The sequence below is a fragment of the Dromiciops gliroides genome, chromosome 3 (assembly GCF_019393635.1).
Source record: "Dromiciops gliroides isolate mDroGli1 chromosome 3, mDroGli1.pri, whole genome shotgun sequence".
Lineage (NCBI taxonomy): Eukaryota > Metazoa > Chordata > Mammalia > Microbiotheria > Microbiotheriidae > Dromiciops > Dromiciops gliroides.
The window spans coordinates 11,128,486-11,357,100 of NC_057863.1; the positions used below are offsets into that span (position 1 = coordinate 11,128,486).

The following is a 228,615-nucleotide window of genomic DNA, read 5'->3' on the forward strand; positions in this document are numbered from 1 at the left end:
TCCAAGTCATAAAAATAATACCAGTGCCTGGCATTTATACAGTGCTCTGAGGCGTACAAAGGCTCACTTGGTCTTCCCAACCCCCCAGAGAGGTAGGTGCTGTTATGACCCTCATTTTACAGATGAGGACATTGAGGTAGAGAGAGGTTAAGTGACATGCTCAGGGTCACACAGCTTGTAAATGTCTAAAATTACATTTGAATTTGAGAGTTCCTTAATAGTATTCTATCGACAATGCCACCAGCTGCCTCTATATGGTAACCATTTCAGCTGTCAAGGATCTAAATCTTTCCTGTAATAACTCAATGGCCTTTCACAAAAATCATTTTTTACTGCTATGTTCTTATGAAATAGGTATAGGCAAAGCCAAGGATGTACTGGATGGAGCCAGCTCAAACTAGAGCTGATTGTTAAACTTTTGTCATGAGCATTTATACCTCAGAAATCAGCCAATGCTACAATTCAGGCTCGATTTTATTGTCTTGTTGATGTTTAGATTTAAGTGATGGAGAAAATGCAACAATGTAGCTTACAGTTAAAAGTATATGTCACTAGGGGCAGCTAGATGGCGCAGTGGATAGAGCACGGGTCCTGGAGTCAGGAGTACCTGAGTTCAAATCCGGCCTCAGACACTTAGTACTTACTAGCTGTGTGACACTAGGCAAGTCACTTAACCCCAATTGCCTCACTAAAAAAAAAAAAAAGTATATGTCACAACCCTCATTGCCCCCCCCAAAGTATATGTCTTGTATGCTCCCTCTCCCTACTCCCCAAGAACTGATTGTTAAATATTTACTGTCATGTTCCTCTGTTAATCGTAAGATAGGTGGGGTGATCAGGGCATTGACCCAGGGTACTGAAATTTAGAAGGCACTCTCTGTCAGGCACTTTCTCGGGTAGTTGTAACTGAAGTTAGCACCTAATTAGCAAGAAGAATTAAAACCGGAAGCTGCCAGATGCCACTTTCTTCCCTTTAGCCACACCTGTAAGGCCCCACCCCCATCAGTGACCTCACTGTGTCTCAGAGCTTTGTCTCCTAAGGGCGGAATCTCTACCTGCTATCCCACCTCCCCCTGAATTTGTCCTGGAAGTCAGACTTGCTCTTTACAGCTGTGGTTAGCAGTGGGTGGGGGTAGGTTTTGTTATGTTCATTTTTATGAGAAACTGTTAAAACACCAAATGAAGTATTTGCCCCCAAACAGTAGGAACAGAACTGGAGCCAAAGTCCTAGGCCACGGGATATGACTGCTGACTTGAAAACAAAAGAAAAGGGTTCTGCATTTAGAAAAAAAACATTAAGTCTCTTTGTCTTAGATCCGTCTGTAAAGACCATTCCTCCTGCATGACGATTCTGAGCTATCCAGCAGACACAAAGCTGGAGAAGAGAAACATCGCGGAAGGCATCCTATTCCAAAAAGAGGGTTGTGGAGTCTTTTTTATGATAAATAATAAAGTAATGACCTATATCCCTGCTTTCTCATCTTAATAAAACATAAACATGGCCCACACATTCATCAAGGACAGGGTGGTCTTTCAAACAGTTCTTTACAGAGCAGACCACATCTTTAATGTCATGCAATTGACCAAAAGGTGCAGAAACTCGAAGACTTCTGACTGGACCTATCATTGGTTCATCTCTACTTCAAAGAACTATTATGTAACATTTTAATCAAAAGATTAGAAAATAGAGGACAGCTAGGTGGCCCAGTGGATGGAGTCAGGAGGACCTGAGTTCAAATCGGGCCTCAGACACTTGACACTTACTGTGTGACCCTGGGCAAGTCACTTAACCCTCATTGCCCCCTCCCAAAAGATTAGAAAATAGCATTTACATAGTACTTTAAGCACTGCACACACGTTATCACCTTTTGCTCCTCACAACAAACCTATGAAGTAGGTGCTATTTGTGCCCATCATACAGAGAAAGAAACAGGTTAAGTGACTTACCTAAGGTTTGTATCTTCCCAACTCCAAATGCAACACTGTCCCCTACACCACCCAGCTGCCTAACTTTGATATAACTTTGTCCAATGACCCTCTGATTATCATCACCAAACAAGACCCCAAACAGGTTGCTTATGCTCAACAAAAGTGTTCACCTCTCTCACTGATGAGGTCCAAATGGAAAAGATTCCCTACTGTGTCCTCTATTAATGGATGACCTGGTGTGATTAGGGCCAACCCCAAGATATTACAAGACTTCCCCAGTGAGATTACTCAACAGAAACTGACCCAACAATTCATAAAGGAAAAAAACAAATGGATGGAAAATGCCTATTACTCAGATTATGATGCACAGTTAGATGGGCAGTCAATCCACTGAGTTACTGGGTCCATCCTTCTATGTATCACAGCCAGTCAGCCAACAGTGATTTGTGAAGTGCTTCCTATGTGCCAAGCACTGAGGATACAAAGAAAGGCAAAAAATGATGTCTGCTCTTGAGGAGCTCCCATTCTAATGGGAGAGACAACATTTCAATCACTATAGAATACGAAATATACACTGTAAATGGAAGGTCGCCTCAGAGGGAAGGTAGCCGTGGTGGGAGAGATGGAGAGAGAGAGGCCTTGCTTAACCAGTGTCTGAACGTATTTGGTAGTACAGACCAGGAGCTGTCACCAGAATGTTCCTTACCTCCCCCCTCCCCCCACAACCAAAGCACTGAACTCCTCTGAAGAGCCTTCTTTCTCTAAGGGTAACCATCCATCTCTCCGGCTCTCACAAAGCAGGTTGCCTCTCCAGCCCTTAGCACCAACCCTTCGTGGAAGGTATCACTTGTCTTATTAGTCTGGGGTTTTTATGTTCACTTTTTTAAAAAACCAAAATCAATAGTGACTGAATCAATAGTAAGCACAATGAGCATTTGTTTAATGAAAGAGAGCCTTGTGCTTCCTTATCTTGCAGTTTTGATTGCTTTCACTTCCTCATTTACACACAGAAATAACTTAAAAAAAAAAATCAGGCCTGCTTCATTCACAGCATTTCAAAAACACTCACTCAAGTTTTCCTTGTGAATCACTAGAGGTGTATACTACTCCTCTTTCCTCTTTATTTCTCTCCTTCTTCTTTCTCCCGATTTTCTCTAGTCTTCATGCCTGCCCCTTCCCTTAATAATATTTTCCCCAAATACATGTAAAAACAATTTCTAAACATTTTTTAAAAAAGTTTCGAGTTCCAAATTCTATCTCCATCTCCCCCCAAGACAGTGAACAATCTGATATAGTTTGTGCTTGTCCTGCCCCTTCTTTTCCAATACAATGTTAGCTCCTTAGAAGCAGGAACCCTTTCGGTTTTGTCTCTGTATTCCCAGCACGTGGCTTAGTGCCTGGAACATAGGAGTCAGTAAGTGCTGATTGAATTGAATTAAATCGAACTGAGATTGCGTATCAATTTACCAATCAGATCTTTGCCCAACTGTCATCCCACTAAGCTCACTCCTCCCCTTTGTTATGTCACTGGCTGGGTGGTTCACTGATTCATTCGAAACTCATATTATGTAAAATTTTAACCAGATTACAGAAGATAAAATGTACAATTTCGTTGAGATACTATTTAAAAGTTTTTGTGCAAACAAACCCAATGGACTTAAAACTAGAAGGGAAACAGGTAATGAGGAGAAAATTGGAGCAGTGTTTGTCTGATAAAGGTCTCCGATCCAAGACATATGTAAGGAGCTGATTGAAATGTCTAAGAACAAGAGCCATTCCTGAATAGGCAAAGGGTATGAACAGGTAATATAATGAGACCCTCCTGGGGCATATTCATGGGAGGACATGGACAAGAGTCAGGAAGTTATGAACGAATTTGATTGATTGATAATCCTGGCGCTCTCTGTCTCTCTGTCTCTGTCTCTGTCTCTCTCTCTGATCAAAAAGCAGGCATTTGCCCTGAAGACAACATTTTGTTTATTGAAAGGTTCTACCTCATTTTAATCCTTCTCTATTCACACTAAATTGGATGCTTAAACTTTAACAGTAGGAAGGCATGGGGCAGCTAGGTGGTGCAGTGGATAGAGCAATGGCCCTGGAGTCAGGAGGACCTGAGTTCAAATTTAGCCTCAGACACTTGACACTTACTAGCTGTGTGACCCTGGGCAAGTCACTGGGCAAGTAACCCCAATTGCCTCACAAAAAAACAAAACAAATGAACAAAAACAAAACAGTAGGCAGGCAGGCGTCACACAGTGGAGAAACCATGCAACTGGAAGACCTGAGTTCAAATCTTGCTTCAGATACTGACTGGCTGTGTGACTATGGACAAGTCACTTAACCTCTTTGCCTCAGCTTCCACATCTGTCAAATGTAGATAATAACACCTACCTCTCAGGATTGTTATGAGGTTAACATTATATTTATGAAGTATTTTACAACCTTTATGTGCTATATAGATACTAGCTATTTTAAAAAAGTTTCTTTACTAATATTTTAGAAATATAAAGAATTCAAGGTCCAATTAATGAGTGCTTTATGAATACCTTTTAAAAAAACAATAAAGCAATACTTTCAAATAAAGAAGGAAAATGCATCATAGCCCAATGGGAACACTAACCACTGGATCGAAGGATTTAGGTCGGAGTTTTGACTATGACATTGGGACACCTTGGGTCTCAGTTTCACCATCTGAATGAAGGGGTTTGATTGCATTTAACAAAGCTTTATGTGGCAGGCATCATGCTGGATGCCCTCAAGAAACAGATTCCACCAAATGGTGGTGACTTCTTGCTCAGAATCTACAATTCTGTGAGCTCACCCTTTCCTCACTTCCCATCTCATTTTTTTCTTTTTTTTTTCCTTTTTTTTTTTTTCAAAAACATGTCCTGAAATACCATCTTTAGGCGTAAAGAGAAGTTTTGTCTTTGAGTTTATTGGGTAACTTGCTGGATCACTGCACAGTGACTCTGGTAAGCCAAATGCCTACCTCTCCTAGACCTAGTTCTGCTAGGCTAGCATTGTCAGAGGTAGAGAATTAGCTCTAATTAGTACTCCCACATGCTGTTAAATTCTTTCCCTGCAGGTGAGTTTCACTTCAGAGAAAATTGTTTCTCACCATTAAAACATGAAAGAAAATAACATGCCACTTCTCTCACACAAACACACCCCAACAAGAGGCTGTGGAGAGAATCCTGGGCTGACAGGAAGAAGACCTAGCTTCTATTCTTCCCTTTGTTACCAACTGTAAGATCTTGGGGAAGTCACTCACTTTCCATCTCTCTCTGGGCCTTGATTTGCACATCCATAAAATACGGAATTTGGACGGCGTGATTTCAAGGGTCCTTTTAAGACTTGGGAACAGGAAGAAAACTCAGAGGTCATCATGATCAATCCCTTCATCTGAAAGAGAAAAAGAACAAAAGCCTAGAGGTGCTGTGACCTGTCCAAGGTCACCCAGCTAGTAAGCGGCAGAGCCAGTGTTGTAGCCCATCAGTCTACCTCTAAATCCAGTGTCCTTCCCATAACGCATCACCCCGCCTCTTTCTCTAGCTCTGATATCAGTCAGTCGACAAGATTTTATTAAATATCTCCTATGTAGCAAATTCTGTGCTAGGTACTGACTGGCATGCAAAGATAGAAGTGAGACAGTATGTGCCCTCAAGGACCTATTCTATTGGAAGATACAACACATGATATGTATGGGTATACTTATATGCAAATATATAAAGAAATGTGTGTGCGGATACACACACATATATCCATATACAGGTAGATGTATAGAAAAAACATTATGGAATGGGAGCTGAGTCAGAGACAGTAACTACTATATTAACAGGTAAATAATGGCCACTTGAATATAACTTTATTGAATGAATTCATGGATAGCTCAAAACAGTACTAGCTATCTGAAAATTATTCGTCAGCAAACAGTTCCATGGAGCAGCTGAAAAATGATGGACTTCACCTGCTATCCCTGCTTAGAGGTGTCTTCTCCCTACAGATGAGTCAAAATAAGGGGCGGCTAGATGGCACAGTGGTTAAAGTACCGGCCCTAGATTCAGGAGTACCTGAGTTCAAATGCGGCCTCAGGCACTTGACACATACTAGCTGTGTGACCCTGGGCAAGTCACTTAACCCCCTTTGCCTGCAAAACAACAACAACAACAACAAAAACCAGATGAGTCAAAATAGGAAAAAGAAAGCCAGGCAGGCTTAACTTTCACTTTGAAGGTCACAGCTGCCTGTATCCAGAACTAGGTGGGTAAGGATAGAGGAGAGGGTCGTCTTACAGATCATGTCTCACAAGCATAATATGGACAAATTTTTTTGTATTCACTTTGTGCCTATTGTTTCTCTCCAATAGTATATAAGCTCCCTGAAGGAGTACAGAGCAAAGGAATACAGACCCCAAAATACTTTTTCTTTCTCTTTCTCTTTCTCTCTCTCTCTCTTTCTTTTTTTTTCCTTTTTTTTTTTTTTTGGTGCAGGGCAATGAGGGTTAAGTGACTTGCCCAGGGTCACACAGCTAGCAAGTGTCAAGTGTGTGAGGTCGGATTTGAATTCAGAAGGACCAGTGCTTTATCCACTGCACCACCTAGCTGCCCTTTCTTTTCTTCCTTTCTTCCTTCCTTCCTTCCTTCCTTCCTTCCTTCCTTCCTTTCTTTTTTCTTCCTTCCTTCCTTCCTTCTTTCTTTCTTTCTTTCTTTCTTTCTTTCTTTCTTTCTTTCTTTCTTTCTTTCTTTCTTTCTTTCTTTCTTTCTTTCTTTCTTTCTTTCTTTCTTTCCTTCTTTCTTTCTTCCTTCCTTCCTTCCTTCCTTCCTTCCTTCCTTCCTTCCTTCCTTCCTTCCTTCCTTCCTTCCTTCCTTCCTTCCTTCCTTCCTTCCTCCCTTCCTTCCTATATTACCAGCCCCCTACATAGTGTGTGACACACAGCATGAGCAGAGTAAATGCTTGTTAAATTGAACTCAAGTGCTCCAAGATGAATTTTGTCCTCCCAGGGCTCAATCACCCACCCACCTTTAATGGTTTGGTAACCATAATCAGAAAAAAAATGTGGGTGCTCTAAATGAGGTCAGGAGGTACTCCTGATCTCATCCCTGTGCAGAACTCCTAGGGCAGAAACTTCCCTCCCACTACTCTCAAGTGTAGATCCCCGACTAATCTGTAATTTAGAATTACCTGAGGCACCGAGAGGTGGAATTTATTGCACAGGGGATTTCAGCCTCCTCCAGCAGCTCTGCTCATTGCTCTGGATCTGGCAGAGAACTCAGAAGTCACCCCTTCCAACACTCTTTTTCTACAGATGGGGAGCAAGGAATAGTCTACCTGTCAGATCTATGGAAGAGGGAAGAATTTATGACCAAACAATAGATCGAGAGGATCACAGGATGTAAAATATGTACTTTTGATTATATTAAATTTAAAAGGTTTTGCACAAACAAAACTAAATGCAACCAAAATTAGAAGGAAAGCAGAAAACTGCGAGAATTTTTTATAGCAAGTTTTTCTGATAAAGACCTCATTTCTTAAATATATAGAGAACTAAGTCAAATTTATAAGACTAGAACTTATTTCCAAATTGATAAATGATTAAAGGATATGAACAATTTTTAGAAGAAGAAATCAAAGCTATCTGTAGCCATATGAAAAAATACTCTAAATCACTACTAGTTAGAGAAATGCACCTTAAACCAACTATGAGGTACTACCTCACACTTATAAGATTGGCTAATAAGACAGAAAATGAAAATTACAAATATTGGAGAGAACATGGAAAAATTGGTACACTGATACAGTGTTGGTGGATTTGTGAACCGATCCAACTATTCTGGAGAACGATTTGGAACTATGCCCAGTGGGCTATAAAACTGTGCATACTCTTTGACCTAGCAATAGAACTACCACATCTGTATCTCAAAGGTTTTTTTTAAAGTCTTAGTGAATTTAAAAAAAATTTTTGGTGAAGCAATTGGGGTTCAGTGACTTGCCCAGGGTCACACAGCTAGTAAGTGTCAAATGTCTGAAGCTGGATTTGAACTCAGGTACTCCTGACTCCAGAGCCGGTGCTCTATCTACTGCACCACCTAGCTGCCCCTCAAAGATTTTTTTTAAAAAGGAAAAGGAACTGTATGTACAAAAATATTAATAGCAGCTCTTTTTTTTTTTTGGTGGCAAAGAATTGGAAATTGAGGATGTGCCTATTAGTTGAAGGAAGGCTAAACAAGTTGTGGCATATGATTGTCATGGAATACTACTGTGCTATAAGAAATTACAAACAGGATGATTTCAGAAAAACTTGTAAAGACACAAACTGATTTTAAGTGAAATGAGTAAGACCAAGAGATCATTGTACACAGTAACAACCATATTGTATGATGATTAACTGTGAATAACTTTAGTATTAGCAATAAAATTATCCAAGAAATTCCCAAAGGACTCATGATGAAAATTGCTATCTACTTTCAGAGAGAGAACTGACGGTGTCTGAATACAAACCAAAAAATACTTTTTCTTTCTCTTTCTTTCTTTCCTTCTTTCTTTCCTTCCTTCCTTCCTTCTTTCTTTCTTTCTTTCTTTCTTTCTTTCTTTCTTTCTTTCTTTCTTTCTTTCTTTCTTTCTTTCTTTCTTTCTTTCTTTCTTCCTTCCTTCCTTTCTTTTCCTCCCTCCCTCCTTCCTTCCTTCCTTCCTTCTTTCCTTCCTTCTCTCTCTGAGTTTTTTTCCACAAAATGAGTAATATGGAAATGTTTTACATGATTGCACATGTATAACCTATATCAGATTGCTTACTGTCTTAGGGAAGGAAGGATAGAATTTGGAATTCAAAACTTAACCCCCCCCCAATGTTAAAATTTGTTTTACCTGTAATGGGGGGAGGGGATAAAATATTATTTTTTAAAAGACCAGGGTTCAAGTCCCACCTAAGAAATATTAAAAAGAAAAAAAAACCTAGGGAGACTTATATAAACTGATGCTGAGTGAAGTGAGTAGAACCAGGAGAATATTATACACCATAACAGCAATATTGTACAATGCTGAACTGTGAATGACTTGGCTATTCTGATCAATACAATGATCCAAGACTACACAATAATCCAATAAATCTAAAGGATTTATGATGAAAAATGCTATTCATCTCCAGAGAAATAACCAATGGAGTCTGAATGCAGATTGAAGCAATTTTTTTTCACTTTCTTCCTTTCTCTTGGTCTTTTTGGGGTTTTCCTGAAACATGTCTAAACATAAAAATATGTTTTGCACTTTTTCAAATGTATAATCAATATCACATTCCTTGCCTTCACAGTGGGGTGGACAGGTTATGGAAGGAAGGAAGGCAGAGAATTGGAAAGTGAACAATTTTTTAAAATTAATATTATATATATATATATATATATATTAAAGGTACTATCCTACACTAGGAGTTGAAACCATTCCTGCCCTCAAAGAGCTTCAAACATTTGATCTCCTAGCAAAGTGGAGAGCCATGACAGGCAGCTAAAGGCATAACGAACTTACAAGAGAAACTTCCTTGTAAAATCTTATGAAACAGGATGATAGAACACTATGAGTATCATCTCATAATATAGTGAGTTCCCAATTAGTGTGAATAATAGATCCTGTGAAGTGGTCACATTATTTGAATTCTTATTGTATATTTCCATTGGGCTGGAACCAACTGCCGTATTTTACATAATTATAACTTCAAATAGGGAGAATTCAAATACATATAACCACTTCACAGCATTCATTATTCACACTAATCAGGATCTGTATTATCTAATAACGGCTAACATTCATGGAGTATATTAAGGTTTGCAAAGACCCTTACAAACATCTATTATCCTCAAAACCACCCTGGGAGGGAAGTGCTATTATTAATCATCCCCATTTTTACAGATGAAGAAACTGAGGGAGACAGAAATTAAGTGGCTTGTCCAGGGTCATACAGCTAGTAAACGTCTAAGATCAGATTTGAATTCAGGTATTAATACAGTAAGAAGTAACAGAGGGAAAAAGCAAGACTGTTTACAGAAAACTTGGTGAGCGACCCAATCAGGAAGGATCATCCTAAGGATATTTAATATGAAACAAAAAAAGAAGAGAATAAATGGAGAAAAAATTTAATAGATCTGTCAGGATTTTTATCATAGATTATTTTCTTCATCAAAGGGAGGAAAGCCACCACATCTGGACAGTCACATTCCAGTTTTCTGTGTGTTCTGTGAGTAAATAGAAATAGCCCCAAGGAAAACAAAAAGCAGCCAGAGTAGATGAAGACCAGGACAGCTAGGTGGCACAGTGGATAAAAGCATCAGCCCTGGAGGCAGGAGGACCTGAGTTCAAATCTGGTCTCAGACACTTGACACTTACTAGCTGTGTGACCCTGGGCAAGTCACTTAACCCTCATTGCCCCCAAAAGAAAAAAAAAAGCCTTCCTAACTCACATGACCTGGTGTAATCCTAAAACAGGTGATATTAGAAAGGAGTTTTATTCCTTAAATTACACATGATCCATTTTTTTTTCTTTTTCTTTTTTTTTTAGTCAGGCAGTTGGGGTTAAGTGACTTGCTCAGGGTCACACAGCTAGTAAATGTTAAGTGTCTGAAGCTGGATTTGAACTCAGGTACTCCTGACTCCAGGGACTCCAGGCACCATCTAGCTGCCCCCATGATCCAATTTTTTAACTTGAGGCTTTGCTGCCTCTTGTAAACAAGGTTGGGTAGATAGATGGAAGATAATAGATATAGATAGATGATAGAGAGATAGAGACAGAGACAGATAGGAGAGAGAGAGAGAGAGAATTTGTTAAGTGCCTGAGCTAGACAGTGGAAATACAAACACAAACAAAAAAGACAATCTCCCTATTCTCAAGCAGTTTACATTCTAATGGGAGAACCCATTTAAAACGGAAGGGGAGGGGCGGCTAGGTGGCACAGTGGATAAAGCACTGGCCCTGGATTCAGGAGTACCTGAGTTCAAATCTGGCCTCGAATACCTGACACTTACTAGCTGTGTGACCCTGGGCAAGTCACTTAACCCCCATTGCCCCACAAAAAAAACCCAAAATGTAAGGGGAACGAACAGGTTGGAGATGAAACCAGAGGGGTACAAATCCTCCCGTGTCCACTGTGATGTAATTAAAAGAGGACCCTGGTTTGAATCCCGGTTCTGTCATTTTTTCCTCTGTAGCTTTGGGCAAGTCACCACTTCTGTGGGACTCAGTTTCCCTAGCTTGAAAATGGGAGTTGGGCCAAGTTTCCTTCCCGTTCTAGAGCTAGGATCTTGTGGTCTTTCATGGATATTAAGCCAATGCTTTTTCTTCGGCATCCTGTTGCCTCATTGGCATATCTTTTGTGCACATCACATTTAGGTCAGGCCAACTCTAACAAATAGTTTTCATGTAAAAGATGTGATCTGCAAGCACATATGGCTCCACGGACACTTCCAAAGTAAGTGCTTGTCTGTATGGCAAATGTCTTTACTACATAGAACTATTACCTGACATAATTCAAAACAAACCTTTCCTTCCATGAAGTTAGGACAAGACCCACCAGCACCAGCAGCACCTGATTTCCCCCCTCCCTTCCCTCCTCACTACCTCTCCTAACCCAGGCCATCCCAGAACCCATTCTGAAGAGCCAATTAGCAGGAAGTCCCACTAATGGCAGGGGCACCTCTACCCTGGCTGCTTAACTGTTCACTGACCTTGGATGATGGGAGTCAAGAGAACCATTCCTTCCAATGAAATGAAGGACCACCAGGCCTTGCCTGGGCATTGGATCTGGAGTTTGGAAGAACCAACTTCAGACAATTACTAGCTGCATGACTGTGGGCAAGTCACTGAAACGCTCTGAGCCTCAGTTTCCTCATATGTAAAGTGGGAATAATAACACCACCTACCTCCCAGTACTGTTGTGAGGTTCAAATAAGATAATATCCGTAAAGTGCTTCTAGCGCTATTACTATCTTCATTATTATCATCTGGCCTGCTCTTCTGTATTCCCCTGGCACTGCATCTCACCTACTGACACTTCCATGGGACTTCTAGGCCTTGCCATTTGCCCTGTAATCTGCCTTTTGTCTTCCCCTCAATCAGTGTGTAAGGACAGGGATTCTCTTGCTTTTTTCTTCCTATTCCTAGTTATTAGCACAGGGCTTGGCTTGTACTAAGTGTTTAATAAATGCGTCTTCATTCACTCATTCAAAATTATTCTGACAGTGTCCACAAGATGCTTGGCCACTACACCCCTGTAGTAGCTTCCTGATTGGACAGTCGAGTCCTTTGGGGCTTCCATGGCTTCTTGGCCAACACATGGCCAGAAACATGAAGACAGGAGGTCATAGATGTGAAGCTGAAGGGGATTCCAGAGACCCCCGAGGCCAGCTCTTCTATTTTACAGATAAGGAAACTGAGGCCTAGACCTTTCCGAAGTCCCATAGCTAGTGACAGAGCCTGGATTTTAACACAAGCAGTTTGGACAAAAGCCCAAATGTACAAACATCCAGAAACAATTGAGGCATTGTTCTGGAGAGTTTCGTGTTTTTGAAACACGCGTGCTTCCCTCTCTTATCATATATAGATATGTTTATATCTTATGTATAATACAAAGGATATACAATGAGTGTATGTCTTTATCTCTACCTATCTCTCTGTCTATGAAGGATAAGTTCCTTCTGTCTTGATTTGCTCATCTGTCAAATAAAGGATTTGGACCAGAGCAGGGCTAATTAAATTTTTTCCACTCATGATCCCTTTTTGCCTGAGAAACTTTTATGTGACCCCAGGCACATAGGTATATAAAATAGATATACATAACCTTGTACTGTTGCCAGATTTTTTGCGATTCCGACATATGGGGTTGTAACCCACAGTTTAAGAAGCTTTGGCCTCTGAGGTACCTTCCAGATCGAGACCTAGTAGCTTGGGATATACACACACGTGCGCGCACATGTGTGCACATGTATGTATATGCATGATAGACATGTATGCACATATGTGATATACACAATATATAATAATGTAACATATAAAGCTCAGTGCCTGCCGTGTAGTTAACAATAACTTCACTGTCCCTTTGTTTACTAAGGTGCCAAGGGGAGTATCTGTTGACTCAGATTTTTTGAAGGCTAAAAGGATGGGGAATCCTTGGCAATTTAATCTGCTTTCTCTTTTGTTGTAAATGTTTGTCTGTTGTTTGTAAACAGCCCATGGGCAGAAATCCATCTCTCTGGCCTTTCTCAGTGCCTTGCTCCAGAGGCACTCTGGATATCTGCGGAATTGGACGGCAAGAATCAATTGGGTGGGGGTGGGGGAGACACAGTCAGGGTGAGCTGTGGAGGCTCTAGCCCCAGGCCAGAGCATGCCTCCTTGTTCCCACTCACAACAACTTGCTAGGCCTGCTTGCTGGGTTAGCTGGTCCCAGCCTGCCCTTGGGCTCCCATGATTTTGTGATAAGCTTTGTCTCTGACTCTTGTGGAGATGGTGGTGAAGAGGGCAAGATGAGACCACGGGGTACAGCACCAGCGGAGGGTGAGGATGTCCTGGAGGGGCAGGGGACAAAAGAACAAAAGGCTGGCTGCACCTTGGGGGGGGGGCAGGTTGGCTCTCAGGTGCATGGCAAGCCGACCCCCAGGGAGTGATTCGAAATGCGTGTGCACACTGCCCCCTTGTGGTACGAAGCCAAGATTGCAGGAGAATGGCGGAAGGGGGCACCCATTTCCCCTGCTTTTCCAGAAGATCCAGCAATCATAATAACCTGTTACAACTCCTTCGTTTTACAGATTGGGCAACTGAGGCCTAGGCTGCAACATCTGGAGCTGGAAGAGACCTCCGAGGCCATCTGGTCTAACCCCTTCATTTGACAGCTGGATCAGGGGCAGGGCAGATTCCAAACATGGGACCTTAGAAGTCACTGAGAATGATTCTGAGAAGGGGTCCCTGGGTTTCACTAGACGATGCACAAAATGTTGCAAAGCCCTGAGAGGCTCCCTGCCTTGGGATCAATCTTGTAGGATCTGTCATTTTCTTGGTATGTATGTGATGTATTTCTTCTCCTAATGCAGATCTCACCCCCTCTCTTAGTCACTAGTCTTTTGAGAATTGACTGAAAATGTGATCATCATTTGGAAAACCTCCCAACCCAGCTCAACTAGTCCTTAGGTGACACTCAGAGCCCACGACCAAGCCCACTTTTTCCACCTGGGTAAGACCTGCTGCAGCTTGCCCTGGTCTGGTCTAACCTCAGTGAGTCCCAATGAGGCATGAGAGGAAGGCTTCCTGAGCCCTCCTGCAGACCCTCCGGTGATGCCATGATCTTCCCCCATGTGGGTAGGGGAGCTTTCCAGCCTTCTGACACTGAACTCTCCTTCACGACTCTTCAGGCCAGGCATACCAGCTCACTTGCTGCTCCATCCCCTATCCCCACTCCTGGATTCCCCCAGATGCCTTCTCATGGGTCTCCTTTGGAGTCCAGCTTCGCCACTGGAATCTTGGGGCATTCAGTTCTGTTTTTGTTGTTGCTGCTGTTCTCCCATGTACATGACCACCCTTGTTTTGTTTGCTGTTTTCCTGGTTCACCATTGACTCTAATCTCCTAATCTAATAGGCTCATAGATGATAGGATGGCAGAGCTGGGGTTGTAGAACTCAATACATTTAGGGCCTTCATGCTACAGGTGGACTGGATTTGAGGACATTTACTTTGGATTAAATGTGAGAAAAAATCAGAATATGGACACAGTAACAGAGCAGCTGAGCTGAGCTGAGCATGGAACAGCTGAGTCCCAGGTTGGCTGCAGGGTGACCTTTTTTTTTCCTTAATATAAATTTATTTATATAGAATTTTCCCCAAGTTACAGGTAAAAACAAATTTTTCACATTGATTTTTTAAAACTTTGTGTTCCAGATTTTCTTCCTCCCTCCCTCCCCACACCTCCCTAAGAAATCAAGCAATTAAATATAAGTTATACATGTGCAGTCTTGCATAACATCTCCACTTTAGTCAGGTTGTGAAAGAAAACAAAATAACTTTAGAAAGAGGAACTAACAAAAAAATTATACTTCAATCTGTATTCAGATATCAGTTCTTTCTCTCTAGATGGACTGCATTTTTCATAAGACCTGATAGCATCCTGCTCATCATTTCTTTCAGTTACTATTGCTAATTGTATTACCCTCTATCCTATTCCCTCCCCTTGATATTTATTTTATATCTTCTTTCATCTATCCCTCCTCAAAAGTGTTTTTCTTTTTACTGCCTCCTCCCCCAATCTGCCCTCCCTTCCTTCACCTCTCCCCCCTTATCCCCTTCCCCTCCCATTTTCCTGCAGGGCAAGATATATTACTATACCCACTTGAGTGTGTATGTTATTCCCTCTTTGAGCCAATTCTGATGAGAGTAAGGCTCCCCCACTCCTTCCCCATCTTTCCCTCCACTCCATAATCATTTTCTTGTTTCTTTTGTGTGAGCTACTTTAGCCAATTATGCCTCTCCCTTTCCCTTTCTTCCAGTGCATTCCTCTCACCCCTTAATTTTATTTTAAAGATGTCATCATGGGGCAGCTAGGTGATACAGTGGACAAAGCACCAGCCCTGAACCCAGGAGGCTCCAAGCCCAAATCCGGCCCCAGACATAAACCACCCCACCATGCAGGGTGATCTTGAAGGCTATCTAGTGAGAGGATTTATTTTGGAGGGGATTTCATGATCTGTGTTGGTGAAGGGGATGGTCTCCCTTGAAACGTTAAAGGAAGCCCCTCACAGTGTTGGGAGTCTCCAGTTTTTTCCTGCCTCTCAGTGAACTTTATTAACCACTGTGGTATTCTATAGCATCCAGGTAGTAATCTGAGCATGAATGTTTCATTGTAGTTCAAGAATCATGGAATTCCACTTGACAAGGATTTACTGAGCACCTATGGTATACCTAGACAGTTACCTTTGCTAAGAAGTATAGGCCAGAGTTGGACTGATGAGACTGTTTCCAGTTCAACAACCATTTAATGACTATAACTTGGCACAAAAACTATCTTGATCCCTACCAGCTATTCCTGCCTTCCTTCCCAAATTACCTTGTATTGAACTATTTTGTATATATTTCTACTTATTCACTTTACAATTCTACTGTACAGATTTATATGTGTATTTGTTGACTGCCCCATTAAAAGGTAAGGGATAGGGGCAGCTAGGTGGTGCAGTGGATAGTGCACTCTGGAGTCAGGAGTACCTGAATTCAAATCTGGCCTCAGACACTTGACACTTACTAGCTGTGTGACCCTGGGCAAGTCACTTAACCCCAATTGCCTCACTAAAAAAAAAAAGGTAAGGGATAGTTGTGGGTTTTGTGTGGGTTTCCCCAGAGTCTGCTTGATAGTAGATCACACACTTGCTGATTGGTTGATTGATGGGGTAATGGGGTAAAGAGACTAAGAAGGAAAGGTCAGACAAGGGAGAATCTTAAGGAGGCAGCCTGAACACCGGGGCATAGGGCTAGCCAATTTGTCAAAAGCTGCAGAGAGGTCAAGGATGATGATGACCGAGATAAGGGTTTGGCAGCTGAGATCACTGGTGACAGCAGAGAAAGAAGAAAGAGCAGGATGGCCGCAGGCCAGACGGCAAAGGGTCTTTGAGGACATGGGCAAAGCTCCAAGCCTAGAAACATTCTCCGAGTTTGGCTGTGAAAGGGAGGAAGCAATAGCAGGGTCAAGCTCAGGTTGTCAGTTCAAGGTAGAGCTTCTTAATAAACAAGGACAAACGGGAACAGTCTGAAAGGAGGACTATTTCCATTTCTGTAGCTGTAGGAGGAAGGATTGGAGATGTGAAAGAGGCAAGTTCAGGCCAGGATTTTGAAGATTAGGTCAGAAAAGAATGATGTGTAATGTCTAGAAATGCAAATGGGATTTTGGCTTGAATACCAGGGAGAGCTGCTTGCAAACAATTTTGATTTCTGTCTTCAGCTGACACACTGTCATCCATGGTGGATGGTCTCTATAGCAGAATCAGTGTCTGTTTTAATTCCTCTAAAAATAGGACAGGTTTATTGAAAAATACACAGTGATCAGCAAAGAGACTGTCCTGCTTATCAAGGGGTTCCTCTGAGCTCCAAGTACCCACAACTGTGCCTGATGGCTGGGGGTGGGGTTCTAGGGCTGGTCCAGCACCCTCTGCTCTCTGCCTTCTCTCTGCTGTGCACACTGCCTGCCACCATGCTTTTGTCCTGTCTCCTGGCCACCCCTGCTGCCTCTCAGCAGTCCTGGTTATCCCCCGCTCCTGGCTTGAGCCAGTGGCCACTGCTGGCTCTGGGGCCTCATAGTTACCATAACTTAGAAGATGTTTCTCCCTCACCTCCTGCCCTTCTCTACTGAGCAAGCCTCCTATGGTGCCATTGGAAGGAGCTTTTGCCTTGTGCCTTTGGTATTGTCAGAAAGGGTTACTCCCCTTCTTTTGGAGTTGTTGCTGTTTGGCCAGAAAGAGACGTTCATCTTGTTGGCCAATTGGCTTGAAGAATCCATCCTGATTCCTTTTCTGCAAAGGATGACACAGGTCAACTGTGATCTTGATGCATCCTTCTGTTCTCCATATCTTAAAGGCTAAGACACGCTACCTACGAAGATGATAGAGGAGAGGAAGAGTCCACTGTGGAGGAAGTGTGGGAAGATAGGCACACTCCAGGATCGTTGCTTGGACTGCGTGAATTGGTCCAGATTTTCTGGAAAGCCATTGAGCATTCTGAATGAAAAGTTGTCATATCCTTTGATCCAGCGATTCTACTTTGAAAACACTCAAATGACAAGGTCGTCCCTTCTGTTTGGTTGCTCCCTCTGCCTGCTCAGTCTGTGTGCTTCTTGTCCTTGTTCCATAATTTCACCACACTAGAGTCTACTCAATGTTCTGGAGGTCTTCCTTTTTTCCTAATATTTTTCTCCCCCCCCCTTTTTTTTCCTGGGCAGTGAGGGTTAAGTGACTTGCTCAGGGTCAAACAGCTAAGTGTTAAGTGCCTGAGGCCGAATTTGAATTCAGGTCCTCTTGACCTGAGTTGGCACCAGAGTTGGTGCTTTATCAACTGTGCTACCTAGCTGCCCCCCTCTTTCTAATACTTCAAGGGTACCAGTGGAGCATGCTGGCCATTTGCCTCCTTCTTGCCCCAAGACCAGCCTGCCTTCTTTTCTATCATGCAGTTAATTGCTAACATCTTTTACACTTCTTGCTAGCTCTTAATTTGCTCTGTTTCAGGCTGCTCACATTGACCATGGTTTTCTCCATTGCTCTCTGAGAGAGAGTTTTAGTCTTTTGGTGATTGTATTCCATGCGTGCCTTCTTGGCAGCAATGAACAATTTGCCTATATTTGCCCAACCAAATATTTATGGCAGAATTTGGGGGACAGCAAAAAGTTGGGAGGAAATCATGCCCATTGGGAAATGGCTTAACAAATGGGTGCAGTGGAATATTATTGTTAATAAATAATGATGAATATGAGGAATTCAGAGAAACATTGGAAGACTTGTATTAAGTGATACAAAGTAAGCAGAACCAGGAGAACAATATGCACAAGCACAATACCGTCAATGAAAAGGTTTTAAAGTCCCAAACTGAGCTTATTATCTTTCCCCTCGAACTCTCCCCTCTCCTGATCTCCCAGGTCCTCAGGACCATAACCCCAGTGTCACCCTTTTCTCCTCATTTTTGCTCATCCTCCATATCCGATCAGTTGCCAAGGTCTGTTGTTTGGACCATCCTTCCTCCAAGTGCTGGTGCTTAACACCTCATGCCTGCTGGTTGGTCTTTCTGTCTCCAGTTCGTCCTCCACTTAGCCATCACACTGATCTTCTTGAAGCACAGGTCTGAACCATGTCAGCCTTTGTCCAATCCACTACAGTGACTCCTCTGAGATCAAATATAAAACACTCTACTTGGTGTTCAATACCCTTCATAACCTGGCTCCCACCTACCTTTCCAGGCTTCTTATACCTTGCTCCCCTCTACAGATTCTAAGATCCAGTGATGCTGGCTTCCTGGCTGTTGCTCCAACAAAGACCCTCCATCTCCTGACTGGGCATTTTCCCTGGATGTTTTCTACATCCAGAACTCTCCCTCTTCAACCCCTGCCCTCCTGGCTTCATTCAAGCCCCGAGTAAAGTTCTACCTTTTTTTTTTTTTTGACTTGCCCAGGGTCACACAGCTAGTAAGTATTTAGTGCCTGAGACCAGATTTGAACTCAGGTCCTCCTGAATCCAGGATCTAGTGCTCTATTCACTGCGCCACCAAGCTGCCCCAAAGTTCTACCTTTTTAAAATTAATTTATTTATTTTAGTTTTTTAAGTGAGGCATTTGGGGTTAAGTGACTTGCCCAGGGTCACACAGCTAGCAAGTGTTTAGTGTCTGAGGTCAGATTTGAACTCAGGTCCTCCTGAATCCAGGGCCAGTGCTCTATCCACTGCGCCACCGAGCTGCCCCTAGTTCTACCTTTTATAAAAAGCTCTTCTGAGTCCTCCTAGATCTTAGCACCTGCCTTCCCTCTCAGGTGATGCCCAGTCTATTCTGCCCAGACCTTGTTTGGATGTAGCCGCTCGCATGCCGTCTCTCCACTGTTAGAATGGGAGATCTTTGAGAGGAGGGAATATTTCTTGTTTTTTGTACTCCCAGAACTTAGCACAGTGCCTGACACACAGTAGGCACTTAATAAATCTTAGTTGACATGACTTGACAAGCTCAGTCTGGGAACTGATGATGAGAAAACAATTCTTCTTCCTTTGGGTAGAAAGGTGGGGCAGGGAGAATGTAGCAAATGCAATCAGAGTTGGTAACTGTGTGGGCAGGTAAAGCTGAAATGTTTTCCTTTGTTCCCAGGGAGAGTTCAATACCGGGTAGGGAGGGTGGGGAAATGACTTTGCGGTAGAAAGAAGAGGTTACAATATAACTTAAGCTGAAAAAATACAAAATCCCTTCTTATAGTATAGATGTGGCAGTGTTATATAGCAGATACAAAGCAGGCTTCAAATCAGGAGTCCCACATCTGCCCTGGCTGTATGACCCTGAGTAAGTTACTTAAGCTCATAGAAACCCACAAATTAACATTATCTAGGTGGTATTGTATTTTTATTAATTTTGTTAAACACTTCTCTATTACATTTTAATCCTTCTGGGCTCACTCATGAGGGTTTTAGGCTAGCAGTAAGTATGACACCTCTCCAACTCACTAAGGCTATAAGTGGCAGAGTAGGTGCTAACCTTCACTGGTAGAAGGGGTTTCTTCTCCTGGAAGTTCCCTATGCCAATAAAATCAGAGGTTCAGTCCTGATCCCTAACATGAAATTCGCACATAGTAAGGAAAGGTTGGTTACAGCTCCATGGTCACTTAGCAGTAGGTGAAAAATCGAAGCTGGTTTGGCTTGTGGGGCAACCACACCCAGAACATCTTCCCATCTGGTCCAACCACTTGGGAGAGACTGTGATGGATGAGCTCTTCTGGTTCCAAGGGGGTCAAAGTTATCCGTAGGGAAAGGGCGTCAAGTCAGTTAAACCGGACAGCGTCACTCGGTGAGCCACTCCCCTCCCCAAAGGAAGGCCTCCTGAGGGTGCGGGGGGAGGGGGGGCTCCCCCAGCTGCTGAGGTCTGGCAGCAGAGCGTAGGCGGGAGCAAGCCCTGCCAAACTGGAAAGGCTTCAGGTCCAAGCCCAGTGACAAACAGCAATGTCTGCTGGCAGAGGACCAATGCAGCTCAAGAAGAGACTCCTCACCAGGGCACGTGGGAGTCTGGGGCCCACTGTAAGTGGCTTAGATTGGCAGGGAATACTCACACCCCCAAAATGAAAGAAGCTGCCATGGAGAGAGTGCAAGTGGCACCCTATAAATGTGGGCCATGATACCGTCTCTACAGAGTATAAAAACAATGCACACTTAAATGATAAAGCTTGAATTAAAAACATCAGGCTCCAAAGAGAAATACCTGTTACTTCACCTTTGTTGGAGTCAGGAACACTTGAGTTGAACCCCTGCCTCCAACACTTACTAGCTGTGTCATCACCCTGGGCAAGTCAAGTGCTTTAGCACTCTGAAGTCATAAGTTGTTTTACAAATATTATCTCATTTGATTCTTACAAAAATCCCGGGAAGTAGATTCTTCTCATCCCCATTTTAGAGTTGAGTGAATTAATTAGGGAGGAACAAATGGACAGGTACGGGAGGCCCAGTCAGCTCAGAGGGTTGACTTCCTCTTCTTCCATTCAGGAGCAATCGAATATGGATGGAGGTGGGGAGGGAAGTAATCCTGGGCTAAGGTAGGGAAAGGAACGAGGGAACAGGACCAGGGGATAACACTGTGAGGGAAGTACTGCTGGGGGCAACAAGCAATAGCAATCCTAGAATCATAGAGCCCTGATGTAGAGTGCCAAGGAGCCCAACTCTTACAACTCCATCATTTTGCAAATGGGGAAACTGAGGCCCAGAGAGACTAAGGACTTTGTCCAAAGTGACACAAGTGATAAGCATCAATGTGAAGCCTAGTCTTCCTCACTCCGGAGAGGCTCCGCTGAGCCTGCTGTCACCTGCAAGTCTTTCCATTTAAAGCCCAGAATTGTATGGAGGACTGAAAATCAGGTGACAGGAGAGAAGTGACCCACAATATCCACATTTAGCTTCTTCAGGCTGTCTCTTCAGTCACTCAATGCTAATGATGAATTGCAGCTCTGCTTAATGTCAGACGGTATGGTTAATATGTTCTGGGCCACTTGCATTTTCTTGGACAGGTTAAGAACTGATAAAAAAAGTTTACTAGGTAGTGATCAGGCTGTTCAAAACCTGAGATTTTAGTTATGGTGAAGGCAGCTTAGGGATGCAACGGTGCACACCGCGCTGAGACCTGGAGTCAGACCTGAATTCAAATCCTGCCTCAGATACTTGCTAGCTTTTGCCTACCTCAGTTTCTCCATGTTGAATGGTGATAACAGCACCTACTTCCCAGGGTTGTTGTGAGGATAAAATGAGGCAAAATTTATAAAGTGCTTTGCAAACCTTAAAGTGCTTTATAAATGCTAGCTTATTATAGTTACAATTATAATTCTCATCATCCAAGAACCTGTGAATATGAGTGGGTCCTCCACTGGGTGGGCAGGTAGGTGGTACAGTGGATGGAGTAACAGGCTTGAGTTTAAATCTGACTTCAGACACTAGCTGTGTGACCCTGGACAAGTCACTACACCCTGTTTGCCTCAGTTTCCTCATCTGCAAAATGAGCTGGTGAAGGAAATGGCAAATCACCCTAGTATCTCTGCCAAGAAAACCCCAAATGAAGAGTGGGACAAGGCTGAAAAATGACTGAATAACAGCTCCATTCGGCATCTGGGTAGACAGACAGGTGTTGGAAGCTGCTATTGTTAACTTGGCTTTAGCCTAAGGCTGGGTGGTTTTCCTGAGCAACGGGTCTGTTAACCATAGAGCAAGTCACGGGATGTCCAGGGAAACTGCCCCAGGCTTGGGAGGGTTTCACTACCGTTGAGAAATCCATCATCTTGCAGCCCACCCATGACTCTTTAAACAAATAAAGAGGAGCACAGGCATGCCAACAGGAAACCAAAGAAAACATTTCCAAAGGCTTGAGCCTTACAAGTGAGTCAGTAGCAAATCTGTGCCTCGCCCAAAAGGTGGACGGGCACTACAGGCATTTCAAAAGAAAGAACTGTGAGTAGCAGAAGCCAAGTGCTCAACCTTGATCACCCGACAAAACATGGGTAAACCTTTGCCCTGCCCTCCCAATGTTCACTTGACAAAGATGCCAACCTTTCCAAAGATGGTTGTTTGTGAAAAACCATTTTATTGCCTATTGAAAATATTGAATTGAATGTCCCATATAAAGATCCCAAACTCAGAAACTGCCCAAAACAGAACTCATTACCTCTGCCCCACAGCTAACCCCCCACTCAGCCTCTTTTCAACCTCAGCACCTAGACCAAGTGTTGGTAATTTTTTATTTGCATTATGGACCACTTTGGTAGTCTGAGGCCTATGGAACCCTTCTCAGAATAAGGTTCTTAAATAAATGAAGAAAATGCTAAGTTTCTATCTATTGTCATATGAAAAAATGCTCTAAATCACTATTGATTAGAGAAATGCAAAACAACTCTGAGGTACCACCTGACATCTATCAGACTGGTTAATATGACAAAAAAGGAAAATAATAAATGTTGGAGAAGCTGTGGAAAAATTGGAACACTAATGCATTGTTGGTGAAGTTGTGAATTGATCCAACCAGTCTGGAGAGCAATTTAGAACCATGCCCAAAGGGCTTAGGGGACTGTGCATACCCTTTTGACCCAGCAATACCATTGATAGGTGTGTATCCCAAAGAGATAATTAAAAAAAGAAAACAGACCCACATGTACAAAAATATTTATAGCAGCTCTCTTTGTGATGGTAAAGAATTGGAAATTGAAGGAATGCCCAACAAATGGGGAATGGCTGAACAAGTTGTGGTATATGTATGTAATGGAATACTATTGTGCTATAAGAAATGATGAGCAGGCAGATTTCAGAAAAACCTGGAAGGACTGAGTGAGATGAGCAGAAGCAGGAGAACATTGTACACAGTAACAGCAACACTGTGTGATGATCAACTGTGATTGACTTGGCTCTTCTCAGCAGTGCAATGATCCAAAACAATTCCAAAGGACTCATGATGGAAAATGTTCTCCACATCCAGAAAAAAGAACCGTGGATTCTGAATGCAGATTGAACCATACTGTTTTGACTTTTGTTTTCATTTTTTCTTTTTTGAGGTTTTTCCCTTTTGTTCTGATTCTTCTTTCACAACATGACTAATGCAGAAATGTTTGATGTGATTGTACATATATAACCTATATCATATTTTTCTCTGTCTTGAGGAGGGGGGAGGGAAGGGACAGAGGGGGGAAAATTTGGAACTAAAAATCTTATGAAAACAAATGTTGAAAACTATCTTTACATGTAACTGGAATAAAATACTTTTATGATTTAAAAAATAAAATAAAAAACAAAATGCTAAGTTTCAGTTGGAGATTAGTAAAACTACAAACTTCTTTTACTCTCCAAATTTATAGACTCTGAAATCGATGAATGGAAAAGCCCCTGGATCATTCCAATGGCCTCTGGTCTCTTCCCACTCCAATGCAATGTCTACTTGGCCAACACGATATTCTCATAGCCTAGGTCGGACCTCATCATTCTCCTACTTAATGAACTCTAGAGGCTCCCTCGAGCTAGTTGTCCAGCATCAAATATAAACTCCTTCTACATTTAACATCTTCTTTTTTTGGGGGGGGGTGAGGCAATTGGGGTTAAGTGACTTGCCTAGGGTCATACAGCTAGTAAGTGTTAAGTGTCTGAGGTCGGATTTGAACTCAGGTCCTCCTGACTTCAGGGCCAGTGCTCTATCCACTGCGCCACCTAGCTGCCCCCATTTAACATCTTCTACAACCTGGTCCCTACCTCCCTTTCACAAACCCTCAGCTTTCACTTCCTTACTGTTGTGCACAATCCATTATCACCCACCTGTGCCTCTGCAAGCCTGGAGTGGGCTCCCTTCTCAATTCCCCTTCTTAGAATTTCTAGCTTCCTTCAAGTGCCATTTTTTGGAATGAGGCCTGACTTGGCCCACAGAGGTGCTAGTGTGTGTGCTTCCCCACACCTTCCTTGCGATTCTTTTCTAAGCGATTTGTAAATAGACCAATAAAGTTTCAAGGATTTTTGGAAGCTACTGGTACCAAAGGGAGCTGCATTCCCAAATCACTTAGCACAGCAAGCCCTATAATTGCTTCCTCTAAGTGAGATAGTTCTGGTATAGGACTTGAGGACTATGCAGAGGCAGCATGGTGAAGTGGTGAGAGCACTGAATTTGGAGTCAGAGGAGGGATAGCAACTCCTCTAAGTTGGGCCTCAGTTTCCTTATTTTTTTTTCTTTTCCATCTGCTTTCCAGGTCAATTGTTTTTGCTCTAAGGTGGCATTTTCTTCTATTTGGATTTTGCTTTAATATTTCTTTTTGCCTCATAAAGTCATTGGTTTCTATTTGGTTCATTCACATTTTCAGGGAATTCATTGCTTAAGCAAGGTTTTGTCTCGGGTGAGCTGGTTCTTGGATATCCTCAGTTAAAGAATTAAACTCACACATACCAAGATTTTAGATAAAAGTAGGATTCGGTTTATATTATATCATTTATATTATATAGTAACTGACCAGGAGGAGAGCTCCCAAGTCTCAACCTCTCCTAAGAGGAAAAAACTGTTGCCTTTTCATAGGATAGAGTAAACAAAAAGAACCATGGGAAGGGGCTTCCTTACTTCCTGAGGCCCCTCTCTTGAGACACCTCAGTGCAATATGTTGTCACAATGCCCCAGAGGTTCCATCCTTGGGCTGGGCCATATCCTGGAGCAGATATTATGATGCTCCAAGGCTCTAATCACATCCTTATCCCCCCCAGAGGTTTGCATAATTCAGCTCTACCTCCCTAGGGGAAGAGGGTCCCTTCCTGCTAAGGAATTGTGTTAGCAAAACAAACATTCCAGAGCAGCTCTCTTATTATTATTCTGCTATTCACGATCCTCTCTCCCACCTCAGTTTTGTACCTGGTGCCAAGTTGCTAATTTCCCTTTCCAATTCTTTCTTCCATAGCTTTCATTTCTTTTTCCATTTTCCATTAAATTCTCATACCATTTGGAAAAGAAAAAAACAAACTTTTTTTAAGCTTTTAAAAACTCTTTGCTTCTTCTCTTTCAGGAATTTTGGCTGAGTTTATGCCCAAGCATAAATTTTCTGCTGACAGATGGCTCTTCTTCCATGTTTGAGCATCTCTGTCACCATCACAGTTTATTTTACTTTTTTTTTTTTTTTAAGTGAGGCAATTGGGGTTAAGTGACTTGCCCAGGGTCACACAGCTAGTAAGTGTCAACTGTCTGAGGCCAGATTTGAACTCAGGTCCTCTTGAATCCAGGGCCGGTGCTTTATCCACTGTGCCCCCTAGCTGCCCCACCATCACAGTTTATTAAGGTGGGGTTCTTGGGTTTTTCTTTCCATTCTTCCAGCCTACTTCCTGAATTTGAACTGGATGGGCTCTGTGACACTTCTGGAGGGAAGGTCTGGGCTGGTTCTATTGCTTCTTGAGGTACTGAGTGTTGTGCTACTTGAAGGTCTCAGGGACAGCTTGAGGTCCTGCAAAATCTGATTGCTCTTCCTTCTGGTCTGAGCTCTGCAAGTTTCTAACCTGCGTTTGGGTCTGTGTAAGGGCAGAGTGCTACTGGGTTCTAGATCTGTGATCCAGAATTGGGTGGTGGGTGACAAAGCTTCCAGTTTGCACTTGTGCCCACTGCAGTGATTTGCAATGGGTCTTGCTCCTCCTCTTGCTCTGGTGCACAGCCTCTCCCAGGGTGCTAGCATGTTCCCAAGTAAGACCCATTCCCATTGTCCTAAACCTTTCCTGTCTCTTCCTATGCCATGTTGGGCTGGACAAATGACTCACTGTATTTTTTTCTGCATTTCCCCATGAAGATTTTGTCTGGCCCAAGTTTTTAGATCTATCTGGAGTAGTTTATGGGGGTGGTGGTGTGTGTGTGTGTGCATTGTACTACTTTGCCTCCCACCAATATTAAAAATTTAGTTAAATATATTTAAAGTAGAACACACACCTGGATTTTACAGGGACAAAACAAAAATAACTAAATAGAGCAATCCAAAGGTTGGACCAGAGTCTCCAACCGTGAGGCAGAAATAGTAAAATTGACATGTTTTCCAGTATTCATCATGTTAAGCATTACAATCAGGTTTTTCCAACGGATTTGACACAAAATCTGGACTTTGTAAAAACAAACAAACTTCAGGTGTGGAGAAAAGGATTACATCTCACACATTCAAAACAAAGAGAATGGTATTAACTACAGCAACAAGACAGAGAAGTTTCTAATGATCAATTTCTAGACTTAAGCACTTAAGAATTATCAGAGTTTAGGAGTGTAACCTGTGGTCAAACTTCAGCTCTGTTTTCCATCAGCTACAGAACTATCAGTCAATGTTATTAGGAGAGTGCATGAAAAAATATAGACCTCACAACCAAGAGACTATTGGAGTAAAAAGTAGCATCTTTGTACTTACTCATTTCACTGTCAGTGACTCCATTTGGGGTTTTCTTGGCAGATACTAGAGGAGTTTGCCACTTTCTTTTCTAGCTCATTTTATAGACAAGGAAATGGAAGCAAACATGGTTACGTGACTTGCCCAGGGTCACACAGCTAGTGTCTGAAGCTGGATTTAAACTCAGGAAGATGAGTCTTTTGCTGCATCCACTGTGTCACTTAGCTGCCCTTTATTGGATTTGCTCTGACATTGAGAGCAAAAGGAAAGAATTTGAATGATTCATCTATAGAAAGACCTGTTATCACTTTCATACAAAGGAGCTAAAAGCATGAAGAGCTTAATTTTGAGTGAAAACATTGAAAATAATGAAAAATCATACTGCAAGTAGTTACAAAAACCCAACTTCCCTCAACTCTTAAACCTATCTATCTTCCCCTCACTAATACACCTGAAAATGTTGTCTACACCTGTCAGTGTTTGCCACAACCCCTCGAACCCTTCTCCAAACTGACTTCTGTAGCCACACTGAGGTCCTCTGGAAAAATGGCCAGTGAGCTCCTCCTGATGGTCAGCTTCAATGACCTCAGCGCTCATGCTCCTTGACTTCTCTGGACACTGGAGGCTTCCCTTCCCTTCCCTTCCATGACACTGAATTCTTCAGGTTCTTCTCTTTTGGGGGCCCCCTCCCTCCACCTCCTTGCAGCTCAAGGTAGTTGTGAGATATTTGTAAAGTGCTCAGTGTAGTAGACATGGTGGTTGGTCCCGCCTCTTCTCTACTCATTGATGGACTCCTCTGCTATCTCATTGCCTCCCTCCATCTCAAGTCCTGCCTTCAATTCTGAAGCTCCCCCAGAGCTTCAAGTGAACATGTCCAAACCCACTTATTCTCCCCATAATACTTGTCCCTTGGACAAAAAAGGAAGATAATAAATGTTGGAGAAACTGTGTGAAAATTGGAACACTAATGCATTGTTGGTGGAGCTGTGAACTGATCCAACCATTCTGGAGAGCAATTTGGAATTATGCCCAAAGGGCGATAAAGCTGTGCATACCCTTTGACCCAGCAATTCCACTTTTAGGTCTTTTTCACAAAGAAATCATGGAAGGGGGGAAAGGGACCCACATGTACAAAAATATTTATAGCTGCTCTTTACGTGGTAGCAAGGAATTGGAAGTTGAGGGGGTGCCCCATCCATTGGGGAATGGCTGGACAAGTTGTGGTATATGAATACAATGGAATACTATTGTGCTGTAAGAAACGATGAGCAGGAGGAGTTCAGAAAAACCTGGAGGGTCTTACGTGAGCTGATGATGAGTGAGATGAGCAGAACCAGAAGAACATTGTACACAGTATCATCAACATTGAGTGTTGACCTACTGTGATGGACTATATTCTTCTCACCAATGCAATGGTACAGAAGAGTTCCAGGGAACTCATGATAGAAGAAGATCGCCAAATCCAAGAAAATAAAAAAAGAACTCTGGAGTATAGATGCTGATTGAACCATACTATTTCTTTTGTTTTGGGTGCTGTTGTTTTTTTTTCTATTTTGAGGTTTTGCATCACTGCTCTGATTTTTTCTCTTGTAACAGGATTAATGCAGAAATAGGATTAATGTTATTATGTGTATATATATATATGTGTATATCTATATCTATATGTATATAGACATATAGATATAACCTATATCAGATTACCTGCTGTCTAGGGGAGGGGGGAGGGAGGGGAGGGAGGGAGAAAAATCTGAAATTGTAAAGCTTGTATAAACAAAAGTGGAGAACTATCTTTACATGTAACGGAAAAAATAAAATACCTTATATGTAAAAAAAAATAAAAAAATAGAAGAAAAAAAAATACTTGTCCCTTGTTCTGGCTCCACTGGGTCCATGCGACTTGGGGACACACTCTTGGATTCTCTTTATATTCCACAGCCTGAGGGAAGGGAGGCACTTTCTGCCAATGCCCTCTGCGACAAATTCCTGGCATTATTCCCACTGACGTAACCTGGTAAAGCCTCATTATTGTCTGTCCACATCATGCACCTGATAAATTGACTAAAAAGATCCATCTGGATGTATTAGCAAGAAGATGGGGAAAAGCTTACATCATGTGCTCAACAATTGTGGCCTATGGATGTATGAGAATTATGGCATCCCAAGTAATGAATGTGACTATTTCTGTAACACTAGAAATTAAAAGGCTACAGGAAGAACATGTGTGACACCACACACAATGACGACGTGTGAAGGAAGAGAACACCAAAAGGTAGCTCCACACTGGACAAAGTAGGCATGACATCATTCAAGTTCATAAGCACACACCTTTCCTTTCTTTTAACAAGTGGTAAATTACAGGAGTTTCAGGTGGCCCACGAGACCAAATGCAGTTACTCTTTTTTAGTTGACTGTTTTGGAGAAATGAACTGAGTGTATCTGGTTCCTGAAACCAAAATTCATCAACATAAACACACACACACCAGATCTGCAAGAAGGCAGAACCTGGACCTTTAAAAAAATCTATCAGCCATAGCTCTAAATAGGTTGGAAGGCACACTTCTCATTGATGAGTTTAAGGTTGGCAAAGTGTCCTACATATGCATTTCCTCAGGACAACCGGAGCACTGACTTTCTCTCTATAGCCTCTGCGCCCTGCACAGTTCTGACCCTCACAACCACCTTGGGAGAGAGGTATGTAAAGAACTGTGATTTGAGGTTTTTATGACCCCATCTTTTGGCTAAAATGAAAAGCCCTGGCACACACACTGGCCAGGGCTCAGGCGCTTCCGCACCAGCACGGTGCTCCTTCCAGTGGCAGCTCACGTCATTGCACATGCTGACGCCCACATGCGCCTGGCAAAATTATGACTGAAAGACCAGTGAGGGCAGTCATGTGACTGTCAATCAGGGCTGCCAGTCGATTAGCTTGGGGCTGTGTGTGGATGGCCTGGGGTTTGCTGGGAAGGAGATTCGCCGTTCTGGCATGTGAGCTGGAGAGAGAGACCGGACACAGCTCTGTGCTCTGCTGAGCCCCAGGTGGTGGCGTGATTGCAGGTCGTATAATTTTCCTTTCCCCATTCCCTTTTTCCTTTGTCCCTAGTTCTATTAATCTTATATTTGTTTTCCTGTTAATAAATCCTGTTCTGTATTTTTTTTTTAAAGTAAATTTTATTATTTTCCTGTTACATGTAGAGATAGTTTTGTTTGTTTTGCAAGGCAATGGGGGTTAAGTGACTTGCCCAGGGTCACACAGCTAGTGTCAAGTGTCTGAGGTCAGATTTGAACTCAGGTACTCCTGAATCCAGGGCCGGTGCTTTATCCACTGCACCATCTAGCCGCCCCCCTGTTCTGTATTTTGAAAGACTCCCCAATTAAAATTTGGCCCCTACAGGTGCTCTTCTGATCCTTGTTTTATCGATGAGGAAACCGTGGCAGGATCTAAACTCCTGACTCCAAATCTAACCCTATTCACTGTGACACCCAGATGCCTGATTATGCATCAAACCAAAATTAATGCTCCAAAGTTATTGTGCAGGTACATCATAATACAAAGTTTTACCGAAAAGCCTTTATCTTCCTGCTAAGAACCAATAATTACTGTGTGACCCTGGGCAAGTCACTTAACCTTCATTGCCCCTCAAAAAAAACCCCCAAACAACCAATAATTAGAACGACTCATGGAATAACTAAAGCAGAATTATTTATTGATAAAATGCTCATGGGATACAAAACAACCCTGGAAAACAAGGGTTCTCCACCTTTGCCTCCAGAGTAGAGGCACACTGAGATCTCATGGGATCAAACAAATTATAGTTAGGTAAGAGGAATTTATCAATATGTTTTGCAGTTCAGTATTTTAAATGATAGCTCCCCCTGAGAAGTGTTTTTACTTAATATACACAGGGCTTACTTTATGTTTCTCACTTTGCATATATAAATTTTTATTTTGCTCTAATATTGGTTATAAAGACTAGTGTAATTCAAATAACTGACCTTGAATACAAAAGATGTTGAAATGTCATGGAAAAGTTGATAAAAAATGTACATAATATAATTAGTTATACATTAAGTACTAAATAAAATATTTTTCTTAAATCTATTAATACATTGCATGTGACCACTTGAATCTGATCAGCCAACCGTACTAAAGATCAAATAGCTAGAGTGAACACTGGCATGTTTTGAAGGATTATGCCACCAGAAAGCTTGCAATAAATATTTCTTCACCTGTTGAGGCCAGAAAGCAGCCTCTCTCATGGCTCTGTGCTGCTTTCTCTCAGGAAGCAGCCCCCACTGTGGATCCTGGGGGGGTGGGTGGGGGGGCCCTCTCTGGGATCAGCCTTCCCTTTGCAGCACGAGCCTCAGATACTAAGACGGAAGAGAAGGGAGGCCCCCGGCTAGCCCCTATGAGAGCACAGAGTGGGGCTGAGCATGGCCTTCGGGACCTGCCTTTAGGAACTGAAGGGACAATGAAATGACTCGTAGACCAAGCTGTTTGTGAGGGCTTACTAGTCCAAGTGAAACCAATGAAATGAAGGTGAAGAGGAATCAGACAAAACCCACTCCCGCCACCCACATGCTGCCAGAAAACCAACCAGAACAAGGGGGAAAAGGCTGGGGGTTGGGGTGGGGGCGCGCAATGTTCAGAACCCTGAGAACAAGGTGGTGTCACAAGCAATATAAAAGCTGTTCGCATGTGGGCATGTTGGGTGTTAAAATGACACTTTAATAAAACAATGAAAAAATGACCCGAAATAATTGGTGCCAGTATCTACAAGACAGAGGAATGCTTCCTGTCTAAAGAAAAAAGGAGTGTTCTTTCCCTACTAACCTATTTAAGGGAGAGACCTATGGACTTTGTCCTTCTCTGACAATCTTCCCTCATCTGAGACCGCAATGCTGCTTCCGCTTTCTGTGTGACAGTATAAGGAATGCCAGCCTGTTTCAGAGAGTACAAGCTTTCAGGATCTTACCATAAAAAATGGTTTATAAAATGTTTTTTAAATAGCAGGGCATCATTAGACCCTTAGAAATTACGCCTTATAAAAGTTACATTTTAACACGAATTACCTAAAGGTACATATTCTTTGTTCTTCCAAACCAGTGATGAGGGGCAGCAGCAAAACTGGGTTATGGGTGTTATAGCACACAATAGCTTATACCAAAGGAGAACTCTGACCCCCTGGTCTTCCCAGGGACTGTGGTGAGAGGCTCACCCTTAGACTGGGCAGACAGACGAGCTTGCTCTGGTGTGCTAACACCTGGATGAAAAAAGAATTAATTGGCTCCTAGGTGTGACTCCACAGCGCTATTCAATGACAGAGATGCCCAGACTAGCCAGGCCAACAGAAGTCAGGCAAATCCAGAACAAATTCAGGGTATAGTTCTAGAAAACCAATTCTACCTGACAGAAGTTATGTAGGAAGGAAAACAAAAACAGACATGTTATGGAAAAAGTATAAAATATCAGTAAATACATGCTACAAGGTACACATACAAAAGGTACCACAGCTGATCCTTATATAAAAATGGAGAGTTAACGATTCACAGACCACGGGTAAAAATGGTGAATAACAATTTGCAGGCCACAGGGATTGCAGAAGGTGGACTTCCTTTCCATGATTTCATGAAAAAACATACAGGAATGTTCTCTTTTTATTTCTGGAGGTGAAATCTGTTTAAAAAAAAAAAAAGAGTCACCCAAAGTTAATCTTAAAACCCCACCAGTACAACATCCCCTTTTGCATAAAGAATGATGTAAGACATGCTGAGATTTGGTTAACAGTAAGAGACAAGAGAAAAGGCAATAGGTGGAGCTCTCACTCCCCAGCAAAGACCCACCTCACTCTGTTCCCTAACTCCTAATATCCCCCCACCCCCCCATGTCTCGTCTCCAGTCTCTCTGCTGCTTCCACCTTGATGCCGGCCATAAAACCCAAGGGTGACACCCCTGCTCTGACCAACTTTCAGGTACAGAACACTCAATTCTGGCATCTCAACTGAATGCATGTCCATGGGAAGGCTCTTCCACTTGGCTCTCTTCCCTAATTTCTGTCTGGCTGTAATGGGAATCCATGGCCTTTGCTATTTGCAGTGTGTGTGCACTGTGGAGCTGGCACTCAGGGGGGAAAGGGGCCAAGTCTTGGCTAGAGAGCCTGGGGTCCTCCTTCCCCTCAACAGTGGCAACAAAGCGATCAGGAGCTAGATGGAACTCACTCACCACCCTTCGAACACAGAGAGAGGTCTAGTCTGCCCCCCACAATGAGCAGAGCAGCCTCTGCTCCCAACCTCCTATTCTCCTTCTGGCAGGAAGCAAAATCTCCCCTGGAGAAGGGTAAAGGAGCGGAGGCTGGATATCACACAAAGACAGGCCTTGCTGATTATGTGCAGCTTTTCCCATGTGTCACTGAAGAAAAAAGGCCAAATGTCTCAGTGAGAAACTCAAGAAGCCTGTTCTGACATTGGTGGTGACTGACATCACCTCACGCTGAGGCCTTGTGCATGTCTCATGTCTGCCCAGCTTCTGGAGGGCAGCAGACCCGAAGGCTCTCCTGTGCAAACTGTTACCTCATCTGATCCTCCCAAAAACATGGAGAGGAACAAGCAGAGACAGAGAGAAGTGAAGTGATTTGCCCAGGGTCACAGCTATTTAGTGTCTGAGGCTGGATCTGAACTCCGGTCTTCTGGTTCTCTGAGTCCTACGGTGCCCCCTACCTGCACGCCCAGGCAGGCTGGTCCCGCTGCCTTCTACCCAGAAGTCTGAACTTCCCCAACCTCTTCATCTCTGCTTGTGACCCTCTGCCCCTCGGAGCTGATTTTCACTCACAAGGGCCCGAGCCGTCGACAGTCAGCCCGCACAAACCACCCGGTATTTTCTTAGGGCTTGGCCGCTATTTTGGATGCCCCTGTTAATGGAACAAATGAGCTCGATGCACAAGTTTCCCCTCTCCTGGTATTTACAGGGACTATCAAATCTAAGTCAGCACCCAATTTGAGATGTCACACTGTGTATCTGGAGAAGTCATGAAACTCTCCAGCTCTGACCTAACAAGGTCCGTGTTGGGGGTTAGGCAGGGGAGCTTTGTTTCCTCCTTTATTCACCTTACGCACATGACCAAATTAACCAAGTGTTGTGTCACCAAACACAGCGTGAGCAAACAAACTGGAAGGCGCCATCTTGAATAAGGAAAACAACATTCACTTACTCTTAAGCCTGGTGCCCATGCACGACAATATCCCCATCTCCTCCTTGCATCTGCATCTGCATCTGAGCCTGCATCCTTGCAATCATCTCTTGCATACGACGAAGCTGTAAGAAAAGAAGAACTTGGACTTGTTTTCTGAGGCTCTTCCCATCCCACTCCTCTAAGAAGAATTTCTCAGGAAACACTTCTTTTAAAAATCTGTCTTGGGGGCAGCTAGGTGGTACAGTGGATAAAGCACCAGCCCTGGATTCAGGAGAACCTGAGTTCAAATCTGGCCTCAGACACTTGACATTTACTAGCTGTGTGACCCTGGGCAAGTCACTTTGCCCCATGGCCCTGCCCCCACCTAATCTGTCTTGAAATAGGTAATTTATGCCCCTGATTCCAAAGCCAACTTGAAAGGGCTGAATGGGGAACTTTCTGCAGCGATCTCGCTGGTTTCCTCCAAGGGCCAGGATGTTGGGCCCTGGGCTTATCCCCAGGGAAGTTCATCTGCCTGAGAGGGGTGGGCTTCACCAAGGCAGGTGAGAGTGAACAAAGCTGTTCCCTAAGTAAATGTTTTTAGAGCATATCAAACCTGAACAATTCAATAATAATTTGCCAAAGTTAGTTTGTAACCAATGGCTCATAGCTATACAATTCAAAAGGCCTCCTCTGTGCTTTTAGCACCTCCAATTCTGGAGGGCACAAGTCCCACACTGGATGAAGATTCTGGGGAAGAGCACTGGCACCTAAGTAAAACCCCAAGAACCAAATAGCCATGGCTAGACCTCTGGATGGAAGCATGTCCTTGTGTTTGGAATTTTGTTTTGTGTGTTGGTTTTTTTTGGAGTGATGGTGTCAGGAGGTCTGAGTGTTTACTCATAACCATGTCCTCAACCTGAGAAGCAGCACTAAAGGAGGCAGGGAGAACCCCGGGCAAAGGTGGGAAGAGCAGACAGCTCTAAGTTACAAAGTGTAAATGAAATTTCACGTGACGAAGAATGTACTAGCACAGTACCTAGGCCCGTACCGTGTGCTTATGAGGAATGAGAATTCAGACCGAGGAGACTTTGAGGGCTTAAGACCTAGTGAAGATGGGAGGCCTTGCAGGCCAAGTATCATCTCTGACTTTTTTTTTTTTTAAGGGAGGCAATTGGGGTTAAGTGACTTGCCCAGGGTCACACAGCTAGTAACTGTTAAGTGTCTGAGGCCGGATTTGAACTCAGGTACTCCTGACTCCAGGGCCGGTGCTCTATCCACTGCGCCACCTAGCTGCCCCCATCTCTGACTTTTGTAGAATGACTTCAGACACACATTAGGCCTACTGTGAGACATCCTTTAAGGAAATTACAGTTGTGTTGGGTTTTTGTTCTGCTCACTCTTCTGACATGTATGTATGTATGTATGCACACACAGACAGAAACGGTCATAAAACAAGGCTGATTTTTATGCACCAGCAACTTGAATGGAATTTGAACTAGTGACACCATTAGATTTCATTACTAATTCTGGATGTCAACCATTTCTGATATTAAAAATTTTAAAGTCTCAAACAAAAACAGTCCAAATAAAAATTATCCTATCAAATCTTACCCTCTGCAAAAATAAGATAATATAATACATAATTTAGAAATATAATTTCCTCTATGACTATTTCCATTCACTTCACATAAAGCAAGGCCGTGGGTGAGCCCTTGGCATTGCAAATCAATGTTGTTCTTCTCTCAAATATTTTTGTTTGTAATCTTGAAAGCAAAAATTATTTGGGAAATTTTAGTTAGTTCACAATGTGGTAGATTTCATTCTAAGATAAAGTACATTTGATAACAAAAAGCAAGAAAGATTTTGCTATACCCACACACAAAAACAATACAGGGCAGCTAGGTGACACAGTGGATAAAACAATGGCTCTGGATTCAGGAGGACCTGAGTTCAAATCCGACCTCAGGCACTTGACACTTACTAGCTGTGTGACCCTGGGAAAGTCATTTAACCCTCACTGCCCTGAAACCCCCCCCCCCAACAAAAACAATACAGAAGAATGCAAAATCTTATCAAAACCATCACTGGGAGGTGACGAGGACAGCTTAAGACCTAGACAAGGACAGAGACATAAGCACAAGACACACAGACACAAGGCTGTCTTACTTCTGCTTCCTTTTCCAGCAGGATCTGGTCTCTATTCACTTCCTCGTTTTCCACTTTCCTACCAACAGAAAGCAGTCAGTCAATTACTATGTGCTAACACACAGAGGTTCTGATCTGTGCTGCTGACTCATCACCTATCATCTCCCTTGGGACCCGAGTCTATTTTTGAAAAACAGACTGTTTCCCCCAGATTAAGACATGAACAAAAAAGGAAAGTAAATGATGAGGATGGAAAAAGAAAGATAACAACAACAACGAAAGACGACACATAAGAAATGGGAGCCTTTTATGAACTCTAAATCACAAGCCCTACCCTCATTGCCCTGCCCCAGGTACACAAGGGTGGCATTCCATGACCACCTACACTGTACCTGGACTCTGCCCACCACCACCACCCATCACATTTCTAAGAGAGGCCGAGGGCACCCGAGCGCCTTCCTCTTAAACACTCCTGGAATTATTCCAGGAGGAGGTCCCCTTTAAAAAAGGCAAAGGAGGGGGCGGCTAGGTGGCACAGTGGATAGAGCACCAGCCCTGAAATCAGGAGGACCTGAGTTCAAATCCGGCCTCAGACACTTGACACTTACTAGCTGTGTGACCCTGGGCAAGTCACTTAACCCCAATTGCCTCACTAAAAAAAAAAAAGGCAAAGGACCTGAATATCTGAATGAACTGAGACAAGTGAAAAGATAAAGCCTATCTGATCACATCAATGTTAGAACAGGCACGGCTGGGTCTGTCAGAGTGGATGAAGGGTTTGAGAGCTTTTGCAGAACTGGCCCCATCGTGCCAGCCAGGCAGCGGGCGCTCTTTCTCCTAACTTCACCTACATAGTAGGGAGGGAGGGCTTGAAAAAAACAGCTTAACTTACATTGGGGGGGGGGGGCGCCCCCTCGCAGCATTTAAGGCTGGCATTCCAGGGAATTATTGCAGGTTTATTATAAAACTGCTACAGCAAAATTCAACTGCCGTGCCCAGAGATGTATCTGACGTCAAGGAACTTTTACTCTGGAGAATACAAATAAGAGGGTGCCCTCCCTCCCCAAGAGCTAACACTCTCCCTCCTTCTCTACTGGTGCTGGCTTTCCTGTGGGCCGAAAATCGAGGAGCAGCTTAATGGCTTCAAGTCTTAAGGAACAACCATTCTGAGTAGGCTTTGGCCAACTAAGTGATGCTGCAGTGGGGTGAGATGATGAAGAGACAAAAGCATGGAGGGAAAGTACATGCTGTACCAGGGAGAGGGACTAGAGAATGGGAGGGAGAGAGAGAGACAGGGAGGACTAAGGGAACCCCAGGAAGACAACCTGCCGCCTCTCTTCAGTCTTTCAGAGCGGAAGTTCTCATAGTGAAGGTCCTGGGTGACTTCCTGGAGATCCTGCATGTGTGTGCTGGAAAAAAAAGGCGCTTGGGTGAAGCTGGGGAGCAGGCCCATGGAGAGGAGCAGTTTCTTCTAAGCACTGCATGCCATGCTGCTGGCTACTGGGGTAGACAAGGAAAGAGATGCCCGCGCCCCCCCCCTTCCCCCAGACAAGCAGCCCATCTATGGCATCCATGGCTCCTCTCCCTCCTGGGACCCACACCCACTGTGCACTGGCTCCCAAGAGAAGCCCCCTCTCCAACGTGACCATGCTGCACACTCCCCTTCCAAGCTCCCTAACCATGGGAAAGTGGCAGACAACAGAGATGCCCGAGTTCAGTGCGCACATTTTATAGAGGCAGCAACTGAGGCTGAGATAGGTGGTACTGTGTCCCAGCTCACAGTGGGGAAGGCTGCTTCTCTCCCTGTGCAGTGCAGGGCTGGGGACGGGAGAGCATCAGGGGATGACCAGTGGGAATCAAGGCTTGTGTCCCAATCGCCCCATCACAGAATAGCCACGCCCCCAGTGCCCACACATTCCTCCTGGGAAGAAATGGAGTAGGACATTCATGCAGCAATTCACTTACTACGTTTTTATACACTTAAAATCCTTTACTCCCTGACAGCTTTGGGGAGTACCTATCAAAAGAACCACTGGAATGGCTTACATCAGCATCGTTCTCAGTTTGAGAAAGTCATTATGTTCTGGATTCTCCACTTCCACAACTCCCCAAGGGTAGAGACGACCTCTAACCTTTTTGCCTTTGGCTTCAATCAACTGATTGGATCCTACTACTGAAAATGGAATGCTAGCCTGTGAACGAACAAGAAAAATTGCTTTATAAATTACAAGAAAATAAAAAAGTTTTCGCCACAAAAAAAGGTTCACAACTCTGTTTACAAAACCTTTTTATTTCCAAGAGGATTTAGGATTTCTTTGACATTTCCATTTTCAGCATGATTTAATTAGAAAAAAATCTAGGCCCACAAAATACACCGACAAATTTCCCATAGATTAAATCTGTTATACTAAATATCTACAAAACAAATTTAAAGACAAGATCCCTAAGCCATCACTAACAAACTGGACTTATTTCCAGTACAGCTGAAACACAACATAATACACCGTGATAACTTGGGCACTTCCCAGCAGCTCCGTGCCATAAGATTCTTCTCGGTGTGATAAAGACACAGCCCCAGGATCTAGTTCAGCTGGCACTTACCTTCAGGAGTCTAGTTTGTTCTTTAAAATCTTCATCCTCATCCGACTCCGCATCGGGTAAATGATAAATCTTGATGCCGTGCTCCTCGATTTCGTCCAGGACCTGAAGACAGACAGGAGTGCGGGCAATCGGGGGCGGGGGCGTACAGACCTTGGGTCTCTAAGCCTCGGAAATGCTCGGAAATATGCACTGTGCCGAGTGCTAGGAGCCCCATGTACGTGGGCGCAGAGCGCGAGGCCAGAGTGGGACATGGGGCAGGACGGATGTGTAGGACGGACTGGGAAGGCTTTAAAGGCTGGCAGGAGTCTATGTGGTCCGACAGCTAGAAAGTGCGGCCACTGAGGGAGAATGCAGGGCAGATGGCTGACAGTGACGGCCTGGGCAAGTCTCCGGTGGTGGTTCCAAGGGAGCTCCTCACGGGCCAGCGGAACCAGCCCCTCACCCTGCCAACAACAGAGGCTCTATCGGGGTGAGCCTGCTCATCTCTACCAACCACACCTCCACATCTCTAGCTGCCCCATGGCCTTCACTCCAATCCCCAAGCAGGAGGGGAAGGCTTTTCTTCCTAAGGCCAACTGCTCTTGGATCCTTCATCCCATTCCCCTCACGTCTGCTCCAGGATCTCATCACGCCTGTCCTCATGTTCCGTATCTCTTTTCCCACTGAACCGCCCCCCCCCCCCCCCCCCCCCCCCCCGTCCAGTCCTCTCTGTCAAAACCCTTCATCAGCAGGCGCCAGGACCCTGAGTGTCTTCCTAGGAAGAGCTGCTTCTGCTCCATTCACTTAACCCTAAGGACCTGTGTTCCAGTCCCCCCAGGCAGCATGCTAGGCGAGTTTCTAAGCAGCCAAGAAGACTTCAGAGGTCAAAGGAGCAGAATCGACAAGTGACCACAAACCACCTCCCCATGACTTGTGCTGAATGAACCATGGGAGCCAAGGAGGCATTGCCCCTTCTGCTCCTATGATATGTTGCTGACAAGCTCTAGAAGGCCAGATCACCAAATGGTGACCCCTTGGAGACCAGGTGGACACGTCAGCTCTGAAGTTTTCCTGACAACACTGAGGTGGTCTGGATGTCAAGGGCCCAGAGAAGAGTTGGTCTGTCCCCCTTCCCTCTAAACCTGGGACTTCCAACTCCTGCCTCACCCCCCACTCCCTCCCCCTGAGTGCTCCTGGCTCTGAGGCCAGGTGAGGGGTGACTCTGTGCTTCCCCCGCTCCCTGCTCCCTTCTCTGGCCCCATGCTGTTTGCCTCAGCACCCCATCACCGCTTGTCTCTGCACTGTCAGCCATTTGCTCCCATACCTCTTGCACCTAATTAAGTGCGCCTGCAGCCTCACTCCTCGCTGCCATCGGAGTCTTTCACAGAAAGTACCCAAAGAACAGGAATGTCTGCCCCCACTTCCTGATTCATAAATTATCAAGTTATCAATCCATGACCCACAAGATTCTTTGTGTTAAAATAGTTATTCTGAATCTAACAACCAACAAACAAAACGTGCACTTCCACTCACTGTCTTCTCAATCCTCTGTAGTCTGGCTTCTGACCTCACCCCTCTGACCTCTCTGCAGCCTCGGCCCCTGGGCACCCCCGTCCCCCGTCCCCGTCCCCTCTCCTAGGCCTGCCCCTTAGTCTCCTTTGCTGGCTCTTCACTGCCTTTCTCCAGGGGTTCCTGGAAGGCAATCCCTCCTGCACCTGGCAGGAGCCTTGTTTTCCTTGGAGGTTCCGCTCAGGCTCCAACCTCTCCTTAAGGAGCGGTCTCTTCCAATTACATGGAGAACAAGGCCCGTCTCATTTATTCTATTTGTGTTCCTAGCTTAACAGAGTGTTTGGCCTATGTTAAGTGCCTGACTCTATATGTCTCTCCCTCCCGAGAGAAGGGGGACCTTCATTTAAAAAATTTAATTAAAAAAAAAAAAATTTCTGACAACTTATCAGAAGCTTCTTTGCAACAAAGCAAAACCATCTCGGTAACTCTGGCCTGATCATCCTTGCTCTGCCCTTTCTCAACCCTTCCCCGACAAGAGCCCTTCCGTTCTGTTTCCTGGTCTCTCTCCTCCCTAGGGGGGAATTGGCCCAAGTTCCTCCAATGATCCATCCTCGGACATGGCCTGAGCCTCCTCACCAAATATATTCCAAGACGGTGGTTGCCCTTTGAGGAATCTGATATTTTTACTAGTGAAACTTCAGATCAACGCCTCTTGGGCTCCAGCCTCTATGGGGTCTCTGCTAGGCTTGTGACACTGTGTCTAGGTCATTCCCCTCATACCTCAGTCGGTGACACAATCCAAAGAAAGGTCTGTTTCACCAGGTTTAAAAAGGGAAGGGGAGGCAGCAGGATCAACCCCACCCAAGTGATCACAAACCATCTGTTCAAATTACTTTAGAAATGTGCCAAGGCAGAGAGTCAGGGCTCGCTGGCAACCCCTTCCATGTTCTACTTCTCCCCCGTGTTCGAAGATCGAGGCAGTCTCGTCTTCCCTTTTGAGTCATTTTAACAAGCCCATCCTTCCTTAGGAACATGAAGTCCCTCCTTTGAGCCAGAAGGTGACCAACTTGACGACGCCCCACTTTCTCTCTGGTCCTGTGCTTCCCGTCTGTCCTTGGCCCCTGCTTTTCCTCTTTCTGGTCCGCACACTATTTAGCTAAGGGAGGGTATGGCCACTCACTCTCAACTCTGCGTCCACTTGGTTCACCACTGGCCTGAGCACCCGCCTATTTTCCATAGGATTTCATGAGCACACACAACAAAGTCCTTAGCATTCTAACCCCATCTATTCTTTGGTTGTCTCCCCAATATTCTCATGGCCCTTGTCTTTATGGGGGAGCCTGGTAAAAGTATTGAAATGTCAACAGCCAGCCCAAACTCCCCCCAAAGCCTGGCTGCGAAGAAAACACAGCATGGCCCATTTCCCTTTGGGCCCTGATTCACAGTGCAAAGTAAAAAAGCCAAGAAAACGTAGACTCACTCTCTTCTTCAGGCGTTCCCGCTCCTTCAGGGTCAGAGTATCAGCTTTGGCAATCACCGGCACGATGTTCACCTTATTGTGGATAGCTTTCATGAACTCCACATCTAACGGTTTAAGTCTGAAGAAAGCACCAGGGTCACAGGAGTATTTCTCAAAGTTATTGCAATTCCCTGGGAGAAGACACTTAGAGAAATCCTCCAGATCTAAAGGCACTGACCCAAGCACCCCACTCAGCACAGGGAAAAGCGCCTACCCATGTCCAAAGGGTGAGATGAAGTAGAAGCAGCAGTGCACTCGGTTATCTATGATGTGCCGGCGGTTCAGGCCACTCTCATCATGCAGATACCGCTCAAACTGCTCGTCGATGTAGGAGATGATAGTCTTGAAACTGAGAACAACACATGCACATTAAAGATCGTGCTCCCCAGAAAAGAGCCTGCCCCCCCAGGGCACTTCCCCTCCCCAAAGGAGCTCGGCTATAAATGACAGGAAACCTGTGGAGATCTCCCTCATTCGGTGTAGCAGCCACAACTCTGAGCTGACCCCTTCATGCCTTTTTTCCCTTGACCATATTCTGAGCAGGTTGTAGGTGAAAAGAGGCTTTTATTATAAGGCTAGATTGAAAAAGCTGCTCTTGCTGGGAGACTAGAGAATGATGCCTGGCAGGAAGGAAAGGCTTCTGGGAGCACGGATTCTTGGGGAGCCCCGGCACTGCTACAAAGGGAAAGGTGGGCACCCGGACATCAAGAGCCTTTCTATACTGGGAATGCCTCAGCAAAGAAGAAATGTCTTCCAGAGGCTCACATGGGACCACAGATTTAAAGTCACACATTCTTTGGAAACCCAACGTGATTTAGAATCTGCAACAAGAAGAAAGTAAAATGAAGGCAATGAGGAACACATCCCTAGAGGAAAAGAGCTCAAGCCTTAATTCTCCTATTAGTACATGGCCCCTCAAACTGAGCAGAGCACTCTGCACACAGTAGGTGCTCACCTGGAAAAGGGAGTTTTGTTTTCTGAAGCTAAGATAGTCTAGTGATACACACTTCCCACACCTCACTGATATGGGAATTCAGGTTTCCTCAAAAGACTGAAAACACCCCCAAAATCAACACCAACCATAGACACTCCATGACCCATGTTTGTAACTGGCCTGGGTCAAACCTGATACCTCCTCAGCCTCCCTCCCTCTGTAATTAAGCGACTCTAAGCTGACCCAGTGTGCTGGTACCTTCCGCTGCCCCCCCCCCCAATGTGTGAGTTCTTGTTCTGAGACTCAGAGAGAGCCTGAAAGGGTCCCTAGGCAGGCCATGCCAGGGCCTCAAGTTTAGGAGGCGTTCTCTGTGCCATCAGCATGCCCTGGGCTTTTAGCTGCCTTCCTCTATCAGATGCTGTCAGGGGTCAAGATGACACAATGGAGCCATCTTACAGCAGGGGTGTCAAACTCAAATAGGTATGGGGTCATGACTCCATAGAGAAGGTGTACTGGCTGAAATGGGAAGTGTCAAGTGTCCTACTTCTTACTGCTTCTGTAATGACTCTGTTAAAACATTTCTCAGTGACGTTTTAATCTCACTCAGGCCACCTCAGGCCTATAGGCCCTGAGGCTTGTGGACAGTGCCCTAACTCAAAGAGAGGAGGCCCCAGGGGGAGCAGAGCAACAGCCAGGGGGCTGCAGACAACAGTGACCTGAGGGAGAGGACTGAGACTTGCCATGGTCTCGGTAACTAAGGTCTCTAAGACCCAGATCCACAGGACACTCGCTCTGTAAGCTGGAAATCTGATCCCTTGTTGCTCCTGAGCAGCTGTTCTGCACACTTGTGTTCCCAGTGGGCTCCCAGCTTATTACATTCCCAGAAAAAAATGAGCTCTAAGTGCCATAAGACCACTTTGAATAAATGTCCGTGTTTATTATTTAATGCTCCTTAAGCCTCAAAGAGTTAAAATCTCTTAACTTTCTAAATATAGTTACCTAAATACAGCAACTGCATTTTGTGCAGTTACCAAAGTCAACAACCACTCATTAATGATAATGAGTAAAGGTAATTTAGATGTTTATTTTTAGTCAATGAGCATCGGGACGTCCTGTGGATCCTGTGAATGAAGCCCAGGGGGCCATGTCGGGCAGCCACCTACCAGTCACGGCAGTTAATTGCATCCCCGTAGCCTGGTGTGTCAACAACAGTAAGACGGAGCTTGACCCCTCTCTCCTCAATCTCCACTGTGGAGGCCTCAATCTGCACCGTTCTTTCTATTTTCTCTAGAAAAGACCACATACATTTCAGAAGGTGGATGGAATGATGACTGGCATTCCCAGGACGCCTGAGAGCTGGGGGACTAGCACCAGGATGGCTGAAGAAGGGATGATCTGCTGTTTGTAAAGGTAAAAAAACAAGAAACCCAAAGCTCTCCGCAGTGTGAGGGCTTAACTTTAAAGCACTCTCCAGCACAGAGACTGAGGCTGCTCAAAGGCCTGCCTCATTTTAGAAATAACACGAGAAGCCCAGAAGAGAGTGACCCGAGCAGATGGACAAGGGGAACAAACATTTGTTGGGTGCCCACGATGCAGCAGGCACTGTGCCGAGGACTTGGCAGATATTTTCTTGTTTGATTTTCACAAGAATTCTGTGAGACGGAGAGCCTCAAGTCACACAGTCATCCTGACTGCAGCCTCTGGCCCTATGCACTACATGGCAGCTCCAGAGTTTGAATTCAGCCCTGACTACGTATCCCCAAATCCCTTCAGGGTTATGAGGCTGCGGTGCACAGGGTAAGAAAGACTAGGAAATAGTCTGAAAATGTCCACAAGCTCCCTGCTTTTACAAGGCAGGGCGGCACCTTAGCTGTGACTGTGAGGAGGCGACAACGGCACAGTCGCGGGGGATTCCATGTTAGGCTCACACAGACTCACGCCTAAGACACTGTAGGAACCTTTCTTACCTGCTGCCCCAGGAATGACCCTTTCCGGGTACAAGTCAGTCAAGAACAGGCTATTGATGAGCGTCGACTTCCCCAATCCTGATTCCCCTGGAAAACAAGCACAGGACACTCAGGATTTCACACACACGGAATAACAGAACAGACCCTGACTAAACAAATCTTTGGCTGTGATTTTCAGGAAGACTTTCATGACACCCACTATAACGGTGCCGCCAGGATTCAAACAGACAAGCCCGGTTGTGCTGAGCTGCCTAAGGAAAGGAAAGCTTCAATGACTCCCCAAGCAGGCCCTCTATCCACGACCCCAACACCGTTACGGGAGAGAAGCCACGGGAGAAGGAGGTGAGGAAAGAGCTTTGGAACACACAAGGACGAGCAGCCATGTGTGCGCGCATAGTGCAGAGGGACCACGAACGGGGAAGGAGATGGAGAAACAGACATCATCATGGGAGAAGGGGCAGGACAGAATGGCGCCACTGAAGCTTTAGGAGAGCTGAAGAGCCTCTCTCAAGTGTTATATGAAGGCAAAAAGTATGTCTGAAGAAGCCCCTGGAGGTCCTGGAGATAGCAGCGTTAGCAAAGGGGCATCAGGAGAAGTCAAACCACAGGGAGTTAAGGAGTGAATGGACAGCCGAGGGAACAGAGACTGAGGACAAAGCGAAGAGGCAGGGAAGGCAGAGCAAAGAGGGTTGAGCAGTTCTGCAGAGAAGCAGGAAAGGGCTAATGAGGGAGAGACTGGCAATGACTGATCAAGTAAGAGCCTGGAGCTGTGGGGGTGGGTTAAAGGCATCAGTCAATGGGTCTGCACCTACAGGGTTGAGATTGAAGGGAAGGAAGTGAAGTGAGTGAAGGAGGATGGGCCAGGACAACAGGGAGGAAGAGAGGGGTGAGGGAAGATGAAGGGCCAAGAAACGGAATAATCAATTTTGATTTCAGAGCTCATCATCTTGGAAGCAGGAAAGCTTTGAGACACGGTGATGGGTCCGGTTTGATCATCCTCTGGGGGTGGGTGGAAGCACAGTGGAGACAGCAGAGATCAGAAAGAGCCCAAGGCAGGAGAACTTCATAAGGTGAAAAAAACGAAATCACTGGGGATAATGGCAGTTTAGGGACATGGAGATATAAGGTCAGGAATGGTAATCACAGGGCAGAGGTCAGAAAGGAGGCAGCAACAAGAACAGGACAAGAGACAACAAGTGGATGTATCAATTTCAAAGAGTGATGGAGGCCTGTACAAGGAGGAGGTTGTACAAGAAACATGCTCACACCTCCTCCTGGGGTGGGGTGGGGTGGGGTATGGTTTGCACCTGAAGGGTGTAAGGGTGTGGACACGAAGGAAAAAGGCAGGCTACTGTCAAGAGGTAGAGAAGAGAGACACTCTAACAGCTGTGCTGGGCTTCAATGCCAAATCCAGGACTTGGCTCTCTTTGATCCAGGGAACAATGACACCCTGAGTGACAAGACCACCACTGCTGGGTTAGTAGGACCAGAAACATTCCCTGTCTTCATTCTCTTCAAGGGTTGGGGGTTCAAAGGTTTTAGAGGAGGCCCAGAAATGTCAAGCCACTGCCCCCTATCTCACTGTGGTGCACCTGTTCCTTATGCCCACCAACAGACCGCCACCACCAATTCAGTCTGGACTGTCTGGGGCCTTCATGACTCCCTTCTTAGACTCTTAGAATGAGGATAAATGTCAGACATTTAGCCCATCTTGATCTAATCCTGGGGGCAAAGTAAGTTCAAGAAACCTTTTATGAAGAAGCATGGGTGGGGCAGCTATGTGGCGCAGTGGATAGAGCACCGGCCCTGGAGTCAGGAGGACCTGAGTTCAAATCTGGCCTCAGGAGGACCTGAGTTCAAATCTGGCCTCAGACACTTAACACTTACTAGCTGTGTGACCCTGGGCAAGTCACTTAACCCCAATTGCCTCACTAAAAAAAAAAAAAAGAAGCATGGGCAACAGAAGACACCACCACCCTCCTGCCTCAGCTTGTTTTCTTCTTCATGCTATCTCCCCATTCCCCTCCTCAGCCCCTTCTCTCATGGGCACTTCGTCCTTCCCCGAAGCAGGCCAGGAGGGGCTCACACTACTACCCTCCCTCCCAAGGTCAATGCTGAGTGAGCGATCTAACATCAACATCTTTTGTTCCAAAGGATCCCTCTTGGTCACAGGGTTACCCTAGGGACTGCAATCCCCCGTGGTCAGGATAGAGCAGGGGAACCCATCTTATGACCATCACCTCTACAGACAGACAAGGCACACTTCACTAAATACAGATGAACACACCAAGAACAGAAAGCAGTTCTCAGCTATTTCAGGGCTGGAGTTCAAGCTTAATTTTTTTTTGGGGGGGGGGCGGGGGTGGGGTGGCAGAGGCGGCAGGAAGAGGGTTAAGTGACTTGCCCAGGGTCACACAGCTGGTAAGTATCAAGTGTTTTGAGGCTGGATTTGAACTCAAGTCCTCCTGAATCCAGGACTGGTGCTTTATCCACTGTGCCACCTAGCTGCCCCCATCAAACTTAATTCTTTACAGGGTTATATTGGCAACAGGCCAATTTTACCACAGGTGATGACTAATATTATGTATTTTCACAATTTCATCCTTGAATTGACTGAGAGCACATGTAGGTGCCAAGTGATAATCCCATCAAGGATGTTATAGATCATTTAGTCTAGAACCTCATACACACCATTATTTGGCTTATTACCGGAGGCCACTAAATTGCAGTGATAATTTTCCTAATATCCTGTATAGCAAAAGAACAAGGACAAAAACCAATTCATTTATTGCACCTGCTCTTTCCTTGTCATTTCTTTATCTTTTACTCCAGGTTCCTCAGAACTATTCTTCCTAGGCCTCTGGATGGCAATCTGCCCGCCTTAAGGAATCTCTGGGCCATGGCTCAGCATCCTTTGCAAAGGGCACCTCAAGTTTTCTGCACCTAATTTCTGGTTTGGATGTGACCCATCTCCTTATTTTTCCTAAGTGTGAGGTCTCTGCTCTCTTCCCTCTGGGGTGCCCTGCTGGTCAACAGGCCACCTGGCTTTGTCAGTGGGTTGTGACTCTGTATCTATTATCCCAGTGTCATGAACAAGATGTGACATCTGCTTGGTGCTTGAAGGGTCACAAAGTGCTCCGCTTAAGAGTACTGAGCTTGGAACAATCCTGCAAGGGAGGCTCTGCAGGTGTCAGTTACCACCCCAGGGGATTCAAGTGCAACGTCTTCTTCAGGGTCCTAGAGCAAGTCAACACCTGAGGGGCAATAGAGCAGAGCTTGCTGGATTCTAAATCAAATCTCTTCCCAGTTTCCCACAGTCATTATTAATTCGCTCTACTAACAATGAAAAAATTCATGTGGTTTTTGTCTTCTGAACCAGGGGTGCTGAATCTTTAGAGATTTTTATTCAGGGGCAGCTAGGTGGCACAGTGGATAGAGCACCGGCCCTGGAGTCAGGAGGACCTGAGTTCAAATCCAGCCTCAGACACTTGACACTTAATAGCTGTGTGACCCTGGGCAAGTCACTTAACCCTAATCGCCCCCCCCCCCCAGATTATTATTCAAGACAAGTGAAATAAACATTCCTATTTAGGAAGCAATCACTTCATCTTACTATGATCACTCACTATCAACAAGCTCCAAAAAATTCTCCCACCAGTATTTATTAGACCATTACAGAGAAAGAAAATGAGGAGATCCCAGTCTGCTGTAACACCAGGCCAAACTCAATGGGTGAGACAAAAAGTCTGTTATGTTTGATTTTAACACACTCTCGTTTCTTCTTGCTGAAGTCCAATTGACCGCAGCTGCTTCACTTAAAATACAAGGCCCAGATCACTATAATTAGTTTCCTCTGTTTCCAAAAGACAAGCAGCTAAGGTGTTAATAATTTTATCCCTCTCAAGATTTCTGGTTTCCATTTTTGATCCTATAATTCTGGAAAAGAAAAACTTAGGCTGATAGCTCCAAATTCATGTCACTAAATTCCAGGATGCAAGAAGCCATACATTGATTTCTTACCAACCACCATGAGTGTGAATTCAAAACCCTTCTTCACAGACTTTCGGTGGACTTGATTTGGCAGATTTGCAAACCCAACATAGCCCGGAGTTTCTGGATTTGTAAACTGAGCAGGCTGTTGCTGAAACAAAATCCAAAATATTATTTGTAACTTTTAATTTTCAACTAACGAATCAGGACAACAAAACTATAATACATACAAAAGTATCAAACTTTTTTCCTTTCCTTTTTAAATTGTTAACTTAAAAGTCCTGTATGTAAATAAACTACCAAAGTCAGCACAAGGGACAAGCTAGGAAAAACCTTGGGGTGGTGGAGGGTGTACAGATAATGAGGGATACTTTGTAATATTATTTGGTTTATATATACTAGTAAATAGTATACGTAATAGACACATACTATATGATACATTATATAATACAGGATAGTATAATTAATATACTAGTTAAGTGATACAGATATAGATGTACCTGTATCTATTTGGAGGACATAGGTTTTATAGTGATGTCTTAGTGAACAGAAACACAGAGGCAGGACTGGGGCAAAATGTCTTCTGGCTCATCACAAGACCTCCCTTGTTTAGAGCAGAGGGCAAGAGAATACTGGACTGAGGCAGAGAACTGAGCCAGTCACTCAACGGCATCAGGCTTGTTTCCTCAGCTTTAACAAGAGGGGATTGGCCTAGATTAGAGCCCAGGGTCTTTCCAAGTCTTAAATCGAAGATCTTGTCCAATCATTACAATTCTGACCTTTTTTTTTTTTGGGTGGGGCTATGGGGCTTAAGTGACTTGCCCAGGGTCACACAGCTAGTAAGTGTCAAGTGTCTGTGGCCGGATTTGAACTCAGGTACTCCTGACTCCAGGGCCAGTGTTCTATCCACTGCGCCACCTAGCTGCCCCACAATTCTGACTGACTTCTACCAGCATGTTCCTAATTTCATAGCTGAAACCTAAGTTAGGGAGGTTATAGGACAAATTACTTAAGTGACAACTCATTGTGTCCTGGGAAGAAGCCAAACCCAGTTTTTCTCAACTCTAGCTCCACTCTCTATTCATTACAAATAACAAACAACACCCAGGCAAGTGATGGGGAACTCTTATTAGGCAGGTAACCCACTCCACTTGGGGAAAATTCTAGCTGTTCTTATTTTTTCCTTACATTGAATTAAAATCTGCCCCAACAATCTCCACCCTATTTTTGTTTCACTCTTCGACATGTTTGCATCCTTCCCAATGTGTGTCACATGCAAATCTGAAACAAGCCACCTGTGCCTTTATTTAGACAGTTTAGAAGAACCAGCTTTAGAAGGCAATTTGCTGAACTGCTCACTGCTGCTTTGGGTCAAAGTTCTCCCACTCAAACATCCTCCGCTCCCGAGAATAAAGAAGCTCTTCTGAATAAGCCGAGGTTACAATGTCCATAAATCCCGACTATTTCTTTTCCCTAAGAAAGCTAGTGGGGAATCTAAGGGTAACCAATGCTACTTGGCAGCTGGGCATCCAGGAGACCTGAAAGTGTGTGGTGTAGGAATGAGAAGGAGGAAGAGAGACAGGGGTGAGGCTATATTTGGACAGCCAGCTTCCTGAATGAAAGGAACTCTGCTCCTTGCAGATTTTCTTCCCGGTGCTGCCTGGGCCTATGAGTCTGAGGGAGCCCACCTGTGCTATATGACTTTAATCAACAGCTCACTTAAACAGCCAATTAACTAAAAACCTAAATTGAATCCTCCCCATAAAAACAAAAAACAAACACCAAACCCCAATGTTTCCATGTTCAAAGTTTATATGGAGAAGAGGCTTGAAAAGATAAAATTTGGGCAACTTATAATAATTAGATGTATAAAAAAGTATAGCCCCTTGGTGAAATGTTCTGGTCTTTTTAGATGGCTGAAGACCCAGAATGCATTTCTTATGAATTCATATTACACATATATCAGCCCCCTTCAAATTAAATTAAACCATACTGAGGTGGACAAAAAGCCCTCGAATAAATGATTTTTATAGCCTTTTAGTGAATGCTAATTAAAATCATAATCCTTTTTCCATCATCCATCAGCCTCTTGGTCAAAGTTTTGTAAAGCAAGTAATAAAACTGCAACTTAATTAAAAAAATTTCAAATTCAGGGGGCAGCTAGGTGGCACAGTGGATAAAGCACTGGCCCTGGATTCAGGAGTACCTGAGTTCAAATCCGGCCACAGACACTTGACACTTACTAGCTGTGTGACCCTGGGCAAGTCACTTAACTCCAGTTGCCCCACAAAACAAAAAACAAAAAAAATTCAAATTCAGACTGGCTTTTCCCACAATTAGTTTGAATGTATGAGGTTTTTCTATATATTCCAAAGTTTCTTCACCTCTTGTTATTTTATTTCTGTCTTCTTCCTAACCTATTGGATGTTGAGGTGCCACTACTATCCTCCCAGTCACCCCAGCTTGAAAGCCCAGTGTCATCCTTGATGGACCCACTCACACTCGCCTCTCCCATCCAAAAGGCACCTAAATCTCATTCTCATCTCCACATCTCTTGTATGGGGCTTCCTTTCTCACAACTCACAGCCACTACTACCTTCATTACCTCACCTAGATTACTGCATTAGTCGGCTTCAAGTTTCTTCCCATTCCAACCCATTCTCTTGGATTAAACTACAAAAGTTATTTTTCTAAAGTAAAGGTCTGTTTTTATGGAAAGCAAAATTAAACAAAAATTATATTTTCTCCTCTGAAGATTTCTGATGGTTCATAGTTTTTAAAAACTTCATGTATGTTATCAATGCATTAACATGCTTGGCTTGAAGAAAAAGCTTATATAAGAACTGGGGGCTAATCACTTTGATGCAAAAGACAATGAGAGGGGCAGTTAGGTGACACAGTGGATATAACTCAGGAGGACCTGAGTTCAAATCTGGCCTCAGACATTTATTAGCTGTGTGACCCTAGGGCAAGTCACATAACCCTAACTGCCTCAAACAAAGAAACAAAAAAGACAATGAGAACCAGTAACACTAAGTTGTATGTAAGAGCAGTTAAAATAATTTATTTAAAAAGTTCTTTTTCTCCTCAAGTCACAATTTCTTTCAGATCAGGTATCATTTTATTTGAGGCCATGAGCACATAGCTCTGAGCAAATCTGCAAGGCTAACCCAAACTAATTCATCAAACATAATTAAAGAGGAACCACTGAATTTGTCATTAAATTTAAATCAATAATGAGAAATGAAAATTACTTTATGATTTATCTATCTGTAGTGAACTAAAGAGGCTGCTTCAGCCCTACCAGAATATATAGAAATAAAAAATTAACCACTATAAAAAACAACAAAAAACCTGAAACCACCACAACAAATCATCCATCAAAGTTGGCTGCCCAAATCCCCTTCCTGTGAATTAAGCAAATATATAAAGTAACATTTAGATATGCACACAAACATGCATTATGGGAAAACTAGGAATTTATTTGAACATTGTTTTCCCTCTTAAACCATGATAAATATGAAGAATGATCTCTTACCTTAGACATCTTCAGGGAAGTTCAGTTATCTGTAATAAGAGTTTTAATTTGTTACCATTTGGATTACAAGACAGGATAACTAAGCCATTACTTTTCACACAGATTCTGGACTGGTACAGCAGAAATCCCACAGGTTCTAGATTGAGAAGAACCAACTCTGAATTCTAGAGATAACACAGGACCTCTTTGATACAGGGAAACTAATTTAACTTCTCAGGTTCAGAAAATGGGATAATGTTCACCAGCCTACCTCAGAGAGTTAAGACAATTAGTCTGGAACTATAAAAGCAAAGTATCAAATACTTCTTAATCCTTCTTTAAAAATCTTAAATTGGGGGCAGCTAGGTGGTGCAGTGGATAGAGCACTGGCCCTGGAGTCAGGAGGACCTGAGTTCAAATCCAGCCTCAGACACTTGACACTTACTAGCTGTGTGACCCTGGGCAAGTCACTTAACCCCAGTTGCCTCACTCCCCACAAAAGTTTTTTTTTTTTTTACATTTTTTAAATTAATAAAGTATTTTTTAATTTTTTCCCATTACATGTAAAGATAGTTCAACTTTTGTTTATACAGGCTTTCCAATTTCAGATTTTTCTCCCTCCCCCCTCTCCTAGATGGCAGGTAATCTGATATAGGTTACACACACATACACACACACACTAATCCTATTTCTGCATTAGTCATGTTATAAGAGAAAAATCAGAGCAATGATGAAAAACCTCAAAATAGAAAAAAAAAAACGGAACACTTCATGAATTTGCGTGTCATCCTTGCGCAAGGGCCATGCTAATCTTCTCTGTATCGTTCCAATTTTAGTATATGTGCTGTCGAAGCAAGCACTATTTTTAACATTCCTTAAAAACAATTGAGTTCCAAATTCTCTCCCTATAGCACCTTCATGATCAATCAAGAAGGCAAACAATATATCAATTATACATGTGAAATAATGCAAAACATTTCGATGTTAGCCATGTCAGAAAAAAAAGTGAAAAAAATATACTTCAATCCACACTTAAGAGTTCATTAGTTCTCTCTCTGGAGATGGATAGCATTTTTCATCATGAGTCCTTTGGAATTATTTTAGATTATCTTGATTAGAATAGTCAAGTTTTCCACAGTTCATCATCTTATAATACTGCTATTACTGCATAAAATCCTAGTTCTGCTCACTTCATTTTGTATCAGTTCATGTGAGTCTTCCAGGTTTTCTGAAACCATCTTGCTGCTTGTCCTTTTTATAGCATAATAGTATTCCATCACAATCATACACAACTTGTTCAACCATTCCCCAATTGATGGACACTCCCTCAATTTCCAATTCTTTACTACAAAAAGAGCTGCTATGAATATTTTTTGTACATATGGGTCCTTTTCTTTTTTCTTTGATCTCTTTTGGATAGACCTAATACTGGTATTGCTGGGTCAAAGGCAATGCGATTTTATAACCCTTTCATAATAGTTTCATATTTTTCTCCAGAATGGCTGGACCAGATCACAACTCCACCAACAGTGCATTATTGTTTCCCTATTTTCCCACATTCTCTCCAGCATTTGTCATTTTCCTTTTCTGTCATATTAGCCAATCTGATATAGGTATGAGGTGGTATCTCATATAAATGTTTGCATTTCTCTAATTTTAAGTGATTTAGAGCATTTTTTTCATGTGACTACTGATTGCTTTGATTTCTTCTTCTGAAAGCTGCCTGGTTTTATATACGTTGACCATTTATCAATTGGGCTAAAGTGGTAGCCACGTGAGTGGATCTGGAAACTGACTGGGTATGTTGTGGTGAGGAAAAGTGAAGAGGCCAGGATAATGCTACATCTGGGAGACAAAGTATAGTGGTGCCTTAGATAGAAATACGGAAGTTTGGAAGGGGGAAGAGGGAGGGAAGAGAATGAGTTCAGTTTTGGAAATGCTGAGTTTGAGATGCCTACAGAATATCCCATCTGAAATGCCGAGTACATAACTGGTGAGCTGAGCCCAGGACTAGAGACATCGCAATCAGTAGTTAAACCCATGGGAGCTGATGAAGTTACTCTGGTAAACATCTGCAGTGGCCATATGTCTCCTGATTCCAGGTAGACAATACTATGCTAGGTAAAAGGAGGGAACAAGAAAAGAACAGGCAATCTTTACCCACTCTTAGGTGTGTGGATACTGTCCTAGGCCTGAATGATGACAAACAGTTGTAGGACTAGGGAATGGCAGGTTTTGGTCTGTGATGTGCAGCAATGGAGCACACCTTTATCATTTTGGAATAGGACACAGCCTGTTATGATAAAAGACTAAAGGAGAGACTGCTTACATTCAAATATGGGGAGATGGTGTGAACCTTTCATTTCTCTATCATCATCAGGGCATAGAGAAAGCCCAATCACAAAAGTTCTGGGAGTGATTCTGTTATGTTTTGGTCTTAAGAGATGAGGAAGCGGAAGGAAGTTTAGGGAAAATTTTCTCATAATCAGTAGACATCTATACAAACTAGAAGGGGTGGGGGAATTGAACCTCACTCTCATCTGAACTGGTCAAAAGAAGGAAGATAGGTACAGAAATACACTTAATTCAAAAGTGAAATAGATGGGAAAGGAGAAAAGTGGGTTGGGAGAACTGAGAGGATAGATTGAGGGAGGAATTAATTCTAAGGAAAACAAATTCTAAGGATCTACAAAAATATTTGTAGCTCTTTTGGAGGTGGCAAAGAATGGGAGTCTGAGGGAGTGCCCATAAACCAGGGAATGGCTAAACATGTTATGGTATATAAATGGGATGTTAGATGACTGTGCTGAAGTTCTTTCAGGATAAAAACCAACCAGGAAATATGCAATCCATTTCCTGAGCGAGGTGAAGGATTCAGAATGTAGAATGAGAAAAATATTTTTAGGACGCAGCCAATGTGGAAATTTGTTTCGACTATATCTGTTTGTACTGGGTTCTGTTTGTGTGTGTGTGTGTGTGTGTGTGTGTGTGTGTGTGTGTGTGTTTTTGAAGGGGAGGAGCTTGGGCCCAAACAAGAAGGTGGGTCGTCCTCAATGATTAAAACAACTATGAAAACTAGGGAATTCTGATCAACCAAACATAACTCTGAGGACTCACGATGAAAGTGATCACCCACCTTCTGACAGAGAGGTGCTAAGACTCACAACGCATATTGAGACATACATGTTTTTTAGTCCTTGCCAATGTGGAAATTTGTTATGCTTGACTATACATGCTTATATAAAAGGGGCTGTTTTTTCTTGTTTTCTCAATGGGAAGAGAGGGGGGAAGGAAGTGAGAGGGAGAGAAGGCTGATCTTTGAAAATAAAATAAAAACAAACAAAACACAACCACATTTTGGAGAAAGGGTCCAAATCACCAAGTGGGTCCACGTCCTACCTCCAGAGGTTGTGGGTTCCCCCCAACGAAAGTCTTCAAGCAAAGACTGGATAATGATTTGTTTAATATTATATAAGATTCTTTTTTTGTTTTTGTTTTTTGGTGAGGCAGTTGGGGTTAAGTGACTTGCCCACGGTCACACAGCTAGTAAGTGTCTGAGGCCGGATTTGAACTCAGGTACTCCTGAATCCAGGGCTGGTGCTTATCCACTGCGCCATCTAGCTGCCCCATATAAGATTCTTATACAGATGTTGGATTAAATGGTTTCTGAGGTCCCTTTTAATCTTGAGATTCCCATCTTTTTTTTTTTTTTAAAGTGAGGCATGTATTTCATTTACCTTTATACCTGGGGTGGAGTAAAAATTTCTTGGACAGAAAGGGGTCAAGTGTGGAAAAAGTTTAAGATGCTCTGATTTCAGGCTGGCCAGTCTTAATTAAGAAGATAATGAGTCTTACACCTTTTAACATAAAGAACTTAAATGAATTGTAGTAAAATAGAAAAATAAAGCACTTGGCACACTTCTTGATCCACAAAGCTGGTGGTTGTGTTGCCACCTTCACTCAGTATTCCATCCTACTCACTCCATCATTTTTGTAACTCAAAATCCTAGTCATTCCCCCCCCTCCCCCCCAGTTCAGCAGCTGGCTCGCAGTATTCTTCAAACCAATCTTTGGCCTTATACTTGGGGACTTCGATAGATGTGCCAGGGTCTCTTTGAACCTCTGACCTCCCAGGCCATCATGATCTCTGCCACAACCACAATCAGAGATGACTATCCCCAATAATTCTTCCACTATCATGTATTCAACTATGAAAACAAATTCCTGTCCTTTAGTCTGTCTCCACTCCTAAACCAAATATGTTCCTATTTACTATGCACTGTCCTTCCCCTCCCAACCTCAGTCTGTTAAGCTAGGCCATCATCCCCACTTGTGGCCTCACTCCCCTATGCCCAACATCTTGGCTCTCTAATTAACCAATCAGATATCCTTCTGGTTCTCTAGCCAGATTTGTTTTGGTGGTTGTCCTGAAACAAAGCAAATTGTATCCAGCACATCCTTATGCAATCCAGTCTCAACTGACACTCCATTGTTGTACTAATCCTTTTAGTCTTCTTTATCTGCCAATCACAATGGAAGAATCTAATTTTTAAAAAGATTCCCCCTCCTCAGATCACTACTACTCATTTCTCTCTCCCTTCTCCAATCTATCCTCTGCAGAGCTGCCAGTGACATGCCTAAAGCTTACATGCCTCTAAGCTCGGATAATTAGGAAGTAATCAGTGGCTGCAGCCTACCTAGGAGTGCAAATCGGCCTCCTGGAGACGCCCAGACACTTCAGATCCAGAGCTTTCTCCAAAATTCAGCTGAAGAGCCAACTCCTCCAAGAGGCAAGGCAGTCTCATCACCCTGGTTACTAGTTCTCCCTTGGTGTTCTCATCAGCTCCCATGAATTCAATTATGACCTGTATGCAGACGACTCTCCCCACTACTTAGCCAGCACTAACCTCTCAGCTGAATTCTAGTCTAGGGTGTCGAACCTTCCTATCTTTTGATGACCTTCCACAATCACAACGGGGGGTCCTATGGAGGTGGCACTGGAAGGGTCCTTACCAGGCCTATCTAGTCCAACCTCCTCAGCTTACCAAGGAAGCACCAAGCGTTCAGGCGCCCTGAGGGTCTGCCGGGTGACCCCCGCCCGGGCCCATCGGTCCTTTACGGCCATCTTTAAAGGCTCACAGGAGTCCTTTCCGGCCACGGCGCCCCCCGCCCTGAATTAGAGTCTGCCCTTGGAGGGCGGAGTAGGCAGCTGCCTCTGCCGATGAGCCGCCCCCCCCCAAGCTATTTAACACCCAGAAAACTGGTCCCCGACCGCTGGGTCCTGGGTCCTGCCACAGGGGTCAACCCCAGGAACAGCTGGAGCAGCTGGCCGCCAGTCAGAAGCTTCCGGTGCTGGGCTCAAACCCGGCCCTGTGACCCTGGGCGAGTCACTTCTCCGTGTGCCTCAGTTTCCTCATCTGTAAAACTAACGGGGGAAGGAAGGGGACCCTCCTCCGGGACTCCGGTCAGGAAGACCCCCGAGGGGGTCACGGAGAGTCGGCAGCAGGGACAGAGAGCTCTTTGTGAGGGCGTGAACAACGGAGCCCCGTGGTTTCGGGGCGAGCCCTGCCCTGGGCTCGGGGCATACACGAGGCGCCTAATAACTGCCGGCTCTCCCCTCCCGGCGGGAGGTGGGGGAAAGGGTTTCCTCCGGATCTCGGGGCCCCCAAGACTCACGCGGGCCGGGAGGAGGAACTGGGCAAGAACGACCCGAGCAGGGCCCGCCTCCTCGGGGGTCGCTTCCCGCAGGCCCCGGCCAGGCAAGGAGGGGCCCAGCCCCTGCCTCTTTTCGTACCGAGTGGGGCGCAGAGCGACCCCTCCCCGCCCGAGGTTGAGGGGCGCCCCAGGGACCCCGTCCGAAATGGACTGAGAAAGAAAGGGGAGCGGCCGGAAGTCGCTCCCTGCCGCCCCTCCCCCACCCTCCGCCCTCCGCCCTCCGCCCCCCCAGGTCCGAGGGCTCCCTTCTAGTCTCCCGGACAGGCGGGGCAGGGCCCAGCCGGACCGCACCCGGCCGGCCTCGGCCGGCGGCGCCCCAGGGGACGGAGGAGCTGCCGGTGTGGAAGGGCCCCACGGCCCGAGGGTCTCACTTACCGCGCGGCACGAAAGGAAGCAGCGGCCAAAGGAGCCACACGCAGAGAGGCCGAGCCCGCTCTCTGACCCAGCCCAGCGGCGGCCGCGAGCGCGTCGCCCCACGCACGCCCCGCGTACAGACGCACGCACGCAGCCCGCAAGCGCACGCTCGTCCCTCCTTAGGCCGCGCTCCGCCCATCGACCCCTCTTTTCCCCCTCCCCCGTCCCTTTCCCCTCCCTGGGCGAGCTAGATGGCCCAGTACGCAGGCGCGGGACACGCGGTTTGCCTCGGCCTCTCCTCTGACTCTCCGCCTTGCTTCCCGCCCCCCGCGCAGGCGCCGTGTCCCTCCCGCGGTGGCTGGCCATATAGAGGCTTGGGGTCAAGCATAACCTCTTCTCCTTTACCAAGATGGCGGCACGCCCCTGTTTCGATACAGCCCCCACCGTATGAGCTGGGTCTCCCTGCGCTGAGAGAACAGAGAAGGTAACGTGAAGGGAACGGAGGAGAGAGGAAACCAGAACCTCCGCTCGGGGGTTTGACAGACTGCTTTCCGGAGGGGCAGGAGAAGGAGGAAAGGGGACGGTCGGAGCGGGGCGCCCCGGCTGGCTGCTGCCTCCTCCAGGAATATGGCGGCAGCAGCGAGCCGGCCGAGCGCTCTGGGGGCGGGGGGCGCCGAGCGAGGCCTCTCTAGCTCCGGCTGCGGCGCGCTCTATGGCCGGCGGCCGGGTGCCATTGGCCCGGGACGATCACGTGGGGGGCCGGCGGGTCGGCTCGGGCACCATAGAGTCGGGTTGGGTCAGTCCCAGGGGACGCCGGGTCCCGGCTGCGGCCGCGGAGCTAGGCCTGAGGCCCGGTCTGGCCCGCCGCCCTCTCCTGCGCCGCTCTGCGCGGCTCTGCCCTGCCCTGCCCATCCTTTCCCGTCGGCCGCGGGCGCTCGCCCCCTGCTCCGGGAAGGCCTCGCGGCTCCGGGCTCTCAGCCCCTCCCGACCTCAGTTTCCCCTTGTGTACACAGAGAGATGGGAGCCCGGCCAAGGCCCCTCGGGCTCCAGGGCCGGGCGGGGCCGGGCCAAGGTCATGGAGCTTAGTGCCGCGCCGCGCCGCCCTCCGCGTGCCTTTGAGTCCAGCTGAGGCCCGAACCCGGAGCCCTCCCCCGGTCCCGGGGGCCGGTGGCGGGCCAGTCCACAGGGGTCTCCTGGGTGCCCAGGGAGCAGCTCCCGTCGTTTGGGGAGGGGGCGCCTCACGGGTGGGGAGGGGGCCCAGCAGAGGCAGGGGAGCTGTCCACGGCCCCCAGGCCGGCCATTGAAGCGGCCGGAGCGGTAGTGGCCTGTGCTTTAGCAATGATCCTCTAGCGGGCTGTCAGAGCAGTGGCCAGGGCAGCCACCCCAAACCCCATTTTACAGTTGGGGAAACTGAGGCAGGGAGCAGCAGGCTCATTCTCGGGTCTCTCTGACTCCAAGTCCAGCTCTCTAGGCTCTCCAGCCTGTGAGAGATTGGGGGCGGATCCTATACCTTTACATACTTGCCATCTGTGGAGGGCTTTGTAAACCCTAAAGCTTTTACAAATGCACTTTGCTTGGAGCTCTCCCCTGCCTGCCCCTCACACAGCTAAGCTGATACATTTAACGAAGAGGTGGCCATCAGCGGTGCCCCCCACTAAATCTACACCCTTTCATTTCCCCCTCTCAGCCACCCCCTTGTCCTCGAAGAAAAAGAACAAAGACTCTGAAGCCCCATCCAGACCTGCTGTCTCATCCTGCCCCTCACCTTTCTGCTAGGAGGGGAGGGGGGCAGCTGCTTCCTCATGGAATGGGGGGGTGGCGTGGGGTTTGGAGCTTGCCTTAGGCCTCATTTCTCTCTGCTCAAGTCAAACAGAGTGGGCCTTCCTCGGCTTCCTGAGAACGTGTTTTGTCTTTTTTTACTGTTTCATTTTGGAGAGTGGGTCTGCCTGTGCTCCCTGGGTTGGAGCTGGGACAGCTCTGAGGGGGCCTGGTCCCATCCGCGATTGGACTGGAATTTGTGATCTGCTCTGGTCTCAACGTTGCTTTTCATAAGGGCAAAGAAGGGGAAACTAAAGGGGCGCCCACAAAGTGGACACTGACTGGATGGATAATGATCCAGGAAGGGAACGGAATATTGTGACGTTCCTATCACAACTCATAGGCCATGCCTGGAGGCATGTCGGAGGGAGGCACCACGCCTTGCTTGGTTACTTCTGATGGCTATAAGGGTTGTCATATGAACGGAGCAGTATTCCAATTCCTCCATGGAGCGTAATCCATCCAGTCAGTGCCTACTTTGTGGGTGTCTCCTTGGTTTCAATTTCTTTGATCTCTTTGAGGTATCAGCCAGTAGTGGTCAGCAGGCATTTATAACAAGAGTCCCTCCCCTCAGGGAGCTTACAATCTAAGGGGAGACATGTTATATACAAAGAAAGCTACATGGAGGATAACTGGAAAAGAATGAACTGACAAGGTGCTAGAATTAGGGACTGAGAAAGGCTCCCTGTAAAAGTGGAGTTTGGGGCAGTACCTCCAGGAAGCCAAAGAGGGAGGCAAGGAGGCCGAGCAGCCAGGAAGAGGGGGCAAGATGAAAGGTAGGAGGGGGCTAGGTCAAGATATCGGCTTTGAATGCTGAGCAGAAGATTTTGTACTTGGTGTCCCAGAGGGCACAGGGAGCCACTGGAGTTTACTGAGCAGGAGGTGGCTCTGAGCAGACTAATGCCTTATGGGTGCTGAATGGGGGATGGACTAGAGTGGGGAGAGACTTGGGGTCAGGTAGACCCCCCCCCAGCAGTTATTAGAACAGTCCAGGCATGAGGTAATAAGGGCCAACACCAGAGGAGAGAAGGGGGCATGTTTGGAAGATGCTGCAGAGGTGAAGTAGACAGGTCTTGGCAGCGATTGGACGTGGGCGGAGCGGAGAGGAAGGGCAGTGTCAGAGATAGTGAGGAATCCAGGATAACTTTGGGTGGGATGGGCATGGGCAGGCATTTAGGGTGAGAGGTCACGAATTCTGTTTTGGACATGTTGAGTTTAAGATGTCTATGGGACACCCCATTTGAGATGTCCAGTAGGCAGTTGGAGATGCAAGATTGGAAGTCATCAGAGACAATGGGGCAGGATAAATGGGTTTGAGAGTTGTCCACATAGAGATGATACCTGAACCCTGGGGAGCTGATGAGGTGGACAGAACCCCAGGGGACACGCATGGTTAGAGGGTGTGATCCAGAGGAGGACCAGTCAGAGAGGGAGGAGGAGAACCAAGAAAGAGAGGAGGGGGGAGCTGTCCTGAAGACCTAGAGACAAGAGAGTGTCAAGGAGGAGAGCTTGACCCACAGCATCAAAGGCTGCAGGGAGGTCAAGGACAATGAGGCTGAGAGAAGGCCATTGGATTTGGCCACTAGAGATCATGATAACTTGGGGGGCACGTGAGATTCTTGGAGGACCCCCACTCTGCGCTCAGAGGTAGGGACCTTCCAGGAAGAAGTGGTTTCATGAAGGACCCAGCTGGGGGGGAAATGAAGGTGGTGTCTGTGTCCAGGGATGTGTCCCCATTAGTGATTTGGGGTGGTGCAGTGAGATCTTTGGTTTGCAGGGACCAAGGTCTTGGCTTTGCTTGAAGGCTGGGCCTGGACCACGGCCCCTCCTGGGACGATTTGATGCCTGGTTTTCATTCATCCTCCTTAGTTTGATGCTGAATTAAATGATTAAATGATTTTTTTCAGTGTGTACTTTGGAGCTTAGGCTTCTGCTTGTTGCATCATTTAATATGGCTTGCACAAAGGCCATATTAGGCCACAAAAGCTCTTGTCATGCTCTGACCTTTCACCTCCTTCAGATAGGAATTAGGATGTTTCAGTTTTTCTGATCTCCCTTCATGTTAGTGCCCTGCCCTCTGTTGATCCCCCCAGTTTGTCCTGTCTGTATCTTGTTTGTACAGAGCTAGTGTGTCATCCCCTCTGCAGACTGTGGGCTCCTTTGTCTGGCCTCTGCCCTTCTTGTGGGCCTAGCATGTGGTGGGCTCCTGAGGACGCTAGTTATCAGGCTGGCGTCTAAACTGATTGGGTCACATCTGAGGTGAGCAGACTCTCATCCTTCATGCTTCTGAGTCTTGAATAGCTAGTCTCCTTTGGTCGAGCATGAATTGTTCTTTCACGAAATGTGATGGAATCTCAGAATATTGTTTTATTGTACAAACGAATCCAGGACCCCTATGACAGTCATATTCATATTCACATGAAAGGTGGAGCCTGCCCAGTACTGCTCCTGGGGACTGTTTTCCCTGCTGCCCTTTCAAAATGTCTGCTGCAGAATCCCTCAGGCGAGTATGCTGTCTCATAGCAAATTGCACTGGTGCACCTGGTTTTTGAGATGATTTTTTTTTTACCAGGTTTAACAAGATTTTATACTTCAAAGCCCTCACTGGTTTCAGACAGGCTAAAATCTGCGAGTACTCTCTGTGCCCACGCCCCCCCCCCCATCTCCTCTTTTCTGTCACTGTCTCTCTATCTCTTACCCCCCCATCTCCTTGTCTCCCTCATCTTCTTTCTCTTTCCTTCTCTCTATCACTTTCCCCCTCCTTCCATTTCCCTCTTTCTGTCTCTCCTCCTCTCTGTCAATTCATTGCTGCCCGCCCCACTCCCCCAGTACCATGTGATTGGTCTCAGCAGAAAGGCCTTCTCTGAGACTCTTACCTCCCTAGCAATTTTCTTGCCCACGTGATCCAGGGTCTCAGCTTCTTTCTGCTCTGACTGCACACTTGGGGTCAGTTCTTAGATGACTCTCACATGTGCTTGGCTGGGTTTCTGCTCAAAGGACCGACCAATGGGCGTGGCAGGTTCTGACCACAGCCTCCTGGCCATCTGTCCCCACCCAGAGCTGTGTCCCCCGCCCTCCACCTGCTCGTCTCCTGGCCAGGCCCAGGCTCCCTTTCTTGCCCCCTCCTTCCCATCCAACTTGGGGGCTCTGCTAGGCCCATTGATGCCAGGTCTCCTCATTCTTTAACTTGTGGGGGTCCAGCCAGGCCCTGGCACAGCCAGCAAAGCAGCCTCCCAGCCTGACCTGGGCCATTCATCCTCCAAGGATGTCTTGCTCTCTTGCTTTCAGTTGCCCTTGTCTTCATCTCTTGCCTTGTTTTCCCCAGTGATACTTATTTTCAAAGTTAGTGTCCGCACAGGGCCTGGGGAGCTCTCAATAAATGCCTTTTCATTCATTTATGTTTGATGTTCTTCTTTTCTCACATCACTGTGTTCCCTATGGGAGTGCCTGCCCCCCCTCCCCCCAATGAGTGTCCCTCCATTGGAGCCCCGCCCCTCAGTGCTCCACGACCTCGGGAGTGCTCCCCCTTCCCCCAGGAGTGCCCTCTGCTTCAGAAGCCTGTCCCACAGAACAAAACGGCGCATGCCCATTCCCGAAGATGCCCTCCTCTTTCTGGACCTTGTTGGGCTGCTGCAGTTCCCGGGTCCAGCAGGGCTCTGAAGGATGAAAGTACTGTTGTTGGCACCTGGTTCTTTCTGTCCGTCTCAGTCTTTGTCAGCTCATCGTTGGCCCCCAAGCCTCTATGACTGACTCCTAGCTGTCATTCCTTCTGGTTCCTCATTCTGACTTGGTACCTTGGTACACGTCCGCGCCTGATGTTGCATGCTCTGCTACAAGGGACTAACACTGGGTCCCAAGCCACCTCCCAGCTGCCCTGGCCAGATGATTCCAGATCTGCTCCCATGCTCTCTCCTGAGCCACACATATGGAACTGGGGTTTGTCCCATAAGCACTTCAGACTCAATGTGCCCAAACAGAACCTTGGATCCCTCTCCTCAAACCTTGGCCTCCTGGGCCTTCCTCTTACTGTCCAGGACCCCACCACCCTCCCCATCGACCAGGTCTACGATCCCCAGCTCATCCTGGACTCCTCGCTCACAGTCACCCCACGTATCCAGTCTCTTGCTGAGGCTGGTCATTCTACTTGCACCACATCTTTCCTAGGCACCCCCTCTTCCCCAGTGTCCCAGTGCCCCGGGTGCAGGCTCTCCTCACCTCCCACTGGACCATTGCCATAGCTTGGGGGAGGGGGATCTGTTGGCCTCCTGCCAGGCCATCCCACACCCACCTTGTCACCCCTCTAGCCCCACTCAAGAAACCCCCATAGCTCCCTGTTACCTGCAAGCCCCAATGGAAGATCCTGTTTGGCTTTTAAAGTGTTTCATGGAATGTGTTGAATGTGATTGTACATATATAACCTATATCTGATTGCTTCATGTGCTGGCGAGGGAGAAAACTTTGGAACTAAAAATCTTATGAAAACAAGTGTTGAAAACTGTCTTTACATGGAACTGGGAAATAATAAAATATTTTTATGATTAAAAAATAATAAAGTGCTTCATGGCCCGGCCTCTTCCTGTCCAGTCAGTTACCTTCCCTTTCCTCAGAAGCCGGCTTCTACTGTTTGTCCAGAGGACACACCATCCCCTGCTCCTTTTCACTGGCTGGGTCTCTGCCTGGAGAGCTCTCCATCCTTGCCCCCACCGCTGGCATCTTGGCCTCCTTCAAGGCTGCTCAGATCCCTCTGTCCTGGAGAGCTTGTTCCAGACCCTTCCCTGGTAGGGCCTCCCCACTAGCTGCTAGAGATACCCTCTAGATTGTGTCTGTGCCTGCTTGTGCCCATGATCTGTGCTCTCCGTAGCCTGAGCAAATATGGGTGTCTGAGGCTCAGACACTGCCTTGCTTGTCTCTGTGTCCCAAGCACTCAGCATATCATGTGGTGAGTGGCAAGTAAGCTCCTGCTTACTGACTGCTGGCCTGCTTTTGCGCCTTTCGAATCCAGGGTTGTTTGTGACTCAAGACAGCTCCCAAGAATTGTCACGGCCTTCTACAAGGTTACCCTTGGGCTGAGCAGGGTGAGCTGACTCTTCTCATTCTTGGATCTGAGAATGAATGCCAGCTCTCGTCTTCCCAGAAGCCCCCTGGGGCAGGGGTCCTATCTCTCAGCCTGCTGTTCATTTGCTGTTATTGGTGTGGGAAGATCAGCAAGGATCCCTTTGGTGGGAAGCTTCTCTTGGTATTGACGCTGACTGTATTTTGTTTGCTTATCTCAAGGCAAGGGCACATTTTAGAGAGATCTACTAGAAAAGATGGTCTGCCTCATTCAGACAGAAGCAGCTTAGCCAGGTTTAAAGTCTGAGTATTGGCTCCCAGGTGGGCTTGTGAACTTGCCTGCTGTGATATTGGGGGTTGTCCTCTTTATTGGTGGGGGCCGTTCCCGTGAGTGGAAGGGCCGAGATGCAGAGAGGCTTCCGTGACAAGGTCCCTCGTCCACCTGGGGAGTGGCAGAGGCCAGACTGGAAGCCAGGGGCTCTTTTCTTCCAGGTGCCATGCCTGGGCAGGGCCCTTGCCAATGGCAGAGTTGCTCAGTGGCTGTTCCTTTCTCACCAAAGCTGGAAATCCAGCTGTTCACTTGGGCCCATCCTGGTGCTCATGGGCCTAGAAACCTGAAATGGCTTCTTTCCATCCTGCTTCGGGCCCCACTGCAGACACCCAGGCCCTTTTAGCCCTGCTGCAGCTCCGAACTCCCAAACTCAGGCAATAACCCCTGCCTTGGCTCCCCCTGCCCAAGTATTGGGAACCCCTGGCCTCAAGACCTGAGTCTTATGTCATGAATCTCTTCTGCTGCCTGCTAAATCCTAATCATGTTGGTATCTGGATTTTTTTTTTTTTTTTGGTCGAGGCAATTGGTTAAGTGACTTGCTCAGGGTCACACAGCTAGTAAGTGTTAAGTGTCTGAGGCCGGATTTGAACTCAGGTACTCCTGACTCCAGGGCCCGTGTTCTATCCACTGTGCCACCTAGCTGCCCCAGTATCTGGATTTTTAATTTTATTTTTTCTCAGTTACATGTAAACTAATTTTTAATACATATGTTTTTGGAATTCCTTCTTTCCCTCCCTTGTTCATCCCTTATTGAGAAGGCAGGCAATTGAACATTTCCATTATCAATCATGTTGTAAAAGAAAACACAGACAAAAAAAACAAGGGAAAAAATAAAGTAAAAAATGTTATGTTTTGATCTGCATTCAGATTCCATCAGTTCTTTCTCTGAAGGTATGTAGGATTTTTTGTGTGATGAAAAATCCTACATACCGAGTCCTTTGGGATTGTCTTGGGTCATTGTATTGGTGAAAATAGCTAAGTCACTCCCACTACATCATCATGTGGTATTACTTTTACTGGACACAACGGTCTCCTGGTTCTGCTCACTTCCCTTTGCGTCAGTTCATGCAGGTCTTTGCAGGTTTTTCTGAGAGCATTCTGCTTGTCATTTTTGATAGCACCACAGTATTCCATCACAGTCACACGCCATGACTTCATTAGCCATTTCTGTTCGTGGGAATCCCCTCAATTTCCAATTATTGGCCATCTCAGAAAGAGCTGCTGTCAGTATTTTTGTACCTATTGGGCTAACTACACAGCATTATAAAGGACACTGAAATACTGTTATGTGTAAAAAGTTCAAGAGCTGTAACTTCTGGGTAATTAATAATTTTACTAATCATGGTAGCATATAATTAATAAAAGGGGTCAGTGATAGTGCCAGAGACCCCTCATGGAGCCCACCTTGGTAGGTGTTCCTGAAGGGGGCAGTCTACCCTGATTGGTTAACAAGTAATGAGAGAGGATGGATGTTCTAATGAGAGGCGGGCCTATTCTAATGGGGGGGGGGCTGACTTTGATCATGTCATTTACTTCCAAATCACTCCCAACATTGGGCAATCTAATCAAAGAATTGCTCTCCACCCAAACCTGAGTAGAACCCTGGGTGGGGTCTGAACAAGACTGGGGTGAAAGTGAATCCAATCTCATTATCAGCACTGTCTTTCAGATGTTGGCTTGGCCTGGTAGAGAATAAAGTTTCAGAAAGGGATAAATCGGGGGCAGCTAGGTGGCACAGTGGATAGAACGCCAGCCTTGGATTCAGGAGGACCTGAGTTCAAATCTGGCCTCAGACACTTGGCACTTACTAGCTGTGTGACCCTGAGCAACTCACTTAACCCTCATTGTCCAGCCTCCTCCACCCCCCAAAAAAAGTCTTCAAAATCAGAAAGGGATAAATCTTCGATCTCCCCGCCATTAACAATTATGTGATGATCATTTCCCTCATTTATCAAAATATAAAACAAAAAAGTTCACAAACCCCTGGCCTAGACCCTAGCTTCTCTTTTTTCTTTCTTTCTTTCTTTTTTAAGTGACTTGCCCAGGGTCACACAGCTAGTACTTGTCAAGTGTCTGAGGCTGGTAGACCCTAGCTTCTCAAACTGGGGGCTGCAGCCCCACATGGGATTGTGCAACTGAATGTGGAAGGGGGGGGTCACAAAAATGTGGCAACAGGGGCAGCTAGGTGGCACAGTGGATAAAGCACCAACCCTGGATTCAGAAAAACCTGAGTTCATATCTGGCCTCAGACACTTGACACTTACTAGCTGTGTGACCCTAGGCAAGTCACTTAACCCTCATTGCCACCCCCCCTGAAGATATACAAAAATATGGCAACAGTCAAAGGTTCTGTCTACCTATTTTATGTCCCTGTATACCAGGGATATTGTAAAGATGTCCCTGGTGAAAAGGGATTGTGAGTGGACAGAATTGAAGAAGGCCTGGCCTGGGTGGTCTATCTGGATGTCATGACGGCGTTTGAGGAAAGATGGAGAGATGTGGGCTGTGTGGCCGGGTGCTGCTAGCCAGCCAGCTAGCCTTTATGGGGCACTTTACATGTTACCTCGGCGATCCTGACAAGCTCCCTGTGAGTAGGTGCCATTATTATCCATTTTATAGAGGAAGAGATAGAAGAAGTTCGGTGACTCGCCCAGGGTCACATAGCTAGGGATTTGAACTCGGCTTTCTCAGAGCTAGCCTGCCACAGAGTTAAGTGGGTTTGTAACTTGAATGACTGGATGAATGGCAGTGAATGGGTGCATGCTGTCCCGGCAGAGGATGGAAGCCGACCAGTACCTGTCCTGGCCCTCTCTGCCTGGGCTCTCAGAGGAAGGTCAGTGTGGCCCTGGCCTCCACAGGTGGTGAGGGAGGAGCAACAGCCAGATGCCAGGCGCGGCAGGCCCTGCAGGCTCCCCCACGTCAGTGCCATTGACCCAGCGGTGGCGTGCCTGGGGACACAGCTCAGAGTCTGCCCTGCAGCGTGGGGGCTAGGTGGGCCTGGGGGAGACCTTGCTGCTGACTCTGGGCATCGACTCCCTCCTCTGGAAGACGTGATGCATGAGGAGGGGGCCCCGTTGTCGAGGTGCAGGTCAGCACCTTCCTGGAGCTTTGTACCTCCGACCCGACTTTACAGTCATTGGATCCCCAGCACCCTTGAGTTAGGGCTGCGGAAAATGAGGCAGGAAGTGGTGAAGGGACCTGCCCAGGAGAGGATTTGCACCAAGATCCTTTTTTAAAATCACGTTCTAGTTTTTCTGATGTCGTCCACATTTGTGTCCTTCCCTCCCTCTAGCCTTGGATCTTGCTGCCTCCGGGCTTGGCCATCTGCTCTGTGCCTGTCTCCTAGGCCTGCATCCTTGGCTCGGTGTCCTCCAAAATTCTCCAGAAAAGGTCTAAGCTTAAAGAGGCTGGAGGCCTTGGGTGCGTACTCACTCCAAGCATTTATTGGACCCCTGCTGCGTGTGAGCTGCTGGGTCACTTATGGAGAATACAGAGACACCCTCTTCCTCCCCCTCCTCCACCATCTTCATCTGATCTTCCTCCTCCTCCTCTGACATCTCCACTGCCTTGGGGGCAGGGGGGGTGCACCAGGCTTCCCTCACCTCGTGACCCTCCCTCCTCCTTTGGCTGCTCTATCTCCCCAGGAGCCTGGGTGCGTTCCAGGCTGTGGGCCCGTTCATTCAGTGCCGTGTAGGCGGCCCCTGGAGCACCTGGCGATCTGTAAGGAATCTCTCTTTGCAGGTTAGTTCAGCAGCGTTCATGAAGCGCCTACTATGGATGAGGCACTTGCTGGGCATGGAGGATGCAGAGACAAAGAAGAAATTATCCCTGCCTCCAGGCAGCTTCTGTTCAACTAGGAGGATACAGCTTGTCCTGGAGGAAGTGAGGCTGAGCTATCCAGCATCAGGGGCCTTAGCTGTGCCCCCAGTCACTGAAAATAGAGGGTGGTGATGGCACCTGACAATGCACCCTCACAGCCAAGGCAGCTGAGCCCTCAGGTAGCAAGAAGACTCTGGTGAAAGAGGAAGCCCTGACCTGGAGCTCATTTCTGGCCCTGGGGAAGCTCCCCTGTGTTCCAAAGTAGGGGAGCGGAGGGGAAACCTAAGACGTCTCCTGAGGCACTGGGGACGTGCTCACACTAGCTGGCAGCTGTCTCTCCTTTGAGCCTCTGCTGATGTCCCCGAACGCCACCCTGAGCTGTGGAGGCTCCTCTGTTTCGCAGGAGTCAGCAGGTAGGGCACCAGCCCTGGCTGATTTTCCTAAGTCTGCCTGCCATGGCTGTCAGGGGCCCAGCCCTGCTAAGTACTGCCGGGCTCAGGTCCACTAGACTCGCCAGCAGGTCATCTATGGTTTTGGCTGTGGCCACCTGTGAAATAGAACCAGTGAATGGGTCCCCTCCTCATCCTCTTCTCTCTGCTCCTCCACCAGCTTCATTTGATCTTCCTCTTCTTCCTCTTCCACCATCACCATCTCCATCTCTTCCTCCTCCTCCTCTGTCACAGAGTTGTGGCAAATGTAAAAGAGGATACTAAGAATCACACAGTTCTTAAATATAAAAAGGGGGAGGTATGTTTGGTTACCATATTTTCTGATATGGGCAGCTAGGTGGCCTGGAGTCGGGAAGACCTGAGTTCAAATGCGGCATCAGCCTTTTGCTAGCTGTGTGACCCTGGGCAAGTCACTTAACCTTGTTTGCCTCAGTTTCCTCATTTGCAGAATGAACTGGAGGAGGAAGTGGCAAATAGGTGCCAAGAATACCTGAATCCTGGAGAGCTGGACTGAAACAATTAAACATTTGCTGGTGCCAGGTCTTTCTTTCCCGGCGATAGGGGACTGACCCCTCAGTGAGAATTCAGGAGGTTTGGTTACCATGGTGACGGCCTGCCAGGAACCATGGTGTGGATGCAGATGGCGAACGCCCAGGAGAAGGGGGCCCAGGCCCAGGGCCGGCTCTGGGGTCTCCGGTGGTTCCCAAGGAGGGAACGTGTGAGCTGCTTCTGGCATAGGGGAGGTTGTTTCACTTAGCAGAAGCGGGAGGAAAAACCTCTGAATGGAAGATGGGACGGGACCAGCTGAGTTCAGTGGCCACTTAGCTGAGCTGGAGCCCGGAGCCCCAGCCGAGGCGTAGGGTGGGGAACTGTCTCTGGGTAAGTTAGACTCGGCCTGGGAAGGGGCTGCTCTTTGTCTTGAGGTGCAGCTGGGTGGCCCTGAGCAAGTCACTGAACCTCAGAGTGGGGATAATGGTGGCACTGGCTTTACGGGGCTGTTGTGAAGATCGAGTGTAAAAGTGCCTCGCAAACCTTAGTCTGACCGGATGCAGCCCCTGGTTGGGGAGACGGAGGCATGATCTGAACTGTGCTCACTAATGCAAGATTACAGGCGGCGGGGCTCCTGGCTAGCGAGCTGTCACAGGACTTGGCTCCCCCGTGACCTGGAAATGCTTGCTGACACCTGGTCTTGGGGTGGGGAGGGGCAGATCCTGCCTCAGTGGACCTCTCCAGGCCTCAGCCGCCCCTGAGACGGAGGAAATCTCCCCAAAGCACACCCGGACTGGGAGGGAAGCACCGGGCAATCCAGTGCGGTCTTTGACGAGAAGTTGGTCCTCTAGGGGAAGGCAGTTGGATGGGGTGGAGTTCACCTGAGCCTGAGAGGGAGAAGAGCCCAAGGGGTCCGGTGCAGAGCTCCCATCGCCCGCTGAGGAGGGCAGTGAGGCTGAGTGGTTTTCCCCAGGTGCTCCGCTCCTCTTCTCTGGGTGGGCCTGAGCCTCGGGCTCCTGGAGCCTTGTCAGACACTGCCCTTGCCTGCCCCAGCCCTCCTGTGCCAGCCTGCACCCTTCCTCTTGTCCTGGTGCCCAGCACCAGCATCCGCTCTGCCATGGGAGGGGGTGGCCTCCAGGTGCTTCTCGGGCTGTTTGCTCTGTCAGGGTCCTGCCCACCTTGCTACTCTCTTCAGTGGGTTCCAGTGATTGCCGGAGAGAGTCCTTGTCCAAAGAGGACACCCAGACTATTCTGACCTCACATCTGGAGCAGGGAGAGCCCTTTGGGGAGACCCAGAGGACTTGGCAGGCTTCATTTACCGTGCCCATCCCCCTGCGTCGGCGTTTTGAGGAAAGCCGCTTTCTCTCTTCAGGGCTCCTCAGGTTCACGGCAGAAGTGACGAAAGGGATGCGTTTGGCTAAGTCAGCAAAGACTTGGCATGGCAAGAGTTAGTGGCAGAGGTCACAGCAGCAAGGTGGGGCAGGAGCCGGTGGCCCCCTTGGCTGCCCGGGCCAAGCGTAGCCACGGCCGGTGGCTTCCATCTTAGGAAAAACTGTGGGGATTTTGAGGAGAAAGGGACCCTGACGATGCACGTGTCCGGGGGCTTGGTTGGTGGCCCTCCCAAGGGGAAGCTGTTTATTCCCTTGGCCTTAATACACGGTGACTGTGAAAGGGCCCAGAGCAGTTGTGCTTCATTCCCAGACTGCTGTGCACACGTTCCTCCCTCGTCCTCCTCCATTTGATCGGGGGGTTTGCCGAGCAGGATCTGTCTGTCTTAGCACAGTGCCTGCATCACACAGTAGGTGCTTAATAAACGTGTGTTGACTTGAATGGTCATTTGCCAGTGAGAAGTTTGCCCTTGTGTCTATGCCTGCATGGGCCTGGGACTTCCGTGGCTTCCAGCTGGAGGGTTTTCTCACCCTTGTTGGGCTGTGATCTGCAAACCCATTTCAGGAGCCACTGGGTGAAGCCTTTGAAGTCCTAATGAAGTGGAGGAGAGCTCTGGACTTCTGAAGACTTTCCTCGAGGGAGCCCAGTGTTTGCAGCCCAGGGCTGCAGGAACCATGTGGGCTGTTCCTTGGGAGTCATGCCGAGGGTTGGGGCACACAGCCCCTGTGCACCATGGCCCCCAGCTGAGCTTCTGATCAGCATTCAGTGACTGCGCCCATCCCAGGCCCCGGCCTGCAGGACCCTGTGGTGGTGTGGGAATCTCCCAGGGCCTGGCTGCAGTCCTTGGCCCCTGCCCCTTGCCGCCCGGGTTCCTTGACCGTTAGGCTTCCAGGGTCCTCATTTGTGAAGTGAGGAGGCTGGCACAACTGAAGGACCTCAGATTCCTCCCAGCTCCCAGTTCTTCCAGTTCTGTGAGGATTCCTTGTCACACCAGCATCCCGGCTTTTGGACAGTGTGGTCCCTTCTCTGGTTCTGTGTGTGCTGGGAGAGTGATGGGGGGCCAGAGGTCGCAGCAGGGATGGTAGGAGAGCCTAGGGAGGCCCTGTGGGGCTCCCTCAGGCACAGTAGTTCCTGTATCACTAGCCTATGCCAGCCCAGAGTCAGACATTGCCTACTTTCCATATGAGTGGTCCCCTAATGCTGCAGAAGGGTCTGCTGGATCCATGAGAGTAGAGGAGTCCATTAGGCTCCCAGTGGAGAGGGCTAAGGTGCCAGGACAAGAATGTCCTGAGCGGCAGGACCTGTGTCCAGGCTTTCTGAGGCCCCTGGGCTGATGCATCTGTAGGCCCCTGCCGGCTGGGCAGCTCTTGCTACTCTCCAAGAACCTGGCATAGAATGAATCGTGCAACTTCGGTGGCTTTCTTCTTTTTGTGGGCTGGAAGTCATCCCAGGCACCGGGGTCTGGATGGACGCCACTGTCCGTGGTCAGAGCCGACTTTGGCGCTATGGAGTCAGGAGGAGAGAAGAGGTAAAGCTGGTTGGTCAGTTGTGAAAGGTAGAAGTCCCGAGGTCTGGGTGCACAGTCCACAGCCCCCGACCAGTGAAAGAGCACCCAGGGTCATATGACTGTGCCCAGAGCGGGGCTCTCATTGGGCCTGTGCTGGAACAACAGCTAGTCAGAGCCTGGTGATGGACCACATCGGCTTCCTGAGGCCTAACCTCACCAGGTACAGGCTGGGCCCAGGGGAAGAAGTCTTTGAGTTCTAAAACAAAGGACAGAATTGTGTAAACACACCACTGAGATCCCACGTGTGAATGGGCTTGGCCATCCGCCGAGCCTCTGTCAGCCTCTGCTGGTTTAAGTTGTGGTGGTCGTCTGTGCTGCCTTCTCCACAGTGCCTGATGATTTTCCCTCCTGGACAGGGGGCTTTTCTCTTGGTCTTTTTGACACTTGACTCTCTTGCCATCATCTAATTTGCTTCTTGGTCGTGAGCTGCCTTGTCTGGCCCTGAGCACATGCCTGGGTTGTTTGCTGATTTGTCGATGGTTCCAAGAGTCCACTGGTCTTGGAGCTCCCCTTTGCCGTGATCTCGCCACAGCACTGCCTCTAAACCAAGTCGTGATCAGTGTTTGGGCCCTGACGTAGCTCGTGTCTGTTGCCTTCTCTAAGATGAACTCCCCATATCAGCCGGCAGACATTTGTGAAGTACCAGGTGTGGACAAACCCTGGGGGTGCAAAGACAAGAGACAGCAATGAGCTTTGGGCAGGCCTGTGGCTGGAGGTGCCCAGCACTGACTGAACAGTCAGTACTCACAATGTGCCAGCTCTGCTGGGTGAGTGGAGGAGGGATGACAACACGCTGAGCTTCCACACTGGAGGGAAGGACAAGCTCCTGGAACCAAGGGGCAGGAGCCCGGTTGTGCTTGAGTCTGACCTTGGCTCAGGGCTACAGTTACTGGTTTGTGGGCCACTGACAGTCACGGTAGCAGTAGCTCCACAGCACTTACAGGCACACAAAGCACGTCCTAACTCATGTGGTCCTTGACTGTGGTCGAGGCAGTGGATTTCTTAGAGTCTGTTTTCTTACCTGTGTGATAAGTGAGATTTTCAAGGAACGGTCATTTGTCCACACGGACACTCCCTTGGCCTACAGATTGCAGTCTTGTCACTAGGGTTTGGTAGAGAGTCTCTGAGAGTTGCTTTGGCTGAAAAATTTGTGGTCTGAAGGTGGGCAGCCTGGTGAAGGATTCACGTTGAGGCTGTAGTGCTGGCTCCCAGCTTCTCCATCGTGGCAGGGCCTGCTAGAGCCTGGCCTCTGCTGGGGTAGCCTTGGAGAAGCTGACCGGGGGCCCGAGAGGAACAGTGTGGCAGTGGGCCATGAGGCCACTCAGAGCAGCGACCCCACCGTTCAGTCACCGGGCAGCCCTGCTGAGATATAAGGCGCTGTGCTAAGATGGGAGGGTAGTTAAGAGGCTGCCCTCCAACAAGTGGGTGTGCAAATACCCCCAAACAAACTGGGACGTGTATAGGAAAAATGGAAAGTGCTCTGAGAAATGGGGGGAATCTGGTCGGAGCTCAGGAAGGAGGTAATATGTGGAAGATGGCTGTGACTGCAATAAGGGCACTGGGGGTAGGGGTAAAGGGAGAGGAGAAAGGTGGGAGAGGACATTAGAGGACAAAGCGTAGCCTCATTTACCAGTGTTTCAGGGGAGTGGGCTGGGCACAGCTTGGTAGAGGAGTCTGGATTTTATTCATTTGGCCATGGGGAACCATTGGAAGCTTTTGAGAGGGGCCTGGTTAGAGCTTTGTGTCGGAGTGATTAATCTAATTGGGAGATGGAAAGGGCCATGGGGTTCTGGATTGGTGGTGCATGATGGGAACAGAAAGGAGAAAGACAGGTGTCACGATGCTGTGAGGCGCCGAGCATGGGTGAGGAGAGGAAGGAGGTGCCCTTTATAAACCAGGCGAGTCCAGAAGAGGAGCAGGTTTTATGGGAAGGGTGAGGAATTCCAGTTTGGAGATGTCAGGACTTCTGGGTGCCAGAGGCTGGGGGCTTGGCTGGTCATAGCAGGGGGCTGGGCGTGTGACTTGAAGGCAGAGACTCTTTCCTTCCTTGTCTTTATATCCCCGAGGCCTGTGGGTTGATTGATGGGTGTGGGCCATGTCCCCCATTCATGTTACAGACCTGAGACCCCATTGGGAGAGAGCTGGGAAGGACTCTTCCCTCCTCATCCCGGCATGAATACTTTATCCTGTGGACGGCTGGAGACCTAGAAGATCGATGAGGAGGGGGGTGACCTAGACTGTTAGGAGGCCATCGGAGTTAGTTCAGGAGAGAAGAGAGGAGGGCCCAACGTGGGGGAGGGCAGCATGTCGGCAGGGAATGGTTGGTAGGACTTGGCCATTGCTCTCTCCTGGAAGGGGAAGGTGTCAGGACAGCTTGAGATTTCAAGCTTGGGCCATGGCCGATGAGACTGAGACAGGGAAGTGGGGGAGGAGCTGGCTGTCAGGCACAGCTGTGTACAGCTGCTTAGACCTTCCCCTCAATCCCCACAAACCCGGCAGGAAGCTGGTAGCTTATGCCTCATGCTCTCAAACCTCGAGCCTCTCTGGGCTTCATCCAGGGCCAGGAGCAGGTGTCAAGATGGGATTGGAGCTTTCTCTCCCCAGGCTAAGAGCCCTCGGGTGAACAGGTTTGGGCAAACGGTGGAGTTGGGGTCCTGACTCCCGGGAGACGCAAGGCTGTCTCAGCAGGCACGCCGGTAGCAACCTCCTCGTTAGCAACCGCTTCTGGCCTATCGGAGGGCAGCCTTGGCAGCCCCCAAGAGCCCTGCTTGGTGTCAGGAAGGTTGCTACAACATGTGGCCTTCAGGGAGCTGGGCAAGAGTCCCTGGCCCAGAAGGAGCCCAAGACAGACAACAGGAGGAGGAAGGTTCTGAAGGAGCCCCCAGTGGTCGGCCTTTCTCCATGCTTCAGTGGCCCCCGCCCCCTTAAAGTGAAAAGAGCCTGTGCCTTTAGGTAGCAAGCCCCCGAGAAGCTGCGGAGAGAGTCCAGAATCCCGGAAGGTTTTATCTTCAGGAAGACTTTGATGCCTCTCCCCGCCCCCCACAAAAACTGTCGGCGACTTGTGCTCATACTTCAATAGTGATTTTGTCTCCCATGGGCCCTTAGGCCGCATCTCAAAGCTAACCGCTGGTGGGTGTTTGACCATTGACTCTTCTTCCCCCTGACTGGCTGATGTTTTTGGGTTGCCTTCCATCTCCTGTCCGTGGATGGCTTGTTTGGGCTCAGTGCATTGTCCCCTTTTTTAAGCTGAGCTCTCTGAGGGAGCCTTTATTCTGAGCTGTCCTCCCCTGCGGCCTGGCACATAGTAGGCCCTTCAAAAGGTGACCTGACTTGGCCTTCTTTCTGGTGTTGGGCTGGGGCTTCCTGGCACCTACTGGCCGCTCAAGGTCTCTTTCCTTTAAAACAATTTAAAGAAATCTGGGCAGACATTCCCCCCTTCTCCATAGTTGGACATGCACACAAAGTGGTCCCCACCTGGGGAGGTTCTGCTCAGTGGTCCTGCCTCCTCCTCCCAGGTTTGCCATACCCTAAGCTTTGTTATTTTTGCTGTGATGTACATAGATGGCTCTAGGAGGGACAGGTGGCCCGCAGTATATTTCATAAAAAGATTGGGGCCAAGATGGGAGATCTCTCAGAAGTGAAAATCACTGCAATTCTGTTTATTGCAGCTTTTAGCTTTCATAGCTAAATGGAGTGAAGATTAGTCTAAAGGCGCTGGAGTTCTGGCTTAGCTTTTTGGCAAAGAGGACGCAAAATTGAGAGTGTTTGAAGAACTAAGTGTGTTTCTTGCTTTTGAAACAGGGTTTTTAATTCTCTTGATTGCTCTTGGAAGGGGTAGCCCTAGAGACCAGAGTTCTTTGTTCCCAGAACAGACAGCGCTTGGCCAGGGCTGGTAACACTCTCCTCTCCGCTCCCACGCACACCTAGTCAGGAGGTGAGTGCCCCCCTTCTTGTCCTTTGTCCTTAGCCTTTCCCTTGTCACTTAGGGTGGGGGGTAGGAGGGTCTGGACTGCTTCATGGTGGCATTGAAGTAATTCCTGGTGCTTGGTATCCAGGAAGATGCTGGGAGGCTGACCCTGCCAGTACTCAGAGCTTGCTCAGGTAGATGGGAGGCTCGGTGTATTGGGACTCTTGGCCTTTCACCAAAGACAGACAGAGCTTGTGCTTCACTTGCCCCTGCTAACCAGGCTGCCAGGTAGTCTCTCTATGGAATGGGAGGGTCAAGAGGTGCTCTGGTGAGTCTTAAAAAAAGAGAAATTCTGTGTCATCTGAAGTGTCCGGGGATGCTGTTGAATAGACTCACTGGGTGTCACTGTCACCTTCGGACTAGGGCTGTTGGTCTCCTGTGACAGAAGGCCTTAAAGGGCTATTAGAACCCCACCTCATGGTTTCTGGGGGCTCTCCTCTTCCTAACCCCGCCCTCCAAAACCAGCACCAGAAAGTTGGGTAATTTGACAATTGGATCGTGCCAGGTTTTAATACCTAGAGATGAAGTAAAAGTGCTAATTAATGAGTCAGAAGCGGTCCATTTCAGCCTGGCCAGCCCCAAACCAGTTTGGTCCCAGAGCACTTTGGGCTTGGAAGAGCTGGTTGGGAGACAGGGGCTGGGAATCTGGATTACAGACTCCCCCGAGACAGAGGGTGGGGAGCCAAGGAAAAATGAAACCCGTTTTTAGTCCAAAATGGTCGTTGATCCTGGGTGTTTTGGACATAGAAAGAATGTTTTCATGATTACCTGAGAGGTCTTCCTCATTACAGATGAGGTCACGGATGTAGCACGTGGCAGAATTAGGGCATTTGAAGGCAAGGCCTCTGACCCCAAGTCCCCTGCTCCTTTCCCGCTGCAGGGCTGCCTTTCCAGTGTCAGCTGCATCAGCATTATTCAGAGTGCTTATTCACATTGCGTGAAACCACTCTGGGTTTGGGGAAAACAGCTTAGCAAGTGCCAACGTAGGCAACCTTGTGACTATGCCCAGCCTTGTTTTCCCTTGTCCTCTCTCCTCCATCCATTTGGCTTTTTCCAGCATAGATTGTGCGATCTATAGATTGTTCTATCTGACTCCCATGGGATACCAGATCTACCTTGGCCAAGTGACTCGATAGCTCCTCATCGGTGCAATGGGGGGGGCTTGTCCTGGCTGACCCCGGCGTTCCCTTCCAGGGCTAGCTCTGTGATCACATGATTGGCAATGCTTTGGTGTTCTTGGGTCAGCGCGCCTTATCATTTAGCCCACTGGGATCTTGTTTTATTTAACACGGCTCATCTAGAGTGTAGAGAGAATTCAATGTCCTGCTCCCACAGGCTAGGTTTGGAGCAGCTGGAGGCTTGTTTTTTCAACAAGGAGAATGGACAGAACTATGTGCCCAGGTCCTCAGATCACTTGGGAGGCACCACCTTGGAGTGAGCAGATTCCCACCAGAGTGGGTACAAGTGGCACGGTTTAAAGCACTCCCTTATCATGTGACCTGTCCTCTCCACGTGAGGACCCAGAGTTCCCTTCTGCAGAGACTGCAGATGATAGTGTGTGCCTTCATTTTTCTGGCAGGAGGATTAAATACAAGGAGGCTTTGTTAGTGGGAGGCAGTTGTGACGAACTGGGGTGCTGCCTCGCTTAGGGTGCCCATGCCTTGCCTACTTCCTCACTAAGGAAGTCATTGCACTTCCAACCTCATCTTCAGTTTCCTCATTTGTAAAATGGGGAATCATGGAGCCTTAGGTTTGGAAGTGTGATGTTTAAAATCTATATTGTGTGATCACCCTGAATTAGAAGCTTTAGCACCAGTCTGTGGGCATTAAACATTTATTAAAGAGTATCTGCTAAATCCCATTATTTTGTCACATTTCCCCCTTTATTTCTTCTGGGAATGGTGTTCCTTGATGAAACAGTGAAAAAATAATTAAGTCTTTGAAAGTCTTTTCTCAGATGATTCTTGGGATGTCCTCTGAGTGTAGTTGTGGAATGGAAGTCTTTTCAGGTGTTTCAAATGTGTAGATGCTGGTAATCAGCTAGGAAAAGTTTCCTACAAAATTGAGCTTAACACAACTTTAAAGAGCTTTGCCAGTAATCAAATCAAGCAATGAAAGTTCTTAAAAACATGAATTGAGAAGACAAGAATTTTTTAAAATCTTCATCACTTTTTGTATCATCTGCCTAATTATCCTCATGCCATTATGAGACTCGATAATTATGGGGATTACCATAAAAGAATAGAGAAATATGATGGGATATGAGCATTCCCACACTTGAGCGATATATACAGCCCATGCAGTATGCCAGGCTTAAAATAGGTGGATGGGATATACATCCATGCCACCGAACATATTGGAGGAAACTGCGTCAAGCTTAATCAGTCCATGGCATCAGGCATATTGTAGGGGGAATAGAAGCCAGGTGTAGAATGAGATGGGTGGGATGAAAACTTCCAGCCATCAGTCATTGCAGTACCTGGACTTCATACGCGTCTCCCCTTCTGTGAGAGTTCAGTGCCTGCTCTTGTATGTATTCCTCTCATGACTGAAGGCAATTAATGTCTTAAATGGTAAATTCCCATAATCCAAGTCTCATATGGATTTAAAATTTGAGGATAATAATGGTCACAAAAACTGTGAATTTGCTTTGACTCAGAACATAAGTTACAGTGTACCATGATTCCAAATACTATTTTTTGTAAAAATAGTATTTCTAGAATTAATTTACACTTGTCATAGTAATCAATTTACCAAGGAAATACTTTATATAATTTGATCAAATAATCAGTTGGAAAAAACCCCCACAATCTTAAAAGAGTGAAAATCTCTATGAAAACAAACTTATACTATTAATTTCAAAATGTAGATAACGATGGCATAAAAAGGAAACCTTTATGTAACATTTGAACTGACATTATTTCTCTGAGTGACTTTAGAGCATTTTTGATTTCAGTATCTAAAATCTCCACATCTCATATTAATATCTTGCTGTCTACTTCTGCATTTCAGCAAAATATGTCCCAGTTTATGGCAATAGAAGCAGATTCTTGAAATATGATGATGGTAAAGTTTCTCTTGTTTTTCTTCAACCCCTTTATTTTCTCTTTCATAATACCAATGCTTTATAAAGTTATTGGTTAAAGGCAAAAGCAGGTAAAGAAAAATAAAAATAGAAAATCCACAAAAATGAAGCATTAACATGATCTTATCCCCTGTTTGTCTGATTAACCAGAGGAAAGGATGTACTTAGGAGATACTTAGGTACCTAGTGGGTAGAAGAAACCCAATTGAAAATTTAAAGGGACAGGCACATTAAATCAATGAAAATAGGAGAAACTTACAAACATAAAATTTCTTACCCAATGTGAAGATCAGAAGGTTGAGGGGTTCAGAAGTCCCTTCATGGTTGCCAAATTGTGATGTTTAAAACCTATATTGTGTGATCGCCCTAAATTAGAAGCTTTAGCACCACTCTTTGGGCATTAAACATTTATTAAAGCATACAGGTATTCACATGGAGTTCAGAAAGTTAAGAAAAGGCCCATCTAGCCTAGAGTTCCAGCCTGGTCGGGATCTTCAAGTCCTCTGCCAGGAGCCTGCTTCAATCACGAACTCCTTAGCAAACTGATTGTGGAAGCTTTTTATAGGTCTGGAACAGAGGCGGTCCTTACACGCTGCTGCAAACTGATTGGTTGTCGTCCTACAACTCCATTAAGGGCTAGCCAGGTGTGATCACAATCCAGTTAACTTTGAAGTAGGCTAATCATCAGTCAATCCCTCTCACTTGATTCAATCAGTTTAGATTCATCTCCAGGTGGGTCTTTGAGCATCTGCTAAATCCCATTATTTTATCACAGAAGGTACTTCAGAAGTCACCAGTGCCAATGCATAATGGGGCTTGATGACCCCTGTGAGAGCTCCCAAGGCAGGGAGCTCATTTCCTTGTGGAAAGACAGCTGTAAAGCACCGGCCCTGGATTCAGGAGGACCTGAGTTCAAATCCAGCCTCAAACAGTTGACACTTACTAGCTGTGTGACTCAGGGCAAGTCACTTAACCCTCATTTCCACACACACACCCACACCCACACACACCCACCCACACACACACACACACACACCCCCACACACACCCACACCCACACCCACCCACCCCCACACACACAAACACACACACCCACACACACCCCCACACCCCCCCACACACACACCCACACCCACACACACACACACACCCCCCCCCCCCACACACACACCCACACCCACACACCCCCTGCCTACACACTGCACAGGGCTCTTGTGAGGCTCAGTGGAGATTAGGCTTCAGAGCTAGAGAGGCGTGCTCTCATTACCCTCATCACACTTAAAGCCTTCTAATTGTTTAAATCACAGTCTTGGAGGTTTTGCAGAGTGACTGAGGGAGCCCAGTGGGGTTAGAGGCTCTTAAACTCGGCTGGCAACAGTAACTGGGGACCTGAAAAGGGAAAGTGGGAAAGACCTACAGAGGGGCTTCTTTTCAGCATCTTTCGGTTATTTATTTGTTAACATCCTTTTCTTCTTAAATTCTGAGTTCCAAATTCTCTCCCTCCCCCGCCCTCCTAGAAGGCAAGCAAGACGCTATAAATGATACACGAAATCACACACAACACAGCTCTGTATTAGCCCTTTTTAAGTAAGAAAATTAAGCTTCAATTTTACTCAGAGTTCACTGGTTCTCTATCTGGAGGTAGATAGCATTTCTTCATCATGTGTCCTTTGAAATTGTATTGATCAGAACAGCCAAGTCTTTCACAGTTGATCATCAGCACATTGCTGTTACTGTGCACAATGATCTCCTGGTTCTTCTCACTTCACTATGCATCAGTTCATAGAGGTTTTGCTTGCCATGTTTTTCAGAAACCACCGATCATCATTTTTAGAGCACAATAATACTCCTCCATCACAATCATATGCCACAACTTGTTCAGCCATTCCCCAACTGAACATTCCCTGAATTTCTAATTCTTTGCCACCACAAAAAGTATGTATGTGTGTGTATGTATGTATACACACATATTTTTGTGTCTTTTCCTTAGATCTCTGGGATACAAACCTAGCAGTGGTATTTCTCAGTCAGAGGGTATTCACAGTTTTAGAGTCCTTTGAACATAGTTCCAAATTGTTCTCCAGAATGGTGGGACCAGTCCAGTGCTCCATCAGTGGTTCATTAGCCTAGTTTTCTGTATCTCCTCCACTCTAAAAGCTCTTCCTTGGCCACCTCTTTTATGTGAGAAAATTGTCCCCATTCTATCCCTTGCCCCATCTTCCAGTTCATCCTTTCTCTCTCTCTCTTTTTTTTTTTTTTGGTAGCTCATTCCTATATAATCTGCTCACATCCATCCCCTCTTATCCATGTAAACTCCTTTTAGTTGTCTGTTGTTCAGGCATGCCCAACTCTTTGTGACCCCAGTTTAGGTTTTCTCGGCAAAGATCCTGGAGGGGTTTGCCATGTCCTTCTCCAGCTCATTTTACAGATGAGGAAACTGAGGCAAACAGGGTGACATGACTTGCCCAGGGTCACACAGCGAGTGAGTGTCTGAGGAGTCTTCCAGGCTCCAGGCCCAGCATGCTATTCACTGTGCTACCTACCTAGCTGCCCTAATAATAGTAGGGAGTATCTCTTAGGAGTTACATGTATCATCTTCCCATATAAGAATGTAAACAGTTTAACTTTGTGACCCTTATGATTAATCTTTCATGTTTACCTTTTTATGCTTCTCTTGAGTCCTGTGCTTAAATGTCAGATTTTTATTCAGCTCTGGTCTTTTCGTCAGAAATGAGGAATGTCTTCCGTTTTATTAAATATCCATTTTTTCCCCCTGAAGGGTTATACTCAGTTTTGCTGGGTAGGTGATTCTTGCTTGAAACCCTAGCTCTTTTGCCTTCTGGAATATCATGTTCCAAGGCCTCCGTTCCTTTAACGTGTAACTCCATCATATTTGCATTGTTTCTGTCTGCTTGAAGGATCTTCTCTCTGACCCTGGAGTTCTAGAATTTGATGATAATATTCACAAGAGTTTTCGTTTGGGGATCTTTTTCAGGAGTTGGCTGGTGGAGTCTTTCAATTTCTATTTTACCCACTAGATCTAAGATATTGGGCAGTTTTCCTTCATAATTTCTTGAAATATGATGTCTCGGCTCTTTCTTTGATCATGGCTTTCAGATAGTCAAGTAATTTAAAAACTCTCTCCTTGATCTTTTTTTCATTCTTTTCACTTTGTTTTCTTGTTTCTTGATGTCTCAAGGAAATTCCACTTGCCCAATCATAATTTTTAATGAATTACTTTCTTCAGTGAGCTTTTGTACTTCCTATTTTTAAAAAAGGAGTTCTTTTCTACATTGAATTTTTGTGCCTCTTTTACCAATAGGCTAAATCTGTTTTTTTTTTTTTTTTAATTTTTATTTATTTATTTTTTGCAGGGCAATGGGGGTTAAGTGACTTGCCCAGGGTCACACAGCTAGTAAGTGTCAAGTGTCTGTGGCCAGATTTGAACTCAGGTATTCCTGACTCCAGGGCCGGTGCTTTATCCACTGTGCCACCTAGCTGCCCCTAAATCTGTTTTTTAAGGCGTTATTTTCTTCAGTGTGTGTGTGTGTGTGTGTGTGTGTGTGTGTGTGTGTGTGAGAGCAAGCGCTCGTTTGTATGTATGCGCCTCTTTTACCAAGGTGATCATTTCCTTTTTTTGCAGGGCTGTGAGGGTTAAGTGACTTGCCCAGGGTTTCACAGCTAATAAGTGTCAAGTGTCTGAGGCCAGATTTGGACTCAGGTCCCCCTGAATCCAGGGCCGGTACTTTATCCACTGTGTCACCTAGCTGCCCCCTGATCATTCTCTTTTCATAATTTTCTTGCATCACTCTTATTTCTTGTCCCAAGTTTTCTTCTACCGCCATTATCTCTTAACTCTTACAGGAATTCTTGTTGGGCTTGGATCCATTAACATTTTTCTTTGAGGCTTTGGTTGTATCTGTTTTTTTTTTTTTTTTTTTAGTGAGGCAATTGGGGTCAAGTGACCCGCCCAGGGTCACACAGCTAGTAAGTGTTAAGTGTCTGAACTCAGGAACTCCTGAATCCAGGGCTGGTGCTTTATCCACTGCGCCACCTAGCTGCCCCTGGTTGTATCTGTTTTTGTATTGTCTTCTTCTAAGTTTATATCTTGATCTTTCCTGTCACCCTAGAATCTTTTTATGGTCAAATTCTGTTTGTAGTTTGTTCATTTTTTTAGCATATTCCTTCACTTTGAACAACTTCATGTTAGAGTTGGCCTTTGCTCACCTTGGGGTGGAGAGGCACTGTCCCAAGCTTCAGGCTTTTTCATGCTATGGTTTTCACAGCTAGTTCTGGGGGTTTGAAAGTTTTTGGTGCTTCTAGAGTGATGTGATCCTGGGATAGGTATGGTCACTGCTCTCCTGGTCTGTGCTCTGGTCTTTAACCAAGAAGGGCCCCTGGTCCCCTGTACCCACAAATACTAGTGTTCCTTTTGCCTTGGAACTGTGATTAGTGTCCCTGTGCCATTGTAACCAACTCCCAGTACTCTTCTCTGCCCTGGAACTGCAACCCAGAACTGCTCATGGGCAGTAAAGTTACCAGAAAGTGTCAGCTGTACCCAATGCCTGCAAAAGGTCCCCATCATCTCTTTCTGACCACTTGTCCAAGCCCCTGTTGCTGCTGCCATGTGTGAAGTCTGCATAGGCCTCCACCTTGGTATCATGGACTTCTGCTGACCTCCTAAGTTTTCTTAGGCCAGAAGAATATCTCATCCTGCCCTTTTGTGGGCCCTGCCACTCCAAAATTTGATTTGAGATGTATTTTAAAACTGGGGGGGGGGGACAGCTAGGTGGCCCAGTGGATAAAGCACCAGCCCTGGATTCAGGAGTATCTGAGTTTAAATCCGGCCTCAGACACTTGACACTTACTAGCTCTGTGACCCTGGGCAAGTCACTTAACCCCAATTGCCTCACTAAAAAAAAAATAAAAACATACCAGGGGGCGGGGCAGCTAGGTGGCACAGTGGATAAAGCACCAGCCCTGGATTCAGGAGTACCTGAGTTCAAATCTGGCCTCAGACACTTGACACTTACTAGCTGTGTGACCTTGAGCAAGTCACTTAACCCTCATTTCCCAGCAAAAACAACCCCCAAAACACAAACAAAAAAACCATACCAGGGGGGCAGCGAGGTGGTGCAGTAGATGGAGCACCAGCCGGAGCACCAGCCCTGAATTCAGGAGGACCTGAGTTCAAATCTGGCCCCAGACACTTGACACTTACTAGCTGTGTGGTCCTGGGCAGGTCACTTAATCCTCGTTGCCCTGCCAAAACCAAACAAACAAAAAAACCCCAACATACCAGGGGACCTCATTTGATCTTTTTGTCAGCATTTTGAGCCTCGTTTCATAAATGGGAACATAGGCTGACCACCAAGTGTTTTGACATCGTGATCAGGACATTGAGCCCAGAGTCTAGACTGAGGAGGGATTCTCTGTGGAGTGGGAGAGACATCCCCCAGTTGCTTGTGTGCCCATGGTATCAAGCCCTGAAGCATTGGAGAATTTTCTAGAAGAGACCCATGATTCCTGTTATTCGTTCTTGTGGCTTCTTTCTGTTCATTATTGCCAATTCTTTGTCTTGTCCTTAGCTTGTTTGAACAAATGCATCTACTTATTGTCTCCCTCCTTAGATTGTGCGCTTCTTGAGAGTAGGGACTAGCATCTGCCTTTCTTTGTATCGCTAGCACTTAGCACACTGTCTGGCCCATAACCAGTGCCCTATCAAGGTGTATGTGATGAAGGGAGTCCCAGCATCAGGAGCTGGCTTGTCCCTGGGGAAATATGTCCCCCCACAGTGCAGCTTTGTAATGGCTCTTCTATAACCCAGCAGGCATAGAGGTGAATTTGGATTTGGTTTGCATCCAGTAATGAACAACTTTTATCATGGTTTCTTTGATTGACAAGATCCTCCTGCGCCTCCTTCCTATCAGTGCTGAGAAGCCGGAGCTGATGCTCCAGGGCTGTTCCCTGTCACACAGAGCTCATGGGATGAGGAGGGACTTTAGCTCCAAATTCTTTTTTTTTAGTGAGGCAATTGGGGTTAAGTGACTTGCCCAGGGTCACACAGCTAGTAAATGTTAAGTGTCTGAGGCCGGATTTGAACTCAGGTACTCCTGACTCCAGGGCTGGTGCTCTATCCACTGCACCACCTAGCTGCCCCTCCAAGTTCTCTTGACCACTGTCTAGCAGACACTTGTCCAGGACATGATCTTGCCTTTTCGGCAGTGGCCTAGCCAGAGATCATGGGAGAGCCTGGACACCACTTCTTTGTGCCGAGTCTTCCTTGGTTTGGATGCCCACCTTCCTTGCCCTCCTGCCTCTTGCTGGCTTGGATTGAGCAGCATGTGACAGAGGAATTCCTTGAGGCAGTGGAGGTGGCACCGGTAAGGGGATGGGTCCTGACCAGTCTGTGTGGATGGATGGGGGGGGAGCTCAAAGGAGTCCCCGGGGACACAGAGAGACTCCGTGACTCTTGTGCCTAGGCTCACATAGCTAGTAGCTGAAGAGGCAGAATGGGAGCCCAGGTCTTCCTTCTTCTCAGTGTGAAATGGTGCCTTCAAATGTCTGTGATGACCAGCGTTATCAAAGGAGTGATAGGTACTATTGACAGAATCATTGAATTTCAGTGGAAGGTATCTGAGGAGTTTCACTTCATTGTCCCTCATTCGGATGGGTGAGGTTTCCTCCCTTCCAGTCCTGAAATACGTAGCCTGGAGTTTTTTAAATGGCTGCCCAGGGTCTTGTCTTGCTTGGCTCTCCCTTGTGCCTTCCTGGACAGACTGCTGGCTTCCTGCAGTCAGTTCAGATCCCTCCTTTGCCTGCATGCCCTCGCTGTCCTTCACCCCTTCTGTATCTTGGCATATACCTGGTTATTCACCTGTTGTCTTCCTATAAGTTCCTTGTGTGCAGGAACCATGGGTGGCTTTCTGAAATACTTAACCCAATGCCTGGCCTAGTGAACCCTTCAGAAATGCTTGCTGGCTCTGCCTGCCTGCTTGACACAGATTCAGAGATGGGAGCTATGCAGGATGCTCTGGACTTTGGTCTAAGGAAAAGCATAACATCCTTCTTTGGACGGGTGGCAGTAGCCTGTGGATTAGTCTTCCAAATTCTGAAGGGTTTCTGCCGAGGCTTTAGCAAGCTTTGTATCCATAGCAAAGATCTTTGCTTGTAAACATGAACTAAGGTAACTTTTGCTTCTGGAAAATTTTTCTGCATTAGTTGGAGGACATTGGAGGGCAGCCTCTCCTCCTACACACATTTCTGTTCTCATATAGGGTTCCTTCCTTTGTTGTATGTGGAATGGTTTGTAATAACTCTCCAGGATTGTGGGGGTGGATTTTCAGTGATCAAATCAGGGTCCAGGAGGGGAGTGCTGGTGGGAAGTGTTTCTGGCCTCCTCTTCCCCTCCCATTGCTGTTCTTGGATTTGCCTCCCCTTGGGGGCCGACAACAAGAATCTTGGCGCTGAAAAGGAGACTTGTATTTTGGGGCTGTTCTCAGCTTAAACTTCAACTGCCAGTTTGCCTCTGCCTTGTCTCTATGTGTGCACACACAGTCACTCACTCACTCACACACACACACACTCACAGCTTTTGTATGCAGAGCCAAGATGGATTCATCTGATGTTATCTGTAAGATAAATGTTGAAAGGGGGCTTCTGTTCAGATAATGACACTGCGGGTGTATTTCCTCTCTAGGGGGCTTCCCCTAAAGCCTCAAAAGGACTTGTGCAGTCCCTCTCCAGCTCTCCAGCTCTCACCTTCTCCTCTCGGGTGTCTTCTGAGCTCCAGGGGTCCTGATGACAGAGGAGCCCGAGTGGGCGTGGCCAGGACCTGTGAGTAAACAGCCCAGGGGCTGATTGGATGACTTCATCCTTTGCCTGCTCCCTGGCATTTTCATTAACATTTGATTTCTCTTCTTTCTAAAGATAATGATTTGACCACTAACAGGAACTAGACTTCTCATTTCTAAGTCTAACATCCTTGCCTCCCATTTCTTTTTTTCCCTTTTGGGGGGGGGGGCAGGGCAATGAGGGTTAAGTGACTTGCCCAGGGTCACACAGCTAGTAAATGTCAAGTGTCTGAGGCCGGATTTGAACTCAGGTCCTCCTGAATCCAGGGCCGGTGCTTATCTACTGCGCCACCTAGCTGCCCCTCTTGCCTCCCATTTCTTTACAGAGCTAAGAGAGCTGCTGGGTTTTGCCAAGAACATGTTTGCTTATTTTTAATCCCTTCTGTACAATTGCTCTTTTAATATGGGTTTGGAGTTACTGAAGTCAAAGGGTCATTTATCTTTCTGAAATCGGCCTGTTGAGCAGGGAGCATGAAGACTGTTGGTGACTTTCCCTAGAATTCCCTTGGCCTATATCTGAGTTAGACCAGGAATGATGGTGTACAACGCTGGGGCCTTTAAGGGTACAATGTATCGTGTACCTTCTAGAGGGCCAGTCGGGTGTGTTTCTGATTTTCCCTGGGCCTTTTCTTTCTGCTTGTTGATAAAGCACTTGTCTGGGCTCCCTTACACACAACTTGCGAGCAGCCAGATTCTCCTAAAGCAGACCCTAGATGATTAATTGACCTTTTCAAGAACCTACTCAACGCGCTCTACGAGGGTCCTACTGTGTCATTGAGGTGACTCTGGCTTTCGGAGCTCTGTGCACTAAATGAAGGCACCCCCACAATGCCAGCTCAGATGTGGGAGACTTCATCACTAGGGGGCCTAGAGGGTGATAAGTTGTTTTTGTTTTTTTAAACCTCAGCCCTTCTTTTTCTTTAATCCTCAAAGTATTTTATTATTTTTCAGTTACATGTAAAAATAGTTTTCAACATGTTTTCATAAGATTTCTAGTTGCACATTTTTCTCCCTCTGTCCTTTCCCTCCCCCCTCCCTCAGACAGCCAGCAATCTGATAGAGGTTATAGACGTACAGTCCCATTAAGCATATCTCTGCATTTGTCATGTTGTGAGGGAAGAATCAGAGCACAAGGGAAAACCTCAAAGCAGAAAAAAACAACCACCAAAAAGTAGAACCAGTCGGGTTCCGTCTGCATTCAGAACCCACAGCTCTGTTTTCTGGATGTGGAGAACATTTTCCATCATGAGTTCTTTGGCATTGGCCTGGATCACTGCACTGCTGAGAAGAGCCAAGTCTGTCACAGCTGATCATCACACAATGTTGCTGTCAACCGTAGTCTCCTGGTTCTGTTCACTTCACTCTGCATCAGTCCACTTAAGTCTTTCCAGGTTTTTCTGAAATCTGCCTGCTCATCCTTTCTTACAGCACAATAGTATTCCACTACATTCATATACCACAACTTGTTCAGCCATTCCCCAATGGATGGGCATTCCCTCAATTTCCAATTCTTTGTCACCACAAAGTGAGCTGCTATAAGTATTTTTTTACATGTGAGTCCTTTTCCCTTTTCTATGATCTCTTTGGGATACAGGCCTAGTGGTATTACTGGGTCAAAGGGTATGCACAGTACCATAGCCCTTTGGGCATAGTTCCAAATTGCTCTCCAGAATGGATGGATCAGTTCACAACTCCACCAACAATGCATTAGTGTTCCAATTTTTCCACAGCTTCTCCAACGTTTATTATTTTCCTTTTTTTGTCATATGAGCCAATCTGATAGGTGTGAGGTGGTACCTCAGAGTAGCCTTAATTTGTATTTGTCTAATCAATATTAAAACTTTTTATATGATTATAGAGAGCTTTAATTTCTTTATCTGAAAACTGCTTGTTCATATCCTTTGACCATTTCTCAATTGGGGAAGGACTTGCATTCTTATAAATTTGATTTAGTTCCCTTTATATTTTAGAAATGAGGCCTTTATCAGAAACACTGAACCTTAGCCATTCTTGAAGACAGTCTGCCAAGATTAACACCAAAAAGTTCTAGGTTTGACTCTTGCCTCTGCTCTGAGTAGCTGTTTGACCCTAGGCGAGTTATTTCATCTCTGTGTGCCTCGGTTTCCTGGCCTGTAAAATGGCCACATCCCTGAGCATATCCCTTATCGCTGTGCTCAGAGTGTTATATCAAAGTGCTTTATGAGTTTTCTCTGTAAAAGCCATTGCTTTTGTGACTCTCACCATCGTCTTCCTCGTGTCTGTGTGGGCATTCAAACGGATGGAGCCAGAGACGTGGAGCACGTGCCTTGTGCCTTGGTGTGTGGATGTGCGTGTGTTGTGTGTATAGACACACAGTAGCTGGGGAGGTACCCCTGAGTGCACACATCTGAGTGTCTGCAAGGACCCGGCTCTGGTCTCTGTGTCCTCATCAGCAACCATCATCTCAGAGTACATCACTCCCATATCTGTCTATCCAGCCTCAGGCTTCCCCTTATCACCAGTGACTCATCATGTCAGGCAAAGTCCATGCTCTTCCAGACTTCTGTGTCTGCCTAGGGCACCTTCACCCTCCTGGTCACTTGGCTCCACAGCCTCAGTCATCTCCTTTTCCTTCTCCCTCCCCCACCCCATTTACAGTCACTTGCCACGCCCTGTGAACTTGTTCCCCAAACATCTCTAGTTTCTTTTTTTCCTCTCTGGGTAGAGAAGCCTGGTCCAGATCCCATCTCTAATGTGAATTAACACCCCTTCTTGGGTTCCTCATCTGTAGAATGAGGGATTTGGATTAGATCGCCCCCAAGGCCCCCACCACTCTAAGCATGTGCCCCTCCTCTCCACTCACAGCCTACCCAGCCTGGCTCAACATGGCTCTCCTCACCTCGGACTGCTGCACCGACCTCCTAATCGCTTCTCCTGCCTCGTCTCCCCTTCACACAGCTGCAGAATCGGTGTTCTTAAGCGCAGGTCCCTGACTACATCTTTCTCCTGCTCAACCCACCAACCAAACCCAGCAGGGGGGAGGTGGACTTTGAACACGTATGAAGGACACCATGCAGAAGCCTCATACCTGTGTCTCATGAATGTGGCACTGGGCATGGTGAGCCTCCCACAGCTCTTACCCCCCCCCCAATTCCATTCTCAGAAAGAGGAATGACTCGTTACTGATGTGGAAGTATGATCAGACTGTTGGCTTGTTAAAAGCCAAGATCACAATTACTAAAGAGCCAGAAGAAGGAATATAAATGGGAACAACCCCCCCCCCCCCAGGCTCAATGGAACAATTCTGTCTGGCTTCTTCATACAAAATAGGAGAGGGACTGGAGAAAGGTCGTACATGACATTTCATCCTGAAGTTTGTGACATAAACCAGCTGCCCGTAGAGGCCCAGCACCTCTGCCAGGATACCCCATTTACTCATAAGCAGGACCCTGTGGCTTAGAAAAGACACGAAGCTGTCAGTTCTGAGAAAGGAGGAGGAGGTGATCAGTGCAGCAGTGCTGAAATCTATCTAAAGAAAGTTTGGTGATGGACCCAAACAGAATCATCCTGGGGCATTTAGAAGAGAAGAGCGGAGGCACCTGAGCAAAAAAACAAAATGGAAAAGATCTACAAGAAGCAGCCCCCCAGCAGGGCCAGTCGAGCACCCACGCCCACGTGGGTTACCCCGTGTTTGCTTGTAAAGGATGAAGAAAAGGCACTCAGAACAAATCCAGACAAGCAGCATGTTTAGAACAAATGGACAAAGAGAGATCCACATAGGAGGGGACTCAGTTGGGAGGACATTCTGGGATTTATTCACAAGGACTATGAAAGAGGAGAAGATCTCAAAGGTGTGGAGAAAATCTCTGACCGTATTAATTTCAAAGAAGAGTGACTGAGAAAACCAACAATTAATAACTCGTGTCTCCTTTTCCATTTATGTAAAATTCTTATGAGAAACATCCTTGATGATCATAGGATTAAAGATTTAGAAGGGAAGGATTTTAAAAGCCATTGAGTCCAAACCTTCCACCCCCCACCCCTGTCGCCCCCATTTTACAGGTGACTAGAGAAGTTAGGTGACTTACCCAAGTCACACAGCTGTCTGAGGCAGGATTTGAACCCTTCACGCTGTTGGGGCCAAATTTAATATGAGGAGAGTTAATTGGGTGGCTTGCCAAAATATCAGGGTCCCGAAAATAATGAGGGACCTCTAGGTCCAAAGCTCCCTCCCCTCTGAACTGCCTTTAGATATTTCTCCCAGGCCAATAAGAAAGGAGCCTAACAGCTTCTTTTCCACAAACGAATCAGATTTTATTAATGGGAATTAAATACACAGCAAAGGTGAAATTAATAAAGTCAAAGACAAGGGAATAGGGAAAAAGAAAATGGATAATCCCCCTAAATCTAACCTAAGTCTCTACAATCCCCAAACTTGCTTCCAGTTCAGCTCATTCAAAAGAGCAGGGCTCATTTGTTAACTCATCACCTGGGGTCCGTAGCTTCAATAGGAAACAGCCATTCAGCCAGGGCCCACAGCACAAACTGCCAAGGAAAAAAATCTCCCATCTGCTCCCACAGCTTGTACAACCAGAAAGAAAGTGCGCTCCCCTCAGCGAGCATTTTACTCTCCCTCCCCCAAAAGGGGAGGTCCTTCAGACTCAATCAGAGAGTGGTTTCTCCTGTGGATATCAGCAGCATAGGACACTCAGGACAGGCCAGGTGTGGCCCATCCCAATCAGTTTGCCAAATTCCATTATTTTACCACAGCACCTTCCATTATACTTTGCTGCCTCCCAAAACAATGATGGGAGTAGGGATGTTGGAGAACCACCAATCTTTAACAAGTTATATTCCACAGTAGACACTTCTTCACCATCTTACCATTGACTGAAAATTTAAAAGAATACAAGATTCCATGGCTTGGGTTTATTGTTTGGTTGTAGAAGTCTGTTGGATTTGGTAGAACAAAATGCTGCCTCCTTCTCTTAAGTTGTTTCCTATATCCATATCAAAATTATTCAGATTCCTGGAAAGAAGGAACTGAGGGAACCTTGTTCAAACCCTCTGGGGATTGGTATCAGAAGTATAAAATGGATTGATAGATGCTTCCAGAGGTATTGATGGAGGAGTTCTAATGAAGAGTGATTTCCTGTGATCTTCTCTTTGCAGATCCCATTGTGTGCAGTGATCCATGGCCATTCGACTGTTTGGTTTAACCATCTACAGATGAAAAACCAAGTGGATGAGAAATGTAGTTAGGTGTACATCCTTCAAAGCCTGTCTTTCTTGGATAGACAGTGTTCTAGACAGAGGGAAGTGGCCTGGACTAATAACCTCAAACTTCCCTGGAAACATAGGTCTGTCTTTTTAATGCTGGTGCTTTGGGAGTGTTGTGTGACTGTGGTCTGCTGGCACTGAAGACTGAGTATCACCCGCAGCACCCTGTTGAGCTGCTTGTGGTTGGGGTTGGGGGGAAACAGATAGTAACAGAATACAAGTAAGGAACGCAGCTGGAGAACCAAAGCGTCTCTGCTTCCTGCCAGGGGCAGTTGTGGCAGCAGGATCTCACAGCTATTTGAGTTTATTTTTACATATTTGTGTTAATGTGCCCTTCTCTCCTCCCTCCCCAGTGGAATGTAAGCTCCCTGAGGGCAGGGATTGTTAGAGTTTCTTTCTTTGCCTAAAGGTATTCCAGTAGAGCCAGGAGTCTGAAGAACTGAGTTCAAATCCTGCTTCAGAGACTTACCTGCTGCGTGACCCTGGGCAAGTCACTTAGCTGCTACCTGCAGAAAGGGGATAAGAGTAGCACCTACCCCTAGGGGTTTTGTGAGATATTTGTGAAGTGCTTTGCACAGTGTCTGGCTTGCAGTAAGTGCTTAATAAATGCTTATTTCCTTCCTTTCCATCTCTGATGTCGAGCACATACAGTGAATGTCCTTTTGAATTGAAACAAACATTTCATGAAGGGGTTTCTTAAGGCTTACCAGGGTTTCAGTTCAGTGGGCAAAGGGAGCCCCATACTAACCCAGTGTGTCCTTGAAGACTCTTGAAAAGTCCCTTCATTAATCGTCCTGTACTTGCTTTTGAGTTTGTTTACAATCAGAGTATCCTGGAAGATGTTGCTGGTGGCTCACGGAAAGATGGACCTGGTGTCTTTGCATTGACCAGAGGTGGTCTGGCGTCTCTGGGGTTCTATATATATATTTGGGGGGGGGGGCAGGACAATGAGGGTTAAGTGACTTGCCCAGGGTCACACAGCTAGTCTATAAAAAGACCCCCTGGATCTGAGCCACATTCATGGCACCGGCAAAGTCCTCACTAAAGAAGGTTGGCAAACTCACTTCCTGTCAGAGCTGGAAAGTGGGCTAGCACTTCTCCTGGTTGCCAGGGGGGACTTGGGAACATGCCAGGAGAAGCACTCCTGCCTGTGCCATGCTGGGAGGCTGGCATGGTGCTTGGCATTCCTTCTCCTGGAGCCGGCTCCTCCCGCCTGCCCCTGAGGGAGCATGACGAGCTCCCAGGGGCAGAAATGGTGCTGGGGTCCATCCTTCCACACGTGAGAAAGAGCAGAAGAGGCAGTTTGAGAGAACAGAGGAGAGCTATCTTCTTTGGCTCCCTGCTTGTTCCTGGCTTTTCCTACATGCTGTACCACTGGGGTCTTCCTATGGGTGTAGAAACTGGGTCCTGGGTTTTGGGGTGCCTCCTTAGACTCTTAGGATAGGCACAGTGACCATTGTGCCATCTTCGATGTCAAACAGATGGCAGGCTCAGGGCCCATCAGACAGGATGTTGTTCTTCATTTCTTTCTTTTTTTTTTTTTTTTAAAGGGCAACGGGGGTGAAATGACTTGCCCAGGGTCACACAGCTAGTAAGTGTCAAGTGTCTGAGGCTGTATTTGAACTCAGGTACTCCTGAATCCAGGGCTGATGCCTTATCCATTGCGCCACCTAGCCGCCCTTTCTTTCTTTCTTTCTTTCTTTATGTCTTTTACCTTTTTACATCCTCATCTTCATCATTGTCCCTCGAGTTCCTCCCCCTCCCAGCGAGCTATCCCATACAACAGCAGCACCACTGATGGATCCCTGTGTGACCTCCATGGGAGGGTGTGTTGGGGAGGTCTCTCTCCTTTCGGGTCCTGCTCAGTCTTTGTGATGTGGTTATAGTCACCCTTGATTTTGTGGTGAGGGGCTATTCTGTCTGTCTCCATTGTTGTGGTCAGTGTGTGTGCTGCTGGCTTTGTTCTGTGTCAGTTCATGGAGATCTTCCCAGACTTCTCTGAGTTCATCGTGGTCAGCATTTCTTCCATCACAGTCACATCGTTCTGTTCATGTTCCATCACTTGTGTGGCCATTTCCTCAGTTGATGGGCATGGACTTTCTTTCCTATTCTTTGCCATCACAGGAAGTGCTGTTCTTAATACTCTGAAGCACAGGGGGAGACTCTCTTCTTATTTATTGATAGCTCTCATTCTTATCTTATTTTACAGATGTATTCATTCATGGCCGCAGAGAGACTGAGACTTGTCCAGAGTCATAGCTAGTGTCACCCATGGGGTTTGAACCCAGATCTCGGAAGGCCAGTGCTCCAAGCCTCATGCTGCCTTAGGGAAAGAAGACAGATACTTGGGCAAACTATATTCACTTCTGCAAAGTTCTAGGGGAACGTAGAGGAGGAGAGAAACTCTAGGGCCAAGAGGAGGGTGAGAGTCATGGAGAACTTGGTGGAGAGAGTGTATTTGAGAAGAATAATCAAAGACAGTTACTGGCATACCTTGGGGATAGTGTGGGTTTGGTTCTAGACCAGTGCAGTCAATCACAACAAAGTGAGTCATGAATGTTTTGGTTTCCCAGTGCATATAAAAGTTATGTTAATGCTATACCGTAGTCTGTTAAGTGTGTGACAGTATTATGCCTAAAAACCAATGTACACACCTTCACTTAAAAGATACTTTATTGTTAAGAAATGCTAACCATCATAGGCGCCTTCAGTGAGTTGTCTTCTTGCCTGGATGTTGATGGCTGCCCACTGATCAGGGTGGTGGTTGCTGAAGGTTGGGGTGGCTGGGGCAATTTCCTACAATAAAATAACAACGCATTTGCTGTGTCGATTGACTCTTCCTTTCATGTAGAGGCCATTGTAACTGGCCTAATTTCAATATTGTTATGTCTCAGGGAATAGGCAGGTCTGAGGAGAGGAGAAGAGTCAGAACACACACATCACATTTATCCATTTAGCTCCTACCTTTCTATGGGCTTGGTTCCTCAAAACGGTGACAGTAGTAACAGCGAAGATCACTGATCGCCATAACAAATGTAACGATAATGGAAAAGTTTGAAATATTGTGAGAATGACCAAAACGGGACACAGAGACACAATGTGAGCATGTCTTGTGGGGGAGATGGCACTGACAGACTTGCTTTGATGCAGGGTTGCCACAAACCTTCAAGTGGTGAAAAACACAGTATTTGTGAAGTGCAATAAAACAAGGTCTGCCTGTATAGACCTAAGACACCTTATGTGCCTGTGATCTGATTTAAAATGTGATCACAAATCTCTGAGAAAAGAGAGATCGAAGAGACGATGATGGAGAGGATGTTGCACAAAGAGGGAAGGGTTTCAGCAAAGACCTGGATGTTGGGAAGCACAGCATGGACGCATTCTGGCTGGCTTTGGCTGGACTTGGAGGTTCCCCAGCTTCTACCCCTTCTTCCCTCCACCGCCAACCTTTTAGTGTTAATCATTTTTCTTGGAGTGCGGCCGAGGCTGGTGCAGGATCAGAGAAGCCTTTTTTTCCAGACTCCTTATCAGTAAAAGTTGTCCTTGAATTCTCAAGCCAAGGTGTGGTTAGACTCAGCCTCATATTAAAGGAGCTGGGCTGTCTCTGGCTGTGGACTGCCTTCAGCTATCATTCACATTGTTGTCTTGAACACTCATCCTTTTCCATCATTTGTCTTATTTCCCCAGTAGTTTGTAAGCCCACCCGGGTCCTGGTGTTCCTTACATCTTTCCAAAGGATTTGCCATCTTCCCTTGTACATAATAAGTAGGTACTTCTTATTATTGGGTGGCCAGGTGGTATAGTTGCCAAGAGTTCTGGACTTGGATTCAGGAAGACTTGAGTTCACATTCCTCCTCAGACACTTGCTAGTTATGTGAATCCTGGACATTTAATCGCTCCCAGACTCTGTTTCCCCTTCTGTAAAATGGGGATAATAGTCGCACCTGCCTCCCAGGATTTCTGAGAACATTACAGGAGATGTCATGTAAAGTGCTGTATAAATGCTGGCTACTGTTACGACTGTGACTTGTTGATGGCTCCCATTGAGGCTGACAGCCTCCTGCATTTGTTTCAGTTCACAATCACACATTACTCGATGACGGGGGCTTCCTATCATCTTCCTCTGCCCATGGAAAGCCAAACAAGGGTGTTTGACAGAAGTGGGCTCCATCTTGGGGTCCAGCTCAAATCATCAATCTGGGCAGGGGAAGGGGCCCCCAGGCTTCCTGGATTGGAGTAGAAGTGGACCCGGCCCCTGTGCCCAGCTAGAAGGGATTTTAGGATGATCCAACAGGGCAGGGTTTAAGGCGAGCCAGGTAACTGTCTGGATGAAAAATGAAATGGGAGGAACCTCTGGAGCACAGCAGGAGTGTGGAAAGGCACTAAGGCTCCTCCTGACCATCCGGGTGGCCGGCCAATAGGTTTACACCAGAGGGAACCTGGAATTGGTAGCAATGGGGCAGGGGTGAGGTGGCTTCGGATGGAGTGTCCATGTCCACTATTGTCCTGCCAATGTCGACTTTGACCCGAAGCTTGAGGACGTCTGGCCACCTCATGGGCCGAGGAGCTGCCTCTACCAGGCCTGGCCAGTGCTGCAGAGAATGAAAGGCCATTCGCTCTCCCTTTGCACTGGAAGAGCGTGCGTGTGATGGACTGGCAGACCACTTTGTCATTCATACCGGTGTCTAACTAGGCCGGAGAGTTTGGGCAGTCACTTTACCGTCTGACTGGATGAGAGGATCTCTGAGGTTCCTTCAGTCTTGAACAATCTGAGAATGACTGGTTAGTGGTGGGAGGGAGGTCACTGCCAAGGTGCCTTCTATCCAAGGCAGGAAATGTGGCTGGCTTTTTCCATGATGCTTTCTCTTACGCCCATTTTAAACATTGCTTCTGTCATCTTTATCATCATTTAATTAGCAAGCTAATAATGATGACGCCGCTGAATACAGCCATGCTTGGTTGTTTTGTCTGTGACCTCAGATTGAGTCATGGTGACTTGGGCTTGCCTTCTATCATGAACTCCAAATGTTTTTCACATAAACCGCTGTCTGAGCATGCTTCCCCCATCCTCAACTTTGTGGTTAGCTTTTTTAACCCAGCTATAGGACGTGGCATTTACCCCTCTTTCGATCTCAACTTTTAGGATTCAGCTCCTAGTTTGGACCTGCCAGTTTCATTGGCCCTAGAATCCACCATGATTATTGGCAGGTTTAAGACGTATGCCCCCTCTGCTTTCATCGGGGCCATCAGTAAGATGGGCCCCTGAAAACCTCCCTCCATGTTTACATTCATCACTTTTGGGAGAGTGGTCATTTTTCTCGTGGGAAGCCATATGTATGCTTGCCATTTTGCACCCTTCCTGCCCCTTGGCCAGGTGGGTATCATGAAAGATGCAGGGTAACTGACAGGCTCTTTTGCAGCCTATGTTCATAATTTGCCCATCTAGTGGCCCTGAACACAAAAGAGAGTTATATTGGGTGTGATCTGCCCTCCATCAGCCTCTGCTGGGTCTTTATTCAACATTCTTTCCTAAGTATTTGCAAAGGATTCCTTTAATTCATGAAAGGACAGACATAGTGCTTGAGGCAAGATCATGAATTTGAGGAAACCAGGGATTCACAGAGGCAAGAATGGGGACAAGAATAGGGGACAACTTGGGCAAAGAGTCTGGAGCACAGACATGAAGAAAAGTTTTCAATAAGGCTCCAAAGGTGAGCTCCTTGGGAGCAGAGGTAGGGGCTTGGTTTGAGTGAGTGGTTGGTGTTTTGCCTTTTTTTGGTAAACCCAGGGTTTAACCCACCACCTGCCACATTAGGCTTTTAATAACTGCTTTTAGATGGGAATTGACTAGTGGCAGGTTGTGATGGACACTCAGTCAAGGAAGTGTGTATTTCACACTACAGGTAATGGGATGCCCCTGGAAATGAGGGATTGGGGAATGTCATGGTCAAACCTGTGGCCCTTGTGTGTAAGATCATTTGGAGAGAGGAGAGGCTGGAAGCCGGGGATCTAGGAGCAAGGCTGGGGCTGTAGTCCAGGTAAGATGCAGTGAGGCCTGAATCATTCAGTAGAGAGGAGTTGGGAAGAGGGTGTAGGGTGAGGAGTGATCATTGATGTGCTCCTGGACATCATTGTTAGTGTATCATTGATAGTGTTATTTTGTCTTTTGGGGAAAATAGCATTATCGCCACCCAACCAAGTCTCCTTTCCCCTGAAAAAGAATTTTTAAAAGACCTTCCCTTGTAGTAACTATAGTTGAGCAAAATGGTCTGAAGATGTGTCTCATTCTTCATCTCTAATCTGTCTCGCTTCCTTAGGAGTCATGGTCAGTAGTAATATTGATCAGCATTCTTGTGTTTTTCAAAAGTTCTTTTCCTTTATATTATTATAGTTATTGTATAAATAACTTTTTTTTGGCGGGGCAGTAAAGATTAAGTGACTTGCCCAGGGTCACACAGCTAGTGTCAAGTGTCTGAGACTGGATTTGAACTCAGGTCCTTCTGAATTCAGGGCCCGTGCTTCATCCACTGCCCACCTAGCTGCTCCTAAATAACTTTTTTTTTTTTAGGCAATGGGGGTTAAGTGACTTGCCCATGGTCACACAGCTAGTAAGTGTCAAGTGTCTGAGGTCGGATTTGAACTCAGGTACTCCTGAATCCTGGGCCGGTGCTTTAACCACTGTGCCATCTAGCTGCCCCCCTAAATAACTTTTAAAAATGAGTTTTTATCAGTGTCTTTTGTTGTTGCCTTTACATCACCATAATTTTCACTAGCATGCCTATCACTGAGCCTTAGCAGCATTCCACACCAGAGGCCTCCCTGCTGGGCTGGAGTGAGGTGGCTGCTCATTTCTCTTCTTCCAAGCTGTGCTTGTTCTTTGTGACTTGGCAATGTTCACTTTTGTGGTTGTTCCCCCATTGACATGGCTTTGTCATGGCTTGATTTGGCCAGCTTCACTCTGCATCAGTTCATGGAGATCTGTCCAGGCTTCTCTGTTGTTTTGGGGTTTTTTTTCCCCCAGAATATTCATACTCTGTTACACTCACAGACCACATTTAGCCATTGCCCGATCGATGGGCCTTGACTTTGTTTCCAGTTCTGTACAAAGCAGCATTGTGGTGTCTGTGTAGACTCCTTTCATCTTTTCCAGAGCTTCCTTGGGTTAGAAATCTGGCAGTGGGTGGCTCTGGGTGAGAGGCCAAAGGGCATTCAGGTCACTTTCTTGTTCTCTCACTGTATACAATCTGAACTTGTTTTGCCTAATCCATTCCATTCATTAATTACCAATCATTTATTAAAGACTGACCTTGTTCTAGGCATTGTGATAGTGGGGGACAGGCACAAAGACAAGCCAAAATAGCCCCTGCCCACAAGGAGCTCCCATTCTGATGAGGAGACACCAGGCACACAACTTGGAACAAGCCACAGGGTCAGTGGAAGGAGGTGGTCCCCAAGCTGACGTTCCAAGGACGGGCATGGTGGCAGAGAGGGAGCCTGGCATGGCAAGGAGGGCAGGTTGGTAGAGTCTATGAAGGGGACAGTGGTGAGGAGGCTGGGAAGAGAGGTGCAGAGTTTGTGGATATCTCATTCTGGGGCTGTGCCCAATAGCATTGGATCGTGGAAAGTGGAGTGAGGCACAGTCCTTGGGGAAAATCACTTGGGCATCTTTTTGAAGGGTGGTTTGGGGAAGATGAGCTGGGAATGAGTAGACTTGTTCAGCCATTCCCCAGTAGATGGGATGCCCCCATTCTTTCCCATTCTTTGCTACGTCCGAAGTTGGTGCTAGAAATATTTCTGGATGCCAGGCCTTTCCCAGTGTCTTTGGCCTCCTTAGGGTACAGGCCTGGTGTTACTGTGGCTGGCCCGAAGGTTATGCAGTCTGATGAATTTTGAAGTATGGCTATGGTTTCATATTCCTTTCAAGACTGGTTGGACTAATTAATTGGAGGCAGCTGCTGGACAGAATACTGGAGCTGCAGTCAGGAGCAGACCTGCCAGCAAACTCTGCCTCTCTGTATCCTTTGGGTGAGCCCTGGCCAGCTTACCAGATCTGCCTGTGGCCATTTCTTCGTCTGTAAAATGGGGGTGATACTTTGAAGATAAAGGGCTATTTGTAAAGCATTTTGCCAACCTGAAAGTTCACATAAGTGCAAGTTATTATTACTGATTCAAGTTCCACTAATGGCACATGAATGTTCTTCTCCCACAGTCCTGCTGACCATTTCTGTTGTCATCTTTGTCACTGAGTGTGAGCTAGAACCCGGAGAGGTGCTTTAATGAATTTATGTTCTAGTATTGAATAGGAACATTTTTTCATGATTGTTTATAACTTGGAGTTCTCCCTTTTAGAACTCCCTCTTATTTTTACCCTATACCTATTGGGGAATGACTTTTGGTCATTGTTATTGGCCCTTTATCAAATGTTTGCTGCAATTACTTTTCCCATAACTATTTTCCTTCTATCTTCATTGCTTTTGTTTGTGTGAAAAACTTTAAAAAGAAAGAGAAAAGCTTTACATTTTATATAGCCCCAATTATCCCATTTACTCCATCAGTCTCTCTCTCTCCCTTATGTTAATGTAGTGGTGAAAGGTTATCTCCTCCCCTTCTTAGCTTATGGTCTGACATTTTCTCTCTCTCTGTATCCATTTGGTGCTTCTTGTGGTATGGAGTGTGAGGTGGGTCTCTAAGCCTGACATTGTCCAGCCTGCTTTTCCAACAGTTTTTGCCCAATAGGGGAGGCCTTGGATTGGTTGGAACACAGTGCACCTATGTCTTCTGCATCTAATCTGTGCCAGTGACTACATTGTCTGCTTCGTTCTCATTATTTCTGCTTCATGGCATGAGTTGTCCTGAGTCTTCATACAGTTTTAGACATTGCACTGACTTTCAGGACGTCTTGTATAGTTTGAGGTCTGGTACTTCTAGGGGCCCACTTCAGCCTCCCCCTTTCATTCATATTTCTCTTGACCAAATTTTGGGTTTTTTTATTGTTGTTTTTGTCTTTTTGTGGGGCAGTGAGGGTTAAGTGACTTGCCCAGGGTCACACAGCTAGTGAGTGTCAAGTGTCTGAGGCTGGATTTGAACTCAGCTCAGGTGGTCCTGAATCCAGGGCGGGTCCTCTATCCATTGCGCCACCTAGCTGTCCCCTAAATTTTGTTCTTCTATGTTTATTATTTTGTTCAGTTCTATAAATTAATCCTTGCATAGCTTGCTGTGACATTGAATCTTTAAATTAAGTATGTGGTATTGTCATTTTTATTCTTTTAGTATGGGAAATTGATCTCTACAATTCCTTAAGCCTCCCTTATTTTTATAGTGTCTTGTAGTTTTTTTTCCTGTCATGTTATCATTCTTTTTTTCATATAATTTGTTTGTCTTGGTGAGGGGACTGTCAAATATTTTATACATTCTGGAGTTATTTTTAATTGAATTTTTTCCTATCTTTTCCCTTTGGATTTTGTTGACTATTGTAAAAGACTGATGGTTTCAATGGATTTATTTTATATTGTTATTTTGTTGAGGTTATTAAGTATTAAAATTAATTTTAGTTGAATACCTGGGGTTCCTTAAGTATCATTTGCAAGCAGGAATGTTACATCTCTGCTTGTGTTCATTCTATTTCCTCAATGTTTTTTCTTATTCTACCTAACATTTCTAGGACAATACTGTATCAGATCGTGGTGATGGCGGATGTTCCTGCCTGCCTCATGATTTTAGTGGAGAGGCCTTTAAAACAAAATGTAAGATTTTGGTTTTAGAACCTGCTTACCATATTAAGAAAAGGTTCTGGGAGGAACTCACCCAGGGGAGAAGGCGGTGAAAGGTCAGGCATCTTCCAGAGTAAAATGGTTGCAAGGGATAAGGAGGAGGCTTGAGGCCGGGCGAGGAGACGAGTCGGTGGGCTGTGGCGCTAGCGCAGGTGAGCAGCGCGATGGGGCCCCGGAGGGCTGTCAGCTGCTGAGAAAGCAGCATGGTGGGGGCGGGGAGCGGACAGCTGCTGCCTGCCTGGGAGGGCAGGAGAAAACCCCCTTCATTTAGAGCTCATCCACCTGCTGGAGTCTTAGTTCCCCATGGCAGATACTGTCTGCGGCTTCTGTCAAAAACAATGTATCCCACGGGGACCAGGGAGGTGTCTTGCTTCCTGCTGCTGCCGCCGCCGCTGCTGCTGCTGCTGGCATTAATTGACAGAACGCATCAATTTGCATGTTCTCATCGGGGGTCTCGGTTGCAACCCCATCAGGTGCCTTCCAGGGGATGGGCCTGAAGGGGGGCAGTCCCAGCCTCCGGGCTGCCCACTTGACCAGCCCATCTTTTTGGAGATCTGCCTTGGTCATCTCTAGAGACCCTGGCCCTTAATTGTTGTGGGGGAGGGCCCTGCAGCACCCCCAGGCTCCTAGAGGTGTGAAGCACACACCCCCCTCCGTTTCCCCCCTTACCCATCTCATATCTAGCCCTGTACACTCCTTTAAGGCCCCGAAAAGGAAGGCTGTAGAGAAGGGGTGTCCACTTGGCCCCCACTTCCCCGCTCTGCCCAGGGGGATGCTTGGATTTCTTCGGCGTTCCAGGCCGCAGTTTGCTGTGATTCCTCGGTTAGGGATTGCTCAGGTGTTCAGCATTATGGGAGGACATGAGGTCGCTGCTCTCTTGCCTCTTCATCTGTAGAGTGAGGAGGGGGGCCTGGGGTGGTCCTCAAGCCCCTTCGGGCTGCCTCTGCCCCATCCCTAATGGCGGCTCTTTTTTGGCTTCTTAAATCATTCATCCCCCTTTCTCGTTGGAATGTGAATCCCGGTTGTTTCCATGGGATTTAACTGGTGTAGGCTTTATGTTCCCTGCCGGGGTCGGGGTAGAGCCATGAATAATGTAGTCATGGGGGGGGGGTGCTTAAAATGGAATTGATTGTGAAACCACTATAGTGAGTATAATTATGAACCAAGTGGGAGCGGACCGGAGGTCCACAGAGGTGGAGGGACAGAGGACCTGCCGTGTGCCCCGTACTGAGCGGTTCACAGGCCAATTCTTATCCCCATTTCACAGATAAGGAAACTGAGGCGTATTCTGGGGCGCCCAGGGGGAGGCGCTGTGGGGCTCTGTGCTCGCAGCGCGCCTGCGCCGTCCGCAGCCTGCGGCCTGCAGCTTCGGCCCGGCCTCCTCGCGGATTTGTGCCAGGCCCCCTGGATTTGGACGCTGCCTCCGCCCGGCCACCAGGGGGTGTGCGGGGCTCCGGGGGCCGCCGCCACGTGGCCGGCGGCCGGACCGCCTACTCGGGCCGAGTTGCCGGGCGGTGGGGGCGGCTGAAGGAGGCCCCGGGGCGGTCGCTGATTGGCTGGTGGGCCGGGCCGGGAGCGCGCGGTGCGGGGCGCGCGCCTGCGGGGGGCGGTGTGGGCCGGCGCGCGCGCGGCCGCGGGAGGCCGGGCCGGGCCGCGCTGGGCCGGGCTGGGCTGGGCTGGGCCGCGAAGGCCGCGGGAGGCCGGGGCCGGGGCCGGGAGGCCGGGCCTCTGACGTGTCCGCCCGCCATTGGCGCCGCCGCCCGTATATACCGATGAGGAAGAGGAGCCGCCGCTTTCCCGAGCGCGTCCAGGCTCTTCCCCGGAGGCAGCGGCGGCAGAGCGCGCGGAGCCGCGGTCAAAGTAAGTGCGGGCCCGCGGGGCCGGCCCGGAGGGCGCGGCGGGCCTCGAGCCTGGGGCCTGGGGCGGCCGCGCAAAGTTTGGGGCTCGCCCCCCCGGCCCCCGGGCCGCGCTGCGCTGCCGACGTGGAGGCGGCGGGGGGGGGGGGGTGCACTACGTGTCACCAGTGCGCATGAGCGGCCGGGGGCCGGCCTGGCGGGGGGGGACCCGTGCTACTGCCGCGTCATCGCTCCCCGGCCCCCTCCCCGGCCGCGCCGACCCTGCATTTGGGGAGGGCGAGAGGGGGTCCCGAGCCGTGACACCGATCGTGGGGAGGGGCGGGGGCCGCCCGCAGGAAAGTTCCCGCGGGGCCCGCCCCTGCGGGCTGTCTGGGGGCCAGGCCCCCTTCTCCTGTCCCCCCCCCCCCCGGCCGGGGGCGGCCTCGGACGGCGCGGGATCACTGGCCCTTTAAGGGCTCTCCCCGCCCCTCGGCGCGGGCCGGCCGCTGGTGGAGCCAGTGCTGAGGTGGCACCTCGGAGAGGGCCTGCGGGCACGCGTGGGAGCGAGTGCGGGGTGGGGGAGGGCGCCCCCTCCCCGCCGCTGCCCCCGCCCCGCCCCCCGGCCTCGCTCCGGGCTGGGGAGGGGGGAGGGGTCCCCCACTCCCCCGGGATCTTCCCCCCATCCCTCCTCTCCTCCCCGGGATCCCCCCTCCCACTCGGGCTCTGTCGCAGGGGGCTGCGCACGGTCCCCCCACCTTGGGCGGGGGCTGGGCCGCCTTCGGGCCCACCGTTGCCCGGCCGTCCGGCCGTCCCCACCGCGCTCCGGACTGGTCACAAGCCTCCGCCCACAAATAGGATCTGCACCTGGCCCCCGAGCCTGCCATCCCCTCCCCCTCCCTGCGCAGGTGGGGGGCTCCCCGTGTCACCCGGAGCCGCCAGAAATCCTTCATTCCCCGGGGTCCAGCCTGCTGGCCTGGCCCCGGCCCAAGACAGCTCGGCGCCAGGGGGGTCGTGCCTAGGGCTGGAAAGAGACCCTGGGGGGAGGCCGTCTCCCCCCCCCCCCAAAAAAAAAGAAAAGGTCCTGCTGGTGACCCAGGCAGGGCAGAACGTGAACCTGTGACCCTCGGCTTCAGCGGGCACAGGGCATCCCGGGGCCAAGCCGGGGAGAGAGTCCGGGGGTACGGGTACCTCCCAAGGCGCCTCTGCAGCCAAGGGTCACAGATGATGATGGGCCATAACTGGAGGGGAGGGGGAGCCAAGGCCCCATTTCGCACCCTCTCCTGCCCCGGGGGTGGGCAGGAGTGAGAAGGGGGCTCTTGGAGGCTGGGGAGAGAGCTCTCAGCTGTGACTGCGGCGTTTGACTGGAAGAGTGAGAAGCAGAGCAGGGAGGGGAGGGATCGATGGGGGCAGAAGGATCACAGAGGGGCCTGTTCTTTCTTGGGTAAGGCTTGGAGTGCTGGGATTTGCCAAAATAAACTCCAAGATGGGTGGAAAATCTGATGGCTTCCCCGTTAAATACCATGGAGCACCAGAATCCTCCATACCATCACGCTGCTTATGGTGTCTGCCCATTGCCTGGCCCATGTTAGGCGATTAAGCAATGCTGATGACTGACCAGGGACCAAGCCTCTAGAATGTGGTCGCAGGCTGGAGTCTTGGGCTGTATCTTACTCATTTTAATTTCCTCCCCTTCCCCTTTGAGCGCTGTGGGTTCAGCTTTGCGGGGTGTGCGGGTGTGTGCTCCACAGGAGAACAGTGGTTAGGTGACCTGACCTGCGTTTTGTCATTTTGTTTGCTTTCTAGCCGCCCCCCCCCCCCCCCAGGAGAGTTATTTTCTGTCTGACCTTGGGGGCAATCACGTTGATAGGCCTACTGCATACACCTTTGGCTCAGGCAATGGCTACTCCCAGCACTTTTTAAATGAGATTGTAGGATTGGAAAATGAAGTCAGTTAAGGACTCAGGAATCACAATTTGCTTTTTGAGGGTTCTCACCCCCCTCCTTTTAAAAATAAAAACCCACAAGTCTTCAAACGCCCCATGGGCAGGGAAGCTCTTCTGCCTCCTTTCTTGGCTGATGTCACCGTAGGGAGGGATGCCCTGAGCCACATTCTGACTTGGTCCTGATTTTCTGGGCAGGTTTCTAGACCACTTGTATGGCGTGTAGGGTCCTGAGACTCCAGGGGCACATTCTGCCTCTATAGTCTATCAACTGAAGTCATGTTTGTAGCCTTTTCTTGTGGAGAATTTTAGCCTGTTGACTAGAGCCAGGGAATACAGGCCCTCTGAGTGGCTAAAGTAATTGCTCCTCTTTTTATCATCAGAAAGTTCTTTATATCTTCATTCAGGGCCTGGTTACTCTTACTTTGCAGACACTTTGAATATGCAGCATGTTATCATGGGAAGAATTCTGGGCTTAGAGTCAAGAGAGACCTGGGTTTAAATGCCATCTCTGATGTCTTAACTATGTGATACCTTTTCCAAGCCTTGGTTGCCTCCTTGTGGGGGTAGTAGTAGTAGTAGTAGTAGTAGTAGTAGTAGTAGTAGTAGTAGTAGTAGTAGTAGTAGTAGTAGTAGTAGTAGTAGCTAATTGTCGAATCAACAAGCATTGCCTGCTGTGTGCTCAACTCTGTGCTTTATCATTAGAGATACAAAGAAAGGTAGAAAACATTTGTCTGCTCTAAACATGTAAATGATGTATAGACAGGATACGTTTGAGAATGTACAGAAGGAAGGCACTAGTTTTAAGGGTGATCAAGAAAGGCTTCCTGTAAAAGCTAGGTTTTTAGTGGAGGCTTTTGAGGAAAGCCAAAAAGTGGGGTTGGAGAGGGGAGTTTTAGGCATGGCCAGTAAAAATACTCAGATCTAGGAGTTGGCATGGAGGGGCAAGGAGGCCAGTTCCCCAAGATCACAGAGTGTGGGGGTCAGGAGGAAGGGGGAAAGCAACTTATGGAGAGCTTTGAATGACACATTGGATTTTCATTTTGATTCTGGAGGTGGGGGGGGGCATTTATTGAATAGGTGAGTGACCTGGTCAGACTTGGGCTTTATCATTGCAAGAATCAAATGAAGGCAGTTAGGGTAGAGCAGAGCTAGGACCGTAAGAGCCAGATTGATTGGCCGAATGTTCTCGATTGGGATGGAAAGACTCAGAAGACATGCAGGTGTTTGTGTGGTGTTTGCGGTTTGCAAAACATTTTACAGATGTTTTCTCATTTGCGTTTTCATGTAGGTGTCATTATTACCCCCTTTTATTACGAGTATGGTGTAGTGGATAGAGTCTAAGACTTGGAATCAAAACAAAATTCTGAAACTATTAGTGTGACCCTGGGTAAATCAACTCAATTCAGCCAACAATTAGCATCTAGCATGTTCCAGGCACTGTGATAGGGATACAAAGACAAAAACCAAAGTCTCCACCCTCCAGGAGCTTACATTTTCCTGGGAGATAATTTTTTTTTGGAGGTGAGCAACAAATGCATGCCATGCTTGGGGTTATAGCCTATGCAAAGGTGTGGAGGAGGGAGATTGGAATGTCATGTACAGGGAATGGTAATCAGCCCAGTTGGGGTAGAATGTAGAATTCTTAAAGGAGAGCAGTGTTCAATAGGCAGACTGTGAAGGGCTTTAAAAGCTAAACAGAGGAGTTTGTTTATATAGGGTGTTCCAAAATCTTAATGCAGTTTTAATCCATTAAAGCTATTTAAACCGCACTAAGACTTTTGGGACACTTTAATTCTAGGGCCAAGAGGAACCCACTGGAATTTATTGAGCAGGGCAGTGACAGTGTCAGCCCTGTGCTTTAGACAAATGACTTCGAGGGGAGAGCCTGCTTGCAGAGGGACCAGTTAAGAGGTTATTGCCAAAGCCAAGGTGAGAGGTGACGTGTGGAGGAGGAGGAGGCTGACCTTGTGGGCTGGGGGGCATTAGAGGGCCGGGGCAGTGCCCTCAGCTGCAGTGAGGTCGGGAAGAGGGAGTTTCTCCAAGCAGTTGTATGGCAGGCGCTGTCTGCTGGTGGGACGGGGAGCCCTGACACAGTCACAGAAGATGCTTTTACTTAGTTACAAGTTGTTGTGAGGATGACACTTTGTGAAAGGTGGAGCATTATGTCCTTGGGACATGCTAAGATTGGCAGCATTCTCTCCAGGGGGCCACGTGGAGGGGGCAGATTTTGTGCTGTTAGCTAAGAGTACTTGTGACTGCCCAAGCAAGGCCGGGCTCTTAGAGCTTCCAATAAGACATTCCAGTCCTGAGTTTTCAGCACAGGTGCTTCCTGGGCTCGCCCTGCGCTGTTGGCAGAGTTGGAGCTCTTGGGTCACTCCAGAGGACTAGCCTGGCAGAGGTCAGAGAAGCGGCTGGTCAGTGGCACTCTCTTTTAGAGACAGCTCTTGAAATAAAATGGTCCTTTGGGGTTTGGGATGTAGGTCCCTGCTGGATCCAGGACATCATAAGCCTTTTGGAATTACTGAGGCCTCAGCCTTTCTGCGACGCTGTAGCTACATTTGTACTTGAGTGATGATGAGTTCACAGCGCCGCCCGATGTGCCTTCTCAGAAGTCTCACTCGGCCTCTTCATGGGGGAGGCGTGTCCCACTTGAGATTTCTCTCTGTGATCCTCCATGGGATGCTTTGGGCTACACTGGCTGCAAGGACCCGGGGTAGCTGAGGTCGACTCTCCCTTGTGCCTTGGTTTGGGCTTGGTCAGAGAGAAGGAAATGCCCTGGAAAGTGGGTGTCTGAAGACACACTGCCGCCCCCGCCCCATGCTGTGTGGGAGGGCATGGGCCAGCATAGGCCTTGTGGGTTTTGACATTGCTGGTAACTACTTCTTCTCTTCCTTTTCCCCAAGCTGGCAGGCTGACGGACAGGCGGCAACAGGACGGACTTTCTGGCTACTGACCATTTAGCTGGTGAGTGGATGTGTCTTCCTGAAAGACCTTTGACTTTCTCAGTTCTGTCCTTCCTCTACATTATTGTTCACCCTGAAAAGTCTGTGGTGTCCATTGTGGACATTTTTGGAGACTTCATTCCCCACTGGAACTACTTGTTATCATTGTCCATATTCCTTTACCATTGAAGTTGGCTTGAATTCTCAGTCAGTCTTGCTTGGGCAGGAGATCATCTGTCGGATCATTTTTTATTTTCTGTCTTCGGTGTGGATTAAGAAGATTGTGGGCCTGCTGAATTCAGAACTCAGCTATCTTGGGAGTGTAAAGAGCAAGAGAATTGAGTTTTCTTGGGAGCTGGGGAGACTGTGTCCTCTTTCTGACTCTACTGAGGGACCTAAGAATATAGCCACACCTAGTTTCATCTTTAGCTTTGGCTTCCTTGATTGGTTGACTGGCCTGTGCTCCTGTGGCATCCTGTGAATCTTTTCCTTTCAAGGTAGTTCATCCCGAGGGGCATCCTGAGGAAGAGTCAGGGGTGTCTCGAGATCATGGCTACATGCACTAGAGGCATAAACCCGAAGGGCGTCTCTTGTTGGTGGTTCTAAGGAGAAGGTAGAGCTGAGGATTCATGGACGGGATAGGGAAGGGAGTTTGGCCGGCTAGTCATCCACCCCCGCCCCCCAGTCAGCCCCTGCTGAGACTTTTCTGGGGAGGGTTTGGAAAGGCCTTGGTGGCTGTCACAGTGCAGGCTGTCCATGAAGGAACAAGGCGGGGCGGGGAGGCTTCCTGCAGAAGGTGAGGCTTTAGTTGGAACTTAAAGGCAGGCAAGGAGGTCAGTGGTGAGAGTGGAGTGGGATGGGGGGAGTATTGCAGGCATGGGGGACGGGCAGAGAAAGTGCCTGGAGCTGAGAAACGGAGGCCACTTGTCCCCGTGTGCTGGGGAGTGAGACATGAGAAGACAGAAAAGGGAGGAGGAAGGGCTTGGAATGCCAAACAGTGCCCAGGGGACCGAGACCCCTCTCCCCAGCTATTGGAACAGTCCAGGTGGGAGATGATGAGGGGGGTGGGGTTCAGGAGATGCTGCAAAGGGGAAATCTACAGCTGGCAACAACTTGGATATGGGGGGAGATCCTGAGGCATCCAGGATGAATCTAGGTTGGGAGCCCGTGCCCTCTGTAGTAATGGGGAAGGTGGGAGTGGAGGAGCATTTAGGAGGAAAGATAAGGTCTTCTGTCTTGGACATCCTGTTCCAGATGTCTGAAAGGCAGTCGGAGATGCAAGTTTGAAAGGTGGTGCAGGAGAGGCAGATTTGTGAGTTGTCCGCCTACAGGTGGTCATTAAATCCATGGGAGCTGATGAGGTGGAGTGAAGGAGTCTAGAGGGTGAAGAGTAGCCAGGACGGGGCCCTGAGGGACACCCAGAGGTAGCTGGAGTGGCCTGAATGCTGACCTCCTCCAGAGAAGGGGGGGTGGTATAGAAAAGGCCAGCACACACACACTTTTGCCCCTTTCCTTAGCAAGACTGATCAAACCAAAGCAGTGGCTATGTCGGACATCGGAGGTGCCCAAGGAGATAGACAGTCTGTCACTTTTGTGCCCAGAGCGGGTGGCGTGCCTCCTTGGCTTCTCTGCCCCATCCCCCCTGGTGCCAAGCAGAGCACACCATCCTCTCCTTGAGGCATTACTTCACAGGCACCTTTCCTTAGGCTTTCTTTTCCAGAAGAACTGTGCCCGGTTCCTAAGCTGGTGACACGACCTCAGGCTCCCCCCCACTCCGGGCTGCCCTTCTAGACACTCTGCAGCTTGACTTTGTCCTTGAACTCTGGGGCCCAGAACTGAACACCGTCCTCTCCAGATGTGGTCTGACGGCCACCTGGTACTTTTGCCCCGGGCCACAGGGGTGCCTGGCTGGCTCGCTGTGCTTGGTGGATTCCTCTTTAGGCAGACACTCTGGCCATGACTTCCACATCATAGACATCTGAAATAGGACTTAATGCTTGGACCTATTGCATCTCATCTCCTTTGCCACCCCCATGCCCACCTGTCAGGATCTCTTGGAATTCTGGGTCTTTGAGCCAGTGCTGGCCAGAGTACACCTGTGAGCTTATTCAGATCCTCTGGAAGTGATCTGCGTCACTGCAGGGGAGATCCGCTTCCGTGTAGACATGGCAGCATTAAGGACTGACTGCTTGAGGGGTTTAGCCTTTGAACCAGTTTCTAATGCCATCCAGTTGTGTTACCATTTAGGGCATTCTCCACAAGAGTAGCTTGAGAGACTGTCAAATGTTTTGCTAAATGGTTTTTTTAAAAAAAGGTTTCCTAGCTGAAGATCCTTGTGAATGGTAATGTCTTGCATTCCTAAAGCCGCTTAAAGTTTATTAAGCATTTTGTTCCTGTTGCCCCCAATAAGCTTTATTACTAACGATCGTAATAGTTAACATTTATGTAGTGCCTACCATATGCCAGTCACTGTGCTAAGAGCTTTACAGTTGTTATCTGATTTGGTCCTTGCAACAGCCCTGGGAGGTAGGTGCTAATATTATCATCCCCATTTTCTAGTTGAGAAAACTGAGCCAGACAGGGTTTAAGTGACTTGCCCAGGGTCACAAAACTATTACGTGTCGGGAGCTGGATTTGAACTCAGGATGGTGAGTCTTCCTGATTGCAGACCCGGTGCTTGGTGTGCTGTGGTTCTCCTGAGTTAACAAGTATTCAAGTATTATCCCCGTTTTGCAGATGGGAAAACCTATTCCAAAGCTGTGACCTTACTAGAGTCACCCATCTACTAAGTGAGAGTTGGAATTTGATCCCACACCTGCTGATTCCATGTCCTGTGTTCATTCCACTCCCTCTTGGTGACTCATTAAAAGAGAGGCAGTAAAGGGACCGAGGATCAGAGAATGACCCAGAGTTGGATTGGTGTGGTGAGGCCCTGGGCTCTCTTTTAGGGTCTACTGTGGGCTGGGACAAGGCAGGTAGAGATGTGGACCTGCCTTCAGTGAGCTCACAGACCGCCGTGTATGTGCAAGGCATGAATGAGGGAAAATGAAAACCTCATCAGGGCTTCAGAGTGAAACCCTGAGAGTGAATGACTCCTGTTACTGTGTATGGGTAGGTGCCTACCTTGGAAGTGGTCGTCACTTAGGTTATTGGGCAGGCCCGGGTGAGAAGCTGTTGGCCTTTTTTTTTTCACAGCTTCAGAGAAACCTGGAGACCTGCTGTCCTCGGGCCTCAAAAGGAAGTCCTTGTGGCTGCAGGAGGGTTGTGCCGACATTAGAGAAGCAGGGCCTTGGGGGTCCTTGTGGGAGAGGGGATAGACTTATGTTAGAGAAGAGAAGCCTGCTGGGAGAGGCGTATGATTGACCCATCAAATGTGGGGTAGACATAGGGTGAGGCTTTACCCACTGCACTGTTTCTGCAAGAATTTCTGTGATTCATTTTAAAAGAACAGGAAATGGGGCAGCTAGGTGGCGCCGTGGATAAAGCACCAGCCTGGGATTCAGGAGGACCTGAGTTCAAATATGACTTCAGACACTTGACACTTACTAGCTGTGTGACCCTGGGCAAGTCACTTAACCCTCATTGCCCTGCGGGGGGCCCCCCCTCCCAAAAAACCAAACCAAACCAAAACAAACCCAGGAAAGATACTCAGTGCCTGGCACATGGGGTATTACTCTCTTGGGTTACACACTGAGTTCTTATGGTGGATCCCCCTCACTCCAGGATGCCATGGCACACTCTGCTTTTGTGTCTCTGCCTGGGTCTCAGTGAATGTTGGCAGCGCATACTGTGAGAATCCAAAGGATGAGAAGGCTTGCCTGGCTTGCCCATGTCATGGTATCACAAATCCATTGACCTATTGAGTTCAGTAGAGTTTTGTTGAAAGATCATCTAGTGGTGATGGAATAATATTATGCTATAAGAAATGACAAACAGGATGATTTCAGAAAGCCCTGGAAAGACTTGTATGAAGTGAAGTGAGCAGAGCCGGGAGAACATTGTGCCCAGTGACAGCCACATTGTTTGATGAAGAACTGGGAATGACTTCGCTATTCTCAGCAGTGCAGTGATCCCCAAATCCCAAAGGACAAATGATGAAGCAGACTGGCCACCTCCACAGAAAGCACTGGTGTCGATTGAACACAGACTGAAGCAGGCTATTTTTCGCTTTCTTTCATTTTTTCTTTTATTTGTTTTCTTGTACAGAATGACTTTTTTATATAATTGCACATGTATGACCTATATGCGATTGCTTACTGCCTGGGGGGCGGGGGGAAGGGGTAGAATTTTGACTCAAAACATTAAATAAAAAGGTTTATTATTTTTAAAAAAAATCATCTACACCTGGACCTCTCCATTTCTGTTACTTCTGGAAGCCAACAGGCCCTAGTGGGGGCATTTTGATAACCTTGGGATGAGACAGCAAATAGAAGCTTGGAGTCAGGGGCAGGGGCAAAGTTTTGAGACTGTGGATCTCAGCCTGTCCAGATAATTTGACTTCTCCTTTCTTGCTTCTTCCCCTCATTTAGTGGCATACCCGGATTGTGTGTAGGTGGAACATCGACAATGAGCTCTGTTGCAGTTTTGACCCAGGAGAGCTTTGCAGAGCACCGCAGTGGGCTGGCCCAGCAGCAGATTAAAGGTAACCATGTCACCTGGCACCCTGCAGGGTGCTGTCACCCTGGGACCCTGGGCATCCATTGCCTCCACAGTTTTCTGGCTTTGAATTCTATGAGACCTTGTTGTGTGTTCTGCTGGGCTAGGTGGTAAGGATGGTGCCTCGGGCGCACATATGCTGAGAGGCGTGGTATATTGAGTTGGCAATTTGGCCTGCATTAAGATAGTTGTGTGGCAGGGGCAGCTAGGTGGTGCAGTGGATAGAGCGCTGGCCCTGGACCAGGAGGACCTGAGTTCAAATCTGGCCTCAGACACTTAACACTTGCTAGCTGTGTGACCCTGGGCAAGTCACTTAACCCCAGTTGCCTCACTTAAAAAAAAAAAAAAGATAGTTGTGTGGCTCTTCAAATAATAACTGCAGGATTACTGAACCCCACTTCTTAAAACATGTCGTGCATTGGTTTTCCAGTATTTGTGCCAAATGTATGTGGCTTTGGTCCTATCATCGCTGTTTCACTTGACAGTGAGGCAAAGCCAGCTTGCCCACATAACTGTGTCGTGGAGTCTCCAGTCCCCAACCATGACCTCATGTTGTACTCAGTCAAGCTGAGCATCCCAGATGTGATGGATGGGGGCTGTGTTTGAGGGGAGAGAAATGGACTTGGGTCTCAGGTCAAGCAGGCCTATTGAACTTAGTGTTTGTAGGTATCTTGTTATAAAGGGAGGAAGAAAATGAAAACATCTTTTCGGTGGTTTCTTTTTCATCCCAAAGCCAAAATGTGAATGAATTGGAACGGATGGGTTTACTAGTAGTTGTCACTCATTCTCTGCCTTTTGTTTGGGATTTAAGTTCCCAGCAGTGCTGTTTTTTCCGTCTGTATTTAGAACAGTCCTCTAAGTCTTTGTCTTTCTGTAGTTGCTGCTTTAAATTCGGAAGATGAAAGTGACCCTCCAACTTATAAAGATGCCTTCCCTCCACTTCCTGAGAAGTCTGCTTGTTTGGAAGCAGCTCAGGAGCCTGCTGGGGCCTGGGGCAACAAGATCCGGCCCATTAAAGCCTCCATCATTACTCAGGTGGGAAATGCAAGAAGTGTCTCTGACTGGGTCCAGGGGAAATGGCTCTGACCCAGGGTAATATATCCGGAAATGGGAGTGCATTTGAGTTGTGGAAAAGGTGGCAAGAGTGCCAAAGGGTTGTGTTTGGGTGGACAGGAATCAAACCAGCTTAGGAAAGTCTCTCTCGAGTCGACAGGTAGCTACCCTGTCTTCTGGCCATTCTCTGAGTCCAGTGAGGGGGGGACCTCGCTACTTTGAAAGGATGCTTATTGGCTTCTTCTCAGTTCCAGCAGAAATAGGTCTTCCTTCCTTCCCCCCCTCCCCAGCTGAACTAAATCGATGTTAGGACTATGCACATACTTTCTTAGTATAGTCAGCCATGGTCCAGAATACTGGGGCCTTGCCCACTTGCAGGTCACTCAGGTTTAGCTCAGACAGTAACCTTCCCTTGTGCCACGGTTTGAGCAGGTGTTCCATGTGCCCCTGGAGGAGAGGAAATACAAGGACATGAACCAGTTTGGGGAAGGGGAGCAAGCCAAGATCTGCCTCGAGATCATGCAGAGGACCGGTGCTCACCTGGAGTTATCCCTTGCCAAAGACCAAGGCCTCTCCATCATGGTCTCTGGGAAGCTGGAAGCGGTCATGAAGGCTCGGAAGGACATTGTTGCGAGGCTGCAGACACAGGTCAGTCTGGGTGCTGTTGGACCCATCTGGGCCTGTGTGTGCCTGAGGCCACCATGGCATTGAAAAGTCAGCTTCTTCAGGGCGATTAGTATGGTGGAGTCCGGCCTTCTCAGGCATGACACAATGACTTTACCAACTGGAGAGAGCCAGCAGAAAGCACAGCTCCTCCCTGGGGGAGGGGTGGGAACGCCTAAGTTCCTTTGAGAAATGTGTAGCCTTCCCTGCCTGTAGCCCCTTTGAAAGTAAGAGGAGCAACTTAACACTTACTAGCTGTGTGACCCTGGGCAAGTCACTTAACCCCAATTGCCTTACTAAAAAAAAAAAAAAAAAAAGAAAGTAAGAGTAGCATACGTCTTATGTCCTCAGGAGCCACAATGAACCATCGCCTTCTGTTTTGTGGAAATGTCCTCTCTGTCACTGACCGCAGGGGCACATGCTCAGCCCCAGAATGGTTGGGTCACAGGGTTGAAACAGTTTCTTAACTTGGCTCCCATAATTCCATGTTTTTCAGTACACCTTGACCTTTCACATCTGCCACGCTGAGTGTTTGGTGTGACAGTCGTCTTGAACGAAGCCCCTTCAGCATGGGCTGTTTTCATTGTTTGTCATTATTGCCAATTTGCTGCATGTGACACAGAAAGATCCAAGTTGTTTTCGTTTGCATTTCTCCTATTGAGTTGGGGCAGTCTTCATGTGGCTCATTGGGGTGGTTTCGAGAACTTTATTCATACATGATCAATTCTCAAAAGAAGAAATTAAGACTATCGGCATGTGAAGGGTTGCTCTAAATCATTAATGAAAAGAGAAATGACATCATTTGCCAGGAGGTCACTGGCAAGTCCGCAAAGCACAAATTAATGATAGCAGACAAGCCATGGATGTTTCTGCCCCATCGGAGGTGATGAGTCTGAAGAACTCAGAGCCTCTTTGGATGTTGTCTGTGCCTGGCTGCCCACAAAGGACTGAGATAGGGAGAAGGGTGTGGAACCGATGGTGGGGAGTGGCCTTCAGTCCCTTGGTGGCAGTGTTGGTGTCAGTTCCTCTGAGGATGCTGGATATTGGGCTTTAAAGTGTGATGTAACAAAAATGGTCTCTGTCTATGGGATCATCTCTTTCCTTCGTCTGTGAATTCTGTTTCCATCTGAATTGTAAAAGATCCTCTGCTTTGTAGGATGTGGTCGTTGTTCACCCATCCGGAGCTTCATTGTGGTCTGTGCTCCTTTGTACCTGGTGGCTTCCCAGTGTTCCCACCCACTCTTGCTGAGTCAGGAGCACTCCTTTGAGATGGATTTCTTGCCTTGGTCCAACCCCAGGGCACAGTGTCTCTTTTTTGAAAACTGTACCTTATGCCAGCACTGTCCTTTGCTTCCACTCTGGTGAGCCCCTTTTCTGGGCACTGATGTGGTTACTTGAAAGATACCCATTTTCAGAAATACTGGGTATTGCCTTTTATGTTGAATACTCACCTGTTGAATGAGTTGTCTTGTAAGTGAGTTGCTTATATAGGGAAGGGGAGCATCCTGAATTGTCCCTTGCACCCTTCTTTTCCTGGTCCGCAGGCTTCAGCAACGGTGGCCATTCCCAAAGAACATCATCGCTTTGTCATTGGCAAGAATGGTGAGAAACTACAGGACTTAGAGCTCAAAACTGCGACCAAGATCCAGATTCCTCGCCCAGAGGATCCCAGCAACCAGATCAAGATCACCGGCACCAAGGAGGGCATCGAGAAAGCCCGGCATGAAGTCCTGCTCATCTCGGCTGAGCAGGTAAGGCGGGGTGGCAATGGTAGCAGTTGGCCTTTCTCTGAAACTTTGCGTGAAGTGATTCGCTAGCAGAATGTCCAGAGAAGTGGTGATTCTGCCTGCTATGGAGAGTATGGTATTGTTGGGAGATGTCATGTAATCTCATTTATCTTTTTTTTTTTTTTTTTGTGAGGCAGGTGGGGTTAAGTGACTTGCCCAGGGTCACATAGCTACTGTCAAGTGTCTGAGGCCAGATTTGAGCTCAGGTCCTCCTGACTCCAGGGCTGGTGCTCTATCCACTGCACCACTTAGCTGCCCCAGATGTCATGTAATCTCACAAATAGTTAATCAAAAATGTTGATCCTTTTCCCCTTTTGCTTACTCTTTGCTAGATTTATCCAAACCGGAGAGAGGGGTATTGAAGTTTCCTGTCACTTCCTTAACTGTCTGGCTTTTTGTAGCTCGGTTTGTTTCCTTTATGAATTTGGATGCTAAGGCATTTTGAGCATCAAAGGGTTACTTCTGATACTGATTTGTTGATGGTCCCTATCATCCTGACATAGCTTCCTTTTGTTTTTTTGGAATGTTTGTTTTGTTTTTGTTTTGTCATATGATGGCAACTCATGCTTGACACATATCCCCAGAGTAAGTTTTATGTCTCTTTGATTACTTTAACTTAAAATCCTTTTTGAAGTGGCTGTTATATTCCCAGTAAATCTTTTCTCCTCCTTGCTGATCCTTCCTGCCTGTTACCCCTTTCCCTTTAGAGTTCTGCTTATTGGTTCCTTCTTCCTTCCTGTTTTTATTCCTTTTTTTTTTTTAATCCCTTTCCAAAGAGTGTTTCTCTCACTCTCTTCCTTCTCTGTCTTCTCTCTCTCTCTGTCTGCTCTAGACCTTCATCTTCTTGTTCATGACCCCTTTAATTATCTCTTTTCTCTGTATTCTTCATAGAATCAGAACTTCCAAGGCATCCGTTCTGGGCTCTCCCCTCTAGCCACATCCTCCCACTACTTTGTGAAGCTCTTGCTGCGGATTCCCCCTTTCCGCTGTGCCTCACTCGCTGAACAGTGATGAGAGAGGACGCTGCCCTTACTCTTCATCTGTAGCCTCCGCTTGTTACCTTCTTTCTCCATTTATCCCAGAACCTTCTCCCTTGGTCTATGCCCTCCTCCCCCAGGTGCCCGTTGCCCCCCAGGAATTTCATCTCCATTCCCCTTTTGCCCTGACTCTCTCATCTTCAAGGTAGGGCCAATGATCTTAAATTTGATGGTGTTTGGTCAAGCACCAATACCCCAGACAACACCTAGCACAAGGTCCCCACCTCCCTTCACAGAACTTGTCTCTTTACTCTGAGGAGCATTTCTGCATGTAGCCCCCTCCCACCATCACAAGGCCTCCCTGTTTCCGTCCTCCTCCACCCCTGCCTTTTCAAACCTTCTCTCCTCTTCACCCACCCACTGAGGCTCTTTGCCTTCTGAGACCACAGGGATCACCGTCCCCTCACTGCTGTCCTTCAGTTTGACCCAGACCCATGACCCACTCCCCTCTGTTTCCTCTGCTCCCCTGCGTGCACCCTCCCACTTTGTAATGGACTCCCACAAAAAAACATTGACCTGTAGCCAGGGTGTTGCCAAGTTCTGTCCATATTGCCCTGGTCCCATGTCTCTACTTTACCTCCATCAGATTTCTGCCTTCCCTGCTGTCTCCTTGTGTACATTTAGAAAGAAGTCCCTTCCTGGTCACTCTTTGGTCCCCCTGTTGCTGCTGCCACTCCTTTATCCCTCTGGCATTTCTTTTCTTGGAAGTGTTAAGTGAGTAATCTCTTCAGGTCTGGGTTTCTTTCTCAGAATGTTTGGAGCACCTCTGTAATGGAAGTCCATCTTTTTTTCATTTATGGTTACTTTCAGATTTGTCGGATATTGTGCCCTGAGCTCTGGGGCTCTTCAGAACCTGGGATTCCATCCTGCCTCTGTTTTCTGGTGGTGTAGAACTGTTTTGTGCTATTTATATTTGAAGGTCTTTCTCTTGATGGCTTGCAGAAATCGTTTCTGAACGGGATTGTTGAATTTAGTCCCATGTGAATTGGACTTTGCAGCCTTAGGGTTTGTTTTATTTTTGTTTTTTTCGGGAGGCAGTTTGTGGATTCTTTTTCTTTTTGGCATTTCATTTTCCACGTTCAGAAGTTCTTGACAGTTTGCTTCTGTTATTTCCTGCATTGCATGGGATCCTTTTATGTTCTTCAGGTAGCCACTTGAGTGTTGCTTAAGTTATCTCTGTGCAGCTTCTCTTCAAGATCACTGTGTCTTGATTGAATAAAGACCATGTTCTCTTTTAACTGTCTTGGGTTTTGCTTCTCTTTCTAAATTGTCCTATTTTGCCCATTGTTTGTGCTGTGCAGGTCATAATTTCTGCTCCCATAATGATCATTTCTCTTTTTTTTTTTTTTTTTGGTGGGGCAATGAGGGTTAAGTGACTTGCCCAGGGTCACACAGCTAGTAAGTGTCAAGTGTCTGAGGCTGGATTTGAACTCAGGTTCTCCAGACTCCAAGGCCACTTCGCCACCTAGCTGCCCCCATTTCTCTTTGAAACCACTCGGGAACAGTGTGTCCCACAGAGTCCTCTGTCTCAGAGTGTTGGGTCGTTGTCTTTTGTTTCGTAGCATTTATTCACAGTTCCCTGCACTTACTTCCTGGGTGCTTTGGCCATTTCAGTCTTTTTTCCTTGTTTTCTCCTATTGCTTACTTTCTCACTCCCCCTGCAGTGATGATGGTTTCCCTTGGGGCTAGATCTCAATGTGTCTCATTCTTCTTCCCCACTGGGCAGTTCATAGTTCGCCAGCCTAGGTCTGTTCTCCAAGTGGGACCGACCCTCCCTGGCCCCAGCGGGATGTGACGCTCTTCCTTCAGGCTCGGTGGAGCGCATGCTGTCACGCTGATGTGACGCAGTAGGTCTGTAGCTTGGATCTCTGTTTGAAGCCCAGGCAAGTGTCCAGCCCCTTTCGCTCTGTTCCTCTACTCTGCTGCAGAGATCACAGGCAGCGCAGAGTATGGTGCCTCTGTGGCTTTAGCAAAATTCCAGTCTGGAGCAGGAGAAAGAGGGAGGAGACTCAGGGTGAGGGGCCGCCTCGCTGCTAGGAACATGCCACACCCTGGGGGGGGCAGGGCTGTGTCCTCCCGATAGGCAGGGGTTCATACCATCAGTCCTTGTTTCTGAATCTTCAGTGCCTGATCTTGTCTTTGACAGGGCTGTCTGTCTGCTGTTGTGCTGATGCTTCAGTACTGTTAGGGGCTGGGGAGGAGGGGGTGTTTGTGGGTGTCGTGCATGTGAGTACATGTAGTGTGTGTAGGTGAGAGCTGACTGAGTGTATTGCATGAGGGTGAGTATAATAGAGCGTGGGTGTGCACGGCTTGTTCACGCCGTGGCATTCTCCACAGGACAAGCGTGCGGTGGAGAGACTCGACGTGGAGAAGGTATTTCACCCTTTCATCGCCGGGCCCTACAACAAGCTGGTGGGCGAGATCATGCAGGAGACAGGCACGCGCATCAACATCCCACCGCCCAGCGTGAACCGCACCGAGATTGTCTTCACTGGAGAGAAGGAGCAGCTGGCTCAGGCTGTGGCCCGCATCAAGAAGATATATGAGGACAAGGTAGGTTGAGGTGGCACCGGCTGGCAGGGGTCCTGAGCCCCCACCCCAAATGTGTGTTTGTGCCTCTTTGCTTCACAAAGTTCCTGTCTCCTTGATCACATAAAGGGGGGGGGGGGGGCAGGCGGTATTTTAGGGAGTGAAGGCCGTGTGTGGACTTGGGTCAGAGCAGCCTGGTGACCCCCTGCAGAGAGGGCAGGACAGAGTCCAAGGACCTGGAAGGGGAAGGAGCCTGGGGACTTCTTGAGAAGCTCTGCGTCCTACCAGGGCCTTGAGGTCCAGCTCCCCTAGAGGGGAGCCCTTGTGGCCACAGAGAGACTTAGAGGCCGTCACTCAGCAGGCTTTATGTGGGATCGGGCTCCATTCCTTGTGTTCACCGTGGCCTCTGTTGGGCACAAGTTCCACAGCTCTGCCCAGCTCTCGTCTGTGCTGATGGGTCTAAGGCTTGTTTTCCGAGCCTTGGGGCCTCGTGGGAGCCATTGGACCCTGGCCCAGGAAGAGCTCTCTGTCACTTGGTGCCTGACACCCACCTGCTCTGCTTGTCCCCAGAAAAAGAAGACCACCACCATTGCGGTGGAGGTGAAGAAGTCTCAACACAAGTACGTCATCGGGCCCAAGGGCAACTCCCTGCAGGAAATTCTGGAGAGAACCGGAGTGTCAGTCGAGATCCCCCCCACAGACAGCAGCTCGGAGACTGTGATCCTACGAGGCGAACCTGAGAAGTTGGGCCAGGCGCTAACGGAAGTCTATGCCAAGGCGAACAGCTTTACCGTCTCCTCCGTCTCTGCTCCATCTTGGCTTCACCGTTTCATCATAGGCAAGAAAGGGCAGAACCTGGCCAAAATCACGCAGCAGATGCCAAAGGTAGGGACGGGAGCTTCTTGCCCCATCACTTTGCTCTGACAAGCATCACTGCATCTCATGCTGCGTAGAGTACACAGAGAGGTAGGTGCCACCACAGCACCACGGTAGCCTGTCCTGCCCCTCTCTTCAGGCAGGGTACCCCGCCCCCCATCAGTCAGATCACAGGCCCAGGCCCCATCCCTGGCCTTCATGGTGGATTGGCCATTGAGGGTGCAGCAGTCGCTTGCCCCGGGGGGACTCAATGAAGTCGACTTGAAGAACTGTATCATGAAAGCCGGGGGCTTTGTTGGGATTCAGACCCAGAACTGGCCCGAGCGTCCTCTGCAGTCCTCCCTCTGAGGAAGTTGCTTTGAGGGTTTGCTTGGGTCTCTGTTATGTCGTTGGACGAGCAGCTTCCGTCCACGTAGAGCAGGAACGCTCAGACCTAGGTTGCTTGTGAGGCTGTTCAGATCTGTTTTTAGACATAATTTTAGAAAATAGGGGCTTCCATCTAGTGCAGAGGGGCTCGCTCACCCAGGGAGTCTGAGAATCCCTTGAATTTAGAATTTCCCAGGCAAGGGTGTTCATCTCTGTTTCTTGGCTTAGGCCCCTGATTGATGCACAGCGTGAATTTCCTTACCCGCCTTGGTCCTCGTGCTTGGCGTTTGACAGTTTTGTGCATTATCAAGCAGGTTTTTTAGGCAAGCTGAGAGCTGTGTTTTCAGCTCAGTTGGTTCTAGTCTGCTCCTGGCAGACTGCACTGCTCCTGTGTGTGCCTGGTGTCTTGCGCCTCATCTGAGAGGACTGGCCATCCCAAAGATACTGAGAAGTGGGTGATGGCATTGGAAAATCTGAGTGCCGTTCCCAGCTCTGCCCTGTGCTGCCCCGAAGACCCTGGACGCCTTTTAACTCAGTGCACAGGCTCTGTAGCAGGCACTGTGCAAAGTGCCAGAGAGACAACTAAGAAAATGACAGTTCCTCTCCCCACCGCCCCCCTTCCCCTCTGTGGGGCCCAGTGTCTTTATCTGGAAGAATTAGTGACTCGGCCTAGCTGAGGATCTCCCAGTTCCCTTTCTGCTGTGACACCAGTGCATGTTTGTTGTCCCAAGTGTCATAGAATGAATCCGTGTTTCAGGCTTAGTAGAAGTGAGGAGAGGGTTTGGGGCAGGTGCTCAGTTGAGCATCACCCCCCAGCATACACCCCCGTGCTTAACTGGGAACCACAGGAGGCTCTTTTGCTGTTTGATGATTGTATTAAAGTTTGAGGTTGGGAACAGTACTGGTTGTAGATGGGTATTGCAGAGTTGGCATTGGCTTTCCTTTTTGGGGGTTGCAGGTTCACATAGAATTTACTGAAGGAGAGGATAAGATCACACTGGAAGGACCCACCGAGGATGTGAATGTGGCGCAAGAACAAATTGAGGTCATGGTCAAAGATCTGGTAGGTCTCTCCATAGAGTCTAAACACTGGTGTGTGTGAGTAGAGGACATGGAGGGGGGGAGGGAGAAGAGGGGAGCCTTTCAGATTATCGACTGTCCCTGAAATCCAGCGATTAAATAAAAATACAATATCCAGCCCCAAATCTTAGATAAGCTCTTTGATTCAACAGTGTGAACAAATGAATTCTCAGACGACCAATAACATCCCCCACTCCCTGTATGTAGCCCCTTCTCCAGGTTTGTTTCAGTCCAGTTCTGCTGCCTTTGACTCTTACTTGTCTATTATTTTTTGTATGGAGCTAAAATTCTAGCTATTCTATCAAATCTAATGAGTGGTCGCCAATAAATTGTAAGCTTTAGCAAGAGTATTTAAGTGTTTAAGTATTTATTAAAGAGCATTAGGATCAGAGAGGAAGGTAAAAATCTTACTATTTCTGAGAGACCCCATCATCTGACCCACCACGGCGAGGTCAGGAACAAAAAAGGACCCAACGCCTCCTGTGAAGCTGGGAACACCCCCCCACATGCACACACAGCTCCAGGCTAATTGGCTGGCAGCTTTGATAGCCAGCACCCACGAACAAACGTCACTTCTGGCACCAAGGACCTGAGCCGCACGGCTGCCCTCAGATGCCTTCTCCTCATGGCGGAGCTTTCCTTTGTCATCCTCTAGCAGGTGGCATCACTCCAGCGCTACTCTCTCTTTCTCATGTCCTTTCTTCCTCCCTTTCTGGTTGTGGGGCATAAACAGTCCTGGTTCTGCAGGGACTTTGATGCCAACATTTGTGCCACGAGCAGTCTTGTGACTTCTCTCCTGTGGTCTTCATAAAGTCACCAGAGACGTGTGTTCCAGCACCTGCTTGAACAGTTCCTCGTACAGTATTTCCCACTAATGGTCCCTGGGCCTTGGCTTGAAACCTCCGGAAGGGCGAGCCCGGGATTTGTGGAGATCCCCACGTTCTGCTTTTGGGCGATTTTCCTTCCCACAGAGCTGAGGTGGGCCTTTAGGCTACGTACGTCCGATCCTCCTACGTTTGCCCTTTAAGCCTAAGAAGCCATTCAGTCTGACTTCCTCCTCCTGGCCATCACTTTTCCAGGTCTTTGGGGGTATGAACTTGGAATCCTCCGCCGTTCCCCCGTCTCCTTCACAGTGTCTCTCATTATGTATTATCCAGAACTAAGCATGACGTCTCCATTGCTTTCTGGCCATCGCAGAATAGATCAGTGTTAGGATTACCTCCTGTTTGAACCCAAGCATCAGACTGTACATCCACCCCTTAACCTTCATCACACTAGATACGGCCCGAAGTTTAATCTTTTGTTGTGTTCCCATTCTCGAGTTCATGTGCTGGCTCTTCTCAGCTTTGCATCATCTGCAATTTTGATAGGAATGACGTGTGTGCCTTTATGCAGATCATTGAAAAAATGTTAGCATAGATCCCAGCATTGTTTTCATTGGTGACAACTCTTCTTGGGGTCAGGCTGTTCAAAGCAGGTTCAAATGCACCCAGCTTTTCAAGAATAACATGAGATAATTTCTTTAAAGGCTTTGTTTAAATCCATGTTAATTAAAGCTCTAAAAAGGAAGTGAGTTTGTGTCCTGTAGTTGATCTACATCGATGCTCACTTTCTGTATTGCTGCTTCCCTTTCTAAAGGCTCATTAGACTTTCCTGTAATATACTATGAACATAAGTTTTCCATAATTTTGCCGAAAAGTCATTCTCCTTGATCTATAGTTGAAAATGGGGACATCATTGGCCCTTCTTGAATCCAAAGGTACTGCTTTTATTCTCTTTGATCAAAGTCTTTTATGCCATGCGTGCTTCATATTTATCATTGTGTACAACACTTAACATTTTATTAACACTACAATTTATTTGGCTGGACAGTACTTGTTAGGTGTTTAAATTGTTCTACTTCTTAGACATTTTCTGTTGATTTTTGGTTTTGTACAGAGAAGTCCCCTTTAAATTTGTTTTTGAAAATATCATTTGAGGATAAATTCTCTTAGCCATGGGATTACTAGGTCGGATAGGGTTAGTTTTGTGACTTATGCTGCCTATTAACTGTGCAGTTGTCGTTGTTTTTAATTGAATATCTTGTTTTTTCCCAGTTGCGTGTAAAAACAATTTTTAGCATTAATTTAAAAAATTTTTGAGTTCCAAATTCTTTCCTTCCCTCCCCCCATTAAGAAGGCAAGCAATTTGGTATAGATTATACATGTAGAGACATGCAAAACATATTTCCATGTTAGTCGTGTTGTGAAATAAAACAGACCCCCAAAAAACACCAAAAAAAATAAAGAAAAGGTATGCTTTGATCTGCATTCAGACCCCATGACTTTCTTTGAAAATGGGCAGCATTTTTCATCAAGAATTGTCTTGGATTGCTATATTGAGAATAGCTAAGTCATTCACAATTGATCATCTTACAGTATTGCTATTTACTTTGTATACAGTACATTTCACTTTACATGAGTTCATGTAAGTCTTTCCAGGTTTTTCTGAGAGCATCCTGCTCATCATTTCTAGCTCAATACTATTCCATCCCAGTCATATACAACAACTTGTTCAGCCAGTCCTTATTTGATGAGCATCTCCTCATCCCAATTCTTTGCCATTATACAAATATTTTTGTAGGTGTAGGTCCTTTTTTTTTTTTTTTTAAATCTCTTCAGGATACAGAACAAGCAGTGGTATTGCTTGATGAAAGGGTGGGTATGTGTGGTTTTGTAGCCATTTGGGCATAGTTCCAAATTGTTCTTCAGAATGGTCGAATCAGGATACATCCCCTCCAACATTTGCTATTTTCCTTTTCTGTCATTGGACAGTCTGACCAGTGTAGAGTAGTGCCTCAGAATTCAGATGACGTTAATAACTTTGGTTGTTTCATCTGAAAACTGCCTGTTCATGTCCTTTGACCATTTATCAATGGAGGCATGACTCATTTCTATACATTTGACTATATATTTGAGAAAAGAGGTTTTTTTTTTCCACAATAACAATTACTATGTATTGCCCTCCTTCCTATTTTATCCATTTATCCTGCGCTTTCACACTCTCCTTTCACACTGTCCATTCTCAAAAGTGTTTTTGTTTTTGGCTTTGACCTTCCCCAATCTGCCCTCCCTTCTATCAGCACCCCCCTCCAACCATCCCCTTCACCTCCTGCTTCCTTGGAGGGTAAGTTGGATTTCTGTGCTCAACAGAGAGAGAGAGAGAGAGAGAGAGAGAGAGAGAGAGAGAGAGAGAGTGTGTGTGTGTGTGTGTGTGTGTGTGTGTCTGTGATTCCCTCTTTGAGTTGCTGTCCCCTCTTCCCCCCATCACTACAAAAGCTCTTTCACTCTTATGTCTGACAATTTACCCCATTTGACTTCTCCTTTTCCTCTTCTCCCAGTGCATTCCTCTTTCTCACTTATTTTTTAGTTTTTTTAGATCATCCCAGCCCATCCATGTAGTTGTTAAAGCCAGCATCTCTACCTAGCATTTTAAACTCGGGTAGTGAAAGGAGAGAGGGGTGTGTCCCTGGAGAGGAGGTCACAAGGGACTTCTAGAGTAGGGCTTCTCAAACTTTTTCCTCTCTTCACCCCTTTCCCAGAGGTCTAATTATGCATGCTTTCCCTCTATAGATTAACCGGATGGATTACGTGGAAATCAATATCGATCACAAGTTTCACAGACATCTGATTGGAAAGAATGGTGCCAACAGTGAGTTTGATGGACTGTTGTTTCTCTGTCTCTTGGGGTGTTTTGTTTTTTTTTTTTTGAGATATGGCAAGTATCCAGTGTGCTTTCTTGAGGTCTCTCTGAAATGGCTTCTCTTTAGGATTCACCTTAGAGCAGTATGGAGCAGCCCAAACCTCACATTGGCTTGAATTCAGAGGCAGGAGAATGGAGAGCTGCCCCACCTCTGACATTCCTTTTTTGTGGCTTCCGTGGCAAATGAGGAGAGCCTGTGTTTTCTAGGTCAGGAGGTCTCAGCCCCTTCTTGTGTCCTGGACCAGTTGATCACTCAGTCTGGGGATATATATGGACTGCTTCTCAGGAACATGAAGCTCATAGGATTACAAAGGAGAGCAGTGATTTCTCAATACAGTTAGTAAAACATAAGAAAAACAAGTTCCCTCGATGTAGAAGGAAGCTCTCCTCTCCCAGTTCCCTTGATGTAGAAGGAAGCTCTCCTCTCCCCCATTCTCATGGTTTTGGGTGTGGTCAATCGATGGCAAGTTGTTCGATTGCAGAGCTCTTTCCTGAATGTTACTCACAGCACAAGTGTGTTGTGGCGTTAAATCCTTGGGATTATTGGGACTTGATGGTCGTGCTCCTTCTTGGTGAAGGAGCACTCTCCCAGGGCCCTTCTCCCATCAGTACTTGGGATGCCCTGAGGGGCAGCAAAGGAAGGGCCAAACCAAGCCTGTCCTCCGTGTCCTCAGAGATATAAGGACCGTCTCTAAAGGAGCCTTCTCCCAGGTCTGCCACCCAGCCCCAGGTCAGGGTGTTAACGGGTGGCCATCACTACGGGCGGTGGTATTTGATGTTCTCTGACAGGGTGCTCATTCATCAGTAGCCTTTGTCATCTGTTTGGCACCTGAGCTGACGGCTCTTAAAGACGTTCTGACTCAGGGCAGCTTACCAGTTGTTGCCCTGTGGGAAGGTCTTGGCTGTTATGACCAATGAAAAGGCCGACAGTAATGAAGGCAAACCACTGCGCTCTTGGTCAGTGCTGCAGGAGGAAGCTTGGGGGTGGCAGTGCGACTTGGCTATTGAACTCTTGTCCTCTGCCTACCTCACACACACGTTTTTGAGAAATAGAATCGCTGCCTTTTGGCCCCATGTATTTAAAGGGAATTTCATAGATTCATGTTTTCACGAATAGACACTTGGCTTGGCTGCCTCTCTTTAGGCTCAGGGAGGGTGGAATGGTCTGCCAAATGTTTTACTTCTGGGGATTTTAATCATTTCTTTTAGTCATTGTGTGGTTTGTATGTTTGCCCTGCAGTAAATAGAATCAAAGATCAGTACAAGGTCTCTGTGAGAATCCCTCCTGATAATGAAAAAAGCAACTTGATCCGAATTGAGGGGGACCCTCAGGGTGTCCAACAGGCCAAGAAAGAGCTGCTGGAACTCGCATCTCGTATGGTGAGCCTGAAGACTTTGTGCCTTTTCTTGTTCAACTTGATATCCCCACCTCTGGACGGGCCCTGGTTCCTCCCTAAAGGAGCCTTGGAGATGTGCTTAGCGCTAGGCACCCTGAGTGTGCACCCCAGTGGAGCTAAGGGTGATAGGCCAAGCCCCATGGGAAGGAGGAGAACCCTGGGAGAGGAGAGAAGAAGGCTCCCCACATCCTTTCTAGGGCTGCTCTGCCAGAAACCTGATCTTGGGAATCTTTTGTCAGTTCAGCTCAAGATGATGAAGAAGTGCCTGTCCTGAAGGAAAACTGGGGGGCTACAAGACCCGAACAGGGCACACAGGGGAGTTGGTGGCCGTGCCCTTGTTTTGTTAGGAGGGAGGAGGGCCAGAGAGAGTGAGCGAGTGCGCGCGCACATCCATGAACAAAAACCTTTCCAAAGCTCAGTCTGAGGGGCCCAGAGGACGGCCCGGCTGGATACCTGACTCGGGGCGCTCTGCTGGTTGGCTAGTGCACTGTCTGCTTCAGGGTTGCTGTTCTAGGCTGCCTGGGGTCGCTGTGTTACCCCCAAGCTTGGTGCTTCCTGCTCTGCTGGAGCAGCCTGGGCATAGGGGAATAAAGTTCCCGGGTGCCACCGTGGTGGGACTTCCCCTCCACTCTGCTAATGCGAGTCACCTCCCCGAGCCACAGGGAACTGGCCTCCAGCTCTCTGAACATTGTCTCTGGACCTAGAGCGGAATGACTGCACGGTGCTCTTTCCCACTTGATTTCTGTTTCCTCTGTGTGGTTTCAAGAATCGGTGGTGCCTTGACTCAGAAGACCCTCCGTTTCCTGGTGACCTTAAGTAATGTGTGTGTTTCTAGGAAAATGAACGTACCAAGGACCTAATCATTGAGCAGAGATTTCATCGAACAATCATTGGGCAGAAAGGCGAACGAATCCGTGAAATTCGTGACAAATTCCCAGAGGTGAGATTTCAGGCTCCATTTGGAAATAGTGAGGCTTTAATGCAGTGGGGTCCTGTTGGTGTCTGGATACGGGGGTCTGGAGGCCCTGCTGACCTGGGCAGGGGGCAGGACTGCGGTGGGCCCTCTGACCTGCTTTGTGGTCCCATGGGCCTCCCTGACAAACCAAATTGTGGTTATTTCTCCCAGGTTATCATCAATTTTCCAGACCCAGCCCAAAAAAGTGATATCGTACAACTCAGAGGACCCAAGAATGAGGTGGAAAAATGTACCAAATACATGCAGAAGATGGTGGCAGATCTGGTATGCCTGGCTTCTGTCTTTTCTCTCCCAGGGATGGCATTGGCCGGGGGGGGGGGGGGGGGGGGGTGTGTTCTGCATCCAACAAAGGATTGTGGGACACTTGCAACTAGATATGTGTGTGCTTGAGTTCTTTCTCTTTCTTCATCATGTGTACACTTGTTCACATTAATGCCACTTTGCTCCTTTGGGAGAGATATGATTAAGACCCTGCATCTGTTCCTGAGGTGATGGATGGTTGTCAGTCACTGGTATTGGTGATAAGGACGGAGTTTGAGGGTTTGGGTTCATGGTTGGGCAGAGGTCTTTCCTTGATCAGTGCTTCCCCTCCTCGCCCATTTCCTTTGATTTTGTCCAGCTGTCAGATCTCCTGGTGTCTGTCTCCCTTGAAAACTGACCACTTTATGTAGAGTTAGAGGCAGACAGTATGGCACTTCCTTGAGTAGGGGATTGGTCTGGTGGTGCTGGACAGATGTGCTGCCCAGAGCTCTTTGGGGGGGCAGGGGATGGAGTACATTATTTCCAACAGAGGTTGTGGCCCTAAGAAAGGGAATAGTCACCCTTGTCACATGTATGGGGCTTGTGTCTCTCTTTTGCTGCTGTGAAGGACTGGATTCTCGGGGGCTGTCTTGGGGCCTCTGCCTGAGGTGCTGCCTTGGCGTCAGGGGTGGCTTTGGGGAGATAGGCGTTCCTGGACGATGGTCCTCAGTGATGATCAGCTCTTTCCCAGTCTGCTCTCTCCAGATAACAGTTCAAGAAGCAGAAATCATTCATGGACCCTTCATGGAAAAGGTGTCCTCACACTTGTGGTTACTAACAATTTTGTCTTATTTTTTTAGGTTGAAAATAGCTATTCCATTTCTGTTCCAATCTTCAAACAGTTCCACAAGAACATCATTGGGAAAGGAGGCGCAAACATCAAAAAGGTGCAGAGGCGCCCCCGTCCTTGCTCTTCTTGTGCCAGGGTCAGGTCTTAGGGAGGGGGTGGAAGCAGAGCGAACACTCCCCCCTCCCCCACAGCCTTTCACATGGGTCTCTTCCTTTGTAGATCCGTGAGGAAAGCAACACCAAGATTGATCTGCCAGCAGAAAATAGTAACTCAGAGACCATCGTCATCACAGGCAAACGAGCCAATTGTGAAGCTGCTCGAAGCCGGATCCTTTCCATTCAGAAAGACCTGGTAAGGGAGGAGCCATGCTGCTGGGAAAAGCTCTGCTCCCACTCGGGCATCGCGGATCCACTTGGGCTTGTGTAAACGGGGTTGGGTTGTCTGCATGTTCAGTGTGTTTTCAGTGGGGAGGATTTTTCTTGTGACAAATTTTCATCAGAGTTTTAAAACCAGGATATTAAGCCTCCCTCTCCTATTGAAGTAAACAGCCATTCCTTCCTCTCAAAGAGAGTAAATGAGCTCATCTCCCTTTTTGGCATTGTCTGTAGACAATAAAATGAACTTGAAGGTTGTGGGACCCGTGGGCCATGCCTGACACTCAGCCTGTTAGGCATAGCAGTTGAATATTTCAATAGAACCTAACGTGTTCTTTTCTCAAGATAACTAGTTTCCTGCTTTGTTCTGGACTTAGGCCAACATTACTGAAGTGGAAGTGTCCATTCCATCCAAGCTTCATAACTCCCTCATTGGCACCAAAGGCCGCTTGATCCGTTCCATCATGGAAGAGTGTGGGGGGGTGCACATTCACTTTCCCACTGAAGGCTCGGGGATTGACACTGTGGTCATCAGGGGCCCTGCCCCAGATGTGGAGAAAGCCAAAAGACAGCTGTTACACCTGGCCGAGGAGAAGGTGAGCAGGGCAGAGACGGTGGCACTGGGGTATGGTGGGGAGGAACTGGTCCTGGCTGGCAGCTCTCACTGCTGTCCCCTTCCCTTCTCTGCAGGGCTGCTTCTTGTTGTCTCTGCTCAGGGTACAGGGGTGCTAGCAGGGCAGGGTTAGAGTGGGGAGGGCACAGCAGGATGGGCTTCCCTCCCTATACGTAGCATTTGGTTCATGGGGACATTTTATGAGGTAAGACTTCATAACCCAGGCCTTTAATACTTAACCAGTGAGTGTTTGTGGTCTCTGCAGCACCTTAAGAGCACTGGCTGCATTTTATTTCTGGGACCTTAGACCAGTTGCTTGACCTCTTTTGTTTGTTTGTTTGGTTTTTTGTTTTTTTTTTCCCCTGGGGCAATGAGGCTTAAGTGACTTCCCCAGGGTCACACAGCTAATAAGTGTCAAGTGTCTGAGGCCAGATTTGAACTCAGATCCTTCTGAATCTAGGGCTGGTGCTTTATCTACTGCGCCACCTGCTGCCCCTGCTTGACCTCTTTCAGGCTTCTATTGTCCTCCCTAAGATCCATATGGAGTTGACCTGGCTATTTTCCCCTGAGCCCCATGCCACCCTCCTTGTTTTTGCACCTCAGGGTTGTGGGCCAGCGCCCGGGGGTGGCAGCCGTGGGGAGTTGGCACAGGCCTTTGGGCCCTTCAACCTTTCTGGGGATGTCCCACCAAAAGCTGGTTCAGAAGCGGGGAGGCTGTCTTTGAGGACCCACTCTGACCTGCCCTTGTATACTGCTCCGAGTGAAGGCAAAGCTTCCTGGGTCTTGGCCTTTAGCACTGACCGTGGCATTGCTTGGTTCTGAAGCACAGGTGTAGGGGAGGAACTAGGTCCTGGAAGACAGTCCGTGCAGTTTGTGGGAAAGAAGGCGAGGTGGGCAGAGGATAAGCAGAGGGTCGAGGGGAGTGAGTGGGGCGGCCAGTGCTGGGCCTGCCATCCCAGCTGCAGCTGGGCCTGCCGCCTGGTACTTACAGCCCTGCTGCCTTCTCAAGAGCGTTGCATGTCACTCCCAAGGGCCTGCTGGGATCAGGGAGGTGGGGCTTTTTTTTAAAATTAGGAATAAGCAGGACAAGTAACAGTGCTATTTCTCCACACAGTTAGACCCCTTCTGAGCTGCCAGGCCTAATTGACCCCTGGTCATGTTGGAGGTGGGTGGCTGAGCTGTAGCCCTCAATCCTCTAAATGCCCTCATTTCTGAGTGGCTTGTTCTTGGGGGGATGTACCATGTCTAACAGGCCATGTGGGAATTGTGTTTGGCAGCAAACCAAGAGTTACACCGTGGATCTCCGTGCCAAACCAGAGTATCACAAGTTCCTGATCGGCAAAGGGGGCGGGAACATTCGCAAGGTGCGAGACAACACTGGAGCCCGAATAATTTTCCCCACATCTGAAGACAAGGATCAGGAGCTGATCACAATCATTGGGACAGAGGAAGCTGTCAGAGAGGCTCAGAAGGAACTGGAGATTCTCATCAAAAACCTGGTAAGACGGCAGCCTCTCCTTTGGGCCTGTTGGCTCCGGGGCTTGGACCGCTGGCGTCCTGATTGCCAGTCTGAGATGGGATCCTCCGGTGAGGATGGTCGCTGTGCCCGCTTTCTTGTGACCTTGAACACCTAGTCTTTCGTCTCCTCATTAGGCACTGTCTGCAGACCACCTTGTAGACAAGTGAGATTTGAGATGGCGTCATATGACCTAGTAGGCCCTGACTTGTTGGACGTGGGTTGAAAGGAAGTGGGACCTAGAAACAGTGCTTCCCAGGGGTTTCTCATGGGCTTCCAGCAGGAGAATTCATTATCCAGCCTTTCTTGTCTGTAGGATAACGTGGTAGAAGACTGCATGCTGGTGGACCCTCGGCATCACCGCCATTTTGTCATCCGAAGAGGCCAGGTCTTACGTGAGATTGCTGAGGAGTATGGTGGTGTGATGGTTAGCTTCCCTCGTTCTGGGACCCAGAGTGATAAAGTGACACTCAAAGGAGCCAAAGATTGTGTGGAGGCAGCCAAGAAACGCATCCAGGAGATCATCGAGGACTTGGTGTGTACCCTTTGGGGGAAGGGGGATGGGGCCGTGCCTCAGCGAGGTTTTAGTCCCCACGGGCAGGATTCCTGCTGCATCATGGCGGAAAGGCTCCCTGTGGGCTGGGCTCTGTTCTTCTCTGGTGCTCTGGTGTTGGCCTGAAGGCAGCATTTCTTCTCGTTTCTTTATTGTCGCTTTCATGTATGCTTGAAAAACCGAAAGCTTGGCCTTAGGGGCCTGACGTCATGGACAGGTTGGAATCATCTTGGGAGATTACAAGTATTGGTTCAGTTGGTGCCTCTGAGAAGTGGGGAATGTGTTAGGCCTGAGCCTTAAATGGAACTCAGCACTCCCCAGGGGCAGAAACAAGCAGGAAGACATGGTGTGGACACGAGACTGGAGCCTGGGTGCTGTGTACCAGGAGCAGAAGCCAGGCTGCTGTGGCCCATGGCCGTGCACGGGAATGTGCAAGATGGACCCTGGAGTACAGACATTTGCTTGCAGGCAGCATCTGATGGTCCTTTCTAGCACCTGTAGGTGGAGGATGCCTCGTAGAGGGGAGCGACATAGACCAGAGTGTGAGGAGAAGGGGACAGGCCAGGGAAATGTCAAGAAACTGGAAGCAATGAGACTTAGCAGCTGATTCAGCTCGGTAGGGCAGGGAGAGAGGGAAGAGTGGAGAAGGAATGGAGAGGCTGGGGGCAAAGACAAAGATAAGTTGAGTTGAAGGTGTTGAGTATATCTAGGATGGACAGTGGTGTGGGCTTGGGGAGGAGAAAGAGGAGCGGTTGATAGGGAGATTTGGGGGTCTTGTGCATAGAGATGGGAGGTGGCGGGAGGTGGCGAGATTCCTTAGAAGAGGGGAGGGAGTGGGGCAGGGCCCCAGACCACTTTTGTGCATGGGCATGGTACAGGAGAGGCCCAGAGGAAAGATGTTCGTGGGCAGAGACTCTCCACAAAGCAGTGTCATGAAAACCCTGAGTCTGCACAAGGAGGAAGTGCTCAGCAGTGCCAGGCTGCAGCTGCGGGGCATCTGGCAGGAGGGTACACAAGATGAAGCGGCGATGTCACGGGACAGGGTGCTGGCTTAGATGGGAAGCAGAGGGTGGTTAGCAAGGGTGTGTCCTCTGGGGCTGGGCCATAAGGAACAGAACAAGGAGTTCTAGGGTGATTCTAGGGTGGGGAGAGAAAGAGGCCCTGAGCAGGTAACCTCTATTTTTCCAACAAAGGATGGACTATCCCCCACAGAGAGAGAAAGCAGAGGCCTCAGAAGGGAGGCTTTGGGGCGGTTTTATGGCCAGAGTCCCTGAGAAAGGTTACGTTGTCAAGTTCTGTGAGAACTTGATTTTGGTGTCTTAAGTAGAATAGCCATTCCCCTTGAATAGGATGCTCGAGGGGTATGAAGAGGGTGTTTGCAGAGAAACAAAGTCCTCTTATCTCTTGCCATGTAAAGAGGCTCCAAATCACTGCTGAGCGATTTCAATTAGAGCAGCCCTGAGGTTCTCTCTCCCACCCAACAGGATGACACATTCATGCCCTGTTGGTCAGTCATTCTGGAAAGCAGTGCGTACCTTCTTCCCACCAACAGCACTGCTAGCCTGTGCCCCCAAAGAGACCCGAGAAAGAAAAAGGACCTGTGTGTGCAACACGACCAGAGCAGCTCCTCCTGTGGTGGCAGAGAACTGGAAACTGGGGTGGGTGGGCATCAACTGGGGAATGCTCAAGCCATTAATGGGGTAGGAATGTAGTGGAACCTTGTTGTGTCGCAAGAAATAATGAGGGAGCGATTTGAGAGAGCCCTGGGAAAACAGTGATAGCCAACATTTACAGAGCACTTAGGGTGGGTGGGAGAGAGAGAAGTAAATGCCTACTAATTGAAAAACAAAATTAAACAGTCAGGTTTGGAGCGGCTAGTGTGGCAAGTGCGTAAGAGAGCTGATAGAGGGAGGATGTGTCACAGAGGGCGCCCCAGAGACTGGGTCACCCCACTTTGTAGTCCATCCATTTGACTTTGTGATGACTAAAAATAGGAGACGTAGTTTCTGGGTAATGGAATCATTTTATTAATAGGCTGGTGGGTTATTAATGAAAGGTCCGTGGGCCATCTCTCTCAGACCAAATGGCAGTGGGGTCAGAGTTCGTACACCCTTCCAACTGTAGGAGGTCCATCATATAGCACTCAAATGTAATTGGTTAAGAACATTCACATCTAATTGGTGATTGGAGGTAGGTTATAATAAAATGAAGTCAGGTCACTCACCTCTTGGGAAGATGAAAGTGGAGAAAGAATGTGTAAGACCCCTCACCCAGAGTAGTTTCCAAGCTGGGGGTGGCTGTGCAGGCCAAAATACTTTCTAGACAAAAGCATCTGTGTCCATTCAAGGCTCCTTTGTGAGCTTGGCTTGGGCTTGACCCAGATGAAGAGACCTGATGGAACCTCCAGGAGAGCTTGCCTTGGAGGGTGGATCATTGATTATTAATGATTATTTCTCACAGCTTGGTGTCTGTGGTAGGAGTCATCCTGGCTTGGGATTGGAAAGGGATGAGCAGTGATGGGACAGGGTTGTGGAGGCAAGCCCCAGGGCTGGGGAAATGGGGAGGGTCGGATGCAGAGGTCAGGCACAGGAGGCAGGAAGGAGCGGGTTGAGGGCATATCAGCTTGCCTCTTGATGTCCAGAAGTTTGAGGTTGGGACAAGGACTGACTAGTGAGCTCCATGAGGAAGGAGGGAGAAAAGTCACCAAGAGTGACCTTGAAGCAAGAGGAGGACTTGGGAACACAGAGGAGTGTTTTGGTTCTCATTTCTTGAGCAAGGACCTGGCCTGTGCCCTGGTGACATAGTGGGGTGGGACGGGGCAGGAGCTGGGGCTGTTGACCAGCAGTGGGGAGGGGAGGATTGGCATTTGTGTTGGGGGCCATGGCCCGCTGCCCAGGCATCGCACCAGATGAAGCATGTGGCAGAGATAGTTGGGCAGGATTGGCGGTTCTGATGCAGTGCTTGGCTCTGGTCTCGAATAATTGATTTTCTCTTCTCATGGTGAGTGTTTGGACAGAACTCTGTGATCCCCGTCTTCTCTTTGTTTTTTGGCTCGTGTGCAGCATGACCTTCCCCTGCAGCCTTTAACCACTTGATCTTATGTTTCTGTATCTCCCTCTCCCCCCCTCCCCTCCCCCCTCTATGGCCATGAAGGAGGCCCAGGTAACAATGGAGTGTGCCATCCCCCAGAAGTACCATCGCTCCATCATGGGTCCCAAAGGTTCCCGAATCCAGCAGATCACTCGTGACTACGGTGTCCAGATTAAGTTTCCTGACCGGGAGGAGAACCCAGGTGTGTGTGGGGGCTTTACGGCTTACAAAGCATCTTGATCACAACCAGTCTGAGACCTTGTGCCGGCACAAAGCTTGCTTTTCCAGGGTCCCCCAGCAAGTACTTGTAAGCGTTGGGTTCCAGCTCACAACTATACTCTCTCAGCCCAACGTTCTTGGGGTGTTTTCCTCTTGTAAAGGAGGGTGGGCAGAGGTGGGCTTGGTCTGCAGGTGTGCTCCTGTCCGCATTCTAGAATTCCCCAGCCTCTTGAGAAATCTTTGTCCGGGTGGTCCACCTAGTTTGTCGTCTTTTCTCTTGGGAAAGATGTTCTAAGGCAAGATTTTTTTTTTTTTTTTTTTTTTTTTGCGGGGCAATGGGGGTTAAGTGACTTGCCCAGGGTCACACAGCTAGTAAGTGTTAAGTGTCTGAGGCCAACTTTGAACTCGGGTCCTCCTGAATCCAGGGTCGGAGCTCTATCCACTGCGCCACCTAGCTGCCTCCCTTTGTATCTTTATAATTGATTTAGGGTTTGTGTTACACGAAGAGTGTCTGTCTGTCTTTGTCCATCCCCTGCACGAAGACAGATAGCTCTGGCTGACTTGGTTGTCTCCTAGCACCAAGCCTGTGAGCATTCGCTCAGCCATAATATTTCAGACTACTGTCTTAGAACTCTCCTTAGGTTGGGTGTTTCTTCAAATAATCCATTCTTCTTATTTGACCTCAGTAGAATCGTTTCTCTCCCCACAACCCCACATCTACTCTCGAGGGTCCCAACTTGCCACCTTTGTGTCCCCTTGATCCCTCACTCTCTGTGGGAAGATGCTATTAGTAGTGAATGTGTTCCATGGTATCAGAAACCTTTTTCTAGAGGTAGGTCTTAGGGTCAATTCCAGCCTCATTCTGTTGCTTCAGATATCAGAAGGTTTTCTGTCTGATCGTGGAGGGAAGAGGGAGCCCTCAGAAGCCTGCAGATCAGCCCCACCCTGCCCACTGCCCCGGGAGCTTGGTATGCCCTGGGCTGCGCTCTCCTGCATCAGGCCATTGGAAATGGTTTCGTCCTGATTAACAGAACAGGAAATGGAATATTAGAAATGACTATTTTAGGAAAAGAAACTGAACAAGCCATAAATGAACTCATAGGGGAAAAAAGCCTTTTCTTTCCCAACAGAAAAACCTGAGAATCAGGTGGGTTTTTAAGCAAATGCTTTTGTTGTTGCTGTTGTTCAGTCCTTTCAGTTGTGTCCTACTCCGTTTGGAGTTTTCTAGGCAAAGATTACTGGAGGGATTTGTAAAGTGTTCAGAGATCACAGACTACCCCTAGACACGCATCAGGAATACTTGTGACATCATTAGCCCTAGGAACAACAAAACCAACATGTGTGATTATTGCGATAGAGGCAGAAAAAAGCTTTTGACAAATAGAGCGCCCATCCCTGTTAAACACAAGAAAGCAGAGGAGTGAGCAGAGGTGCGATCGCCATCTGCAATGGAGACAAACTAGAAGCCTTCTTAGTGAGATTGGGGTGAAGCAAGGAGCCCCTTGCAGTCTTGCTAACTGTAGTCACGGGATGAGAGTAGGAAAGTAAAGGAATAGGTTTGGAGAGAGGAAACAAAAACTCATTTTGGGCACATGATTGTTTACTTAGAGATCCCTAAAGAGTCAGCTAGAAAATAAAGTGAGAGGACTTGCACATAATTGCAGGATATCAAATAAACCCACCTAAATCATCGACATTTTGGTATGTTACCATCAAAGTTCAGCAGGAAGAGCTAGAAAGAGAAAAGCCATTTAAAATAACAAAGATGAGGGGGCAGCTAGGTGGCACAGAGGATAAAGCACCAGGCCTGGAGTCAGGAGGACCTGAGTTCAAATCCGACCTCAGACACTTGACACTTACTAGCTGTGTGACCTTGGGCAAGTCACTTAACCCTCATTGCCCCGCTAAAATAAAATTTAAAAAAAGAAAAGAAAAGAACAAAGATGGCGTAAAACACTCGAGTCATCTGTCAGGACCTGGGAGCTCTGTGAACAGTTACTGGCTCAGTTGGCCTCCATTTCTTCATCTGCCAAATGAAGATGTTGAGAGCCCCTGCTGCCCAGGGCAGTTGTGAGGGTCAGAGGAGATGATGCTTACTTGTTAAGTGCTTTGCAAACGTGAAGGTGCTATTTAAAAGCTTGTTTTTATCGTTTTTTATTCTTCTTCTTCCCAGTACTTAGCACTTAACAAATCCTTGCTGGCTGGCTGGTGTTGGGGGGATACATGTGCTGCTTCTCTTTGGTAGCCAGAGGCTACGGCTCAGTGCTCCCTGTACCTGTCATGGGTGACCATTTGTCTGTCTCTGTCTTAGCTCCTGTTGTGGAGCCAGCTATTCAAGAAAATGGAGAAGAAATCGGGGAGGGGAAGTATATGAAAGAGGCTGACCCCAGCTCTCCGAGGAAATGTGACATCATCATAATTTCGGGTCGAAAAGAGAAGTGTGAGGCTGCCAAGGAAGCTCTCGAGGTTGGTTGGCCTCTTCTTGGGGGTTGGGGCTGGGTCTTGCCCAGGTGTTTGGGCTCAGATCAGCCCCGCCCAGTGGATTTTTATTTAGAAGCAAATCACATTATTTTCTTCCCCTCTAAAGCCTGTGTTTTGTGTGACACTTTACCTAAGCTTTTCATTCCTCCTCCACAGGGCACTTCTGATTCTAGTAAATTAAAATTAATCAGCTGCAAGTTAGTTCATCCTCCTCGCCTCTAGGAGGTGGTGGCTGCCCTTTGGTGCCACTCCCCATTGAAAAGGTTTTGGAAGACTGGGAAGTGCGCTGCCCCCGCGGGAGTCTTCCCGGTCAGTGGCCCCAAAGTCTTGGCCAGGCTCTGCTCCTACTTGTTTAGCTGCTTTTCTGCTATGCAAAAGAGAGAGCGTGGGCTTCCCCCTGGTGGGGGCTTCTCTCAATCTCCCCCCATTCCTACTGTGTCTTTGGCTCTTGTTCTGGTAGGCGCTGGTTCCTGTCACCATCGAGGTAGAGGTGCCCTTTGATCTCCATCGCTACATAATTGGGCAAAAGGGAAGTGGGATTCGCAAGATGATGGATGAGTTTGAGGTCAGTGACATTCTCAGCTGCTGCCCCAGTTCAGTCCCTCCCTTGCTTCTTGGAAGCCCCCCTTCTGGCACCCCGCTGGAGCCTTCAGCAAAGCTAAGGGCAGGCACACGGGCCTGGACCTCTCTCCAGCAGTCCTTGGCGAGCCGGCCGTGTCTCCAGAGTACACGGCAGGCTTTCTGCACTTAGTGACATTTGGGGGTCCGGGGACCCCCTCGGGCAGCCCTGAGCCAGGTCTGACAGTGACCCTGCTTGGGGGCTCCCCTGGGGGGGGCGGGGAGCACAGGATGGAGCTTCAGGAGCAGAGGCACATTGTATGTAGAGAGGCCTTGTGTTGGAATGCCATTGGATCAGTTGGTTCTCTCAGGCGAGGGTATCTCTGAGTCTGCAATTCAGTCAGGTGCTTGTCATTTAGGTGAATATCCAAGTCCCAGCACCTGAACTGCAGTCTGACATCATTGCCATCACTGGCCTTGTTGCCAACCTAGACCGGGCCAAGGCTGGACTCCTGGAGCGAGTGAAGGAGCTGCAAGCTGAGCAGGAGGACCGGGTATGTGTGTGGGCCAGACTGCCTGATGGGCCAGCCAGGGCGGGGGAAACATCTGGGATGCTGTGCCTACAGCCACATCTTCCCTCCCAGACTGCCTCGCTTCTGGAGGCAGAAGTGTACATTTTAATAGCGACCCTTCATTTGGGACGGCAGCCTTCATCTTGGAGCCTTGACAGATGAGGGGATTCCTCTAATTTTGGTTCCGGTGGGTCCTGGTAGCACCAGGATTCTTAAACTTGTGTTTCTTTTACTCATCCTCGTGCTTGGCCGTCTCCTTGTAGGCTTTGAGAAGCTTTAAGCTGAATGTCACTGTGGATCCCAAGTACCACCCTAAAATTATTGGGAGAAAGGGGGCAGTGATCACCCAGATCCGTATGGAACATGAAGTGAACATCCAGTTTCCTGACAAGGATGATGAAAACCAGGTGAGAAGGAGCAGTCTGGGGACCTTGTCTGCAAAGAACTCTGCAGGCCCTCGTGATGCTGTTGTTGAGGGGGTGGGGTGCTCAGAGCAGCATTGCCGCCCTGCTGAGAGAGGAGAGAGAAGGAAAGACGGATGGATTCTTAGGCTTCCAGCTTTTGGCCTTCATGTGGACGGCCGCCTTCTGGCCTGGTTCCCACGGGTCCCCCTTCTGTGACTGCCCTGGAGCCAGGACTGTGGACTCCAGGCCTCCCTGACTGGTGCCCTCTTCCCAAGGCTGCCTTGGAATGTCTTCCCACAACCTGTTGGCTGGTTTCCCTGTCTGAGGCTTGAACCCTGGCCCCTGCGCTTTGTTCTGCGTCCATCTCAGGGACTTGGGAAGTGTGAGCGCCTTCCTGGGGGCATCACCTGTCCCAGGGGCACAGATCTGTCTCCTTGCTCACTCTGCCACCCGTGTCCGTGGTCCCTGCTTATCTCAGTTCTGCTCCTCCCCAGACCCCCAACCAACACCCCCCCCCCCCACCCCCCCCCCCCGCCCGTGTACTGCGCCAGCAGCTGCTCAGGCCCATGCTGGCTCTCCGGGCCCGCGGTAGCAGAATCGACTCCCTTCTTGCCCTGATTAGACGTCAGGCCTTCGATGTTTGAGTCAGCGCGCATCTGGCTCCTTGAAAGTGAAGTCTCTGCTTCGTCTCCAGGCGCAGGACCAAATCACCATCACAGGGTACGAAAAGAACACAGAAGCTGCTCGTGACGCGATCATGAAGATCGTCGGGGAGCTGGAGCAGATGGTCTCAGAGGACGTCTCGCTGGACCACCGCGTCCACGCCCGCATCATCGGTGCCCGGGGCAAGGCCATCCGCAAAATCATGGATGAGTTCAAAGTGAGTTCAGTGTGGGAGCTGGGCGGCTTGGAGGGTCTCACTTCTGTCTGCTCCTTATCCTCTTCATGGATCTGCTCGAGCCCTTAAGGACCTTGTGGTCGGGGGGGGGGGGGGGGGGGAGGGTGCTGGTTTACCAGCAAATGCTCAGCACTTCCCCCACAAAGTCAGGCCAGGCCTATTTGTGGTAGCCAGTGGACGTGATATTTATTTACCGTGAGCGCTGTTCTGGGGCTGAGGGGACCCAGGTGGGAGCGTGTCCCTCGGCGGCAGCTGCATGAAACAGGAGATGTCCAGGCACACTGGGGCTGAGTCTTTGGGCTTAGGGGTGTTTCTCTTGCAGGTAGACATCCGCTTCCCGCAGAGTGGAGCCCCCGACCCTAATTGTGTGACGGTGACCGGACTTCCTGATAACGTAGAGGAAGCCATTGATCACATCCTCAATCTGGAGGAGGAATACGTGAGTGTCTTGCAGCAGGAAGGTTCTGGCAGGGCTGGGTGGACACGGAAAGGCCGGAGGATGGGCGTCTTAGACCAGGGGTCTGGCGAGGCCTGGGCCCCGATCCTGCCTTGACACCTTCCTTTTTTACTCAGGGCCCAGCTTTTGTCAAAAACTCAACCCACCCACTAATTGAGGGTTACCCCTGAACAGTGACTGTGCCTGGCGGTCATCAGATTCTCTGTCCTAGTAGCTAGCCCCTCACTCTTGGGCTTGGCCCGTTCTTGATTGTCTCCATGGCTTGTCACTTTGTCCCTCTGACTTCTTCAGTTCCTATGCCTCAGTTTCCTTATCTCTAAGCTGGGTAGGATAATGCCTTGTACCACTTTTCTCGAGGCATATCGTCGAGATCCAAGGAGGTGGAGGGCTCAGTGTCAGCCACGAGGCTCATGATTGAGGCAGATCTGGGTGTATCTAGGGGGTGAGCCCACTGCCGGTGCTATCAATAGACATTAAACACCAGCTAGACCCTGGTCCTCCTGAGGACATGGTCATGGTTGTGAGAAGATTTGTGTTGTATTCCATCAGGACAAGGGTGGGTGCACACATGTGTACTGGGAGGTAAATTTAGCATCAAGGAGGTGCTTAATCTAACAACCAGAGGATCTGGAAGATTGGGGGGCGGGGGGAGAGCTGCCCACAGGAGCAGCCTGGCCTTGGTCTTGGATGAATCTTCTGACCTGGAATTTCCTTGGATGCTGGCCCGGCAGCTGGCTGATGTGGTGGACAGCGAGGCTCTGCAGGCATACATGAAGCCCCCAGCCCATGAAGAGGCTAAGGCGCCGTCCAAGGGCTTTGTGGTGAGGGACGCCCCCTGGGCCGCCGGCGGCAGTGAGAAGGTACTGGCCTCTGCGCTTCTGTGAAGAGTTTGTCTTTGCAGCTTTGGCCTGCTGGGGCACCTTCGGTCTAGACGGCCAGCAGCCATGTCCAACCTGGTCCCGCTGACCAGGGCTTTGGTCCCACTTGGACTGTGTCCCCTTGTGTAGTGTGTGCTGTGGGGGGTTCTGGGGTCTTTGTGCTTAGGATCTCCTTTCTGTTCAGGGTCACAACCCCCAGTAAGAAGAGTGACTGTGGTGCAGAAGATGGGCTAGAGGAGGCAGTTGGTGGCGGGGGTCTCCCCCTTTACTGTAGGCTTCTTTTTGGTGTGGGTGGGTCATTTTTTTCTCTGGGGGTAGGAGGTCACTATTTGGAAATCCTATTACAGAGTGAATATGTCCCGTTGTTCTCTCCGTAGGCTCCTGACATGAGCAGCTCTGAAGATTTTCCAAGCTTTGGGGCTCAGGTAGCCCCGAAGACTCTCCCTTGGGGTCCCAAACGATAATGATCGGAACGGAGAAACCTCTCCAGCTGCCAACCTGAAACTACCCCACCACAAGTGAATACTGTGTCTTAATCTGACCCAGCGGCTGGATCCCATGTAAATTGTGTGTCCCCGCCCCGCCCTGCCCCGCCCCACCCATCCCAAGAGGTCTCCTAGTGAAGCCTGGAGTGCTGGGTCCTGCGTGCTGACCTCGCACTCAGGATCCATTCCTTGACATCTCCACTCTGGGACAGGCTTTCCACTGTTTGAAACACTAAAAACACAAGTGAAATGCTTCATAATAAAGTAATTGAGACTTTCTAAGCTTCATGGTCCACTCAGCATGTCATTAAGCACTCTGACCTTCATTATGAGATCTCCCCAACTGTGGCGAGGAGTCTACTTCCTGTGTCGTGACCTCAGGAAATAAATTTCCTTGACTTTCTAAAAGCCAAAACGTTTGCCCTCTTCCTTTCCCCAGCCCTTCCCCTTTGGGGTTTGTTTTCAGTGGTCGCTTTATCCCAGGCCTTCCTTTCATAGACCGCAGTCCGCTTTCGGCCACTTAGCACAGGATGTAGAACTGGGAGAGAGAATCAGACTTGGACCTCAAGGAGAAGGTTTTTGCAGATTCTAAAGATGGATCAGAGAGGCACCCGGGATAGCTGTCTGCTCAGTTAGCCTAGCGTGTCCACAGACACACCCCCAGGCCCCCACGAGACCCGAACCCCAGTCCCTGGGCCCTCTCCCCTTGTTCTTCCCTTCTAGAGTCAGCCCATCTCTGACAGTATTACCGGGGCAGACCTTGCTTTGTGAACAGTGGGTACTCCTAGGGACACGGCATGCATGGGGAGGGAACAAGAGGAGGGGGGAGCTTGGACAGCCTGGAGGAAGAATGGCTTGCTTCTTTTTCTTTGTTACTTCCCTGCCCCCTCCCCCCAAAACTAAACCAACACTATTTACAGTTGCCTTCTTTCTACCTCAGAAGCCAGTGTGGTAGTGGTCCCCTGCACCTGGTCTCTTGGTTTAGACTCTTCAGTTTGTAATTCTTTTTGTTGGCCACGGCCTTCGAGATTGAATGCTCTGCTCCCCACAGTAGGTGAACAGTCCCTTCCCCAGTCTCATGAGCAGTTGGGGCTTCTCTCCAGGGGCTTCTCAGTGTTCGCAGGCATGGCAGCGTGGGAGAGGCGGGCTCAATCCTTGGCCTGTGCCTGGGGCCCCTCTGGGGATCCTTGGCCCTGGCCACGCCGAGTGACCGAGGGCAGAGTGGAGCAGAAGCAGGCTGTTTCAGGTTGGGGGGTGGGATGCTGAGGCCATTGATTGGCTCCCCTCGGACCAGAGAGGCGAGGCAGAATGGGGACCCCGAGGAAGGGTTGCTCTAGAGATGATCTTCCTTTCTTTGGAGGCTCCATTGGCCATCTCTGTCTGCTGGCTAAGCCTGTCCCCTTGACAGCCCTCACCAAGCCTTCCCTTTGTGTCTGCTCTTACAGTCGTCTGTGTGGGAGGGGAGGGTACCCCAGGAGGCGGCGGGAATCCTGGGAGGGCCCATCTGCCCCACAGACATTTACTGGGGCGAGGACCCCAGTTCCCTGCTGAGACGCTTGGGAAGTGTCGTAGGAGCCTGCTTAGAGCTTAGCCTGGAGGTGCTCTGTCCACATTCCCCGGCGGTCAGAACTGTCTTAAGCAGGCTTATCGATAGGAATGATGAATGGGGAGGAAGGCGTATGGGTCCCCAGCCGAAGGTTGAGCTTAGTGGAAGGGACAGACAGACTTGGATCCTCCAGAAAATGGTGTCTCCATATCCCCAAGGTACCCTCAAGGGGAAGATCGGGGGGTGCTCTGTGGCCCCCATTACCCCTTTCTCTTCGATCCACAAGTGTTTCAAAAGCTTTCCTGTTGACTGCCCTTGCCCTCTGTCCCCTTTGCACCTTTGCGTCTACCCCTTGATTCTTGTCATGATCCACTGTCCACAACCACCACCCCTCCCCAAGTAAATGAAATACTCTGGCAAATCTTTTGCACATCTCCATTAACTGCTAAATGTCTTAGATGCGAGTTTGATTGCTAGCAGCCTATTTGTACGCCCCTTCCAAATTATTTGGGCTCGCCCTCTCCTCTCCCCACCCCACCCCTCTAAAAATAAAGGTCATAAGGTGATTGTACCTAGTACTTTGTCTCCTCGCTGTCCCTTGTGTGCAGTAAGTATCGGGGCAGGGGGAGGGCATTGTCTGTCCCATTTCTTGTTTTTAATGTCTTCCATATCCTTTGTTTCCATGGCAACGATCCCTTGGCCTTAACTTTGGAATTTGGAGATTATATGCAAACGTGTAAAAAGGCTCATGAATATGGATGACACTGGAATTTTATAAATTCTAAAATAAAACCGGAAACAGTTTTTAGTGTGCTAGAGAATTTTTTTTTAACTGCTTGTGGTGGGGGAAGGGAGGGAAAGGTCTGGGATCTATTTCTTATCCTTAATGAGAACATACATTGAGAGTGCTGTGTAAATATTAATTAGGGCACCTAATAAGGCAGCGTCGAGGGATTGGAGTGAAGGGGTAGCTGGAGTCAGGAAAGCCTCCCAAGTCATTTAAACGGTTTGCTTTAGTTTCCTTATCTGTCAAATGGGGGTGTTTGCAGCACTTCTCTCCCAGGTTTGCTGTGAGGATCAAATGAGGCATAAGCACTATGTTAATGTTAACAATTCTATTTGGTGCCTTTTTTTTTTTTTTTGGTGAGGCATTTGGGGTTAAGTGACTTGCCCAGGGTCACACAGCTAGTAAGTGTTAAGTGTCTGAGGCCAGATTTGAACTCAGGTCCTCCTGATTCCAGAGCTTGGTGCTCTATCCACTCGGGTCCATGAATGTGTTGGGATTTCTGTGTAATTGATTTCCTTTGTAATCCCATGTATTTGATTCAGAGAAAGACTTCATCAGCCTTACCAGACTGCCTGAGGAGTCTGACGCAGCACCAGGGAACGACCCATCAGTGCCTTGAGTAAGAGTGACAGGGGCAGCTAGATGGCGCAGTGGATAAAGCACCAGCCTTGGATTCAGGAGGACCTGAGTTCAAATCCGGCCTCAGACACTTGAAACTTACTAGCTGTGTGACCCTGGGCAAGTCACTTAACCCCCATTGCCTCACCAAAAAAAAAAAAAAAGTGACAGATGTCGGAAAAAGTGCCTGAGTGCTTCCCTCTGGGCCCAGTGATCCAGGGAGTCACAAGGACCTGGGTGATTCTTTAGGGGGACCTGGGCCCTTGAGGATCCTTCCACTACATGTCATCTGGGACTTACAAAGGCAAGGCTTCAAGCCCAGCCCTTGGCTTTCTGCCTGAAATGTCCTGGTTAGTTTGGGGATGTGATGGTGAGAGAAGATTGGACGAGGGCCCTGGAGAGAGCTGGGTTTGAATCCAGGCTGGCCATGTGCCCCTGGGAAAATCAGGAGCCTCATTTTCTTCATCTGTAAAACCGCATCGTCCCTTGATCAAGGCTCAGTGGAAGGGAGGGAGGGAGGGATAGGGGGAATGTGCAGAAAGCGATATCTGTATCAGTGTCAGTTGTTGCTAACAGGTGGAGAAAGGCCTGGGTCTTTGGCAGGTGTCCCCCAGGACTTCTCGGGGCACCAACACTCACTGGCTGCTCGGCTATTCCTCTTGAGGGGCCACAGGAACCTGAGACCGTTGGTCAGTGACTGTTTTTTTATTTGAAATGTTAAAGTCTGCACAAAATGTATTTAAAAACAAACCCCTCACCCTGCTTAGGAAACCCTAGAAGCCCTTGGTTTTTAGTTTTCCCTAGAATTGATTGGAGATAAGAAATACAAAAAGGTTACAATTTCGTTGTCTACTTGAAAGCCTGAAAGCAGGAGCTTGGAGTCATCCTGCAAACTTGTTGGTCTCCGTTCTGAGTCACGATGACTGAACATTGATTGTCAGTGACTCCAAGGAAGGTCAGGGTCTGGTCGCTACCACAGACTTGCCGCTGACATTCCCTAACACAAACCGTTCCCGCCCAGAAACAGAGGGACTTGACTCATTTAACCCAAACAGCAGTGACCTTAGGAGGGTGTCTGAGACCCCTGAGCAGTCAGCTTGTGTGAGTGAATGGGGCTTCCATAGCCGTACCCATGATGCTCAGGATGCCTGAATGGGAGTGGGCGGAAGTCCTTCCACAGTTGGGTGACTTGTTTGCATTTCAGGACGATATTGTAGGACCAGCCACCCTGCAGGTGTGGCTCTTCGGGCCTCTGCCCCTCTCGGGATAGCCCTGCTGCCACTCTGGAGGCCATCCGGAGCTTTGGAGAGGAGAGGACCCTGGGCATGAGAAGAGCTTGCACTCAGTGTGCAGGGAGTGGATGAATTGTTTGCAAACAGCTTTTGCTCTGAGCCCTCCGGTGGTCTCATCATGCCAGGGCACTGCAGCCAACAGCAGCCTCCAGGTGTTAGAGCTCACCCTGCTAAGTCACACCTTGACTAGCCTAGAAATGGATGTTGGCAGAGTGTCCTGATTGGTGACCTGGATCCTTGAAATCCAGTCACAGCAGCCTAGAGCCCTTGTTTCGTCTCCACATCAAGCGCCTTTCCTCCTGAACAGTTAGCCATTGGCACGCCTCGTTGCTACTTCTGCTTGTTGATGGGTGCTAGCTCTCCTGATCTCCAAATTCCAATTGAATCTCTTGGTCTTTGGCTGGGTTTGTCCCAAAGAGAATCTGTCTCAAGGAAGGATCAAAGGAGAAAGGAGAAAACCTATTTAGCCCATTTTGTCTCCTACAGTGATACTAATGTGCTGTTACACGTTGCTCATTTGTTTTGGGGGTGGGGTGGGGACTTATCACTGTGCTTTTGTCCTCACCCACCTTTACAGTCAGCCGAGTTTTGTGTTCCCAGCTTGTGCACACATTGGGTTTGATTGCTTGAGTCCTATAGGGTGGCATTAGCATTTTCCCCCATGAATGTTTTTGATCTGTGGGCCAGAGGGGAGCCAGCCATAGTTAAGTCCCTTCATTTTGCAGGTAAGGAAACTGAGGCTTAAGGTTATGGGACTTGCTAAGTGACTTAAGGTCACCCAGGTAGCTCCCGTTGGAGAAGGGGTTTGACTCCACCTATCTCTCCTTTATGCCAAGCAAGAAAACGAATAGAGTGGCCAGGGGAAGGGGGCAATTTATAGAAGTGCTTAGAGTCTGAGCCTCAGTTCCTTCATCTGTCTCCTTCCAGCCTTGGAGAGGTTTGAACTAGTAAAGGTCAGAGCCTGAATTTGGGAGAAATTGTGGAAATGGTAAAAGTACTGTCATCTCCAGGTCCAGATAGGGGTTTAGGCACTACTTTTGGCTTTTGTGAAAGACAGTTGAGGGGAAGGATCAAGGAACAGGAATCTGAAGAGGATGACTCAGAAAGGAAAAAGAAAGGAGTAGATTAGGTAAGTAATTAGGGAATAATCAAAGAGTTAAGGAATAATGGGAGAGTTAAGCAAATTATTAGAATGGCACAAATTGTTGATGCAAGGTGGAAAGGGGAGATTGGATAAGTGACCAAGAATTTCAAGTCGGTACTTGGGGGTAAGGTACTTTTGGTTTTTTAAGTGAGGGAATTGGGGTTAAGTGACTTGCCCAGGGTCACACAGCTAGTAAGTGTTAAGTGTCTGAGGCCGGATTTGAACTCGGGTACTCCTGACTCCAGGACCGGTGCTCTATCCAGCGCGCCACCTCGCTGCCCCTGGTAAGGTACTTTAAAAAAAAAAAATTCCCAGCATGTATGAAGGGTGACCTGCATCAACCACATGAAAGTTGTATTTCTCCCACAGCTGAGTGACTCGCTGATGTTCCAGATGTAGGCATCCTGGAGAAGGACTCCACCCGCCCCAGTGGTCAGGGACAATGGAGTGTTCCCAATAGGAACTGAAAGTGAGACTTCAACAGGAGAAAATAGGGGACCTAAGGCTGAGGAGGGGGAACTGTATCCTTGCTGGAAGGATGGAGAGGAGAAGAATCAACAATAGATGGTGGCTGAGGACAAAAGTGTGGCTCCTTGTACCAAGGAAGAGACCATAGACCCTGAGAAGCTCTTGATGAGAAGGCATCTAGTGACGGGAAGAAGTTAAGAGTAATTAATAGTGGATGATTCCCTGAAGAGAGCTACCAAAGCAGCTGTTTGTTTACCACTGCATCAGAAAGAGGACCGGGTTTGTTCCTGGGGCATGTATTGAAGACCTAAGAGGACCTCCCAATACTCATTTAAAAAGATGACAGCTTCCCACTTCCGGTGTTCGGCACATGGGCCAAATGATACTGCCAAGAACCTGAAAACTATTGTTAAAGTCAATGAAATCTTGGCTAGCTCCAGGGGGGACATTTGGCCTCAGGGTTATCGAGAGGACTTGGTGGTAGGAAACCTAGGACTGGAGTCCAGTTTTGGGTGGGGGTGGGGGGTGTCAGCATTGTATCTTAAGCCTAATAGGGAACGCTTGGGGGTTTGTCATTGGCAGATACTACACGCCACTTGGGCAGAGAGGAGGAAATAGATGAGGTGACAGATCATAAGCCTGGCATGAAGGCATGATTTGTTGGGGATGGGGGACTTCGGTTATCCAGACATGCTAGAGTAGTGTAGGGTTTCAGCCATCCAGACATCTGCTACCAAAAGCAGAGCAGGCAATAGCGCCTTCATTTTCCTTAATCATAATCTCATCCTTCAAAAAGTGAAGCAACCCTTTTATTCTGGGTCTGACTCTCACTAAATGGTCAGGAAGCAGAAGAAATGATGGGGGGTTTCTTGGGGAGTGACCGTTTCTTCTTAGAGTTTGTGATAGAGGTATTTGGATTGTGGATGCTATAACCTGCGGTCGGGATTTTAGATTTCAGAGGAAGGGATAGGCAGGATCCCAGGGATTGCAATTCTACCGGGGAATCTTCCCAAGAAAGGCGGGAGGTGCTCAGGAATTAGATTCTGAAGAGGAAAGGGGAAGGGATTCCAGGGAGGAAGAAAAATCGGAGTGTGTGCTTCGGGAAAACCCACAGAGAAAGAGGAGGTGGTTTGCTTGGGTGGGGCTTGGGCCATGGCAACGGAGTAGAGGCAGGGTGGCCCAATGATCTTTCTCTTTTCTCTGCCAACTCTGTCCCATTGGAAAGGGCAGTACAGAAATGGCTAGCAGAGAATCCACAGCCAAGAAAAGGAAGGAGATGCTACAGAGATCACCACGCTGCCTCAGTTTCCTCGTCTGTCAAATGAGGCCATGAAGAGCCCCTCCTGATGGATTCGAGCCCCCTGGCCTCCATGAGCACTACCTCAAGGTGCTGAAATAATTGTAGCAAGCATCGCTAGAACGCTTTAAGGTTCACAAGGCATTTTACAAACATCTCATTGAATCCTGGTGAAGACCCTGGGAGGGAGGGAGGTGCTATTCATGGCGCCATTTTACAGATGAGGAAACTGAGGTAGGCAGGTTCTGTGGTGTGCCAGGAGGCACAAAGCTAGTCAAGTGCTTGAGGTTGGATTTGAACTTGGGTCTTCCCAGCTCCGACATTCTCTCAAGGGCATTACCCAGCTGCCTATGCGATGGCTGAGCCACTCCTAGTGGTGGTTGAACAATTGTGGGAAACATGAGAGCGGCCACAAGATGGGCAAAGGGGGACATTTGAAGAGAAGTTCTTGGTGTTTGGGAAGGTTCTGGGGTCCCCCCTTTGCCGAGTTTGAATGCGTTGCCCAGTGGAAATGTTGGGTCACAATGGTCTAGTGGTTGCTTTTCTAGATCCCAGCTCTGATAGCCATTGAGCTCAACTCCCTCCTTTCACCAGGGAGGAAGCTGAGGTTCAGAAAAGTCAGGGGACTTGCTCAAGGTCACACAGCTAGTGAGCAGCCAAGGGAGGATTTGAACCTGGGTCCTCTGACTCCAAAGCCCCAGTGGACACTTAGTTAACCAAGACTTGGAGCAATCCTTGATTTTTCTTCCTTACTGTGAAATGGGAATAAAATGGTCACCAGACCCTTAAGACCCTTATTATTTAAGATGCTCTCTCCTCTGGGTGCCCTGCATGCCAATAGAGGCGCGGATGAAAGCCGAGCCTTTGCCTGTCTCTGGTTAAGCTTTGGGGGGCTCAAGCTCTTAAGTCCTGGAGGCTCTAACGACCCTTTGTATCCTCAAAAGTCATGTGTCTTCCCCTTGGCCCCCATGTAAAGCCTCGCAGACTTCAAGGACAGATGAGATCACGGAAGGCAGTTTCACAAAGCTTAGGGCATTGGGTCCGTCAGCTAGTCCTGTTAATGGCAAAGAGGGTGGCATCAGCTACAAGTCGCCCTCTGCTGGGGAGCAGTCCAAACTGGCCTGTTCCCTACCAGTCTCTCTGGGCCTTTGTGGGGGAGGGGGAGGAGGAGGATGGTCACTGAGATCTGGAAGGGACCTCGGGCCCACCCTATTCCACCACTCCTTTTACTGATGAAACCAATGCTGAACTGAAGTGGATCCTGCCCCTGGCTCACGTGCTAGGAGGTGCCTGAGGCAGGATTCAAACCCAGGGCTCTCTCTACCACCCTCTGTAGGAGGGACTGAGCTGCCACCTTCCTCCCTGGAGAGGGGAGGGTCATGGGGAAAGCATGGCGGTCTCTGCAGGGCTGCCCCAGAGGAACTGCCTGCTCTGGCCGCCCACCCCCACGTCTAGGACCGAGGAGGGCCGCTGGGAAAGGGCTTGGTCCCAGGAGTCACCTCATGGTCAGCCAAGGCTTGCTTGGCCAGGTAGCGTTCATGCTTCACTTTGATTTCCACCGACTCTGGGATATCGGGCACGATGGCATCAATCAACCAGGCCACGGAGAAGATGACGTGCTGTGGGCGAAGCACAAGCGGGCGGTGAGGAAGGTGGAAGAGTTGGGGTAGAGAAAAGGGGCTCCTTCCCCCCAGGCTCTGGTGGGACAGGGGCAGGAGGAAGGTCATGCTCCTGGGCTCAAGGGGCAGCAGCGCTGGTCTGAGAGGCCAGGGAGGGGCTGGGGCAGGAAGGATCCCAAAGGCCAAAGCTGACGGCAAACGGTACCTCAAACACTATGACGAAGGCCAGACGGATTGCCAGAAGGTTCCAGAAAGTAAAAGAATACTGACCATCGTCCCCTCTGAAAGCCTGGTACCTAAAAAGCAAATGGCGACGATGAGTGATGTTGACTTGGAAGCACTTCCCATTCCTCGTGTGATGTAAGAAAGCAAAGCGAGGGCGGCTAGATGGCGCAGTGGATAAAGCACTGGCCTTGGATTCAGGAGGACCTGAGTTCAAATCCAGCCTCAGACACTTGACACTAGCTGTGTGACCCTGGGCAAGTCACTTAACCCTCATTGCCCCACAAAAACAAAACAAAACAAAACAAAAAAGAAAGCAAAGCAAAAGGCCAGTGAGATGGGGAACTAGGCTTGGGCATCTTCCCAACCCTGGCCAAGACTGGCAGCCCCTGAGCCATATGCATCACAAATTCCTGGTGGGTCCTTGGTGAAAACACTTGTGTGTGCGATTCTCCTCCAGCCAGCTCGGGGTCCTCCATGAGAACCTTCGAGAGGAGGAGTCTGGGGTATGTTAACATCTTCTTCCCTGCATTCTCCTACCCAGCTGGCTGACTTCACCCCGGTTAGCCACACACCCCATCCTATATTCTGCCTACCTTTTCCTCAGCTTCCACTCCTTCAACTCTCCTTCTCCTATATCCCTTCCTGCCCCCTGCCCATTCCCATGCCCTCTAGCTTCTTGATAAGAGCTCCAATCTTCCAGAATCCAATAAGTCATTGGAGACCACCTTCGGTCAGAGGCAGAGCACACATAGCTACCTCCTCATTGACCCAATGAGTCAAATTTAAAATATTAATTAAAATAGGTTCTGATGCTGTAATAATTTAGAGTACAGTGGAAAATGGAACTGACTGTGGAGGTGGGTTCAAATCCCACCCATAATGCTCCCTGTTTAGACTCGATGGTATCTGAACCCCTCAAAGCAGAATACTCTAGGTCGGCCTCCACTGATGGGGGCTCCAGAAAGGGTTTGGGGTTACCCCAATCACTGGTTCTCTAGAGAAGCTCCTGATGTACAAGAAAGCCTCCTGGCTAGGTTTGATTTGATCTGGAACGAGTCCTGGGCTATGAGATGGAGCTGGCCCAACCTGTCCCCACAGAGTCACCACCCCAATGGGGGGAAAGCAGTGTCCTCCATCGATCGGGGACCCAAGCACCCCCATTCTCCTCTAACCCTGGGCAGCTCTAAGAGTGGGGAGGGCTCTCCAACACCCTCCCGGCAACTTCCACGCGCTGCTTCTGGGTCTGTCCTTTGCAACAGAACGATTCCAGTACCTCACGCATAACAGCTTTGTGGACTCTGCTGCTGGCAGGGTGTCCCTGTTAGAAGGAGATCCTTGGGAACAGGGATCCCATTCTAGCCTTCCTTTGTATTCCCGTCCCCTAGCGCAGTACCTGGCATATAGTAGGTGCTTAATCAATGCTCACCGACTTGGTTTAGTTTTTGAGCATAGAAGACAGCTATTGTGTTGTCCCTCCAGACCAAAGATCCCCAGAGAAGAGGAGCATTCTTTAAAGCTAAAAGTGGTCTTTGTTGTTGTGGTTGTTCGGTTATTTTTCAGTTGTGTCTGACTCTCGTGACACCATTTGGGGTGGTTTGCCATTTCCTTCTCCAGCTCATTTTACAGAGGAGGAAACTGAGGCAAACAGGGCGAAGTGACTCGCTCTGGGTCACACAGCTAGCAAGAGTCTAAGGTCAGATTTGAGCTCAGGAAGATCAGTTTTTTTTTTTGTTGTTGTTGTTGTTGTTTTTGCAGGGCAATGAGGGGTTAAGTGACTTGCTGCCCAGGGTCACGCAGCTAGTGTCAAGTGTCTGAGGCCAGATTTGAACTCAGGGCCGGTGCTTTATCCCCTGCGCCACCTAGCTGCCCCTAGGAAGATGAGTTGTTTACAGGTGAGGACCAATCCGAGGATCAGAATGACTAAGTGACTTTCCCAGGGTTGTATACACTATCACAACACATAACTAGTATGGGTCTGAGGTAAGACTTGAATTCAGGCCACCAACCAACAACTGATTAAGTGTCTTTGCTAAGTGCTGGACAGACTAAAAAAAGCCCCAAACAATCCCTGCCCTCAAGGAGTCTACCTTCCAAAGGAGAAGATAACGTACAAATCAGTACAAACAATAGAAAACTGAATAGGTGGAGGCCACTTTCTAGAGGAACCTCCTTTCCAAGGGACTTCTCAATTCAATGAGAGAAGGGAGTAGAGAAAGGCATTCAAGGTCATCTCGCTCTTCAAGGTCATCTAGCTCTCCCTGCTTTCCCCTCTCCTTCCCTCCCTTCTGTGTTACACTGAGGCAGCTTCCTGGAGAACAAACCAAACAGGCCCCAGCCCAGCGCAGACACTAAGTGTGCCCCCACCCGCCTCACCTGCATGTGTGGTTGTATTTGGAGGTGAAGGCCTGGGGGGCCTGGGCCAGGGTAAAGTTGATGTATCCGTGGAGGTCGTAAGAATGGGTGTACTGGTAATAGGCCCTTTGCAGGAAGTCAGAAGTGAAGGCGATGAGGAGGGCCTGGAAGGAAGGTAGCAGCTTCTCAGCTGTGGGCACGGAGACCTTCCCACCTGCTTTCAAGCTTAGGGCAAAGGCAAAGGATCTTCCCTTTCACGTGGAAAGGCCAGAAGACACTACAAACATCTTAAGGCTCCTGTCCTTGGCGAACCCGCTTCCCAATGGGCAGCCCCAGGGCACGGAGGAGCCATCTTCAGTAAGAGCGGCCTGCCTTTCCCACCCTCCACATACTCTAAGAAATCCATTCCCTGGCCTCTGTGGCAGCTCATCACAAGGGCGGATCCCAAGCCTCTTTCCCCTCCTCTCCCGACTCTCTCCACTCGGAGCCATTCCCCTCAGTCCTCAGGAGCCCAGAGCTACTCACATTACTTAAGACCGCCAAGTGGGTGAGAGTCTGCAGGAGACAAAACCAGATGCCGATGTTCTGGGCTTTTTCTGCCACTGGGCGCCGGTACTGGCAGACAAACTTCTGGGCATCAAGGCGGATCTCGAGCCAGTTATTGAGGAGGGCGAACAGCGGTGCAAGAGGGCAGGCGGCCACAAAGATGGTGATGAATCCAAACTGTATCACTGCATTGGGATCAGAGAGCTTAGGCGAGTCTCCAGGGCTGCAGGGGTGTTTCTCAAGCCCTGGCCCTCGGACCTCAAAGCCAGTCTGCCTTCCACTGCACCCCCAGCATCTCTCCAGGTAAGCACAGTCTTCAATGAGGAGTATCTACTGCCCCCGTCACCCTCTTCTGATGACTCACAGAAGGTGGAGGGGCCTCGGGCTCTGGAAGGGCTATACCAGTGGGTACGATATGCCCGGCACTAACAAATGGGAAGTTATAGCAATGGCCCCAAGATGGCTTGGGGAATGGGGGAGGGGGGCGGGGCTCTGTGGTCCAAGAGCCTCCCTAAATGAACTGCACCAGGGTCATTATTATTCATTCCCTGAGGCTGTTTCCAAAGTTAGGTGGGATGGGACCATACAGAAAAAGGAAAGGTTGGCTCACGGACTTTCTATTCTTACCAGGGTTTTTTTTGTTTGTTTGTTTTTTAACCAGACTTGACTATTTTTATCTCTTTGGCTACGGGCATTTGGTGCCCTTTGTCCTGGGGCTTTCCCTGAGTTGATAAACAATGATTAAAGACCTGTCAGGAGTTGTGGATTCAAAACTAGAAGTGCCATAGTCCATGCCCACAAAAAGCTTCTCTTCTATCCTGCCCCTTCTTTGGGTCCTCTCCCCGTTCCTTATCTGCTTTTTGAGTTCTTATTCTACTCTGTTTCAAAAAGGTCTTGGTGGGGGGAGTGGGGCAGGGTGGGGGTGGGATGGCCCTGGAAGACAGGCTGATTATAACAGGATTATATATGCTCAGTGCTCAAATATCATTTTTTCTGGGTCTAGGAATAATGTTGTGCCACTGGTATTTAGCTGGCACCCCTCCAATCATTCTCAGTGCACTCATTGCAGATCCTTCCCAGTACTTCCCCATTTCCCCCACCTCCCAACATACATATCCCGTTCATCTCTTCCCATCCCACACACTTAACCTTGTGAATCATGGGAGTTTTTTCTATTTCTGCTCTAAAATTCCCTTCCATCTTGCTGACTATTTGCTAGGTTTGGAGTTAGTGAGTGAAGACTGGTCTTTTCCAGAGAGATTTTATTTATGTTGTTCTTCCAATGGACCAAGATGGATGCCCAGATTCTCTCCTTTGGGTCGCTGTTCTCACAAAGCATTAGCTTTGGTGGCTACCAGGTGACCCTGCGGATGCCCCATGTGGCTTGCAGGTTGACAGTAAGATCTCTAGAATTCCTGTCTAGCCAAGCTTCCCCAATCCTGCACTTCTGAGGATGAAGGGGAAATGGAGAGAGAAGACTCTAATTCCACCAGAAGAGAAATTCATCAGATGAGTGCGACCTTTAAGCATCATGCCCTCTCTCCATCATCACTCCTTTACTTGTCCCAACCCCGCTGTCCTACAAGCAATGGCTGATAAGCCTTGGTTCTTACCCATCTCCAGGTATTCCTGAAATAGCCCTTCGTATTCCAGAAGCTCATAGTTTGCCTCCCAAAGGATGTTTGAGGTCGTCTTCTCATCTTTCCTCTTTTGCTTGGCATGAAGCTTTTTTCTTTGTTTCCATGATTTCAGTTTCCTGGATATCAACAGAGGGGAAAGCCCAGAAGTGGTAAGAAAGTAGCCCAATAAATTCCTATGGGCATTAGTATCAACCAGAGTTCTTCTATGAGCGGAGGGCTGGGCGGTTGGCTCCACGGTTACAGGACTAACATTTTGCTGGCTCTCAGAACTCACAGGACACATCCTTATACAAGGGTCATCTTGTGAGGGTGGGTAGGTATTTCAAAGACAGGATGAGGAAGAGGGGAGCAAGGCTAATTTCTGGCTTAGTGAGAAGGAAAGCTCTTATCAGACATGAAATACATTTAGTCTTTAGAAAGGGAGACTCAAAAGGGACCTAATTACAAGCATCAAGACCTGGGAATATGCTTTCCCAAGTTAGATGAAAAGGACAACCTGATAGGAGCTTGAGCCAAACTAACATGCATGAGAGTATCATCCAGTAGCTTCCAGAAGGCTGCTGCTTGCCTAGACCCAGATGTTCCAGGCTGGGGAAGTCAGGGCCATGCTGCTTTTTCAGAAGGGCTAATCTTGTGTTCTTCCCAAGAATGGATGCTCTTGGTGTGGTCCCTGTTGTAGCCTGGGATTGAGTGCTTACAACCAGGATGCTTTAGAGAACCCTTCTCCCATAATCAAAGGCAACTCTGCTTCTTCATATTTTCTTCTGCTTTCCTGTGATCTTATGGAATATCTCAAGGACCCTTCTGAAGGTCACCTTCAGCAAGTCACAACCTCTCTGGGTGTGTTTCCTTCTCTGTAAAATGAAAGGTCTGGGCTAGGTGGTCCCTTGGGTCCCTTCTAGGTCGAGATCTATGATCTCATTAGAAGATTGGCCACCCTCATAATTTTAGTCAATAATCAATAAACATTTATTAAGTGCCTACACTAGGCTGAGTGCTGGAGATACAAAAGGAGATAAAAGACAGTCCCTGCCCTCAAGTATTTTTCAATCTAATGGGGAAGACAAAGCAAGCTATATAAAGGATAAACAGGAGACAATGGAGGGAAGACATTGGAATTAAGAGGGGCTAGGGAAGGCTTTCTGTAGAAGGTGGGGTTTTATTGGAGACTTAGAGGAGGTCAGGGAGCTCAATAGTTGAAGAGGGAGAGCATTTCAGGCATGAGGGACGGCCAGAGGGGGAAATGTGAATACCATGAGGATTTTAAAAATAATATTTGGCAAAAATTTGAGTGGCACTGTGGAAAAAGCTATGGATTTGGTTTTCAAGCCCAGCTCTGCAGCTAGCTGGCAGGATGAGCCGGGGGAAGTCCCTCCTCACCTGCTGGGGCTCAGTTTCCTATCAGATAGAAGATGGAGGACAAAGGTTAGATGTAGGTCGGACTTTATGACCTCTAAGGTCCTTTCTGGTTCTAAATGGACTATCCTATCGTCATGGTCCCTCAACAACATAGGCCGTCCTTTGTTTTCAAGGCCTACATCAGTCCTGTCGCTCAGAATTATAGAATGTTAGAGGTCATTCAGTCCAGCTCTCTCATTTTATAGACAAGGAAACCCAAATGGTGAATGACGAAGTGACTTGACTAGAGTCACAGAGCCAGCAATTGTCAGACTCCAAGCCTGGCCCTCTAGTTATTAGTTCAGGCCACTTCCGGATGCAACTTACGGGATGAGGATTTCCAATACGTTGTTGAAGATTTGCTTCCCCACCATGATGACCATCATCTCCTGGGCAAGCTCAACAAGACAGCCACTGTTAACACACTGTGTGGGAGAGAGTCGATGGGTTAACACGATGGATGGAGGCAAGCAGAGGCAGGAGAGCAAGATGAATTCAAAGAATGACAAAGGCTAATAAACATGCCGTCAGGCCCGATGTAAGCTAAGGACTGTGATACATGTTAAAAATGATCAAAAGAGGCATATTGACTCTTTGTTTGTAAAATATGTTTGGGGATGATTGCCCATATTATGACATGAGGTTAAAGGGGAACCCCTTATGTTAGTCCATCAATACATTCAACTCAATTCAGCAAGCATTTATTAAATACCCACTGTGTACATTCAACTCAATTCAGCAAGCATTTATTAAATACCTACTGTGTGCCAGCCACTGGAGATTCAAATATGGAAATGAAATAAGCCCTGTCATCAAGGTGTGGTTCCCAAGTCATGCATTCAAAGGCATAAGGGACCCTATAAGGTGCAAATGTGGAAGATGAGACATGGGAGCTGTTGATGAGATTTCAACTACCAGAAACAGCAAGAAGGCCATTTGGACTAGAAAAGGGACTGTGTTAAGGGAAATAATGTAAGTCCAGAAAGGCGAGGGGCAGCTAGGTGGCGCAGTGGATAAAGCACCAGCCCTGGAGTCAGGAGGACCCAAAGTTCAAATCCAGCCTCAGACACTTGACACTACTAGCTGTGTGACTCTGGGCAAGTCACTTAACCCCCACTGCCTCGTAAAAAACAAACAAAAAACCCCCAACAACCCCCCCCCAAAGGCAAGCCCAACCCTTCTTAACCCTTCTCTCTGTTACTTATTTCCTATTCACCCTGTATAGAGCTTGCTTTGTATATATTCGTTTCCATGCTGTCTCCTGATTAGATTGTAAGCTCAGGGAGGGCAGGGACTGTCTTTTGCCTTTTGTAACCCAGTGCCATCATCAAAGGAGGCACTTTATAAATGTTTATTGATTGATTGTTTGATTGGTTACCAGATTTTGAAAGGGCCTTAAATGTCAGACTAAGGATTTTGTATTTATCCTGAGGGCGACAAGGAGCCACTTCCAATTTTTTAGGATCCCTGGTCAGATCTTCATTTTAAGAATATCAGTGTGGTAAAAGTGTGGAGGGAGCAGCTCCCAGAGGCAGGGAATCCAATTAGAAGGGAGTTGCACTAGTCTAAGTGATAAAGGTCTGAACTATGGGAGAGACTTTGCGTGAGAGCAGAATGTTAGCAAGGTGGAGTTGATAAGGCTTGGCAACTGAAAGTATGAGGAGGGGGAGGGGAGAGTCAAGGAGGACTCCAAGAACAGGAGCTCAGGTGACTAGTGACATGGTGATCCTGGGCATGGAAACAGGGAGACAGAGTGAAGAGGTACAGAGATATGGGCTGGTTATGGTACTGTCAGGTAGATTCAGAACTGTTGACAGACCAGACCCGGAGGGCTCTGTCTTTATTTTATCTATCAATGACTTTGATAAATCAATCCATATATGCTGGGTCCGTGGATGATGTCATAGCTGGCCGGTTTGTCAATTTCATTGGCAATATGAGGCTGGGTTGGGGAGTGTTCACATGCAAGATGACCCAATGAGCATCCAGAGAGCTTTACAGGTTAAAATAGTGGATTAAGTAGTAGGGACAAATGCAAAGTCCCCAGATGATGACTACTGTACAAGAACAGGAGGGGAAGGGGGAGGGAGAGAATGTGCAGATCAAGCAGTTTATGCAAAATAAGACCTTGGGGCTTAATTAGATTGCAGACTCTATGGGATGACACAATGACTAAGATGTCCCTAAACCTAGAGCACTTAGGCCACTGGACCCAGGATGGGGTAGATGGTAGTCTGTTGCCCTCTGTGTTGGTCAGGCCACACTTGGAGCATCAGGATCGTTTGTGTGGCCCACAGTTTAGGAAGGGATTTTGACAAGCTACAAAGTATGCAGGGGATGGTGATGGGACTTGGATGCTTGCCATACCACAATCACTGGGGAACTGGAAATGTTTAATCTTGAGGGAAAAAAATTATTTGGAGTGGATAAAAATAACCCTTTATTCAAAGGACTTTCACATGGAAGGAGGTTTATCACACTTGGTCTCCTTGGTTCTGGGGAGAAGAGCCAGGACCAACAGGTGAAAGTTACAGGGAGGCAGATTTCACAAAGAAATGCTTGCTAACAAGTTAGAACTGTTCAAAAGTGAGAAGGGCCGACTCATGGAACAGTGAGCTCCCTAGTGCTGGAGCTGAGCTGTTTAGATGGAGGCTCAGGAAGCAGTTTTCCAAGATCTCATGGCTGGAACTGGGTTCAGTGATTTTTCAAGTCCCATCCAACTCTGAGATTCGGTGTGTAAGGAGACCAACAAAGTTCATACTGGGATAAATATGTAGATATGTATAATCAAGATAGGGATATGGAACTAGGGCAGAGGATGGTGACTGTTGGGTTCCTCCAGTTCTTTTGTTCTTGCCCTCAGGTTTATTTGAAGGGAGTGATTGGGGAGCATTATGGATGCTTAGGAAGCCTTGTTGCCCCAACCTCCATGTACCTCCATGTTGGGTAAAGTTGATGAAATGGGTATGAGGAATGTGATTAGTAATCAGGAACTTGACAGTATTTAACAGAAGTTGTCTAACCCCAACTCAGATAGTTGACTGGAGCCGAAGACTGTATGTTAGTCAGCGCCATGTGAAAAGTGGTCAAAAGAACAGCTCTGGGGCAGCTAGATGGCGTAGTGGATAAAGCACCGGCCCTGGATTCAGGAGTATCTGAGTTCAAATCCGGCCTCAGACACTTGACACTTACTAGCTGTGTGACCTTGGGCAAGTCACTTAACCCCCATTGCCCCACAAAAAAAAAAACAAAAACAAAAACAAACAAACAAACAAAAAAAAAGAACAGCTCTAAGTAATGTATCAAGAGAGGCACGACTGGATTGGGTCATGTGGCTTATTGGGTGGAGGGCTGACTTTGGGGTCAAGTGGTGTTATGCGGAGGGGCAAGTCCTTTAACTCTCCAGTGCCCCAGGTAAATGTCTAAGACTGTTAAGGATGAGCTGTTGACCTGCATCAGCAGATGGGAAGCTCCCCAAGCCAATGTAATTATAGAGCTGGATCAGTAAAAGTTTCAGCCTCAGGCTTTTGTTGGCTTCCTCGGTGGGGTGGTGGCCTTTAAGTCCTCTCTTGCCAAGGGCAGCTTTGCTAGTGGTCAGGCCCCAGGGGATGGTAGCAGAATACCAGGTGGTACTGAAGAGGGCAGAGGGCAGCTCATTGACCTGAGAAGATACCCAGGGAGAGTGAAGACATCTCACCCTACAGAGATGACTCAGTACCCAGAGCAAAGCACACCATGTCATGAGCTGCCTTGATCAAATCTGTTCTAAGCATATGTGTGTGTGCTTCTTGGTTCATGTACTTTGGGGGTGTGTGCTTTCCCTCGCTGGGGCTATGGAAACCTATGGGAAAGTGTACCTTCTGTGCGTGTAGAATTCTTTCCTGTCACTTTTCTTCCTTTGATGTTTTAATATCTTTTTGCCATGAAGTAATGTCTTTTTGAGTTGGGTTAATAAAAGAAAACATACTGGTGGGGGCTCAGGACTTATGGTTTTTTGAGTGGATGTTAACACCCATGTGCAATATTGCCTTAAGCCTAGAGTAGTGTTCAAGGGGGCTTATGTTGGGGAGCAGTGAAGGCCTATAGGGTAGCTGGATGGTACAGTGGATAGAGCATAGACCTGGAGTGAGGAAGACAAGTTCAAATCCTGCCTCAGACACTTCATAGGTAAGTGACCCCAGTCACATAATTCTGCTTGTTTTAGTTTCCTCACCTATTAAATGGGGATAAATATAGCACCTAACTCTCGGATTTATTGGGAGGACCAAATGAGATATTTGTAAAAAGTGCTTAGCACAGTGTCAGGCACATAGTAAGTGTTTAATCAATGCTCGTTTTCTTCTTTATTTCCATGTGTTCCATAGAATTTCATGATGCTGTGAAAGTAGCTTTTTGTTTACTGAGGTTTGCTCTGTAGCCAGAGGCATTACAAACCTTCTGTTCAGTAAAGGAAGGTGAGATTTGTCCATACTAACTCTGCATGTATGTTGGATTCCCTTATGTGAGCGTGGGGCAAGGGGAGAGTGCTGGCTTTGCAGTCTGGGACCTCGGGTTACCTGGGATTCTCTAGATCACCTCATCCAAGGCTAAGTGTCCCCACCTGCCAAATGGGGAGGTTGGACAAGAGACTCTCTCAGGTCTCTGTTGGCTCCAAAGCTGTGAGCACATGCTCTGCCTCCACCCTCCAACTTAATATTTCCTGGCACATACTCACATCTTCATTTCGAATTCCAAAGAAGGTCCGGTAGTTTCCTGGGTAACCTGAAAATCTGAAGAGCATCCATGGTTATTCTACTAGCAAGTGGTCAGTCTCTATTCTCTGAGAGCATCACCGCAAAGGGAGGCTCATCTTCAGCAGGCACATCCTTCCCTCCCTCCCCCGCTCCGATCCAATCTTCTGTACCTTCTGCCTGTCCTCACCCCTCCCTCCCTGGAGTGAACTCCTGGGGCTCTGGCTGCTCAGAGGAACCAGCCAGCCTTCTGCCTCTTGAAGGAAAGCTACATTTCCAAGGCATTAATGACTGGGAATAGCATTCCTCCTCCTCCTCCTCCTTCTCCTCTCCCAGGGGTCCTGGTGGCTAGCCAAGAAAAGGGACTCCTCAGCTCCCAGAAACAGCCCGTCTGTTGGAATGTCAGACACTGGCAGGTGGATGCAGAAGAGTTTAGAAGATGGATACCTTGCCCAGGTTAGTGCCGTGGAGGCAAATGCCTTGTTTGGCTACGTCTAAGACCGACTCTGTTCTGATGCCCTTCCAGAGACCATCTGCGTATCTCTGGGGGCTCCCGGTGAGACGAACACTATGTATCTCACTGGGTCTCTTTAGGACAGGGCAGCAGCTTCTCAAACTGCAAACCTTTTAGCTCCCTGGAGCCATGTTCTCTGAGATGACTAACAGGTCAGTCGTTCCTACCCACCCAGCTGCCCATCCCACTTTCCTGACCCGCCTTTCTTCTGCTTAGGCTGTTTTTGCTGAGAGATGGGTGCTAGGGCATGGCACAGATGGCTCCTACCAGGGAGACTTCCCAGACATCTGCTGTCTCTTGAAGGTCTCCCAATCCCCAAGGTGGTCTGTGTTAGCAGGTCTAGAAATACCTAATTTAGCACTGGGTGCAGTTCTTGTGATAGTGTGTGACAGGTATGGACTTCACTCGGTTCTGGTAATTTGGTCCAAAGAAATAATTCAAATTCACCAATAGGCTCCTGGGGTTCTTTCCAGTTCTGTCTCATTGGTAAAGTTACATACCTGACCCTGTTGATGTGTCTGCTAATGATGCCGGGGAAACATCCTCATTCCTTCATACAAGCCAGCAAGGCAGTCAATAGACTCAGAAAGACTTGAGTTCAGATCTCGTCTCTAACACTTGTTAGTGAGGAGACTGAGCAAGTCACATTCTGAGCCTTAGTTTCCTCATCTGAAAATGGGGATAACAATCACTGTAGTACCCCTCTGAATGGACCCCCAGTGGTGAGTGTATAGGAGGATGTGGACAGGCATTGCCCGGGATGGGTAGACATGGATGGATTCCAATCTTTATCACTGGTGGGAAAATGGGAATGAGTGAAATCACTGACCCACTGGGAGAGTCAAGTGCCAACCTCTGCAGGATGCTGTGAGGTTCTAATGAGACCCTAAGAGCACAGGATCCTGGTTGGGGAGGGACAGGGGACCACTGCAGTCATCTAGCCCAATCTCCTCATTTCAAAGGTGAGGAAACCGAGCTCCAGAGAGCAAAATGACTTCATCTAGGTCACACATAATGAACATAGAGGGCTTTGCAAATGTTAGACTGCAATGGAAGTGTCCATCCTTGGCATTACAGAATAATGCCTCCCCAGCTGCCCTCAGCTTGGCATAGTTACTAGTTGGACTTGCACAGGAAATCTGGGTTTGAATCCTGTCTCTGACACATACCAGTGGTTGGGTGACCTTGGGCACACTTATCCTCTCTCAGCCTCAGTTTCTTCATCTGTAAAATGAAGTGTTGGAATATCTGGAAATGGGAGTGTTCTAGACAATTGAAATGGGATCACCATCTGCTCTGGTTGTGCCCTAAAGAGTATGGGATCTTCTCATCTGGCTTGCAGCTAAAACCTTCCATAATGGCACCCTGGAGAGAAAGGATTGTTACCAAATTTTCTATTTGTATTTCCAGGGCTTAGCACTGTACTTGGCCACAGTAAGTACTTAATAAACACTTCATTCATTCATTCTGAAGTCTCTTTCAGTTGTAAATCTGGGGCAGCTGGGTGGTGCAGTGGAGTCATTTAACCCCAATTGCCTTAAAAAAAAATCCAGGGCCATCTCTAGCCATCCTGATGTATATCTTGCCACTGGGATGACCCAGATGGCTCTGGAGGAGAGAGTGAGGCTGGTGACCTTACACAGCCCTTCCTCACTTAAATCCAATTCAGTGCAAGTCATGACATCACCAGATGTCTTGGTCCCCTTTGAGAATGAAGGACAAACAACAACAGTTGTAAATCTAATCTAGGAATTTAGCAACAACAAACATTTCTTCTTTTTTGTTCGGGGCAATGAAGGTTAAGTGACTTGCCCAGGGTCACACAGCTAGTAAGTGTCAAGTGTCTGAGGCCGAATTTGAACTCAGGTCCTCCTGAATCCAGGGCCAGCGCTTTATGCACTTTGACACCTAGCTCCGCCCCCAAAAAACATTTCTTAAGCACCTCCGAAGTACTTGGCCTTGTCCTTGGTGCTGAGGATTCATACAAAAATTAAAGCTGTCCTAAGGAATTGATAATCTACTGGGGGAATCACTTGGGCCAATCCATTAACTATATTAATTGAACGACAATGGTTCCAGTTTACATAGTGCTTTATAATTTACGAAGCACATGGTCTCATTTGAACCTGAGAATAGCCTTACCAGAGAGACTGTGTCAAGTATTTTACAGAGAAGGAAACAGAGGTTGTTCGTAAGGTAGTGGTGGGACTTAAGACTGGCTCTTTTGTTTCTGTACTCCCAGTGCCCCGCAGGCCGCCTGGCATACAACAGGTGCTTAATTAATTCTCCAAGCCCAGTGCGCATCCTTCCAGAGCATTTTGCTGCAGTCTAGAAGGGAAGAAGCCTGGTCATCCCTAACTCAGGTCAATTCTCGACTACTCCAGTGGCTCTGTGATCTCATCCATGTGAATCATGGGATCACAGATTTACAGATGGAAGGGAAGGGACCTCAGGGTCACACAGTCCAACTCTCCCATTTCACAGATAAGATAGCTGAGGCCCAGAGGGATGGATACTCTACATGAGGCATAAGCCAGTTTTAATTGCACAGCCAGTAAGAAGGGCTGAAAGCTGCCCATCCCCCCAGGGGTCTCTTGTCTGTCCTTGCCCATAGGTTCACTACACAGAGGGTCCACCCAGCATGCCGAGGCCCTTGCTGGCGCTACAGAGTGAGGGTGCCAATGAAGAAGGCAGCTAGTCCCTGGATTTTCCCCTGATCATCCCACCTGAGTGAGGAATGAGAAAAGCAGAATGAGATGGGTCTGAGCTGACCTCCCCTTGAAGAAGGCGATGTAGATCGGAAAGGAGTAGATGTTGACAAACTGGAAAATAAACACTTTCAAAACAAATGCATCCTCAAACTTGGACTGGGTTTTGTGCATTTCTGAGGCAAAAAAAAAAAACACAAAAACACAGTGTTGGTGAAATGTGGACTGTCCCCCAAAAGCTAGTTCTGCCATCCTGTGGCCCCTCCCCGTACCCAACCACGACTCATAGAACACTGAAGTTGGGAAACTAGCTAGCCAACCTGCTTGATTTAGAGGTGGAGAAACTGAGGCACAAAGAGGGCAAGGCTGTTCAGTTAGGTTATAGTGAGAAGTAGCACAGAAGAACTGAGTTCAAGTCTCTCCTCGAACCCCTTTGAACTGTGTAACCCTGAGCCCCTTAGTCTCTTTGGTTTGGAGAAGCCTCAGAATGCCTGGGAGCAACTCTTTTTAAAAATTTAAAAAAAAATTTTGGGAGCAACTCTCAAAGACCCTTAAGGAGCAGGGAAGCTGCTGGTCTGCATCAGCTGAGGGAGTTTCCATAGTGGGAATGCCTTACATAGATGAAATCCCAGGTCTCTTCCCCTCCCCTGCCCCGGGCAATGCATGCAGGTTTTTTTAAATTGTTGATTTTAAATTTGTTATAAAAAGACCCTGTAAACACCGGAGGGTGGTGGTGGTGGGTGGGTGGTTTATGGCTCTGGACTATACCATCAGATTTAGGATAATTCGGCTGTAACAGCCGTATCCCCCTTTTTCATTCTTTGCTCCAAGGAGAGCTCTCTGGGCAGGGGAATGAGGAAAGTTATCCTTGGAAGTGAAAAGTGAACAATCATTTTTTGAACAAAAAGAAGCCATTAAAGCATTGGTGGCATTGAAAAGTCTTCTCTGCGTGCTCCCTGCCGTATGTGCCAGGTGCCGTGCTAGGCACAGGAGGTGCACAGACAAAAATGCAAACAATCTCTTCTATCAAAGGGTGTGGACAAGGACAAATAGAAAATGAATGTAAATACAATGTAGTGGAGGCAGGGGAGGCCTGAGATGGCATGGGATGGTGGCATGTGATGGTGGGCTAGCCTGGCTGGCTGCTGGAGCTCTTCCCTGGGATTCCGCCTCAGGCTAGACCTTTGGAGACCAGAGGAGAACCACCACAGCCTTCAGAGTCTTCTCTGCATTCTTCAATGGTCTGTGCTGAGGTCCCGCCACCATTTCTGTTTGTCCTTTTGCGCCAATGTGGCCCCAGAACCACGGACAGTGTTCTAGGCTCTGGCCAGGCAGAGGACAGCATGACCAAGAAGCCCTACGATTCCAGGAAAGAGTGCTGCACTTGCAGGGCAAGACTTAGGACCCGAATGCAAATTCTACCACTTTGTTTTGTTTTGATTTTTTTTTTTAATTTTGGTGGGGCAATGAGGGTTAAGTGACTTGCCCAGGGTCACACAGCTAGTAGGTGTCAAGTGTCTGAGGCCGGATTTGAACTCAGGTCCTCTTGAATCCAGGGCTGGTGCTTTATCCACTGCGCCACCTAACTGCCCCTTGGGCCACTTACTTTTGACAAGACATCCATTTCCTCATCTATTAAGTAGAATTAGTATGCTATGGTAGCGAGGACACTGGACCCTGCATCAGGAAGACATGGGTCTATATAGTAAGGGTAGACATTTCCAGAGCTTAGCACAGTGCCTGGCACATAGTAGGTGCTTAATAAATGTCTATTGATGAATTGATTGATTACTAGTTATATGACCATAGGCAAGGCACTTCATCTTTTTGGGGCTCACTTTCCTCATCTGTAAAATAGGTTGGACGGTTTCTAAAGTCCATAATGATGTTGGGGTGGGAGGGGATTAGCCAAATTCTCTTCTCACTCTGAAGCTGAGGTTCTTGCTGTGTGTGGATGTGTGTGTGTGTGTGTGTGTATGTGTGTGTGTGTATGAGGTGTTTCCCCTTTGGCAGTCTGGGGGAGCCAATGGATCCTTCTCAGGATAATGTTTTTAAATCCACAAAATAATATATATGGGATTACAAAGGAAATAAATTATATAATGAAATACAGTTATTAAAACACTAAAAACCGATATTCACTGGCCCAGGCTAAGAATCCCTGCTCAAGCACTATGATACCATGTAATCACATGACTATCACCTCCTTATTCCCAGAAGTCATGCCTCTCTTGTTGCACCTCAAGACTGTATTCGTTTTCTTCACTGCTCTATCATGCTGTTGACTTGAGGTTCACCAAGACCCCCAGATCTTTTTCAAACAAATGCCTTTCCAACAAGTTCTTGCCTAACTTGTCCCTTGGAAGTTGATTGAAATATTTCTATCTCTATCTATCTATCTATCTATCTATCTATCTATCTATCTATCTATCTATCTATCTATCTATCTTTATATCAGGATTTGTGTCATTCCATTTGTTTTAGTCCCAAATTCTAGCCAATCAAGATCTTTCTTGATCCTTATGCTGTTACCCAGTGACTTAGTGACCCTTCTCAGCTTTGAAACCCTTTTAATGAAGTACTTTAGGAGTCACTATCTCTATCATACAGATGAGAAAACTGAGGTTCAGAGAAGTAACTCCATAGGAAGAGGGGTGGAGGCAGAATGGAAGGCCAGGGCTTCTGACTCCATACCCATCATCTCTCCCCCTTCTCTCTTGGATCTGCCATCCAGCATTGGGCCAGTCCCTTCCCACAGGCACTTCTGCCCTTTCCACTCCCTGGAAGCTACCACTTACCCCAATTGGTCAGAGCATATGCAATTGGGATATAGATTTTGACAAGGAGAATGATGAAGCAAAGATTCATCATGGCGCTCGTGAAAGTGGCAATCCGAGATGCCTAAAGGGAAGAAGGAGGATGGTAAGTCACAGCCTGTGGGGGATCTGCCCCCCGCCCCCACAAAGTGACTTCATTCATTCATTCATTCATGTATGCATGCGTGCATTTAGCCCCAGCTGTGAATGGAGCCTCGTGCCAGGTGTTGGGGACAGGACAACATTTAGGGAAGACTGGGGGTTTCTTCCCTCATAGAGCATACAGTCTAGTAGGAGAAGACACAAATATGCATATACATACATACACACATCTATCTATGGGCTGGAATCCAGGAATGTCACTGCCCACAGATCTATCATATATCTACGTAAAAAAGACCATGGAGCCCATCTCCTCATTTTCCAGACGAGGGAGCTGAGGCCCATGGGGCAGAGCCAGATTCGAACCACATCCTCTGACTCCCAGCCTTCTAACCGACCTCCCTGCCTCCTCTCCTGAGGCCCAGTGGCTGAAGTGGTTCTGCTCACACATAGATCTGACCAAAGGCTGTCTCCTACAGAGTCCTTTCCTAATCCTGTGCCCCAAATCACCTGGAATTAATTTTCTCTGAAATTACCATGAGATAGCCTGGGGGAGCAGACTGAAAAGGGCAAGAGCTCAGGGGCAGCTAGGTGGCTCAGTGGATAAAGCACAGGCCCTGGATTCAGGAGGGCCTGAGTTCAAATCTGACCTCAGACACTTGACACTTACTAGCTGTGTGACCCTGGGCAAGTCACTTAACCCTCATTTCTCCAAGCAAAAAAAAAAAAAAGAAAAGAAAAGAGCAAAAGCTCCTGGGAGCCAAGTGGACCCCAGCCCTGTGCTGGCTGTGAGACCCTGGGCAAGTCCCTTTAGCCCTCAGCATCCAGACTGTCAGCAGCGGAAAAGGTGCTGGAGCGAGAGAATTTCCTCACCAGGACTCCCTGCTCCAATGCAATCGTAGAGCTCATTAAAAAAAACAACAGCACTGTTTAATTTGTAAATGCCAATAGAATTTTCAGTTCCTGGGGGACAAACATGATATTTCTGTGAACCTCGAGTCCCTAGCACAATGCCTGCTTAACAAGCGCTTGTGATGAATTAGTTATTCAAGGTCACCCAAAGGCCTGTTAGTGGCGAAGCAGAAATCAGAACCCAGATCTCCCAGTGCCCTGATGGGACCTCAGAAATAGCCCGCTTCTCCCCCACATGGAATGCTGATTGTTGGCCTCTACTCTGCTGAAGGTGGACCTCCACCCTGGCTGGGGAGGACCCCAAAGGCCAGGCAGAAGAGCCTCAGCTTGTGTTGCCTGGCAAGACGGAGCCCCTGAACAACCAGAGGAGACTCACCCACTTCAAGAGGAAGATATTTGTGGTTTTGGACACCAAGATGGCAACGGTTGTCCGGTACAGGACAATGGCTATCAGGAGCAAGATGATGAAGATGACCTGCAGAAGGAATGGGGCGCAGTGAGGGCCACCCCACCCACAGAGCAGGCAGGCCCACCTGGGTCAGCCTCACATCTTTATGGAGGGAGAGACTGAATCCTCAGTAACCTCAAGGTCTCCTGTGAATCGAGGTGGACACAGATTAATGACATGGACTTGCCCATGAAATTGTCCTACATGGGGTTTGGTCCAGCCAGAGGCCTTGGAGGTCTTCCATTTTAGAGCCTGGTGAGCTGGGGGCCTCTCTCGAGGTCACCCCCTAGTCAGCGGGAGAGCCTGGCCTTGGCCCCGGGGGCCTGGCTTCCCAAGCTGCGTGAGAGGTCATGGGGAAGTGGGCAGAGCGCTGGCCTCGGACTCAGAAAGTCCCCAATCCAGGCTCGCAGAGTGGCCTGCATCTCCTCTGGCAGCTTCCTCGTCTGGAAAATGGCTATAACAACAATGGGGGTGTTGGGGAGCTCAAATGAAAGCCGCGGACACGCGGGGCTTCGATCGTTGTTATCCTAGAGATTTTAGAGGGGCCGAGGAGGCCAGAACTGCTGACCCTCCAGAATGACAGCGTCTCTAGGCTGAGAGCCCCCGCAGCCCCCTTACCATGGCAAAGATGATGGAGGATGCCATGAAGATGCGCTGGAAGTGATTCTTTTTGGGGAAGTAGGGCTCTTCGAGGTGGGTGATTGGGTTCTGCGTCATCACAGGTGCCATGACCGAGAACTGGGGCCGAGGTGGCTCCTGAAACAGAGCAGGTGCAGCCCAGGGGAGGTGTGGGGTGGGAGAGGCGGGGCTGGGAGGCGTGGGCTTGGGTAGGCCAGGTTGGGGGGGGAGGCCCTCTCACCTCATAGTCCTTGTAGTCAGAGCAGTCCCACCGATAGGACAGCGTGGCACTCTTACGCTTCCAATACTCCAGGAATGTCACTGCCCACAGGGACATGAACACACTGAAGAAAATGGTCCCCGTGTTGTCAAAGAGGCGCCCGGTCTGTGTGGGGGCCACAAGGGGACAGGTGAGTGACAGGACCCAGGGGGCTCCCAGGGGGTTGACCCGGCCCAGTAGGAGTTCGGGCCTTGGAAGTGGGACCAAGAGGGTGCACAGATGGGAAGTGGGAAGCCTGCCCCCCATGAGCTTGGGACAAAGCCATACAAAAGGGGCCATGGAGAAGTGAGGGGGGCTCCCTCACTTGGGGGGCTTCCTGCACAGACTGGCGTGTTGTAGAGGAAGCTGTGGCCGAAACTCCTTGTGGCGGCAGGGGTCCCTTTGCCCTCCAGGACTTTGTGAATAGGTTGGAAGTGGGCAGTGGGGACCCCAAATAGCTTTAAGGTTGAAGCTTCATGCAGGGAACCTCATACTACCCAAGGCTGATGAGATCTTCCTGCTGCTTCTATTCTGGAGAAGGGGCCCAGTCCCTGACACTCTGAACCTTAAGACTTTCCTCAGGTCCCTATGGGTCTAACTTCACCTGGGGCCTCAAAACTTGTTTCTTTTTTAAAAAAATATTATTATTATTATTGCAGGGCATTGAGGGTTAAATGACTTGCCCAGGTCACACAGCTAGTAAGTGTCAAGTGTCTGAGGTCGGATTTGAACTTGGGTTCTCCTGAATCCAGGGCAGGTACTTTATCTACTGTGCCACCTAGCTGCCCCCTCAAAACTTGTTTCTTAAAGAGTACTTTGATAATCCTATTTCAATATTATTGGCTCAGTTTTTAATCCTACATATCTTATTTTAAGCTTTTAAAAACATCATTTTGAGAAGGGGTCCACAGACTTCACCAAACTACCAAAGGGGAACGTGGTATACAAAAAGTTTAAGCCCTCCTGATCTAGTGAGTCAGAAACAGGTTCAGAGAGGGAAGTGACTAGTCTAAGGTCACATAGCAGAGCTAGGATTCACAGCAGGTGGCCTCAAGCCCAATCGATGCTGTCTCCACTTAAACCCCTTCTTCTGCCACCATTCCCCCAAGGTGAGGGAGCTAATGTAGCGCCTCTGTCTGTGGCCGGTCTACCTCATTCACGAGGCCCCCAAGGATCCCCAACTTTGGTATTCTCCAGCCCACCAAGGCTGAGAGAGACTCTCCCTACTCCTGTAATCCCCCTCCCCCACTTCTGAGTCTATACCTAAATGCCCTTTGGGTCATCACACCTGTCACACCCACTGCCTGGCCTTCCTCCCATGGTAGCCCTAGTCCAAATATGGGGGAAGCCAGCCCAGCCCCTCGGTGCCTGAGAAAGCTGAGCAGAATCACTAGGTGACCTTCCTTGCCCGTGCAGAGAAGAGAGAAGGGGAGCTTGTTTGGGGATGGACCAGATTTTATTAATGTGTATTTCTTCTCTGGAGCCAACAGGGCTCCCTCATCTGAGGCCAGTGACCTTTCAAATCCTGGACCGTGAGGAGGTTCTCATGCTGCGCTAATTAATGGAATGCTAGCAGCACATTCAGTGCCAGGGTGCCAGCCCCGGTGCTGATGGGGGCTCCCTCCTAAAATCACAGGTGTGGACCAGAAGAGGAAAAGCACAGACTTCCACACAGGCCCCTGCTGCCCCAGGTGTATCTACCTTCACGATCTCACAGATGCTTGACAGCTTCCAGAACGGGCAGTCCCTGCAAAGGGGACACATCCAGCGGTCCCTCTTAGTGTCACAGATGTCTTGCCTGGGAGAGAAACGGGAGAAAACAGATGAAAGGCAGAGAAAGGGAGAAGGCCTGATGCCTCCCCTCCCCACTGCTCCCCCCAAGGAGATAGCTAAGAGACATCTCATCATAATTTAAGGAAGGAAGGAAACGAGCATTCGTGAAGCACCTACTATGTGCTCCTGGCTTTATCTCATTTGAAGAGGCAGCTGCCTAAGTAAAAGATGTTGTTTGAGGCAATCAGGGTGAAGTGACTGGCCCCTGGTCTGGGTTCAAATTGGAGATCGTATTTATGGCCCGGGTACAGTCATTTCCCTCCTGACCCTGGACAGAAATCTTTCTCTCGAGGTCTGTCTCCTCATAAAAGAGATTCAGTCTCTAAGGTCCTCCTGCCTTAAAGACTACAAATCCTTAGAGCCCTGGCTTCCCCCAAAGGCTGGCCCGAGCCAGCATTAGCAGAGGAGGAGTGTCCGAGGCCCCAGGTGACCGAGGGCAACTCAACAGCAAGACCGCTATGGACCCCTGACTCTGGGTCACCTTGGCTGGATGACTTCCCCCTCCCTGGACCTCAGTTTCCTCCTCCATAAAATGCGGGGGGTTGGACGAACTGACCTTTGAAACCCCTTCTATCTCTAGATCTGGGGCCCCAGGACACCGAGAAGACACAGATGGAATGCTCCCCTCTTTTGGTTCAGGCCCCAAGAGGAATCTCTGTGTGACCTGCTGAGGGGGGGCACCACTCACGTTGGGATATCTGTGTTCACGTTGAAACAGCCCACCAGGAAGACCACTGCCCCCACCACGGATGCTGGCAGGAGCCACACTGTGTAAAAACCTGAAATGAGGGGAGTGCAGAGAGAGGCTCTCAGGGGGGAGCCTGGTGGCCCAATGGCAGAGTGACAACAGCAGCAGCCACTGACCCCGAAGTGGGGGCCTTCTTCCCCTCTCCAGCTTTCTCTTGTGGACAGTAAAGCCCTCCAGTCTGGCTCTGAACGTCTCTTCCAGTCGATTTCAAATGACTCCCCGATCTGGGCTGGCAAAACGCAGTCTCCTGTTTCTGTGTACAGGCTGCCCCCCCAATCACCCAACCACTCTTGGGATTCCCACCTCCCTGCAAGGCCCAAATCAGGTGCCTCCCCATGAGGCCTTTCCCAATCTCTCCCCTCAAATGATGTTGTTTCTATTTACTTTGTGCACATATGTTGTGTCATGGACACCCTCAAGGAACTGTCACTTTCCTGAGGGAAACAGCCTTGTATCCCTGGCTGGCACCTGGCACAGTGACGGGCAGAGAGACAGACAGTAAGACACAGAGTCAATAGGCAGAGGGGATAGATAGATGACAACTAGGGCTTAGTAAGTAAGCTGCTTGGGGCACCTAGATGGTGCAACAGATAAAGCATTGGGCTTGGAGTCAGGAAGACCTGAATTCAAATCCAGCCTCAGACTCGTAATAGCTGTGTGACCCTGATCAAGTCACTTAACCCATTTTTGCCTCAGTTCTTCATCTATAAAATGGGGACACATTGGAGAAGGAAATGGCAAACCACTCCATCTTTGCCAATTTTGCCAATCTTTGCCAATTTGTCCAAAGGGTCACGCAGAGCTAGACATGACTTAATGGCTGAACAGCAGTGCTTAATAAAATATCTGTCTCTATTTCTCTATGTGCCAGTCCCTGAACTAAGTGGTGGGGCACCTGTCACAAAAGGGGAGTGTAGGGTGTCATTGTACAATAAGAAAATCCAGGAACTGTGAAATTTAAAATTGGATATTAGATCATAAATCTCCCCTACTTAACTTTTCCCTTAATTTATCTCCCAGACTAGTAAATGGAAGAAGCTTCTGGTTTTCTAGATAGAGCCTTTATTGTATATAAGGTGTTGTTGATTAGAAGGATAGGAAAGTAGAAATACAGTAGAAATCGTCTTAAATCTAGGCTTAGTCTATATTTCTTATAAAAACTCACCAAACCAAAAAAGGCCACCTTTGGAGTGAGGGAGACCGTCTGTGCTGCGCCGCCAGGAGTCCCGCCAAGCAGGCAAAAAGGCCTACTCTGCTTCTCTCCACCCCGGAAGTCAAAAAACCCGGCAGGCAGTCTGACATGCGCAGCAGGCGGACTGTACCCGGCAGGCAGTCTGACATGCGCAGCAGGTGGACTGTTCATCTCCTCCCCAAAAGGGTGGTCCTTGAAAAACTGGCGTCTTTCAGTTATCCTAACCGACTGTTAAAAACTTTCATATTTTACCACATTTCCCCCCTTTGCTTCCTCAAGAAATGGAATGTTTCCTTGACGGAACAGTAAAAAGAATATAATAACTATTGCTAACTAATAATATGCGAACAACAATACAGAAAAAGAAGAGAGGAAAGTTTTGTCCAGAGGGGCGATTTTTTTTTTTTTCTTTCCTCATGAACCGACGCTTTGACATTAGTCTTGCAAAGGGAGAGCCTCTGCAGAGAGTACATGTTACAGATAGTATATAACAGAAAGGAGATAGTAAAAGCTAATAAAGCAAAACAGTTCATATAAAGTCTCTGAGTTCTCTTGTCTTCTTGAAGTGGTAAGATGTCATCAGGAGGAAACTGGATTCTGGTCTGGAAAACTGGATTCTGGACTCTGGTCTGGATTCTGGACTCTGGTCTGGAAAGCTGGATTTCTTCTTTAACTGTTTGAATTGCTGTATTTTTTTTTTTTTTTACTAAACCTTAGCATAGCATTTTGCAATCAGTAACACTTTTTACCACCATGTGTCTGGATCAAAGTCAAATTTAGTATGTGTTCATGACACCTGAAAATGTTATGGAAAGGTTATCATACCGTATCTCATGGTTCCGAGACAGCCAGTGATTGTGCTAGGCCACAGGTGAATTCAACTGAGTGAGATAAAAAGATAAGTAAGTTCAGTTAAATTAGGTTAAATTAGGAGGGAGAGAGGATGAATACTGGACTGTGCCTAGTAATTGTGCTCTACATAGTCACCATCATAAGCAAACCATGGACTTATGTATACCTGTCTCTCCTTTTGTTGCACATATATTCTCTCCAGGGCCTGCATCAGAGTTCACAGCAAGTTAGTCTCTGAAATGATAAGTTTCCATATTTCTGAAATCTCATTAATTTCACCAAAGACAATATGATGGTAAAAATGTGTACTATGCTGCATAACTGAGAATATATTAGTGATATATACAATAATTCCAAACCATACCCAGAGTATAATGACATATAAATAATAAACGAATGTAAATAGCTGATTATATTAGACATTGTTACATAATCTTTTAGACATTATTACATAATCTTCTTTTAGCAAGTAGACCACATCATCTTATACATGAATTCTCTAGTATAACAGTAGCAGATACTTAAAGTGGTGATTAATTCATCAAAAAGAAATAAGACTTCAATTAGCAAGATTCAATATTCAATAGCATATACTTAAAATGCCTTTGAAAAGTCACTTAGTTTACAAAATCGGGTTTTTAAAGAAAAGCAAAAGAAACAAAAGTAAAAAAAAACAAAGCAAAACCAAAAATAAAAGGCAAAAGATTCGCTAAGCACCCTTTTGTGCTCTTAAAGAATTTAAAGGTGTGGTGAATTCCAGGTCTTTTCAGTGCCTTTCAAAAGTCAAAACAAAACAAAAAACAAAAAGGATTAAAAAAAAATAGGTATAGGGTAGGGAAAAGGGTGGGAGAAATTGAGGTGGGCCAGAAAACTAGGCCATGTGCTTCAGTGCTTTTGCCTGTGGAAGGAAATGCTTGTTAAATTTTAAGGTATTTAAGCTGCTAGAGTTTGGGGTATGCCACATTGTTTTAACTGGTTCCCCAATTCTCTGCATGCCAAAGTGGCAGGGGTTTCTGAATTGTCATTGATCTTTCTAATGCTGTCATAATGTTCTTTATGGTAGAAAATGTGGAGTTCTCTAGCATCAGTTTTGTCTGTGCCACTGATTTTGCCATAGGGGGTTATTCAACTGATGAATGATTACATTCAGTTGGTTATATTTTGCAAAGGCTACAATTGCATTGTTCCCAACAAAAGTACTAGTTTTTTTTCAGTATAACTTTCAAGCACCCTGGTTTAATTTCAGAGAACCTGAAGTTGTGGCTTGTGAGGTATTTAATGACTGCTGGTTTGATTCTAGCAACTCCTCCCGGACTATGCTTTCCTCTTCCCGTAATCACAGAGAGATATGGTTTACCACCATTCTGCTTATGCTCTTCAGTTTTTTGTTGCAATATAGTTATTAAATTATTTATGGCTTCATCTACGTGGAGTCCATGGAGGTCTAAAACATTCTTTGGTAGTAGGGAAGCATTGACTTTCTCAAATATCTGCACAGCAGCAAGATGGTTGGCTTCTCTCATCTTCTCCTCGTGGAGACTACCCTGCTGTGCATAAAATGTGGCAACATTTTTTTTCCCCGTGCGATAAGCTTCTTTTGCCTTGCTATAGCATTCCAATCTCTTTTGCTGGTGAAGGAGAGCCTCTGCCCTATAGTCATCATACTTAGGGGTTTTGTGCTGACCTTTAGATGCCTGACCAGAAAGCACTGGTGCCAGAATGCTCTGTTTAGGCTTATTCTCCTCATTTGACTCAAAGACAGAGGTGGCAACTTCCTTAAGCTTATCTATAGTCATATTTTTCCACTGTGGACATTGTGTCAGAAAATATCTGCGGATTTCTGGCAGTGAATTATAAACAAATGTGTTGAGAACGATATAGGAATCTCTTAAATCTACTGGATCCAATCTGGTGTACTGTCTAGCGGCCTCACAAAGTCTATCATAAAATCTGTTTGGTCTTTCATTAGCCTCCTGAGGTAGGCTTAAAAATTTCTGCCAGTTTTCCGGTTTTCTAGAGCAAGATTCCATTCCCTTCAGAAGTGTTTCTCTAGCATCTTTTAATCTTTGGAAATCCCTATCATCATTATAATTCCACTCTGGATCCTTTAGAGGCCATTCCACATTGGCCTTACCTTTTGCAACAAGGGCATTTCCTGCTGAGATAATATCTGTAATCTCAGTTGGGGACAGTAAAGTTTCCAAAAGGCAAGTAACATCAGCCCAACTGGGTTGATATGCATTAAATATAGTCCTTAACTGTGAAATTACAGTGTTTGGATTTTTCTCAAAACTAGGGATGAAAGATTTCCATGCGCTCAAGTCACTTGGTCTAAAGGGGCTATATTTTCTGACTTGAATTGGCACTCCCTTTTTACTATGTTCTATAGCTTCCTGCAGAGGGAGTAGTTTCTGTTGATCTGATTCTAAACTTGGATCATCTCTAGTAGAAACAGCCATTTTGAGGTCTCTCTCCATATGTGAGAATTTCATTTCGAGGTCTCTCTCCATATGTGAGAATTTCATTTTGAGGTCTCTCTCCATATGTGAGTATTTCATTTTGAGGACTCTCTCCATATGTGAGAATTTCCCCCATATCATAACAATGATAATAACAAAAACAAAACAAGACAAAAAAAACCCAAAAAAAATAAAATCCTTAGTCGTATGAACTATGGATGTGGTATTAAAAGGTATTTCAATTGCAGGCATAAAATTTCTACTTATATTAAACGTATTTTCCCAAAGATTCTCACTTATACTATTATACAAAAAACTTTTTGCTGCCTGAATGAGGAAAAAACCAATAATGTTTTGAAGGACCATTGAGTAAACTATTCCTCTAAGTCGGGACGTTATGCTGTCCCAATACATTCCGATGAGAAAAATCAAAGGGATAGTAGAATATTCGAGCATCTTGCCCTTTAAACTGGGCTGGCTTTTCTGTTTAAAGCAAGACTTTTAGAGGCTTAAAGTCTTTAAGGGAGATTAGACAAAGGGAAAGTCCGTGGGGGGGGGGGTATTCGGAAAATCCACCGAATTAGCCGGCTTATGGCCAAACTAGGGAGGGTGGGAGGGTCCTTAAGGTCCCTTCGGGGTCGCCAAACTGTGAAATTTAAAATTGGATATTAGATCATAAATCTCCCCTACTTAACTTTTCCCTTAATTTATCTCCCAGACTAGTAAATGGAAGAAGCTTCTGGTTTTCTAGATAGAGCCTTTATTGTATATAAGGTGTTGTTGATTAGAAGGATAGGAAAGTAGAAATACAGTAGAAATCGTCTTAAATCTAGGCTTAGTCTATATTTCTTATAAAAACTCACCAAACCAAAAAAGGCCACCTTTGGAGTGAGGGAGACCGTCTGTGCTGCGCCGCCAGGAGTCCCGCCAAGCAGGCAAAAAGGCCTACTCTGCTTCTCTCCACCCCGGAAGTCAAAAAACCCGGCAGGCAGTCTGACATGCGCAGCAGGCGGACTGTTCATCTCCTCCCCAAAAGGGTGGTCCTTGAAAAACTGGCGTCTTTCAGTTATCCTAACCGACTGTTAAAAACTTTCATATTTTACCACAGAACCAAAGAGAAATGTGGCAAAGAGCTTTTGGGAAAGATCAAGAAAGGAAGAAAGAGAAGTAATCCTGTCATCAGAATATACTTCAGACCACTTGGGCAGAAAGAGAAAATCAGTGAGGTTAGTTAGTTATCAATGATAACAAAGCAGGAGATGGGAGTGATAGAGGACTTCGATTTTCCAGACATCTGCTGGAAATCTCCCTCTCCCAAAACCAGAGCTACCCATCCGTAACTTTGAATGATAATTAAATCCTTCAAAAGATGAAGTCAGTGTTAATTTTCTCAAACTCTAACATGATGTTCCTCTAACCCTAATCTATTCCTAGTTCTAACTCATGTCTCTTCTTGATTGGTGTAAGTGATAATTCTGTCTTCGAGTGGTGGAGAAGCCAAAAGAGAGGATTCTGGACTGTAACTGATTCTTACCAATAGATAGAAAATGGGTGTGGGGGCGGTGGTGGTGGTGGAAATGATGGAAATGCAGTACAGACACCTCCTAGAGCTTGTGGTCAAAGACAGAAGAGCTGAGCAGAGTCTGCTATGTTCCCTAGAGTTAGGAAAACAGATTCCAAAGGCCTCATATAAAGAATAAGCAGGATCCCGTGGATTAAAAATCTACAGGGGAGGGGCAGCTAGGTGGTGCAGTGGATAGAGCACCGGCCCTGGAGTCAGAAGTACCTGAGTTCAAATCCGGCCTCAGACACTTAACACTTACTAGCTGTGTGACCCTGGGCAAGTCACTTAACCCCAATTGCCTCACTAAAAAAACAAAACCAAAAACAAATCTACAGGGGAAATCAGCTCAGGAGGAGTGGGACATCCTGAAAAATTAAATGCTAAAGATGCAGAGAGAACAATTCCAGGGAGAAGGAAACACAGGACTTGTCTGAAGATACCAGTGTGGATGCACAGGGAACTCACCAAACAACTTAGATTTCAAAAAGGATTATACATGTGGAAATGTTTTGCATGACTTTATATATAATGGGCATTATATCTCTTGCCTTTTTAGTTGATGGGGGAATGGGTAGAGGGAGGGAGAGAATTTGGAACTGAAAATAAAAATTTCAAATTAAAAAAAAAGAAAATTACACAAAAGATGGAAGCAAAGGGTGATAATAAAAGACATGTCTAAGAGCATTGCAGAATTCTGTTAACAAAAAAAAAAAGTCATGATTCCTAAAACTCAGAATGAGTTGAGTCTGGCAAGAGAAGCCAAGGACAACAACAACAAAAAATCTTTTAATTTGCATTAGATCAAAGAGGATGGTCATTGAAGAGCTAGGATGATGACCACTGCCAACAGAGAAAAGCCAGAGATGTTTCATTCTATTTTTGTGTCTATTTTCTCTGCCAAGAAAGACCTTTGTAATGGAAACGAGAACAAGGGCTCCCAGGGAGTCAATGCCTAAGTTATGCCACTAACACTGACATAATTTTGCCTAAGTCCAAGTAAGGAGATAATTAGAGGGCAATCAGCTGTCATTGATGAATTCCAGGCACTTGGCCCAGATCAGCTCCATTCCTTGGGCCCAGAAACAACTGGCAGATATACTGGCAGAGTGACTGTCGGTGATGTTAGAAAGAACTGGTGAGGGAGCACAAGATTGAAGGACAGCAGAATCTACAAACTGGGGGCCAGTGAACATGACTATAATTTGCATGAAAGTTCTAGAAAATTAAAGAGATGGCCAACAATAAGAAGAAGCAGTAACTGTGGAGAGCCAGTCATCATGCTGGGCTAACCTTATTTCTTTTTTTGATGTGGTGATTAAACCAGTAGATTTTAGCAAAGTCGCTGATGAAAGGTCTCATACCATTTTTGTCGAGAAGATAGATGAATAAGGATTAGATCACACCATCAGGTGGATGGTGTTACAATCCACGGTGATAGATGGTATTCCTATCTGCCGTAGTTGTTGTGAGGATCAAGTGAGATAATCACTATAAAGTATTAAGCACAATGCCCGGTACATAGAAAGTGCTGCATAAATGTTAGTGATGATGAAGAAGAAGGAGGAGGAGGGGGAGGAGAAGAAAAAGAAGGAGAATGGGAATCAGCAATGTGAGGTGGTGGCTGAAAATACTAATGGGATCTTTTTCAGCTTTAAGAGTACACAACCTTACTGTATCCAGTTCTGGACCTTAGAGCTTGGGAGGGGGCCAGAGGAAGGTGACCAGGATTGAGAAGAGTCCCTAGTTCATGTCACAGGAGGATCATTAGAAAGAATTCAGGGTGTTTAGCCTGGAGAAAAGAAGACTGGGAAATGGGATAATTGTCTTTAAGTGTTTAGGTAGGAAGGGGTGTCACAGAAGAGGGAGAAAACTTGTTGGGCTCCTTGGAACAGAAATGGGACCAATGGATGGAAATGACAAAGACATAACTCTAGCCTTGACTTAAGGAAAAGCTTTTCTAACAATTGGGGCTATCCAAAAGTAGAAAGGAGGATCCTAGTTCATAGAAGGAACCTTGACCCATTGCTATTAAAAACACTAGAAAACACAGGGATAAAAGGGTCCTTTCCTAAAATGATAAGTAGAATCTATCTAAAACCATCAGCGAGCACTATCTGTAACAGGGATAAGTTAGAAGCCTTCCCAATAAGATCAGGTGTGAAGTGAGGAAGTCCATTATCACCACTATTATTCAATTTTGCATTTCAAACTATATTATGAAGTGGTAATCCTGAAAACAATCTGCTACTGCTTAAGAAATAGAGTGGTAGATCAGTGGGAGAGAGTAGGCACACGATACATGGGAGCAAATCACCATAGAAATTGACTTTTTTTTTTTGGCAGGGCAATAAGGATTAAGTGACTTGCCCAGGGTCACACAGCTAGTAAATAGCAAATGTTTGAGGCCAGATTTGAACTCAGGTCTTTGGAATCCAGGGCTGGGGCTTTATCTACTGCACCACCTAGCTGCCCCCAAAACTGACTATTTTCTAAACCCAAAGGTTCAAGCTCTGGGGGTAAGAATTCACTGTTTGACAAAAATTGCTGGAGAAAAAAAAAGTTTAGCAGAAACTAGGCATAGCCCAATATCTCACACAACATACCAAGATAAGGTAAAAATGGATAAAGTATTTAGACATAAAAATGATATCATTAATAATTTAGGGGAGCATAGAAAAATATACTGGTCAGATTTATGGATAAGGGAGGAGTTTATGACCCAACAAGAGATAAAGAGAATCACGGGAAGTAAAATGAATAATTTTGATTACATGAAATTAAAAAGCTTTTGCACAAGCCAAACCAAACCAAACTAGAAAAGATGAAAAACAGAAAACTGGGGAAAATTTTATAGCAAGTTTCTCTGATATAGGTAATTTATTAAATATAGAGGAGAGGGGCAGCTAGGTGGTGCAGTGGATAAAAGCACCGGCCCTGGAGTCAGGAGTACCTGAGTTCAAATCCGACTTCAGTCACTTAACACTTACTAGCTGTGTGACCCTGGGCAAGTTACTTAACCCCAATTGCCTCACTAAAAAAAAATTATATATATATATATATATATATATATATATATATATATATATATATATATATATATATAGAGAGAGAGAGAGAGAGAGAGAGGAGCTGAGTCAAATTTATAAAAACAAGAGCTATTCTCCAGCTGATAAGTGATCAAAGGACATAAACTGGCAGTTTTCAGAAGAGGAAGTAAAAATTATCTTTAGTTACAGGAAAAAATGCTCTAAATCACTACTGAGTAGAGAAATGCAAATTAAAATGACTCTGAGATACCGCCTCACACCAAAAGTTTGGCTAACATGACAGAAAAGAAAAATGAGGAAAATGGCAAATGCTGGAGGGGATATGAAAAAATTGGAACACTAATGCACTGTTGGTGGAGTTGTGAACCAGTCTAATCATTCTATAGAACAATTTGGAACTACATCCAAAGGACTATAAAACTGTATATACCCTTTCACTCAGCAATACTTCTAATAGGTCTGTCTCCCAAAGAAATCAAAGAAAAGGGAAAAGAACCTACATGTACAAAAATATTTATAGCAATTCTTTTTGTGGTAGTGAAAAATTGGAAATTGAGGGGATCCCCATCAATTGGGGAATAGCTGAACAAGTTGTGTCATAAAATTTTGAGAGAATATAATTGTGCTATAAGAAATGATGAACAGGGGGCAGCTAGGTGGCGCAGTGGATAGAGCACTGGACCTGGATTCAGTCGGGCCTGAGTTCAAATCTGACCTCAGACACTTAACAATTACTAGCTGTGTGACCTTGGGCAAGTCACTTAACCCCAATTGCCTCACCAAAAAAAAAAAGAAAAAAAGAAATTATGAACAGGATGGTTTCAGAAAAACCTGGGAAGACTTATATGAGCTGACACAAAGTGAAGTGAGCAGAACCAGGAGACTATTGTACATAGTAAAAGCAATATTGTTCAATGACCAACTGTGAATGATTTAGCTGCTTTGATCAATACAATGATTCAAGACAATTCCAAAGGACCCATGATGAAAAATGCTATCCTCCTCCAGAGAGAGAACTGATAAATTCTGGAGATTAAAACACACTTTAAACATTTTTTCTTCTTGTTTTCTGTGTGTGTTTTCTTTTGCAACATGACCAGTAGGGAAATAGATTTTTCATGACTACACATGTATAATCAATATCATATTACTTATCTTCTTGATAGGTAAGGGAGGGCAAGGAGGGAGAGAATTTGGAACTCAAAATTTTCAAAAATGAGTTAATCTTTTAAAAAATGCAATTGGGGAATATTTAAATAAATAAATAACACATAACAAAATTTTTTTTAAAAATGGAGGAAACTTGAAGGCTACCTAGTCCAACCCCATCATTTTACCAGTAGGGAAGAAGAGACCCAGTGAAGTTAAATGACTTGTCACAAGTCATACAGACAACAAGTATCAGAGGGAGGACTTGATCATTCTCTGGATTGAGAACCAGTGCTATCTCCACTTCAGCACGCTATGCAGAGGCTGGCTAATCACTGGTTGGGTAGGCTATCTTGAGCTTTCCTTTTGGGTACGAATTTGCCATTGAGGTTCTGTCGTTCTCTCACTCCCCTCTCAATCCTAGGGTCCTAGAAAGGAGTGGCACAAAGATTTATTACACCATGAAGAGAGACAAAGATGTGAAAGGACTCACCCAGCCAGGCAAAGTAGAAGGCTATCTTCTCTCCAAAGTACCTTCGGACATGATCCAGTGGCTGGTATTTCATCCATTTGCTCCACTTGGCCCAGTAATGGTAGAGGATTTGACGTTGATTCATTTCCTCAGGGGCCAGTCCCTCTGGAGGGATTTGAAAGGGTCCCTGGAGAAGACAGGGAAACTTCTCAATGTCAGGGAGCTCTGAAAAATCTGACATTGACCTGAGGCCAGGCCACCCCACTGTGGTTGGAAGAGAAATGGTTTGAAAGCTAGATATTAGAACTTGGAAGAATGTTCTCTAGTGTTGGGCAACTGTCTTCCTACATAGCTAGGTGAAATTTCTCTAGCTAGTGAGTGATGTTACTGAGACTAGAGAGAAAGATCTGAGGAAAAGGAAAGTAGGTGATTTGAAAAGATGCTAATAAAGGCAGAAAAGGGGCTGGTTGTGCCCCAGGAGATTCCAGCAATGAACATCAATGTCTAGTGGGACATGAGATGCCATCCAGGCCAAGGGGGCACTGATGAATTCCTAAGAACGATGGTCCCAGAATCAACTCGACTCAGTGCAACTGCATTGATTAAGCCCGTTATGTAGGAGGCACCATGGGAAACGGAGATAGATAAATGACACACTGTATTGCCCAGCAAGTCACCCACAAGGGACATAAGACATGTGATGAATGGATGGGAGATGTACCAGGTCTTAGAAGAGATCCAGGCAGTTGTCTATATTACTGATGGTTGGAAAATCTGGGGAATCAATCAATCAATAAACATTTATTAATTACTTACTTTGTGTCAGGCACTGTGCTAGGTGCTTATATAAATTGAGAGAGAAAAAACACAAAATAAATACCATTTAGTCAGGGAGGGAAAGCACTAATAACAATAGCAGGAATTCCTATGGTATTTTAAGGTTCTGGAGGAAGGGCAAATTTTAACAGGTAGAGATAGGTGAGTGAGACAGGGCATTCCACTGCTCAGAGATGGGAAGGGATAGGAGGAGTTTTAGGGGTGGTCCTAGGCTGAATTAAGAGGGGACACAGTGTCCAGGACTTGGGAGGTGATCAGCTCATTGTTTTCTGTTCTGGCAGCCCACATCTGAAGTCTTGTGTTCAGTTGTGGGTACCACATTTAAGATAGGTCATTGAACAGCTGGAAAGCATCCAAGGGAGGGTGAGTAGGAAGATGAAAGCCTTGAGATCACACCATATGCTAAGTGCCTCTCCATAGCACTGACAGGATTGCCAAGCTAGTTACATACAGAGATCATCTCACGACAATCCAGGTCTCTTGATTCTAAATCTGGGCTCTCTTCATAATACTAGTATGGGGGAGAGGATTTTCAACTCACTTTCCAGTTCAGAAAGTCCAGGATGAAATCACAGAAAATAAAGGAAAGAAAACTAGGTACTAAACTGATTGTAAAGAACAGACTTGTTGAACCCTTAATAAACTGTGGACAAATTTCTTCAAATAAGAGCTAAATGGCTAAAGGATATGAATTGACAGTTTTAAGAGGAAGACATTCACACTATCAAGGGTCACATGAAAAACTGCTAAAAATAACTAACAATTAGAGAAATGCACATTCAAATAACTCTGAGGTACCACCTTGAACCTATCAGATTAACTAAGATGACAAAAAGGGAAAATAACAAATGTTGGAGGAGCTGTGGGAAAACAGGTGCATTAATGAATGCATTAATAGTAAGGCTGTGAAACCAGTCCAACCATTCTGGAAAGCAGTTTGGAACTATGCCCAAAAAGCTATTAAATTTGCAAACCCTTTGACCCAGTGATGTCACTACTTGTTCTATAGCACACAGAGATCAAAGAAAAAGGAAAAGGACCCATATGTGCAAAAAAGTTTATAGCTTCTCTTTTTGACGTGGCAAAGTATTGGAAGCTGAGGAGATGGCCATCAATTGGGGAATGGCTGAACAAGTTGTGGCATATGAATGTGATGGGATACTATTGTTCTGTAAGAAATATTGAAGGGGATGGTTTCATAAAAACCTGGGAAGACCTGTATGAACTGATGCAAAGTGAAGTGAGCAGAATCAGAACCATGTACACAGTAACATCAATATTGTAAAGAAAACCAACCTTGTCAAAATAATGACCCACTGTAATTCCAAAGGACTCATGATGAAAAATGCTATCCACTTTCAGATAGAGAACCAATGGACTTAGAGTACAGATGGAAGTGTATTTTCTTCTGTTTCTTTCCTCTTTTTGCTTTTCTCCTCCCCACTCCAAACATGACTCATGTGGAAATTTGTTTTGCATGACTATACATATCTGTAATAGATTTTGTTTTTCTTGCTCTCTCAATGGGTGGGGGAGGGAAGGGAAAGGAAGAAAATTTGGAACTGAAAGTAAAATAAAATTGAATTTTAAAACTTGTCATCTTGATTGAATTAGAAGGGGTTTCTGGCAATTGGCTGGACAAGACTCAACAAATACCCAGGTAATCTTTATTTTGTTTTGGTTTTTTAGTGAGGCAGTTGGGGTTAAGTGACTTGCCCAGGGTCACACAGCTAGTAAGTGTTAAGTGTCTGAAGCCTGATTTGAACTCAGGTACTCCTGAATCCAGGGCCAGTGCTCTATCCACTGTGCCATCTAGCTGCCCCCTAGGTAATCTTTAAAAGACAGTTTGAGAGCTGGTCAATTGGAATGAGTTTAGTTTTAGAGCAGCTTTGTGGAGTGTGTCCTCCTGAGGGCAATGGTGGTATAGGAGGGGATGGAGAATTTCCTTCTTCCGCCCTTCTGTCAATCAAGGCATCGAGTAGCAGAGCTGCTTGATCAGTAGGATATATCCCAAGGGAGGGAGTTAACACATGAAAGTTTTAGACCCAGTTGTGGGAGAAGAGACACAAATTCTTCTCTCAAGTGAGTGACTTGAGAGAACTAACATCTTCAAGGAACATGAACCCTGCCAGCAGAGAAGAAAGCTAAGAACTGGTCTGGGTGATTAAGAGTTAAGCTGTAGAGAGGGCTACATGGAGAAAGAACATGGAGGCCTTACAGGTACAGAAATGTGAATTGCCTTAATCACATGTACAATTGTACTCGACGTTTGTGTCCACTTTTTCTATGGATACTATGTGTATTTGAGGGGGAGGAAACCCAGGATTCTGGGGGTGGGGAGTGTTTTGTGGCTAATGTTCCTAACATACTATCTTATATACTCATTATATAGTAAGCTCCTTGTTGGAAAGGACTGTCTTTTACCTCTTTGGTGCCTGGCATACAGTAGGTGCTTAATATATGTTTATTGATTGATTGGTCTTAGTGAAATACTTTTCTTTGAGCTAATTGTGTCTACAGGCTTATTCTTGAGGCTCACTGGTGGGGGCTCATAAGAATAGGTACTCACAGGGCACTTCTTGAGCCTCAGAGTAGAAGCTGCCCTCTGGTAAGGAGTCTCAAGTGAAAGAGCCTGCTTGAGTTGCCTAGACTGTAGTAGAGGATAGGATGTACACACAAATAACATTGGTCAGAAGGTGGAGAGGGCTAGGCCAAGTGCTAAGAGAAATCAGAAGGGGGATGGGCAAAGTGACCTAAGGGCATTAGGGAAGGCACAGGACTCCAGATCTAGAACTGGCAGAGACTTTCATGGTCATTTCTTCCGATCTCCTCGTTTTATAGAGGAGGAAATTGAAGGCCAAGAAAGTTTAGGTGACTTGCCCAGGGTCACATAGCAAGCTAGTAACCTTCTGAGGTGACTGCAAGGCCAAAGCTCAGTCACCACCTTTGATGCCGAGGTAGGGATCACTTCACCACCCGTGCTCTTTGCACAATGGGAGGCCCGACCCCCCTTCCTCTCCTGCCTCACTCCTGGCCAGCCCCATTCTATCTGCTCCAGGGACCAATAAAGCAATGTTCCTGGCAATAAAGCTGCCATCTCTTAGGGCTTTCGAGTATACAAAGTGCTGCACTGGCATTATTTTATTGGAATCCTTCTGTAAATGTTCCCTTTAAAGCCGCCTTCGCTGTTATTTTTTACCCAGTTTTATTTATATAAATGTGTCCTGGGGTTGGGGTTTACTCTTCTGTGAAATAAGGTACAAAATGTGACTTGCCCCACGCCTCCCGCCCTGGCCACGAGCTAGAATTCTTGCCCGGAACAGAACTGCATTGCTTTAAAGACAGCTGGGGATGGCCCGGCCCTACCTCCAGCCTGGTCTCAGTGAGATAGCTCTCCTCCGAGGTCCCAGGGGCCTGGAATGGGGGAAGCTGCCTCCTTTGTGCCTCAGTTTCCTCATTTGTAAAATGAAAGGGTATCTCAGATAGTCTTTAGTTCCCTCCCACCTCTTCATCTAGGCTCCTATGACTGATTATCCCTTAGAATTGTCTACGAGGGACAGAAGGGGCATGAGATTTGCACATCCATCGGGCAATCAACATTTATGGAGCACTTGCAATGTTCCTGGCACTGTGCTAAGCTAATACATTAGTAGAAGAACTTGAGTGTTTCTATATTACTTTAAGGTTTGCCAAGCACTTGACATTCTGTTCTCTCACAAAACCCTGTCAAGTTCTGTTATTATTGCCATTTTACATAGAAGGACACTGAGCAAATGGGTCCAGTGATCAGCACCACAGAGTTAGTAGGTGTCTGAGCCTGTGTTTGACTCCGGGTCCAGTGAGCTGTGCACTGCCCCCTAGCTGCCTGTTCATCTTGGTAACTATTTTAGTGACCACTACCCAGTCAAAACCACAAGAAACACTATGGGAAGCTCTAGGTTACTTTAACCTCCCTTTCCCCTTTTCCTTTTATCTTTGCATACCTGGTGCCTAGTGCCTTGCACACAGTAGGTCTTTAACAAGTATTTATTGAGTTGAGATTAAATTATTTGTTTGAGGCCAGCAGGGATTTCATGCCACCCCCTGCCCCTTCATATATAATCTCACAGATGTTTTCTGGCAGAGTATACACCTTCATGATCCCAGTTAATGACATTAGGCATTCATGCTCCTCCTTCCACGCCCCAGTGACTTGGGAGCCAATAATAACATCAGTGTCAATGATGAGAAGCAGTGTTGTAGCTGATCTAGAGGCTCTGGGTTCAAGTCCTAGCCCTAACACACAGCTGTGGGGCAGAACCACCTCCCTGCCCCCAGGAAACACTCTCAAGGATCTACCACTTTCTTTCCCACCTTGATGAAACTTATGACCTAGAACCCCACCTCTACTCCCTCCTAATGTCCACCCATTGCTCTGGACACAGGAATCCATTCAATAGTGGCATAACTTCTGAAAAAGGCATGCCAACCAACTGTCCTCTAGCTCCACTCACTGGCCACATGATATCCCAGGCCAAAGCACCCTCCCAGGCTACCTCTCTCCCATAGGTGTTGTCTCCACTTATTGGAATGCAAGATCCCTGAGAGCAGGCACTGTCAGCAGTCAAGCAAAGGAAGCATTTATGAAGTGCTTACTGTGTGTAGTAAGCATTTATTGTTGTTGTTGTTTGTTCTTGAAGAGGACCATTACAGCTGGAGGGGATGTCGTGACTACCAGTGAATTGGATTGAAGTGAGGGAGGGAGGGCTGGGCAGGGTCGACAACTTCCCTCTCTCCCAGAGCCATCTGGGTCCAGGGGCAAGATATACCTTAGGACGGCTGAAGATGGCCCCCGATGTTTGAGGCAATTGGGGTGAAGTGACTTGCCCAGGGTCACACAGTCACACACTTGGGTCCTCCTGACTTCAGGGCCAGTGCTCTATCCATTGCACCACCTAGCTGCCCTAGCTGTGTGTAGCAAGCATTTATGAAGTGCTTGCCATGTGCCAGGCTCTGTGCTCAGCACTAGGGATCCGAAGAAAGAACGGCAATAACACAGGCCCTGCCTCAAGGAGCTCAAGTCTAAAGGGGGAACAACATGTCAGTAACTAAGCAGGTACAAAACATTAGAAGGATGCCAGAAAGGGGAAGGCATCACGTTTGTCTTTGTTGTCTCCAACGCCTAATATCTGATGTTCAATCATTCATTCACTCACTATCCCTTGGCCACTAACCCTTGGCCAACACTTTTCATTTGATGTGTTGTGTTTTTCTATTAGAATGTTAGGTGCTTGGGAGGAGGGGCTGTCTCTCTTTGTCCTTATGCTCCCATAGAAGAGTTCAGTGCTTTGGATATAAGAAATAGTGAATTCTTTCTCACTCATCCACTTATGTCAGTTCACTCACTCACTCACTTATCCATCCATCCATCCATCCATCCATCCATCCATCCTTCCATCCATCCACCCACCCATCCAAACATCCATCCATCCATCCATCCATCCATCCAAACATCCATCCATCCAAACATCCATCCATCCATCCATCCATCCATCCATCCATCCATCCATCCAAACATCCATCCATCCAAACATCCATCCTTCCATCCATCCACCCACCCATCCAAACATCCATCCTTCCATCCATCCATCCATCCTTCCATCCATCCATCCAAACATCCATCCATCCATCCCTCCCTCCATCCATCCATCCACTTACTCACTCACTCACTCACTCATTCACTCATCCATTCATTTACCCACAGACATGTAGCCAGGACTGGAAAGGGTGTGACTCACATCATGTGGAGGAAACGCGGCCTCAAAGACCTTCTCAGACAGCAGCTGCTCAATCCCAAACAGGCCCCTCCTTTCATGGCCAAACATCGTCTTCTCCAGGATCTCATAGAGCTGGGGGATGAAAGCAGGGTGAGGGAGGCATCGGCACCCCAGTCCCCGACACCCCCGCCCGGGCCCTATCCTGCTCCTCCATTTCTGTGCAGACATGCCGGATGGAAACACCTTCCAGAAAGTTTTGGCTCAGACCTTGCTGGCAACTGTGACAGCTACAGGCGCATCTATGGCTCAGACGTCACAATGAGACCTGGCTCTCCTGATAGCTGGTGTAGGGAGGCAGAGCCTTCTATTCACATATGGAGGGGAGAGAGGAGTGAATCCGTGATGGGCATTAATGACTTGTAAAATTCATTCAGATGTTGTGACTTTGCTATTCCCCAAGGACTGACCCAGAGGAAGGCAGGAGAGAACGGTGGAGAGGGCAGAGATCTGGGTTCGAATTCTGACACCAGCTGTGTGATCTCGGGCAAATAATCCCAACTTCTCTGGACTTCAGTTTCCTCCCCTGTAAAATGAGGGGGTTGGACGAGATGGCCTCTGGAGGCCCCTCCAGCTGTTAATTTACCATCCTCTAGGGGCAGCTAGGTGGCACAGTGGATAGAGCACCAGCCCTGGAGTCAGGAGGACCTGAGTTCAAATCTGACCTCAGACACTTGACACTAGCTGTGTGACCCTGGGCAAGTCACTTAACCCCAATTGCCTCACCAAAAAAAAAAAATTACCATCCTCTGGGCTGTCAGTCTCAATTCAATTCTCCAAGCATCCGCTGGAGCTTATTGTGTGTCAGGCACTGGATAGTCCCTGCCCTCAAGGAGTTTCCAGTCTAGAAAGGCTTGGCTGTGTCTATTTTGGGCCACAGACCAATAACAGAGGCTGGCATTTACACAGCATGTTGAGGTTGTTTTGTTTTTAATTTTTTTTTTTTTGTGGGGCAATGAGGGTTAAGTGACTTGCCCAGGGTCACACAGCTAGTGTCAAGTGTCTGAGGCCAGATTTGAACTCAGTTCCTCCTGAATCCAGGGCCAGGGCTTTATCCACTGTGCCACCCAGCTGCACCCCCCCCATGTTGAGGTTTAAAGAGCACTTTCCAGCCCCCTTTCTCCTTCAGTCCTCACCACAGCCCAGGGGTGGGGTGGAGTGGAGTGGGAACTCTGACCCCATTAGGAAGAGGCTCAACCACACAGCTGGTGCATCTCAAAGGAAGGATTTGAACCCAAGTCTCTCCTGACTTCTGGCCCAGTCCCCTCTGCCAAACTTCAGAGTCTGAGCAAGGATTCCTGAGGCAGGCCCAGATGCCCAGGCTCTTTCTGGGTCTCTGTCCCAGGGGACAAGAGACTGAATTGGTCACTCACGATCTGGTGCCTTTTGGTGCTGGCAAAGAAAGTCTTTGGATTGTCGCTGCCCAGAAACCTGCAAGCAGAGACAGAGTGAATCAGCCGATGAGCTCATGCTGAGTCATCAGTGATGTGATGGCCGAGAAAGCCGGGGAGATTTGGGGCTGCAGAAAGAGTCGAGTCGTGTTTGCAGCCTTGGGTTTGGGGACTGTGTTTTAGAAAGGATGGTGATAAGCTGGAGGACGCCGGGGAGGGCAGCCGGGATACTGACGGGCCTGGAGATGATGCCACCCCATGGGAGATGTTTGGCCAGGAGCAGCCTCGAGGACAGTCTGCAAGGCTCAGTCAGCCTTGGGGGAGAGGGGCAGGAACAGCAGGTGGGAGTTACAGAGAGGCCAATCTGGGTGTGAAAAGCTGCCTGACCATGAGGCTAGCCCAGAGCAGAGAGGGAGGGAGCTCCCCGTCAGTGGAGGAGGGAGGCTGGACTGTCTTCAGGTGTGCATTGGCCTCCACTGAGGCCCTCCCCTTTCTGAACTCTGGCAATCGGGCAATCGGGCAATGGGACATGCTGGGGAGGGTGCTACAAAGTCTGGAGGGGGAGTGGGACATGTGTACTGGGGCGGGAGAAGCCCCCAGGTCTCACCTGGATAACTTGTTCACCTTGAACAGGCAGGTGTAATAGTCCTGAGGCATGTCGGGAACCTCCTCATACAGCTGGTTATGTATGCCCAGCTTCCTCATCAGCTTGGCAGACCAGTGGGAGGGCTGATGGGGCAAGGCCTTAATGGGGACAGCAGGAAAACAACCCTCAGCCCTCCTGCATGGAGAGATGGAGAAGTGCTTTCCTGCATAGAGAGACATATGTATGTATGTATGTATATATGTATGTATGTATGTATGGGTGGGTGGGTGGATGGATGGATGGATGGATGGATGGATGGATGGATGGATGGATGGATGGATGGATGGATGGATGGATGGGTGGATGGGTGGATGGGTGGGTGGGTGGGTGGATGGGTGGATGGATGGATGGATGGATGGGTGGGTGGATGGATGGGTGGATGGATGGATGGATGGATGGATGGATGGATGGATGGATGGATGGGTGGGTGGATGGATGGATGGATGGATGGATGGATGGATGGATGGATGGATGGATGGATGGATGGATGGATGGATGGGTGGATGGGTGGATGGGTGGATGGGTGGGTGGGTGGATGGATGGATGGATGGATGGATGGATGGATGGATGGATGGATGGATGGGTGGGTGGATAGATGGATGGATGGATGGATGGATGGATGGGTGGGTGGGTGGATGGATGGATGGATGGGTGGGTGGGTGGATGGATGGGTGGGTGGAAGTGCACAAGGGTATGTGGGTGGTGCTTATCTCCCTATCGTAACTCCACCAGCTGCTCTGGTCACCCATGCAGGTTTCTCCCTGACTCCCAATGACAGGTATAGAATGGGCTTTCTGTGGGCTTTCTGGCCTATGGGGAAGGCAGACTCTCCGTTTGGGGACTGGAGAAGGCCCCTCTCCCCCAGTTGGAGACCTTTACCTGCAGCGGCATCTTCATCCTGAGAGCCTCAGCGTAGTAACAGAGGACAGGCCAGGGGGCACTGAGCAGGACGTAGTGAATGGATCTCTTTCCACTCTTGACCACATGCTGGAAGAAGGAGCAGAAAGGACATGAGCCCCTCTACTGTACATGGGGTGCTTCCCATAGGGAAGGTCCTTGGAGCATTTCAGGCCTCTGGAGGGCCTCCTTTACCCAATTCCGAGGGCAGAATAAGGGCCCTCGTTTCATCTGCCGGCTCAGAGCAGCTTTAAATTGATGTTCCAGGGGGGCAGCTAGATGGCGCAGTGGATTAAGCACCGGCCCTGGATTCAGGAGTACCTGAGTTCAAATCTGGCCTCAGACACTTGACACTTACTAGCTGTGTGACCCTGGGCAAGTCACTTAACCCCCATTGCCCCGCCAAAAAAAAAAAAAATGATGTTCCAGGGGACCAAGTCTTTCATTCTACAACAGATATAAGGTTAAGTGTTGGGAGAAGCAAGGTGCTCATACTAAAGTGTGGATGATTGCTATCAGCCGCTCTGGGAAGGGGGGAGAGAAGAGAGGGCAGCAGGTGCCTGAAGTGTCAGGGAGCCTGAGGACTATCGTGGAAGGGAGTGAGGGAGGTGGGGGCACAGACTTCTGGCTAATGAGTCACTTTGCCTCAGGTCTGCTCTAGCAGGATTGAGAGGTCCAGACTTTTGATTCATCACAGAGAACTGTTTCCAATATCCCCGATCTGGGATTTGAGCAGGTGAGTTTGTTTGAATTTTTTTTTTTTCACATTTTTATGCATGTCATGTTGTGAAGGAAGAATCAGAACAAAAGGGAAACACCTCAAAAAAGAAAAAAACAAAAACAAAAGTAGAAAGTGTATGGTTCAATCTGCATTCAGAATCCACAGTTCTTTTTTTCCAGATGTGGAGAACATTTTCCATCATGAGTCCTTTGAAATTGTCTTGGATCATTGGATTGCTGAGATGAGCTAAGTCTATCACAGCTGATCATCACGCAATGTTGTTGTTACTGTGTACAGTGGTTCTGGTTCTGCTCACTTCAGTCAGCATCAGTGCACTTAAGTCTTTTGGACTACTTTTTTTTTAAATTAATAAAGTATTTTATTTTTTTTCCATTACATGTAAAGATAGTTCTCAACCTTTGTTTATACAAGCTTTACAATTTCAGATTTTTCTCCCTCCCTCCCCTCCCTCCCCCCTCCCCTAGACAGCAGGTAATCTGATATAGGTTATATATATAAAAAACTGGCTTTCTTGTTGTTGACTATCAGTGTGTTGGGTAATGGTGTACGTGACCCTCCAGGTCCCATCTCTACACGTTTGCACAGGCTGCCCCGGCCCCCCCCCCCCCCCCCCCCCCCCGCAGCCTGCAGTGCCCTCCCTCATCAATCACCTCCACTTCATAGAACTGCCAACTTCTTCTGAAGCTCAGCCCAAAGGCCACCTCCACCAGGAGGCCCTCACCACTTCTCTCAGCTGCCAGGATCCTCTTGGTGTTTACTATGTTTCTTTTGTACAAACGTGTGTGGGGAGCAGCTAGGTGGCGCAGTAAATAAAGCACTGGCCCTGGATTCAGGAGGACCTGAGTTCAAATCTGGTCTCAGACACTTGACACTTACTAGCTGTGTGACCTTGGGCAAGTCACTTAACCCTCATTGCCCAGCAAAAACAAAAACAAAAACAAAAACAAAAACAAAAACAAAAACAAAAACAAAAACAAAAACAAAGGTGTGTGGGCATGTACCTGACATGCACATGACATCTCCCTGGAAAGAACAAAAGGGAACTGAAGGCAGGGAGGCATTTTTGTCTTTGTAGCCCGTGTCTAGCACAGTGCCTACACATAGTAGGTGACCGTCTGGTATTGCTCAGTTTGCTGCGGAGGAAGGGTGCCTGGGGGCTTGGGTGGCAGGCACTAAGCCCCTCAGCAGCAAGGGGTTGTAAATGGGTGATTTACTGATTAAGGATTGTAGGCAGCCTGACTTTACGAGTTGTTTGTTGGGTCGATGTGAAGGCTTTGGCCATTGGCCAACCTTAATCAGAGTATGTGTGTGTGCGCCTGAGAATGAGGGTATGAATAAGTCAACTCAACAAGTACCAGTTACCCCATCCCTCCTGTCAAACACTGCTGGTGTCCTCAGTGAGACTCCACTGGGCTAGGGGTGGAGGCTACACATAAGTGAGTAAGAGTATGGGCTCAAATACCCCAAAGTAATTGGAGGGGGAGGAAAGGGCTCTTCTGGGAGGGACACCTCAGTTAAGTTGAGCCTTAAAAAGGAGCTGGGGGTGCCAGGAGCAAAGGGGAGAAGGGAGCAACGTGTAGGCATGTGAGTGAGTTTGTACAAAGGCACAGAGGTGGGGGATGGAGCCTTCTGCACAGGGCGCAGTGGCTGGAAGCATGTGAAGGGGAAGGAATGATGGGAAAAGTCTGTGAAGAGAGATTGAAACCAGGCCTGGGAGAATAAGAAGAGACTTACTTGTGTGTTATCCACTTTCTACAATAACACCACCATTAAAGACAAACAGCTTGGAAAGACCAAAGTGCTCTTAATGCAATGGCCATGGACCAACCATCAGAAGGCCCACCAGGCCACTGGCCACTGCCTGATGGAGGCAGAAGTTTTCCTCATTGCAGATAATTTATCTACCTCCCATGTTTTATTTTATTTCTTCATTCATTCATTTACTTATTTATTCATTCATTCATTTTTGGGTGGGGCAATGAGAGTTAAGTGACTTGCCCAGAGTCACACAGCTAGTTAGTGTCAAGTGTCTCAGGCTGGATTTGAACTCAGGTCCTCCTGAATCCAGAACTGGTGCTTTATCCACTGTGCCACCTAGCTGCCCCTCAGAAGTTTGCAGACATGGTCCACACAGCCATCAGTTTTGCTTGACTGCATATTTGTCCTTTTCTTCTCAAATTAGTGGGGAGATGTGGAAGACAGCGAAAACTGATTTTTGTTAATTAAAAAAATTAAATTTTACAAGAAAGAATTTTTCAAAAAGTCTGCATGTTATCCTAGGGAGCAACAGGGAGCCCCTGAAAAGTATTGAGCAGGTGGGTGACGGGGAGATAGCTATTTTAGGAATATTACTTTAACAAGTGGTGGGGGCAGCTAGGGGGCTCAGTGGATAAAGCACCAGCCCTGGATTCAGGAGGACCTGAGTTCAAATCTGCCTCAAACACTTGACACTTACTAGTTATGTGACCCTGTGCAAGTCATTTAATCCACATTGCCCCGCAAAAAAAAAAAAAAAGAAAGAAAGAAAGAAAAAAGAAAAAAAGAATCTCTAACAAGTTTAGGAAGGCTGGGTTGAGGCATGGAGAGATTAGAGGCAAGGACACCCATCAAGAGACTGACTGTGGTCCAGGGAAGGGGATGAGGATGTGTGCAGGGTAGGACCAGGGTGGGCCCTCCTGGGTAAATGCTGGTTAATGTTCGGTGCCCATCTGAGGGAGCCTTAGCAGGGGAAGGAGTGGGTGTGGGAGGGGGCCAATAAGCCGGGAAGGGGGGGGCACCACACACCTGTTCCATGTGAAGTCCACTAGATCGAAGCTGCCTCAAGAAATTCAGCCTCCAGATGTGGTGCTCAGCGTCTTTCTTCTGGTGCTCCTTGTGTTTTGTCCAGGCTTTATGCTGCTTTTTGGGAGGTCCTTCTTCCCAAACCAGGATGTAGTCTGGGACAAGAAGATCCAAATGGGGATCTGGCCTCTGGGAGATTCTGCCCCCGGGGCACACCTGCCTTTTCTATTTGGGTCCCACCAAGGGGATGTCAGGCACGGCTTTCCTTTGGCCCCTTGGGAGTTGCAGAATCTCTGCTTGGGTTGGAGATGGATATCGTCTCCCCTAGGGGGTGATGGGAAATCACCAACATGGTGTGGCTTTGCCAGAATCCACGACACATATACCTCCAGAGACCTGGCCCTACAAAGAAGCAGAAGCCAGCTAACTAGATGGGCAGCCTGAGGACCGCCCGCCACGGACGCTTCACAGAACAAGTTATGTGACGGCTGGACCAGAGATTTCTCAGTCCTGTAAAACTCCCAGATCGCTTTCAGACACACTGCTCCCAGGCTCGTCTGTGATGAGGACATCTCTAAAAGAGAAGAGGGCCGTGATTTTCTGGCCCACTTCAGGGATTTGAATATTTTAAATTCATTGTATTTGATTCAGCTCCATTTCCTGATCTGTTCAGATCTTTTCCCATTCCAACTTTGTCAAGCAGGGTTAGCTCTCTTCCCCCAATTTGGGTCATCTTCAAGTTTGACCGGGGGGCATCTCAGCCTTTCTGGGGGCCATGGGGGATGAAGGGTAGGGGGTGTCACATGCCTACAGTGGCAGGTTTTCTGGATGCATTCGTTCATTTTATTAAACTGTTCTGCCCTCTTTCCCCCTCCTTTGTTAGGAGATGGCTCTCTGGGAAGAAGAGCAAGGACATTATTTATTGACTGACTGGCACTGGGAAATGTAGGTGACAGAAAAATCTCAAAAAATCTTTTTAAAAAAGAGAACGGAGGGAGGCATTTTGTCAGAAGAGGCCAGGCTGGCCCCCAGGGCTCCTCATCCTCTTGTAGTATGTCTCTCCTTTAGAGTCATCAGCATCAGTCCTCAGACCCAACAAGGAGGAGAAGCCGACTGGAAAGACCCAAAAGCTAAACTAACCGGGAAATCCTTATAATCCTATTAAATAAAAAACCTCAGGGATTGAGGACTTTGCTTGGCCATCTTCTGCAACACGGTAGAGAGGACCGAGTTCTGCACTGGGACTGGAAAAGAACTGGGTTCAGGTCCTGCTTCAGACACTAGCTGCCCTCACCCTCCGAGGACTCAGATTTCTAATCTGTAAAATGGTGATAATTGTGACTGCCGTACTTAGCTGTCAGGGCTACTGTGAGTGAGACACGGGACGGTCTGTGTAAAACATGCTGCAAACCATCTAAATGTGTCAGGGGAACCCCTGCCTTTTCTTCCTTTGGTTAACCTGCACCTGGGACTTCATCTGTCTAGGAACTCCCTTCACCAACACAAATGGCAAGTCCTCTGTCACTCAAGCAGGTGCCTGGGCCCTGAGAGGTTAAGGGACTTTTCCAGGGTCACACACCTGTCAGAGGCTGGCCTGAAACAAAGTCTTCCCAAGTCCCAGACTGCCCCTCCCACTATCAGATTTTGGGTGGAAGGAGCCTCCGAGGCCAGCTCTTCCAACCTCCTCATTTGATCAATAGGAAACAAGGCCCAGGGAGCTTCAGACCCAAGATCACCTGGATTGTAAGTGGCAGAGTTAGTGGGAGTATTTGAACCCAAATCCTCTGGCTCCAAATTCAGTACTCAAACATGAAGGCTTCCAGATTAGAAAAAAAAAATGGATCATGAAGGGCCCCCAAGGCATGTCATCCACAGGGGAAGTGGCCCAGTTATCTGGAAGGGAGGGACATTGACCTCTCCCCAGCCCAACCCCCCAGCTGCTAGGGTGTGTCTTAGCTAGCTGGGTCTGCATTTCCCTCAAGTGGCTAAGGGGGAAGCTGCAGCAAATGCCACCCAGAGCTAGGCAGGTCCTCCCTGCCCTTGGCTCCCACAAGCCTCGTCCTTGAGCAAGATGAAAGTGTCTTCTTGAAACAGGTTTGTCAGCTGTGGCAGAGATGTGTGGGTGATTGGGAAAACAGTAAGGGACAGAGCTCCATTTAGAGAAAAGTTACAGTAGGGACAATGTGAACATCCATCCATCTACCTATCCAGTCCATCCAGTGAGCCACCCATCAATCCATCAACTCATTCCCCCACCCATCCACCCATCTACCCATTTATCTATTCACCCATCCATTTACCCATCCACCCATCCACCCAGTCACGCATCAGTCCAACCAGCCAGCCACCCATTCATCAACCCATCCTCCCACCCATCCATTCACCCACCCACCATCCATTCACCCACCACCCATCTATCCATCCATCATCCCCCATTCCATAAACATGTCATAGAATTTCAGGATGGGACACAAACTGAGCACATTGACTTCCATTGTTAATCTCCCTCCTTTTTTATCTCTTTTGGGGGTCCCTTATCCTAGCCCCACCCTTCACCTATGGGCATGCCCAAGACTCTCTGTTGGGCCTCTTTTCTCTTTACAATCCCCCCCCCCCCACGGCTCCCTGACTTATGGAGACATCATCACCGCCATCACTAACAGTTACATAGAGCTCAGGCACTGTGCTAAGCTCTTTACAATGATCTTCTTTCATACTCAAAACAACTCTGGGAGGGAGGTGCTATTATTATCCCCATTTTGCAGATAAGGAAACTGAGCCAAACAGAAGTGATTTGCCCAAGGTCACACAGTCAGTCAGTGTCTAAGACTGGATTTGAACTCAGGTTTTCCTGATTCCAAGTGATGCTCCATCTGACTGCACCACCTACTGAATTTTCCCCAGAGAGTTGTTCCCATATTTCCAACTGCTCACTAGACATCTCTGCTTGAATGTCCTATCTATACCTCACATTCAATGGATCCAAAACTGAGGGAGCCATGGTCAAATCCTCTCTTAAGTCCCTTCCAGATCTCAGTCTAAAATACTAGGACCCCTCCTGTCCCAGCCTGCCTAGAGCCAATGTGTCATCAAGCCTCGGCCCTGTCTGTTATGACACATTGGCCTGGCTCTAGGTGTTCTAGGTTTCCCAAAGGTGTTGTGGTGGGGGATCTGGGTATGCCATGGGGGAACTTGATGGCTCCTGAGGTCCATTCCAATGCTGGGATTCTGGGATTCTGTGGTCCAGGCCATGATTCCATCTCATCTTGTGCCATTTTAATCCATATTCTCCTCTAGATCCTTAATGGAGGATGGACTCACCCAAGGCCCTGGAGGACAAAAAACAACCTTCTTGTTCTCAAATGCCATCCAGGCCTCATTTCTCTTCCTCCCTTGTTCTGGGCCCAGCTCATTGTCCAGGACAGAAAGATGGATTAGCTTCATGGGCCGCCTGCATAGCTGTAAGTCAGTCTCGAAATTTTCCATCCGTTTCCCTCCTGTACAAATGCTTAGGTCAGTTTCTTTTGCGTTGCTGTGGATTTCCCTTAGGAGATTTTTGTATTTTTCCAAGGCTTAATAGAACTAGGAAAATACCGTCTATGAAGAGAAATGTTGGCTGAGCTTTCCATCAATAGTCTTTTTTTTCTGTGTGTACTCTACACAGGACAGAAGAGCATAGATTTAGTGCTAGAATAACCAGAGGAGTCACCTCATCTTACTCTTTCATTTTACAGATACCCATCAGGACCCCAGTGACTTGCTCAAGGTTAAGTGAGTGGTTGAGTCAGGATTTGAACCCAGTACTCTGATTCCAGTCCAGGGCTCTTCTATGATAATGGCACTTGACACTTTGCTGGACTTTGAACAAAGTTAGTTGCAGTTAGTCTGTAGTAGGGTTATAGTAAGATCACTATGAACTATCTCTGGGAGGAAGCTTGTTGGAAGTCTCAAAGCTGCTCCAAGTCAAAAGCTGTCTTAAAATCAATAACTAATAAGCACAGCAGGATCTTCTATCTCTCCATCCCCCTGTCATGTGTGTGCCTGTAAACATGTTGTCCTATGTAGGAGGCAATCTGTGAAAGTCATCCTGTGGCCTTCTCACATTTTCATCAAGGCTGCGGTGAATGTGTGCACAGACCATTTCCATAAATGTCAGCCATGATACCATGGCCCATGTTACCTACTATTCTTGGCCAACGTTACCTGCTATTCTGAACAATACCCTGCTTTTTCTAAATAACTTGGAAAGATAAGTAACAGAACAGTCTTCTGAAGGTAAGAGAGGAATGTAAAGAGGACCTTTGCGTATGTGTGTGTGTGTGTGTGTGTGTGTGTGTGTGTGTGTGTGTGTGTGTGAGGCAATTGGGGTTAAGTGACTTGCCCAGGGTCACACAGCTAGTAAGTGTCAAGTGTCTGAAGCTGGATTTGAACTCCGGTCCTCCTGACTCCAGGGCCGATGCTCTCTCCACTGCGCCACCTAGCTGCCCCTGGACTTTTTTTTTTTTTAAAGTGTTAAACATTTAAAAGAAATGAGCAGGGACAGCTAGGTGGCGTAGTGGAGAGAGCATCGGCCCTGGAGTCAGGAGTACCTGAGTTCAAATCTGGCCTCAGACACTTGTACTAGCTGTGTGACCCTGGGCAAGTCACTTAACCCCAATTGCCTTGCTAAAAATAAATAAATAAATAAAAGAAATGAGCAGTTCCCCTGAAAAGGTAGGAATAATACTGAGGAATGTGGTGAATCAAGAAACCAGGTACTTGAATTCCAACGCTTACATTCTGTGATTTTATCACTTATGGGGAAGGTTGGGATCAGTGGTAAAAAGAAATAATAATAACTCTCCTGTGGAAGCCTGAGGTTGTAATGGAAAATTGAATTCACTGGAAATTTGGCGTAATGTTTTCACTGCAAGTTAGTTTTTCAGATTCAAGCTAAGACATTAAAGGTTCATAGAAGGTTAGAGCATCAGAGATTGTGAAATTATCTAGTCATTTTCTTATTGTCTCCCCTATCTGAATGCACATTCCTTGAGGGCAGAGACTATTTCTTGCCTCTATCCCCTGAACCTAGTTCAGTGCCTGGTATATAGTAAGTGTATAATAAATGCTTATCTGTTGATTTACTGATGCACTAGAGTCCTTCTCTCCCCTATTATTCAGATCAATGAAAGTAACTTCCAGAACTTTTTGAAACATGGAGAATTTTGGAATTAGACAAACATTGGTTGTTGGGAATTGACCTGAATTGACAAATTATATGAAGACAAAGAAAAAATAATGAAGCATGAAATATTTGAGAAAGATATTTACGGAGAAAGACTCAACTCAGTCCACTTCTCCTGATGTCCCATCTTCAGGAGGGATATTAAGTTATAGCCGACTAAAATGGTTGTCAAGGATAGACATGCAAAATGTATACAAATCTGTGTATGGCCCATTGGGAACCAAATACTCTTGGGAACACAGCAATGCATTAGCTGATGTAAAATCAGGAAAAGGTCTTGATGGGGATTTGCCTAAAGAGGAAAGATCTCTCCTGCTCAATACCAATTAAATAACCATGAAACTAATTTCCCTCTAATCTTCAATTCAATTTATTTTAACATGCATTGATTGTGTGTCTACTAACTGCCCAGCATTGTATATACAAGGCAGTACTAGGGTGTGAGAATCCACCTTTACTTGTGGCCACAGACTCCCTCTCCAGACAAGCTGGCTGACTGACCATCTCTCCTATATGACTCACTTCTTCCCATCTCTAGACTCTGAGCTGGCTGTGCCCTAAGGCGCCTGGTAGTGGTTTTTGTTATAGCAGAAAGTGTATAAGAAGCTTCCTGTCTGTGGGAAGAGTCGCTTCAGATCCAAGGTTCTAACTTTTGGTTTTATGTGACTGCTATTCTGACAACTTGCTCGGTTTTTGACTTGCTGCCTCGTCCTAGCCTTTGGCTTCTCTGTACTGTCTAAGGTTTGCCTGCTCACTCCATTTTGGATCTTTTTATTTTTTGTTCTCACCTTCTTTATTTAGGTAGGCTCTGATTCCTGTTTGCCTACCTGGACTTGGACTCATTCTGTCTTTAACTCTTTAGCCCTTGAATTGTGTCCTGGCCTGGAACCTGTTTTTCCATCTAGATCCCTGGCCTCCATGTATCTCTTGGTTCTGGGCTATTCCCTTAACTAATGGTAGACAATGATACAAGGGTCCTTGCCTTGGATGTAACAGCCCTGACTTTGAGGATCCACTTCTCTCCATGGTCTAGTGTGGAAAAGAGGTGGAAAAGGATGAATAAACAAGTCTCCTGCCCTTGAGGAGATAACAATCTAGTTGGAAAGACAACAGGTACCCACTTGAAATAATAAGAGCCTAAAGAAGATCTGGGAGGAACATATAGTGAGAATTCTGGAACCTTTGGGAGAGGAAGCATGGTCCAGGGATACAAGCGCAGTCTCTGTAGTCAGAGAACCTGGGTTCTAATAATTCCTTGGATGCCTACTCCCTGTGTGACCTGAGGCAAGTCACTTAACCTCTGAAGGCCTTCTGAGGTCTGTCCCTGCTCTAAACCTGGGATCCTTTGATCCTAAATTCAGAGACAGGGGAGATGAATGGTTGGTCCTAGATCTCCAGAGGAATTCCAAAGGTGTCTATTCTCCTTTCATAATCTGGCTTGAGCTGACCTTTCCAGGTTTATTATACAGTCCTACCCTTTAAATCCTCTATGATTCAGCTTGCCTGCCTGGCTCACTCACTGTTCCCCAAACTCAGCATCTCCTGTCTCTGAAACTTTGTACAAGCTGTGGCTGTAAGCCTGGAACACACTCTGCTCTTCTTGACTTCTTAGGATCCTTAGGTTCCCTTAAGTTCAGGTGCCACCTTTTATAGGAAGCCTTACCTGATCTCCTTAATGGTCTCTTCCACCTTCAATTACCCTTTATAGACTTAGTTAACCCTTGCCATTCTAACTCCAGGAAAAATGCAAGTTCCACTCACCCCGCCCCCCCGCCCCATCCTCTACCCCAAACCACCAGACAACTTATTCCAATTGCCTTCTGGGGCTGGAGCCTCAGAGACTGAGAAAAAAGCTTTTTCTTGGTAAAGGAGAAGGGAATCTGGACTCTTTTTACTTATAATTAAAAAAAATATCATATAGCATTTTTGAAGTATTCCTTTCACATGCCAGCAATCTGGGCTCTGCATTTAACATCTAGAAATTACTTAAAATAAATTTCAGGGCAGCTAGGTGACACAGTAGATAGAGCAACAGCCCTGGATTCAGGAGGACCTGAGTTCAAATCCAGCCTCAGACGCTTGACACTTACTAGCTGTGTGACCCTGGCCAAATCACTTAACCCCAATTGCCTCATCCAAAAAAAAAAAAAAAAGGAAATTTCTCAGGCAATAGGGAGCCACTGGAGTATGTTGAGGAGAGTGGTGTCACAGTCGAATCTGAACTTTAGGAAAATCACTTTGTCAATTGAGTAGAAAATGGTTTGGACCTTGAAGTAGGGAGACAAACTAGGAGGCCACTGCAGTAGTCCAGGTAAGAGAGAATCAAGACCCAAATGAGGGTTATGGATGTCTAAAGAGAGAGAAGGGATAGAAGCAAGACACATTGTGAAGGCAGCATCAATAAGACTTGGCAACTTGAAAATGTGAGGTGACTTGGTGGCCTTGTGAAAAGATCCAACCATTTTGGAGAGCAATTTGGAACCATGCCCAAAGGGCTTTAGAACTGTGCATGCCCTTTGATGCAGCAAAACCATTGCTAGGTTTATATCCCAAAGATATCCTCCAAAAGAGAAAAAGATCTATTTGTACAAAATATTTATAGCAGTTCTTATTGTGGTAGCTAAGAATTGGAAATCAAAGGGATGCCCATCTTTTGGGGAATGGCTAAACAAGCTGTGATATATGATGGTGATGGAATATTATTGTGCTATAGGAAAGGACAAGCAGGATGATTTCAGAAAGGCCTGAAAAGACTTGTATGAACTGATGTGTAGTGAAGTGAGCAGAACCAAGAGAATGTTGTGCACAGTGACAGCAATATTGTTTGATGAAGAACTGTGAATGACTTAACTATTCTTAACAATATAATGATCTAAGACAATCCCAAAGGACTATTGATGAAACATACTATCCACTTCCAAAGAAAGAATTAATATTGATGGAACAGACTAAAGTGTGCTATTTTTCACTTTCTTTCATTTTTTTCTTTTACTCAAGTTTGCTTGTACAAAATGACAAATATGGTAATGTTTTACATAATCATACATGTATAATGCATATCTGATTGCTGCCTCAGGGATGGTGAAGGGGAGGGAATGAAAGAGGGATAAAAACTATAAATAAAAAAGTTCATTATTAAAAAAAAAAGAAAATGTGAGGTTAGGGATGGAGGATGAGTCTAAGTGGTGAACCTGGGTGACTGGGAAGATGGTGGTGCCCTTTGCAGAAGCAGGGAAGTTTGGAAGAGAAGATGGTTCTGAATTAGGCATGTGCCTCTGGGACATCCAGTTTGATATGGGTAGCAAGCAGGCAATGATGCCAGCCTGGAGCTCAGAAGAGAGATTAGGGCAGGATAAATAGATCTGAGAGGCATCTGAGTAAAGATCATGGAACCCGTGGGAGCTAATGAGTTCATCAAAAGGGAGGGTGAAGAGAAGAGAGAGGAGGACTCAGGCCATACCCACAACTGGCTACACATTTGTGTATCTCTCTATACAGATGTAGCATTGGTGACAGATGGGGTGAGCTATAGATCCCAAATCTCATAGGATCATCCTGATTTCATAGAACAGTATCAGTATGGCTCTGGAAAGATATAGCTTATTCTAAAAGCCCAGAGTAGAGAAAAAAGGATAATGAAATAGCATCAATTGATGAAATTCAGGAGCCAAGGGGGGAGGCATGGTGGAAAGCATCTGGGTGAGCATCTGTGGAGGGAAAGAGAGAAGCAATATCTTTGTGGGAATTTCCCACAGACCATCAGGCCAAAAGGTGGAAATGGATGAGTTTGGGAGACAGACCACAAACCTGACCCAGAAACATATCAATGGGGAACTTGGATTCTCTAGGCAGCTGCTGAATTTCTTTCTATGCCTAAAGCAGAACATTTTGTCTTGACTTGTCAGAATGGTTATTTTATTCTTTGGAAGGTAGAGGAAACAGTAAGATAAGCTGCTATTTTAAATGTTATTTTGATCAATAAGAAAGGCCTGGTGGGTACGTTTAAAATGACAGGAGCTGTGAGGAGAAATGACTGCTTGATCTTAGAATCTGTGATAGCAGGGGAGAAAGTGGGGGTATTATCTGACTTGCACCCAGATTCTGGGAGGGTGAATTTCAAAGAATCTCAGTTTATGATTATGATTCTGAGTTACAGAGAGGGAAGTTGAGGTCTGATGTTGGGGCTGCCCCAGGAGGGAAGAGGGGCCATTTTGCTGTTGGGGAGAGGGGAAGGATCACTGAACAGAGGACACCCATTGAGTCACATCTTGGAGTAGATGGGTTTTAGCGTCCCTGTCAGCTGTGGGATTCTGGGGTGTCATGTACCTAGAACGCATGTATCCTGGCTCCCAGTCCCATGCTCATCCCACTACACAATCCTGTGTACTTGGCTAAAATCCCAGAGGAAGACTGCTGAGGTTCAGTGCAAGCAGGAAAGGGAATGCACTTGGAGGTTGAAGTCCCCATGGGCAGCACTGCCATTGGCTCTGAGAGAAGGCTGCCTGCTCTTCAGAGAGTGATGGCGTCCAAAAATCTCTGGTCAGGCGAGAGGAAGAAGGGCCCTTTTCTTCGGGTGCCAGGTATGGGATAAATACCTCCTTTTACAACCTCTCCTCTCTCACCTACCTCTGTCTTTTCCCTGAGGAGGAGATCCACGGCTGTGGTTCTTACAGGACCAGACAGGCCTTGTATGACTGGGTCTGGTTTTAGGTTCCCAAGGAGAGATCTCCAGTTTCTTTCCAAATTTCCCCTCCACTAATCCCTGAATCTTTTTAATGGGGTCAGCTCAGTGGCACAGTCAGTCTTGGAGTCAAGAAGACCTGAACTCAAATCCTGCCTAAGACAATTACTAGCTATGTGAGTGACCCTAGACAAGTCATTTAACATCAGCCTCAGTTTCCTGTTCTGGAAAATGGGGATGATCATAGGGTTCAAAAGAGATAACATGGGGCAGCTAGGTGGCACAGTGGATAAAGTACTGGCCCTGGATTCAGGAGTACCTGAGTTCAAATTCGGCCTCAGACACTTACTAGCTGTGTGACCCTGGGCAAGTCACTTAACCCCCATTGCTTTGCAAAAAAAAAAAAAAAAGAGAGGAGAGATAACATCTGTGTGATGATCAACTGTGATAGACTTCGCTCTTCTCAGCAATACAATGATCCAAGACTATTCCAAAGGACTCATGATGGAAAATGCTCTCCACATCCAGAAAAAAGAGCTGTGGAATGTGAATGCAGATTGAACCAGACTGTTTCCACTTTTGTTGTTGTTTTTCTTTTTTTCTTTTTGAGGTTTTTCCCTTCTTTCACAACATGATTAATGCAGAAATATGTTTGATGTGATTGTACATGTATAACCTACATCAGATTGCCTTCTGTCTTGGGGAGGGGGAGGGAGAAAAAATTGGAACTAAAAATCTTATAAAAAGAAATGTTGAAAACTATCTTTACATGTAACTGGAAAATAATAAAATTATTTTATGATTAAAAAATATTTCCACCATAAAAAAAAAGAGATAACATCCAGAAACTTGAAAGGACTATATAAATGCAAGCTATTATTATTTTATCTGGAGAGATAAGGCTTCAGATATCAATTCCCCTAGGAGGAGTAACTAAGTGCTTTCCATTGGCATGACTGAGATCTGTCCCTTCTGGAGAGAACTGGAAGAAGACAGAATAGAAGCTGGGCAGGGACACCTGCGGTCAGGAGGGATGGGAGGCAAAGGCTCCAGGGAAGGGTCACTTAATTGGCATCGGATTCAGAGTGAGGGGACCTGGGCTCAAATGCCAGCTCTTTGACTCATGAGCTAAGTGACCTTGGGTATGTCACCACCTCCTTGAGCCTCAGCTTCTTCATCTGTAAAATGATGGGATAGGACTAGATGGTTGTTGAGGTCGTTTGCAGCTTTAAATGTAAGATCCCTGGACTAAATGACCTTTAGGGCACCTTCCGGCTCTTAGTCTGGACGGAAACTTTAGACATCTTCCCAACCCATCTTCCTACCCATCACAGATGTTCCTGTGTCCAGTCCCCTACCAGTCTGCAAGCTCCTTCAGGGTCACACAGGCTGGATTGTCTTGTCTAGATGATCAGCAACAGTTCAAAAAATAATTTTTATGAAATGTCTTTTGTGTGGGGAAGTCCTGGGCTGAGATAAAAGACACAGTGCCTGCCCTCATAGAGCTTACAGTCTGGAGTTTCTGTGATGGGCAGGGAATATGCCGAAGGTGTCTGGGATTCTTTAATTGTGTATTTCAGTTCTTTTTTCTCTCCTCCTTTGGTTCTACGAGTGGGAGGGAATAAGAACTTTCCATACTAAATCAGGGTTTGTTTATGACCCCCCTCATCCTTATTACCTTATTGCAGCTATGTCCCAGGCCCCTTCCATCCTGGTGATGACCACGCCGAGTTGCTACCTTTGGTATCTGGGTGAGGGAACTTACCTATCCTGTCTGGCTCTGTGCTGAAGTTGGGGATGCTCTGGTCACTCAAGTGAGTCTGATTGTGTCCTGTCACCTAAAAGGAAATAACAAAGCAACCACAAGAATGAACAGAAAACACACAGACCCTGCTCTTTTCACGCTGTTTCTAAACAGGAGGTGTGGGCAGAGACAATCCCTGATGCTGTTCTGAGGGATGAGGAAATCTGCTGTGGTTAGTCATTTCAGTCTTGTCCCACTCTTTATGACCCCACTTGGGGTTTTCTTGGCAGAGATACTGAGGGGTTTGGCCATTTCCTTCTCCAGTCCATTTTACAGATGAGAGAATGCTGACCCCCAAACATGTTACCTTTCCTGGACACCTCCAGCCTGATAAAATTGGAATGTATGTGCCACTTACCCCGCCCCCCCCCATTCCCTTTCAATTATGTCATCTGTAAGAAAATAATGAGCTTTGCCAATGCCCGAAGGCCCCGGATTGATTTGGACTGATTGGATTGACTGAGATTGATTGACTTCACTGATTAACCCACTTAAAGTTAATTCAGTTGAAGCCACACCTGCCTGCCCCTCAAGAGGGTATTGTTCTCAGCTGACCACCCTCGAGTCCAGTGAACCAATGGATTTGGGTGATGCTAGTCAATTAGCATGAAGCAATGTGTAAGGACAGTCTTTTCCGGGGGACGCAGGAAGAGCTTCCTCTCTCAGTTTGGTGCTAGAACAGGTTCATGGTGGATGCCTAAGGAGAAGCAGGCCAGGCAGAACTCTTATCTCTCCTCTAGGGTAGATAGCCTTTTTCTTGGCTTTATTAATGAATAAATGGTTGCCTTGGAGCGTTAGTGAAAGGGAATTGCTTGTGAAAAGAATTCCTGGGGCAGCTAGATGGCGCAGTGGATAGAGCACCGGCCCTGGATTCAGGAGTACCTGAGTTCAAATACAGCCTCAGACACTTAATACTTACTAGCTGTGTGACCCTGGGCAAGTCACTTAACCCCAATTGCCCCACAAAAAAAAAGAATTCCCGGCTCTCATCAGCCTTTATTTTCTCTTTCCTGAAATTGCCAAAGAGCAAGGACCCAGGGGTAGGTTTACGCATTGGAAGTGATAGTATCAACCTGGGCAGTGGTGGGGTATCCTGGTACAGCATATGAGAGCTGCACGTTTGCCCACTTGGCCCAAGAAGGGAGTCCGTGGACAAGGTCATCCCTAACCCCTGCCTCCTGAGTTAGAGGCAGTGGGAGCCAAGAATGTAGCCTTCTGGTCAGAAAAGGGAGATTTCTGGGCCAGCCGAGGGGATTGCCTCTCGACTGATACCCAAACTGGTGATTGCGGGAAGCCAGAACATCCAACTGGAGAAGGGTTTCCTGAACTGTTTGTTTCTTGGAGAAAATGAAAGAAAAAATTCTCTTTTCCCCTTCCCCCCTCTCCTCAAAGCTAGAACAGCAAGGAATAGGAGCCATGACACGGGTGGCTGAGGCTGGAAGACTCGAGGGGAGATGCAGGACCCAGTGAAGAGGGAAAGAATGATGCTTATTGCTTGTGGACTCTTCTAAGTACGGGGAGAGATTTTCTACATGTGTTTATGGTCAGTTCTTTGCATCTTCTGCTATGTTGGCAGAACCTTGTACTTGGAATGCATTTCTCACATCTACGTTTTTTGTACAAGTTAAGTGCTTGGCTGTAAGTTGGGGATCCTGTCCCCCATATTGGTGGAAACCTAGACCTGAGTCCTATTCCAGGATTCTCAAAGTAAACTCTGGATGGGGACATAATAATCAATTGATCAATAAACAGTTTTCAAGTACTATAACTGTGATATTTGGGGTAGTCCCAGATTGTTGAACCAGGGCCTCGTAAGCTCAGAGCTTAGGGGACCTTGGGCCACGGTGTCACCCTAATTCATCTTTGAAATGTCACAAGATGGGTTTTATGGTGGCATCTGCAAAACTTTAGCATGAGGATATGTGTGAAACCCACAGCTCCCTCCAGGGATCTTGGGCTCATTTTGTTTTTCTTGGTGCCGCTCACTGCAGCCCAGGAGGCTCCAGGCCGCCCTCCCCTTTTCATCTCGGACCCCAGACAGGGCCTACCTTTGAGACTGGAAGAGGGTCCTTCGTACCCCCATATTGGTCCCCCTTTTCGTTCCTGTGGCTGATGTTAACCAAAACTGGACTGCCATTTTTGCCAGGATTTCCCCCAAGCATCTTTCCTCCTTTATTCCATCAGGAGATCAGAGGAACTCTGTAGTGGAGAAGAGAGAGAGTGAGACATGACTTTTCTGGGCAGATCTTGTGAAGGGGGTGAGGTGTGTTTGGGAGGGTCCTGAGGATTCCCAGGCTGTCTGACGGAGGGATGAAGGAAGGAACTGTGATTACTGCTAGCTACCCTATGAGGGAGTCCAAATTATTATCTACATTATTATCCATTTATTAATAATAGAGAGAGTCCATTATTATCTTTATTTCTGACCCATGATTTCACTGGTATAGAGAATTACTAGGGAGGACACTCTCCTAATGTGGTCTCACATCCTCTCTGAAACTTACAGTCTTCAAGACCTGTAGGGGCCCCACTTTGAGAGTCACCACCCTAGGCCATGGGGAACAGAAGGTCTTTGAGCAGGGAGTAGCACAGGGACATTTCCCTTGGCATCGAGGTGAAGGGTGGGTTGGAGCGGGGAGACACAGAAAGCAGGGAGACAAGAGGCTTTTGGGGAGGGCCTGAACCAGAAGGGTTATCAGAAGCAGAGAGAAAGGGCAGATGTTGGGGAGGTTGGAATAGTTGGCCCTGATGACTGATTGATCAGGAAAGGTGAGGCAGAAGGAAGAGTCCATAACTCTGAAGTATGAAGCCTGGACATTTGGGGTCATCATTGCCAGTGAAGTGCTGGGCTTTCCTGGAGGCCTTCAGTCAGAGGCGGGATGGCCACTGGTCACACATTTTGCTGTTCAGTCTTTTTTCAGTTGTGTCCCACCCTTCAGGACCCCATTTGGGGTTCTCTTGGCAGAGATACTGGAATGGCTGGCCACTTCCTTCTCCAGCTCATTTTACAGATGAGGAAACTGAGGCAAACAGGGTGAAGTGACTTGCCCAGGGCCACACAGCTAGTAAGTGTCTGAGGCCAGATTTGAACTCAGGAAGATGAGTCTTCCTGACTCCATGCCTAGAACTCTATGCACCGTGGCATCTCCTAACTGCCTCCATATCACCTAGATGGGATTTAATGTGGCACTTGAAGGATTCTGAGAAGCCAGGAGGGGAAGATGAGGAGGGAGAACATCGCAGACAGAGGCTACACTGAGAGCCAGAGATGGAGAAGATCTTGTTCATGGGATAGCCAGGAGAGGTCTCCTCTGAGAAGAAGATGGACTGGAGTAGAGAGAGACTGGAGGCAGGCAGACCCACCAATAGCTCTTACAATAATCCAGGCAAGAGGTGATGAGGGTCGACCCAGGATGAGGGCAGTGTTAGAGGAGTGTGGGAAACATGTTCTGGAGATGCTGCAGAGGTGAAAGGGACAAGAAATGCCAAAGAGGTCAGATATGGGGACTGACAGACAGGAGTTGAGGATGATTCCTAGGATATGAGCCTAGGGGACTGGGAGGGTGGGGGTGCCCTCTACAGTAATAGGGGAGGAAGCAGAAGGGAGCATTTAGGGGAAAAGACGAGTTCTGGTACGGGCCTAGCACCCCAGTAGTTCTCTGGTATGGGCCTAGCACTCCAGTAGTTCTCTGGTATGGGCCTAGCACTCCAGTAGTTCTCTGGGGCACATCAAAGAACCTTCTCCTTGAGAAACTAAACCAAAGGACAGACACACCTAAAGAGATAAGTGGCACCTGATCAGGACTGAGCTAGCTCCCGGACCACCACCTTTCATTCCAGTCTCCCACACCCCTGGTGAGATAAGATTAGGTGTGGCTGCTGCCTTTGTGGCATGAGGAGGAGAGAGAAGGCTTGAGAGATCCACAGCCACCCCTCACCCAATTCCCCTAGCCACCACCCATGGGGGATGGTCCTCCCCGAATAAGGGAACTTTCCCCCATCCATTCTCTATCAAAGTATCTGACTGTCTCCTGCTGGAGGAGATAGGTATTTCAGAGCCACACTCTGTGCCATGCCTTCTCCCCATGAGAAGAAGTCCAAGGATTTCTCTCTTGGTTTCCTTTCCCTAGCCCCTAAATAAATGATTATTTTATTCTAATTGGATTTGTGTGCAAGAAGGTGTAATTCCTTAAAGAGGAATTCCTAAGAACCCCTATCTCAAACCCCTATCCCAAACCCTTACCCCCCCCCATCCCCAAACCCCCACCTATTTCTCCATAACAAGTTCCATTTTGGATATGCCGAATTTAAGATGTCTGCTGGACCACCTGTGGTTGTTCATACTTTTTTTTTTTTGGTTGTTCATACTTCTTGAAGACCACCAATGATGTCACAGGGTGATGTCTTGACTTGCATATGAATTGGACTTAAGTACCACAGAACTGCAGAAAGTCATCATCAGGCCTCACTCTCTCCTTCAGAGTCATCAAAGTCCAGTGGCAAGACAAAAAGCAAGAATACTGGCTGATGATGGTCCAGGATGTAATGGGTGACCTTGGCTTTTCTAAGTTAAGGTCTTTCCCAGGTCTCAGTTTGTCTGAGACAATGTCTATTCAATGATTAAGGGCTAGGTAAGAATTGGGACAAAAGATGGCATAAGTTACCATCATAAACATATCATTTTGGGAGGGGAAGACCCTCAAAGTTTCTGGCCAGAACAGAAAACAATAGTTATTTATCCTCATTGCCATCAAAACTAAATAATGACATATATTACCTGCTGTCTTGGGGAGGGAGGGAGAAACATTTGAAATTAGAAATCTTATAAAAACAAATGTTGGGGCAGCTAGGTGGCGCAGTGGATAGAGCACCGGCCCTGGAGTCAGGAGTACCTGAGTTCAAATCTGGCCTCAGACACTTAACACTTACTAGCTGTGTGACCTTGGGCAAGTCACTTAACCCCAATTGCCTCACCAAAAAACAAACAAACAAAAAAACCCAAATGTTGTGGGGGCAGCTAGGTGGTGCAGTGGATAAAGCACTGGCCTTGGATTCAGGAGGACCTGAGTTCAAATCTACCCTCAGACACTTGACGCTTAAAAGCTGTGTGACCCTGGGCAAGTCACTTAACCCTCCTTGCCCTGCCAAAAACCAAAAATGTTGAAAACTATCTCTACATGTAACTGGAAAATAATAAAATACTTTTATAATTAAAAAAACTAAACAATGAGCCACAGAGGCTGGGAGTAGGGGTTATTATTGGCCATTCAAAGAAAGCCAGAGTGATTTGGGTTAAAAGGTTAGTCAAGTAGCTCCATTTAAATCACAATGGGCTTTTACTTTCTTTCTTTCTTTCTTTTTGCGGGGCAAGGAGGGTTAAGTGACTTGCCCAGGGTCACATAGGTAGTAAGTGTCAAGTGTCTGAGGCCAGATTTGAACTCAGGACCTCCTGAATCCAGGGCTGGTGCTCTATTCACTGTGCCACCTAGCTGCCCCCTCACAATGGGCTTTTTCAAAGCCTATTTTTTCGAGCTATATTTCAAGAAATCATAAATGAAAACTGCACAGGACAAAAAGTAAACTGTCCCAGTTTCTTGAGAAAAACATATTTTTTTAAAAAAATGGAAGATATTGGGGGCAGCTAGGTGGCGCAGTAGATAAAGCACCAGCCCTGGATTCAGGAGTACCTGAGTTCAAATCTGGCCTTAGACACTTGACACTTACTAGCTATGTGACCCTGGGCAAGTCACTTAACCCCCCATTGCCCTGCAAAAAAAAAACACCCAACAAAACAAACAAACAAACAAACAAACAACAACATCAAACAATGGAAGATATTTTGGGGTTTAGAACTAGATTTTTTTAAATTTAAATTTCTTTTTTAGCGAGGCAATTGGGGTTAAGTGACTTGCCCAGGGTCATACAGCTAGTAAGTGTTAAGTGTCTGAGGCTGGATTTGAACTCAGGTACTCATGACTCCAGGGCCGATGCTCTATCCACTGCGCCACCTAGCTGCCCCTAGAGCTAGATTTTAAAAAAATTATTTTAATTAAAAAATAAAAAAAAAATAAGTTTAAGGCAGCTAGGTGGTGCAGTGGATAGAGCATCGGCCCTGGAGTCAGGAGGACCTGGGTTCAATTCTGGTCTCAGACACTTGATACTTACTAGCTGTATGACCCCGAGCAAGTCACTTAACCCCAATTGCCTCACCAAAAAAAAAAAAAAAAGAAAAGAAGTTTAAGGTGAAGTGTTAGCAAATGCCAAATCACCACCCACCTGCAGTCAAATGCTTTTTGAGTTGAAATAAATTCTCTATAGAACAGAGGTTCTTAACCTTTATTTGTGTCATGGCAAAACCTTTGACAGCCTAAGGAAGCCTATGGACTCCTCAGAATCATGTTTTTAGATGTATAAAATAAAATACATAGTATTATAAAGGAAATCAAATTATACTGAAATTTAGTTATCAAGATTAAAAAAAAAAAACCAAATTTATGGACCCTTTTTCCACAGACCTCATGAATTCTAGGTTTAGAAACCCTGACATAAAAGAAAAATAAATTCAGCATGCATTTATTAATAGGCATTAAACACCAGAATTGGAATCATAAACCATATGGATACTTTGTAAAATACATATCTTTATAATATAGTACTGTATTATCTTGAAAGGCTGTTGGTGGTAAGAGACTGGAGGTCATCAGAGGTCGGGGCAGGAAAGGTGTATTTGAGAATCATTAGCATAGAGATGGTAATTAAATCAATGAAATGAACTAGATCATCCAGTGAAGTAGTATAGAGGGAGAAGAAAAGAGGACCCCGGACAGAGAAAAAGAGACTGCAGAGGAGAAGTCAGATGCGTAGGAGGAAAACCAACAGAGAGTGGTAATATAGTATTATCCCACTTGACATGTTGGAAAACTGAGGCCCTATAGAGATTGATCCAAATTAGCTGGGGAAGGAATTTAGAATGGAACCAGGGGCTTTTCATTGGCCATTTCAATGGCCAATTCCCAAACTGCAGATGGGTAGATGCAGGTACAAGGGGAAAAATAGCAATAACCGGGTTGAGAAGTCAAAAGGGGAGTGCTATTTCTCTGATGGGGAATGAGAAAGCATCACTATTGTCCTCGGCATGCCTCTGATTAACCAACTCAAAGTTTCAAGGAACCTCTGGGAATTTACCCAGGATGAAAAATTCCTTGAAGCTCTAATACTTTAGCATCTCTAGGACTGAGTGACCTCCTACCTCCCCATCCTTACTGCTGGGGGGGGGGGGCCCTCCCCTGCCAAGTCTTGTTATCTGAATTTCAAAACTGGACCCATTTACATGGATTTGTCTATAAAATTGAATTCAGTGTCTTCCTCTGTGTCTATTTGCCTAGCAATATCAGGATCCATTCTCTTTTCCCCTTCTTCTTGCCCTGCAAATCCATCATCTATCTGTAAATTCTAGGTGACCCAATGGATAGAGCACTGTCCCTGGAGTTAGGAGGACCTGAGGTTCAAATTTGGCTCAGACACTACTAGTTATGTGACCCCTGGCCAAGTCACTTAACCCTGTTTGCCTGAGTTTCCTCATCTCTAAAATGAACTGGAGAAGTAAATGTCAAACCACTCCAGTATCTTTGCCAAGAAAGCCCCAAATGAAGTCACAAGAGAGTGGAACACACTCAACAACAACAACAACAACAAGGGCAAAGGTGAAAGTTACTGATTCAATAAATATCTGTCAGTCACCTACAATGAGCAAAAATGGAAAAAAACAAAAGTCCCTGCCTTGCTCTTAAGGAGCAACATTCTCTTGGGGGTGGGGGTGAGGAATTCTTCAGAGGCATACAGGGAAATCAGAAATAGATATTGTAAAATATCTGAGTCCATCCTGTATCCTCTTTCCCTGGAGGATATAAGCTCCTAGGGGACAGAGCCTACTTTTTGTAACTCCAGAGCCTAGAAACACTCCATGACCTTGTGGCAGCAGTTTGTACATTCAGTCAAGGGTAGACAAACATTATGCCATTTTATACTCATAACAACCTTTAAGGTAGGTGCTATTATTGGAAATGAGGCTGAAATCAAACGACTTTGGACATAGTCTCATAGTTAATTTTTTTTTCTGGAGCAATGAGGGTTAAGTGACTTGCCCAGGGTCACCACAGCTAGTAAGTGTCAAGTGTCTGAGGCTGGATTTGAACTCAGGTTCTCCTGAATCAGGGCCAGTGCTTTATCCACTGTGCCACCTATTTTCCCCTTTCACAGTTAATGTTTGAAGCAGGATTTGAACTTAGGTAATAATAATAGTATGCTTAGCTATGTGACCCTAGGCAAGTCACTTCATCCTGTTTGCCTCAGTTTCCTCATCTGTAAAATGATCTGGGATTTCCCAGAAGGCAGAGCCAACATGGTGGAGAGAAGCCAGGAAATTGCCTGAGCTCTCCCTAAGTTCCCTTGGAAACAACATTAAATCAAGCCTCTAAACAGATTCTGGAGCTACCCAACCTATAAAAAGCTGGAGGTGAACAATCTTTTTGGCTTAAATAAAACTTAAGAAGGACTTCAGGAAAGCTCTGTCTCACTTGGGTAAAAGGGAGCCGAGCACATCACAGCATTCAGGGTGAGTGGGTAAGTCAGTGGCAGGCTCTTAGCCATAGCATAGATCAGCTGAGAAACAGAAAATAACCCTCACCATAGAAAGCTTACTATGGTGGACAGGGAAGACCAAAACACAAACTCAGAAGAAGACAACACTGTCAAAATGCCTACATGTGAAGCCTCAAAGGGGAAAGTGAATAAGTCTCATGACAAAAAAGCCTTCTTGGAAGAGTTCAAAAAGGATAAAAAATCAAAATAGAGAAGTAGAAGAAAAAATCAGAAAAGAAATGAGACGGAAAAGAGAGTCAACAGCCTGGAAAATAAAGCACAAAAATTGACTGAAGAAAACAATTCCTTAAAAAATACAATTGGCTAAATGGGGAAAATAAATCACTGAGAAAACAACTTCTTAAAATTAGATTTGGGGGCAGCTAGGAGGCACAGTGGATAGAGCACTGGCCCCGGAGGCAGAAGGACCTGAGTTCAAATCCAGCCTTAGACACTTGACAGTTACTTGCTGTGTGGCCCTGGGAAAGTCACTTAACCCCAATTGCCTCACCCCCCCCAAAAAAAAATTAGAATTGGCCAAATGGGAAAGGAGGTTACAAAAGCTGAGTGAAAAAATAATTCCTTAAAATTAGAATTGGGCGGTGGAAGCTAATGACTCCATGAGACATCAGGAATCAGTTAACAGAATTAAAAGAAAGACAAATAGAAGAAAATATAAAATACCTCATTGGAAAAACAAGTGAACTGGAAAATAGATCCAGGACAAGAACTTAAGAATTATTGGACTACCTGAAAGCCATGATTTAAAAAGAGCCTGGTAAGAAACGATGAGCAGGAGAACTTCAGAGAAACCTGGAAGCGCTTACATGAACTGATGCTGACTGAAAGGAGAAGAACCAGGAGAATATTGTATGTAGTAACAGCAACATTGTGTGATGAATCAAGGGATAGACCTGGCTCTTCTCAGCAATGCAATGATCCAAAACAGTTTGAAAGAACTCATGGTAAAAAATGTTCTCAGCATCCAGAAAAAAGAACTGAATTATGAGTACAGATTGAACCACACTGTTTCTAATTTTGGACTGTTTTTTTCCTTCTTTTTTGAGGTTTTTCCCTTGTGCTCTGATTCTTCTTTCACAAGATGACAATTTAGAATATGTTTAATGTGATTGTACATATACAACCTATATCAGACTGCTTTCCATCTGGGGAGGAGGAAGGGAAGGGAGGGTGGGAGAAAAACATTTGGAACTAAAAATCCTGTAAAAACAAATGTTGAAAACTATCCTTATATGTAACTGGAAAATAATATTTTTTTTTTTTTGCTGGGCAATGAGGGTTAAATGACTTTCCCAGGGTTATACAGCTAGTAAGCGTCAAGTATCTAAGGTCGGATTTGAACTCAGGTACTCCTGAATCCAGGGTCAGTGCTTTATCCACTGTGATACCTAGCTGCCCCAATAAATATTTTTAAAAATTATTTTTAAAAGAGCCTGGACAGCATATTTCAAGAAATTATCAAGGAGAACTGCCCTGATATCCTAGAACCAAGGGTAAAATAAGTCATTGAAAGAATCCACTGATCACCTTCTAAAAGAGATCCCACAAAGGAATATCCAAGGAATATTGTAGTTAAATTCCAGAAGTAATCAGGTGAAGAGAAAAATACTGCAACTAGACAGAAAGAAACAATATTAATCTAGGAGCCACAGTCAGGTGGGCTGGCAGCTTCAACATTAAAGAAACAGAGTGCTTGGAACATGATATTCTGGAAGGCAAAGGAGCCTGGACTGCACCAAGAATCAACTACCAGCAAAATTGAGCATAATCTTTCAGAGGAAAGATGGATATTCAATGAAATAAGGGTCTTTAAAACATTCCTGATGAAAAGACCAGAAATGAACAGAAAATTTGATCTTCAAATACAAGACTGAGAAGTGTAAAAAGGTAAATAGGAAAAAACCCACACAAAACAACGATGTTATTCAATAAGGTTAAACTGTTTACATCCCTACACTTGGAAGGTGATACTTATAACTCTTGAGAACTGTATCTATATTAGGGCAGATAGAAGGAGTATAACTAGACAGAGGGTGGGGATATTAATTGATTTGATGTGATGTTATTAAAAAACGAAGGGGTTAAATATAGGATTGTACTGGGAGAAGAGGAAAGGGGAAAGCAGAATGGATAAATTACACCACATGAAGAGGTGGATTATAAACCAGAATGCTACAATATGTTGTTTATAATAACACTTCTGAAGCAGAGAGAAACACACAGAGTAAAAGTAAAAGGCTGGAGCAGAATATATTATGCTGTAGCTAAAGTTAAAAAAAAAAAAAAAAGCAGGGTGGGGGCAGCTAGATAGCACAGTGGTTAAAGCACCGGCCCTGGATTCAGGAGTACCTGAGTTCAAATCCGGCCTCCGACACTTGACACTTATAGCTGTGTGACCCTGGGCAAGTCACTTAACCCTCATTGCCCTGCAAAAACAAAACAAAACAAAACAAAAAAAGCAGGGGGTAGCAATCCTATCTCAGACAAAGCAAAGACAAAAATAAATCCAATTAAAAGAGGTAAGGGAAGGAAACTACATCCAATGAAGTAATATCAATACTAAATACATATGCTCCAAGCAGTATAGCATCCAAACCTTAGAGAAGTTAAGTGAGTTAGAGGAGGACCTGAGTTTCAAATCTGGCCTCAGACACTCGACATTACTAGCTGTGTGACCCTGGGCAAGTCACTTAACCCTCATTGTTCCGCCAAAAGAAAGAAAAGAAAAACAAAAAAGAATGAGTGGGTCAACACAACAATCATTTGAAACAATCAATAATTGATCAAAGATAATGGCAATGGGGGCAGCTAGGTGGCACAGTGGATAAGCACTGGCCCTGGATTCAGGAGGACCTGAGTTCAAATCTGGCCTCAGACACTTGACATGTACTAGCTGTGGGACCCTGGGCAAGTCACTTAACCCTCATTGCTCCACAAAAAAAAAAAAAGATAATGACAATAATAAGGCAAATATCAAATGATATGGGATGCAGCCAAAGCATTTCTTAGGGGAATGTTATATCTTTAAATGCTTTACATGAGTAAAATAGAGAAAGAGGAGATAATTGACTTGGGCATGCAAATAAAAAGGCTTGAAAAAGAACAATTTAAAAATTCTGAAATCAAAGGAGATATTAATAAAATTGAAAGTAAGAATACAATAGAATTAATAAATAAAACTAAGAGATGGTTTTATGAAAAAACCACACCCCAATAAAATAGACAAGCCTTTGGTTAATTTGATTGAAAAAACAAAGAAGAAAACCAAATTACCAGTATTAAAAATGAAAAGGTGAATTTACCACTAATGCAAAGGAAATTAAAGCAATACTTAGGATCTGTTTTGCTCAACTGTATGCCAACAAATTAGACAATCAAAATGAAATGGATAAATATATACAAAAATATAAATTGCCCAGATTAACAGAAGAGGAAATAAAATAATTAAAAATAAGCCCCATTTTAGAAAAGAAATTGAACAAGCCATCAGTGAACTACCTAGGAAAAATCTCCAGGGCCAGATGGATTTACAAGTGAATTCTACCAAACATTTAAAACAATTCCAATACTATATAAAACTATTGGAAAAATAGGCAAAAAGGCATCTCTCAAATTCCCTTTTATGAGACAAATATGATGGTGATACCTAAACCAGGAAGAACAAAAACAGAGAAAGAAATTTATAGACCAATTTCCCTAATGAATATTGATGCAAAAAATTATTAATAAAATATTAGTCAAGAGATATAGCAACTTATCATCAGGATAATACATTATGACGAGGTGGGATTTATAACAGGAATGCAGGGCTGGTTCAATATTAGGAAAATTATCAACATAAATTGGCCATATCAATCCAATCACAATCACAACAAAATAACCAAAATAATTTGATTATCTCAATAGATGCACAGAAAGCTTTTGACACAAAATACAGCACCATATCCTATTAAAACACTAGAGACTATAAGAATAAACGGTGCTTTCCTTAAAATGATAAGCAGTATCTATCTGAATTCTTCAGCCAGCATTATATGTAACGGGGATAAAATTAAAGCATTTCCAATCAGATCAGCAGTGAAACAAGGATGTCCATTATCACCACTATTATTCAGTACTGTACTAGAGCTTTAGCAATAAGAGAAGATAAATAAATTGAAGGAATTAGAATAGGCAATGAGGAAACAAAACTATAACTCTTTGCAGATGATATGATTGGTATACTAAGCAAATCCTAGAGCCTGAACTAAAAAAATTACTTGAAACAATGAACAACATTAGCAAAGTTGGAGGATATAAATAAAACCCCACATAAATCATCAGCAAAGTCTACATATGGACAACAAAACCCCCTAGCAAGACATAGAGAAATTCCATTTAAAATAACTGTAGACAATATGAAATATTTGAGAGTCTACTTGCCCAGACAAACTGAGGAACTCTATGAACACAATTACAAAACACTTTTCATACAAATAAAATAAGATTTAAGCAACTGGAAAAACATTAATTGCTCACAGGTAGGCTGAGCTAATATAATAAAAATGACAATTCCACCTCAATTAATTTATTTGTTCAGTGGCATACCAACAAAACTACCAAAAATTATTTTAGAGAGGCTAGAAAAAAAAGGTTAACAAAATTCATCTTGAAAAAACACAACACAACGGTCAAAACTATCAAGGGAATTAATGAAAAACATTTGAAGGAAGGTGGTCTAGCTGTAAAGATCCTAAAACTTTATTAGAAGTTGGCAATCATTAAAACTATTTGGTTCTGGCTGAGAAAAAGAGTGGTGGGTGAGTGGAATAGGTTAGGCACACAAGACACAGTAGTAAATAACTATAGCAATCTACTGTTTGATAACCCAGAGACCCCCAGTTTCTGGGATAAGAACTCAGTATTTGACAAAAACTGCTGGGAAAACTGGAAAAGAGTATGGCAGAAACTAGACCAGTATCTTAAACTGTATTCCAAAATAAGGTCAAAATGGGCACATGATTTAGACATAAACTGTCATACCATAGGCATAGGAGAGAAAGGAACAGTTTACCCATTAGATCTACAGACAGGGGAAGAATTTATAACCAAACAAAATATAGGGAACATTATGAAATGCAAAATGGATAATTTTGATTACACTAAATTAAAAAGGTTTTGCATAAACAAAATCAATACAACCAAGATTAGAAGTAAAGCAGAAAGCAGGGAAACAATTTTTGCAACCAGTGTTTTTGATAAAGGTCTCATTTCTCAAACATATAGAGAACTGAATCAAATTTATAAGAATACAAGTCATTCCCCAATTGAGAAATGGTCAAAGGATATGAACAGGCAGTTTTCAGATGAAGAAATCTAAAGCAATTGTCATATGAAAAAATATTCTAAATCACTATTGATTAGAGAAATGCAAAATAAAACAACTCTGAGATAACACTTCACACCTCTCAGATTGGCTAATATGACAAAAAAGGAAAATGATAAATGTTGGAGAAGATGTGGGGAAATTGGAACACCAATACCTTATTGGTGGAATTGTGAACTGATCCAACCATTCTGGAGAGCAATTTGGAGTGATTCCCAAAGGGCTGTAAAACTGTGTGTATCCTTTGACCAAGCAATACCACTACTAGGTCTATATCCCAAAGAGATCAGAAAAAGGGAAAAGGATCAACACATATAAAATATTTATAGCAGCTCTTTTTGTGGTGGCAAAGAATTGGAAATTGAGGGGATGCCCATCAATTGGGGAATGGCTGAACAAATTGTGATATATGAATGTAATGGAATACTATCATGCTATAAGAAATGATGAGCAGTCTGATGTCAGAAAATGTGGAAAGAGTTACATGAACTGATGCTAAGCGAAGTGAGCAGAACCAGGATAACATTGAACGCAATAACAACAACACACTGTGCAATGATCAGCTATGATAGACTTAGCTCTTTTCAGCAATACAATGATCCAAGAGGAATTCCAACAGACTCATTATGGTGAGTACTCTCCACATCAGAAAAAACAATGGTGTCTGAATGGAGGTCGAAGCAAACAATGTTCACTTTTGTTGTTAGTTTTTGTTGTTTTTTTCTTTCTTGTGGTTCTTTCCCTTTTGTCTGATTCTTCTTTCACAACATGACTAATGTGGAAATATGTTTAACATGATTGTACATATAAAACCTATATCAGATTGGTTGCTGACCTCATGGAGGGCAGAGATAAGGGAGGGAAGGAGAAAAAACTTTGGAACTCAAAATCTTACAAAAATGAATGTTGAATGACTAATGCAGAAATATGTTTAATGTTATTAATATATATATATTAACCACCTATATCAGAATACTTGCTGTCTAGGGGAGGAAGAGGGAGGGGAGGGAGGGAGAAAAATCTGAAATTGGAAAGCTTCTATAAACAAATGTTGAGAACTATCTTTACATGTAACTGGAAAAAAAATACTTTTATCAGAAAAAAAAAAAGAACTGTTGAGCAGCAGCTAGGTGGTGCGTGGATAGAGCAACGGCCCTGGAGTCAGGAGGACCTGAATTCAAATCTGGCCTCACACACTTGACCGTGTACTAGCTGTGTGACCCTGGGCAAGTCACTTGACCCCAATTGCTTACCCCCACCAATTTTTTTTTTTTTTTGCAGGGCAATGAGGGTTAGTGACTTGCCCAGGGTCACACAGCTAGTAAGTGTCAAGTATCTAAGGCCGGATTTGACCTCATGTCTCTCCTGAATCCAGGTCCGGTGCTTTACCACTGCGCCATCTAGCTGCCCCCCCCATTTTTAAAAAATGAATGTTGAAAACTATCTCTTACACGTAATTGGGGAAAAAAAGAAAATACTATTAAGGGGGAAATGAGCTGGAGAAGGAAATGGCAAACCATTCCAGTATCTTTGCCAAGAAAACTGCAAATGGGGTCAGGAAAAGTTGGCCATGACTGAAAAACAACTTAACCACAACCATAATAATAGCTAAAATTCCTATAGCACCTACTACAAGCCAGGGACTGTGCCCTAAGCCTGCTCTTCCTCAGACCTCACTGTTCTAGGCAGTGATATCCTCCAGAATCTCCTGTTTGAAACCTTGGGCTCTCCCATCTTTTCCTCACCCTTCAAGCTCCTTCCTGCCTGATTGCTGACCAAGGTCCTGTCAACCCCAAACCCACAACACTGCAGAGTTTCCTCTCTTTCTTCCTATGCGCTTCATGCACCTGCTCGCACTGTCTCCCACCTGGACCACTGCAGCAGTCCCACTGGTCGATGTCTCCAAGCCATCCTGCAAAGCACCACCAGAATCTTCATCCTTATGCACAGACCTGGTCATGTCCCTTCTCTGCTCAAAATCCTTCCATCGCTCCTTCTAGAGCCGTAGCCTGCCTGCCTGCCTCCCCCCTTCCCCCACACACAATGTGTCTCTGCTGAGCAGAAAAGGAAATTAGGAATGGGATAAACCTCAGGCTTCTGACTTTAAACCGGCAGGTCCAGGGCTCTGTTCCCCTTTGCCAGCTTCCCTGCCTCCCCCTGGATTGGGCCAGGGCTGGTCACTTTCAGGCTCTCCCAAAGTCGGTCAATTTCCTGGAGGAGGACATGGGATAGATAGGAGAGCCACTTGCCCTGAAGTCACGTCATTGCTGTATGGACGAGAGACCCTCAGTCAGCGAATTACCTGCAGCAGGCTCAGCGTTTGTGTCTCCTAGGTCTCTGTCTGTGCAAATGAAAACCAGGTTTATACATCCCTCAATGCAAATGGTAGCATAAATAACTTGTATCCATTTCCTTGGATGAGTAGATGATTTGACTGCCAGATCCAGTGTGGTCTAGTGGTTAGAGAGCTGGACCTGGAGCCAGGAAGAGGCAGGGGTGGGATGGAGGAGACTGTCAAGTTCTTCCTCTTGGGCTTGCTGTGGGACCCCGGGGAAATCCCTCTAAGCCTCAGGCATCATCAAGTCTGTAAGTTAGCAACAGAACGCTATTTGTTTCTGTGAAAGGAATTGTCAGTAGAGGAAATCCTGGGTCCTTGAAGTCTAGAGGTATTTGTTTGTTGAGATAAATGAGTACAGGTTTGCCAGGCCATGTTGTTGCTGCTCTTTCTCGTGCCCCTTCTGCCCTGCCCTCTAGCCCCATTGGGTGGGCATTTCTTCCCAGACGCATAGACCTCCTGCTTCAGGAGAACCTCTAGAGATATGGCGACTCCCGGGGCCAGCAGAAGGAGCTGGGACAAGGGACCGAGGGAAAGACGGAGCCAGATGTCCGGGGTCAGCTGGTTGGTCTAGGAGCTGCTGGATCTGGTAGCTGGTTCCTGCCCCATGTGTACTCAGCTATTACCTCAAGTCAGGATTCCCAGTTTGGAGAATTCTGGGGTTCCTGGTACTTTACCAGAGCTTGAGCTGTTAATATTACGTCTGGCTTTTGCCCAGGAAAGAAGTATAGCGGCTGTTGGCGAGCATGTTATGTGCTTCTAGGGAGGGCAGAGAGTTTGGAGCACAGGGTGGGTGAGATCTAGCCAGACACCCGCCCACTGCCATGAAGAGTGTGATGGGGCAGCTACCAACGCTGTGGTCTCAGCCTTCCTTAAGAGCATGCGTCCAGGACCAGGGAGATGATGGCACAGAAAGAACAGCTAGAGGACCCGGGGCCGCTTAAGCAGGAGAAGAGAGGACTTTGGGGTAGGAGGGTGGGTCACAAGAGCTGCTGTTAGGTGTTGGGGGGCTTCTTTAGAAAAGAGGGAACAGGCTTGTTTTGCCTGGCCCCAGAAGGCAGGACCAGGAGTGACAGGGGGCAGATGCAGGGGCCCAATTTTGGCTTGATGTCAGGGAAAATCTCACGATCAGAACTGTTCAAGGGTAGGCTGGGCCGCCTTAGGAGGTCGCTGGTTCTTGCTCACTGGAGTTTCCAAGCAGAGACTAGGGGGCCCTTTGTTAGAGACACTCTTAACTCCAGGGATATCCCAGGAATTTGGGGTCAGGTGTGGGCTCGATTAGGGGCCTTTCCCACTGGAAATCCTGTGAGCCTGTGAACTCGGCATCTTCTGCTTTTTTGCTTGGTGACGTCAGCTCAATTACGTGAGCTTTTGGGGCTCTGGTTTCCTCGTGTTTGGAATGAGGGGTTTGGACCAGATCCAAGGTCCAAAGCTATAAGGTCCCTCCCAGCTCTGATCCTGTGACACTTCTGCAGAGAACAAGGTTCTTTGTAAAGAAATGCTGAGAAATCAGTCTGCTGAAAATGCTCCTGGCCATTTGAAACAGGGAGCCAAATAAAAAGAATGCAAAGGAGGGGGAAGGAACAGGCAGGAGGAGAGAAGACAGAAAGGCAGAGACAAAGAAGAGAGACAGAAAGCTAGAGACAGAGGAAGAGAGAGAAACAGGGAGACAGAAAGTTGAGACAGAGAGGAGAGAGAGAGATTAGAAAAACTCAACTTAGTAGATGGTAAACGTTCACTTCTACAGCCAGTT

General features: G+C 47.0%; 3 protein-coding genes and 1 non-coding gene across 7 annotated transcripts; 1 reads left to right on the forward strand and 3 right to left on the reverse strand.

Moving 5' to 3' along the window:
• Nucleotides 1-31,720: 31,720 nt before the first annotated feature.
• SEPTIN2 (septin 2) lies at nucleotides 31,721-58,560 on the reverse strand. 2 transcript variants are annotated; one of them, XM_043992526.1, is made up of 13 exons: nucleotides 58,435-58,560; nucleotides 52,366-52,394; nucleotides 48,858-48,978; nucleotides 44,838-44,924; nucleotides 44,034-44,157; nucleotides 42,151-42,285; nucleotides 41,898-42,015; nucleotides 38,930-39,031; nucleotides 38,375-38,520; nucleotides 37,654-37,737; nucleotides 36,350-36,407; nucleotides 34,220-34,323; nucleotides 31,721-32,688 (listed from the first exon to the last, which is right to left on the reverse strand). In XM_043992526.1, the coding sequence occupies exons 2-12, from the start codon at nucleotides 52,372-52,374 to the stop codon at nucleotides 34,222-34,224; spliced, it is 1,086 nt and encodes a 361-aa protein (XP_043848461.1). In that variant the 5' UTR covers nucleotides 52,375-52,394; nucleotides 58,435-58,560; the 3' UTR covers nucleotides 31,721-32,688; nucleotides 34,220-34,221. The 2 variants fall into 2 exon arrangements, with proteins under 2 accessions (XP_043848461.1, XP_043848462.1); XM_043992527.1 differs by lacking the exon at nucleotides 58,435-58,560 and adding an exon at nucleotides 58,021-58,132.
• LOC122752067 lies at nucleotides 53,098-53,204 on the reverse strand. The gene has a single exon (XR_006355869.1). It is a non-coding gene; the product is annotated as a U6 spliceosomal RNA (small nuclear RNA).
• Nucleotides 58,561-58,745: 185 nt separating the features above from the next.
• LOC122748583 (high density lipoprotein binding protein) lies at nucleotides 58,746-144,745 on the forward strand. 3 transcript variants are annotated; one of them, XM_043994288.1, is made up of 27 exons: nucleotides 58,746-58,897; nucleotides 109,943-110,003; nucleotides 114,511-114,623; nucleotides 115,515-115,672; nucleotides 116,123-116,338; nucleotides 117,898-118,104; nucleotides 121,515-121,730; nucleotides 122,277-122,591; nucleotides 123,907-124,011; nucleotides 127,640-127,718; nucleotides 129,010-129,149; nucleotides 130,002-130,106; nucleotides 130,293-130,406; nucleotides 131,243-131,329; nucleotides 131,452-131,583; nucleotides 131,984-132,202; nucleotides 133,497-133,718; nucleotides 134,052-134,270; nucleotides 137,442-137,580; nucleotides 139,909-140,063; nucleotides 140,539-140,643; nucleotides 141,056-141,190; nucleotides 141,472-141,615; nucleotides 142,307-142,492; nucleotides 142,833-142,949; nucleotides 143,699-143,827; nucleotides 144,223-144,745. In XM_043994288.1, the coding sequence occupies exons 3-27, from the start codon at nucleotides 114,548-114,550 to the stop codon at nucleotides 144,307-144,309; spliced, it is 3,807 nt and encodes a 1,268-aa protein (XP_043850223.1). In that variant the 5' UTR covers nucleotides 58,746-58,897; nucleotides 109,943-110,003; nucleotides 114,511-114,547; the 3' UTR covers nucleotides 144,310-144,745. The 3 variants fall into 3 exon arrangements, with proteins under 3 accessions (XP_043850223.1, XP_043850225.1, XP_043850224.1); XM_043994290.1 differs by lacking the exon at nucleotides 58,746-58,897 and adding an exon at nucleotides 103,316-103,413; XM_043994289.1 differs by lacking the exon at nucleotides 58,746-58,897 and adding an exon at nucleotides 104,966-105,121.
• Nucleotides 144,746-148,420: 3,675 nt separating this feature from the next.
• ANO7 (anoctamin 7) lies at nucleotides 148,421-226,487 on the reverse strand. Its single transcript, XM_043993310.1, has 24 exons — nucleotides 226,395-226,487; nucleotides 210,463-210,535; nucleotides 198,796-198,947; nucleotides 195,252-195,359; nucleotides 194,334-194,470; nucleotides 193,709-193,766; nucleotides 192,300-192,410; nucleotides 185,707-185,872; nucleotides 174,891-174,981; nucleotides 174,071-174,167; nucleotides 172,352-172,495; nucleotides 172,111-172,248; nucleotides 171,421-171,519; nucleotides 170,013-170,115; nucleotides 167,279-167,390; nucleotides 163,977-164,031; nucleotides 159,590-159,687; nucleotides 157,838-157,980; nucleotides 156,204-156,409; nucleotides 155,700-155,842; nucleotides 153,307-153,397; nucleotides 152,982-153,101; nucleotides 148,961-148,995; nucleotides 148,421-148,682 (listed from the first exon to the last, which is right to left on the reverse strand). The coding sequence occupies exons 1-24, from the start codon at nucleotides 226,485-226,487 to the stop codon at nucleotides 148,421-148,423; spliced, it is 2,835 nt and encodes a 944-aa protein (XP_043849245.1).
• Between the last annotated feature and the right edge of the window lie 2,128 nt (nucleotides 226,488-228,615).

What these genes read in the sequence shown, in the direction of transcription:
- ANO7 (XM_043993310.1), bottom strand. Translation starts at nt 226,487, where the DNA reads ATGACCAGGTCTGTGCATAAGGATGAAGATTCTGGTGGTGCTTTGCAG. An exon ending in TTGGAATTCGAAATGAAGAT is followed by an intron (nt 159,688 to 163,976) that starts GTGAGTATGTGC and finishes TCTCCCACACAG; the next exon opens with TGTGTTAACAGTGGCTGTCT. An exon ending in GTATTGGAAATCCTCATCCC is followed by an intron (nt 157,981 to 159,589) that starts GTAAGTTGCATC and finishes GTTGATATCCAG; the next exon opens with GAAACTGAAATCATGGAAAC.
- SEPTIN2 (XM_043992526.1), bottom strand. An exon ending in ATCTCACCCTTTGGACATGG is followed by an intron (nt 42,016 to 42,150) that starts GTAGGCGCTTTT and finishes TGCTTTCTTCAG; the next exon opens with ACTTAAACCGTTAGATGTGG. An exon ending in AAACTGAGAACGATGCTGAT is followed by an intron (nt 37,738 to 38,374) that starts GTAAGCCATTCC and finishes TTTTTTTTCCAG; the next exon opens with CACACACATGCAGGATCTCC.
- LOC122748583 (XM_043994288.1), top strand. Translation starts at nt 114,548, where the DNA reads ATGAGCTCTGTTGCAGTTTTGACCCAGGAGAGCTTTGCAGAGCACCGC. An exon ending in AGAAGATATATGAGGACAAG is followed by an intron (nt 121,731 to 122,276) that starts GTAGGTTGAGGT and finishes GCTTGTCCCCAG; the next exon opens with AAAAAGAAGACCACCACCAT. An exon ending in AAGCTGAGCAGGAGGACCGG is followed by an intron (nt 141,191 to 141,471) that starts GTATGTGTGTGG and finishes GTCTCCTTGTAG; the next exon opens with GCTTTGAGAAGCTTTAAGCT.